The sequence below is a fragment of the Spea bombifrons genome, chromosome 4 (genome assembly GCF_027358695.1).
Source record: "Spea bombifrons isolate aSpeBom1 chromosome 4, aSpeBom1.2.pri, whole genome shotgun sequence".
In the NCBI taxonomy this organism is placed as follows: domain Eukaryota; kingdom Metazoa; phylum Chordata; class Amphibia; order Anura; family Pelobatidae; genus Spea; species Spea bombifrons.
Genome location: NC_071090.1, coordinates 77409841 through 77698198, shown reverse-complemented (window position 1 = coordinate 77698198; position 288358 = coordinate 77409841). Strand labels below are relative to the sequence as shown.

The window sequence follows — 288358 nt, the reverse complement described above, 5'->3', positions numbered from 1 at the left end:
GTTTAAGGCCCTTAGTAAGATTATTCTTCTGTTCAAAGTCATCTCTTTTCATTCAAAATCTACAAAATGAACTTTTGACTTGACTGATAAAGGGGATGGAGGTATGTAGCCATTTACCGGTGATAACAATATAAATCTTTGCCATTCTGGAATGTGTGGATTACATCAACAACCATGCCTACCAGTCTAGAGTAGGACATGAACTATTTATGCAAATGAACCCTACTTGTGTGTATACATGCGCGATTATCCCCCTCACATTCAGTAAGGTCTGTCTTACTTAAGATGACCCAAAGGTCTTATCTAACTAAAAACCATGTACAATACTTTACATTTAAGTGAACAATGGGAAAAGTAGAACATTACAATCAGTGCTTCATTGTAGGGAGAGGATAAGAACAAATACTGATTATTATACACTAAGGCTAGATGAATTTGATTTGGAAACTAATGATTGAGATTTTTTTTATTAAGAAAACTGTAGTTGCGCGTCAACTAAATCTGACTTTTAGAACATGCTCAAGCCTTTATATCTTTTTTTTACACTTAAGCATTAATGTCTAGTAATGTTTAACAGTACAATCAAAGGTAGGTGGCAAAAAAGTATGTTGACTTGACTTGATGGTATAATGTGATTACATAATGGAAGTTATGGTTAAAAATGGATATGCCTTGGTTGAATCTTAATGTCTTCTTCTTTGTTAATATGAACTAATTAATACTTTGCTGATAAAGCAATATCTGTAATGACCACAAGAACATAACATTTAGCGTTTTGCGTGTTTTGTTTATTTTTTGTGTCAACGTCTTCTTTTAAGATGATTGTTGCTCATTAATTTTTGAAAATACGCTTATACAGTAAATTAAAAAGTGCCCTGGTATTTAATAATCGGAAGAAAGGTGTCTGAAATATTCCAAAATGATAGCGAAAACGAGCAAAGATCAGAACATGCCTACTACGTTGTCATATTGGCTATAAATCAAAGTGAAGTCAACAGATAGCAGCATTAACGCGAACTGACTTGTTCAAACGCGATATAAAAATGCCGTAAGCAAATAATATTAGCTCACTTGTTCCTAAAGAGACTTGCTTTAACAGCCAATCTGCTAGTGATCCAGCAAAAGTGACATGACATCAGGACCTTGCCTGTGGGAGAAGCAGAAAGCAGTGTTCTCAGCCACGAATTGTGTTTCATCATAGAAAGATGTCAGGCATCAGGGTCAGGGGATCCACACTCAATTTAATCTCATGAAAAGTCCCTGCTGTACTATGCTGTAGTTTAACTTTACATCAGGCCGATTACATCTGTTTTTCCATGTAATTGAAGTCGTTTGTGAGTATGACTTCGATCTCAGCACTCCGCTGACACACTCATGTTCTGAAGCCTAATGCAAAAACAAATAGATGGATGGAGAAGTTTCGTCGTGGCCGGTGAAGCATAGATAATTAAGTTACATAGATACTGGCTAATGGAAAGTATGCTAATTTAAAAATATTACCAGTTAGGCTGATAAGATTAGTTACGTCTGCAAATGAGCACAGATTGGATTCCTCAATATCGTCAGCAACGAACACAATGAGTCTTTGGTGCCTTTATGTAAATTTTAGAATTGAGTAGGTTTAATGGCTTTTAGATCTGGTTAACGATAAATGGACACTGCATTTACCAAACATGCTCTTATTTTTATTAAACATATTTCTAAGAATGGGAGTACTAACCGTTATTTGTTAGTGATGCAGAAATAACATCTAGTTATATACTGATAAAATGATGGCATGTGGTTACCATTAGCATGTAACTCAGGGAAACATACTTCACGTTGCGTGATGACTAACGTCAAAAGGGTGTACTAAACATAGTTCAATAGGGCCAGTGTGACATACTTAATTTATTATGTAGTGCGTTTATGTATAAATATATGAATTATTTTGGAATACATACAGTGGAGAACTGGAGATTGTCTCTATGAATTGTCCATAGTGGAAGAAGTTAATGAGTTCTTATCTGTAACGAAACTTGACAAGAATAAAGATCAACTGAAGAAGTTAAAAATGCAGAAACAATTTACAAGAAAAGAAAAAAAATAAGTGAAAACATAAAGGCTAAAAGTGAAGTTCAAAACAAGTAAAGTCTAGCAATATACAAAGTAAATATCTATATATCTGCAATCTTGTTGACTGTGTGGTTGCTATATGTTTTTTGAAAATCCCTTAACAGTTGATATAAAAAAGAATAAAATACCATATATTTTCAAAATGATAACTTATTATCATATGTGTGGTAGGAGAACCTCTAGCCAAAATACATTTTTAAAGTCTTAGTAGTGTTTATATTTGGTGTCCCTATTTGAAAACTGCCAATGATACCTGTTGTGGTTTATTACTTTATCACTGGAATTCACTGTGATATGGCCCCTAATTGTAATATCGTTAGTGTGATGTTATCCACAGTGGGTCTGTATCAGCATTTTGTCCAGAATATTTAATGAAGTAACTGAAATCTAACCTTTGGCCTATTGTATTTTTCAATAGCACTGGAGTTTAGGTAACTAATATAGTTTAAGACCCAAATTATAGTTATTATGCACATACTGATTGTCTCTGTCTTCTTTCAAGTTTTTGCCACACAGAGGGCACCCTTCAAACATGGATTGTATGATGCCACATGGAGCTATTCTTCACCAGACCCTAGATTTTGATGAGTTTATTCCACCTATCCCACCTCCACCATATTATCCACCTGAGTACACCTGTACCCCGGTCATGGAAGTGCAAAGGTAAGTTACAGTACTGCATGCACCAGTGTTATGCTTGTAAAAATGTGTGTATTTTTATACATATATATATAAATCAATAAATATAAAATGTGTTTGGATTAGGGCAGTGATTTTATATGGATTGCTCACAGAAGTCAAACATTAACTTAAAACATAGTATTTTCCTCCTCAGGGGTCTTCACTTGGATTTCCCACACTCACCATTCAGTGCTTTATATGATGTCTCCATAAACAGTCCTGGAATTTTATACCCGTCTGAGCTTCCGCCACCATATGAAGCAGTTGTTGGGCAAACGCCTGCCAGCCAGGTAAGAATAATTGTAACACATTATAACATAAGTGAGTAATCTTCCTCAATTACGTAGCATTTATTGCACAGCAATAAAAATATGTCCAGTTCCAATCCCTGGCCACATATATTTAAGGAGGCAGACATTTTTAGCCTTATAGTATGTTGAGGTTTGATGTCTCACTCGGTGCCTCCTTACTTCATGAGTCCTACATTTAAACTTGCTAAGACAGTAGTCCTAAATATTCTGTAGTGGGAAAGGTGCAGTACTAAAAATTGTCCTAGATACATCCTTTGCATCATAATCCACCCATCAACAGAGTGCGTAAAGTGGGACAGGTGCTATGAAAATGAAATACACTGAGTTTGCTCTATGACTTCTGAATATTTGCCATGGACAACATTTGAGGCTCATAAAAATTGTAGTCTATTGTTGCTTCTGTGCAATTGAACGAGACTGTAGTTCTGGATCCATTTTGTAGATCTTATGGTGTATAATGTGCTTTCCTTCTTAATGTGACACCTCCCTACATGCACCGTTAATGACAGGCGGAAGGATAAAGTACTCTTGTCTCTACTTTATATATATATATATATATATATATATATATATATAACACTATCTGAACCTTATGTTAATAAGGAAAGAGATCAGAAACCAGGGCAGTAATTAACATATCTATTATGTACCGCATATAAATATGAATTTTCACACTGTATTGTCATTTTCAATTCTCAAATTCCTACATATTGTTTTGAAGAGCTGTAAATGTCAGCCTGTGTTTCTTTTAATGCTGTTGATTTTACCTTGGGAGAAAAAAAAAGAAGCTTTTGGAGAAAATTATATGTTTGAGAGTTTGAAAATCTCCTGGAAGGCTGCATTATTTTATGAAGAAAAAAAAACATGGCGTAATTGTGTGGGAGTGTACGGCAGGCTTTCTGCCAGACTAATTGTGCGGTATAAAGACGAGTAAGGAATCAAAGCTGACTCGCAAGTTCTGGACTTTGTATATTATCTAACCCTGAGGGGAGAGGGAATTCACAACTGGGTATGAAAAATGATGGAATTCATGCAATCTGCTCTAGGCCTTTCCTACAGTGAAGAGACCACGTTCCCCAAGAAATCGCATTATAGTGATTGACATCAAGTGCCAAATACATTATAGAAGGGAGCTTCCCCTGAGGGCATAATTACCCAAGCAATATGCAGACTAAGTCCTAGTAAATCAGTGTGCCAGCACCTTGTCATACTGTGGGCTCCTACCCAACAAACTGTGCTGTGATCTTCTTTTTGGTAGTCTGATGAACGCAGCCAAAGTAATTAGCCCAGCAAGCAGTGATGCATTGCTCTGCTCGGTTACATATGTACAGTATAACGAAAAAACTGAAGAAAATAAAGAATGCTGAATTGTTTCTGAGCATTACGTATGTAAGACTAATGTAAGCAGCCATGCATTTTATATAAGCCACATTGGACTCTCATAACTCAGAAAGTTAGGTCATCATCATCGTAATGGCTTAGAAATGGGGTGGGGGAATCTTTACAGAAATAAAAGGAAGTGGGGGCAAAAAAACACAGTAAAACCAAGTGTGTATATTTTCTGTTTTGCATATTATGTGAAAAAAACATCACTTGTGGGGCTGCTGTCATCAACAGCTGGACAACCTCCGGTTACCTAATCCCGGAGGCACATACCACAACAACTTTATTTAAACAAAAAGAAATTAGGGGAAGTTACTGTCCAGGCAAATCCTTACACAATGTTAATGCAGTGATGGCATAAACATACATGAGATAGGTAGGTGACTATCCTGAATAAAAGAGAAGACCAAAGACCAGATGAGGTTTGAGGTCAAATTGTGTAAGATCTCTTTAGTCATGTATCGACAGGTTTTTGTTAAAGACATTAACTTAAATTAACCAACTTTAACTAATAAGAGAGTGTGTGCCATGCTTAATTTATTATTTTTATGATTTTAGGTGTGATTAAGAATATTTTGAGATGTATACAGAAACTATTTTCTTGCAAATCATTTTAGCTACAACAAAGCTTGTGATTGATTATCCTAATGTTGCAGAATATTCAATTTTCAGCTTGGCGTTCAGTCTAAATGTGTAGCACAATGCCTGTGTAATAGAATTTAGTCATGCATCTTAACATATCAGACATCTTATTAAACCTCAGATTTGTACGACACATTACTGAGCTAAATTTCACACGCAGACAGCTACTGACGATCCCTTTGTAAAAATTGTCATTGCTGATTTCAAATCCGCGACAAAACATTTTCCTATTCCCCTTTTGACTTTGTCGTACGACACATATTGATGTAAAATTCCACATGAACTGAAAGCTTTTTTCCCCCTAATAGCTTTAAAATAGCGTGTCACATTTAGTTTTATGAAAGGCCAAATTTAAATTAAGTCTTGGATGCAAGTGCTGGCTGAAAGTGATTGATGAGTTTTCATGGGACCTGCCACCGGTTTTATGAGATGCCGGACGCTTAAGTGTCCTCAGACTGAGCCGTGATGATGCTTCTTGCCAAACATGACATCCTCTGCGTGTTCTCCTGACCTTGTCACTGAACACTTTGTGCTTTATTTATGGTTCCTATATATAGCATGGATACAGTTTGAACCTACATTTTATTTTATTTTATTGCTCTGTGGATTTCAACCTGGGTTTTTTTCAGGTGGTGGAGGTTGCAGGTCACAAGGTTTGATCCTGGGTAGTGATTATTGCCTGCACCATAAAATGATGTAACTAACTGAGATGTAACTGAGTACCTGTAGACCTGGGTAGAAATGTAAAGGAAAAGTCAATTTTTTTAAATTAAGCTAATAACTTAGGTATTTCCATCTTTTGTTTTAAATCGCAGACTAACCAAACCTGCCGACCACGCCATTTTGTTCTAATGGCAGCAGAACTAAATGTGCCAACTAGGATTGTTTATTTTAAAGATATATTGGCTGAATATATGGATAATAAAATACACAGACAGTTGTAACATAAAGTGATGTACTTTAGTTAATCATCTAAACGTTAAAGCAATATATCTAAAAGGGTAATTTAACATGAGAGTTGGCACAAAATGAACACAAAGACATATGTTTGGTTACATTAGCAATTACTCATGGCCTTACCAAACATACAATTACCAGAAATAAACCATCTGGCCCCAAGAGACGCAGAGGCCATCTTGGCCCTTGGCATCCGGATCTGGATCTTTTTTGTCAGGCAATCTCTTTCCTGTTGAATGATCAACCCATGATGGACGTCACACTAGCCCTGGCTAATTCTACCTTTTCATAGACTCAGAGTATACCTGTCTAAACACCAGATAAAACCTGGTCATATGGGAGGTGCTTTTTAATGAAAATGCCCCCTGCTGACCATGAGGTAGGTTTTTGTAGTTCTCCAAAGACCATGTGGCCTATTATTGCCAATCAGGTTTGGTCAGACATTATTAACAAGTAACTAACTCTCATGATTCTCAGTACAATCCTCATTGTGGTGTTGTCTGTATGATATAGATCACATTAAAAAAACATATATCCATTACACCATCTTCTCAATAGTCCCAGATTTGCTATCGCAGTCCAAACTAATATGATTGCCGTTTACTGTAAACATCCCTACTGTTGGGACTTGTAACTCTCTGGATGTCCAATGCTCTAAACGCTTTCACTCTATGCCAGTATTTGATGGTTCATGAGCGGAATGCCTTGTGAACTCATGACAAGGTGTCGTGTGTTGTTGCATGTCCTGTGAAACGACACCTAAAGTTTGTCCCCATGCTCTTGAGAGCGTTTCTTTGTGAGGATGCAGAAACTCTCAACTTGATCATACATTAGCCAGTCTAGTTGGCTAGTATTTCATACATTAGCCAGTCTAGTTGGCTAGTATTTCATACATTAGCCAGTCTAGTTGGCAAGTCATTTCAGAGTTCAATCCTGAACCTTGCTTCTAGAGAATAATGCATTGGGTGCTCATGAACATACCCCCAATACATGTACATGTGTTTGAAATGTTTACCTGAGCAAAAAGATTTAGGGAAATAGCTAAGGGATAATACCTAAGAATAACAAAATGTTTTCATATTTTGTTTAATTAATAAGGCTTGCCAGTTGATACAAATGTACTTTAAACTAGTGTCATTAGAAAAAGCTAATTTGCCCTTGCACATGGGAGGGGGCCAGTGGTAGGCTTGGGGTTTTATTTCTTTCGCTGAAGAAATGAGGGGTTCATTTCCATACATTCACTGTGTATTTGGAAGGGCCAACAAGCATTTGGTGTCTTCAAATATTATCTCCGATAACATTACTTAGCAAGTAGTTTGTAGGAGCTTGTATGACTGGCCTTTAAAGTTTTCTTTAAGGTCTATTTTCATGTAAGTAGACATCTGGCTATCTTTTATTATTTTACAGTTTATTGTATCTTTTATACCCTTTCTGTTTTAATAATGTAGTTTTAAAATCTCTCTAATTCTATACAAGAAAAATAAAACCCAGACTGTATTCCAGCATTCTATTTTTCTCTCAAGGTGCTTCAAAACACTTACTTTCCATTGTGCTGTAATAAGAGGAAATAGACTATATATATATCTATATATATATATATATATTTATCTATATATATATATATATATATATATATATAGATATATAGATATCTATATCTATATATATATATATATATATATATATATATAACAGGATTTTTTGCAAGTGTGGATTATTCCCTAGTTGCAGTTTAAGGATATTGTCTGTAAAAAGCTGTTTGAATTGGCTGGAGTCCAGTCTCTCATGTTATAGACAGTAAAAATGAGGAGTCCATTTCCATACACTATAAATGGGCTGATTGCCTATAATTCTAGCTCCACTGCAATTCTCATTTTCTTTCATTTTAGTCTTCTCCCTTCTTTGTCTTTTTATGTATTTTTAGCAGCACTTCTTGAATTTCAAGAATACATATTCCACATCTGCTGATTTCCTCTGATGTATTCAGCTCGATGCTGTTCCCTTGATTGAGAGCAAAGGAGCCATTTCATATGCTCAGTCTGCGAAATTTAAATAGGATTGCCTATCACACGTGGAATGATCTCGCACTTAACCTGAATCACCGCCTAACTGAAGGGGTGGATGAGTTGTATTTACTATTTGCAAAGAATAATCCAGAGTGGTTTATGTCTTGATGTTATATATTCAGTATATTTTTGTTTTCTGGAATCGATCAATGTAGCTTTAAATGACCTTTTAAAGAAACACACTACATTCTATGTTGGTTTATTCACCTCTGGCTGCACAGGGGTTCTTAGCTATTCATTCCTAACTCTTTAACCCTAACAGATGCTAACATTTAAGATAATAAGAAAGACCCATTGTACAGCGCTACGGAATTTGTTGGCGCTATATAAAACAATAAATAATAATAATAATGTCATTATGGAGAGATTGGACTAATCCCATTTTCACGGCTCCAGTGTTTTGAATTTAGTTAAATTATTTTTTTCAGCCCTCAATGACCTTGTATGTTTTTAAGTGTAAAGAAGTAATCCTAAATTAGGAAGCAGGGGTTTACACTGTGAGTTCTACTTCCTGAGTTTGTTCATTTTGTTTGCATTAAACTACAGTACACAAAATTCAGAGATAATCAGAAGTAATAGTACTTTGCTGTACTAATGTGAACATTTACTGAAGAATGTGCAACAAAGTGTAACAGATTAGTAGGCTACTTTGAGCACTCTCTCTTCTTGGTAAGTTTCTTTATGGAGGGGTAGGGTTAGCCCCAAATAGCCTTTAGAAAACGAAACACCGGCACTCCATGAAGACACAAGTAATCAAATAAACGTATAATGTAAAAAAATATATATTTTATTCGGATGCTTCATCCCATATATATATAAAAATATGATGCCGCTGCACCCGTCCCTGAAAGAAAGTTTTACTTCATGTAAGGAAGGTGTACTTTACTGAGAGAGTGATAGATTGTGGAACAGCCACCTAGCAGAAGTAGCTTGAGGTCTGGAGACCTTTAGTTTTACAGTGCTAGGAGGTAGGTTTTTTCACTATAGGTATCTCTTGGATTGCAATGGTTATTCATATACTTTTTTTCTTTTGCTGTATGTAACCTCTTGCACCCTGTGCTTGAATGTTCCTTGGAGAGTTTGCATTTGCTAATACTTGATAGGCAGCACCAGTTAGATTTATTGGACTCCTCAATGCTTGGGTACCCATTTGAACCTTAACCACATTTTCTGGGAACACTGCCATAAATATTAATCATAGCTTGTTAACCCTGTCTGACCCAAGAAAAATTAAGTCCCAGAAAATGTGTGAGAGGGAAATGAGTGAAGGAATCAAAAGGAATTTACGGGGGGGGGTTGCCATTTGTTTTTGTTTGTTTTTCGGGGGCCCTCCTTGTTATCAGAGATTTGTACGAATCCAAAAGCACAAGTCTATTGTGGTCAGTATGAAACCTCTGGAACATCCAGCTCACCAGGAAATGCTTAAATGGGATAGTATAGAATTGACTACCTATCGTTTCTTTCTGATAATATCACCTACAGATCTTGATCTCAAGGCACCAAGCAAAGACAATTTATTTGGCCCATTTTTATACTTGGAACAGGTTTCATCTGCCACTCACATAAACAAGAAACTACAGTGCATTGCTTAATAGCTTGTGTACACTTAAAAGAATTCTAACTTTTTAATGGATATTCTCCTCAACAGAATAGCAGATGTAGTCAGATTAAAACTACTCAGCGGGTGATCCATTCCCAGCTATCAGACCACCCCTGGTGTTAATCTTTGCTACTGCAGAAAGTCACTGTGGTATTCTTGCATAAAATCGGTTTATTCAGACTGGATTTTTTTTTTACATTAAGAAAAATGAATACATTTCCCCTCATGCATTTGCAAAAGGGACACAATGGAAACTTAAAGTGACCTCTCAGCTATCATATGCATAACGCTTAATATCATATGATACAAAAGCAGGCAATGATGTTGCTATATAAACTCAAAATGTTTCCTAGAGGTTTTGTGTTGTTGTTGTTAGGCCCTGACTGGCCATCTGCCACACCAAATGACCAGTGTGCCACTGGCCAATAGTGCATCGTCCTTACCCTTGCTGTAGTTCTAGCTATGGTTTGTCTGTGTGACCTCATACTGGATACATGCGAAAGAATGCTATGAGAGTGTAGCGACATAACGTGTGGACATGTGTATTCCCTGTATTCTTTGTGAATGCGTCATCAGTGATCAAAGAGGACATTTGGGAATGGAGGCTGTTGTTGAGCAATACTTGATGGTAATAGCCAGGTATATTTTTTAAGACTAGGTAATGTGCAAGTTCTGGTATGTAATGATCTCATTATCTCTCCAGTGCACCTGTGTCATCTAGATTGTTTTAGAAATGTACAGTGGTTCTGTCATCTAAAATAAAGCCTGGGAAAAAGATCATAAAAAATGCATGCTTGTATGAATGTTTTCTAATGATGCTTTATAAATAAAAGATTTCATCATGCTAGCTGTTCACTCTGGTCTCTTGTCTGAGGCTTCTTCTTCTTCCCGTTCCAGAAAAACCCCGGAGATAGAAGATTCGGACAAAGGGGCAACATGACCAAGGGGCAGGCACCCCTTCCTAATCTTCTGCTTTCTCCCTTCCTGCCTTACCAGGCAAAGGGTCAAGGGGGTTTTGGTAGGTTGAGAGGACAGTCATGCAATGGGGGTGGGGAACTAGGGGGGCAGCATGTCTCTTTGGTGAGCTATATAAAGATGGGACGGAGAACAAGTTGACCAACGCCAGTAGTGAGTTAAAAATAAAAAGTAGAGTTCACCTCTTATGTCTGGCCCCAGTGTGGAGGTTTTACTGCAGGGCTACAAGCAGGGCCCCTCAAATTCAACAGCTGGTCTGTGCCATTATTGCCCCATTACAACATACAATCTGAAACACATATGTAAACACACTTACACACACTTACTCATACTCAGGCCCGGACTGGGACAAAAAATAGGCCCGGGCATTTAAGCCTGAGCAGCCCATATTTATTTATTTATTTATTGTTAAAGGCCACCCTTCATGTGCCACCTTTGCATTTAATCATTCACACAAATCATTAACACATTCATTAATGCAGTCTCACAAATCATTCAAGCAATTCATCCTCACATGAATTCATTGTCATACGCATTCACACAACTCATCCACACATTTATTCATTCATTCTCATACGCATTCACACTACCCCCTCTCTTCATCTTATCTGCCCCTTTTCACTATGTAACCCCCTTCCCCACTTCTCAATATGTAGCGCCTTTATCTATCCCCTCCCCCTTTCTCACTATCTAACCCCCCTCTGCCCCTTCTCACTGCACCCACCTCCCTCACCCTACTTACCTTGTTGCCGAAGCAAGCAGCAACTGCGACCGCGCCTGTGGCAGGGCAGGATTGACTTAGGGGCTAATGGAGCTGCAGCTCCAGGCCCCCACCTTAAAATAGGCCCACTCAGGACCGGACTGACTGGTACTATATGGCCGCATTAACACAGAGCCCCTTAAGCCCGCCGCAACTACCCCCTCCTAACTATCTACCCTCTCCCTCTTTGAAGTTCACTTACCTTTCAGGAGTCCTGTGGTGGGGGTGCAAGGCCTCTGCCTCCCAGCTCTGCCACTGTATGGAACAGTATAGAGTGATGGGAGTTATGATGTACTTTTAGAGCATAATTAGATCATGAAAAAAGACATTGGAAATGGTACAGCATAACACCCATCACTCTCACGCATTTATCAATCCACACATATACCAATCCACACACATACACCAATCCACACACATACACACCAATCCACACATATATACCAATCCACACATATATACCAATCCACACACATACACCAATCCACACACATATACCAATCCACACACATACACACCAATCCACACACATACACCAATCCACACATATATACCAATCCACACATATATACCAATCCACACACATATACCAATCCACACATATACACCAATCCTCACATATATACCAATCCACACACATATCAATCCACACATATATACCAATCCACACATATACACCAATCCTCACATATATACCAATCCACACATATACACCAATCCACACACATATACCAATCCACACACATATCAATCCACACATATATACCAATCCACACATATATACCAATCCACACATATATACCAATCCACACATATATACCAATCCACACATATATACCAATCCACACACATACACTAATCCACACGTATACCAATCCACACACATATACCAATCCACACACATATACCAAGCCACACACATACACCAAGCCACACACATACACCAAGCCACACACATACACCAAGCCACACACATACACCAAGCCACACATATACACCAAGCCACACACATACACCAAGCCACACACATACACCAAGCCACACACATACACCAAGCCACACACATACACCAAGCCACACATATACACCAAGCCACACATATACACCAAGCCACACATATACACCAATCCACACATATACACCAATCCACACATATACACCAATCCACACATATACACCAATCCACACATATACACCAAGCCACACATATACACCAAGCCACACATATACACCAAGCCACACATATACACCAATCCACACATATACACCAATCCACACACATATACACCAATCCACACACATATACACCAATCCACACACATATACACCAACCCACACACATATACACCAATCCACACACATACACCAATCCACACATATACACCAAGCCACACATATACACCAATCCACTCTCACTTAATGCTTTCCTACCTTTCCTTTCTTCTTTCAGCTTCTTTTCCTCTTCTTCAGTTCTTCTGTCTTCTCTGTCTTCTTCCGGGTCAGAGGGCACGGACAGCGGTGGGCGCGGCTTCAGTGCTGTGCGCCGGGATCTGACAACAAACCCCGGCGCACAGCAGCTGTTGCCGCGTGGATCACAAGGGAGCGGTATCGGAGGTCTTTAACAGACCTCCGGCTCCCTTGAGTGATTTTAAGCCGGGTTGAACCCGGCTTAAAATCACTCAAGGGAACCGGAGGTCTGTCAAAGACCTCCGATACCGCTCCCTTGCGAGCCTGCTCCTCCAGCGGCGGACATTGCTGTCCGTCTCTGGAGGGGTGCCGGGTGCCGCAAGTTGGCGGCACCCAGTGCGGACCGCCCCCCGCCGCCGCCCCCTGGAGGGTGGTCGCACACCCCAAAGGTCGGCCCTGCCCTAAGGGGCCGGGAAGCCCCCACCAGGGCCGGCCTTAGGGGTCTGCGGCCGTACAGGGTTTAAATTAAAACATCGGGGTTTTTTTTTTCAACTTAAAAAAACTTTATTTAACATGGAGGATGTTAAATAAAGTTAAAAAAAAACCCGTTGTTTTAATTTAAACTCTGTGCGGCCGCAGACCCGTAAGGCCGGCCTTGGTGGGGACTTCCCGGCCCCTTAGAGTGGCGGACCCGGTCGCAGTTGCGGCGGGCTTAAGGGGCAGGTGCCCCTTATGCCCTGCGTTAATGCGGCCGTAGGTAGGGTAGGGGCCTGGAGCTACAGCTCCATCAGCCCCTAAGTCAGTGCGGCCCTGCCGTGGCCCGGCCCACCGGGCAAATGCCCGGTGTGCCCGATGGCCAGTCCGGGCCTGCTCATACTCACTAACACACACGTACACATTATTTCTAACATACACTCTATCTCACCCCACTTACACATACAAGCACACACACATCTATGCATAGAAGCTCTCTCACACACAATTACATATCCATGCTCAAACATACACAATTACAAATCCATGCTCACACACACAATTACAAATCCATGCTCACACACACACAATTACACATCCATGCTCACATACATACATCTACAAACAAACATACATACATACATACCGCAGCGCTGTGGTGAGTTCTTCCCTGATCCTGCAATTGGGGAAGAGGGAGTCACTCCAAATGACCCCATATTGCCCTCAGTCCACCATGGCAATTGCAGTGGGTCCTCTTCCCCAATTGCAGAATCATGGAGATAACGTCACCAGAAGCGCCACCATATTGCCCTCAGTTCACCTGCAGCACCGCCATTTTGGCAGAAGTTGCCACAGTTATGTCCGCGAAGATACAGATGAAAAAAAGAAAAATAGCAGATTAAGAACTGAAGATAGAATAGAGAAGGTAGAAGAAGAAGAAGTGAAGGAAGATGCAGAAGTGGAAGTGGTTGTCAGAGAAGGTAGAGAAACATTTAGAGAGTGAGAGAGAGTCTGAACAAGAGTAAGAGAGAGTGAATGTGGGCACTGGGCAATTAATTTTGTTCCCAAATCAAAAATGCCTATTACCTTCGGCTGGAATGAACGGGCAGGGAACAAAATGTATACCCCAAAAATGAATGGGCCAAAAAAGAACCCAAAAAAATAGTTTGAATTGTTTCTGGCCCATTTGCACATGTCTACTGAAGAGCCATTTAGGGTTGCGAGACTGGGAGGAGGTAAGGGAGGTGAAGTAGGTTTCCTTAGACAGTTTTAGAGCAGAGTAGTAAGAATATAGCATGAATTTATGGTGTAGGGAGTCGAACATAGAATGAGACCTCCACCAGCAGTGCAGGAACAAGGTTGATGATGTCGGTTAGTGTTGTTTGCCAGGGTTGGGGAACGTGAGCATAGTTGGGGTTACATTCTTAAGAGCAGATGTGAGGGTAGAGTTACAGAGAGAGGTAGCAAAGTTATGGCATGACATTTTTTAAGACGGGAGAGAGGAGAAGAAGTAAATTTGATGGGAATTTCTGAAAATTGAGATAGCTCTAGTCTCTAGTTAGGCATGGTCGTTGGGAGAAAAGGGAAGGAGTAAGAGGCAAAGTAAGAGAACAGGATAGGAAGTGGTGGAATTAGATAAGTTAGAGAGCAAATGCTAAAAAGTTCCAGGTTGTGACCATCATCATGAGTACGGGACTTATTATGCTGTGTGAGATCAAAGGAGGGAGGTAATAAAAATACATTTTTTTATTAGACTCAAAGGGGTGTCTACTGCAATGCAAGGAGGACTGAAGAAACATCAGAGGAGAGTAAAATACAAGAAAAATACAATGAGATAAAATAGCCGCATAGCATAGACGTCATATGAGGAGAAAGAGAGAGATGACACAGAGGGATAGGTTAAAAAGTGCATATTGTTGAGAGTAGGAAGCCCTCTCTATCATCAAATCTAGGAGTATGAGTGAGGTGGAGGAAACCATATGAGAGAGCAGTGGGAGAGGGAGTGTTACAAGATGTTAGTCAGGTTTCAGTTAGAGCAAGAAGATGCAGAACTAGAGGTGAAGTGATCGTGTATGGCTGTTCGTTTGTTAAGCACAGAATGTGCATTCCATAGAGCAAAGCTAAAAAGAGGACAAGAGGGGCGGCAAGGCATATGGATGAGATTATTTAGGTTTCTGGAACATTTGGTGGCAGAGGAAAGGGAGGGGAGGTTTGGGAGATAGAAGAGAGAGTCACAATAGTGAATAGGACTTGTGAGAAATTGTTGGAAGCGAGTGGGGGTAAAGGTGAAAGTGCCTGAGATGAGAAAAGAAAGTAATCGGGACACAGCACAGATATAGTGTGGCTGGAAAGAGGAAAACGTTCTATTGGCAATAGATGCAATTGAGGATAGTAACAAGATGATTATGGACATGCTAGACTTGGAGAATGAGGATGATGGGAGTGAAATGGTAGTGAAACAAACACAATAAGCCATTATGACAGCAGTTGATAACAGATCAGAAGTATTGATTGAAGTGGTGCTTCCAAGTTCCTATTTGTCTTTCCTTGTCAAACACCTTGGTAAAGTGAATTAGTAAATTCCTAATTAGTGGCACTTAGCAAAGTGGAACATAGATGGAAAGTGGCCTGTGCCTCAAAGAGGATTTTCCTCCAAATTAATTAGTCTTTTTAATTATAAGTGATGGCTGCTTGTTAGGTATTTCACAATTGATTAATAAACCTGCAATAATTTCACAGACACATGGGGAGAGGGGAGAATAGCTAACATGCTACTAATAATTCAATATAGACTAATCAAATGGCAAAAAAAGGAATGATACAAATGCAAAAGTGGAATAACTAAATAATTAGACAGGACAGCCAGCAACAATACAAAAAAGTGGAACACATAATAAATAATTAAGCAACACAGCCAGTAATGATGTAGATAACAAACAGGGGTAATCAGGAAATACCTGTAGATAATAGAAGAGAGATGACAAAATAAATTCCTGATGATTAGTACAGGATGAGTAACAGCAGAGTTTATAGTGGAATGAGACCCTTGGTAAACTGTACGAAGCTGAGCTTTTTGGAAATCAAGATTTTTGGAGGCTAGCTTCAGCTTCTTGCAGTTGGCCAAGATGACGCTTCAGCAGCAGCAGCAGTCATTTTGCCTGCAGACTACTCATTATGGGCCGTGTTTTTTTACCATATGGCCGCGGTCAGGGTAAATGCACCTCGTCACTTTGTGTGCTTGACATGTTGGCTGAAGGACGATTTTGATTTTTTCCTTCAAGAATACAATGGGAGATCTCTGTGGTTAGGGTCTCTAGTGGCAATTGCGGACATTGAGCTGTGGACTGATGCCTCAGGGTCTGTGTGGTTTGGGAGCTATTTCCGGGGCAGTTAATGTGTTGGTTATTGGCCAGTGTGGGGAGGGGAGGTTGGCGGTCCAAAAAGTCATAAAAAGTTTGGAGTTATTCCCCATTCTGGTGTCAGTTGGAATTTGGGGGGGGGGATTGGCTGGTGAATCAGTAGGTCTGTTTTTGGTGTGACAATCTGTCATAATCTCACCTCCTCCTCTCGATCTGTCCTAAGGGCAGTTCTTGTCCCAGGAGTAACAGCATGTCCTACTCATTTTCTCATTTGCAGTGGGAGAGTTTTTCCCCACTTAGATGTGGCAGCTGGGAGAGCAGGCGTAAGCCGGCTTTTGCAGAATTGGTGCCTTCCACAAGGAAGTTCTCCTGGATGGTTTGGCAAGAATCGTATGATTTCTGGGCACAAGTGGGGTGTCCCCACAAGGGGGGGGATAAGCAAGATATTTTGTTATGAATCCTTGGGTATACAGCCCTGACTTTTATGTTTAAGTCACAAGAATAGCCGGATTTAACGAAGAATTTAATTGTGGAGAGGGTCGTAAGGGGTTTTAGGAGAGATTCCTAGGAAGCAATGTGATTCAATACGGGGCCCCTGGGCAACTGCTCAGTGCCCCCATGTGTTTAGACAGCACTGTGCCAATTGGTCCTGCAGCTTGGGGGTTTCCAAATTCGAAAAATAAAGAAAATATGCTGGTAACAACATAAAAAGAGCGCCTGATGTGAGTTTCTGCGATCTCAGTCAGCTTCATCAGGGTCCAAATGGACCATTTGCCCGGTGGGAATAATGGCCAGGCCAGGCCTAGTTCTCAAATTTACTTGCATGAACGACTGCAGTTCCTGTTCTCCACTGAGGACATCAAAACAGCTTTCTTTAGGTGAAACACTCCTGCTCTTTTACAAGCCTATCCCGTGAACAAAATAGGCATGTCTAAACTCCGGCCCGAGGGCCAATTGCGCCCCGCGTTCCGGACTGATAAGGCCCCACAGATAAGTTGCCCAAATATAGATCTGTTTTTTTGATATTAAAGGCAGAGTGATTTGTCATCTAAGTCACAAAATGAAAAGTATGCCGTTTTCAATAAACTTTGCATAAAATAGTTAATTTGCATTTAATTTTAATGGTTCAAAGAATGTCAGGCAAAATGGTCGGCCCTCACACATGTTCACTTCATCAAATCTGGCACTCTTCAAAAAAAGTTTGGACATACCTGGTCTAGAACATCAAGCATATGCAAAGAAAGGCTAATGAATCAAAAAGTGACTTAATGTCTTAGACATGTCTATATTGACATAATTGTATTTTTTTTTTGCTTGCTGTACTCTGTAAGCTTTTTAAAAGACTTTTGTCACCTTTTTTTCTCATCATAAGCATCCAGAATAATTTGAAAAGAACAAAATTCTTCAAAAATTCAGTGGGACACTAAGGAGCAATTATTTTGCCTCCCGTATCCTGTGCAGTAATGTAAAATGTATGTTATGTATGTATGTTATGCATAACAAGATATGTACATACATACTTTCTCTGAACGCACACAAAATATGCGATAAATATGTTGTGGGAAACCATCTTCCAAAAAAAAAAAAATCTATTTTTTTCAAGTTGCTCTTTTATTTGCTTGCTTAAAGCTAGAACTTTGAGGCTTGACATACAAAAGAAAAGTCACTTCACAGCAGAAAATTCCCCAGATTTCTCCTCACAACATCAACAGGAGCTCCTGAAGATAAAGAAAAATGCTATTGCGTTCCCATTAACAGCTTGCACAGCAGCAATCTATGGCTGTGCCGTCTGCATCCACTTTAAGAACTCTGAATGTATCTGCCTTTATGTGCCCCTAAGGCCCGGAAATGGACATGCCTAATCTTAGTATAAAGCTGTGATAAGAAATACAGTAAAATGCATACTAAAATATTCTGCCCGTCATTGCTATTTAATGATAGAAAAACATGTATTTTTCAGCTCATATTAAATTGCTTTCAGAAGAACTAGAATAGGTGAAAGGGCCCTGGAGCACTAAGTGACTGGAGCCCGAGACTTGCCAAGATTAAAATGCTAATTTTGTAACACAAGTGTCTTACACAGATAAAGGTTCTGTATAATGTCTATGAACATGTATGTACACTGTGCTCCCTACAGGGAACCAGTATAGATCAACAGATGACAGAATCAAGTCTGGGTGACCGAAATACAACAGCAGGCTTCAGCACTCAAGGTATTGTAATATTTGCCTTCTCATTCTTCGTCAATAAATGCTTTTAAATGGGATTTGTGAATTATTTTCTGATTTGTGGAATATTTTCTTATTTTTCTCTTTAGAAATGTCACCAATGTGTAGAAGTAATTTTTGTGCTTTATTTGGACCTCTGCATGAGGGGACACACACAAGAGGTCTATGGTTTCATTGGCATTCTAAATATATATACGAAAGAGACATGGCAAGAAAAGGTCTTCTTGCCTGGGTTGTTATTGACCCAGCAAGCAATACTATTGTGTGACAATATCTGAGTTAGTACACAACACATAGTATCTAAAATGTGGTGAATTCACAGAACAGCTTCTCCTTAAACGTTAAGGTTCACTATTTAGACAATCCAACGTATTCATAATTTGTTATCATGATATTTTCCAAGACTAAAAATAAATGTTTAGATAAATTGTACTTCTACAAATGTAATTCTGTCTTTATGATCTTTCTTTTTTCATTTTGTAGTGTCTGTAGATAGCACCTCCATCCTGGTATCTGAAGTGGCCGATGTTCCGGTTCATAGTTGCTCATCAGAAGATCTTTGTTCTCTTGAAGTTCAAAGTTCACTGCGTTCTGCAGACTTTTCCCCATACAGCACCATACGTACAGCAGCCACGGAGAGTAGCTGCGGTAGTTTAGAACATAGCCTAAGATGCGGCTTCCTACATACTAATTCACAGTGTTCTCCTGACGATGAGGGGAGCAGAGCTTCCACAGACAGATCTCAATGGCAAGATTGTGAGACCTATACTCAAACTAGATCCTTAAACTCATCTAATGAGAATTTCACAACGTCAGAGAGAGACGTAGTAAAAGAAAGAAAAGTGACTCACTCCTTGAAGCCAATAAAGATGTGTTGTGGTGTTTTTAGCCAGCCACCTGGACAATGCCAGCCATCACCTAGTTCTTTATCTGCAAATCCACCATCACACATGGGACGCCCAGAAAAGACCCTCCAGCAACATAATGCCAGGAAATACAGAATGTCAAGCATTGTACGATCCACCAGTGACCCTGTCTCCTGCTCTTCAAGCACAGAAGGTACATTCTCTCGTATTTTTAATACAAGCTGTATCTAAAAGTATTTGAAAAAGTAGAGAAGTGTATGAGCTGCATGGGTAAAGGGAGAGAGAGTATGTGTATGCATGTGTAAGTGTATGCTGTTAACAAATGAGTGTATGTGTTGCTGTGTGGTGTTTGAGTGTGTGTGTCAGTGTAAGATGTTAGCATGGGTGTGTGTATGCCAGTGTGTGTATTCGCAAAAGTGTGTGTTAGTATTTGGAGTTAGCATGAGTGTGTGTGAGTGGGTGTTAGAGCACATTCGCATGTTAGTCAGTCTATGTGTTTTAGTTATGGGGGCAAATTAATACTGCACCACTAACCTTAGGAACACCCCGCTGATTTTCAAGCTATTCGTACTTAACCTCTAATTTCATACTTAGCCTCCATTGAGTTTGTTGAATACACCAAAAAAGAACATTGAAGTCAGCCTTCAGTTAAATTGAAGTTGATTAATTAGAAAAGTTGAAAGCTTTAACTGCTTTTAGAATTAGTAGGACTAACTACAGAATGACCTCACAAATAATATGGTTTCTATCTCCAGCTGTGGAAATTATACTGAACTTTAACATTTTACAGAATGATCTGAGTAGTAGTTTAATGGTTTGGATTTCACACTGTGATTTCACAGTACAAAGCTACATGGCTTTTAGAAAGTCTTGTTTACAAATAGGTTTTGTTGGCTGGTGTTTAGTAAATTGGTTTCTAAGGAGAAGGGTCTTTTAAGCTACTGTTAAAAAATGTAACACAAATACATTACTTTTCTTAATCTGTCCTGTTTATTTTTTACATGAAAGTGAAGTCAGTTGTTTCCCAGGAGGCAAAGAAATGAAAATTACTCTGCTTTATTAGCTCTCAACTCTTAAACTTGCATTGGTATTGCCTTGCACTCGATACATATCAAAAAAATAAATACATTTACAGTATAAAAATGCGACATAATGCAATATTTTATATAATATTTTTGTAAAGAAGTTAATTAATTAATTAAGTTATAAGGCCACAAAGGAGATAGTTGACTGGTTTAATAATCCCTCCCCTTTCTAACCATTTCTTCAAAAATAAAAACTACTATAGAATTGTAAATGTTAAGTTAACATATATACATTGAATGTATAAAATGCGTATATCCATCCTTAACCAACCCTTGGTTACTGAAACATTATTGAGTTAGTAATAAGCCTCTGTCCTAGTGCATTCATGTTTATTCAATGTGTAAAGTGTAAAAATACACTTGATTGGACTTAAGTAAAACTTGCACTTGGATCCATGAAATGTCTCTCATCTTGGGTTACCATATTTACCACCTTTTATTCAAGACACATATACATTTTACATACTGGTGACTAGCACATATAACGTTTAACCATGCAGTATGTGGGATGAGTGAACTTAAAAGGTAATCAATTACTGTATTATACATCTCACTTATTGCAGTGTAGGACTTTGAATGTGCTAATCAGAAAAATGTGTCATATATATATATATATATATATATATATATATATATATATATACACTGATTAACTATAACATTATGACCACCTGCCTAATATTGTGTAAGTTCTCCTTTTGCCACCAAAACAGCCCTGACTTATCAAGGCATGGACTCCACCAGACCTCTGAAGGCATGCTGTGGTATCTGGCACAAAGACGTTATTAGCAGATCCTTTAAGTCCATTAAGTGGCATGGTGGGGCCTCCATGGATGCATCCTGGTGCCATGTGTTCTCTAGGTAAGCGACACACACGCACCAGGCCATCCACGTGATATATAAGAAAACATGATCCATCAGACCTGGCCACCTTCTTTGATTGCACCGTGCCCATTGTAGGCGCTCTCAGCAACGGACAGGGGTCCACATAGCCATCCTGACCCATCTGCGGCTACAGAGCCCCATATGCAACAGACTGGGATGCACTGTGTGTTCTGACACCTTTCTCTCAGAACCAGCATTAACTTTTTCAGCAACTTGAGCTACAATAGCTGGTCTGTTGGATTTGACCACACAGGCCAGCCTTCCTCCCCCACATGCATCAATGAGCCTTAGCCTCCCGTGCCCTGTTGCCGGTTCACCGCTTTTCCTTCCTTGGACCACTTTTGATTGGTACTGACCACTGCAGACCGGGAACACAATACAAGAGCTGTCGTCTAGCCATCACAATTTGGCCCTTGTCATATGGCATATGGTGTATATGTTCTAGAAAATATGGTCAGTGTGGTCACCTTACTCATGTGCAATGGCCTTCATTCCATTGACCAAACATTAGACCAGTGCCATTTTGAGATATTTGTATAAGACAAGGCTAAGTTCGAGACAGCAGTCAGAAAAGTCAGTAACCAGAAAGACGGTCAGGCGTGGAGATGCAGACTGCATGAGAACAAACACAAGGGCACTGAAAAAATTGAGCACAAGGTCAGAGTCAACTAGGGGTTTAAAGAAGGGGCGCATCCCCAGCGTTCATCCCCAGCACACTTAGATTACGGCTTTCATTGGTGTCCCATTAGCAACACAGGCCTGTGTCTATGCAGGTGGAGCGAATGACTTGTAATTTATTTGTAACAGCACTGTTTTTAAAAACTGTGGAACTGATCCTGTTTTCAAGTACACATAGCAGAACCAACAGAGAATGTGTATGTATGTATATACCATATATAGAATTTGTTATTTTTAATTTTTTGTCCTTTAGGGACCTTGGTTATACTCAGTTCCCTTTGAAAATGCAGGGTTTATTTAATAATCTCCCTTAAAGCTACATCTGCAGGAAGTGTTTGGGAGTCAAATGGACATATTTTTGATGTTCACAGTGTGACCACTTTACCTTTCATGTTGCTGCTGGAAAAATCAGCATGCAGTTCCCTAACAGGTCTCACATAAAAATTGCACCCGTGTGCAGACAGTTTCTCATATCCATTCACACTCAAAAAAAGCCATAGACCTGTGGCACGCCAGAGGCCAAGTCATCTCAAAGTTACCATCAGTATTCTAAACATCCAGCAGGCTTTCAAGTAATACTCTGAGCTGCCAATACAGCTGTCTGTGAACTATGTCCAATGAACCACATGCAACCGAGAACTACCTTCTCCATAGCTCATCAATCATAAGATGTTTATTTCTACTGAAAGATGAAAGCATCATTTTTTTAAAACCCGCAACCCTTCAGAGATGATGATTCTGAGAGGTAATGGACACTTTTTGTGAATGCGGTTTCTAGCTCAGGACAAGTATGAATACAGTAATCTTGCAAACATTTCAAATAGACATCTACAGTTACACTGAGTTACCAATTTAAAGAGAGCTTATATTTAATAATTAAGCTCCTCCTACGTAAAAAAAAACATATCTGGCAAAATTTAGAAATATTTGTTTCTAGATGTTTTGTATATTAATCATTAGAGAATATATTGTCCTTAATTCATTTTATAGTGAATGAAAACTTCTTTGCTAAAATAATATAAATAACAAAAGTGTGTTTCTCACTGAGTTTGTACATTCCAATATTTTATTAATAAAGAACATTTCATCTGAAGAAGACACCGCTGCTTTCCTAAAAGATTATGTGACTACATAATGGCCCTAATAAAGGGTATCATTTTCACTAAAGACTAAACATATTTCTTCTCAATCCAGTCTGTTTTTAGTATCCCTTTTATAAAATTGTTTATTTATTCCTAAATAATTGTTGCAAACAAGTACTACAAATTCTACCCCCCCCCCTTATTTTTGGATACTTAGACAGTGGGTATAGATTATATACGTTTTTCTGCAACTTTAAACTTTAATGTCGCATGCATATTATATATCTGTGTATTATGCCTTGTATCCAATCTAAACTGAGGTCTGACTCATCTTGAATGGTTAGATAACGTTTGTGATGTGTAGACTTGTGTACAAATTTCTAGACCTACTTTTTGTCCTTCTAGGAAATCAGATTAAAATATATGGATTTAGGATGTGCTAAACTTTTGCACACCGTGCTGAGTTGCTTAAGTGAGGTTGTTTCCTGTGCAAACCCGAGTACTTAAATCACACATCATGCTTCTTAACACCAATTAACATTTTAGATAGGCCTTTCAATCTGTCCAATGGTCTGTTCTGTGTAAAGATATTTTCCAGAATTATAAAGCCAACTAACTCACTTTTAGTTTCATTTGCCGCCATGCAAGAACTCTTATTGCTTCTAATTTCAAACAGTCACAGTTATTATTCAGGTTAGTCATTCAAAACTGATCTGATGCTGATCAACGGTGGCTCTGAGGTTTTTAGTGAACCAATTTGCATGGGGGAAATCTACTGAGCGAGAGTATGCACATTTACTATTAGCAGTGGCTAACTACCACATTTGGGGATTAAGCAGCCACTTAGTGCCTATAGCAGCCCTTGCAGCTAATGTATGTCATTTGCACTACTATATGTTACTCGTCCTCAGTAACAGGTTCTGACCAACTGCTGTCAATTGCTTATAACTATAAAGTTATACTATGTATACTCAAATTATTATTTTATTATTGCTTATTAATTTGTGTAGGGTGTTTGTCAGCATATGATGTTAGAGCTTGCAAATGTTAGTGTACAGTGTTAGCATGAGTGTGTGTGTCAATGTGTGGAGTGAGCCAAGGGTTAGTGGTGCCTGGGAGAAGAGAATAAAGAGGAAGACAGTGTGTCTATGTATACATCGGTGTGTAATGTGTGAGGGGGGCATATTGCACTAGCCCGTTTACTGCTGCAGACTGCCAATGATTCAAGCTAGCTTCATTTTTCAAGGAACATAATAATAATACAATATGTATTAAATACCATATGTGCTCAAAAATAAAACAAGTTTAAGTATAAGACAAAAATATCCCTGGTCTTATATTCAAGGTCGTCTTATAATTCAACCTCAATAGAGGTCTGACTATAAGAATAAGATCCCCCACAGCGCTGCAGGGGACCTGGATCCTCCTCTCTGGCAGACGGTTGACGTTTGCGCGATGCACGCAGACAACCCCTGCTGGTGCCCAGCACTTCCATGTGATGTGACCTTCTGCTGATCGGTCGTAGAAGTCCCGGCAGCAGCAGAGGTTGTCTATGCGCATCGTGCAGACGTCCACCGGCTGCCCTCACTAGACACCAGGGATTCTGGAGCATGAGGGCAAGTCTGGGGATGCATTGGTAAGCCTGGGGAGGCAGAGGGGGTCAGATGTGCATAACTGGGGGTCAGGTTGGCAAATAAAAGGAAATAAAAGCAAGAAATGCATTTTTCTCAATCATAGTTTTTATTAAATATGAACAAAATAGTTTACATGTGAATTAATATTTACTAGTGAAACCTTTGTTCCTATAGGGTAGTCTTAGAATTTTTTTCCCCTAAATTAATCATATTTTGGGGGATCGTCTTATAATTGAGCAAATATGGTAATAGTTTGATAAAAAAAAATTGGCACGGTGCATTTTAGCCCCAGATATTCTTGAAACGTAGCAATGCCCCAGCATGACAAGCTCAATGTAGCTAAAAATGACATTTTGCACAAAAGCAATTCTGTGGTTTGCAAAAGTCTGCAACTAGATCACATTTTTACTTTAAATTGCCCTGTGTAGTTTGCCCACTTGTCTTACAGATGGTTATAATATCTATTCAGTTATCTATTCAGTTAATAAATATGGTTAAAAATGGTGTGAACTCAAGAGTTTTGGGTAGCTTTATTGGTAGGCCACTAGGCTGAATGTCCCTTAGCACTATGCTCCTCTGTAACCTCTCTCTGCGACCAATGTGTTAACCAGTATCTGGGTTTACTCAGTTAACCAATGTGGAGACATGCAGGAGCTTGTGAAGCTTCTACCCCATTTTATCTTTCAATGTTTGTGTAATAATTTGATAAGTGACCTTAGTCATCCGGAGATTCATATTAGGGAGGACAAGGAATTGCTATTGAAAAGAAGATCCCTTTCTTACTTGTCTGTTTGCTACAATTAGTCACAGTAAAAGCTTGACAGATCACCCAATTGGATTTTCAGAGCTTTAAAATAGAGTTTCAGGAATGGAGTAGGACAGCAACATCCATCATTCTAGAGACCCACATGATGTATGTCCTAAAAACCCACTCTGGCATTTACCATTCTAGTTCCCGAGAATTCTGGAATAACATTTACTAGTGCATAGAAAACATTCTTGCTACTCTATGCATTGAAATTCTCCTAAAAAATTATAATAAAATAAATAATGTATACAGTTATCCAGAAATTGTGTTTTCTAAATCTTTTTGATTGATAATGTGGAATATGGTATTACAGACAATATATATATATATATATATATATATATATATATAAAGTCCAAAAATAATTACCGGCACTCCAGGGACTTTGCAAATGACCACACAAACAACTTCGGTTTTTAAGTCAACGTTTCAGTCTTGTTTATTACAGACTTTCATCAGTCCTGACTGAAACGTTGACTTAAAAACCGAAGTTGTTTGTGTGGTCATTTGCAAAGTCCCTGGAGTGCCGGTAATTATTTTTGGACTTTATATTATTTACTGCTGCAGTTATTTGGCACCGGGCAGAAATTTGGCATTTGGAGTGCAATTGTTAATTTTGGACTTTATATAAATATATATATATATATATATATATATATATATATATATATATATACACACACACACACACACACACACACTGTATATATACACGTATAGACAGGTACAATGAACAATATGTTCTGTCTGAAACTTCCAAGAAGAGATGTGTATTGTATTCACTGCTGAAAGCCATTAGAAAATGGACAAAAATGTTTCTAAAATCTTTTACTCAACTATAGTGTAAAATTATGCCTCCCAAGCACCCCTTTTAAGAGAGACAGTCCCTCTTTCAGTCCCAGGTCTCTATGTCTATCTTTCCTCCTCTAAAATCACTGTTTCCTAGTAGCTCAGAATGTTTGCGTGATATAAATTTATCACAATATTTCCCAGCAATACATAAGATCATGTAATAAAAATGTCTGTTACATAAACCGCTGTCAATAGGTCGCACGGTTTCATAAAAAGTCTTTGTAAAGCCCTGTCCCTAATCACGCCACTGTCCACATCCCCTTTAAATAGTTTATGTGATATTAGGACTTACGTCATAAATGTGCCTGATATACACAACAATTAGTGCTAATATATAACAAAAAAATAATGACAAAAAAAAAACAGGCAATTTCCCTTAGGATTTCTTAACACAGTGGGCGCAGCTGCTGAACAATGACCCAATTTATGCTCGGCAACATCCCTTGATTACAGGAATACCCCTCATACGTATTTTTATGCTCAAGAGGGCCTCATATTACCCTATAGTGTGTTATTTTTAGTACTACAGCTTAATCGGTTTGGGGTTACTTTTGGACATACAGGTACATCAAAAGCAGTGGCGGAACTACCGGGGTCGCAGGGGTCGCGACTGCGACCGGGCCCTGGAGTTCTGCCAGTCAGGGGGGGCCCAAGGTGTGCCGAGCGGTTGCTGAAAACGACCGCTCGGCAACTCTTGGGGCCCCCTGACTGACAGAAATCCAGGATGCCTCTGCTCCCCGTCGCTGCTCTGCTGCTGCTGTTGCTGCCGCCATCGCCGCCGCCGCCTGCCTCAGCGCTGCCCAGAGTAGCGTGAGGCGTTTGTCTCGGGTGCCGGCGCTTCACACTGACGTCATATGCCGGCGCTCAGCAGTGAAGCGCCGTCACCCGAGACAAATGCCTCACGCTCCCAACGGTAAGTGACCTACAAAGGGGGGGTAGGGAGGGAGTGGGTAGATCGTGAGAAGGGGGGGTAGGGAGGGAGTGGGTAGATCGTGAGAAGGGGGGTAGGGAGTGAGTGGGTAGATCGTGAGAAGGGGGGTAGGGAGGGAGTGGGTAGATCGTGAGAAGAGGGGGATAGGGAGGGAGTGGGTAGATCGTGAGAAGGGGGGTAGAGAGGGAGTGGGTAGATCGTGAGAAGGGGGTAGGGAGGGAGTGGGTAGATCGTGAGAAGGGGGGAGGGAGGCAGTGGGTAGATCGTGAGAAGGGGGGGTAGGGAGGGAGAGGGTAGATCGTGAGAAGGGGGGGTAGGGAGGGAGAGGGTAGATCGTGTGAAGGGGGGTAGGGAGGGAGAGGGTAGATCGTGAGAAGGGGGGTAGGGAGGGAGAGGGGAGACTGGGAGAAGGGGGGCAGGGAGGGAGAGGGGAGACTGTGAGAAGGGGGGTAGGGAGGGAGAGGGGAGACTGTGAGAAGGGGGGTTAGGGAGGGAGAGGGGAGACTGTGAGAAGGGGGGTAGGGAGGGAGAGGGGAGATTGTGAGAAGGGGGTAGGGAGGGAGAGTAGAGATCGCGAGAAGGGGGGTTAGGGAGGGAGAGGGTAGATAGTGAGAAAGGGATAGATGGGTTGAGGGTGGGGGGGCCCTTAACAGATTCTCGCACCGGGGCCCTGAGGTTTCTAGTTACGCCCCTGATCAAAAGGGTAGTGAACGGGTTAATTTCATTAGCACTCCAGTAACGCAGGCAAGAGTTTGAACTCATCCTTACCATAAATAATCAGCAACTAAAACATTAGCCAGGTAGAGCTGTATATTTATATGACATAAAGAAGGTCCAACGTTCCTATTTGCTATCACAGATATATAAAGAGATATATATTCACAAATGTTATTATATATTCGCTTTCCACTTTGGAAAAAGCAAAATGTCACTTGTTATATGTTAATATTTACTTAGTATATATGCAGATCATCAACTAACGCCGCAAATGCGATTTGTGCCAGAGCACTATGGCTTTCGGTCCTTTATAAAGTAGGATCTATGAAGCTAGATGGTATTTGGAATTACGCGTAGATTTGAGAATATAATTGTTGTCGGGTTTTTGGTATTAAATTTGTTAGGTCTCTGCTGTATATCTGATGTTGTCCATTTGGAGTGAGGAAGAGTGTCAATACTTTGGGAAGATTTGTTAGCTCGCAGTGTCATAAATCTCTCCGGCTGCCTTTGTTTGTGTTAAAATGTAACCGTATCTTTGAGATGATTTAAGATCTCCTCTGACTGTGCATCCATAAAGGATAGCTGTGTAGAAAATGGAACACATATATCAATTCCATGGTTGTCTTTACCCCAAAGCAAATTAAGAGAAACTAAAATGTATCAGTGTTTCCTCCCTACTCCTTAAAGTGTTTTCCCCCCAATATAAGGGTTATTTAATCAATAGCTATTATAATAATTACTACTAGGAGTATCAATTATCCATATGTCAAGGCAAATGGTATAATAAGAGGAACAATGATGTCCCTCTTTTCATAGAAATATAGAATTTGATGGCAGATAAGAACCATTTAGCCCTTCTAGTATGCCCATTTTTCCTGATCTATAGACTCACATCTTAATCAGTCATTGGTCATGTCTTATATTCAGGATTGCTTAACGCCTATCCCATGCGTTTTTACATTCCCTCACTTCATGAGCCTTCACTACTTCTACTAAAAGGCTGTTCCATCTACCTACCACCCTCTTAGTATAGTAAAACGTCCTTACATTCATACATACAACACCACAGCATGGCTGCCTAGCAGGATTGAATGTTGGCAAGGTTCAATCCTGAAGCTATCCGCTAGGAAAGAATTCAAGAAAGATACGTGGGTACACAGCTCTCAGCATTTTCCATAAAAACCCACCCACCACCAAAAAAAACCCATAAAAGATACACACAAAGCCATCACACCATAAAAACTGACACTCATATGTTCATCCAGTATTGTATTTTTATGATATATATATATATATATATATACACTCTTAGTCTACAAGAGTTTTTTCAATTACATAAATTATGGTGGGTAGGCCTTAAATGGTACCCGTGGTTATCCTTCATGACTTCGTCTCGTTTGTTGGACGTTGGTTATGGGCGGTCTCCATGAATGGCTCTGGGTATAAATGCCCCGAGGTCTCCTCCGCATCCCTGCAGCTGCCCCCAACTACGTGTATTGCGGGCCTTTCTGCCCAGCTTTACTGCGTGCTGTACTCGTAGGTAATACATTGCAGACTTCTGTGAGCGGTGAGATACGTGGTTCTCTGTTTATTGTTACTTGTTGTACGTTTCATACATTGTAACGTTTTTTTCTGCTGCATTATATTCTCCTGATTCTCTCTCGCGCCTTTTATGTCACCATTGGAGCTTGCGTGACTCTGGCATGCGGTACTTACGTGATCTTCTCATGTATTTGTCTCTGTATTCTACTGTACGCAACCATGGATCGTTCATGCCGCGTTACTTTTACATTTATTTTGTGTATCCTTGCACACTATACACTGCGACTGTGTTATATTGATGTGCATATTTCAATAAACAGAGAATTGACAAAAAAAGTTATGGTGGGTAAAGGTGATGGAAAACCCTTCCACTTAAAATTAAGGGGGTAGTAGACGCATTATTAAACACTCATCTACAGACACCAGACAAGCCAGAATGCTTGTTTTTCCCTCAAAAATCTCATGGTGCTGCCACAACCACAAGGGATTCTGAGTAGGCACATGCAAATAAGGTCAACAATAATCACCCTATGTTTTTTTCAAGACACTGTATTAAGGTGGCACATTCCCTTTGGTTAGCACCTGTAGTCATACAGTAAATGTGGTTGTTTGCTAGCAAAGATTAAACGTTGTACACTTAATTCATGTAATAAATGTATAGTATATTCACATTGATTTTTTTATTTAAACTACGAGGAAGAGCTGTGTTCGGGTTAATTGTGTCTTATTGAAAAACTCCATTTATCAGAGATGCTAACAGAATCAAGACATTATTTATCTGAAGAGAAAAGTCATATATAAATATATATATATATATATATATATATATGCACGGCAAAAGACACTGCGCTTGGTTACACAAACAGAAAAAAGAACATCATTTAAATCTTTTTTTCCTTTCTTTTATCCACTTGCTGTACGTGTTTAGTGTAAGCACTTATCCCAGCCTCTGTACTCCCACTCACTCATTTTCCTCTCTAGGGGTTGCAAATGACCTGCGAGCTGACAGCCCCTAATTAAAAGGCTTGAATGCATGCTGCATGTATTCGCTAGGAGTCCCAATCTTTAGAATTTCTTTCCTAGACGTGCTCATTGTTTTGCCACCTCAATGAAAGCAATATGAGCCATTAACAGGTTTTGTTATTCATTGATTTATAGAGAACAGACTTCCATTTTAACTGTTATGCCACTAAAATTGATGCCCAACCCGTTATATTTTGACAGCAATGTCCTATTTATCGCTACCGCGTGACTAATAAATTCCCCTGTGATCACTTGCATTATTAATTAATAGAAATGTATTCTGATATCGTTGTCATAACAGGCATTAAACGTTGTTTAAATACATTAAAATGATATTGTATTTTTTATGTGAAGTCGTACCTTTGGTAATTTATTTGCTACCTTTTTTCCCTCAGCCTTAATTTGCGATGGTGGTGGAACTCAACAAAAACTGTAGCAAATGACATGCACGGCTTCTTTGTGCGTCTATTTTAGTACAAATGTCTTTCAGCGGCTGCCAGTACAATATTGCTGCTGTCAGCTTGGCATTGACACTTCTAAATGTACTCTCCTATAGTGAATGGTTTTGGGACCGAACAAACCTGCAACCCTTCATGCTTAAAGAATACCAGCTTATTAGATCATGAAGCGAAGAGGGACAGAAGCCGCACAGAGCGTTGGGCTTAGAGGCAATGATTTCTTTCTTTGTTGCTTATTTGTCCAATTACATAGCATTAGCGTCCGTTTAAAAGTTTATCTTGTACAATGGTCTTAATGATTAAAAAAGGGAAGTTTAATTAAAAAAAAATATACATACAATAAATACATTATCTTAACTACTAATAAATCATAGCACTGAAGAAAAGTGGATTTTGTCCCCAAAAAATAAACGTTGGTTAGCAACAGATCTGGAGGTTGCGATTGTAGGCAGGCACATGATATTTTGGTTACAAACCAGACTCAAACATCACACTGATCTCTCAAGTCCTGTTGATGCTAATGAAGTCCTTTCCTCCATAGACTTGTATTAGTTAGAGGGTTCCTCTGTATGGTTACTAGTCCTCCTAGAAGTCCTCCTATTAATTCAGAAGACAGGGCTGTGGTAATCTTACATTTGTAGGAGCATTCTCTAAAGATGGGTTGAATGTGCATGTGTGTTGCATGATGTCATTATTATGACTATGGCATTATGTCTATAAAAATGAGAGAAGTCCTGCCACCAGGTCTCCAGGTCTTTCTCGTAGCAGCTTCTTGTACCATTGATGGCCAGTCCCTGTGAGCTTCCACTGCAAGAGTGGCTGCAATGCCCATTCATAATGGTTCAGTCAATCACGCATTTAACAATGCATTACAATGAGCCAATCTAGCTCTACTTGCATGTGTCAGAGTCGACCCTTATTACAGTGGCGTCTCCAGAAGGGGGTGATTATAAAATGCTGTACCTGGTGCTCCAAGAGTGAGCAGGGAGACACACAGTAGGTCTGTATAAACAGATCTCACACTCCCTTTATTTTCGTGACAATAAGCAGTAGATCAGTTGGCTGCATTTTAGTTGGGGGGGCACATGGGCATGATAATTTGTAGGTGGGACCATGCCCCCCCTAGCAATGCCAATGCATTCATAGTAAAAGGGGATGTAATAGAAACATTGAAATACTTTATTTAACAAAATACAGGAGGAAGGAGAAAAGTTAGAACAAGAGGTTATAATCTAAAACTAGAGAGACAGAGGCTTTGAGGTAATGCAAGTAAGTTTTCTGTTACTGAGTGGATTAGATATGTGGAACAGCTTCCCAGGAGAAGTACTAGAGGTTAATACAGAGAAGGAACTTAAACATGCATGAGATTTACATGTGGCTCTCCTGAATCTAAGATGAGACCAAGGGGTGATTACGTTTTGGTCCTAGAAGATGTGTTAAAATCACCCCCACAATCCCCCAAACTTATGTGAACATGATCCCTTCTATGTAGTAGTCTATGAATAAATAAAAAACATTTTGGGCATATAGGATGGTTTCCAAATCAGGGCAAGATAACAAATATACTTTTTGGTATTTCTTCTTATTTGCACTATGTATAATTTATATATATATAAAATTTTATTTTTTCCTACCTTTTTAAATGTATTCATAGAAAATAATGTCGTACATGATTACATATATAATTATGGTTTCAAAAGAAAGCCCTGCTTGTCATGAAAAATAGTTTTATATATATATAATTTGCGTGGGTACACCGATTGACAAAGAGGAAAATTAAGGCTGAAAAAAAGACATAGAAAGAACATGACAAATGCTCTGGTCTTGTAGTGTAAAATAGCCGTGGCCGTTAAGGGGTTAAAACAGGAAAAAAAACTAGATGGGCCAAATCGTTCTTATATGCTGTCAAATTCTATGTTTCTATAAATTGCAACTGCCATAATGAAGAACCCTTCTCTGGCATACTCCAATATGACACGTGTTAATTTACATTAAATGTAGAATGAAAACAGATTGATTAAAATAGAATAGACTTCACGTTCTTCATGCGCAATAACAGCTGTTATTATAGGAACAGAGTTTAGAAACAGCCTACTTTCTTTCTTTATAGAATCACACCCAAAACATTGTTTCATTTTTTTTGTAATCAGCTGAAATATAATGCTAGCCTTGATGTCTATAATAATAAAAGCAGGATAAGTGCCATCTGCATAAGTGTCGCCTATGATGTTTGAAATAAACAACTTTTAGTTACATATCCTGCTTGAATTTTACATTTGCTGATTGGCAGCTTGTTTTAGCCGCTTTTAAAGCCTTCTTGATGCATTGTATGACGGCTGTACAGAAAAGGCAGAAGCTCAGGTGCATGCGCAATGTGCACAAAGAATGGGAAGTGTCTCGTAACCATTATGATAAAAGCTTTTTTTTGAAAAAAATATCTTATAAGCTTCCATATCAAATGATAAAATTGCAGATCTTCTGCTCGACTGATGTCATGTTTATTTTTAGTGGCAGGGTCACTTTAACTAAAGCCCTCCTTGAATGATGTCACATAATATAATATTTGTCCTTTAAGATTAGATTTGAAAATGGCAATCTTTGCTAAATAACAAATGTTCCTATTAAACACGAAATGATTATTTTGGGAGTTTAGATACCTTTTAATAAAATAGAGCTTTAATATCTCTGGTTTATTGCTGACCTTTTACATACAGAGCAGGATGCAGTCACCGCATCTGGAATTTTTACGGACTGCTGGGTAAGCAAATACACTTGACGTCATTCTGGAAGGTATTTTGATAATTATGGTTTTTAAGTCTTCCAGTGCAAAGGGAATTTTGCCACAGAATGCCCCATCTGCTCCCCTTCTGCTGATGTTCCACTAAAAAACAGGACATTTGGCAGTGGACAGCTGTATATTGAGCCTGTTTGCCAGTACGATCTTGGCAAATTCAGGATGGTTGTCAGATATAATGGATGGATGTACCTTCACTACCATGCCCCCCCCCCGTGTTTTTTTCTTTATTATGTTTAACCATCTACAGCATTTAACCCTTCATAAATCTGTAAAATACTTTCAGTGTGGGTTTACTTGGGATGCTTATGTCTGGTACCCTAACGTTGAAGCTGTGATTCATCTGGAACCAATCCCTCTAACACTGCTGTTCCATGGTACAACATGTAAAGTGACATCATATCCTGGAGTTCTCTTCATAGTACTAGTAGGGGACCAGCATCATAGAGATCTATATGCACATGGCCCTCACTGCCCCTAAAACTGTGAATTTACAGCTCCTTAGTGCCTTCTAATGTTCCTATTATTTTAATACACAAAATGAGATATGTATAATAGTAATAAAAAGAGAAGTGCGATTATGTGGATGGTCCATAATGAATATTTTATCTGCAGCAAGCAAACCACTCAATGTGACATACCCATAAGTGTAATACAGCATTAAATGTGACATACCCATAAGTGTAATACAGCATTATATACATACATACATACATACATGAGAAGCCAGACAGAAGGAAGACAACTTCAACTACACAGAGGATACGTTACACAGCTTAGAATTTTAAAGGCATTCGTTGTAACGGACATCTTATATCCAAATCTATATGTAAGCAGATGCAGATGTAGTAAAGTGAGTACTTATTGACCTTTGGTCTCACTCTTCTCTCCATTGATAAGTTTCTCTCCGTTTCCACTTGGCTGTATAGCTACACAATATCTGGAGGATCCTCTTTTTCTATATTTGATCCAGAAGCTATATATATATCTTGAGCTTGGATCAATAAGATGTAAGTGAGATACACAAAAGTGCCTGCTCATATTTCCACTTTATGGTTAGAACATACTATGCAATATAACCTTTTTTCTCTTTTTTGGTTCTCAACCCTTTGAGTATTTTAAGTATTCATTTTGTATGTGCCCCCTCACTTTAGGTATGTATAATAACCCAATGCCCAACTGTAAGTACTTGTAAAGTAAATGTTTGCTTCAATTGGTTTATGATGTACTGTATTTTCCACTTTTAAATGTTTTTCCCCCCACCAACCTGTGATTTCATTGCCGTGGCAAAATTCTAGAATTGTGGTTCTGCACTTATTTCTGTTTTGGTGACATAGCACAGCTGACTTGTCTCATCAAAATATTTTTTTCTCTTTTATTTTTATCTACTTTTTAATTAGTTTTCTTTGGCACATTCTCTTTACATGTATGGGCGGACTAGATGGGCTGAATGGTTCTTATCTGCTGTCAAATTCTATGTTTCTAGGTTCTATGTAAATAAGGGAAATCTAATTTGAAACTCCCATATTACAATTTCATATCTCATTTCTTAACGCTGCATCTTTCCTGATGTGGCATTATTATGAAAAATAAAATACAGGGTTTTTTTTATTAATATAACGTTACTTATCATCGGCGACCCAGTGAATATGCTTGAATTCAATAAGAAATAGGGTAAATTTTCTACTACTTCAAATCATATGGTGTAACGAGCCTAGTAGTTTCCTTTCATTTGGATTACACATTTATATGCATGATTTGAGTGGCGATGTGGTAATGTGTTTTTAGAGATCCGAATGGAATATAAACTGAATGGCTAAACTCTCCTAGGCAGAGAAAATTGGACAGAAATGTATTCATTGTAGTTTACAGTACGAGCTTTGATTGTACCTTTAATCCCCTGAGACTACTGAGCATGTGTACAATGTTTACTTATGTGCTTTTCTTTTCCTTGCCATTTAGTTCTGTATTCTTATCCTCGAACCACTGCCGCTGCTTGCCAGGATGCAGGAAATCATTTTTTATCCTTGGGAAAACAGAAAGATTCAAGGAAAAACACCCATCGACTGAAGCCAAAGGCACTACGGAATATCTCCAAAGAGCGGCCAAATTCCTTGGTGGACCTTAAGACATACAAGGATACGAAGATTCTAGTAGCCAAGTTTCTTGAACATTCAAATTGTCACCTATCTCCAGAAGTACAACATGTTGTGAATAGTATTAAATCGGTAATCAAGTCAGATGAGAGACATATGGAAGAAGCCATATTTAGTGCCAACATTATAGACCAGGTAATACCGAGTGTCAGTTGTATACAAAAAGTAAACGTGTTTAGCAATTGGAGGAAATGATATTGGAACTGAACAGCCCTATTGCTGTTTATTAACTCGATTTATTTAATTACAATGATCTGTGCAGGGCTTCCTCCAGAGAGGACATGGTTTACTTGAAATCATTTGAAAAACAACAACATAGCGTATTCTAAATGTACTTTATATGGCAGTATCAGTTTGGCTGATCTGTTAAGATGTAACAAGGGACAGAAACCTTTGAAGGATGTTTAAACATTACTTACTATGTGTGTCTATATAGTGTAACATAGTAAGGTTAGTAAACAAGCAGCATTAGCTAACCTAAAGTTGTTTAGGAACTACAACTCACATGCTCATTGAGTCAGACGCAGTCCTTTTCTTGTATGATTCTTTGGAGTTGTAGTTACACAACTAGCGATTGTACCAGTTTGCTAGCACCGGTAAGCTGAGTGTAACATGCACCTAGGGGAAGTTGTTCTTCCTAGAGTAAAAGTTGTTTTATATAGGTCGACCTTAGTACATCTCCTCATATAGTGAACTATTTTAACAAATGCCCAGCTGGATTAGGTATCCAACAAATCATACAGAACAATGCAGCCTGGAAACTTAAATAACTCAGTGACCTCTCAGCCAGGGGTAGATCCAGAACATGCCTTTGGGAGGACACTTACACACATGCAGACACGGACGCTAACCCACACGAACACAGACACTCAACATTAACACACACCAAAACAATCACTCTAACACAACTAGACATTCAACACTTAGACGGACCCACTTGCACACAAGGACACTGAACCCTAACACAAACATACCCAGACACTCAAACTAACATACTCAGACATACTCATATGCAATGTGTCGTTATTTGACCCCACTCAACCCTGTCTCCTCTTGGAAATTAGGGCGATAAAGAGGTAAGTCTAGGTGACAGACTATTTATCCCTACTCCCGAACAATGATGTCATCATCATTGGTGTCATCATCATTGGATCTGCAGATGCTCTCTGCATGCACTTATGGACAATAGTGCAAAGGTTATGATACCTGTTTAGTTGACCAAGGTTTACAGAGTAAGAAGCAGAGTCACAGAAATCTTAAAGACTTCAGAGGTCCTTTCAGACTTTTAAAGCGGACCTGTCATCCAAACGTGTTTCTGTTGTGCCAGTAAGATGACTAGCAAATGTATACTGTATATAAAAAGTTATACTTGACTAAGGCTTTTGTCAGTTCTTGGTGGTTTGCAGTGTGGCTGAAAAGTGATTAGTAAAAGAAAATATGATTTTTAAGCATTTATTTATTGCGCTGCTTATATGAACACAGTCTAACCCTCTCTGTGGAAGAGTTGTGTTGCACTGAAAGAGTTAAACGAAAACCATATTTTTCAAACGTATGTGTCGTATATTAGCAATTCATGAGATAGAAACAGCCAATCAACAAAAACAACTGATTGCTTAGTGCTGGGATTACACTGCCTCCCTTTGTTCATCAGCCAGGTGTTATTTTGGGGGTAACATAGATAGCTAATGAAAATTCAGTAATATGCAAATATACAGTAAGTACCCAGAACTGCTTTTGTAGATCATAAAATCACATTGTTTCAACGCTGGCTTCCATTTAAGAAAAAATTCCTGACATCTTTTTTCTCCCTTGTTGCTCCCTTGTCACATTTTTGTGACATCATTATTATTACTATAAGTAGCTGTCAAATGTATTTGATTTGTTTTAGAGATGTGTTGCTAATCTATACCAAGGCACCTAAACCACAATTTATTTTTTGGTTCTATGATATTGTGAATTCTGTATGTATTCTGGCCAAAAGCAGTTATTCCTTTTGGCTGGCAACTCCTCAAAACTAATAGTATTTTGGACACATGTCTAGTGGAAAATCAAGTTCTACAACAAGCACCAGTCAGTGGAAGAAATCAGGATACTTTTCTACTACTACTACTGTCTCATTACTACCTTCAATTCCCTTCTTCGCCCCTATCACAACTACCCCTTCCACTAACCTCACTGCCTCCAACACATACTTTAATAATAAAATTGAAACTCTCATATATGAGGCGCCCATCCCTTTGGCGCCTCACCGTCCTATTTACTGAACTTATTTTCTTTCTCTACATTTAACCAATTATCTCCTTTCACAGACAATGAAGTTCATGCTCTTCTAAGTTACTCTTGTCCAACCACATGTCCCCTTGATCCGATTCCTTCTCACCTTACCACACCTGCCTTCATCAAAGATTGGCCCCACCCCCCTCTAACACAAGATGCCACTAATGCTCTTGTCCATGACCTCATTATCCCTCGTCTCAATTATTGTAACCCTGTCTTAGCTGGTCTCCATCTTACCTGTCTCGTCCCTCTACAATCCACCATAAATGCTGCTGCCTGACTTACCTTCGTCTTCCATGACTTTATTAACACGTCTCCCCTCTGTCTCTTCACTGTCTGACTTCTAGCTCTCATACATGCTTTCAAGACTTCTCAAGGGCTTCCCATATCCTCTGGAATGCCTTTAACGACTCCTAGAAACTTACGCCTTAACACTCTTTCTGAAATATTCCCTTAGCTCACCTGTCCTAGTCCCTCTCCTTCAATACTTATACTAGTGTGCCTGGTCCATCCCTAACAGCACTTTTACCCCTTCTATAATACACCCTAAATCCCTCTAGATTGTAAGCTCATTTGAGCAGGGCCCTCCTCACCTGTTGTTTCTGTAAGTCACCTTGTTATGTTATATATTACTTGTTACATCTACCCATTATGCAGAGCCCCAGAATCTGATGACACCATATAAAACAATTAATAATAATAATAACAACAATTGCTTGTTAGAACAGATTGTGTTTGTTCATTATTGTAACTTAGATGAAGATCAGACCATATTTTCATAAAAAAAAATTATACATACATGCCTTACCTTTTCTTGCTACAGCATATATATCCCTTTATAATTAATAACTTCCTACAAAACCATTTAACATTTTGTTTGTAATCATGTGTTTACCATCCCCGGCCAGATTGAGTGGTAACCAATTCACAGTTTTTGAAGTTATCCACATTCTATAAACAGCAACAGCTTGTCGAAGTGCATTTAAAGACAGCTTGTTGTCTTTTTTTTGTTGTTGAAACTACCACAATTTAATCTACTAAAATAACACAGATGGAAGATTCTGTGGAGCTCCACAAAATACATGCATTTTAATCTAATATATAGCTTTCCCTTCAATATAGCAACTGTTTTATTGTGTGGTTATTGAATCCTTCATTAACTGTCTTGGTTCTTTTAGGATTTCCTTTTGGTTCAAGTGTTACTGATATCTGTATAGTATATATATATATATATAACATATTGCAATGTTTTAATAAGTAAAGATATGATATTTATTAGGGAACATTATTATGAAACTTAAATAAAAGCAGTAAATAGGTTCTAACTGTTGTAACTTTTTTTGCGCAGGTGATCACAAGCTCTCAGCAGAACATCAACTTGTCTAGAAAGAGACTACAAGAAGATCTTCATCTTCGGAGCTGCGGAGCTCTGAGTTCTCCGTTAGCTTTTCTACATCGGATACATTTAGCACGTGACATGGAAAGGGACAGACCACATAGTTTAGTAGGAGTCTGCAGAGAAACCATCCTTTGATTACAGTTTTTAATTAACAGACATTGCATGCAAAAGGACATTCCAGCATTTGTCATCAGCACCGATTGAAAATGGTATCTTCTTTTTTGGACTTGGTCATGCATGGGACAACAGATGTCTCTGAATGTAACAAGTTTTTTGCAACAACAATGCAAACGTTATTTCTACACAAAATAGCCTTTTTGGAGGAAGATGACCTAGACTGAATCTATTTTTATTTTTGAAATAGAGATTCAGATATTGCTGCCATGTAGCTTTGTAAAATGTACTCCATCTTCTTAATGTTTACCACCTTCCATACCACATTATTAAATGATATACTTTCTGTTGCACCACGAACATGCAGCAAAGCCAACAACAAAAACAGCCTTCTTACAAGGAAAGATATTTCATATATGAACGTGTTGTATTACTTTATGTACCTCAAAAAAGTGTTCTAAAAATCTGTTTTAATAGAAAATAAATACATTGGAAAGTGACATTTATTGGTTTATTCACAGGAATTGTACTTAATGGTAAGTAAATTATGATTTTCTGATGCAGACAACTGCAATTACATGGGGTCTTTATCAGAAGCTAATTACAATAGTTGAAATTCATAATTTCTCATTTGGTGCTAATGAAATACTAAGGAATGTATTCATTTTTAAAATATATCTGACTGAAAGTGAGTTCAGTTTCAAGAGATCACAGTTTGTACTTAGATGTATCGGTGTAATTAGTGGTAGTGTTGTACAGCACATATGGATATTTCCAGCAGTTAATAAATATTACATTAGTTAATTAATAAATAATAAATAAATGTAATTACCCAAAATATACATATAACAAAAATAGATAGCACCCAATGATCAAGTTTAATAATAAGTAAAAAATGAAAAGGTTAGCACAACATCCCCACTTTAAGAACAAAGGTAAAACCCTTCATCCACAAATCATCTTCCAGATTCTTATTTCTTAATGTTAAGGTTATGACCTAAACAGCTGGCTTCATGAGGTAATCCATGTGCATGAGACATCCAATCAGAGCTCAGCTTCTGTAGTACCTTTCAGAACGCGTTGGATAAGCCCATAGTACCTCCTTTATAACCATTTAGACAAGTTAATTATGTTGGCATGTACCCAATGGAAACTTTGGTGGGCCACAACTGGGCTACATTAGATAAGATATTCTTACTACCAATAATGATGTATAAATAAAAGTATATACATGGGTCACATGTTAATGTAAAGCTTTTACTGAAATATCAATAGCTCATGCTTTGATTTGGCTCCTAATTTACACAGTGATTGTAGGATTCATTTTACTTTGCTTTCTGTTTCAATTGTTCCTTAAGACAGCTTTACTTTACAGGTATCCGTTTGCAAGAGGCCATTCAAACAATGACCCAGCTGTTATTTTGTCAGTCCTTATACGTGACTTTTAGTACCTTCTGAGCTGATTATAACCAGCAAGTGGCACTACACATTCTGTATGTATGTATTGGGTGTCTGTAGACTCTCTGTTTTTTTTTATATTTTTTTATTATTTATTGTATTTTATTGAATATGATTATCTAGTGGAACTGATACATTTTTAAAAAAGAGGTTTCTGTACAGCACTATGGTGGCCCTGTATTTTACTGTTGTTGTTTTAACTGTAACACACATTCTTGGCTAACTTCTCTGGGTGAGATTTCAGATGCCATGGGGTATCTATTAAAAAAAAGAGTTCCTGGTGCAAAGTATCAAAGGTGTAAGTTTCAAACAATATAATACTCCAATACTTTTAAAATTTCCAAAATAAGTAAAAAAAAAACACAATCATGAATGCAACGCTCATTATGTGCAATCCACTGGTATCTTATATGTTTTTAATTTTAAAGTTTCTTTTTTTGTATGCTAATGAAATCAGATAGGTTTAAAGGTAATACTGCAATATACAGATACACTGTCAGGTACTTACATGTCTGAAATGTATCATTTGAGTGTTGGTGGATATTCCTCCAGACTTCTTCTATCTATAGACAGATGTTTCAGCCATTCCTTGTTATGAATTCCATTTCACATGAGGTGGCAGAGAAAAGCAGAAGGTGGTCTGAAAATGAGCACTGAATCTTGATAATTCTGGACAAGTAAACATCAATTCTTCTATGGATTAGTTGTTCCGTGACATTTATGTTATTACTGTGTGTTTCCACATATGAAAAAGACTGAAGTTGTTTGAGGCACTGGACAAATAACATAGGACTAACATATTGATTCATTTTGACTCATGCTTACTATTATATATCATTATACTTTACACTGCCGTGCAATAATATTAAGTTACAGAATCTCTATAAGGTTAATATTAAGAATTTAGGGGCACATGGGATAAGCATAAGGCTACCCTGAAAGACCGAGGACTGAATACGGTTTGAGGTTTTTACAGCAACAAAAAAATAGAATAGAATGGACTGAATTATTCATACCTACAATCAAATTCTATGTTTCTCTCTTAATATAACCTTTGTATATCGTAGTCTATGCTTTCATTGGCTTTAACACTGTCAAAGCACTGAGATAGTAAGGAGTAGGCTTGTGCATTTGGATTGGTAAGCATTTTAATTTTATTGTTAAATTTGTCAATTCTTATGAATATCGAAAAAAAAAATGAGGGGCCCCAACGAAACCAACGAAAAGAAAGCAGAGCGCTCAGGATTTTTATTTGTTTTTCACTTTTTCGAATAGTTTTAGTCCGTTTAGACAAGTCTAGAAAGGAGATTATTAAATAATTCATTTAAATATCGTTTGCTGACAGACCACTCAATTTACTTGGTTCAATGGATCACTGACACTCTTAAAGGACACCAGTGCACAGCAAAAGGTGCTATCTACACTTATGACTACAAAGTTAGTAGTATTCTTGTTTTGTTTAAGAAAACAACCATTTTGAACAACTATTACCATTTTTCCATTGTATTTGAATTATGCGTATTAGTCCCTTACATAGATATATATTTTAAAAACTCATTGTTAATAAATGTGTTAACAGTGATAGCTTAAGCATTTTTCTCTTGTACAGTTTGCACTTGTGACGTTATGGTAATTTTATTATATAACTCCGTTCGATATTTGATGCATTTTTTTTTTAAGACATGCAGGAGTTAATTCTGCATGGACTCCAATGCATTAGCATGTAGATTTCTTGCACATGCTCAATAGCACTCCCGCTGAATTCAGTAGGAACAGAAGCAGTCGTGGAGTCCATGTTAAATTAACTTTGATATGCGGTTAACACGAATATACAGCTGGAGTACACCTTAAAAGGAACCCTAACACCAACACACAGCATATAATATTGGCAACCGAGCATATGTTTAGCAGAATTCTATTCCTACATGTTAAACCCAACGGCATCTAGCGTCAAATCCATTATGTTTGATGCCTAAACTGTGTTTTAAGTTAATTTCATAAATAATAAACAAACAGCTTCTCATTGTTAATAAATTTATTAACAGTGATAGCTTGATCCTTTTTTTTTCTTCTACATTTGGCAGCTGCATGCAACATATATATATATATACCATTCCTTCAAATACAGTAATCAATATGTTTCAGTTACTGTACGGTAAGGCTTTTTATGTCACAGTGTTAACTCCTCAAGGTATAAGCCAAAGTTAAAGACATCAATCAACATTTATTTTCATAATGAAATACAATGTCACTTATGCATCGGGATATCTACAAACAATCTAATACTGGAGATGGCTATGGTTTGTTACAGACTCAACAATAGCAAGTACTGTTGTGTTCAGTCTTTTCTTTGTTTTCTTAACAAAACAGTGCAATAAAGTTAAAAAATGTAGACAGGTTTAATAACAGAAACATCCACAGATATATACTTTATGCCGAAAAATCTACTTTTTTGGGAGCTTGAAAATTATTACGTAAATGACGACAATATGATGAAATGTAAACAGAATGAATGCGCTTAACCATACAACTATCATACCTGTTTTATTTGATTCTGTTGATTCCCATGGTAGCATGAGAACAATACATAAATACATTCTTTTACATAGTAATATGATTTTATCAAGACCATCTGAAGAAGAGACTTCTCAGGCCATGAAAGCTTATGTGGTGTTATATCTTTTATATGTTGGCACAAGAGAAATGATCAACTCTGGACTATCGATTCTTAGGAGCACGCATGAAGGTTCATTTTAATTATCATGTTTATTTTTTCTTTTTCTAATAAACTGTTTGAATAAATGGGTATATAGAGATGTTTATTTAAATGTCATTATGTGAAAATTTGCCAAAAATTGCAGTTGATTATCTGGCAGGCAGGAGACTCCAAATGTTAACTGAATTTCAACTTCATGCAGAATTACACACAATTTTTTTGGAACTTGGACTCACATTGGGATCTATAACAGTTGCCTTTACAACATGTCAAAAACCAAACCGTCTACCCGCATACTCAATTTTTAGACATGTTGTTTAGAACTGTAATTATTATAGATTTTAAATATGTAGTCACACGTGCCTTTGGGGACCAGTAAAGCCTCAAAAAAAGCAGTACATAAAAAAGGCAGAATTGGGGCAGATGTGTAATCTTACATCTTTATAATATTGGACCTGATCACAGATACCTATACTACAGCTCAACTTTATGCTAACATACAGAAAAACAGAATGTTTGGGGGGAAAAACAATCATTTTTTGTCTACAATAAAAAAAGAGCTGCTTGCACCAGTTAGGTCACCGAGTTACTTTTCACATAGGATATGTAACCGTTGTAAAATATTATTTTATTAGAACCTATGGCTAGTTTCCTAAATCCTTTGCTGTCTCTTTAAATATACACATGTATCCAGTTGTTGCAATCTTGTTCTCTTAGTGAGAAATGCGACTGTCATTGATATGATATCCAAATACATGTAGACAAATGGGTTTGAGAGTACAGAGCAATGTCAACTCCTCAGAACTGGTGGAACATCTCAGGGAAAATGTTGAGACATACAACAGGTCCTGGACTGCCCATGAATGCAAATCCTATACACATGATTGCCTAGAGCCATCTCAAACTTTTCTTTTGTCACATGTGAAACACCAGCCCAGCTGTCACCGTCCATTTTGAGTGGCTAATGGTAGCCACATGATAGGCAGAAAAGTTTTCTGTGGTTTATTAAAAAGTACTGGCCTTTTCTCCATAGGTTGTCAATGGGCTTAGCTTGGATAAACGTACACAGAGCAATCTGTTGTATATAGTGAATTGAAAATCGTATTGCACTAAATCACACCGTGATGTACCATTAGTCAAAAAGTAATTATAACACAAACAGGTGACAGCGTTTCTGGTAATTCGCCCTAAATTTCCTGGTCATTTAGCAATATCAGGACAATCCAGGTAAGTGTTTCTGTAAGAATTACATGATTAGAAACCTACTGCACTGGCTGCTTTAGGGTTTTAGGACATACAGTTGTCTTGAATGGATAATTGGCTTCTTGTGAACAAGTACAACCTTTTTATTCGTTCCAAAAGAAGATAACCACATGACATAACTATAGTGATATTCTTTCACTGGAATTAGAATTAGAACGTCTCCCTGTATTTGTAGAAATCTGTGTGTTTTAATGACTGTAATTTAATGCATTACTTTGACTGGGGTAGTGAAATTAGTGACAAGTTGTCTGGAAAAAAACGTGTTTACGGGTGCTTTCCATGTATACAGGATACATAAAATACATTGCTGACCAGCACAGTGCTGTGCAATTACCGTATTAGTTGTTATATTAAATAACACATTTGAATAATGTGTATAATGATCTGTCCTTATAGAATGATAGCATATGACAGTACACACAGAAGTACAAAGCACATGTTCAATGTAACCAACACATTGTAGCTTACATATAATAAGTGATTCCGGTGCAATGTTTCAAGATTAATGGTCCAATCAGAAGCACTATTCCCTTGGTTTCAATGGTGATAATACCAATTTTCATACTTTGCACTAGAATCACTTTTTATACCTAACCCAAACTTTTTGTTCCAACTCCATGACATTGGCCGGTGACCATGTCTTTTTCTACATTCACCATTACAACATACAGCACAGACAATAAGACCCTACAGTACAAATAAATATCCTAATAGTGATGAGTAAGCAGTTCAGAATGTCCCATTTAGTGATTTACAAATGATTCGGTTCTTTGTTGGTGACAAACTTGCTTAGGACTGGCATAACCTTTGGCAAAAGCAAGAAGCAAGGGGAAAAAAATAAACAGTACGAGCATCTGTCCATGAAGGTTTTCTTATTACAAAATGTATGCCCGGAGTCTCTGTTGATTTATAGACATGATGATCTTAATTTTGAATCTGTTATCCATTTTGCTATATATTGCGATGGCTGCTTCCTGTTAGATGTAAAGGGGTGTTTCCTGTCCTGTAAGGAGCCTGAACATTGCAGCTGGCATGGTCTTCATGTGAATCTGCAGTACAAAAAAAATAGGTTAATAAAAAATGGGGGAATATTTCAAAATATTATTTTTTTCCTTTGGCATAAGACTCATACATGTCCAAAATCTATGAACACGAAAGATGCAAAGCACAGACAGACTTGTTAAAATTAGTGGGATAAATTTAAAGCTGATATCTCCAAGATGAGAGAACTTTGGAACAAGAGTGGAGTGGATGGCATATTGCCTTGAGAACAGTATATTTGAAGTATTTACAATAAAGGTGGACTCAGGGGCGTAACTAGAAGCCTCAGAGCCCCAGTGTGAGAATCTGTTAAGGCCCCCCCCGCCCCAACCCAATCTACCCCTTCTCACACCATCTACCCCCTTCTCACACTATCTACCCTCTCCCTACCCCCCTTCTCACTATCTACCCTCTCCCTACGCCCCTTCTCACTATCTACCCTCTCCCTACCCCCTCTTCTCACTATCTACGCTCTCCCTACCCCCTTCTAGCTATCTACCCTCTCCCTATCCCTTCTCACTATCTACCCTCTCCCTACCCCTTCTCACTATCTACCCTCTCCCTACCCACCTTTGTAGGTCAGTTACCGGGCAGTCCTGTGGTGGGGGCACGAAGCCTCTGTCTCGCTGCTCTGTCGCGGTGTGCACGGCTACACTGTTGAGCGCCGGCATATGACGTCATATGCCGGCGCTCAGCATGAGGCGTCAGCACCTGAGACAGACGCCTCACGCTCCCACGACCCCTCACGCCTCACGACCCCTCTTTTCGAACCGACCACCCTATGTGCTAAGTACTGGGACAACATCATCTGCCAGTGGTATACCTAAGAAAGACTTTTGGTGCAGATAGTAGATAATATGGAGACTGCCCTGGCTATGGATAAACCACTGCAGTGTAAATGAGTCTGTTAAAACAGAGATCTCTTATTATTATTTATTGGTTTATATAGCGGCATCAAATTCTGTAGCGCTGTACAATTGGTGGACAGGACATAACAAGTAGTATAAAGCATAATAATTTGACTTACAGGAACAACAGGTGAGGAGGGCCCTGCTCAAAAGAGCTTACAATCTAGACAATCTGATCTCCATTGAGCAGCGATGCATTGGGGCAATCTTCCCACTGTAATGCCACACAGGGGCTTGCACCCACCTCCACTGGGCCTGCTACCCTACATTTTGTTTCTGAAACAGCACTATGAGTACATATGTTTGTATGAGCTATATATTGTTCTATAACAATACTGTAAGTCAAAGTCATTTAGAACAGATGCATGTGCACTATATCTGTACAGACCCATTCTCTCTGGCTGTAAATCTCTGTCTTACATAAGTGGACCAGCCATGCCACCTATTGATTTTTTGTAATATATTTTTCTACGCATGAATGCAAAATGACAATAACCTCGACCGGCACTCCTTATCTTAGTGCCACACAGAAAGCAGCGCTGCAAACAGATGAAATGGAAGAGAAAAGGACTTTATTTTTCTTTATTTTTAAAACATTTTTTCTTCGCTGTTTTGGAATATCAATTTATCTCATCAATGAAAAATAAAATATTCAAAGCTCCAGGCCACACAATGCTGGTGAATGCAAGCTGTGTCAGAGTTTGGGAGCCTGACTTCAGTATCGAATGCCTTTATATCTATACAAATCAAGTTCACAATGAAATAAAAATATTCAGAGAACACAGAATATTAATGGGCTGCAAATGAAAGTTAGTATCTGCCTCTGTTGCCCATTGAGCCTTCAGTATGGGAATATATGACTGCAGTAGAAAAGTATTGGCAATCTAACAACAGAACACTAAAACATTGCCTGTTTTCCTAATATAATATGTACTTAAAGGGGAACGGTCATGGTCGCACAAAATCTGTGCTCGTGCTTATTGTTTATCGATAGGTATACTTGTTTTGGACATATTTATTTTAAAGGTTTTCATCTAGTATAGTTAAGTAGTATTTTGTCTTTAAGTTATCACTCTCTTTCCTTGCCCTGTTTACGTTTACCTCGGTTTGAAAGGAGTTGGAATAATATTTTAGGTCAAAGGAGTCAATGATTGAAAGTTAGAAAATGTAGGCGCTCTCAGTGAGAGAATGGACTCTTCTGGATTTTTCAGAAGACGGCTTCCCTTGTGGAAACCTTTGTCTCCAGAAGTCTCCTGGAACTTCTATTCAGCGCACATAATGTATAGATCAGTTTGTAGCATCTTTATAGATGAATATTAATGTCAGATCCTCGTTTCAATATTACAGCTGCTATTGGGTGACAGTATAAGCACTGTGATAAGATCTGGGATCTAAGATGTGCAATCAGCACGTCATTATTAGCATGATTATGTTATAGTATATGTCTAATCTACAAGCAAAAGCAAAAACTATGGTATCACATCACCTCATAACAATCTCTTACCTCTCCAACTGAATTCGAAAGAGCTTGAACTATCTTTTCATGAGCTGTTGCTACAACACTCTGTCCATTGATTTCGATGATACGATGTCCAACTCTGACGCCACCTCTCTCAGCTATCCCACCTCTCATTAGGCTGCAGATCTAGTGAATAAAAGAAAATCCAGTTACATTTCAAGAATGTTTAAAGGTGGGAAGATCAACAGAACCCCTGAACGTAAATGCTATTCTATAAATGTATTTTGTTGTTGTTTAATTCCAAGCCTCTCTTACCCATCCCCATATTAACCAAACACTTTCAATGAGAACGGTGAAAATAAATATGAATTTTTGTTAAAAAACATTTTTTTACGGATAACAGCAATGCTCTTAATGTATATTTTAAATTTCTAGCTCCACACGCACTACACGCACGTTTGATTACTGTTATTTCCATGTTTATTGTATATGCATTAAGAAGATAGAACATTAATGTATGTCCATCCAGGTTTGACTCAGAGTTTCCTAGTGAAGCATTTGCTTCCAAGGATTCCGGGTCTCTTTCATCAATCTATGGGTAGGGTTTGGTCACATCCCAACCAGAGCCGGCCTTAGGTGTTCTGGCGCCCTGTGCGGACTACTCGTCTGGCGCCCCCCCATCCCAAAAAAAGAAAGGAATCAAAACTTGTAACAAAACCCCAATCACTATATACTACGCCAAACATTGATGTGGTGTAGGCCTACCACTTCATTGTCTGGCTTAGTAGTAGGGATGCACCGAAACGAATTCTGGACTGAAACCAAAAGTGCAGCATTTACCTGGCCGAAACCGAATATGACCCCCCCACACCATAACACATAACAAAACAATTAAATAACAATATTTATATATATATATATATATGATTAACAGCAATCACATTCTTATCATGCCCGCAGATTCCAGGATGTACTCGTAGACTACTTGGCATGATAGGAGTATGATTGCCCTATGTACCCCGTCTCACTCCATTCTCCCTATCTACCCCCTCCTAACTATCTACCCTCTCCCTCTTTGAAGTTCACTTACCTTTCAGAAGTCCTGCGGTGAGGGTGCAAGGCCTCTGCCTCCCAGCTCTGCCACTGTATGGAACAGTATAGAGTGATGGGAGTTATGATGTACTTTAGAGCATAATTATATAATGAAAAATACATTGGAAATGGTACAGCATAACACCCATCACTCTCACACCCTTACCAATCCACACACATACACCAATCCACACACATACACCAATCCACACACATACACCAATCCACTCCACACATATACACCAATCCACTCCACACATATACACCAATCCACATATATACACCAATCCACACACACATACCAATCCACACATATACACCAATCCACACATATACACCAATCCACACATATACACCAATCCACACATATACACCAATCCACTCCACACATATACACCAATCCACACACACATACCAATCCACACATATACACCAATCCACACATATACACCAATCCACACACGTATACACCAATCCACACATATACACCAATCCACACATATATACCAATCCACACGCATACCAATCCACACATATATACCAATCCACACATATACACCAATCCACACACATACACCAAACCACACATATATACCAAACCACACATATATACCAAACCACACATATACACCAATCCACTCTCACTGTCACTCTATGCTTTCCTACCTTTCCTCTCTCAGTTTCTTTGCCTCCTCTTCACTCTTCTTCTTAGTTCTTCTGTCTTCTCTTCTTCCGGGTCAGAGGGCACGGAGACCGGTGGGCGCGGCTTCAGTGCTGTGCGCCGGGATCTGACAGCAAACCCCGGCGCACAGCAGCTGTTGCCGCGGGGATCACAAGGGAGCGGTATCGGAGGTCTGTTAAAGACCTCCGATACTACTCCCTTGCGAGCCTGCTCCTCCAGCGGCGGACATTACTGTCCGTCTCTGGAGGGGTGCCGGGTGCCCCCATACTGGCGGCAGCGGACCCCGCGGCGGCGCCCCCTGGAGTGTGGCGCCCTGTGCGGTCGCACAGGTCGCACACCCCAAAGGCCGGCCCTGATCCCAACCCAGATTCTGGCCATTTCCTGCCACTTACTTCCTACCTAACCACTATATGTCTAGCAGTAAAGAGGGTGACATCCATGTTCCATGTCTATCAGAAGTTTGAGATGATCAGGCAGCATGGAAAGCCAAAAGCCATTTGTTTCTTATGGCACTACTGTTTAATCGCAAGTTTATAGATATAGGAAGAGCAAAGGATATATGTATATTATATGAAGGTAATCATATACTCAGCTAATAATTATTGCCCCACAAAATTCAACAAAAATGTTATTCTCTCCATTAAATATAACATTAAATACTGAGGAACACAAATGAAACAGATAAAAGTTCCCATATGATTCTAGGATGCATTGCCACTATTGCTTTAAATGATTCTGCGATACAATAATTTAGTAGATATTATATATATATCATTTCAGATTGCACAGTTAGCAACAGATTTCCCGGCATCTGCTTAGAAATATGACCACATTCAGCGTCCCATGTAATCCACATTTTCTCCGGTCACCTTTAATAAAATGTACGGTAGGTCAATACTATGGATAACAAATCTTTCTAAGTACATATAAAACTACGGAAAATGAATGAACCATTTCCCTGCAAGCATTTATATCATCCATAATCAATTATACCCTGTGGATCATTTTGTGGCTGTTCATGTAAACTTCTTTCCGGACATGTTCCTAATTAATGCATATTGAGTGCTGGTGTATACCACAGTTATAGAACTCTCATGGGGACAGTCACGGGAAAATAATGTTCAAGCAGCACATCTTGGGGTTTATGTCATTAAGCACTTAAACACATAGAGGCAGTTACATTTATTTTGTTCCCAATGTACTTTTCTGGACAAAGATTAAGTATATGCTTAAAGTTCATGTGTTAATTTAATAGAGGTTGCCGTTACCATAAATAAAAGGCATGTGTTCATTGGGAACAAGGAAGAGGTAGTCTAATAATACCTTTTTTTTTTCATCGCAACAATCCCTCTTAATAAATACATGTCTTTGTGATGATTTACTGCATGGTGATTCATTCAGCAATCCTAATAAATAAAACTTTCAAAGAATAAACTATGTATCTATAATATATGACACTAATATTTAAAAGTATGAAATAATCCAGTTTAAAATAGTTGGGTGTTAACATACATTAATGAAGATATTCCATTAAAATCATTCGTTTCCAGGTACAATAATCATTTACAACATTATGTCTACATTGCCAATGTCTACATGGTATTTCTGATCCACTTGATGTTACTTTACTAGACAACAATTTGCGTTTCTTTCAGTGGCATTCAAACTTCTAAATGGCAGTATGTATATATATATATATATATATATATATATATATATATATAAAAATATAGTACATTCATACACACACACATAATACATATACACAACATCAGCATGATTCAACACAAGGGAGACCAGACACTTGTTTACAGAATTTTCTATATTGATGTTTATCAATTGCTGGTCTTCTTTTATCTATAAAATATTTCATTTATTATGTTGACATAGCGTATGGTTTGTTATGAACTTGATTGCATGTATTTTCTTTATTATAAGAAAAAAGATGAACTGCCATTCATTTTTTAAATGCTCAAATCTGCCATTCCAACAAAGTACCTAATGAGTTTTATGCTATCCAAGAAAAAGATATTATGCACTTTTTATAAATGAAAAAACTCACCTAGTAGATCTTTGATGAAATCTGAGCAGCTTTAAACGGGGTAGGTGATGCTCTGTATTTGTTATTGCAATGCGAGATTCTCAGGGGGTAATGAGGTTGAAAATAGAAAGCACTGGAGCAAAACTAACTTGAACATCAGCAACAGTTTTCTCTAAGATTTAGGTAGGACTACTTGAAAAAAACAATTACATACATACAGGTTCTGCTACTTATGAGAGGAAAAAAAATATTCAAATTAAAGAAGCCAACGAATTCTGCATTGTGCATTAACTCAAAAGATAAAAGCCTGTCTGTTAGTCAACATCTATAATAAGGTTTTGTTTATGCTAAATACTTTTCCTTGAGATATTCTAAATGGAGAAGGTGGTGTTTTTCTCTTCCAGTACCTGTACAATATGTAAATTTAAATTCTACATATTCATGGAAAGGGGGATTCAGAGGAGAAGCTCAATATTCTCTGCTGTTTACGATGATGATAGAGATTACAAATACAAGACAGGCTTAAGACATTAAAAACTGTATCATCTCTGTCTACATGCAAAGTGAGATTTGTATACATAGAGATATACAGAAGAAAGAGAGGGGATGCGATAGAAACATTTAAATACATTAAAGGTTTCCACAAAGCACAAAGAAGAATATAAATGATAGGACAAATGGTCATAGACCTCTTTAGATGGTCAAAGGTTATACATATATATATATATATATATATATATATATATATATATACATGGTTTTGAGATTTTTACAGCAGGAATAATAGGCAAACTAGATGGGCCAGTGGTTCTTATCAGCCATGAAATCTTTGTCCCATTATCTTTGCGGTGGGGTTAGGTCCTTCCAAACCCTGAAAACACTTATTCAAACACCCAAGCATGCCCATTCCTTATTATATCATTCACACCCATTGACACATTTTCAGGTCCCCTTAATTGGGAGAAAACATTATCATATGGAATAATAGATGTATCAATATCTGGTGTATCCCATGACATCAGCAAATAGTAAAGTATTCTTCCTGTTGTAGACTAAAAGTAACTTGAAGGTACCATGTGTCCCATGTCTCTTCGGAGCTCTGTATATAAAAGTAATGCTATTTTACCTAACTGAAACTAAATTCAGTGACAAAGATGTGGCAAAACGAATGGCTTCACTGCCTCAGAGTAGCTCAGTGTAACTCAATGGATGGACATAATTATGCAATTCATTAGTATTTTAGCAACATAAATAGCATTCAATATATCACAAGGCCACATAAAAGGATTGGCTCTTCTTTTTTCATTGAAAATGTTGAGAGGTGTGGAACTGGCATTACACAGTTCTGCCCAAATAAGATGTGATGTGGTTTCTAGTAAATGTAGTAAGTATGGTCATATATTGAAAATTTTAAAATGATAAGGTTATCCATTAGGGTAATTAAATCAAACCCACTACATGTTAGAACAGGGTTCTTCAATCTTTTCATCAGGACCCAGTACTGGGTTGTCTCAAGGCTCTCTGTCTCCCCTCGCTGTACTCAGCACTGTGCCTTACACTAATATTTACTGCTGTTACAAAGACTTTCTATAATAATGAATCAATTGATCAATATGATCGGTGTTATTACTGTCTTCCAAATGTGTTTTAAGCGCTACTATATTACTGGGTGGCTTGGGTTGCCCTGTGAGCCAAAAGTAAACCACTTTCCGCATACACACTCAACCTGGGCCATGCATGTATGTGACATTTCAGGAAAATTGCTTGAAGAATACTAGTTTAGAACCTGCCAAAAAGGCTAGGGAGATAAATCTTTTTGTGGAACCGACAATCCGAACAGTCTCAGCTACTCTAGTTATAGGTAATCAATTATTATTTTAAGCAAAACTACTTGATCAACATGGTTAAAAAAATTTACCAGCAGTATTCCAGATCACACACTTCTGAATATTTTTTTTGTGCTACACACACATATACTTTAAATTTCTTTTAAAGCGGGCAGTGGTTAAACCTGGTATTCTAGGAAAGCTCATTTGCATCTCATCACCTAGAACCCTTGGCAGTCATGGTAACTTTGCTTGCCATGTAATTATAGAAGGTGTAAGAAAGGCTTTAAAACCAAACCTCAGCTAACATATGTCATCACACATAATTATCCTTATTACATTTGCCCTACACAGGTAAAATATATCAATTTTTATAACATGGTCAGGATTACTTGTATAAGTCTGAAGATTACAACTAGGATTCTGGAGAATTTAGAGCCTTGAATTGCTGAAAACTAACCAATTTCTCCTTTGAGGATTTTTTTTTAAAAGAATTTAACCAAAAGCTCTTTACTTTTCATTACATTTTACCTGAAGCAGCATGGGGCAAATAACCCTTTCAGTGCAGCCTGCAGCCACTGTAGAAATGGCAATCTTCAGCTTTCTGTTCGAGAGTTTCACCACTGAGATAAAAGAGCAGCCCCAGCGGCTACTGTTACTGTCACAGGAGATAACTTCTAACCTTTTGTATCTTTTTGACCAAGAACAAAAAAAAAATTCAGCCAAAGCTAAAAATCAATAAACTCACCAAGCTGTTCTTTAGTTTTCAAAACAAACCTTTCACCATTTACAGCTACATATATATCTGCTTGGTTTAAGTCACAAAGCTCTTCATCAGTGGAAACAAAAATCTACATATTACTGAATTAAAAAAAAAACGTACAAAGTATTGACAATGAGCTAACTGACTAGTCCGCACAATATATCACTATAACTAAAGGCAGCATTAGAAACTAGAGTTGTGCATTCGGATTTGTATGAATTGCAAATGTAACAATTTAATTATTTTCCCTCCCATTCCCTCCCACTCTCTAAATGTCTCCCTACCTTCTCTGCCGACCACTTCCGTGTCTCGCAGCTTCGCTTTCATGTCTCACAGCTCTGCTTCCGTGTCTCGCACCTTCTTGTTCTTCATCTTCTTGTTCTTTTCTATTTTCTGGCGACGTCCTCTCCCCCAATTGGAGAAGCAGGCCGAAGATGTCACCAGCAGCTCCACCACTTTGTGCTACGATAACCTTGTGTGAACTTCTGTCACAATGACGGAGTTTCTGATGACATACTCTCCCCTGATAGAAGGATCGGGTGGGGAGAGAACATCACGGGAAGCTCCGCTATTTTGGTGGAAGTTCAACAGCAGTTTGTCTGTTAAGATGTGGACCAGGCAAGAATATATAGAGCAAGAAGATGCGAGACACAGAAGTGGAGCTGTGAGACATGGAAGCGCATGTCTATTAAAACATTATTAGTACAATTAAATATCCAAATCTTTCCAGATAAATTCTCCAAGGCAAAGCTTCACTATCATGTGACATGGAAGAAGGCTATTGCCATATATACTGAACATGTTCCTTAAGAGTTTGTGTTCTTTTTATTCAATAAGCTTATGTGTTATAAAGGTTGGAGCGGTCAATTAATGTTTTGTCTAAGAGCAACTGCACCTTCCATGGTTGTAGCAATGTGTTTTCAATGTGACCTACTGTTGCTGATAGCTACCCCAGTAAAGCATATGGAGTTTCCATGGGAACATAGGACACAGGCAGACATTTCCATGGGTGAGTATCATTACACACACCTGTTTTTAGTATATTTACATAATCCTCTGAATCGTCATTCCATTAAAATCAAATGATCTTCCTTTTCATGTTTCCTAACTACTCAAGGCAAGCTCCCATGTTTCTTTCATCAATATATAGAAACATAGAATTTGACAGCATATAATATTTGATCATCTAAGATGCCCATTTTTCTTAATGTAAATACAATTACTGCCTGAGGTTTTAATGAAAGGGTTATATACCGTATAATGTATAGTATATTGATTGAAACGTGCTGCTCCTGAACTAGAGGGCTAGAGGACAGTTGCTAAACCAAAATGAAAAATCCTACTACCCAATCTTTTGTGTGCTAGCATCTTACATCTTTTAAGTTGATTTTCCTTCATTGCTGACCTCTTTACATATTATCTAGTTTTGTGTAAATCACCTATTTTCTAGCTTGAACAGAATGACATCTACTGCCAAAGGACAAGTCGTGGCGACCAACACGCATAACACACTTCCATGTTCACAGTTCATCTGGGTGCCACACTCTGTAAGTATCATCTGCATGACCATCTATTCCCGGGGACAAAATGGATAGCTGAACGTGTCCAAGCATTTCACTAGACAGCTGTAATATATGAACCGGGTAACAAGTTCTTGGTGGCCCAAGAGGTGTAAACGGTATGGCCATGTCATCCTATCAAACATCTTATTCTGCGCTGAAGTTAAAAAGTAGGCATGGGTCATTCGGGGAATCTTACTGCTATAATGAACCTTATGCAGAACACTGAGTCTATGTCAGCACATGTAGCACCATATTGTTAATGAGTCATTTTAATATTAACGGCGCTCTAATACTGTATTTACCTATTTACTTTCACAATAAAGATTTGCATCTGCAATTTTCAACTGCTTTCATTTACCTAAACCCACATTCCTGTCACATCACTGCTGCAGTAGTTAGGTGTTAGCATGAGGGTTGTCCAAACGCTTGTTCTTTTCAAGCAAGAAGGTTGGATATTTTTTTGTTATCTTAAATTCACATACGTAGTTAAGGAATCTTCTGGTGCTCCAGTAGTCAACTCTGGAATTACACGTACATTTATAGAAACAACACTTTTTTAACCTGATGTACATATTCTGTGCTTCTGTAACTGAAGAACAGTAGATATGAGGTTTTTATGGTAAAGACTTTACTTTGGCGACTCACTGGGATCAAGAAGAGATTAAGTAGCTCTTTTCTGCCATTAGAGATTTTCGAAAGCTGAGTGGCTTTGCATTTTACACAAAGACAAAATGAAGGATGAAAGCAAAAGGAAAAAATATAAAATCTGCCATGTGGCAAGCCAAGTAAATAACTAGCAGCTGTATGCATAATGCGGAAATGACATGTAGGTGGAGGATGTTTAATTACACCCATTCTGGAAAATTATGCCTTCTTTGGAGTGCCACACATCAATTTGAGAGACGTCTGCTATAAGTCTGTTAGCGCGCTTCCAATTTAACACTAAACATTCCTCAGTGCGCGTCTGCTATATTAGCTGGAGCAAATAATTCCTATAAAGTATATAAATCCTCAAAGTACTGTTACAATACATCAAATTATTATAGTGCAAGGTTATTATAATAAAAAAAAAGCAAAAAAAAAAAACTGTTCTGGACCAGCAGCCTTCCTTTACACAATCCCAATCTTTAAAAGACAGCGGCATATTTTAATGACTGGAGAAATCTTATTATGCAGTGACATTTTCATAAAAATGCATTATTATCATATCTGGATCAGACAAACTAAAGCAACCATTAAGAATTATATTCCACACAACATACCAACAGGAATCACGAGCTGAATTTAATTACTGCAACAATAAAATATAGTATTAATTACATTTTATTTTCTTTAGTTCCCGCTTTCTAATTCCTTCGAAAATAATGTGTAGCATGAAAATCTAATCTCCAAATTGTAAAATTTGCAAAAAAATTACTATTACAAATAATTTTTTTATGGATGTTTTGGGGGGTTTTTTTGCAATGAAATAGGATCATCAAAAAGTAATGTAACATTTTTTCTGGAAATTGTGAAAGGAAGCTTTGATCATGCAATGGCAAGAACATATTTAACTTTTTTTTTGATAACTTTAGAAAAGTTCAAAAATTACCTCTACTAGTTCCAACTCATAGTCTAAATAATCTCAACTACAGCATGTACAAATACACTATATGGACAAAAGTATAGGGACACCTGACCATTTGTCACGACAGGTACAGGCTGTGGATCTGCGCTGCAGAAAAGGCGCCTCCTAACGAAGATAGGACGCTCAGCAACCAGCGCAACGGAGATGTGGGCCGATAACCACTGATACAGCAAAGTAGAAGGTTCAAGATAATTCAGGAACACAAATAAAAAAAATACCGTATTTGCTCGATTATAAGACGACCCTGATTATAAGACGACCCCAAAATCAAAAAATTAATTTAGGAAAAAAACAAAAAGCCTGAATATAAGACTACCCTATAGGAAAAAAGTTTTACCAGTAAATATTAATTCATGTAAACTAATTTTCATATTTAATAAAAGCTATGATTGAGAAAAATATATATTTTTTATTTCCTTTAATTTGCCAACCTGCCCCCCCAGTTATGCACATCTGCCCCCAGGCTTGCCACTCTGCCCCCAGAAATGCCTTATACCCCCTATTTGCCACTCTGCCCCATGATATGCCTTTTAACCCCTACATGCCCCTCTGCCCCATGATATGCCTTATACCCCTATATGCCACTCTGGCATATAGGGGGTTAAAAGGCATATCATGGGGCTGAGTGGCATATAGGGGGTTAAAATGCATTTCTGGAGGTATATATATATATAACTGCTAACAGCAATCACACTCCTATCAAGCCAAGGCAGCCAGTACATGCTGGAACCTGTGGATGATAGTAGTGTGATTACAGCCTCCCTATGCCATGCTACCACCCCCACCCCCACCACCCTTACACATCCATGCTATCACACACACACACTCATTCACAAACATTTAAATACTCATTCATTCCATACTTGTGCAAAAACCCTCCCCCACCCCCTTACCTGAACTGCAGATCTCCCCCACTCGCAGACTTCTGCAGGGGTCCGGCTGTGCGAGCAACTTCTCTGGCCCCGCCCCCAGAGGAAGGAGGGGGGAGGCAGAGTTATGTGAGGACTGTGCTAGCTTCCTGTTCTCCTGGACGCTGCTCGCGACCAAAGCCCGGTAAGCAGCCTGGCCCCAGCAGAATGAGGTCTGATTAGAAGACGACCTCGATTATAAGATGAGGGGAATTTTTCAGAGCATTTGCTTTGGAAAAAACCTCGTCTTATAATCGAGCAAATACGGTAATAATAATTTCCGAGGGTCAGGCAAAAGAGTAGTTGGGGTCACAAGAAAAGGTCAGGGCAGGCACCAAACTACATAGGTCAGGAACAAGCCGGAATCAATACCAAATAGATGAAGCAGGTCAAACGCTAGTGTAGGCAATAAGGCACTATCACAGGCTAAGGTATAGTGCCAAACAAGGGTTTAAATATCCCTCCATGAAACTGGAGGGGGGGGATAAATGTCGCTTTAAGAAGCGACATGAATATTCATGAGTTAGCCGTTCGCGCACGGCTGTCATGACGTCGAGATCCCTTGAACTCTGCGGGGACGGGCGTATAGGAGGAGGATAGCCCAGGCGGTAGCGCCTGTCAACGAAATGAGCAGGAAGCCGAACGCGCGGGCTGTGTCCTGGCATCCCTGCTCGTGGAAGAGAAGACACCACGGAGGAGGTAACACCATTACACCAACAGGAACTTTTATGACATTGCATTATAGACATTTTATTGGCAATATTACAAAAGATCTTAAAAATAAAGCATGTCTTTTTTGCAGATGATACAGAGTCTCCCATCAGAAGTGGTAGAGGCTAATACAGTAATAGAAATTAAACATGCAAGGGATAACGCTATCCTGAATCTAACAGAAGATCACCAGGAAAAAAGGGGCCGACTAGATGGGCCAAATGTTTTTTGTCTGCCATCAAATTCTATGTTTATATTGGGTTGGATTCTATATACGGGGGACAAATCTATAACAGGTAATTGAATATTAAGCCTTTTACCATTTGCATTGGAGAAAAAAACTGATAGAAAACATATATTGGCCCACATTCATTAACTGAGATTAAACGGACCACTGTTTATTTCATGTTTTGTTTTACAACATAAATGCGAATTGCTAGTTGTGAAAGATTCCTCTCCATCTTTAAATTTAGTCTGTTCCATGTCAAAATCATTTCTTGGTTTCAGATGACCTTCCCGTTCAGATACAGAAATATCCATGCTTAGGATGGGCACTTCCAGTTTTAACAAGCTGTGGACCTTGAACCCATGCTTTCTCTTTGACATGACACAGCAAGCGAGCACTTCGGTATGAGCCTACCCTTAATGTGCATTAAGAGATAATGACTAACATGGGTAATTTCTTTCCAAAATGACTATCATTTTTTTTTAGTTTCCCCAGAAAAAAAATGGATATCACATGTTGGATGAAAACCTTGTACCTTCTTCTATGTATATGGTAGAATTCCTGCACATTTTCCGTAGAAAAATAAATAAAGAACATTTTCACTACAGATGGTCAAAATGCTACTTTGATTCTGCTTACAGTTATCACCATGAGATCTTGTTACAAAGCTGGATAATGGATTTGGATGGTTGACATAAGCCTCTCCTCATCTAATCCTACAACCATTTACTTTAGACACGTTCCAGCTGGCACCAGTATTTGTGGCATTATACTTCCAATACACATTATGCCACCTCTGAATGCAAGCACATACCAAAATAGCATGAAATGCGACGGTGTTCACTGATGTTCATAGTATATTGTTTATTGCTTCTCCTAATTAGTATATTGCATTGCAGAGCTGAGCATTGTGTATATCATAGGGAAGTCTACCATCTACTGGCATTTGATGGTACAGAAAGTATTTTACTTTCTACAGAGATAAAATGAAATATTTCTCTGTATCTCCAGCCATTTTGTCCTTTACGTTACTTTCTTAATTAGCTTGAGGGTGCATCAATCAAGTCATTGTTCAGATCTGTCATTAGCCAAAATGTAATTGATATCATACATTCCAAGGTCAAGAAAAGCACATGCTGTGTTAATGGAATTGCTCACTTTTTTGAATAATAGAAAATTGGAGTCAATTATATTAAAGCAGAGGCTGGTTTTAAAGACAAAACTAACAAATCCAGCTATGATGTAGGATTTAGTCAAACAAATTACTTTTTTTCTGTTAAATATTTGTCTCCAAAATGTGCTTTTGCTATTAAAAAATCCATTTAATTTACTCTTAAGAAGTCATGTAATTCAATTCTAAAAACCTGAAAAACCATTATAAAAAGATTAACCAGTCAATTTTGGAATAATTCCTCATTTCGATCAAATACAACTATGGTATACTTAAGTGGAGTGTTTTACATTTGTATAAGTGAGAGGTGGATAGGAAGAAAGGGTGGGAATAAGGAATTTGTGCGGCTAAGGAATTTGGCCAATGCTCTGAATATTGACTTCTTCGTCATGCACACAAGCAGCGCACTGATTGATATCTCGATATAAACTAGTTCAGCAGCTCTCAAACATTTTGTTTTTGTGGGACATGTTTAAATTGTTTATTGCTTGAACTGTCAATAAATATTTAAAGACAGGAAACAAGTGGTTTATGTAACAAAATTAGACTTTGCAGGACAGTTGGAGTACAAACTCACCAACTTCACTAAGTATTATGAAGGTCCAAGAAAGAAAGAGTTTGTTGTAAAACCTTTTCTGTTCCTTGGCCTTGTCTTATGTTTGGAAGAGCCTTATATCTATGCCATATATGCTTAAATTCCACACCAAATTAATCTACACCACTATTGGAAGGTCAATTACACTTATCCATTACTGCCTTGGTGAACAAATACCGTATTTGCTCGATTATAAGACGAGGTTTTTTTCAGAGCAAATGCTCTGAAAAATACCCCTCGTCTTATAATCGAGGTCGTCTTCTAATAAGACCTCAAAATGTCCGCTGGGGCCATGCTACTTACCGGGCTTTGGTCGCGAGCAGCAGGAGAAAAGGAAGCTAGAGGAGTGTCACATAACTCTGCCTCCCCCCCTCCTTCCTCTGGGGGGCGGGGCCAGAGAAGTTGCACTCACAGCCGGGACCCTGCAGAAGTCTTCGAGTGAGAGATCTGCAGTTCAGGTAAGGGGGTGGGGGGGTTTGAGTGTGTGTGTGTGTGTGTGTGTGTGTGAGATTAATGGAATGAATGAGTATTTAAAGGTTTGTGAATGAGTGTGTGTTAGTATGGATGTGTAAGGGTGGTGGTAGCATGGCATAGGGAGGCTGTACTCACACTCCTATCATCCTCAGGTTCCAGCATGTACTGGCTGCCTTGGCTTGATAGGAGTGTGATTGCTGTTAGCAGTTTATATATATATACACCCCCAGAAATGCCTTATACCCCCTATTTGCCACTCTGGCATATAGGGGATTAAAAGGCATATCATGGGGCAGAGTGGCATATAGGAGGGTATAAGACATTTCTGGAGGCAGAGTGGCATATAGAGGGTTAAAGGCACATCATGGGGCAGAGTGGCAAATAGGGGGTATAAGGCATTTCTGGGGCAGAGTGGCAACCCTGGAGGCAGATGTGCATAACTGGGGGGGGCAGGTTGGCAAATAAAAGGAAATAAAAAAATATATATTTTTCTCAATCATAGCTTGTATTAAATATGAAAATATTGTTTACATGAATTAATATTTACTAGTAAAACTTTTTTTCCTATAGGGTAGTCTTATATTCAGGCTTTTTGTTTTTTTCCTAAATTAATATTTAGATTTTGGGGGGTCGTCTTATAATCAGGGTCGTCTTATAATCGAGCAAATACAGTACTTTCTAATGTCACCTCTAAGTCTTTATGTATCATGCAAGGCAAGCCCTTCAAACCCGGCAGGGGTGGTCCATTATAATGAATAAAGCAGGTGGTGAGTTGAAACCACAGCTCTCCTGCAAACTCATCTGCAAACTTCCACTGTTAGTAAATAAACCCCAATAGTGCTCTATGCAAGGTAAATCAGTAACATACATAGAAACATAAATTGATTGCAAAATGAACCATAAATGGCAATTTGCAGGCATAAAAATGTGCGCAGATCAGGTTTCACATGACATAATAATGGAAAATTCATTTTGTGACATGAAGAAGGCTGAAACACCAGACTACTTGGTCTTTAGTTTTCATATAATTAAATTTGTAATGTACAATAATGGCCTGATAATGTGAAATGTCATTGCTGTCAAGTATTTAAAAGTACATACTACATTGTTAAATTGTATTTCAACTGGCTCTGTCTAGACATGTGGTGTGTATTCAGCCACATAGCAAAGAGCTATATCCCTTTCAGAAACACAGAGTGGACACCATTGATAATCTCATAACAAAACTAACAGTAACATTAATATAAGGTCTGTTTGCCAATCCTATATTAACTAAACAATGTTTCACTCCTATACAAGTTAGGCTATAAATTCCATATAGTATCTTACAAACATATATTTTATTATAAATGATTTCATCATGTCACTCTTAAAATATGACTGAAAGAACAGATATGGAAATTATGGGTGCTAATGTTAAAAGAAAGTGAGATTTCCTTTTGACAATAGAAGTACTATGCAGTGTAGCAGTCTCGCCACTAGATGGTGATAAAATACCTTAGAAACTATAAGGACATTAAATATTAGAGTATAGCTTTCACATCGCTTACATTGTACATAGGGTATATAGCTAAGTAACTAATTAAGTATATAACTATAAATCTATAAGACACAAGCTATCACAGTGCCCTGACTAAAGTATAATTAGCAAAAAGGGTCATAAAAACACTGTGACAAGCAATTTTGTATCCCGAAAATGACCGTACATTTAACGGTACGAACACACAAATCAATGCTATATTCAAACCACTGAAAACCCTGCCCTGAAAGCTATCCAACAAGGTGTGCATTTTGTATGAAGACTAAACTGGATACATTTTTACATGTACATTTCAGACAATCAAATTTTCATCTCACCTCCACTAGACCTGACTAAAGTAAAGTCCTCCCCAGATCATCCAATTGGGGAGTGAATTTCACCGCAAGCGTCGCCATATTGCCCTCATTTGAGCTGAGGGCAATATGTCAGCGAATACGGTGGCGTCATCTCCCAGATCATCCAATCGGAGGAGAGGACGTCACTGCAAGCGCTGTCATATTGCTCTCATGTGATCCTCCAATAGGATGGAGTTTTTGGTGACATCCTCTTCCCCGATTGGAGGATCAGGGATGATATCACAGCAGCGCCGCCATTTTGGCAGAAGTTTCCATGTTATGTCAGCGGAGGTGTGGACTAAGAAAGAAGATACCTGATTAAGAATTGAACATAGAAAAGAGAAGATAGACGAAGAAGATGCAGAAGAAGATGTGAAAGATGTGAAAGTGATCGGCGGAGGTGTTCAGCAGAGAATGCAGGAAAACATTTAGAGAGTGCGAGAGAGAGATTGAACGGGAATAAAAGCATGAGAGGAGAAAATGCATATAGGAGGATTCTGCAGAATGTATTTCTGTTTTAGAATCAACTCAATGTGACCACTGTTTGGATGAAATAATGGTGTTGATTCAGTGCGACTGGTGCATGTGCTGGCTGGAGTGTTCCAGATGATGAGAAATAATCCTGTTTTATCTACATCCAACTGGAAGAAACACCCAACTGAAAATTAGGTCTGAATTAGACCTCTTGACAGTGACAGAATCCAGAAGCAAAATAATTCAGGCTACATTTGCAGTTGTGGATGAATGCACGTGTCATGTGGCTTGAACCTAAATAATGTAAATTACATTTTTTATCGTTCTGAACCATTCCTACTTTTAAATGGGGTTGTGGATATAACGAGGTGTCTAAAAAAACCATTAAATATTGAAAAGTCACAATATCTAAAGCTTCCAAAATAGGCAAATTTATAATCATCTGATCTACCACATACTGTAAAGCCTCCTTTTAGCAGTATTATTTTGTGACCCAAAGCATCTGCCACATAACACTGCACAAAATACATTTTAAACAGATACACTTAAAGCCTGCTCCAGATGAGAGATATAAAATATTTATAAAGATTTAACACAAAAAGTTAGGACCTAGATGTAACAAACTAAGAGCCAGATCGGTGTTACTTACTATTCCATTCTGCACACTAAATCCAAGCTGGTATTTGAGATCGGGTCTTTTGATGAGCACTGTGGTGACTGGTGGACAACTCACAATGTTTAGCTTCAAATGGGTTTGATTCTTTAAGCCCTGTACAAAAGAAACACAAATACACCATAAAGCTTTCTTTCCTCACATACACATCTTAGCTAAAATGAGAAATTATAGTTCTTACTACATTGAGAATGGTCAATGTAAGGCAAAACATTAATCTGGTGCCACAACACATAAAATAATTCTACTATAATATACCTTGAGGGCAGATAAATCCACTTAGAATATGCTGCTCAGGTAATAACTAATGAATTTATAAGATCACACCAGACTCCACTCACTTCTTTCCAATGCAATATCTAACAACTGGCTGATGCCATTCAGACTCTTTGATAATCTCATCAAGGCCTCAAAACTGTCTTCAAGTAGAATCTTACCTGTGATTTCAAGTGATCAAGTCCCCTTGAAGAGGAATTAACATTGATATCCCCACATCAAACTTCATAGTGCGTTCAATCAAAAAAAATATGGATATTTTATATAGATTAAATATATATATATATATATATATATATATATATATATATATGCATCTATTTACATGTCCGTACCTTGATAATGCCTTGACAAGTTGCTAGAGGAAGCCCAACCAAACTTGTTCCATTGATGGACATAATCTGGTCACCGATACTTAGTTTTCCGGAGCGTGCTGCAGGGCCTCCATTCATCATATTGGCCAAAATAACAGTGGGGAGAATAGAGCCCCAGCCGGACTCTACGATGACTACTCCTAAAATTTCACCTTTCAGCTTTTCCACATGCAACTATTAAAAAAAATAACAGATTTTGTACAGCTTTAGAAAAACACCAAAAGCAACATGAAACTACAAGTTTCAGTATTGGTAAAAAAAAAAAAAAAAAAAAAAGCACAACTTTACCTCTTTGCAGTTATCAGAATTAGAGAAGTGTATGAGATCATCATTATACATTTCTTGAGTATTGATGATATCACTATATTCTTTTTGACTGAGGTCTTCAGGGTTGATCCCATTGGCTCGTAAGAATTCCTGATATGCTACACTGAAGGCCTGGCCAATAGACTGTGCAATAAGCTGGGCCTTTAAGAGAAGACAGATAATTGTTGAAAAAATATATATTAAGAATTTCCCATATGGAACTCATATTTTATGAAACACTGGCCAGTGGCAATACATAGCACATTGTACACAAGGACTAATTTGCTTCACAAGCAGGAACTAACCACAAAACCCAAGAGCTACCACTGTCAGTGTCAATTAACCTTGCTGAGCCCTGCTTCTTGGCATTGCATATCAATATCATATCAATCTTGGACTATAGGTAAATATAGTGTTATTTAGTGTATACACTATTTTATTGTTTAGTGTGCCAACTACATTAGTCAAATTAAGAGATGTGTCTTATAAGCAGGGGAAAGCAAAGTCTCCATACAAGGACACCAGTGTCTGGTGGCTCGTGGTGGTCATTGTGGTGTTTAACCACATGCACCAGAACCTGTAAATGCTACCATATCTCTTCAGCTTGATGTATCACAACTAAAGACTGAATGATGCCAATACATTACATTGCCACTAGATGGCACTGCTTCCCCACTATAGCTATTTTGCTCATTGTGAATGAAATCCTACAGCATCATTCCCGCCAATTCAAAAACTGCAAGTCAATGCAGCAATTGGCTTTGTGACAGACGTTTTACTACATACCCTATAGCAGGTGCTTTACCACATACCCTATGGCAGGTCTGGCCATCTGGTACACCAAGCAAATCTAAGCATAAAAAACACGCAGCTGTGCATACACAGCCTTTGGCCACACTTACATCATCAGGTGGCCGCTGACCACTGCCACTTTGTGATCACCAGGCCTGTCCTACAGGACCAGCTGTAAATTATGCATGGCCTTAGCCGCAGCTCATCTTGAGAACTCAATTTGAGTAGGCCCTTCATTATATATATAGTTGAGATGGAATGATGAAATGTATCATCTCATTCTGCCTGCAAATGTAGCCCAGAGAAGCAGTATTATCTTTTTACGTAAGATTTTACATATGTGCCAACAAGCTGTGGTATGTGTAAATGTTACATAAAGTAAAAGTGAACAACCTACTGACACCTGTGTCATAATGTGGTCTGCAAAAGTGTCCATTTCAGATATTCTCATTTAGAAATAAAATGAGGTCACAGTGAAGAGATGACAGAAGAGTTTCCTTGAGAGTTGGAGTTACAACTTCCCCACTTCACTATTTATTTTGAAAGGCCAACAATGGCAGGTTCTTCCCGTTAGGATTAAGTGTCCCTTTATAATGCATCATTTAGGAGGATATTTTAGAATTCTTTTTGATAATTTAACAATGCATAATACAGGGCCAGTCAAGCTCTTCCTCCAGCAGGCGGTTCTTGGGGATAGACCTTTATAATTCATGTAGTAAAGAGAAGTCAAGAAGTTCAGACCCACTGGTCTTTTACCAAGACGAGCTGGAACAGTCCCTTTATCATTGCCCCCGTTTTAAACATTTAATCACGTAACTAGGAGCTAATGTAATGGAGAAGAAATATTTTTTAAAACGGCAAAATATTGTAGGATATGAACATCTCGGGCATTTAATACATCAGGGAGCTAATGTTTACTTTACAATCGTACAATCAATAATCATATAAACAGCTTGCTGTAACCACTAGGAACATTAATTTTAAGATTCAACCCTTTTGACCGCAGACTCATTTGCAGCAAATCTTACAGAAAATAAAAAAAATAGAGTAAAGTTGATTTTGTCACTGAGACCTCAAGGTTAAGCAATTTCCAAATTGAAAATGCCAAATACGTTTTCTTATTGCAGATCCTTTAACCTTTCGGTTCCTTGGGGACTAAGTAGTTTCTAGTCCATTTTATATCTGCCTCTCTGCTATACAGCAAACTGCATCAGTAGAAATATTTCCTAAAGGAAAATATTTAACTCAGGTAATCCCGGTGTCAATATTTATTCGCGTTCATGCATAGTGTAAAGTACACAAGCATCCAATTAACTTCTGTAGCCCGAAAAGTCACGGCCGTGGCAGGGTTTGCAAACAATTTCAGGGAAGCTTATTATCCTTCCAGATGCAATGTGCTCCCTTTTACAGCAAAGAAACACTGAAAATGTTCCTTCCCTAGGGGTATGGAGATTATCTCCACATAACACATTTTGTGACTAAAGGCAAAGTGAATATATTTTATTCTGAAAGGAAAATTATAATTGGTACGTTGCAAACTTTGCATCTGTGAGATTAGAGAGACTTTATCACAACAGAATTATTTTTATTGAGAACAATGTTGTGGATCTCATGGTGAGTGATTGTTTTATGTCTCGGTTTATTGCACATTACATTCTATTTGTGTGAGGAAAGTTGTGGAAGGAGCAGTCCCCTTAAAATCTTTATTTATGGGAAAAAGTAAATAAATAAAAGTAAAGGCAAGATGTTAAAGCACAGAGTAAGAGGTATAACACAAAATCTGCCCCGCTCCCGTAAACACATGTCAGAGAGAGAGAAACACACATGAACTGCTTACTAGCTTGAAGCAGTCCAATGCATCATACATGGGAACTCTCCAGGCTTGGCCCTGAGAACTTCCGGAGAAGCTCTGCTTCTCTAGATCAACACCCAAATTCTCCACCAAAATTGTGGGAGTAGGGTCCTGACATACCACAATCCTTGCTCATTTCCGATTCAAATGGGAGTGTTATATTGATGTCAGCGGGAGCACCCTCAACGTAAGCGGGACCACCCACCGCCATCTGCGGGACCACCCACCGCCATCTGCGGGACCGCCCACCGACGTCAGTGGGCAGTCCTGGCTATGTCCCGCAAGGGCAGGCTCTGGGTAGCTGGAGCACAAAAGTTCCCAGGTATGCCCATGTATGCATAAACTCCTGTGTTGGAAGTGTAGGGTCCCTTGATATCATGGTCCTGTCCAGAAATTGACAGACTTGGACATGCACGAACTGGATGTTTTTCTGGCCAATTCATGCAAACGTGGGAACTTTGCTCTTAACAGTTGTGGGGGCACCAGTTATTCCTCTTGCTTAAGGGTTCACTATTATGAATGGAAAACTCACTTACATTGTTTTGGGTTCATGGAAAATGTGATGTAGTTAAAATTTTGTAAATCAAGACTGATTTCTGCAAAGAAATATGTGGGGCTCCTGACTATAGCTTTAACTACTCCTATAATCATAACTGGAAACTTCAAAGATCCGGCTACCCGGAGCCCCCCTTCCGGGATGTGGCTAGGACTACCCGCTGATGTTCTGGACAGCCCTGCTAATGTCAGTGGGCATACCCGCTAACATGCCTGTCAGGACCACGCTCCTGGGGAAGTGGTGAACCTGAGAGTTGCCAGGTATTCCAATAATGTTTAAACTGTGGCACACAGCTGCAGTAGTATATTAACGGGGGCCAGTGCTCTAGGCCTGACATAGATTAGCAACCTGGGCAGCCCTCTGGATTTACCAAACCCATTCATGCCTCTGCTGGCTTTGTAATGCAGAGAACTGCAATATGATGAGATATCCACATAAGGCTCAGCAGAGAATATAGTAGGAAGATCTTCCCTGACCTCTGCAATATAACTGGGCCCACTGCCCAATAATGAAAACAGATCAAAGTAAAGTGGGTCAGGGGCTACCTTCTCCTGGACCTGCTGTCCTACACCTAGTCAGCCTTGGCCAGGATAAACATCTGTATAGCTCTGCAATCCAGCATATGTGCAAGCTGTAAAAACCTACAGTTCGCCCCACCTCATTAAGAATGGAGCAGTATGTGCTAGTTACCCACCTCTGCAAGTCCATAGTATTAATTTATAAAGATATAAATGTAAATAGTATAAAAGTATAATGCACTGAGAATTACAGTATGAGGTCACCCAAAGGCTACTGGTTTCACAAAACTGTATTTTACAGAGCATGCTCATAATAACACTGTGTGGTCGAGGACTGTGGTCGAGGACTCTTGACTCTCTATGCGATGTTATTGGTGACTTACACAAAAAGCAAACATTGCATGAATTAAATGATAGAGCCTGCTACAGTTTAGAAAACAATGTACAAAAAAGAGCCTCCCTGTAAACGGGAAACATAATTGAAAAACTGAAAGTCTATTCTTGTACATGAAGTACATGTTGTACTTTGTCATGGGCATAATGAATCAGTCGGCCTCATTTATCCTACAAATAAGCGTGCTGTGTGCACTGAATTTATCTTTTCTATAACTGTGATTCTGAGTGGATGCTCTCCAAATTGTTCAGTAGACACGGGTACCATGACAGTTCACTGCACCTATATGTATAAAGAGATGCTTCTCAGCATTCATATGAAACTCAATATATTCATGTCAAAAGCGCCAGACTGCATGGTGAATGTCACTTCCTAGGAAGCATATCCATAGAATAATAATGATGTTTTAGGACTTGCTTTAGAAACTGGAAAATATTTTTTTATTAAATCCCTTTGATTTCTGTATTCATTCTGCCTAGTCAGGCAGGCTAGCGAGTGCTGTCAATGTTTTGAGGACAGAACGTAATTTTGCGTTATGAATAATGAAGTACAGAATAACAATCCGTTGATAAAAAATTATGTGTGGCCTACTTTATTTTGGAACACTACGACTACTCCCTCCGCTGATGGTGTTGGCTCCCCCTGGCAATTAATGATGAAAGTAACATATACCAGGCTAACTGCAAAGGACTACTAATTAAAACTGTACACTTGCCGTTAAATAAAACATTGTAATGTTCTAAAGTTATCTTATGCGCAGGGATCAATAGCATTTAGCTGTATTACCAAAAAAGGTTAAAATAATGGACCTTTTAGAAGTATACATACTAAATAATTAAATATAGCTGAACCTATAAATATTGTCGGATATCTACAAGTAATTAAAGCTTATGAAAAAAACATATCCCTATATATATATTTTTTTTTATTTATGTCTGTTTTATTCCCGTAACTGTCTCGGTATACCCTTGTACGTGTCAACCTACACAGCTTGTTCTGAATTTCTCCACTCCAGGAAGCAGACATTAAAGAGATTTATCAAAGAAACTGTTACGCGCTGAGCCTCTCTAAGATGGCTCTTTGATATCCACCCGTCTCTGAAACAGAAGCTTGGCAGCAGTTTGACTTTGGTTCTTTGGCCAATTTACCAGCAATAAAATGTGCAGTAAAAATGTTCATGTACCATTAATATCAGAGATGTGAAAATAAATGCCTTGCTGCACTCACAATGGGCAATCTTTTGAAGATACACGTGGATGATGAGCCAGCTTTGCAGTGTGGTTAAAATCCATTTTAATACATCTCTAATGTAATATTCCTAACTTTCCTGTACAGGAAAACCACATTGCTCGGCAGGCCACAAACAGAACCTTGTTGAAGCCATTTATAAGTGAATGTACAGCCCTCCTCGCCTTCTGTCCCAATATGTTTAACATGTGTTAAAGTTACTGCCAAATTGTATTCTGTTAAATTTAATTTTTACTATCCGTAATAACGCTCTATAAATAAATGTAATATAGTGTTGTACCGAAGATTTCCACAAAAAAAGCAAAATGTGATTTCACTTGATCTTAATAATTTTAACAATTTACCTTGTAACTATTGAAACTGAGCAATGTAAGGTGTCTTTAGATGGTGCTTATATGTACGTCACACATATTAAATCAAATCATTTTATTAGTTACTCTTCATAACTAATGTAAGATGTCCATTTGTTTGCTACTCATAGACATTAGCAAAATTACATGAAAACCAACCAGTATGGCTTTCTATGATACCACCTCTTGTGTGTGTAGCTCATTTGTGAATTGTACGGAAAGGGGAAACACAAACTGTCCACCGTGTTTCACCAAACAGAAATCAACCTATTAACCAAAGAGTAATTTATAGTTAAGAAAGCCAAACATTGCTAGTAAGTAAGGTCAGGTGTACTGTGAAACCCAGGCAGAAAGCTACAGAAGCCTCCCAATGGTCTTTAAGGGTCAATTTAGGAAGTTCTGCTGTGCTTTATCAAAAAAGGTGGATAGGTAGAGCAGCAGTTAATCCCCCCCCCTTATTATTTCTTGAGCCACTGAAAAAAGTCCTTTGTTTAAATATCTGCTCTACCTTTTTAGGAATCCAGTGCTGTTTCTTTAATAGGATTTTTTTTAATGGAAATATCACTAAATGTAGTGTGGATGTTATTTTAGCCTAAATTGGTACCAAATCTCATACATGGTTTTTGTCAGCCATGAAAACTCATCAAATTTCCTACATAGCAGATTCTAAATTCAACTACAAATCAGGTAGATTAACTGAACTTTATTATAACAAAAGCTTTGATTATTTTGAATTGTGCTTTCCCTCCTACATGTAGAATGTAGAAGGTAGAAGGTAGCAAATGCTTCCTTTTTCTTTGATGTTCTCAGGTCCACGGAGGCACAAACCCATTAATGGACGATGAGCTCCTGCTCAGTCCACTTTGACATCGTAAGACCAGAGTCTTTTTTGGAGCAACACAGCATGAATAAAGGTGATTACTTACATCTTCAGATTCAAAAACATGGCAGATCATTTTATACTGCTTCTTTCCCTCTTGAGCTCCAGGGGTTGTCTCTATACAGTCCTGGGACGCTGATCTTGGCATGCGGCGACGTGCCATTAAAACAACAATATTGCCTATGTCAGCAATGTAGGAGATTGTGCGCAGTGCATGATCCATCATTGTTTCCTGAACATAAAGAACAAAACAAAATAATCTTTATTGAAAGATTGAAATAAAGAAACAACTCTACTGGGCAACAATAAATAGATACAATAGATACAAATCCAAATTAGATGGATTTAACATACTTAGATAATGCATGAGTATGAGTGAGTGAAACGCAGTTGAAGTTTATGCTATTATTATTATCTGTTTTTCTTTTAGATCACAATGGCTATTGAGTAATCTGTTTTAAAATTGCTCAATAGACAAACAAAACATAAATATTAACATTGTTTGGTAATTAATGTTTTTAAGGGCCAAGTCCGCACTAAAGTTTTATGATATTATCAGTCTAGACCCAGGTTTCATGAGAACAAACATTTCACCAAATACGTTTTTGCGGGGGGCTCAGAATTAGTTTGAGTGATTTCTGTATGTTTTTCCATTAGTATTATGTTCGTTATATATCCTGTGGCAGCCCAAATGATTATGCAGGCTACTGACTGCTCTGTGCCCTTTCACATATATGCAGAACTCGTAAAATCACTTTATTATCTTTTCTACAGACCCAATGCAGTTATTTTCTGTTTGCTAGTTACCTGTGACACATCTGCCACTCTAATGCGCACTGTTTTTAGAACTTTGAGCGGTGAACAGCAATGACATTCATGTGCTAGAACAATGCAGATCTTGCACAAATACTGTATTGTTCATACAAACCAATACGTTATGAGATTTGATATTGCTTTTTCCACTTGCACTAGACTAATACAACTATATAAATTATAACATCTATTTTAATTTCATGGCTACCACTACCATAGATTTACGAATTAAAGACATACTTAAAATATACTCTTATGACATATACAAAATCGAATTTGAGAAAAACCCTTTTCTTCTTAAAGATCTATTTCATCTATGTAACTTCTAAATAACGTCTTAAAACCCTGTCTAAAAGCTGAACTTTTTTATTTTGAAAATAGGAAACTGTTAATACAAAAACTCTAGTGCTGGTCTAGTGCTGGGTATACTAACAGATGCACAACTTTCTTACATTATATCCACAAGCCGGCATAACTGTGTTGGGGGGGAGACTCATTTTTAGTCTTGGGAAAAGTAAAATTGTAGCCTAAAACAGACCATGCCCAGTGTGCACTATTCAGTCAGGTTGCAGCATGCTGTGTAATTTGAAACAATGTAACCTCTTGACATTGCTTTCTAATGATTATATTATTTAAAAAGAGGCCCTGCCCTATGATACCTAGCTTTCTGCGCAATCTATTTGCCGGATGCCCCTTTCCAACATGCACATGCTTATTAACACAGAAGAAAATCTAGCGTAGGTTCTGCAGATAAAGTCTTAAGAAGGAAGCTACTCTTTGCGCATAAAATACAGAAGGGTATAGACAAATGTATTAATATTTTTTCCTGTAGCCAAGTGTCATGACTGCGGGTACTAGGTCAGGTAGGAGTCTCTGTCCAGGAACAGGTTCAGGCTTAGAGCTCAGCATGGACAGCCAAGTGTAGAAGTGCCTGCTTGCAGATGTCTGCTGCATCCTTGGCCTTATTCTTTGGAGCCACTGACAGGCATGGAGCAGGGCCCTGGCAGAGGACAGCAGACTTGCAGACAGCAGTGGAGTCCAGGAATACTGGGAGAGAGACTAGGGAACTGTCAAACAAGGTCAGGCAAGCCATGGCTGTAGGGTTACATTGAGAAAGGGGTTTTCACACCCTGAAAGGTTTGTGGGATTAATTTATCTGCCATCTTTATGCAATAAAAGTGTGGATTTCACTTAATCTACTACTGAGTGCTGTGGTTTTATTCTTGCTGGTGTTTACTGGTTAGGCAATCCAAAGAATAATTAAGGTCCAAGTCACAATCAGGCGAGGTACAAAGGGCAAAAACGTAGTCCAAGCCCAAGTCCAAGACAAGGGGTCAACACAAGGAAAGAGTTACCCAGAGTAACAGGATCCATACTACTGCAAGGCCTGGGAATACAATGTTCTAGTATGGGAGCCTGGGAGCACACTTGGTATATAAAGGCCCTGAATTGCCTGAAGGGTCTCAAGTGTGTCAGGAACCAGTGGTAAACTGCACAGAATAGAGAGGAGGCAGGAATCCCAGCGGCAACAGAGCCTTCTGGTTGGCAACACCGGTAAGTGTAACAGTCAGCCTGTGTCCTATGGTTCTTGACAACAAGCTAGAGATGTAATGTATGCAGTGGTCCTCATCATGCATCCGACCTTACCATGAATTCAAGCCCAAAAGTGAGTCACTTGCAGATTCTAGTAAAACAGCAAGCTCACATTTAGCCCGCAAAGATGTCAGGAGCTCTCTTCCACAAAAATGTAAACATTTACAATTGCTACACATCTTACCCACAGGGAGCTTTGATAGTATCATTTCTAACAATAATACCACCTGCTTCAGTTGAAATGATGGCATTTTAATTAATATATTATCCCTTATAATTAGTAAAGGTATTTAATTAACTCAAAGACAATTTGCCATATGTAAGAACACCTGCTTATAATTTCCTAGGAACACTTTCTCACATTACATACATAGTGTAAAACAATGACTTTTTATACACAGCTGTTGCTTATTTCTTGGAAATGCAAGCCTATTAACTATTAAATTCCACAGATTTATTTCTATGCACAGGGGATGGAGTAATAAATCTTATAAATCCAATTCAAAACTAAAAGAAAACCTAGAACTAAAACTAATCCGTTGTCTTTAACCGTTCTTTCCTCTCTCTTTCCTTCTTTTCTCTCAAATTTGGGGTACTTTGTGGTATAGTGGCAGGCTAAGGAATATATGGCCGTATAGTGTGACGGATTTCCCAATATTTATTGGGAAATTCATTTTTAAATGGTATTCTCTGGGTATTCACAGAATTCTTGCTTTGTTTTGTGTACTTATTGGTCATTATTATTCTAGCAGCAACCTGAGAATCTCAATGTGTCTAAATTATATTAAGAACAATACTTTCCAGTATTGTAGAAATGTCTATATTTCTATAAACCAAGTATATGCATTATCAAACAATAGTAGTGAAATTTGAGAAACAGTTTATGAGATTGTAAAAAAAATGATAAAGGGAATCGGAAACATACCTGTGTATCGGCATTTAAAACTTTGATTCTTTGTGTTGATATAAAAAGATCCACTTCTGTCAATGTCTGGGAGTCTCCTTCAGAGTTCTAGAACACAACAATGTGAATCAAGTGAATTAAGTAAAACGTCTGACATGTATTTGTATGAATGCCCACAACAGGCAACAGGCATCAAAGGAAGTGATTTAGATTTAAACTATATTTTTTTGGCCAAGTGCTAACATATATATATATATATGTTAGCACTTGGCCAAAAAAATATAGTTATATATATATTATGCATTTGTTTTGAAAGATTGAAATAATACTTATGCTTAATTCCCCCAAAAATAACGGTTGACCATTTGCCATTAACCAATTCTTTCTGTGTTTCTATTTTTTGTTCTCATTACAAAAAGTCAAAGTGCACACAACGCCTACCAACATGTAGGTACCTAACATAACATGAGGTCACATAAGGTAATAATCATACAGGTCATTACAGCCAATAAGAAAGTACTTCTCTGGACCCTGAAATAGCATAATATGATTTTCCAGTTGTAAAGGTAAATTAGAAGCTTTGGTTCATTTCACCTATTAACCAGCTAAAGTCTGCCAAAAACCTCTTTTTCTTAAAATGAGATTTAAGTTCTTATTTGAATGCAAAAATGGATTCAGCCTGCAGGCAAAAAGACAAAAAGAAAGTCAAAATCCAATTCTGCTAGCTGGCATATTATTATCAAGAGAGGAGATTTGTGTTTGCACATTTAATTATAAAATTCTCCTAGATAAATGCCACAGGGCAAAAAAAAAAATAATGCTGCAAAAAAGAATTTAGGAATGGGTTTCTGATAAATTAGGGGAGTCCCAAGTAATTGCTATAGAAAAAGGAATTGAATGGAATATTCGCTATAAAATCAATCTCTCACCAAACCAGAAGTATACATAGAAAGGGAATTCGATGTCTGTGGAGCTAACATACACAGATTCACTAGTCTTGTGATTAACATGTTGGTTTATATTTTAAGCTGAAAGAGCCAAGGGTTTTTCCATGTATCATCTTTGCGTTAGAAAAGCGCATTCGTATGAATGTGTTTTCTTGCCGAATTTCTCTGTTTCGTTCATTCGTCCGAATAACAAACAACAAACGCAACATTGTAAGAAGGAAGTGAAAAATGAATGTGCGCAATATGAAAATCTTCATTCATTAATATTTTAAATGGCTGCGGCTGCCATTTTAACTACACTAAGAGGACGTTTATTTCTTGTTTCCATGGCAACCGGATGGATGAATGGTATTTACGAACGTATTGGACTAACTTTGTCTGAATTTCGTTGAATACAATTTTATTTTTTTTTCCCCGAAAATGAACATGAAAACGAACACAAATTTTCCGCCAGCGCCCAAGTCTACTTTGAGTGTCCATAATGCGTATTGACAGATTAGATAGGTAGATGGAAACACTCAACTTGACAGCTGATAACAACCAGTCAGTCCATTTGGTCTGCCCATTATTCGCGTAAAAACTCAAACAATGATTGGTCTATCTTTATATTAACCTCTATCACTTTTGCTAGAAGGCACTTATCGACTACCACTGTCTTACTAAAGTGAAACTTCCTTACATTACATCTAAGCTTCTGACCATGTAGTTTTAGATCATGACCTCTTGCCCTAACATTTCTCCTTGAAATATACCTTCCTCCTGGGCTTTGTTAAACAATTTATATTTAAAACAGATAGAAAGCCTCATCAATATTGTTACTGTAATTCCTTACCTATAACAGTGCGGTAATTAGCGTTAACGTTAATACAATCTACCTTTTTTTTTTTATACATAGAAAGGGAATTAGATGTCTGTGGAGCTAACATACACAGATTCACTAGTCTTGTGATTAACATGTTGGTTTATATTTTAAGCTGAAAGAGCCAAGGGTTTTTCCATGTATCATCTTTGCGTTAGAAAAGCGCATTCGTATGAATGTGTTTTCTTGCCGAATTTCTCTGTTTCGTTCATTCGTCCGAATAACAAACAACAAACGCAACTGTAATGGTATGATGAGGCAGGACCCCAGATGGCGGAGGTAGCCAGGCCAAACAGGAACCAGAAAGTCAGAGAACCAACCGGGTCAGACAGGTAATCAGGATAAGCCAAATCAGAATCCAGAGACGAGGTCAGCAAGCCGAATCAATACCAGGTGAGCAGGAATCAGGAGCCGAATCAGGAGACAGGAACGAGGTCAACAAGCCAAGTCAAACCGGAGCAGTAGTCACAAGCAATGCACAAGCAAATAGCAAAATACACCAACCAAGGGTGATCCAGAAGAGGAATTCCGGGTTTAAATAGGGAGAGGAGGAGGCGTGTCCTGCATTAAGAGGTCAGCCAAGGTTATAAAAGCATGTTACAAATGTAACGTGCAATATTAACTTTTGACCACACGGTGGCGCTGTGGTACCCGTTTACCGCGTGGTCGGCCATGCGGTGAAGACGCCGACCGGGTAGCGGTGGTACTCGCTGCCCGGGAAGCCGCCTGAGGAAGCGTCGTGGGAGCAGCCATGGAGCGGGGCCGGAGAGGCAGGTAAGTCCTTACAGTACCCCCCCCTCGAGAGCCGCCCAAAGGGCGACCAGGACCCCCACTGGGTTTCCGGGGGTACCTGACATGAAACTGACGAACCAGACGAGGAGCGTGGACTTCAGAGGCGGGCACCCAGGCTCTTTCCTCCGGTCCGTATCCCTTCCAGTGTACAAGGTATTGGAGGGTACCCCGGAAGAAGCGTGAATCCAGGATGGAACGGATCTCATAATCATCCATGGAGGAGACTGAAACAGGACCAGGACTGGCCAGCGTCCGGGAAAAACGGTTAAATATCACCGGCTTCAGGAGGGAAACGTGAAATGTACGAGGAATACGGAGGTTGCGAGGCAAGTCCAGTTCATAGGTAACAGGGTTGATACGACGGCGGACGGAATAAGGTCCAATAAAGCAAGGAGCCAATTTTTTGGAGGGAGTACGTAGGCGTATATGTCGGGTTGATAGCCAGACTTTGTCCCCGGGCATGTAAGTGGGGGCTGGTAACCGTCTGCGATCATAGTACTTCTTTTGATCCTGAGAGGCAGCAATGGACGCAGAACGGACAGAGGACCAAACTGAAGTTAGCCGCTTAAGATGATCATCCAACGCAGGAACACTCGAATCAGGGGATACCGCAGGAAGTACAGTCGGGTGGAAACCATAGACACTGTAAAAAGGTGTATGCTGGGTAGAGCCTTGTACCGCATTGTTTAGGGCGAACTCCGCGAGTGGAAGAAGGTCAGCCCAATCGTTCTGGTTGTCATTAATGAAAGCCCGCAAATACTGCTCAAGGCGTTGATTGGATCGTTCAGCCGCTCCATTGGTTTGGGGGTGATAAGCCGTGGAAAAGGAAAGGGTGATACCCACAGCTTTGCAGAAGGCTCTCCAGAAACGGGAAACAAACTGGACTCCACGATCGGAGACAATCACCTGGGGAAGGCCGTGGAGTCGTACAACGTCTCTGATGAAGATGACTGCAAGCTCCTTAGCTGTCGGTAATTTGACGAGAGGCACGAAATGAACCATCCTGGAGAATCGGTCAACAACAGTAAGTATAGTGGTGTAGCGATGAGAGGAAGGTAGCTCCACTATGAAGTCCATGGCGATGTGGGTCCAGGGACGACTGGGTACTGGAAGGGGCAATAGCAGACCGGAAGGGGGAGTCCTGGGGGTCTTGGTCGTAGCACAAGTGTGGCAAGATTTAAGGAAGTCTGCAACGTCCTTTCTCCAGGAGGGCCACCAAAAACTACGGCCCAGAGCCTGACAGGTGCGCCGGAGACCAAGGTGGCCCGCAAACTTTGTGGTGTGGTGCAACTGGAGTATCTTCTCACGGTATACAGGGGGCACGAACAACTTGTCAGAAGGGGTCTGGGCTGGAGCAGTGGGTTGACTGGCTTGAATTCGTTGCAGAAGGGGAGAGGAAACGGCAAGAGTGACAGCAGAGATGATACGGTTAGTGGGTACGATGGGTTCCGGGTCAGGTTTCTCCTCAGAGGCAGTACAGAACATACGTGATAAAGCATCGGCCTTGGTATTCTTGGACCCCGGACGATAGGAGATTATGTAATTGAAGCGGGATAAGAAAAGGGACCATCGTGCTTGTCGAGGCGTTAGTCGCTTGGCATCGCCAATATACTGGAGGTTCTTGTGATCCGTGAGGATGGTTACAGGAATACGGGAGCCCTCCAGAAGATGACGCCATTCAGAAAGGGCGAGAATCACTGCCAGTAGTTCACGATTGCCTATGTCATAGTTCCTCTCTGCAGGAGAGAATCGTTTAGAGAAGAAGCCACAGGGGTGTAGAGGCCCTTCGTACGTTTTGCGTTGGGACAATACTGCTCCGGCCCCGATTTCCGAAGCATCTACTTCGATTACGAAGGGTTGAGATACATCAGGATGTATGAGGATCGGAGCGGACACAAACAGGGTCTTTAGTGTATGGAACGCTTGGACTGCAGCGGTAGGCCAGTTATGGCAGTCAGCTCCCTTCTTGGTGAGATCGGTCAAAGGAGCTACCACTTTGGAAAAGTCCCGGATGAATCGGCGATAATAATTGGCAAAGCCGAGAAATCTCTGTAGGGCTTTAAGTCCCTGTGGTTGAGGCCATTGCAGAATGGACTGGAGCTTGTCAGGATCCATCTCGAACCCTGTACCGCTAATGACGTAACCTAAGAAGGATACACGGTTGACTTCAAATTCACATTTCTCTAGTTTTGCGTACAACCGGTTTTCACGAAGACGTGTCAGGACCTTCTTTACGTGAGTTCGATGTGAAAGCAGGTCAGGTGAATGGATTAGAATGTCATCAAGGTAGATGACAACGAATTGGTGCAGATAATCCCGAAAACAGTCATTTACAAAGTCCTGAAAAACAGCCGGGGCGTTACAGAGCCCGAATGGCATTACTGTATATTCGTAGTGACCAGAGCGGGTGTTAAAAGCTGTCTTCCACTCGTCGTTCTGACGGATACGAATGAGGTTGTACGCACCCCGTAGATCTAATTTCGTGAAAACTTTTGAGCCTTTTAGACGGTCAAACAACTCAGAGATGAGTGGCAAAGGGTAAGTGTTTTTTATGGTGATTCGATTAAGACCTCGATAGTCGATGCACGGACGTAGACCTCCATCCTTCTTGGAAACAAAGAAAAATCCCGCGCCGGCGGGAGACGTGGAGCGGCGGATAAAGCCTTTTAGGAGATTTTCACGGATATAGGTCTCCATAGCTTCGGTTTCAGCCGGGGATAACGGATACACCCTACCCCGTGGGGGTACGGTGCCAGGAAGCAGGTCGATGGGACAATCGTAAGGACGGTGCGGGGGCAAGGAGTCAGCTTCCTTTTTGTCGAATACATCAGCAAAGGTCTGATATTGTGGAGGTAAGATGGTGGTACCTAAGGAGGCAACCTTCAATACACAGGGTTGAGGTGAAACGCAAGTGGTACACCGCCAGGAGGTGATCTCACGGGTGGACCAATTGATGTCTGGGTTGTGTAGCTGTAGCCAAGGGTAGCCCAACACTATGGGAGCAGCCGGAGAAGATATTACGTGTAGAACCACAGTCTCTTTATGGAGAACCCCTATTTGGAGACGAAGCGGTGTAGTGTCATGGGTCACCGCTGCAGGTAGGAGAGGCCGCCCGTCGATTGCCTCCACAAAAACTGGAGAGGCTTTCTCCTGCAAGGGAATGTTGTGGAGCTTGCAGAAGTCGCGGTCGATAAAGTTTCCGGCGGCCCCAGAGTCAATAAGGGCTGGGGCTAGAATGGTTCTCTCCTGGACAGTGAGAGCCGCAGGCACAAACATACGCGATGTCCGGTCGTGGGGAAAAACAGCAGGAAGGCCTAGAGGAGACTCCCCAATCCTCCTTAGGCCCTGTAGATTTCTCGGCTTCACGGGGCAGGAGCGCACGTAATGACCTTGTTTGCCACAGTACATACAGAGGTCCTGTTGGCGCCGGAGGGTTCTCTCCTCCTCGGGGAGATGTGTGGAGCCGATCTGCATGGGCTCTTCAGGCGGAAGAGAAGCAGAGTCAGAAGCAGCGAGACGTGGCGCAAAACGCACTGGACCCCTTCTTTGGCGATCTCGCTGTACCTGGCGTTCCCGGAGGCGTAGATCAATGTGGCCAATGTAGGCGATGAGTTCTTCCAAGTCCGTGGGCAGGTCTCGGGCTGCTACTTCATCTTTCAGGCGGTCAGACAGGCCATTAGTGAAGGCAGCAACCAAGGCGTCGTTGTTCCATGCCACTTCTGCAGCCAGGGTACGGAATTCAATGGCATAGTCCGATAAACTGCGTGTACCCTGACGCAATGAGAAGAGACTTGACGAGGCAATATGGCCGCGACCTGGCCTGTCAAACACTTGACGGAAAGTGGTTACAAAGTCATTATAATTGTTGACCACTGGAGAGTTGCGTTCCCAAAGAGGAGTTGCCCAGGCCAGAGCCCTGTCAGTGAGTAGAGAGATGACATACCCCACACGAGCTCTGTCGGAAGGAAACAAGTAGGGAGACATCTCGAAGTGAATGGAGCACTGATTGAGGAATCCACGACAGGTAGCAGGATCTCCTCCATATCTGGGAGGAGGAGGTAAACGGAGGGTATGAAGACCTGGGTCAGCAGGCGGTGGAACAGCAACAGGTGCAGCAGCGGGCACAGGAGGAGGACCACGTGCTGGATCAGTCCTCGCCAGGAGGGTTTGCAAAGCCTGAGCAAACTGGTCCATGTGATGATCCAGACTTTCAATACGGGCTTCACAGGTAGACATCTTCTGGCCAATCTCCGCGGGGTCCATGGTGACCCTTGGTACTGTAATGGTATGATGAGGCAGGACCCCAGATGGCGGAGGTAGCCAGGCCAAACAGGAACCAGAAAGTCAGAGAACCAACCGGGTCAGACAGGTAATCAGGATAAGCCAAATCAGAATCCAGAGACGAGGTCAGCAAGCCGAATCAATACCAGGTGAGCAGGAATCAGGAGCCGAATCAGGAGACAGGAACGAGGTCAACAAGCCAAGTCAAACCGGAGCAGTAGTCACAAGCAATGCACAAGCAAATAGCAAAATACACCAACCAAGGGTGATCCAGAAGAGGAATTCCGAGTTTAAATAGGGAGAGGAGGAGGCGTGTCCTGCATTAAGAGGTCAGCCAAGGTTATAAAAGCATGTTACAAATGTAACGTGCAATATTAACTTTTGACCACACGGTGGCGCTGTGGTACCCGTTTACCGCGTGGTCGGCCATGCGGTGAAGACGCCGACCGGGTAGCGGTGGTACTCGCTGCCCGGGAAGCCGCCTGAGGAAGCGTCGTGGGAGCAGCCATGGAGCGGGGCCGGAGAGGCAGGTAAGTCCTTACAGCAACATTGTAAGAAAGAAGTGAAAAACGAATGTGCGCAATATGAAAATCTTCATTCATTAATATTTTAAATGGCTGCGGCTGCGGCTGCCAAGAGAGAGAGGGCGCCGAGTGGTTTTCGCTTACCAAGTTGTCAGTACCTGCTCCGCGTCCGTCTCTCTCCTCTGCGAGCCCTCTAGCTTGGGCTCGGTGCTGGCTTGTAATGCTGAGCGCCGGAAGATGACATCATTTCCGGCGCTCATCATTACAAGCCAGCACCGAGACCGAGCAGGGAGACTCGCCGCAGGACTGCTGAAAGGTAAGTACAAAGGGGGGGGGGGGATAGGGTAGATAATAGGGAGGGAGAGGAAGGGTAGATAATGGAGGGGGCGAGAGAGGAAGGGTAGATAATGGGGGGGGCATTTTAAACTTCGCCCCTGGCGGCATTATGTCTTGGACTGGCCCTGACTGCCAACAATAGGAAGCTTGGACAATTATTTGAAACAAAGCTAAAGTGACGTTGTGTATTTATGATTATCTCTAAACTCAAAAATTGGAGACGAATGGATGTCAAAAGTTAAAACTCAAAAGGGAAATTTTTAAAATGAGCCCAGAAAGAAAGTAGTGTTAAAAGAGAGTTGAGCAGAGCAACAAATAAACTGTAACATCAAACTTAAAAAAAAATTCTATAAAATGTATGCAAAAAACCATAAATGTAACATTTTAAATGTTAAATACTTGAAAGTGTAATTAAATTACAGTCTAGAAGTTACTTTAATCTGAAGTAGCTAACTCTGTGTGTACTTTTGTCTTGAAGAATAAATATGTGCCTTGTGCTTTTAAAATGACAATCTAATTGCCAGGAACTCTCTCAGAACACGCAGTAATATGGATGGCACTGTAATTATCATAAAATGCTCCGTTCTCCCATTCTTTTCTACCTAAAAAAGGTGAAGGGAGAGGCTATAAATACAGAGTGCGAAGGAAGGCATTATATGTCAATGGTATTATTATGGCACTCTAGCATGGTACACAAATCAACCTCAGCAGATCTGTTGTTTTATTATTTCCCTTGAAACGTAATCACATGATAAATACAGGAACTTTTGAGCATTTTTTTCAGTTTCTATGATAATAGCCTATCAGTTCCTTTCACATGACAACTAAGTTTCCCAGGCAGAATATATAAATAAGACAACATTTGATATGATTAAAGAAATATCTCTTGGACATTCAACATTACTAGGAACTGTGTTTCTAATGCAGCATTTAGTTACAAAAGTGCTAAATTTGGATCAGCACCTATAAATAGGTGGATCAGCACCTATAAATGAATGACTTACCCCAAAAAGGGCAGTAACTGGGGGCCCAGACCTGGTACCTCCAAGTTTCTCGAACTGGTAAATATATCACAATGAGCAGTCTCTATGGAAAGGCTTTGCAAGGGAGGAAAGTACGGTACTGGGACAGGATTTGGGTACGTATGAAAGTTTGGGAGAGATTTAGGATACAGTAGACTTGCTAAAATTATATTTCGCTTTTTGTCGAAATACTACCTTCTTTAGTAAACTCAGTTAAGACTATATGATGAATGCAGAGAATTTAGAGAGGAAAAAACATAAGATAAATGTAGAGGTTCCTTTTCTCCAGTTAATTACACCACAGTACAGCTTATACTTGACTGATTCAAGGAATAGCGTACATTAGAAGTATAGGTCAATCAGATGCTATCTCCTATGCACTGATATGATAAATATCAGCAGGGTAATTCTTATTTTGGGCATTAAAACCATCTATCACGCATAATGTTCCCAAAGAGATTAGTATTACTAGTTCTAAACTACACAAAAGTCAGTAATGTCGACAGAGTGATCAACGACGATTTTCTTCTGTCAATGATTTTCTGCTACAAAAACATAATTACATTGAATCTTGATTAAATAGCTATAGTTTTTCGCATGTTAAATAGACAGTAGCACATATCTGGGTGATAAAACTGTCGATGGCACACAGTTAGCAATAATACATAGGGGAACTAATACAACAGAATCTATTCTTACAATCTGTATGGATATCGTGGTATAGCATTTACTGCAGTTCTTATTCAACTGAATTATCATGCAAGCAAAGAATACTAATGCATTATAAGGATCAATAAAATCACACACACTGCCATACGTTTATATGCCTAGAAGTTTCCAGCTTCTGTTGTCATCAAAATATTTTATTTTTGCAACCTCATTCTTTAATCCCGTTAATGTGCCTGAATTTTTATGTTTTAAAACTGTGAAAAGGGCAAAATACAAGGTATAAAAATATTGTGGGCTACTAGATGTGATATTTGCCCCAAAGAACAACTAAAAAAAGATTCCAGACAACCCGCTCTCTGTGTTAATGGCATTTACTTGTAAACATTGTAACGTATATGTTGTAAACTAATAATGCTTAGATAACTGTTCCACGTTTACAGATTAGCTCTCTCTATGTGTGTTTGATTGGAAACTAGCTAACCCGTCCTTGTCTACAGCTACCACTTATTTGTCATTTGAATCATTAGTTTCAGGTGACATAAATCGTTTGTTACTTTCATGAGTTATTTAAGCGAACGAAGGAACTCTTAGTCTCACCAACTTCTTATTTGGAAAAAGGATGGCATATTAAGGGACTGAACTATGTAAAAGGGTGGAAAGTAGGGCAGCAGTAGATTTTGGGGCATTTTGGGAACTAAATAAATCAATGGCATATATACGGTATATATACCGTATATATATACCATCAAAAAATATAGACCAGGGGCAGATATGACTCCCTTATGTGCCGCTGATCAACAAGCTGGCTACAGAAGCCTATTTAAGCTATGGACGACAAGCTGACAGCCTCCAAAGCATACTGCTTCCCAGCATTGTGCCCCAAAAGGGAGAGGGCGCTTGGAGGTACTTCCCTAGGGCAGCGTGGAACATACATTCAAAATATAGTAATACACAAAAATAACTTCTTTTTACCATGCACATCAAGTCCAAGATTTCTAACTGATCCTACACGGTCATGTCGAGACATAGGATGCCGTGAGTATTTGGGTGACTGCGAAGTAAGACCCAGTTCCTATGTTAATAAATGTTTCAATTATTAACTTAGGGGCTGGGTCTTACTTCGTAATCACCCAAATGGCTCAATTGCCACTGAGTAGAAGTAGAGGTGCCTTCCAGCACTAGGATGGAACGCACTTATACCAGCTGAGTTTGCTGGTTTCCATTGAGTAGGCACTAAAGTTGAGTCGCTATTGCCCTTAGCAAATTCATAGGTCTGAACATAGCAATTCATGAAAAATACACACACTGAAATGAATTTCATTACAAAAATGTAACATTTCACACACCGCTTTTTTCTTGATTTTAGCAGCCTTCTGCATCCTCTGAGCAACCAGGAACATGTCACAGAGAGAAAAGAGATGTGAGAACAGAAAGAGAAAAAAAAGAGAGAGAAAGAGTGAACTATTAGAACACAAGTCTTTGTAATTGACAAGGAAACCCACACGCAAGGACCAGCTGTTATTCTGCTAAATAAAAATGAGTTAACACTGTAAATACTGTCATCCCACATATTTTTTACATAGAATTGACAGCATGAACATTTTTTTTTTATTTGCTTACCAAGGAGCATGAACAGATTCCTTTAAATTGTGCCTTCTGTAGTATCACATCCTTTAAATACGTGAGAAAGTACACACTATACCCTTTTTTCTTGAGCTGTGTTAATCCATATTACTGAAAATGCAACTCTCAGACACATAGGTCCACTTATCCCACTGGTTCGTTGTGTTGATGAACAATAGCCAGATTCTCAAAGAGCCAGTCTGCCCATGTTATTCTGATATTTCATATCAAATGGTTCAGATAGCTTTTGTAATAGATGCTTTGAGTTGGAAGCAGACTTGCATAGTATTGGGCAATTTCATATTATCAACAAAAAACACTTTGCCTTAACTTAGACAGGGAACAAAACACATAGGTATCTCTTTTTTAAACTCCTCGGTAAGCTAAGAAAATTAAAATTTTCTTCATACTGGCAATTCTATGTAAAAAGCATTATGATGTTCCCAAATATCTACAGCTGAAAAGCTTTACATTAGACGTTTTATTCTCTATTGTTTTATACAAATTGTTACCTGTAAAAATTTTCATAGCAGAGTTACGGAACCCACTGTGAATGGCCCACACCCCCTAAAAAATATTGTTCAAGGGCTGGAAGATAATTCTATTTGAGAAATGTATTTCTAACACTCATTTTTTTTTAATGACAGAGCATTTTCTTAGATAAACAGTCATAACCTTCAAGTCATCTAAGCAAGAAAAAAATGTTTTGAATGAATAGCTGTCTGAGTAAAGCAGGATTTGGTGGAGCTCGTGGTGATCAAAATAGACAGATGATAGGAAGGAGCAGGAAAGATAAGAATCAGCTATACAATGAAAGATGGAACAATGGATGACAGAGTAAATATATACAAGATAAGAAAGGTGCAGAACATGTTCCTGAAGTAATTGCAATCAGAATGAATGCCTTTTATTTGTATCTGCAGCAAAACACACTCTAATTAATGCTGTCTATGAATCAGCGGCCATTTTACTTTAAATAGAAAATATGGTAGTTATTTAAATAAAATTTCATACAATTTGCCTACTATGTTGTGTACTGCATTAAGTTTGGTTAATCTCATTGATAACAACATCACGACAATTAGAGCAGTGCTGTCTGCCTTGCGGCTTTCTTGTCGCCTAGACTGTAAATTCTACTGGGGTATATTTACTAAACACACAATCTGAAAAAGACTGGAACTGGACTCGGTGTTATGAAGGCCAATCCCAGTAACATTTTCTTGCAAGGGCTGAGGTGGCCCTGTATAATACATAGTTGATGTGGAGAAATTTCTCACCTCACTGAAGTAACTATGCATTATAATGAAGAAATCCCTCCCAGGGACATAGGAATCCCCCCATCAAAACGCCGTACGGCACCCAGGTGGAGGAGATAGAGGGGGGAGCCGAACGATCGCTTATGAAAGAGTTTTCAACAACTGCTCAGCTCCCCTCTGTCTCCTCTGCTCCTCTGCCGCCACCCGCCTCAGCGCTGCCTTGACTGCAGCTGTGGGAGCGCGAGGCCTCTGTCCTGGTGCCGGCACTTCACGCTGAGCACCAGAATATGACGTCATATGCCGGTGCTCAGAAGTAAAGCTGCGCGCACCGCGGCAGAGCAGCAAGACAGAGGCCTTGCACTCCCACCAGAGGACTTCAGCACTGTAAGTGAACTACAAGGGGGGGGTAGGGAGAGGGTAGATAGTTAGAGGGGGTAGATAGTGAGAAGGGAAAAGGGGGTAGATAGTGAGAAGGGGAAAGGGGGTAGATAGTGAGAAGGGGAGAGGTGGTAGATAGTGAGAAGGGGGAGAGGGGGTAGATAGTGAGAAGGGGTAGATAGTAAGAAGGAGTGAGAGGGGGTAGATAGTGAGAAAGGAGGGATAGAAAGTAAGAAAGGGGGGAAGTAAGAATATTGAAATAAAGAGTGAGAATTAGAGAGAATGAATGAATGTGTGGATGAATTGTGTGAACGAGTGGGATAATGAATTAATATGTGGCTGAATTGTGTGAATGAGTGAAAGAATGAATTAATGTATGGATGAATTGCTTGAATGATTTGTAAGAATGCATTAATGGATATGTGTATCCTGGATGTGATTTAGGGAATGGCAAAGATGGCTCAAGTAGGGCGTTTGAGCCTTAGGGACAAAATTGGCTTACTCTGGACTGTAATCTGTTTGTGTAATCTGGGTGCTGGGCAGGTTCTATGGGGAATGTGGACGCCAGGGCTGGCTTTGGGGGTGTACGACCTGTGATCTATGCCTGTAATTTAGGGTTTTTTATCTATACCCTTAATGAGTTTTTTATGTGAATTCTGTTGATCTGTATATGCTTTGCTATGTTTCCATACATTATTTATGTATACCTGCAAATATAGGGTTTCGATGTCTCATTCAGTTGATCTACACATGCACGTGCTGTTTCATGTGTTGTGATCTATACCATCAGTGCTGAGTTTACATGTGATTTCCAGTTGATCTATACCTGCTATGCTATGTTTCCATACATTATTATTGTATACCTGCAAATACAGGGTTTTTATGTCTTGTTGATCCATACATGCAGTGCTGTTTCAATGTCTTGTTTATTTGATCTATACATGAACTACAGGGAGTAAGTAAAAGAGAGGTATGGTTTAGTGAATGAGGGGACAAAGGGACTCTGGGGAGAGGACCTGTCAATGCCACAGTAGGGTCAGAAGGAGGGAAGACTGCACTGACTCTCACAGTCTCCCCCTAATCTGCAGTCAGTGCGGCAAATATAGTTTTTGGTGTGGGAGCGGAGGGGGTGATTGCATGCTAGGGAGCGTGAGCGGGGCCCAAGGAAGTGCTTGCCTAGGGTCCAATTTTTCAATATTTAAAAAAATGTTTTTGTTACAAAGATTAGCGTTTCTTCCTATATTTAATGTATTAAATGTACATTATTTTAACCAGTGTTTCAAGTTACATATTATTGTACGTGTTTGCAAAAAAAGAAATGGGGAGAAGGTGGGGTATGGGATAGTGAGCAAAGAGGTATCAGATGGGGAGAAAAAAGGGGGTATCTGATGGGGGAAAATGCTAACCCCCCCAGGTCAGGGCCTGTCTAAGCACCAGGTATTCCAGACAGCTACCTGGGGAGCCTGTATCAGGGGGATGCCAGGCAGTAACTTAGGAATCCTGAAGATTTACTGGAACTTTTTAAAACCACCTCAAAGTTTTAAAAACCGGTCATCTGCTGGATACAAACGGATGATACTTTTTTATATTTTTTTAGCTTATGTTTCTTGATGTATTATAACTAGTCCCTGATGAAGTCAACATATGACGAAACGCGTTGGACTTAGTTTCTTACAACATTAAGCATTTTTAATGGGCTATTTTAAATAAAGAGCTTTTGGGAGATACCTTGCCTGCCTATAATCCGTTTGTATCCAGCTGATGACCGGTTTTTAAAACTTTGAGGTGGTTTTAAAAAGTTCCAGTAAATCTTCAGGATTCCTAAGATACAGGCTATCTTTAAGGCGCAGTTCCTACTACAACCTTGTGAGTGTGGCACAACTAGTGGGGGCTAAACATTATTGCACCATTTGTGGTTTTTATTCTTTTTACAGAGTATTTTTAAAGCTGTATCCCCAGAATTTGTTCTGTTTTATCCATATACCTGTTATAAGGGGCTTTTTGAAGGAAGAGTCCTTGGGGAAGCTACCACATATGTGTTCCGAGGAATGAATAGAGGGTTAAAAAGCTAAGTACCTACAACTCCATCACAATGTTCTACAGTCCTAATAGTTACAACAATGTTTAGATAACAGTAAGGCAAAAGAGAAAATGTGTTTATAAATTAAATTGTATAAATACACAATGATTGTGTAAACATATAATGCTATCTATAGTGGAAAAACTGTACAGGGGTGCCAATTGCCAATGCGTAGGACCAAACCTGATTGTTTTGCCTTTCATAATGCATAGAGAGATTGGTATGGTTTGCACATTATTAATAAATTATATAATCACATCAATATTCCTTCAACGTTCGTGGATAAAATCTATATGAATGTAATAAATATTACCACATACTTATAGAAAAAATAAGACGATGAAAAGGAAAAAGAAATGAAAAGGAGCTAGAAGTACAATACATGGCAGAAAATTGTTCAATGAAGTGAATTGTTGTTGATGGAGAACTGTGTGATGAAGAATTTGTACCAAACAAATTGTAACCTGTATGATGTCATGCATACTTCATGTAAATTAGTAAAGGATGTTTTCAACAAAAGCATAATAGCCCATTGGGACACCATGTTTGCGTACTCTGAGTTCACCATAGCGACCAGAGTAAAAATACATTTCCAATTAAAGGATTCCTTCCTAACACCCGTGCCATTTGATTAATACAGTTAAGACCTTAACACATTAAGCCTCTTAATATCTTACAGAAGGATGCCTTATCTAATCAGTTTGTGCGGTTGAAAATTTTAGAAAAATATATTGTGTTTTTAAATTTATGAACATATGAGCCGCACATCAATAAAAATAAAAGTGTTTAGAAGAGTAGGGCTTCTTAGTATGGCCGAATCATGTTAATGTGCGAAAGGCTGCATCTAATGCTTGGGCCAATAGTCCTTTTTTTAGTATTTGTGTTTGGTAGCACTACTTGCCTTCACACGGCTGACTGCTTCCTGAGCCTGCATCATCCTGATGTTTTTGGAAGGATTACGTTCAGACAACAGCTGTGTAGAACCCAGAAAATTTGCAGCAAAGATGATTCCATCAATAAGGTCTTCAGGCTCACAGGGTCCAGGAACTAAAAACAGAGACTGATCTATTAGTATTTATAAACCTGATGTGAACAATTTCAGCTAATGTATGAACTAGTCAAAAAACATTACTGGCAATAATAACCTGAACATGTTGTGGAATCTTACCTGGTTTTCAGAAAAACAGAAAATGTTAATTACAACATTAATTCAATATTTTTGCTAAATATTGACCATTACTTAATCTCAAACAGATCGATGTGATCAATCACTCACCATTTCTAATTATTTTGCATTCTACTGTGTTATTACAGTATTTATTATTATTTATTGTTTTATATAGCACCATCATATTCCACAGTGCTGTACAATGGGTAAAAAGGACATAAAAACTAGTGTATAACATAGCAATTTGACAGAAACAAGAGGTAAAGAGAGACCTGCTGAAAGGAGATTACAGTCTAGAAGGAGTTAGAGTATATTACACAAGAGGTAAAAGTGCCACACTAGTAATGTTATTATTATTATTATTATTATTATCTTTTCTTTATTTATATTAGAAACAAATGTTTGATGTGGGAGAGAGGAGAGAGTAAATCAGATGAGAGTTCCTGAAGATTGAGAGAGCTAAGGTCTCTGATCAGGCAAGGCTGTTGTGAGGTAATGGAAGGAGTAGGAGGCAAGGTGAGAGAGCAGTATAGGATGTAGTGGTCAGAGAGGGGGAAAGAGGAATTAGGGACGTTAGTGAGTCAGCACATCCTAGAAAAAAATAAGACCCCGGTTGTGACCCTCACCATTAAGTGCCACAAGACAAGAAGGGGCATCAATTGAGATACTGAAGTATCCAAGGATGACAGAGGGGAAATCAGAGTAGAGGAAGTGGGGCAGCCATAATGAAAAGCTGTCAAGAAAGATATTAGCAGGGTATACATCAGCAATGTGTAAAGAGATGAGGCAGAATAGGTCTGGTAGTGTGAGTGAAGTGGAGGCCACCATCGGAGAGAGCAGTAGGAGATGCAATGTTACATTAGCCAGGTTTCAGTAAGGACAAGAAGGAGTAGGGAACTAGAGGTGAAGTGGTCATGAGTTTGTTACACAGAGAACATGCATTCCAGAGAACAAAGTTAGGAGGAAAGGCGTGGCATTGTGTGTGGATAAGGTTATTGAGGCCCAGGAGATATACCCAGCTGTTAAAAGTAGAAGAAAGAGAGCAAGAGAAGGTGTGATTGGGGCTTATAGGAGTGAAGAAAATTCTGAGAGCAGAATGGGGGAGCGAGAGCTTGTGGAAGTGAAAAAGGGCCTGGGATGAGACAAAAGGAGCAGCAAGCAATAAAATATAGTGTGGTAGTGCAGGTAGCTGGTGAGAGAGAAATGCTCAATTGATAATAGAGGGGATTCAAAACAACAACATGGGGATTGTGGGTATGATGCTATGAGAATTAGGTTGGTGGGAATGAAATGGTAGCTGAGAATAAAGGGAGTGGAAGTTCATGGACAAACACACTAAACTGGTATGGCAGCAGTTGATGAAAAATCAGTAGAGTATTGATTGAAGGAGTGCTTCCAAGTTCCTGACAAGAATTGTCATTTTAATGTTCCCACATTCCAATGAATACAGATTTATAAAGCGTACTTTTTATTTTTTTATTTATGGGAGAATTAGAAAATGTATGGGTTAAACTAAAAAGCCCTAATGCCAAAGTCTCTAAACAAAACTGTCTACTTGATAACTAGCGTCTGATAACCTATATATAACCGTGGTGAAATTTCTATTAAGAGTATAGATTTTTTACAATGTTATACAACTGAACCATGAAATGCAATTTTCTATTTGTCATTATACAATGGACATTGTTTTGCCGATGAAAGTGATTGGTATAAATGTGATGTCATTTTAGGGGTATTGAATAAAAAAATATTCTTCCATCACCAGCCAATTAAACAAACACAATAAATATATATCTTTAACATCTATTAAACTTCATTTAGACTCTTTGTTTAATAATTCAGATTTAGATTTCAAAATGTAATAAAAGGAAAAGGGGAAACGATAGAAAACCTTAATTGATCTAATAGTTAAACTTCTTTAAAAATTCAAAAGTGTCTATGTTTTAGCTATATTTCTTACAATTGTAGTAACAGAAGGGTCTCATTTGATAAGGTTTACAAGTTACAGTTTAAATGTAAGACATAATGAAATATTCCAGCATTTATAGTTCCACGGATACAAAATTATCCATTAACATCTATGAGAACAAAATGGCACGTAGATTATTCACAGCAGGTTAACTGCACTGTAATTCAGATTGAATAGACCATGCATTTGAAAAACTTACAAAAGCACGTTTTTGACAAAGATAATGTAATGTAAGTATACAGTATGTGAGAATCACTTTGATTACACAGGCTAGTCTCTGAGTACTTTTTTTTATTCAAGATCATTTCAGATGTTGTTTATGTATCCATACCTAAAACAAGTGTCTTGACACATGTTTCATACAAGAAGTATCATGGTAAGTGATGAATTACAAGCAACATTTTCACATAGAATTGGAAAAATCCAATGCACAAAATAAATTAAAAGACATGTTAAGATATCAATTCATGGAGTAGAATACAATGAAAAAACCCAAGTCCTCCATTCTAGAAACACTGCAGTGAAGGGCATGCACCTAGTAGTTGTTACAAACAGTGCTACGTTCTTATTACTCAACCTACTCAACAAAATATCACCATTCATCCTAAGCATCAAATACATATGATGTGTTATATTCATGAATCATTCATCAGAAAAGACAGTTCTCCTTTTACATATATTTATTTTAGAACTTCTGTTAGAATATAGTTTACAAGTCGGTCAGCATTGATGAGGTATCAGGTATCCAGCATATAATGCCATAAAACAAAATGCCAGATTTTGGAGAACCTTTTTTATTATATATATATATATTTTTATATGTATTTAAATCATAGTGTTTAAGAAAGATTTACTTTGTATATACCTTTTTTCCTTACGTGCTCTCCTTGCAATAGGTTTTGGTGTTTATATATGTACAGTGCACGTACCTCTACCATTATTGGTAGTTTGTTCGTTTTTGGTGATTGTAGAAGACAAGCCAAGTTCTCTGAAACATACTTGCTGGCATTGTTATTTTAATGGTCAATAAGCACATAAATTGTGCTTTTGTTTAATTTTAAGTAAGATGAGGAGACTGGGGTAGAACAATTCTTTAAAAAAACAGCTACAATCAATATTTGATTCCAAAGAACTACGTTCTCTCAAATCGTTATCGGATTATCCATTTTGTTAAGTGAAGCAAAAATACCACCATTCAAATGTAATTTCTCATAGCAGCTGATTGACTAGCTTATTTACAGAGTTTTTTTTTTTAGGTTAATGTCATCATCAAGCTGCAAATGGTTATTGTGAATCTAAGTTTGAAAGGTCATTTGTTATATGGAAAAAATATGCCTGACTGCAGATATGAGGCTACCAGCATCCTACATTCCATCTATAAACTGACATTAAACCAGAACTTACTGTCCACTGGGTTATTTCATTTTTAAATTTGCAGTTTAGTGAAAAAAGGCTAAGATTCTTTTTTTTCCCTGTATCAGAGAGAAACTGCAAAGTAAATAAAAAATATGTAGTCCTTTCTGATAGCTATTTGTTCTGCTTGAACTATAAAGTTGAGAACCCGTGCTACCTTAGCTACAATACAATAGTATTGTAGAAACATCTCGTTCACTGGGACAACCTCAGTGTGGGGATGACTTCTACCGCAAAGTGATTGTGTTTCCATATATTTGTGTATTACATGCTGTTTATCACCCTGTTTATATGTTGTTTATCTCCATGTTGTCCTCACTGAATACTCCAAAATTATTATATGCTTCAGTAAAAAGTCCTGTATGTTCCACTAAGTTCAACTACAAATGCAAAATGTATAATTTAATATGCGACACACGAAGTTAAGTTTTTACATTTCAAATGCCCTTTGATAAATATGCAAGTTAAGGTATCTATGTTAAGAGATTTTACCAGCATGGGAATGATTATTCCATCAGAACAGTTTGAAAATGTTAATGATGTTCAAAGAAGTAGGAAGAATTGGTAATAGGCACTGAACGAAAATGTAGCTGCAAAACACACTATTTTCTGCTTTATTGGTTTTGCCAAGGAATAAAACAAGTCTCTCTTTTATCCATTATTCTTTCAGCATGAATTGGGATCTCTGTTGTACAATATGGAAATCTGCAACCACATCAATTATTAAGACAGCTGACCACATGCTGGTATAGCAAAAGCTTCATGGAAAAGACCACCACCCCCCTGCAAAGTTATTCAGAAATGAAATATACAGACATAATTGATTTCACGTGTGGTTTAATCATGAGGATGTATAAGTCCTTCCAAAAGCATACAGTGAGGTCGTCTAGAGAGTCATGAATGTGAACTATGTGGATCTGATGGGGATTAAACGTAATGATCATTTGATGTTCTTGCTGTGATCAGGGGATCAGGTGTGTCGATAAAGAAAAGGGAAAATAATCTAAAGGAAATAGACCATGTGACAAGTGACAACAGCACAATGTCAGGGGCTATGAAGAAAATGCATAATGACACCTGTCTGAAGGTGTTACAGGGATATATTAATTCAGGTCATTACTTCATCTACCATAGGAGATAAATCACTCATGACACTGACTAGCAACCATGCTATGTTTGTGGTCTACACCACTGCTGGAGTATTTGGGAATGCTGTTTAAACACATAGTACATGCTCAGAGTAAGAGCTATGCCTATGTATTTACTGTAAACACAAGCAGTATGGTAAGGTAAAGCAGTTTCTTATTACCTCACTGACACATGGTTGCCAAAGCATGGGGTATGGGAGCAGCTAAATACTGCATAATTGGATGCTATCCAAAACTTGCCAATAGCAAAGGTTGGTACTGGTAAAATAAGTCCCTATGGGCATTTGAGATATACTTCACATTTAATAAGTTAGAGGTAAACGTAAAGTAGGACTAAAAGTAGTTAAATATGCAACTGCTGTCTGCAAGAGAAGCACGCTGCCATGTTTCTAAGTGGTGTTCTGATACGATTGTGCAGCAGTCATCCACAGAATACAGTAGGTTGAGAATCAAAGAAAAGTCAAGTTTTATCATTTCAAAAGGCTATCTGTCTGGTATTGTAAACTATTGTTTTTAGTAAAAATGGATCTAGCTGTATTAGCCCAAGAGAAGTTGAAGATGATACCTTTTGTTGGGACAACAGAGAAAAAGATGTAAAGTTTACATAGGTTTTTGGAACATCAAAGAGGTCTCTTCTTCAAATGGAAGAGACCTCTCAGGCCCCGAAAGCTTACGTAACTTTACATATTTAGTTTTTATATGCAGTGTTAGTAATAAATTAGCACAGTTTAAAGATTGGAAAGTTTTACTTTACCAAGATGGTGGTAAATAAATAAGATCTCATTAGAGTCTAATACTGTAAGGGAAGTTAAACATACATGGCATAAGCATAAAGCTATCCTGAATCTAAGACAAGGCCACATTTGTATTGTCAGTAGGGTAACAAAAGTTTTAGGTGTTCCTCAGTTCCTTTTATTTCTCAGTGTGTGACAGTACAGCTGATGTTCACTATGTTCACTACAGTTATGTGTGGCCAGTACAACCAATGTTCATTATGTTCACTACAGTTATGTGTCGCCTTTCCCAGCTGGACTTTGGACACTAAGGGGCATACATGCTTAAGTTTATATACATATTCCTGGCTTTTTTTTTTGTATTACGTTTTGGATGGGCTGGGGACCCATAATCGGTAGTATGATGTAGAGCCCTGCGCGGGACTGCTTTTTTAATCCCGCTCCCGCCCGCTCCCACTGTTTTTAATACCGCTCCCACCCGCTCCTGCAATGTGGGTGTTCCGCTCCTGCCACATTTGTGGCCAATCCCACCCGCACCCGCCACATTTGTGGCCAATCACGCCCACCTCCTTACCTGATTTCCCGCGCAGTCCCGCAATTTGTTCCCTCACAGCGTCTCTTCTCTTGCTCCGCCCAGGAACAAGGCGGAGTCACAGGAAGTGAGGTCACATCACGTGACTCCGACTTGTTCCTGGGCGGAGCAAAATAGGAGACATTGTAATGGAGCAGTGAGGAGACAGCCTTTGCGGGACTGCGCGGGATTACAGGAGTTCCCTATAACAAAGTGATGCAGCCATCAATTTAACTGAGGTGCCTGAGCTTAGTATGGGACATAGTGGATGAGATTTGACTAACCTAAGAGTCGAGGGATAACCAATTGCTCTAACTAAAACTTTCATATGCAAGGTATACTTATTTTTTTATTCTTCATTCTTTATACCCCATGACTAAAGACTTAGACATGAATAAAATTAGAATAGTGTCATAATAATGTCCCTCAAAGTAGTGAAAGTTGGATCTTACATTCTGGATACAAAAGAGCTAGAGTATTTCTTTATTTGGGCCTGTCAACATTTTTGAGTGAACTACTGTTTTCACTATTTATCGGCAGGTCAGTGCTTGCAGGGGACAATGAACCACAATAACCCCTACACGTCACCTGCTAAACTTCCTAGATTACAAAGCTCTAGGTGTAGGGTTACATTTCCATTAACAGTACATGTACTGCAATAATATTCCCACAGAGAGCTTCTCTTTAGGAAAAAAAATGTGTATGCTATTATAGGTTTTGGAAAATAAAGTATTATCCACTAAAGGGAGAGTTGACAGGAGTGCTTGTGAGTTTGTTTCAGCTCCTTAACTTAACTATACATTATCAAGAGCAAACCATTGTGAGCTTCTGGTACTGAAGAACTTGACTGTTGTTGTATAATGTATAGTTAAGTCAGTAAGATTTCTTTGAAATTGTCTTATACATTGAATAATGCTTTAAAAACTCAGCCCTTCAGACTGCAGAAATGTGCTACAGAGCCGTAGCAAGGATGAGGTGAGTGAGGCAGCTGCAGGACTGGTTGGATCTCCCTCTAACACTGAGGGAGCATGAGGTCTGTCGGTTCAGACATCGGCTTCCGTGCTCCTTATTACCAATTTATGCCAAACGCCGGATTATGATGTTATACGCCGGCGCTTAGCATCAATTGCTGTGTGCACTTCCAGGGAGTGACAAAGGAGAAGTCTGAAGCGAAAAACACAAGCCCCACACTCCCACGAGGAGGGAAGAAGGAGAGGAAGAGAAAGTAAGAGGAAAAAGGTAGGAGACAGTGAGAAAGGGGGGGGGTAGGTCATAGTGAGCCAGTGGGGTAGGAGACAGTGCGGAAGGGGGTACATGATGGGGAGAAAGGGGGGCAGATGATGAGGAGAAGGGGGAATAGATGATGAGGAGTGCTGTAAGCTGTGAGGCAGTATGTGTATATATGGAAAGTGTAAATGTGTGTTTGGGCAGGCATTTGTAAGGGTATTGTATGTATATGTGTTTATGGGCAGGTGTGTGTAAGTGCAGTGTATATGTATGTGTACGAGCAGTGTTGGGCAGGCATGTGAAAGCACAGTGTGTAAGGGCAGTTGTGTGTAAGGGAAGTGTAAAAATATACAGGGGGGGCACTATTCTTACCTCAGGTGCAAAAAGAGCTAGCTACGGCCATTTACAATGAATATTGAAGCAAGAGAGTCAAGACCAAAACTTTCCTGCAAACTCTCCCTTTAATCTCCAATAAACTAGTTTTACACGTCTTTTTATACGTTATTGTCCATGGTTTTCAAAGCTATTTCTATCACAATATAAATTCCCCAGTGTCTTTTTTTCTTTCGCATTTATCTTCAGTACCAAAATTCAATTATGTATGCAATTGCCTGTGTCCCTAATCCATTATAACTAAATAGTAGCAGGTATATATGGTTAGCATGTCCAAAGATGTATACAACCGTTAAGTAGTTCACCTCAAAAAAGCCATCATATCCAGTGAATGAAGTCCTATAGAACAAATCAAGGAAACACCTTCTCTTCTCAATGAATGAATCCATCTTTGCTTGTACCAGCACTGTATTCTGGTTTAATAGGCAGTTTGAAGTCATCACCTCCATAGGTTGACAGACACTCAAAAGAGCAACTTTTATGGGATTTATTTTGGCAGTGTGCAACATGGCAATCTATGTGAAAGCGCCTGTAAGCTGAGTAGCAGTCTCAGTTAAAGCAATATAGGTGGGTTTTTGGTTTGGTTGGTTGATGGGTTCCTTTTGTCCATAATACAGATTCCTGGGCACTGCAGGTAGGTTTATATCCATTTGTACATAGTTTTACTTTATTGAAGAAACCTTCTCTGCCTTACATGATCGGTCATACTTGTAAATACAACATAATGGCTATTATATCTATACTTTTAGAAGATTCTATCTTTTTTGCTATTTAAAGGGTTACTTACCATCCACAAAACTTGGAAAAGACGCCGCTTTCTTTGTCTGCTGCAAATTAAAAGAAAAATCTATTTTAACAACTAGGATGGCAACAAAGTAAATTCTATTTACATTACATGTGACACTTGGAAAATTGTCTGGCATTTTATCAATAATATCTTTAAATAATTCATCGAGCATATTATTCACCCGTGAACCACGACTGTTTGGTATGTGAAACTGGAATACAGTGTATGATTTGGTTGGCAGAAATGTTAGTCTGCAATAATTATAGAGTAATGAACCAAGATGAATATTTTGCAGAAAATCTGGCCATAACTCACTAGTCCCAGTGGACCAAGAAGGTTATATATTCAACCTGTCAACTCCACAACCTTCACTGATTTCTCATACTCCTTTGGGAATAGAGGGCTGTCATTCATTTGTAATATATGTCACATTGTAGTGGTGACGCAACTGTATATCTGGCGAATAACTACATCTCAGTAGTCGAAGGCTTGTAAAGCAAAGAATTGTGACGGTAAAATGCCAAGTAGAAAGAATATTATATAACATATGTTGGGGCCAAAGCACAGTTTAATGCAGTAGAATAATATGCATGGGGCATAAAAAAACAAAGGCAGAATGTAGGACTTTAGAGTGATTATTTCTGAGGAATTAAAGGTAAGCAGGCAATGTATTAAAGCATCTGAAAATGCAAGCAGGATGCTGGTTGTGCAGCGAGAGGCATTAGCAGCAGAATAAGGGAGGTGGTTCTGCCACTTTACAGAACTCTGAAGGACCTTGACAGTGCATGATAAAAATATTGGGAAGGACTAAGGAATCATATAAGTTTGTTTCAGAGTACTAAAAAATGTTACAACAAAAGGTCATAATCGAAAATTAGAGGATCAGAGGTTTTCATGTAATGTAAGGAAGTTTTATTATATTGAGAGTCTGGTAGATAAAAAGAACAAGCTTCCAGCAGAAATAGCGGTGGTTAATACAGTGATGGAATTAAAACATGCATGGTACAGGCATAAAGTTATCCTGAATCTAAGATGAGACCAAGGACTGATTAACGTCTGTGTCTTTACTTTAGGAAAAATGGGCAGACTAGATGGACCGACTGGTTCTTATCTGCTGTCAAATTCAATATTACTGACAATGGCCAAATCTAGTAGCTAAAATGAACTCAACCTACAGAGTGTCTGTTAATTCTAAAATTTCTACAAACAAAATAAAAGTTATTAGTGCAGTTCTAAGCTGCTTCAACTCCACAGGACATATATAGAGGATGAAACCCTTAAATCATCTTTGGGTCAGCTTCAGCTCACATCCCCGGCCTACTGGAGATTTGGGAGCAGGCAGGCTTTTGGCTCAAGCTCACTCCAGCTTCTCCATGTCTTTGGATAATAATTATGTTACCTTTTGAAAGCATTTCTCAAAGCGGGAGAAATGTCACACGAGATAATGAGAACAAGAACTAATTAAGGCTTCATTCTGCTGTCAACCTCTAATTTTCTATTTGTTATAGCTTTGTTTTCAAGTTTAGTTTAGACCTGCATTCAACACACTTTGGGATTTAATTATACTATTTACTTACTCATCTTAATACAACGTGTGCCCTACGTGATCTCATTGCTAGTTGTTGTTTTTGCTTATGGATAAATAACCGCTTGAATGTAAGACTTCAAGGGTGAAAACGTATAGCTAAAATAAGGTTACTCCTACTTGCATTTTTAGGAACCATCTCATAATATCACATAATTTAGAATTATATTTTCGGTTATATTTCTATCTTGTTATATTTACAAGCTTAATATCTTGTTATACTTCCTGCACGTTACTATGTATTTTAATTGGTATATAAATATATATTTTATGCATGCATAGAGTTTATTTAGACTTGCTATCTCATTTGGATTTTGTGTAGAGTTAGCATTACATCTGTTTATCATAATCAGACTCCTGCTGCTCAGAGAGTCTGTTCTGCTTAGCTTAAGCTTCTGCATTTATTACACCGAGCACTAAACTTAACTGGTCACCAGTCCAGAAAATAAATACATAATGACTTTCTAGAGCTAACGTCTCAGCCACTTCAATATTTCTTGATGCAGAAAAACCAAGTGCTGCCTACAGAATACATAAACGAGGTGATAAAAAGAAGTACACTTTTTTTTCGCCATAAAGAGTTTGTTTCTGAACAAGAAGGCATGTCTAGTTTTATAACTTCATTTACAAGCCGGATGCCTGTTAACGATAACGAAAGGGTTTTAGATCTTCGAATCATTTCTCTGTAATACTCACACTTCCCACTACGTGCCACCATTACTAAGGGATATACATTAGCCATGATATAGGCACAGTAGAAGAACATTGGAGGACTAAGGACATTTGTTATAACCTCTGCTCTGTATGGTGTGCTTTCTGTATCAATTAGTAGTGATGTTTAAGAAAGCAAGGTTTGCTCTTACTTGCCAGAATTATGCGTATATTGTATCGTGACAGATCTTGGTTACATTTGTCATACTTATCCTTATGATTTGCCCTCAGGCAGCGCAGAAGTCACAATTTAGTATTGCAACATATCAAGAGATGGAGGCAGCATGGTGGTTAATGTAAACGCCTCCAAGCTCAAGATTTTACATGAGAACCACTCAAACTAAGTTAAAGATCAGTCTAGTGTGAACTGCTGTTGTATTTTAAATATAGACATGTTCCACCACATACAGACTTCCTACAGCGATTCCTGATCAGGTTTTTAGATTAACTTTTTAAGCATTGCTGTCTAGAACTTACCTCGGACACATTGTTGTTGTCAGTGGGTCCATTGAGATCAGAACGCTGCTGTTTCCTTGACTGTTCTACACTGTTACAAACCTAAAAAAGAATGGAAGGTTAGTAATTCCTTTTCCAACAGAACTCATGGATGGATGGAGTTACTTTTATCCATACACCAGACCTTGTTATAAAAATAGTCTGATGTACAAAATAATTTTGGGTCTTGAACAATCTACAATGCATAATAGCACAGCAGACATATCAGTACAAATCATTAATAAACATGGACCAAATAAGGAATCAAACTGACAGAAATCGGTACATACATAAAATAAGATTCCCTGAAAATGCCACTTGTAACCACCAGTTATAGTAAAACTAATCTCAGGCATCTTCTTCAAACACATACTACACAAAAACAAGTGATTTCGGCCCACAGCACTGAAAAGATACTAAAATAACATTAGAAATGTGTTTTCCTGCTGATAAAATAAACCTAATTAGATAGATTTTCGATAAAGCCTATGTCCTGGACTGACATATGCAGAAACTAGAGATACCAGGGAGACAAGGGAGTTCATTCACCAAAGGAAGCACTGAAATACAGTAATATTTTGCAGGAGAACGGTTGTTTCATGATTTGTGTTTGTATTTAATTATGGTTTTTTTTATATATCTATTATGGTATTTGCTAGTATTATAATATCACCTTGCAATTTGCAATATTGCATTAAATTGAATTATATTACATAAAAAGAATTCACGTGGGAAAATGTGTTTTCCTTATTGTTATATACACCTATTGCTTAGAATTAATTAAATATTTTGTTTTTGATTATGAATGGATAATGATTTTTTTTTAGATTGGTGAATATCATGTTATCGCATAAAGATTTGTAATATCGTTTTAAATAGAATCCCACAATTTGGCAATAGTTTGGTCCTCTAGTATCATGTGTGCAAATGTGCTTGCCTACAAAATTGCACTGTTTTTCACAATTCTTCATGGCTTGAGAAAGATGAGTAAGATCGAAAACATTGTGGTGAAATAAACAACACTACTATAAAGAGCGCCAGGAGACATCTTTATTTGTTATATATTTTTGCAGGAGAATGGTGGTTTCAACCTTGTGAAATGTTGCTCAAAAGCCATACCCTAAAAAGAACTTGTTTGATCAGTCGAAATGTGGAGAGATATGTGCATACGGTAGGCATACGGTTAACATGGTTTATACATACTAACACAACATCACAACCTTTCCTTCTTGCCCAGTGTCACAATCTATCCAAAGCACAGAGGGGGTATTGTTGGCAACAACAGTCATCTCGTTATACAGTCGTCAGTTTGGGAAGGTAGACAAGTTGAACACAGCAAACTAAATATGCTGGTTTTGTCAGCTTCTACCAACTAACCCGGCATCCCTGAAGTGAAATAGTTCCTTCATTTTAAGACAATTCTTTCCAAAACAATTGAAGTGACTAGAAAACAAAGCACACAAGCTCCTCGTAGTTTTAGTAATTAATTTAATTATGGCTAAAAAGCTATGTAAGAGACAAATCCCATTTAAATGAAATTACAAAAGTATTTGAGTGTTTTCTCCATGAGCGGCTGAGGCTACATGAGCACAGTAGGATCGTTTTTGTCATTTAAAGCCTCATGACATTTTTACAACAAAAAAGTTGATATTACAAGAAAGTTTAGGAAGGGAAAGACACATTTTGTGTCTCAATGAGGGCACACTAACAATTAAGCCTACCTACCATAATATTTTTGGAATGTTCTTTTTCCCTACTTGAAAACCTTTCCATGGGGTTATCATAGAACCCATATGTTATTACCCTACTATAAGACTTACATTTGTGTATAACTATGTATGGACATATATTAGAAAATATAGCTTCATGTTATTTGTCCAGTTAATGTTTATATGTTAAGCGTTACAAAACCACTACTTTTTAATTTAGTTTTTAAAACCAGGCGAGTAATATGTTCTTTTCTTTATTATAAAGCTGCAAATGCTTTTATGTAGAGGCATTAACATAAGCCTCTGTAGCCACTGCCATGCAGGGTGCCCCAGGTCTTATTGCACCCCCTTCAATTATTCTTTGAGCATAAAAAAGTCTTTGAAGCTGGTAATAATGGCATCTGCTACTGATGACTTATGCAATTATTTATCACCAGGGACGTGCAAGGTGTTTCTTATCATATCAATGGCTTATTGTTGTACAAAATTGGCACGTTGTATTTATTTGCTTTTTTCATATAACCACACACAAATATGTGCTAATTAGACACATGAATGGTGAGATGCCACAAAACATAAGAATTCACATGTAAAACAGGATACATACAAAGGGAGGAGGCCTTCTCCATAGCTTGCAGCTGTGCAATTAGTGTATTTGGCCAAGTTGGGTGCCTTTAACATGCCTGCCCACACATTCACACACTTGCCTATACACACAAGCATCTGAGCATACACTTGCCCTTACACAGACAAACTTTCCTTTACACACTTTGAAAACACAAGCACACTCTCTTTCTCCTCCCTTTTTCTATTTCTTTCCCCTTTCTCTGTGCCCCTTCTCCCTCTCTCTGTCCATCTCCTATCTCTCTATGTCCACCTTCTACCGCTGCCTCTCTCTACACCCCTTCTCATTGTCTCTTCCTTTTACCCCAATATCTCCTTTTTTACCTTTATTTCTTTCCCCTCTCCCCGTCTCTCCTATTTCTTGCTACCCTTTCCTTTTCTTCCTACTCTAGTGGTCCTATGGTGAATACTGTGTGGGTTTACTACTAAGAGCCGTGGTATGTCATCATATCTCGGTACTCAGCATCAATAATCAGCACGCACCAAGTGGTAAAACAGAGATAGAAACACACCTTGTGCTTGCTTGGTTTTGGGCTGGTTAGAAGGTCAGTGATGTCCCCAACTCGCCCTGCTCCCCCAGACGCAGACAGTTCAGTCTTCTTTGGAGAGTACCAGCAGGTTGACGGACACCACAAACTGCCGTGACCGACACCAGTGTCTGTGTACAGACTTTACTGTTCCCTGTGTCTAAGTGTATTCGTCATTAACCCTAGGCTGGCCCCATGGATCACAAAAGACAGTCATCCACATCTGCTGGCCTCCAGAAGAATAACATTGTTTAAGAAGATTAATATTTTTGGTGATAATTGATAAGCCCGCTTGGCAATATTGTTCTATAGATGTCAGCACAGTTGGTGCAGAAACATAAAAATTCATGAAAGATTCCTAATTACACAATTATCTGAACTAAGCTGCAGTTGGTAACAAGCCTCAAGAATAATCATTGTTTTAAAAAGAAAAAGAAAACATCAATGTAGCTCTAGTTCCTTTTCATGACTGCAGAAATAATTTTTGTGCAAGACAAGCCTTACAGGGATATTATCGCAGCCCTATGAAGCCCATTGAACAGTTGTTTGAAGTTGTTATTTGAATTTGACAGTGATAAATACAAAGTTCTAGCACGGTGATAGACAGGCATGCTGGTAATAATGTTGTTGTGTAAATTATCTTTTATTCAACACAACAATTAACATTTGTTGAATGTTAAAATGTCTTCCTCAAAAATTGGTGTCCTGTCACACTACCACATCCTACACTTTAGAACTAAGTATAGTTAATGGAACCTTGCCACATAGCCCCTTCACAAGACCCTTTCCAGTGGTGGACCCTAGTTGACTCTAGTGACATCAGGATGCAGGATGGGGATGTGATTACTTTTGCACCCCCCCCACACACACACACAAGAAAGACTCTAACATGCAGAAAACTTTGAAAATAAAGCAAATAGTTAAGTGAACCAAACCATAACCCTACCTTTTATTAACTTTAACACAAGAATGGCTTCCATAACTAGACTCATGTTCTGGTAGAAGTAGTGATTCACCACCAACTATATTTTTCTATCATTCTTTAACTTGGAAAGAGAGAAGGGCTATTTTGCTTGCCTTACTTTAATGTTTTATTACGGAAGTTATTCCCTTTATGATGGAATCCATTTTCTTTTCTGTAAATGTCATGCACATCTCTCTGCAAATTAAGTAATTTTCTGATGTAGGGCTCATTATTCCCTTTCTTCTCTGAGCACTGATTTTTATCCACATATAACATACGTTACCATGTGAGTGGCTCCACATAATGTACTATTTGCAGGCAGATTTCTACCAGGCTTGTCAGAAAAATGACAACCAGCGGATTCATAATAATAATAATAATAATAATAATAATAATAATAATAATAATAATCTAATTTCAATTTTTTTTTATTTACAATTTTAAATGTCATGCTTACATTAAAGCACAGTCTTACATTGTTTGACATTTCTGATCATGTCAGTAACAATATTTATAATATTCTACCGTTATAATTCAATTTAAAATACCTTGACCTAGCTAAAAGAAGGTCAGTTTCATTTTACCTTGCATTACAAAGCATAAAGGACTGTAAAAGGTGACAATGTTACTGGTGTATTATCAAGAAAAATGTAGGTTTAATTTTAATAATTTATATCTGTCCTGTTAGCTTGTGTTTCCCCTTTTACTGGTTGTTGTGTATCTTGACGAGTCTTTACAATTACATGTTTTTAATTAAAACCTCAATGTCTCTCTTTAAGCGTTATGTATACAAGGGATTGTAGTTGAACATTACAAAAATTGATCACCACAGTAAAAAAGGGGCCAATGAAAATATCATTTTACTTGTTGCTCTATAGGTAGATTCACTCTTCAAACTTTGCACCAAGAACATTTTTTATACTTAACCCAAAATGTATTTAACATTAGTCCAGTTGCTAGATCCTCATACCTCGGAACTTCCCAGGAAAGGGGTTTCCAAAGCTCTTCAAGAGTACTGGCTTTGCAAGGGTGTGGGACTCGCTGTCTGTGGAAGTAGAGCTAGCTGTCTGTGGGAGTGGAGCCAACAGTCTGTGGAAGTGGGATTAGCTGTGTGAGGGTTTTTTCTTTGCAAATGCATGGAGGCAATTATCAGAATCCCCTCTTTCCCTCCTCCCCAGCTTCTTGGGTTGCTGGTGGCGTATTTGGCCAAACACATTCCCTGTTTAGCAGTGTGCATGCGTGGCATACTCTCCCCCAGCTGCCTCCCCTTTAAAGAAACAGATGAGACTGTTGTGGTAATTTACCTCAAATGTTGTCTACAGAACACATGCTGAGAAACTTTCACATCATACAGAGTATTAAAACATTTTTAGGTTACTTTCTCTTTGACTGAAATGTAATTGTATGGTTATTGATGTCTTGTGACTGAAAGGTCAGTGAAAATGACCTTTTCTGGCCATCTTAAAATGACACTGTTCTTGTGTGACTACAAAATAACTGAGAGTTGCCCCATCTGTGGTCTTCATATGTTAATTGGACATGGGAGGGCACCAGTTAGCTGATAGAGCTCATATGGCACCTTGGGGACCTATGCAGGGTTTTTTTTTTCTAGCATTCATTTAATACAATGTGGGCAGATACTTCTAGCTCTACCCACTGTGAATGCAAATTACAGTTGAACGTGTCCAAGTTTGTATGGTTGTGATTTGAAGACCACATTCATTTGACTCAAAGTTGCTATTTTTTCATTCACAACAGTAGCTTTACTTAACATGAAAAAGTTCACTTTGTGGTGTGCTAGTGCATGATGTGCTAGTGCACGAATAGACCCATGTCTCATTTATGGACTTTTCTGTTACACATTATTTGGACCCAAAATGAGTCAGTTGTTTTACCAGTTCAATATTGCTATGCTTTCCATGTAGCCTGGAAGCAACCAGTCTGCTTCATTCAATCTAAATTGAACAACCCTTTAAAATAAAGCTATTCGACGGTTCGACCCAGTGGAAATCTTGTTTATGCTCAACTGATCCTCAGTTATTTTTCCAGGACACATAGGCACCTCATGTGTGGAACAACACAGATAAAGTGCACTCCAGTTATTAAATTATATATCCAATATATAATCAAAAGCTTTGTATTCTTTTATTTAGGCATGGGGATGAAATTCCAACCAGTTTGTTGACAAATGTATTCTTTTTCGAAATGTATGGGAACAATTGCAAAAAGGTAGTTAGCATTTCAAGTCTATTCTGCATATTACTTAGCAAAATCTATTTTACATGCCCCTCAATACAGCCATTCATCATAACATTTAGGGTTGCTCTGAAATTTCCTTTACTAGATCAGAAAGATTTATAGCCAGCTACTGATGTCAAGATTAAAGCAAGGTCTAACATCTTTCTGATTTACTGGGACTCCTCTTGGTGAAATGTAAGTAAATTATTTATTAAAGAAAATGTTTTACTTTTATCAGAAATATGAATGAAATATTGTTCTTGAAATGGTGATGGTAAATGTAAAAAATGGACCATAATAATAAAAATGCAATTAAAGTTCTCAATTAGACTAACTTAAAATATTGAATCACTTCCTGGTTGCTATGATAATTGCTCTATGTTTGGCAGTCAAGTTTTGAATAATAATAATACCACCTAACTACAAAACAAAATTTCTAGTCTATGATGTTGAAGTTTGTATTTATACAAATATGTGAGTAATCCCAGAAAAACAGCATTTCATTGCTTAGTCGCAAAACATCCAATACTCCAATGTAAGGAGAGAATTAATGCAACAATCATTGTAGGCAGGCATAACCTATTTATCAAAGGCTTCTCTTCCATACATTAAATAACCTTTTAAGAACCAGGAGTTTAGATACATTTTGGTTATACTTTTTTAGGATACATTAAGCAATTTATAAATGTCTAGTTTAAACCATATCATACACTATATCACATAATATCATGATAAAAATTATAAAAAATATTTTCCCCTTTTTTCACCAGTATAGACAAAACTAATAACAGATAAAAACCCATGCATGTTCGTAAATGTATGTGATGTGGTTGTATAAAAATTATACCAAGGAAACATCTAGACATAAAATAAGTTTTCACCTATTATGTCACTGACCTAAATATTACCGTATCTCAAGCTTTACATATGATAGCCTGGACTTTCACACTGGGAAGGGGTCAAAAGAGGGCTCAGTCAAACTCTTTCACTCCCAATGGATTTTTATGTCCAAGTTTCTTCCTGGGAACCAAGCCAATTTATATTTTTACATACAGATTAAATTGGAGGTCCGATTTGATTTGAACGTTTTTCATGGTTCAACTGGGTCCAAAATTTGCAGGGACCTAGTATATACCGAACTGGATTTGTGTATTACCGTTTTAAAATAAAATAGTACATTACAGATTAGTTGTATTATAATGATTTTCTTTTAGATAGTATTTTGTACACGGTTAGCAGGGCCGGACTGGCCCACCGGGATACCGGGAAATTTCCCGGTGGGCCGGAAGGTCCGTGGGCTGGGACCAGGGGCAATTGCCCCCCAGGCTGCCCGAAATCTAATCTGAGCGGCCGCTGGGTGCTGATGCGGCCGGCGCTACTATAATACTTTTTTCTTAATTTAATATGGCAAGCTAGTCCGGCTTGCCATATTAAATTTTAAAAATGTATTACAGTATCGCCGGCCGACCGCATCGGCACCCAGCAGCCGTGTGCGATGGCCGCCTAGTGATGGGAGCAGCGTGAGGGGTGAAAGCTCCGCCCCCTCGCACTGACCTTTCACCCCTCACGCTGCTCCCATCACTATGCGGCCATCAGATTGCTGGGAATGTAATCTGAACGGCCGGTGCGTGCTGATGCCGCCGGCCGGCTCTGCTTTAATACTTTTTTTTTACTTTATATGGCGAGCCGATCCTGCTTACCATATAAATAAAAAAAAAAGTGTTAAAGTAGCTCCGGCCGGCGGCATCAGCACGCACCGGCCGTTCAGATTACATTCCCAGCAGTCCGATGGCTGCATAGTGATGGGAGCAGCGTGAGGTGGAAGCTCCGCCCCCTCGCACTCAGACTGCTGCAGCACCGGATGTCAGGTCAGTGAAGAGAAGTAGAAGGTGAGTAAAGTAATGTATTTTTTTGTACAAAATGTATAATATTTTTTTTAATGTGTTTTCAGCATGTGTGTGTATGTAAGTGTATCCCCCTATATGCCACTCTGCCTCCAGAAATGCCTTTTACCCCCCTATATGCCACTCTGTCCCATGACATGCCTTTTAACCCCCTATATGCCAGAGTGGCATATATATGGGTATAAGGCATTTCTGGATGCAGAGTGACATATAGGGGATTAAAAGGCATATCATGGGACAGAGTGGCATATATGGGTATAAGGCATTTCTGGATGCAGAGTGACATATAGGGGATTAAAAGGCATATGATGGGACAGAGTGGCATATAGGGGAACATAAGGCTTTTTTGGAGGTAGAGTGCCCCATGATATGCCTTTTAACCCCCTTTATGCCACTCTGCCTCCAGAAATGCCTTATACCCATATATGCCACTCTGTCCCATGATATGCCTTCTAACCCCCTATATGCCACTCTGCCATATAGGGGGTTAAAAGGCATATCATGGGACAGAGTGGCATATAGGGGTATAAGGCATTTCTGGATGCAGAGTGACACATAGGAGGTCAAAAGGCATATCTGGAGGTATAGTGGCAAAAAGGGGGTTAAAGGTATATCACGGGGCAGAGGGGCATATAAGAGGGTTGAGGCATATCAGGGAGGCAGAGTGGCATATGGGGGTTAAAAGGCATATCATGGGACAGAGTGGCATATAGGGGGGCATAAGGCTTTTCTGGAGGCAGAGTGCCCCATGATATGCCTTTTAACCCCCTTTATGCCACTCTGCCTCCAGAAATGCCTTATACCCCCCTATATGCCACTCTGTCCCATGATATGCCTTTTAACCCCCTATATGGCAGAGTGGCATATAGGAGGTTAGAAGGCATATCATGAGACAGAGTGGCATATAGGGGTATAAGGCATTTCTGGATGCAGAGTGACACATAGGAGGTCAAAAGGCATATCTGGAGGTATAGTGGCAAAAAGGGGGTTAAAGGTATATCACGGGGCAGAGGGGCATATAAGAGGGTTGAGGCATATCAGGGAGGCAGAGTGGCATATGGGGGTTAAAAGGCATATCATGGGACAGAGTGGCATATAGGGGGGCATAAGGCTTTTCTGGAGGCAGAGTGCCCCATGATATGCCTTTTAACCCCCTTTATGCCACTCTGCCTCCAGAAATGCCTTATACCCCCCTATATGCCACTCTGTCCCATGATATGCCTTTTAACCCCCTATATGGCAGAGTGGCATATAGGAGGTTAGAAGGCATATCATGAGACAGAGTGGCATATAGGGGTATAAGGCATTTCTGGATGCAGAGTGACATAGAGGAGGTCAAAAGGCATATCTGGAGGTGGAGTGGCAAAAGGGGGGTTAAAAGGCATATCACGGGGCAGAGGGGCATATAGGAGGATTGAAGCATATCAGGGAGGCAGAGTGGCATATAAGGGATTAAAAGGCATATCATGGGGCAGAGTGGCATATAGGAGGGTATAAAGCATATCGGGGAGGCAGAGTGGCATATAGGAGGGCATAAGGCTTTTCTGGAGGCAGAGTGCCCGATGATATGCCTTTTAACCCCCTTTTTGCCACTCTGCCTCCAGGAATGCCTTATACCCCCTATATGCTGCTCTGTCCCATGATATGCCTTTTGACCCCTATATGGCAGAGTGGCATACAGGGGGTTAAAAGGCATATCATGGGACAGAGTGGCATATAGGGGGTATAAGGCATTTCTGGAGGCAGAGTGGCATATAGGGGGTTAGAAGGCATATCAGGGGGGCAGAGTGGCAAGCCTGGGGGCAGATGTGCATAACTCGGGGGTAGGTTGGCAAATAAAAGGAAAAAAAACAAACATGTCTCAATCATAGCTTTTATTAAATATGAAAAAAATAGTCTACATGAATTAATAAAGAAACAAAAGTTTCTCACCAGAATATCGTGAAGAATAATGTGATCACTGTTTTGTTCCACTGAACTTTTTCATCTAAAATGTTCGCAGTAGCAAATGTTTTGATCCCATTATGTGTAATGTATTTCATTTATTAGGGCATTTTAAAACTTTTGCTTTCTGGCATTTTAATACAAATAATGAGATAAAAAGAATGGCGAATAGTGTGAGTCGGGTATGTATAAGGGGTGCGTGTGGTTAAAGAGCGCGACCGTGAGATAAACTATATGGGGCTGGTCTCCAAATTTTTCCAGGGCTGCTTTTCAGTCCCAGTCCGGCCCTGACGGTTAGTGTTCAGAAATGTATACATTCTTGATGGCCTTTTCCACTACTGCGTTCTCAGATACTGTTTTGTGTACCAACACTGATACTCACTAAAATACAAGGCTTTTAAAGGTAACCAAAATATATTTATCTCCATAGATTCAACCTAAACAATGAAAAGAATGCTTCTGAGTTTTAACAGAAGTAGCAGTTGGGTTGTTTTCAAAAGTTCTTTTGCTTTTTATGTCCAAGTCTCTCCCTGGGAACCAAGCCAATCTCAATTTTAAACCCAGTGCAGAGAGAATACTGTGCTCCTAAAGCTACGCTTTACAGTCCATTATGAGCAAAGAGCTGGACCCGCTCTGAAAAAAACCCCAGACAATTTAATCTTCTGAGCAAATCCCATGAAACAGCTAAATGGAAAACACGATGCAATGCTCTAAGGATACTAAAAGGTAAATGGAAATAAGTGCTTAATGAAAAATACTATTTATATACAACTAATGACTGAAAACTGCAAACCTATCTATTCAACTTTTTTCCAATTGTATCCTGAAGTCTCCAGAAATGTGATGTATTGTGTCTTTTAAATGTGACAAAACAATACAAAGCCTTTTACCTGTACGTTAACCTCGGCACTCACGTTGCTAATATGAACAATTCTACTACTGGCAAAGCACCTTTGACAATACCTAATTCTTTTTGGGGTGTCATATCTCTGTAGCCCTCCTTGGATTCGCCTGTGGTTGGCAACACGTAAAATGCGCATGTGCTGATGTTGCCATTCTAGGGACATCCCTCAGGGCAGTCCTGGGCGTGTCCGACAAGGGAGGGCTCCAGGTAGCCCAGAAGTTCCCAGGTATGCTGACAACTCTATAAACCCAGCCAATCTGCCATACCAGCGTATGTCATCAGGTGGTCTCTGGCCTTAAAGTGCCAGGGCCGCCCCATCATCACTAGTCTGACACTGTTCTTAGGACCGTGAGAGGTCCAATTTCTATTGTAACTAGTTACTTACAAACTAGCAACTGGCTAGTTATAATGCCTACAAAATACAGATAGTATTAAAAGTGACTGATTGGATGAAACTGTCATTATGTCAGCATCCCCCTTGCCAGCAATTCAAACTAAAATAAACTGTACATTATTGCTTTGCCTTTATATTAGATTGTATGCAAAAACACTTCATAGTTAGATATAAAACAATATGTGTCAATATATATACCATGCAGCAAGATTCCTCTCTGGTGTAAGAACCCTTATAATACACCAAAAACGTACAATAAAACAAAAAAATGTGAGGGTGCGTATATAAGTGTGAACGTATCTTTCAATTCCTTAATTTCCACGTATCACTAGGAATCCAAAAAAGAAAAGAAAATTGTTCATAGTGCCGACGTTAAGTGTTTTATAAATACATAACCATTAAAAAACACCTTTTTTATGTGTATGAACTTACAACGATGGAGCCTATCATATCACGGTGCAGAATTATCGGGGCTATATTAGGACATTCCACCTCTCATTACGTTTCTGGAACTTAATAGATTTATGTATGAGGTGGCAACTATAGTGGAACCAAAAATGAGAAAAATATAGCCGATGTTAGAGTAAAATGTTAGTTTTTACTAAAATAAAGTAGCATAGGCTTACATTAAAAGATGTAACGGCACAAGTAGTCTCTTGTCCGTTTTAAGACCGTCACTTCAGTTCTTCTGGATGTTGTGTCTTCAGAGAGGGGATTGGATCCCCTGCATTCTTCCATTCCCATGCCAAAGTGTTTCGCTAATGCTTCTTCAATGGACTTCTGACATTTCTTGTTATCCATCTTATATACATATTTTTAACCCCATCTTTACCTTGAGGTAGCTTTAATTTACATTATTCTGTATACATTACTTAATATTATATATTACAATATTAAAATAATAAACAAGAACATTTATATATATTTTTTTTCATAGATTTTTTAAGTATTTATGTAAGCATGCACACCTTCACATTTTTTCACTTTCTAATTAAATGTCAAGTACTCAAAATGCATGTTTGTCCAGCAACAGCTAAACCTCTTTCATGTTAGATAAGATAGGAAAATATATATTTATTTATCGCTTTATGTATTTAGTGTTCTGGTCCTTCAAGATCATTTGCCACCGACAGGAGCTTTGTAATAAAAATGATTTGTAAGACTCAACAGACTAAAATTCTGGCCAACTGCCAAACAGAATCCATCATTCCAACACAACGTACCCGTAGAAAAGACACTGAATAGGCAATGGCCCAAAGACTGACATTACAAATAAATTAAATTTGTCACCGTCACACAGTGTTGCTGAGACCTAATCTGGTTTTAGATTGTGCTTGTTATTAACTGTTTGTAAACATAGCAGAGTATAAAATGATGCATGTAAAATTATTTATACGCTTACATGCATATATGTATAAATATTTGAAAATATTTCACGAAGACAATTTAAACTTGTGAATATCCTTATTATGGGCTAAGCCATAAGGAATGCCGCTCATCAAGGGGGGGTGTCACCATGCCGTCACCCCTCCAGAGACAGACACTAATGCGCTGCTAGAGGAGCAAGGATCTCCCTCTAACCGGCTTAAAGTCAATCTGTTAATGCAGACCTCCGATCCTGCTCCCTTGCGATGCGCGCGGCAACTGATGCGGTGCATCGGGATTTGGTGTCATATCCCAACGCACAACACTGAAGCCGCGCCCACCGCCTTCAACGATCACTGCACCGGAAGGACAGGACAGAGAAGAAGAGCCAAGAGGAAGAACGAAGAGGAGGAGGAAAAGTGACAGAGAAAAGGTAGGAAAACATTCAGTGAGAGTGGATTAGTAAGTGTGTGAGAGTGATCGGTGTTATGCTGTAGTTTATGCTGAATGTTTGTGAATGAGTGTGTGTATCATAGCATTGATGTTTAAGTGTGTGTGGGGGGGTAGCATGGCATAGGGAGGCTGTCATCACATTCCTATCATGCCCAGGTTCCAGCATGTACTGGCTGCCTGGGCATGATCGGAGCGTGATATCTGTTAACAATTATATATATATATAGTGATGCTGTTAGCAATCACAATCCTATCATGCTAAGTCAGCCAGTACATGTTGGAATCTGGGTATGCCTGGGCATGATAGGATTGTGATTGATGTTAACAATATTGTTATTGATTTTTTAGTCTCATTTTGGTATGTTACTTACTTTTAATAAAAGTGTTTTTGTTTTTAAAGGTGCGGGGGTCATTTTTGGTTCCGGCCAAGTGAATGCTTAATTTTTGGTTTCGGTCCAGAATTTTCATTTCGGTGCATCCCTAAGCCAGACACTGAAGTGGTAGGCCTACACCACATCAATGTTTGGCTTAGTATATAGTGATAGGGTTTATGCTGCATTATTGTCAATGTCTGGCTTAATGTATAGTGATAGGGATTATGCTGTACCCCGTCAATGTTTGCCTCAGTATATAGTGATAGGTGTTATGCTGTACCACCGTCAATGTTTGCCTCAGTATATAGTAATAGGTGTTATGCTGTACCACTGTCAGTGCGTGCCTCAGTATATAGTGATAAGTGTTATGCTGTACCACCGTCAATGTGTGCCTCAGTATATAATGATAGGTGTTCTGCTGTACCACCGTCAATGTTTGCCTCAGTATATAGTGATAGGTGTTATGCTGTACCTCCGTCAGTGTGTGCCTCAGTATATAGTTATAGGTGTTATGCAGTACCACCGTCAGTGCGTGCCTCAGTATTTAACGATAACAGTTATGCTGTACCAAAGTCCATGTTTGCCTCAGTATATAATGATAACAGTTATGCTGTAGCACCGTCAATGTTTGCCTCAGTATATAATGATAACAGTTATGCTGTAGCACCGTCAATGTTTGCCTCAGTGTATAATGATGGCAGTTATGCTGTACCACCGTCAATGTTTGCCTCTGTATATAATGATAGCAGTTATGCAGTACCACCATCAATGTTTGGATGTTGTGCTATGTTTCTGGTAAAGATGATAATAGCTTTCGAGCTTTCAAGATGATCTAGGTCTCTTGTTCAGGGATATTATAGAGACCTAAATAGTCTTGAAAGCTTGCAATCTATTATATGTGTGTTGGCTAATAAAGGTATCATCTTTATTTGTATCATCAAATTCGCTCTCTCTTTCAACGGCTAACACTGTAGAGCTCTATATGTCTGAGTGGATAAGTGTATATCTAAGACACTGTGTGACAGTGGTGAATAAGGCAGCTGAACTCTCTATAAAATCTGTTTGTTCGTATAGAAATGGCTGCACAGATGGCAATACCTCTGACATTCAGCGCCATCATGAAGGTTAATAAATGGATATGATCCATTATATTTCATTTAGAGGAACACGGATTCAGACTACTCAATATATGAAACTCTGCTGACCTTGTACAGACCTTGTTTGGTTATTAATCAACATATGTATTAACTCACTCATACACAAATGCATTCAGATAATATCAAATCAGACAGATAGAGCCCCGGGTAAGTTATTGAATAAATACACCTTTGAATAAATACATCTTCTCCTACCGCTGATGTTAGCTGTATATTATGCTCACTAATACACGACTATGAAAATCCATTTTCCACATGAAAGGTGCTATCCTATTTTACAAGTCACAGAATTCAGGGCGATGCCAAACAATCCAGTTTATTCAACCTAATTTAGTTTTATATTAGGACATTTTTATATCAATGCTATAGATACCTATGTCCAAAGATTTCAAATGGCCAAATAGGGACATCAAGATTCACAGAGGTGCGTAATTAGGGCTTGTGGGTAGGGGCAGGGTTTTACCAAGACATTTTATGTGACTTTGTGACCTATAGATAGTTATATTTGCAACCAAGAAAGGCATTTTGAAGAAGAATAATGTATTTTATTTACACAATTTAAATTATAAACACATATTATGCTGTAGAACACTGGGATACACTCATACCGGCTAAACTTTTCTAAAGAAAATAGAACATCAGGGGAGTAAAGAGGGACAAGGTGATTAAGGGCCACATAGAGACATTTGGGAGGTACATAGATAGGAGCTTAATAGATATAAAATTATGTATCTTCAAGTTTTATGCTTGCTGGTGACATTTGTTGGAATACTATATCAATCCTATAGGGTATGCAGCCAAAGTACTGAATTATATTTTAGACTCATAGGAAAACTCTGTAAAACCAACCTGTTCTTGTGACCACTTCTGCCTTTCTTCAGGAGTCCTAACTTTTGTTTTATAGCCCTTTTGTATGTCACCGATATGTTTTGAAGCAGATGGGATATTTAATGTCTTAGGTCTTCCTTCATGCCTGCTGGCACAATGGCTTACATCTGCTTTCTGGCATATTTCTGTATGATCTTTTGGCACATTTTCCTGTCCGCTATGTTCAGGGCTCATGTCAGTGATGCTGTTGATACTACTCATACTCATGCTCATTTTGATTTCAGCCACAATCTGATCAATGTCTTCTTCCTGATCTTCTACATCTCCGTCCACTTTTCTTGTATGAAATGGAGATTGTGGAAGTGAATTTCCATTAGTTTCCGGTGGGTAGTAGTCATGATATGTCTCTTCATTTTCACTGTACTGTGCTGTTTCCTCTTGGTCTTGGACCTCTAGGGAGGATGACATGTCTTCCTCCAACATATGCATCTGACTTTCTTGCCCTACTTCTCCATCAATACAATCTTGTTGTTGTTGTATCTTGGATTCTGCCCATTCATCCTCCACTGCTTCAACACATTCATCTGTTTCTATAGGGTGTTCTTCACGATGTAGGTATTCTTCACCATTACAATCCATTCCCTCAAGGTAGCTGTCATCTTCAGGACAATACCGGATGTAATATGTGATCCCTTCTTCTTCATCTGGAAGTCCTTCGTCATATTCCTCATCAGAAGTATTATTGACATAGTCGGAACTGGAGTCACCATCACCACTGTTATCATTACAGTCTTGTTCTTCCTGGTTATCTGTTGCATGTCTGTTGTTGGATAATTGTGCATTTTTGTATTCATGCACCAAAGCTTCCTCATATATAGATTCTTCATTTTCACGGTCAGTGACACGAGGCGAAGAAGGGCAGGATCTCGGTCTCTGATCCAACATACTGTTTGTAGTGCTCTGACGTTTCCTGCTTGCCATGTTCATCATCTTACATGACCATCATTTCTTGAGAACCTCTAAAGAGGATATACAGAGAAGAAAGTCAGAATATTTGAGAGAAGTAATAACTTGAAAACACAATAATATTTTTGTGTCCTTTTTAATAATTTTAATTAACACCCCAAAACAGGGCTGTAAAAGTCAAGTTCTTTAGGGTAACAAACAGGACAGGATTTATGGAAATGTCTGCCTAATCAAAAAATGTAAAGCTGATTAAGTCACTTGTGTTGATCTTGTATATATTCTGGTGTTATTGGCCCTGGAAGCATGTAGTTTGACACCCTGATTGCAGAAGAATAATGTGAACATTGTAACTACAACATGATAACGTGACTACTATATCTTAATTTCAAAAATACATATACTTTCGTTGATTTTCCTATTCTCTATTTGTAAGAAGACAGCATTAAGAGCTGCCTGTGCATATTTGAGCAATAGTCCTGTATATACATTAATAAAAACCAACAAATGTTAATTTTTGTTAGATCAACCTAACAGTACATTATTAAACAGAATGTAGTAATAAGCTTAATGTATTTTTAGGTTACTATAGCACTAATAAAATCAATTTTTATTTCATACTCAACTAGAATAAGATTATACAACTAAACTCCTTTTTGCTTTTGTGGGATGTTTTGGTAGATCTGATTACCCTATCCATATTCATAAATACAGATTTAGGCTAGGTTTCCACTTGGGTTTTTGTCCTGCGTTTTTTTCTTGATGAAAAACGCCAGGAAAAACGCCAAGAAAACTGCCACTGCATTCTCCTGCGTTTTGGCGTTTTTTCTGGAGTTTTTTGAGGCGTTTTAGCCTTTCTGTGGAAATTGCTTTTTTGACCTTAGGCAGTTTTTCCAGCCTTTACACGTTGGAATTGTCACCCAGCTAAAAGGTATCTGCCCCCTCCTGATGTCATTTTCTTGGTAGAGTTCTACTTAAACACGCCCCGGCAGACCCTTTTGTCTCTTTTCTGTGGTTTGTAAGGCATGCTTTATTCCGAATGTCTGCTCCTCTAGGAAGATTGGCCCCAAATGATGGTGCAAATTGTTTGCTGTTGCTTTTGGCACACAGGATCCAGTTGGGTAGGTTTGTTTGTAATGGCATGTTTGTTCCAAATGGTGTAAAATTCAATATGAACTTTGTTTTGTGTGAAACTGTTTGTTTCCAGCCTATTTCTCGTAGGACACACAGATACTGGGTCCATCCTCTGCATTGTAACTGTGGAAAAAAACGCCATAAAAAACGCGAAGGTAAAACCCACATGGCTTTTTCATGGTGTTTTTTCTCTCCCATAGACTTCTATTGGAGAAAAACGCCAAGATTTCCTTGCAAAAAACGCCAGAGTGTCAACATGCTGCAATTTTGAAAAACTGCCACAGAGCCCAAAAAAGCAGAAAAAACGCCAAAGAGGACTGAAAAAACGCCGAACAGAAAAACGCCAAGTGGATATGGCATTCTGCGATTTCCTATTGAAGAACAGCTAACATCTGGCTGCAGCGTTTTTTCACAAAAAAAACGCTGTGTGGCTGAATTGGCGTTTTTATGGGCGTTTTTAGCAAAAAAAAAACAAGTGGAAACCTAGCCTTAAGGTCACTTAAAATAAAGTTAGTTACTGGTATGTGTTTATAAGTGTTGAGATAAACTATTAGTGCTCAGCCATATTAAGATCATGATGATATAGTCTGAAGATTTTTTATTAAAGTGCTGTCAGAAAGAGGAGAAAGAAAGAAGGAGCTTAATCCGTTTTAATCTAGATGAAAACTGGTATTCATAAAACACAAGTGACATCTTTGGTTATAAATAGTAAATATCACTATTGAGATTTATTAAAAAATATATGAATTTGTTGGAATACAGATCTGCCATTGCTAAAGAATACAGGAGCAATTTCTCAATTGTCTCATTCATAATCCACTGCAATTCAAAAATGATGAATTGATAGACTGAGTGATTCACTGTTTTTTAGTCTAAGATTCTCTGTGCAGTTTGTTTTTAAATGTTTTCATATTACATTTTCATAGTATAATGGTGCTGTGTTCTCCTCTTGCCTGCAAAGAATAGTATCTCACCATAAAACGGAATAATTAAATCATTGTATGCAATTGTGATACAATTAGCTCTCATAATCATATTTTACCAACTGTATTTAAAACGAATGCTTGCATCGGCTGAAGACAATTTAGCTTTCCACACTTCTGTAGTACAAACAATTAGAACTTACTTCTTAGCAAAATAATTATAAAATAAGAATATTTACTGATGACTGACAAGACTGAAATTTCGGATTCATTTGGAAATCAGAAATTAAAAATGTAACCAATTTCACCATGTATATGTTATTCTGTAAGAACCTTTTTGGGAGCTAATGCTGAGCTTGTAATGCATTAATGAACCAAAATAAGAACAGTGGATATAGCCATGTTAGTGCAAGGGAAGATGGAAATAGACCTCTAAGGACCTGAAAAGAAAACATATGTGACATCTCTTTCTTTATTTAGCTCCCAAAAGGTTATTATGTTCAGCTAGACTCCATAATTTATAATGCAATTTGTCTTCTACTTAAAACTACAGAGCTTTATATGAATTTTGACAACAGGGAAAAAAAATTTACAGACTCAGCAAGAAGAGGACTCCATAATTTACAGAAAGTAAACAGAATCGCATATTAAAATATACAGTCCCCAATAACAAGTTATACTTGAAAACACAACTTTCCTGCAGAAAATTATAAAAAAAAGTACATCTATTGTTTGATTATAACATGACATTTGTTCTGTACAATGATACGTATGTTAACATTAAAATGATATCCCACCATGAATCATAACTACATCGCTCTCAAACCATGTAGGTTGAAAATGCCATCAACATCAGCTGAAGAGTTATAATGCACGACTTAGCACTCTGAACATAGCTTGATAAAGCTAGCAGAATCAATTCAATTCTCAAGTATACCTTGCTTTAAATTGCAACTGCACTGCTGATTTTGAATTATGAAATAATGAACTTGTATACAGACATAAAGGGGTTATTCACTAAACAGTGAGCAACTGAAGTTGAGTTGTATTGAGATACAATAGTTCATCTCACCATATTAAAGGTACACTCCAGTGTTTCAGGGAGCCCGCTATGCATAAAATACATACGAAAATACTTAGCAGTTACTTTCATATGAATTGATCAAAGTTGTAAAAATGTACTTACCTTATGGAGAAGCTGCACCTGCACAGCTGCAACCTCTACATTTAAATGTGGGTGGGGGATTATACTGTGAGTTATGCTTATTGTTGTAAGGGTTTTTTTTTTTTTAACGTCAAACATCAAATAGACTTTATAGGTGCTTAATTGTTCCTTTTAACATTTTAATCTGGTGCATAGAGTTTTGATATTGTTTTCTCCTATCCTAGCATTTACCTTGAAATCAGTTCTATTAAATAGATCTGTGGTCGTGCTTTAGCTAAATTCGGGTTAGAATATTAGCATTCACTTTGTAAGATTAAAGACCAGACACTGCTATGAGGGACCTAACTAGATTTAACATCTGTAATTAATCACTTTAATTTTTTACACAATTATGTCAACCTTATTTTGAGTGATTCACTTGAAAAATAAATGAAGATCTTTGAATGGCAAACCACAAATTAATTTAACTATATCTTTTTTTTAGGCATGTAGTATTTTGGGATTGCTTTTCTTTTTCTTAAATAAAACAATTAAAATATATTTCCAACGTACAAATACCCAGATGTGTGCAAATTATACATATACTTAAAATTCAGTTTGTGTCTGTACCCACAAATTGCCTTATTTTTCAACATGGGCAATTTGTTCTATCTAGCAATGGAATTAATTTAAAAGCTAATGGATGGAGTTTATTAGAGCAGATTTTCACAATTAGTGTAAAGTGACATATTCAAATAAACTCTCGCTAATTTTTTACAAATTGCAAACAATAATGTTGCTGTTGGTATTACAAAGAAGGATTAAATATAATCATTCCCTTTCCATTAACATGGCAAAATATATATTTCCAGCTGCTAATGGATCTGAGATTAAGATAATAGTCAAAAAAAATCACAAATGTTCTGGATAATTGGGTGATTTGGGAATGAGATTGTTGTAAGCGTTAGTGAATAAACTCTGTAATGTGATTGGCCACAGGGGATTATACACTGGCTTTTTCTATAATCCCACAATATTAACCATAAAAATATTTCGGCACATGCTTGAAGTATGCGGAAGAGTGAACATTAAAAGGGCAGATAACTAATGAGGGCAATGAGCTATAGAATAAGTAATCACAAAGTTATAGAGCCTGTAAGAGTAACATGGCTGTATTCTACTTCATCAGTTTAAATGGCTTAAATATAATTTCCACATTTCTTTCTTCAATAGTTTACTTGTTTTTATAATTCAATGCCTAATTTATGTTCATATAATCAATATGCTTTAATGAGTTGTACTATATTAACTCTAATGTAATTTTTAAGCATATTTTCAATCCCTAGGGGTGGCACAACCATATAAGAGGGTCACACAGGGTCACACAGTTGCTTAGGGGCCACACAGGCCTAAGGGACCCCTGGCATCTAATGGATCCTTGGCAATTAAAGATCAGTACAAGTGTGACACAGTAACACTAAAATGTGTGGTCATAAATATTGTGCTCCTTATGCATAATCATTATTTTTATTACTTGAACACGCTCTGAATTTGCATCCAAAATGAGTGGGCCTGCATTTACACACATTCACTCACACTCTTGCACACTCTCACTCACTCTCGTACTCTCATTCTCATTCACTCTCTCTCACCCTCTCTAAATGTTTACCTATGTTCTCTGCTGACAACTTCCGCTTCCCCAAATTCTTCTTCATTTTCTGTCTTTTATCTTCTCCCTTCTCTTCTCTCTCACGTCACCAAAAGTGTTGTCATTTTGCCCTAGCGTGAACTCTTTCCTGGATTTAAAGTGCCCCCGAATTTTGAGCTGGACCAAATGGACAGGGAACAAAATGATGAATGGGCCGAAAACCAACCAAAAACGTGGCCGAATAGTTCCTGGCCCATTTGCACATGTCTAGTAATTACTAAATCCTTTCCTGTTAAAGGGCCTTGGGGACTGGATTGGGGACCGCTGAATGGCACATGTAGCTCTGAATAATTAGCAATACACATGACTTATTTGTCTGGGTAAGCTATTGATTGACTGGTACAGACACAGGCAACTGGGTGATATTTACGTACAGTATATAATAGATCTGAAACTAGTAAAATTATTTCCTAAGTACATTAGTGTAATTATGATTCATAATCAACATAGAGGCTGAGGTTCCCTAATATCCCATAATATTTTCAATTGAATAGTTGTTAGCCTGAAGCAACTACAAATAAACATTAACCTTTAACCTTTTGTTAATAATTCTAGGACTTGGCTAGGGTAACAAAGCATTCTGTTTTTTTGGGAAGCAGTCCCTGGATCAAGTCCTCTCAAATCAGTAGCATACCTAAGGGGAGGTGGGGGGTATCGGGTGCCTCCAGGGTCTGCCCCAGGTCTATGCCCCTCCAGAGACGGACCATACTGTCATCTGCCGGAGGAGCAGGGCCGGTTGGGGAGATCATGGATCTCCCTCTAACAGGCCCAAAATAAATGTAGAGAGAGGTCTGTTCATACATATATGAACACATATCCTGCTCCCTTGCGATGTGTGCCGGCTACTGACGGTGTTATGGTGTTCCGCCATCAGCGTCTGGCTCTGTATATAGTGATGTGAGTTATGCTGTACCACTGTCTGTGTTTGGCTCAGTATATAGTGATGGTAGTGATTCTGTACCACTGTCTGTGTCTGGCTCAGAACATAGTGATGAGAGTTATGCTGTACTACAGTCTGTGCCGGCTCATTATATAGTGATGGGCGTTATGCTGTACCACCGTCAATGTCTGACTCAGTATATAGTGATGTGAACTATACTGTGCCACTGTTAATGTCTGCCTCAGTATATAGCAATGGTAGTTATGCTGTACCACTGTCTATGGCTATAGTGGTAGGATTTTTGCTTTACCACCATCAATGTCTTGCTCAGTATATAGTGATGGGAGTTATGCTTTACCACCCTCTGTGTCTGGCTCAGCATTTAGTGATGAGAGTTATGCTGTACCACAGTCTGTGTCTGGCTCATTAGATAGTGATGGGAGTTATGCTGTACTACCATCAATGTCTGACTCAGTATATAGCGATGGGAATTATGCTGTGCCACTGTTAATGTCTGGCTCAGTATATAGCAAGGGTTGTTATGCTGTATCACTGTCTGTGTCTATAGTGGTAGGAGTTATGCTGTACAACCATCGAAACCTGGCTCTGTATATAGTGATGGTAAATATACTGTACCCCTCTCTGTGTCTGTCTCAGGATATAATGATGGGAGTTATGAAGTACCACTGTCAATGTCTTGCTCAGTAAGAATATAGCTTTGAAGAAGTCAGAAATGGAGGCACAAAGGCAGAGGATGTAAATCCATTTACCTTTGCAATATAAAATGAGTAGTCTCTTTGAACCTGTGGTTTTTTGGGGGGTATTATAGAAAGCAGAATTATCTGTTCAGTAAATGTTATATATTTAAACTCATTTCATGTATTTTACATTTTGGATTTCTAATCTTTTCAAGTATCTTATATAGGTAGAATAAAAATAAAGAATATGTTTCATAAGTGGCTACTCCACATCTAAACTGTATATCAGGTGGAGTTAATTCCAGGAAAGGGCAGATGTGATAAATGTTTTTAGGTGCAAGCAGCAGGATCTGGCAAGGGTCTGAACGTGTATGGTGCAGGATTGGGCTGAGTAAAAAATTGTTAATATTGTTAATGGAGACTGTAAATTCAAGTACTGAGATGGAAATGGAAGAAGGAAAGATTCAGTGTTTAGTTTTGGAAAGATTATGTTTCAGGTAGCGTTTTGAGATCCAAGAACAAATAGCAGACAAGCTGTTGTTAATACGGGACATGAGTTACTGGAAGCCAAATCAGTTGATGTCTTAATTAGTGACTAATGTATATTGGCACATAAACCTCACTGCTGGACTATCATGATCATTGATAAACTGGTAAAAACATATATTTTCTAATGGGTAAATGTAGGACAAGGGGTCGATTAGCACTAGAGTTTTTAATGATATAACAAAGAGTACATCTGCTTATTGGGATTGTACAGATTTAGACACATCATAGATCATAGGATACATACTTTAAATGATAAAACAACTGTCTGTATATTCCAGAGGAATTTGTCTAGGAAATGCAGGAAATCAAAGCAATCAAAGTAATTTTTGCTGACACAAACTGGGAGTAATTTTGTTGGCTGAGTACTAGTTCAACTTTAAATTTCAGACAAAAAAAGGAAAAAAGTGACAACAAAAGAACAGTTTATACAGCACATGCTTAACTGCTTCGTTGATGTATAGGAGTTGTTTTACAATGTCTTACAATCCAATGTGCCATGTCAGTGGTTAATATTGTCATGGCAAAAACCGCAGTCAGGACATGTTCATATGAACGAAGGTCTTTTGGGCATTACAATCAGATGTTCGCTTTCGCTGTTGCAAAAAAAGATGTCTGTCAATCTGTGCTGAGAAACTATCCATTGTGCAAAAAATGTTCTTTGATTAAAGAAACTCATTAAGCACATTATATATAGAAATGCAGTGATGACGAATAGTCTTCAATTAGCATCTATTGTTTAGAGACAATGTATACTCACTTATCGTTTAGCCATTATTACTTGTTACAGGATGTAATGGTAATATGAGCTGAAGAGGAGTCATTATAATAAAAGCTAACTGAAAACTTCATGTAAACTTCACCAGATGGAAATGCATCATGGATGCCATCCCAATAAGATTAACATCTCAAAGACTGAGCTTATGGTTATCCTACTATCCCCTCCGTCCAAAACTCCTGACACTATCACTGTTGACAAAGCCACTATCCAACTAACTGACCAAGTTCGCAATTTGGTGTAATTTAGAAGGTTTGTTTGATGTTAGCATGAAGTTTTTGAAGATTTACTGGTACAGTGGTAGACTTTTAATGCAGACTTGTTAACTTGTCTATATGTTTCTCCAGCCAATCTTTCTTTCCCATGCAAGGAATCACTCTACTTTTATTGCACGTTTCTTTACGGACAAACATTATTTTGCTTCTAACTTTACCACTTTACTTCAGGATGGGTGCTGCCAATGCTTGCTGAATTCCCTATGAATTTTTCATTTGTAGGTTAAGAGATGATGATTAAGTAATGTAAAACATTTCATAATGCCCTACTTTTTGTAATCTTTTTAAAGCAGCCTGTGCTGTCATACTATGTAATGCGGTCTAACAGAATAATACGATTTCTTTTATACTCCATCTAAATGAACTAAACGTCTAACTGACAAAGAAACCCCAAAGTATACATGTCCTTGCCTGAAACTAAAAGGGTGCTTTTCCATTAACTGGATTCTCTGTTACACAAAGTAAATACATTATTATTGTTCAATTTCATATGAATCATTCTTTATCTACCAACTAAAAAAACGGGGACAATAATAATTCTTCTCTATAAGATTTGTGAAACAAAAGAAATACTTTAACCTTGAAAAATGTACAGAGATACAGATATGTAAGATGCTTTGTGATACACAATGATACATTACTTAGTTTAGAAGATGTTGACATGATAGTGCTACACTTCTAACGCTTCTGTATATGTTGACATGGAAATAAATAGCTACTGAAATATCTTGATGTTCTAGTTAGCTAATCACAAGCTCAACAGAGAGATGGATTTGAATCCTCCAGACTGACTAATAGGAGCGTGTGTAACCTTGAAAATGTGCTTTTACAATGTTTTTCACACTACCTTTTAAAATTAAAAACAGGTGATGGGGAGTCCAAAGCCAAGTTTAACCCTTGCTACTTGATTGCTTTCTAAATCAATTATGATTAGCTTCCATTATTGCCATTTTTCAATGGAAAAACATGATGGCATCTTTATTTAAAAATATTTCTAGACAAAAACAGAATAGCCAGTCTATCCTCCCTCAATTATGTCTGGCTTAAAAAAAAAAAAAAAAAGTTATAAGTGAGCATGTAAAAAAAAATGTCTTTTGACTTTAGACTGAAGATACAAAAGACTGCTTTAGTATTATACCTTTACTGTCTGTATAGAGCTTTGCAAATCATCAAAAGAGGACATAAGAGACAAAAAGCCCTGTTAGAGACATGGGTTGAAGGGACGATCAGAGGAAATACACATCAAAGGTACTGTTTTACTGTTTCAATATTCTCTGTTTCTAATAATAGAAAAACAATTTAAGACTTAATAAAGAGTGGGGGGTCACTGTGGTGAAAAGTGCAGAGTGAATGAAACTGCAATGTAAGTAAAAATAAGTCAAGTCTTCATAAGTATTTGAATTATACTGGAAGAAATGGTAATACAACCTTGCTGGACCGGAAGGGATATACAGGGGGACCACTGCAGATATCTCTGCCTCTGTCAGTAGGAAACGGTCTGGTGTCAGTTCAGGCTAGCTATAAATATATTACCACTAAGAGCCAATAACAACGATGAGGCCAACTAACAAGTGGTTAGTTGCTGTGGTATATATCCAAGAGGGACTTGCAGCTGTGTATACCGCCCTAAGCCTAGGGTGGCAGGTCTGGGGGTCAGCAGCCCTTATATAACATTACTGGGAGCAAATCGCTTAACCACCTTCTGCTTGCAAGGGGTCTTTCATTTCTTTTGTAACTGACCTATTTGCATGACCACCCAAGACAGGCTCCATGAAACTCCTTCAGGGGCTGAGCACCAGGATGATGCCTCATATACCAGCGCTCAGAAAAGAGGATGCTCAGCATGAGATGGGCCCTGGGGGGTTGCTGGGAAGCTGGCCTGGCCCAGGTCTAGCATAGTAACCCCCATAAATACACTCCGGGTTGCATATTTGTAGGGAAAAGTCTTTGGCTGCCAATGCTCTAAAGGTGGAGAGATTTCAGCCTAGTCTACAAACTTCTGTGGACTTTAGCTTTTTAATACTCTGCATGTGCCTCCAGAAGTCTTATGTTACTTGCTTCTTTGCCTAAATAAATGTGCTACTGTATTATTAATTCTCCAAACATTTTACAGATAAGAGATTGTATTTACGAACTATGTGACTTATCTACTTTAGAACAACTTCAGCAGGGGAAACAAAGATGAAACAATTAATTGCTTAGTGCACATCAAAGTCGTAAGAAAATGATCCATACCTGTTGCCAAAATCTTCTCTAAAATTACATTTCCCAAAGCTGAGATGACAAGCCAGTTTGTGTTTTATTTCTAAGCGTTCTGACATACATTGAAAATCTTTCCGTGGTCTCATGTGAATTCCCTGCCAGGTGTAGAGGAAAACACAGAGATACATTAATTGCACCTCATATGCAATCAAAGTACTAATTAAAACCCCATGAAAAATAATTGAAGTCACTTGTTAGCACACTGTAGGTTATGGTATTTAAGCAGTTACGAAAACATGTAAAGACTCTGAATTCCTAATGCTTCCCACGCAACTATAAGGACATGTTTCTAATGAATTTAAGTCTGACAAAATGGCTTTTTAATCATTCTTTCACCAGATTGCAGAATTTTAGAGAGCAGTTCTCTATTTATTCAAACGGTTTCCGCCCATAGAAAGCAGATACTAATGAATGCAGGTTTGAAGGTGTGTGCCAATTTGGTAGAAACGGAATAAGGACTATTTATCAAGGCTCATGAAAGTAGAGTCATTAAGGGAAAAAAGTTTAGCGTATTAGAGAAATTTGCAAGTCGTAAACTATGCATTAAGCAAACTTGTGCCATAAAGCATTGTTCAATTACTTTTTTGCACACCCATCAGAACATTTAGGTAATCAAATCAAATATGTGTATCCTTGTTATTGCAACATTTATTTCTAAATAACTAAAATAATTTTCATGTTACTAGAAGATGTCTTGTGAGGCATTCAAGGTTTCTCGTGTTTTCTATTTTTACATTCTAGCAGAACCATTATAGACCAAAAATATCTGACAAAAACTGTTCTTAAGGACCATCTGAGTCATTGAAATGTAGTTGCAATAAAAAAGCATGGATTAAAAAAATGAAAAGAAAAGATTCTGGGATTCTAATAGTCACCTTACATTCTGATACAGAAGACCCTTCAACCTTAATTGACCTGTACTGCTATTTTTCTCACATTATTCAATGGGGGTCCCAAAGATTAGGAAGGGGAGCATGGGCAAGAGAAATTAATAGGTTTTTCCGCAATAATCTTGTGAACAATATGGCCAGCACACTGGAAGAGCCAATAACTGTTGAGGAATTGAAGGCTGCAATAAAACCCTACTAACCCAATCAGTCAATACTCTTAACACTTTACTAGGTGACAATAGGTTAGATTCCCTTGCTGCACATGTTCCTCTCATTCTAAACAAATGGAAAAATCCTGAGCTCTCTCTGAGTTATAGACTGATCTTCCTCTTGAACACATATCTGAAGCTGTTTGTTAAATTCCTCGCAGGCAAACTCAGATGCACGATACCAGGTTTGGCATTCCCAGAGCAAGTTGGGTTTATACTGCCCTGTGAGGCCACGGACAATACAACAAAACTACTCAATATTATCTGTAGGCAAAGGAAAGCTGCACAGGGGACAGTCTTTCCTTCAGTAAAAGTTGATGGCCTTCTATCTGAGCTCTTCAATATTAAAACACAACAGTTACTCCATCCCACCTTATGTTCCCACAATTTTGAATGACTTAGATTAGAGATTTAGAGAGATTTAGTAATCTTTCCAATGTAAATATTAACTTTAGTAAATCAGGAATTTTTACATTTGCCTTTGGTGGCAGCATAGATTACTTCTACTTAGATAATTTTGTCCCCATGTGTGTAAGTCAAGACTTATCCAAATGGTCTTTCCCACATGTGACCTGGTTCAACAGAGTGGCAGTCTTCAAAATGAATATTTTGCCAAGAATATTATACCTCCTTCCAGCCCTGCCAATATTGGTTCCCTCCTCCTTTTTTAGCAGAGAACATTTACTAGATGTGTTTGGAAGCCTCCCTGGGAAGGGGGAGAAAAAATGTGGGCTAGCAACCAGGGGGCATTGTAATGCAAATGTGTTTATATGTATTTAACTTAAAGAGACTTAAAAAAAAGGTGAAACAAACACACAGCACACACAGATGAGTCTCAAGGCACTTTAACAAAAACCATTTCATTGTCAGATTAATTTAACGCAATTGCATACAAATTAGGGTACTGTGCATAGTACAAGAGTACAAGAGTAGCCGGTGTTTAATTTATATAGAATTTAAAAATTACAAATTCTATAATGGATCAATTTCATGGTTTCCCCAATGAAGACACAATTCTGGCATGAAACGCTGATCATAATTGCTGGAAGCCCTCTTGTACTTTACATTGATGCACTGTAGTGAGCTAATGGCTAATGTACCAGAAATCAATTGGAGGGGGGCATGCAGTAAAATGTTATTTTAAAAATACCACTAGCAGTGTTTGCAAAGTAAAATTGGATTTAAAAATAACTCTTGCAATGTTGGCGCATTTTTAATTTTAAAATGAGCGAAATCCTTGCCCAGCATACTACTAAATATGTATCTAATCATATTATTTCTGACTATTGGCTTTCCAATCTGGCTTTCTATTACTAGACACTACTAAACTAGACATAAAAATGTGTCCAGATGCCATTGATATAAACTGAAACTGATACAAGACAAATCTGTTTACATGCATATTTAAAACTCTGATTATTTTCATCTTTTCATGTTACAAATATTTTTCATATGTGCATATGGGTATATGCGATAATATATATCACATATATCTTTAAAAAGACATTTAAATAAATAAAAAGGAGGTATTAAGTAAAAACAATACATATGATATTTAATCTACTATGCAGGTATTGTTAAGCTTACTCAAATATAATAACTAAATTAATGGATTGGCAATCCAGAGATCAGCTTTTGCTAGACATCTCTGGACCTACATATCTATGGACTTTGGTATTGACCTTCCTTTTTCCCACCAATTTTCCACCATATTCACAGTTGTAGACCACTTTTCTCCAAAATGGTACATTTTGTGCCATTCCACATATTACCTGCTAAAAAACTGGCCTGTATTTTTATTAAAGAGATACATGGTCTTCCCAAAAAAAAATAATCTCTAACCGGAGTGTTCAGTACATTTCCTGTTTTTTGAAGAACTTTCTGCAAAAAATAAGGGTATCCGTTTGTCATTCTAAACAGCGTAACACCCATAAACTGAGCAGTGAACATACTAACCAAAACCTCAAGCAGTATTTAAGGGCCTTTCTAAATGAACTCCTTCCTCTGGCAGAATTTGCCCTGAACAACTCCCTATAAGGATCTACCCAAGCTTCTCCTTTTATACTGCATTTATGGTTTTCACCCCACCTAACCCATAACTGCCCTCTTCCCACCCGGGATTCAGGATTTCACATGCGCTGTACCCCTTCTCTGGAATTTCCTTTCTCGTTCCATTAGACTTCCTCCCTTGTATGCAAACTTCAAAAGCTCTCTGACAACCTACTTTTTTCAAGAAGCATTCAACCTTTCTTCCTAACCCTCAGCCAGCATCCTGAACAACCAAGAACCTCCACAGATCTTCCTGGCTCAATCAACTCGTCCCTCTTTAAGCAGTCCTCTTCTACTGTTTCACTTCCCCCTCTACCACTGACTAGATTGTAACCTTACAAGAGCAGGGTCTTTTTCTCCTTTTATACCAGCTTGTCATTGTAATAATAGTGTAAGTTTAACTTATTGTACTGACTGTTTTTTAAACAGTCCTATGGAATCTGCTGGCACTATATAAATAAATGTAATGGATTGTATTGAAAGGGAAAGGGGAGTGAAGGGCCAGACACTATTGCTGGATTACCCAAAGTGTTTGCAAATAAAAATGATATTGGAGATATTTTATTTATGTAAGACAAGTAAAATGTAGCAATAAACATATCTCTTAATTGGCAGGAGATACAGCCTACGATACAGTGACATCTGAAATGCCAGTTGTGACCAACACTTACAAAGTCAATACCCAGATCAATAAACTACTTCCATCTTCCAGCAAACAATATTAATTTACTCAAAGATTTCTAAACAGACTAATTATTGAATGTCCAAAATTACATTTCTCTTGCGTTGACAATATATTTCATTGATTGCTTGATTATGAGGAATAAGCGGTAAAAAATTCTTGTCAGATACCCTTTGAGGGATATTTTCATGCATGTACTTAGCGTAATTATTTTATATAGTCCAGAACATCCAGAAAGTACAAGAGTGTTACTTTCAAAACAGAAAGTAGAACAGCACTGTTGATACAGTTTTATATTTTTAGCTGTGTGGATTAATAAAGTTAAATGTACTTGTGGACAATGACCCTTAATCATAAAAATGGATTCCTACAATATTTGTAGGAATATGTTGCAGGCTTTATGGGGACTTTTTTTCAGAGGTTTGGTGGTTTGCTTGGGGTTCAGTGGTTGCAGTTCTACTATAAACATACATTTTGGCCCAATGCTGAAATTTTTTTAGTTTATACTTATCTTTTATTTTAAAAATTATGATAACGGAATACATTTTTACTCAAACATTTTATCTCTGTTTGACAGATAAGTCCAGGGCTGTAACTCAAGCAGAGCAAGACTGGCAGTTGCCCCAGAAGCTGCAAGATGAGGGACACACAGGGCCGGCCCTATAATGGGGCAGACTGGGGCAATTGCCCCAGGCGGCACTTTAGAAGGGGCGGCACTTTGCCGCCCCAAGCGCTTTTTTTTTTGAAGCGGAGGAGAGAGAGAGGGGCACCGAGTGGTTTTCGCTTACCCGCTCGGCGCCCCTCTCTCTCCTCTGCGGCGAGTCTCCCTGTTCGGTCCCGGTGCCGGCTTGTAATGCAGAGCGCCGGAAGTGACGTCAATTTCCGGCGCTCAGCATTACAAGCCGGCACCGTGGCAGAGCAGGGAGACTCGCCGCAGGACTGTTTAAAGGTAAGTACCGGGGGGGATCGTAGATTATGGCGTCGGCGAAGTTTAAAATGCGCCCCCCCCGGCGTCGGCGGGCGGGGGGGGTCGGCGTTTTAAACTTCGCCCCAGGCGGCGTTAAGTCTTCGGCCGGCCCTGGGGACATAGATGAATCACTTGGTGGCAATGCACCTTGGGCTACAATTTCTTTCCAGAAGCTGATATGACCCTGGGAACTTAGGGGTACTGAGTAAAGTTCTCATTCATTAAATTATCAGATTCTTTAATCTGTGAGTTGTTTGAGAGGGCAAGAGAGTGCCTGTGACTTTACATTTTGTGAGTTACAGACGAGAACATGCATGTTCAATGTCAACGTGCATGTCCTCACCCATAATTCAAAAAATAACGCTAGAGAACCCCTCTGCTACAGAATTAACAAATAATTGCCAACTTCCTGAGAATTTTGTCACTACATTGCCACAATTGCAGTTCTAGCCTTTGCACCTACGCCATCTTTGAATCCCCAATTATGTGCAAATATGCTTTCAAAACATAAAAATGGGAAACATGAAGTGTATACAATAAAAGAAATGTCAAACATCTAATAGTATAATAAGTATATTTGCATGTTAGCCCTTTAAGTGTGCACGAGTCCTCTTTATGCAGAGTGCCAAGATATGATGTCATAACTCAGCTCTTTCATTATTTCAAGCTGACAATGCTACAGAGGTTATACACAGTATAAATTGACCAGTTTCAAGGGAGATCTTTGATATTTTGATCCCAACCAGCCCTTAAAAAATGCGACATACTAGGGAGGCCAGTCACCTAATTCAGGAGGGTGAAGCTCTATCTAAAAATTGCCAGACCGCCATCAATGTAGGTAAAATAAAAAAATTACATATTAGCATAAGGATTAGAAGAGAGCTGATTCTTTTCTTTCCTTTTTATTTTTAGTGTGTTGTGACTCAGCCTACGTCTGCACTATGACACCATTAACACTTCTGAAAATAGATTACAAGTGATGAGTGTAATTACTACATCACTCAGGCTCTAGAAACAAAGCCATGTACTCTGTTCTATATATTGAAGAATTAGGCACCATCCTAGGTCATCATGAGCTCACCAGACTACCGTATTTGGACCCCAGCCCATCCAAAACAGAATACATAAAAGTAAGCAATGTGATGGTTCCGGACAGCCAGCACTAAACCTGATGCAGCCAATCACAATCCTCATTCCTCATGTAGCGGTCAGTAACTTAGCTTATATTCATCATTTAAAATGCAATGACAGGGTAGTGCATATTTTGTTCCATGGAAAGGCATACCTCAACCTGCACCTTAGGAGCAATCCAAATGCTTTCTTCATGTACATTGTTCCCTGAATAGCAAAGGGAAGTAGTATAGGCCAATGCTGCTTTTTGTATTTACTGCACCAGTTTTTCAAATCTATTCCTTCCTATATGTGTTGTTGCTCTGCAAGTCCCAGAAAACTATCTCTATACAAATACTAGAAATACCAATTGTGCGTGTTGTTAGTTGCACTGGGTGGGGCTTAAAACGAAGTGCATTATCTTTGGACTTTTGCTGCAGGCCCCATCCAGACAGAACAAGTCTTTGGTGTGACAGGAAGAGAGGGGCTGCCAGATAGTGTTGTGTGTGGGATGAGGGAGGTCCTGCGATCCAGGGGAGGGAGGTGCTATGGCTGCGATATGATGTTGTGCAGGGGAGGGGACTGCAGGATATTATGTGGCAACCAGTGAATGTTCTTGCTAATTAGACCATTGCATTGGTTACTAAAGTGAAAAGACTACTTTTTAAATTCTTTACTTTAATCATGTTTTATGCATGAGACGGAGATATTGTAAGGGAGCACAGAGCGTGAAGGTAAGGCGTATGTGCAGCTAGTATGCCAGCACCAAGGGGGTATTCCTAAACCAAAGAGGCTGGGGTGCAGAGTAAGCCTGCGCCTAGGTGGGGGACGCAGGGCAAGTATACCAGAATGAGTATGCTTGCAGCCATGGGTGGTTGGAGTATGCCTGCAATCTGGAAGGGGATTCAGGGAGTTTGTTTACAGCTGGGGGGGGCTCTTAAAATGAGTATGCCTGCAGACTATGTGTGACTATGTCTGCAGCTATAGGGAGTGTGCAAGATTATTCTTTGCATAGATATTTAAGATCACTGAGTAACAATTGATTTTTATTTTTCTGTGAATGTAAAATTAATTTATAAAACTGCATCATACAGAAGTTAATTTATCTGTTTTTGTGTGCCCTTGCCCCTGTGGACCTTACACAGACTTTAATAGAAAGAGTATTGTCTTTATCTTAGTATATAGACAAACAATTTAATTTAAGGAAGAGTCAAATTGCTTTTGTGCAGAACCTGTTTCAACAAGAGCTGGAGAGATGAGCACAGTAATAAATTCACTTGGCTATTCCAGCATCCTCCTTCTCCATGCTCTATTTATTCTGTAGGTGGTGTTAAATTCCTACATTGATTATGCAGTATTACGACTTACTGCTGTTTTCCTGGTCTAACTTACCATCTGCTCTCACCATGATTTACATTTAGACCAACACGCCACAAAAAGCAGGAGGAAGAGATGCATATAAAAATGAAAAACAGAATAAAATATTTTATATGTAAAAAGTTGTGATTGAAGAGAGCAAAGAAGAAGCACAAACAGGGATCTTGAAAAAGGGGGATTTCAACTACAAAGAGTTCAGCAGAATTGGATTTATTTACTCTACTCACAAATTGCAAATATACTTAGGATTTGCATGAGGTCCTTTGGGGGGGAATCTTCATCCAACGAAATAACAAGAAGCCAATAAGATTAAAAGAGATCTTAAGCAGAGAAGGATGACCTCCAAAGTAAGGGCCATAAAGCTCTGGAATGCACAATCTCTGGTGGTGGATGCCACGGGCACTACGGTGACATTTAAGAATAAACTGTATTGCTTGCTCACAAGAAAGGGTATTCTTTGATAGAACAGGGCAAAAAGTAGTCCAGCAGCAGAGTGGAAATACCGAGATAAATAATCCAAATGGCCAATGTTTTGGACACATTTGAAAAACTGGCAAGAGTATGGCAACTGCAGTTTAATGTTGATAAATATAGGTGTCCAATCCACTGTGTCTCCTTACAAATATACACGCAATGTATCGATGTGCCATGACTGAACTACTTTATAAGAGTGAGCAATCCAGACTCAGGGGTACGCGAAGAAAACAAATCACCAACTGAAATCTAGCAATTTAAAAGTTTGCCGTACTTGCTGACAATTTAACATATGGCCACAAAGCGTCACCAAATTCTTATTTTTAATGTATTGTAGGTGTCTATGATATATGATAAACCTGTTTTCTGTGTATAAATATAACCACTAAAATATAACCACTAATATACCTGTCACATCCATTTACACTGCATTAGATAAAATAGAGAATTAAAGTGATACTGGAAAGGCCCATGGTGACTCTGTATAGTTAACCCCTTAATAGAGGTCAACCTCTCCATTGAGAATCTGGATATAACAAAGCTGACATTTTTTATTACTTTTCATTCAAATTGTCTGGAAGCACAAAATTGCCTCAAAAAATGCTCACAGCAAATTAGAAAGACAAGATTTAGCAGTGGTGGGTTCTGCTTCCGTGGAGGAACAGTATGGGAGGTTTGAGTCCCTTGCTCACTGGGCATGAAAATACTTCTGCATCAGTGACAATCTTAGCTATTTTGAATTAATGTTTATTGGAGCTGAAAACAAGAGACCAGTATTCATTTTATTTCACAGTGACTAAAAAGCAGGAATATTCTTTTACCTTTTATTTTATTTTATGGATAAATATATATTGGTTTAAATGTCTGTAAAATACAATTGTATGGTAGTGAAAGCAGATATGTTAAATGTCAGGCGCTAAAGAAAAGCATTGCTCTACATTATGTTGTAAGTGGTCATTCTCTCCAAAGGTCTACCTGCACTCGTGTGAGGCTGTCCTGAAGACCTGATGACATCAGAGTCCTTGAAGATGGACATTTAGAAGCATGTTTCCTGAAACATATCTTCAATTACCAAGTGACATGTTTTCTTGAAAACAGAAGTGTCATCTTTATCAACTATACTAAAGAGGAGCTCTGGTATATGATGTCATATTCCAGCATTCTGTCTCAATAGGTTGCAAGGTGGATGCAAACATAAAGCTCTGGCCTTAGCCTCGCCACATCTGATTTTGGCTGCTGGTAATGTTGGGAAGTCTCTCCGGGATGGGATAGAGCGAGGTCATGAGTGGTTGGGTGGTTAGGGAGGTGTAGACAGCTTTGGGTATGTATGAAAAGGACAGATTATTTGCAGAAATGGGAGGGAATACTCCCCACTTGGTGGTAAAAAGGATTGGCTTTCATAGCCCCAAAGTGTTTTCGGCATCATGTGATCATGTGATCACCAGCCCAAGTTCCTACCTGGGACAATATATACCAAAGAACAGAACTCTGGATTTGGGTGTGAATATACCTGCTTAACAGTGATAGGAGCGAAGCATACATTTCATAATGATGGATGGTGGGTGACATATGGAATTGATACTACCTAATAAGCATTTTTTAAAACATTTATAATATGTAAATATGGCTAAATCGTATAATCAAGAGGAGCAGTAGCAGCTTCTGCACTTGTTGCACAGGTTTGCAAGATCCACGATTATTTGATCATCGTTGCTTTATATAATTTATATGCACAGACAAAGAAACATGATCACTAAGCAATCCTCATATATTATACCATGTCAACAAATTATACACTAATGACCAATGGTAATTGTTAAATAGGTGTCATTTTATTATGTTCCAGTGACATTCTTCTATATAGTATAGTATGATATAAAGAGCCAGTGCCACACCGTAATGATGGGGTCCGAAGCCCAACATTATCCATCAATCTTCTTTCATTGTTCAACCCTCTGGCTTGATATTGGTTGTTATAAAATTATCAGGGGATGAATAATTATGATCTGGAAAGAGTTCTAGTCTTTATGAATTTCATTATGAACCACTGTACCATGAAATTCAAAAATTAGTTTCAAATGATATAATGAAGGTATGTATTTCACGCAGAAACTAAGATCTTATTCACTTGTCTTGATTAATATTCACCATAAGAGGATTCCGCTCCTACATTTATAGCCTCGTTTAGCTATATACAAAAAAAAAAAAACCGTTAATAGGTGTATAGAGAAAATTAATGATAACATAAATGAAAAGTTACTTTTGGGAGAAATAGAGGTTATGTCTCAAGGTTACACAGCAGAGGCAGCAAACTATATTTCTATAAGTGCATCCATTATAATGACATTTCATTGAGAATAGATGTTGCACAAAAAATTGTTAACTAACCATTTTAGAAACAATTCCACACAAGCATTATGTATTACTGATTTACTTTGCTGCACTATGCAGCTAATTTACTTTTTTCAATTTGAAAGAAGCAGTTTAACATCCCAAACAACCTCACAAAAGAAGAGTACATATTAAAATAATTTGTGATATCATTTTAATATGCAAATATGTAAATAAAGAAAGAAAATATCTAATGGAGAATCTTCAGCTCTCTGTCTCTTCCATTGTCCAGTGATTCTAGACACTGATTGGTTGCATGAAGAAGCCAATCACTAGCAGGAAGCAGCTTGCTTTGAAATCAATGGGTGTTCTTTTCCGCACGCATGCTCATGCACAGATGTTTGAAGCATAAGCATGTTTTCTAAGCACAAGGGTATCCAACAGGTAGCTCACCGACTACCACATCTGGAGTAGACACAGGGTGGTATATTTGTATTTTATCATTTCCAGAAGATGTTCCACCTGTTCAAATCTCGTTCTTGAGCATGTTAGGCAAGTTACGCTTTTAATACTTTTTCTTTGATAATATTTTTAATTTATCACAATGTCTAAACATTTAAGGCAAAGAAAAATGAAAATATTAAAATACATCAGTGTATTCCTTGTAGCTCCTGACTATGGGCTAACGCAAGCATTCACTGGAACCAAAATCCATGGGGCAATCAATTACATGATCAAATAATTATTTCTAGAAATTCACAAGTAACATGGATGAATTCACAAATGTTAAGTGTTGAATTCACAAATTAGTTAAAATGTATAATGCTGAGTAAATTGGATGGAACAGTGTATTTTCAAGCCACAAGCTTAATAGAGTTTTTTTTTCTTTCAAAAAGGCCATTGCTGAATTACGGATTTTTCTATCATCACTTTAAACTATCATTGTGTACATGCAGTACAGATAAAGAACAAGTACAGGATAAAGATAAACAAGGCTGTCCCATTTTCCCAAGGGCAATGCAACAGTAGCCTCTTATCTCCAAGGACAACAAAAACACATGTTTTAAGAAGAATGCAGTTTGCATTTAAATATATCTGGAATATTACTGTCTTTGTATGCATTCCACTAAAAGCATGCTTAGCCCTTTGTAAAGATACAGTGTTATATGGACAGACTATCTATGACAAATAGATATCGGTACTGGTCTATTAGTAGTCAGATGGCTAACACTGCTTCCAGCCTATTATTCCACCCAAATACATGATGATAGTTACATCAATAATATCCTGGTAACATAAAAACATAGAATTTGATGGCAGATGAAAACCATTTGGCTCATCTACTCTGCCCATTTTTGCTGAAGTAGACTCAGACTTAATCGGTCCTTGACCTCATCACACAGTCAGGATTGCTTTGTGCCATATCCCATGAATGTTAAAATTCCTTCCCTGTATTAGCTTGTACCACCAGTCATGGGAGGATGTTCTACTTATCTACCACCCTCTCAGTAATGTAAAACTTTCTTCCATTAAATTTAAACATGTAACATTTATTGAACCAAATATATTCGGTGTAGATCAATGGTAGCCAACATAGCTCTCCAGTAGCTTAATTGAGTTATGTGTTTTAGGAAGTATAGTCAAAGATTGAGCGGGATATATAATGTGATATGCTTCTTTGCGTGGAAATCAGTGCTCCACCGTGCTTCGGTGAAGATATTCTTGTAGGAGGTTCTTCGGGCTCCTTGCTCTGCGGTGCAAAATAACCTCACAGGTTATCACAGATCAGTTGGTCCAATCTGATGCTTCATTACTTTTAAAGAAGAATCAAAGGTATTCCCTAATACAACCGTTATTACAGACAGGTCACAGAAAGCTCAAAAATAATCTGGTTAATAGTAATATAATTGTTTCTGTTTAATAGTATAAACATTACATATTTGGTGTGTAGCCATGTGAACGTCCAAAGTCGTCTTAGGAAAAAAAAACAGGTAGAAATGGAATATCAAGGACAAAAATATGCTCGGAAAGAACTGTAACTCAAATGTCACTAACAGAACTTGGATAAACAGTCACATTTATATATGTAGCAGCACTTAGAATTCAGTTTGTAAAGCACATTTAGTACTAAAAGAAAATATATAATGATAATATCATCATGCTGCTGCTGGATAAAAGGAGATAAATGAACGTTGTCAGTCCTATCATTCAATTGACACACACCCTCCACGCCGTCTACCATTTTCCAGTACCCAGTGTTCTGGATGTTTCAGATACTTCAGTTCTGGTACAAAGATTTCCTGGAGCTGATCCTACAGAGATGCATTTCCAGTGTCAAATGCAATAAATATAAATGTTACTATTCTTTAGTAATGTTAAGCAGCAAAGATACAAATCTAGTTCACTAGAGATCTAGCGGGACTTCTAGTTCAAATTCACTTGTATTTAAGAACATCATCCGAACACAACCTGTTACACTTGTGTAAACACATGTAAACACTTTTATGCAACATAAAACCTGTTTGATTACCCAAAACTGTACCAATGAAACATGGACTATTTTCTATTGCTATTCCTGGGCCTTAATTTTTTAAGCATGAATGAGTATCCGTGCTATAGACAATTCATTGTGTCAGGCTTTGACCAAAATGGGTCCTCTCATAAGTGTAGCTGTCTTAAATTGGGATTATGGGCATAAATGGGCATTCTCCAGCCTACTCTAAAGGCTCAGTAAACTAGAGCTGATTGCCCGGCAGTTCTTCCTCTTCAGGACTGGCAAATTATATTTTATATGCTCACTCCCTACCTAGATCTCACCCAATTCAACTATGATGGAGTTGGCCATCATAACATGCCCAGGTTCTTTTTTGCCTCTTGTGGAGTAGTAAAGGGAAGAGCTCAAGAGGTCCCGCCAGTAATTGAGTATGGACAAAAGTTCACACAGTTGGAAGTGCATATGAATACATTTCATCTCCCTGAACATTTCTGCCCTTTGCCGTGTTCACAGGTCTGGCTATGCCCCCTTACGGACTAGAACTGTCAAATCAAAATCTTGGTTATGGTTTATTTATTGGTCCATCTGTATGATAATTACGATTAAGAGATATTTAATATTCTATGGCAGTTTTCTACTGTCAACATAAATTCACCTTCCATCACTGACCTTTATCATTATTAGCTTTTGAATAAAAACAGGATGACATAATACAATTGACAAAAAACTAAATTTAATGCATTCCCAAAAATGTGAAAGCACATTCAAAAGACAGTCAATTTGTCTGGCAAATAAAGGATAATCTTCTACGGCATCAACAAGCCCAATTTTGGACAGTTTCCTTCACCGGTTACCATCAGCACATCTACTAGTAACTGCATTCTGCATTTCTTTGGAATTGTAGAATTAAGTTATCACCGGTATTTTAATTAAAAACAAACCTACAAATGTACAATCCTTCCATGTATACACTTAGCTATTCATTTTGCATCTTCAGAATATTTTGCATATTTCTGTTAAGAATAAATTTTCACTGATATACATGTTGGCTTATCTAGGATATTAGCCTAGACATGATGAATGTATAAAGCAGGTCTGTACATAACATGCTCTTACACGGACAGTTTTTCAATGCCTGAACTTCAGTTCGGACATTCTCTTCCTGTGGTGTTACCCTATTAGGCAGCCCCCATGGTCTATACAGACTGAGCTGGTGTCTCTGATAACCCACTCCCCCAACCACCACCGATCACATCTAGTATAATCAGGAAACAGAGCTACAGAGCCCTGCTTCCTGAACACTCTGTGATAAGCATACGGTGACATTAGAGAGAGAAGAGGGGGAAATAGAGCATCACCTTATTAAAAATAAATAAATAATAGTTATAAATAAAAAGACAAATGAAATATTAATAAGGAACCCTGTGATGTCTCCATGACATCAGTGGTACTTTCTAATTACAAATGTCATGTTGCACTGGTAACAAATGTGAAAAAAATGAATAACAAAAATAATAATAATAATAAACATACTAAAATGTTAAGAAATTTAAAAAAATGGAAATAAGATAAAGCACCTTGTTTCCCACCCAGTTGTAATATAAAATTAAATCAATCAGTCACTGCCCACCAACCCAAAAGTTCTAAGAAAAATAAAAATAGTGTATAACACTACACTCTGCCCACACCCTTCCTGCTCGTCTGCAAATCTGTGTTATACTTTGCCTGTTATGGAAGATTCCTATACAGCCTGGTACAGTAATAGCGACTATTGTACCTGGATCCCTAATTCATAAAACCCCGGAAAGAGGCAGCATATTAAACGGAACCTCCAAAAGGGCTCACTTTTAACTGTAACCTGTATTCTCTATATAATAATAACCCAGTTATTATTGTATCCATCTGGAGAAAGTGCTCTATGAGCATGGGATGTTGCATATTAGCGAACACTGGTTTCCGACGACAACAGGGAAATTCCTGAATAATTTATACTCTAATAACTGGTCTTATTGATCTGAGGGACTCTGCCAATTATATCAAGGAGACAATGAAGTGGGACATGTCGGATTGCTAATTTATCACACTGTAACACAAAACACAATAGGATATCAGGTTCTCCTCTAACATACAACCGTCCATGGATTTAGAGTCAGGTTTCAGGGAAGATGTTACGTTATTAAGGGGTTTCTTTTGTTATTATATGAGATGATAAGAAGTATACATTTGAATTTAGCTTCTTCACCAACAGAACTATATTTTAAACCTTCTTCAAACTTATATCTCTGAAAATGGCCCCTCTCAAAGCCCACAATTGCTATGTTAAGTGTCAAGACATTAAGGGGATGGTTCTAGAGATAGCTTCTTTATACTAAGATTTCAAATTGCCCCTGAAGACACTTTGCCCACATTGCACAAGACAGCACCCGTTCATTGCAGTCAATTTGAGATTTTATGAAAATGTATTGCATTCCTCACAGAAAAGAATAATGTATTGTAAATTGCAAATACATTTAAACACTGGAAGGTCTATTTGCATAGGTCTCGAAAAGATCACACACTTTGAAGTGGCAAACAGAATTATCATGTCATTTAAGTCAGTCAATAATCAAAACACTTTTTGTTACCATGGAAATGGTTTATCTTTCCAACACCAGATCATTAAATGCAATTGAAATGAGGCTTTTATGTGTAGAGGTGATTAACCTTTGTTATGCCACCGAGAGCTGAAGGTCCATATTATTAAAATGCAATCTAATATAGGGCAGATAATCTATATTCACCAAGAGAACATAAAGGTAAAAAATGTTTAGCTCTATTTTGTGATGGTGGTATTTCACATAGCTTATCACCGTGTCATGTCAAAACATTACTTACAAACACATTACTACTATTATAGCCAAAATACATCTGAAGAAGAATACGATGTAGAAGACCTCTGGTGTTCCATGGAGCCTTATCATTCAGAAAGTGGACACCTTTGGTAGCTATAAAACATTGTTCTACCCCAGCAAGACATCTGCATATTGGGGATTTTCTAAATGAGCTGAGACTTATGGTCCATTACAAAGATCACAGTGTAGTAACTAAGGAACAGTGACAAGCAAATGGTTCTAGTAACAGTCTAATAAAAAAATCTAATTTACCAAGAGATCAAGGTATTGTGAAATGTCGTACAGACGTTGCATGTTACCATTATAATATATATAATATATAGCTCATTGCTGTTCATATATTTTCCTTAGATTGCTTTGTATATACTATTTACTTACATTCTGATTGAGGAGTATTCTCCTGTACACATGGAAGATCGCCCCGTGGAAAGCACCATTTAGCCCAAGACACACTTATTGTGCCTTTGAAAAATTTATACAATTTATCACTCTTATGTATCTGGTGTATTTTTGTTCAAACTGCGTACATGTCACATTCTCACTTTGTCTATATTTGGTTTGGGTGGTTGTTGTGGTAAGCAGAGTTTCCAGGTCATGTGACTGGTAGCTTTTGATGTCACATTCTGTTCCTCTATGTGGACATTCAATATATGCAGGTATTTATTGTGAGTTGTTAACATACGCGTCAGTCTTCGTCCTGATTTTTACATATTTTTTTGTTTTATTTTGTTTAAACTTTTCTATATGTTGACACAGGGGTGCTGTGATAAACCAGTGAGAAACGCATCAATCTAAACGCATCAGATAACATGTAATCAGAGTAAAATATGAAAGTACAGGCTCTACTTTCTATGGCCCAGAGAGTGAAAATCTTAGCGTTCCCAGGTATGGAAATGAACCCTCATTTATTGTAAATCTGCAATTCTTATAACGGAGTTTTACATGCATAAATCTGCAAATATCACTGATGATGGTGCCCCTAAAGCAATGCTGCACATTCACCAATCTTGCCATTCAGAAGGATCAAAGACTTAGCAGTGCTTTTCTTCACGTGAATTATATCGTATACATTTACATAGCTCACCTCAGGCTTTAACATGTAAACAACGTACAATTCTAAGCACTAGACATAAGCACTCTCCTCGTCTTTGATACATTTGTTAAAGAGATTACACATTAATTAATCCCCTTGAGATGAGACTTTTCCTGGTATGATTTGTTGTAAAAAAATTAAATCAATTGCAGGTCATGGCATGCAATAATTCAACATGCTGAACCTTGCCAGGCTTCAAAAAAGGCAGAAATATGGAAGGTCTTTTTTTGTAATTCGAGATACTCTGAAGGACATCACTGAATTAGTTATTTCATGACAAGTGCTGCCTAAGACAATAATTCATTTCACCACTTAAATGGTCTAAGCATTGTTTGACAGTCTAAGTCTTCTATTGACTGATGATTTAAATAAAGTGTTGTAGCAACCGATGTTGTGGAAGGTAAAGATGTACCGCCATCTTTTTTGGATCATTCCAAGAATTATATTGTTTTTCCTTAGTACCACTACGAAAAATGTTGACATCAAATCATTGTTGAGTAAATAATGCATGCATCTGATTTACAGAGAAGGCACAGGATTTACATGTGGGAACATCTTTACCTTGCATAATTCATCAATATTTAATCAATATTCTTGAAAAAGTGTAAGAAATGATATAACAACTGTACGAGAGGCAAAAAAAAAATACTAAAAAAGGTCTGGGGTGAAAATGTTTTTTGTACCTTTACCTTGTTTTGCCTCTGCCCATCTCTTTTTTAGTGGCTTTTTGAGAATCCAAATTGAATGGTTTAAAGAAGAATTGGGCCGATGGTATGCCTAGATAAATTCGTTCAAAGAATATAGTAGTATCTTTTATTGGACCAACATCATAGAATTTAGATTCTTAAAGGTTCTGAAAAAGACCTTATGGACTTCATGTGATTTTCTGGTACATGTTGCCTTATGAATGTTGGTCTACTAAACGTTATGATTAAAATCTCCTTAACCAATACTGCAATAACGGATTGTCCCATTGCATCATAGACTAACGTATGTATACTATTACCTATAGTAAGAAACAACATTGGACAGTAACTTCTGTAGGGATGGCTTGTAATCCATTTATCAAATTGTACTTTCATTCCAATGTATGACACATAATTGGCTGAAATTGCAAAAACTTGTTTATTTGCACAGGGGTTTAAAACAAACAAACATAAAAGTACTTCTACTGCTGGCTGTATGTCATTGTCTATGATGAGCTTCTGCTGTGGTAATAGCTTGCTACCATAAATTGGACATATTCCTTTGATTTTATTAGACACTAAGAGGTTAGGACATGGAAATAACACACACTGGGCAGTTATATTATAAGATATGCATGCTAAACTTGCATTTGGCAGATTAACAATCTTTTTTGTTATTTGTCTTCTAAGTTGGATTGCTGATGTGCAATCTTCATTTCCCCCCCCCAAAAAAAAGTGTCTTTTTAGATGGGTCTTAGAATTGAGCTCGAATTATTTGGCATTGGTGGAGATTGTTCCCCACCAATTCCCAAACAGCTTGTTTTGTTTCATCATATTTTGCTGAGGAAATTGCCAAGCATTCTATTAGCCTGTTAAGTGTTAAACCACTGGAAAATCCTGTTTTTTTTAATTATAAATGATAAATGATGTGCTTAACATGAAACAAATGTGGCTCAGAGAAACAAGGAGGTGAAAATTTGATTGGATTTTAAATTAATTAAACAGTTCAAAGACAACAGTAGTAACAAATTTTATTAAACTTTATGTTAATTAAAAATGTTCAGAGAAGCACAGAGTACCCCTGATGGTAGTAACCTCATTTTTTCAGATCATTTTTTTAGGGCTTGCCATATATATCAGAATTGTTAACCACAGAAAAATAAGTAGTATCTAAAACCAAATGCTGTTAGTAAAGACGTTGCTGACAATCTATTAGGGGCACCAGGACCACATTTTTTGTTATGTAGAAACACCGTATTTGCTTGATTATAAGACGACCCTGATTATAAGACAACCCCCCAAAATCTGAATATTAACTTAGGAAAAAAAGAAAAAGCCTGAATATAAGACGACCCTAAAGGAAAAAAGTTTTACCAGTAAATGTTAATTCATGTGAAGTAATTTTTTTAATAAAAGCTATGATTGAGAAAAATATTTTTTTTTGTTTTTATTTCCTTGTATTTTCCAACCTGTCCCCCAGTTACGCACATCTGCCCCCAGGCTTGCCACACCAATATGGCACTGTGGCCCATGATATGCCTTTTAACCCTCTATATGCCACTGTGCCCCATGGTATGCCTTTTGACCCCCTATGTGCCACTCTGCCTCCAGAAATGCCTTATACCCCTATATCCCATTCTGGAATTTAGGGGGTTAAAATGCATATTATGGGGCAGAGTGGCATATAGGGAGGTATAAGGCATTCCAGGAGGCAGAGTGGCATTAAGGGAGTTAAAAGGCATTGTATAAAGCACTCTGCCTCCAGAAATGCCTTATACCCCTATATGCCACTCTGGCATTTAGGGGGTTAAAAGGCATATTATGGGGCAGAGTGGCATATAGGAAGGTAAAATGCCTTATACCTCCCTATATGCCACTCTGCCCCATAATATGCTTTTTAACCCCCTAAGTGCCAGAGTGGCATATAGGGGTATAAGGCATTCCAGAAATGCCCTATGCCCCCATTTAACACACTAACACACACACTTACCGGTGTTTCCAATTTCCTGCTGTGTTGCCGGGGCAGCGGGTTGACGTCTCCTTCCGCTGCAGCCGGAAGGAGGTGGAGCTGGCAGCGGGGGTTTGTCTGTGTCTGTCGCGTATACCTTCCCCGGCTGTCAGAGATCAGAGTTCCCCGCACCGGTGCGGCACCGGTGCGGGGAACTCTGATCTCTGACAGTCGGGGAAGGTATGCGCGACGAACGTAGACAACCCCCGCTGCTAGCCACACCTCCTTCCGGCTGCAGCGGACGTTGTCTACGCGGATCGCTGCCCCGGCAACACAGCAGGAAGCATCGGTAAGTGTGTGTGTGTGGGGGGGAGACAGGAGGATCCAGGTCCCCTGCAGCGGTGCGGGGGATCTGGATCCTAGTCTCATAATCAGACCTCTATTTGAGGTCTGATTAGAAGATGACCCCGATTAGAAGACGAGGGGTAAAAAAAAACCTCGTCTTATAATCGAGCAAATACGGTATATGAGTTTTAGAAATGGAAATATTACTGTAAATAATTTATTATAAAATGTATTATTATAATTTTCATTTACATAGAATCTATCACATAAATACAGCTAATCACACAGCATTACATTGGCACGTGGTCTGTAAATTACTTGTTGGTCTGCTTTCTCTACAGATTTTAAGTTGGCGTAACATAATGCCAAAGACCAATCTGTTAGGCCTAAAAAAGTGCATTGTGGGTAAGTGCACATACATTTGCAACATACTCAATTTTACATTTTAGTTTAAATTGATCTCTTGCCATTTAGGATGTTGCTAGTTTAATTAAATGGTGGAACATTGACAAAATAAGAAATATGTAAAAATAATCAGTAAACAACTTTCTAAAATATTGTATTGTAGGTTGAAAAAAGACCTAAGTCAATTAAGCTTTTTTTTAAAATGTCTTTGGATTCTATGTGACTCCAAGAGGCAAACATATTTCTCATTGGATCAAGAAGCTCTAAAATATTGCCCTTACTGTCAAGAATCCCTTCCCTTGATGTGTATGACATTTTCGCTCTTCCAGTTTCTGAGGATGACATCTTGTTCTTTGTACATTTCTGTTTTTCTTATTTAAATATAGGGATCTGATCAATTAAGTTTTTTTAAAAAAATACTAATAATGGTCCAACAAATAAGATATCCATAAATATTTTCACACTATGCAAATATGTATGCATGCCCATGTGTGTAAAATGTGGAATATAAATGCTTTGTTTATAGTATATTTAAAAAAAAAAAACAGTGCAAAAGCCTTATTCACCTGGTGGCACAATTATATGAAATTTAGAATAATATGGCATTTAAATATTTCTAGTCCCCAAAATTGTACTTTTTTATGTCGAATGTATCTAATGCATGCAAATCGGTATATGCATTCTTCAGTCCTTAGAGATGGGAAATAAGACTTTCAAGTCATCCACTGGCTTTCTCCAACAAAACCAGGAGCCATAAGTGTGTATATTTTCTGAACATTAAGAGTAGTAAGAGGCAATCACACGTATGATAGTAAAACATCAGTGTTCAGACAACATACATGTGATTGGCTGCTGCAATCACATGTATGCTGTCATGTAATATTATATATATATATATTCCTTAGTGTGTGCATGTTTGCACAGGTATAACATATATGTATTCATTAGAGTGGACATGTGAATTCAGCCTTCAATATACCTGAGTACTGAGAAATCATCCAGCCACAAGTTAGATGAATAATTCCAATGCGTGAAGTTGTATTCATTCATACAATGTGTTCGTGATTCAATGAAGCTGTCTTGAGAATTTTTTTGCCGGGGGCAGTAAAATCTGTGCTATCCAACTTGTTACTGAGATTAACTGAGTTAGAGATTGAAAGGCTTAGAACACATTTCAGTGGAGAAATATGCCATATTTCTTCAGGTCAGTTTTCAGTCTGAGAATACTAACTGCTTAATCAGAGAAAAATGTAGCTTTACTTTCACCGATTTGCTTCTATATAGGTCACTCATTATTCTGCATATACCTCTATGTACTGGGAGAAGAATACAATATCAGTTCCTTCTCCCATTTTACAGCAATCTGGGGTACAGAAACATTGGAAACTGGAATATTAGACAACTAGCTCGCCCTGTATTCAAGAGCAAGACCAACTGTTAAACTGGGAGACAATGTATAAAGACTATTCATGTTGCTCCAGATCCCATAGAGGATAGGTCATTAAAAAAAGTCATAAATAGCTTTATAATCTTCTGAGGCAGATTAGCGGGGTATGCTGATGGCTGTGGAGTAACTCATGGGTTTCGATGGTTCAGCAACCAACCAATATATTCACCTGGTTATAATATTCATCAAAGTTAGGGCCAGTTTGACCGGTTACAACCAGCCTCCTGCAGGTTTATTGTTATTATAATTAGCCAGCCACGTATTGAATTATCAAGAACTCAGTGTTGCCTGACCATTCTCTGCAAGAAGGGCTGTCCTCCATAAAGGAAAATGTTAACATTCTCTCGCCTTCTCCTTACTCTCTGCAATTTTGTCAATATGTTTTAGAATGAGGGTTAATGTCAATTCATAAAAATAATAGTCCCACCTAGTGTGCATGAATCGGTAGATAAAAAAATAAGCAAACTGACAGACACCAGTCTCACGTGGGAGATATTGCCATTTTCATAATGAAACAGTACTGTTTTCCCCAATGGTATTTGGAGCTAATGTCATTTTGCAGAAAGAAATGTATTCATATGTTACATTGTGAATAATGGAACACTTGAAGTGTTGTTTGTCCAAGATGTGAAAGAAAGATACAATGATTCTTGTTTTTGATTAGCTCTTCAACTCCATTAGTAAAGTATAAGCCTTTGAATGGACCATCAATATTGACATGGTCTACTGGATATGTTTAAAGAAATACTTCAAGGCATATAACACAAATGAACAATCAAAAGTCATTAGATGATTTATCAATGTATTAAAGACATAGGGTTCACTAAAAAGAGAGATGAACATTTCAGCTTCCTACTATCACTATGTATTATAAAAGGCAACCCCCAATGAGCTTTGTCTGCAAGAAGGTCTAAGTTGTCCTTGCATAATGCATAGGCCATGTGGAAGATTTTCTTAAAAATCTCTTCACTTATTTAGCCATATATTATACAGGAGCAACTCAGCTCTTCTTGCAGGAGACACTCACTGGGGTTTGTCTTTTATAATGAATACTGATGTCAGGGAGTTAAAACATGTTCTGCAAACTCCCTCTTTAGTGAAAAGACCATGTAGAGGGCAAGGATAATGACGTTGTAACCCTTGTAAAAGGAGAAGCTGTTGACAGATTCATAACAGATGAATGAAACCATAATCCAAAGACCCCAAAACTATACCGATATTTAGTAAAGCCGGACTTTAAAAAATTACTTTTTTCTTAACGTAATGTTCCAGTGGAAACGGCAATGCCTGCAGAATCAGTGTGGAAAATTAAAATATGCGCGTGCTGACTTCACATCACATGCAAAAAAATCTAGTTCCTGAAGTACTATGTCTCATGTGTCTTAAACACAAGTGATGTAACTGGCCATGGAAAATCTGGGCAGAAACGTTTTACCTTTTTTTTTTTTCCTTTGGGTGAAAAGAATTTTTTTCCCCCTAATTCATACTCAGTTTGATATTTAGAGAAAATTACCAGATAAAATAATCAACTTGTTATGTATTTGGCACTTAAAATAATAATCAGCTTTAGCCAAACAGCTCAGACCAAATCCAATAGTAAATTCTCTACACCTAAGGCTGGATTCAATTGCCAAAGATAAATCTGTCACAAGTGATTGAATAAACTATCTTTGCCTAGACTGCAATAGAAAAAAACATGGATATAAAAAATATCGACTGGGCTGGATTCAATTAAATAAAAATATGTTAAAACTATTATGTGACAACTTGCAAGTAAAAGAGTTGAAAAAAGTAAAATGCACAACTATTTTTTGGTGTTAGCTAGACTGTTGGTCTACTACTATTGGTATACTTTATTCTGAAAAAACTGGATAATTGCAGTGTTGTCAAATTGTTTTATCCATTGTTTTATGCAGTGTTGTCAAATTGTTTTATTGTTTTTATTGTTTTATGATCCTTACGAGTCATTGACCAAAAGGCCATACCACAATGGAATACTTTAACTAAATATTAGACAGGGTCACAGAAAATCCCATGTACTTGGCCAACTGGCCACCAGTTAGAGAAATAAATAACTGTAATAAAAGACTTACAGATTTGTTATGATGCTGAAAAGTACAGGAAAAAGGAGTTGAGTCCAGGGGGAAGTATACAGTTTGATGACTTCTGCTTGAAGACAACTTCAGGTCAAACTTTGAAAATCTGCGTAACAAAATCATCTTATGATTACCATATATTAAATAATATTAACAGTTTATAAGCAGATTTGAAAATAGCAATTTTTATAGTCAGAGAGAGTATGTTGCTAAGGCAATGTATCTGAGAAAGGCTGTAATTATATCTCCTGCTGTCTCTTTTGGGGCACGTTCTTCAATTTCCCACTTTGTTACCTCTTAAATCAGTATAATTTAACATCATGACATCCAGAAGTTATGTCCCAATACATTTAAAATAAAAGAATATTGTTATGCAGTTCTCAAGAAAACTCTGATGTAATATGCTTGGGCAATTTTAATTAGTTAGGGGAAAAAAAGAACAGATGGTAAAAACTAATAATGTAACTTTCAAAAAAATAAAATGAAGTCGCCAAGCTTTAATATTTGATCGCATGCATGATTTCCCCATTTATTTTTAGTATGGCTCCTGATGTCCATGCCGGGAGGCATTATTTGTGTAATGATGATATTACAATAGAAAGCTACGCAAAATACATAATATGGAGAAACAGAAGAGGGAGAACACATTACTTTCGGCTATATAAATCTTAAATAAAAGCCTGAGATGAACCTTCCAAAGTGTCAGTTTCTACTATCTTCGACAAAAGAAGGACTCTTCAGACCTGATGTGAATTCTAAATTATGTAGGGATTACTGGCCCTGTTGCAGTCTAGAAAGAGACAATTGGGAATGGACAATATTTGTTCAGCAGTAGATTCTACATTTTAGTGAAGTAATGTTTTAGAACTCATGCCAACCTAATAAAAGTTGAGATAATGATTGAATAGGTTACATTTGTGAGTGGCCACTGACCACTAAGCCTAGAAAACATTGGCCATAAACACTCATCTATGTGGACCAGCTCACATGCTAAGCAGTTAAGATAAATTAACCTAAACCTACAATGCTACTTAAGTAACAAGAACACTTCACATAAAGTCTTTGTAGAAAGTTAGGTCCAACTGACTCTTAATATATGATATTGTGGATACAGCAAGTCTCCCAGTAAATGTTTCTGTTATGATTTTTGAGAGAAGGTCAATCTGGACGGACCAAAAACTCAATTGGATTGGAATTTCGAAAGTTTGGCAATGAGTTAGATAGGTTACACTCAGGAATAACCCCTTAAGGACAATGGGCGGTCCCTATACCCATTGAAAACAATGCATTTTGAGCCCGTACATATACGGGCTTTGTCATTAAGGGGATAAACATAAACAAGTGGGTTGTGCGCTTATTACACCAACGTGCAAAAAAGATTAAAACTTGGCACCCTCATTCTCATAACGTAGGATTGATTTCAGAGCAGTTAACTGCTCATAAAATGCACTTGTGGGGACCCTTAAAAATGGACCAGGACTTATCACTCAGAGAAGAAAGTAGGAGATAAGGTAAGCGTTAAAAATGTTACTTATTACAGTATATGGACAAATACAGTATATTACATTCAAATCTGGAATGCAGAGTTCACATAGAAAAAAATCTCAAAAAAACGTTCCTCCACTACTCGCACTACGCAGGTTTTGGGTTTTGCAGGTTTTGGGCAGTATCAATAAATTGCCATTTCCATCACTTAGCGGTAAAAAAGTTGCAACTCATCTGGTATCTTCCAACATAAAGCTTCACATGCTAAAAAGTCATCATTACTCCCATTAAAATACTGTATTGAACATTTATTATTTGTTGACGGAGACCGACACACTTCAATGTGTGCAACCCCTCCATCATAGTGCCATACTGAGCTGTCAAAACCCACGGTATTCTCTACAATACTGGTCTTGAAAGTTTTAGCAATACATCTGAATGGGTTCACTGTTTTTGTTATTTTCCTTCTTTAAATGGTGCAGATGTCTTCATAACCGGAATCAGTAGCTAATATAAAGGGAATTATGCATGAAGCCCTTGCATTTATAAATATACATCCATTTTCAATCCCTGTGAGTTTCTCTGTCCCCAGGTAGAGCTGAAGCAGTTGTTGATCTACAATTTCCACACAAAGTAGTCATGTCTCAGCTACCTGAATGATTAGGCGAAACTAAATGGACAACTGTGAATTCTGTTTGTAATGCTTAACATAATGGCCATTGTTCCTGCTGAATTAACCTCATTCCTGTCGACAATTGGCAGGCTCTGTATTAACGTATTTCTTGTGTACTAGACATTCTCTGGGGTGGGAGCCAATACTTGTGTAAAGGCAGATGTGAAGGGAATAAAGATAGTACTCCATAGCATATTTTAGTTTTGGCATAAATGGTGCAAAGCCTGCCTACCTTGACCAAAGAAACATATTTTCCAGTAATAGTCTTATATTGGTGAGGGTTGCGCACTATTATGTCCACAGGCAGGTCTATCCAACTGGCCTAGTAATATAATGTATCAGACAACTTTGGAGGACAATATGTTCAGCGGGCACTATCGACCTGTCCTATGCACATTCACCATAAATGATTGAGTAGAAAGCACACAAAGGAACACAGGACATTTCCGTTCACGGTGTAATTGCTTCCTATAGTTTTGTTACTCTAGACATCCCTGAGGTGTTATGAGGTGTTTCAATTAACCTGCATTAAATGGCATTAGGTAATAGGATGTAATACTTCACATCCTTGCAGTCCGGGGGACAATTGCCCCCTGGCCCTCTCATGAGCTTGTCCAAACCCTTTCCTACATTATGACAATGATTTCTTCCTCTACTGCTTTCTCCCCATTATAATATGTTCATCTTTTTGGCTTTCTGGGATTTTTTAAAATCACATTCAGAGATCCCAAATTCATACATTAAGAGCACATTTATGCTTTGGAGAGACAGAATGCTAACAATACCTCACAAATTACATAGTAACATAATTGCAGCCATATAACAGCAGACACTGGCAGCCAGGGGAGATCAGCTAGAAATGATGTATATGCATCACTGTGTACTGCAATACAAATAACCCTAATGTATAATAGCAATTGTTTTTGGATCTTGAAATTGCATTGAATGTTGTGCGTTGCTGGCACTTGTTTTGTCATTTTGCTATTTTTACTGTACTTAATACAGTTTCTAATACAGCATTTTTTTGGAATATTCGACTGGACTTTCAATGAAACGTAGAAGAGGTTTAGCAAGTCATCATGTGACTCTCAGAATATAAGCTCTATGAGGCAATGACCTCCTTTCCTAATATATCCATTCCTATTGCACCCTTCCTAAAATGTCTGACTGCACTCATCGTACCTCTCCTTTATTGTATTGTAAACTATATATCGCTAAGTACATAAGCTAGCACTACATAAACAAAAATATACATTTGTACCCAATACTTTTTAAGCACTGCCTATATCCTATGGAATGCCCTTTCCCTTCTTATCAGACTCTCTCCTTATCTCTAGACCTTAAAAACAATCTCTTCAGGGAAGACTATCAACTAAATGGTTAAATCCTGTCCTCTCAAATATGACTCCTTTTGCTTTTCAGTTACTTAGCATGTATGTCTAGTAATCAGAAAGCTTTTCATTTTCTTATACAGTATCATTGAAGGAACTTATTGACCCTAAATCCTGGTGAATTTCCTAAATCCCCAGGCAAGGGAGCGGCATGAGTCACTATGATTGGCTATCCCTGTCCGCGAATGAAACCAGACCGAAGGAAGGGGAAGAGCTCCAGGAATCACTTGACTGGTATATGTTGGTATATATTGCTTATAGCAATAAAAATATATCCCTATGTAATATATATTACATAGGAGTATTTAGTGTATAGAACTGTAAAATACAGTGCTTAGAAGATGGCAGATTTGCTTTAAGGATGACAGTTAGCTCAATAATAACTTCAGTTTAGATATGACACATGACATTGCTTTGGCTAGAAGAATAAAGTTTTTAATAGTACTTGTTATAGCACCCACACTTTTTCTTAGACCAGGCAATTAAATAAAGAAGAAAAGGAGATATAACTATAAATATAGAGATTTACATTTCCCTTTGATTCAAGCTATGTAGACAGGCTAAACCCGAGTTGTAAAAGGGAAAGGATTCCATCCATTAATTAGGATTCTGCGTTATGAGGTCTCTGGCCTACTGATGTGATGGTCAGGTAGAACAGCTCTTGACAAAGACTGAAAAATTGCTTTTTTGCTGTAGATTGGCTTTGACGTTCAATGCTTCAATCAGGTCCCCAAAGGCAGTTATATACCTTTCATCTATCTGTGCTTTCTCCCCAATCGCTTCAATGGTTCATTTCTTATAATTCACATCTTTAATTTATGTGCTCATTTCAACCTAGAGCTGTCAGGCAGAATTTTTGTTTAGGGCGTGTTAGCAATTTTGTCACAAGAAAAAAAAAGGGGGGAGAATACATTTTCGGATGATAGGAATTCAAGAAATATTAACCAAATTCTAGCAGAATAACCATTAATTATTAATATAGGATATTTTAAATAGAGTTTTTAATTCATGAGACATAGTTCTTCATAAAACCTGCAAAGTAAATATTTTAAATCGTTTTCGGGACAGAGAGAAAGCAGTTAACCCATTAATGAATCTAAAAGTATTTTAACTTGAGTCCCAGAGTCCATCACTTATTATATGTCTGCTTTCAAATGTTTGAAGATGATGGGTGAGGTGGGACACAATTACTTAACTGTTAATTCAATGTTCAAAAGAAGTGATATACTTATTGCCTACTTCTCTTTTAACATTAGAGTATAAGTCATTTATTCTATTACCACAAATGTAATGTTCTCACAATTATGACACCAATTCCAGGCTTCCCAGTAAAAGGTAAAGTGTCTATGGCCACTTGAAATCTATGAGGAATGCTGTTGTTTTACTATAAGAAATATTTCAAAATAGTAATGAAGACAGCAAAAGTGTATACGAAAATATCAACTGTAGCAACACGGATAAAGGCACCTTCTAATGTTCAAAGTGAACCTGCGAGTTTTTATTAACTGTACAGGTGGGGGAGTTACCTCTTGTAGTATATATATATATATATATATATTATGTGAGACTGTGAACCCCAGGGAGCTGATTGGCATGGCATCGGAGTACAGCTGCTATGCAGATCATACATATGGGTCCCTGGGGTGGAGCAATTGGAGAGCAGGGTGGGCCAATGCTCCGCTCCCCCATTCTGTGGAAAATCCATGCCAGCTTTTCCAGGAGGCCAGAGCTCTGCAGGATCCGGTCCAGAATTCCTATGGTGCCGGCATCAGGCACAGGTGCTGGGCATTAAAAACCCCTGGAGCCTGATACACAGAGAGACTGTTGGGGGAAGAGGAAGTTCCCTGAGCTCCCAGGGCAAAGAAGAAGACCATCCCTGAGCCAAGTGAGGCAATCCCTGCCTGGACTTTTTGTGTGCTGTCTGGGGGAGGTTTTCCAGAGCCTGGCGTAGCTGGGTCTGACTGGGAGGTCGAGTTAGTGGGTAATTAGGCTGGTCAGTCTGGACCAGCATAGTTTAGTTACAGAGGGCTCCACTTGGGAGCTAGGTTTTTTTGTATTGGGATACCAGACCATCGCAGGGACTTTTATGACATCACATTCTAAATACATACACATTAATACTGTATAATTTATGTTTATATCATGATTAAATTGGCTATATGTGATGATACTTATGTCCTTCCAATACATTGCATTTTACTTATAGAGCACCACTAGTACTATTACAATAGGGAAATGTGAAAATTAACACTATAATAACAGTTGCTACGCATCACAATTAAAAGTCCACTCCAACAGAAAAGCTATTTCTTCAGCACAACACATCTGATTACACAAATGTCATGTCCGTTTTCAGGATGTTAATGTTTTCTAGAAAGGAATACATGAAGCCATTAGGTAGTCAGACGGTTAAGATGCATTAGTAAAGTCTTTCGAGATGGGTTTATTGCCTACTAACAGAGAATGAAAGAAGGCTATTTAACATATGGTGTCACAACCCAATTCCAAACAGGACAAGGCGTGCAGAGAATTACAAATGAGCACCATATTCTCCTTCCTAGATAGTTCTATTGCTTTGTAGAATCAAGGGCCAGTAAGTTATTATTCCAGGTGTTGCTATTTTCTGTCGTTCCACCATATTAGTTGTATTTGTGAAGGTAATCAGAATCATCACCATTTTCAACATTGGATTATTTACTATTATGTTTGCTTATTCTTACCCATTTTCTGATATTTTTTCTACCCTGCACTAGTGCCTCTCTTACAGACCATTTATAGTTTATACCCAGCAGAATCACCCCTGATCCTGGATTACCGTATGCTGTATTTGTTTATTAGTATTCGTTTACTTATAACATACCAACATACATACATGTTCAACAGAAACATGCACTAGAGTTATTTGTTTTTTCCCTTGATCATTGTTCATTTTCTCTTTTACCACTTTCATTCATTCCATGTGAATTATTCTCACCTCCATAAGGAGCCTTTCCTAATGCAATATTGAGATTTGTGTTACACAAGATACTTGCCTGTTTATTGTTATTTCTCTTTCTTAACACACAGGAAGAAATAGAGCATTATTTTATTCACAGAATGCGCAGTAGTTGCATGTAACAGACTAAAGGGGAAGTAGTGCAGGTAAACACAGCAGAGAAATTCAAGAAAACTTAAAATGCGCAAAAAAGCTATGATAAAGAAAATGATAACTGCCATTCAAAAGGGATACAGTAGATGGGCCAATTGGACTTTTCTGCCATTACCATCTACACCACATGCACAAGCATATTGGGACACCTGAACATTACACCAACAAGGACATTGCTTTTTAAATATATATACATTAATATGCAGTTGGTTCCTCCTTTGCAGCTATAACAACTTCTATTGGGAATGCTTCCCACAAGATTTTGGAGCGTTTCTGTGGCAATTTTTGCCCATTAATCCAGTAGAGCATCTGTGAGGTCAGGCACTGATGTTGGACGAGATGGCCTGGCTCGCAATCTCCATTCCAGTTCACCCCAAAGGTATTAGATGGGGTTGAGGTCAGGGCTCTGTACAGGCCAGTCAAGTTCTTCCACACCAAAATCATCCAACCATGTCTTTATGGACCTTGCTTTGTGCACCACTATATGGATAAAAAGTATTGGGACACACCTCTTGATTATTGAAATCAGGGTATGGGCTAGGTCCAGTAAAGGAAAATCTTCCTAGTTTGAGGGAACCGTTTGGGGATAGCCCCAGTGCACAAAGCAAGGTCCACAGAGACATGGTTGGATATACACACTATATACAGTATGTGTAAAGTGGTTTCCACCACAAATCCAACACCCAGAAACTGTACACCAGCCAGAATGAAGGCAGATGGGGTCTGTTAAGCATATGGCAGTACATCAGTAAGGTGGCAACCAAAGATGAGCTGCTGAGAGAATGCCTGAATCAGCAAATAGACATGCAAGAAAGATCAAATAGAGGAAGTACCATAGCAAGGCAAGACCCTGCATGGGATGTCCAATTGACAAGATGTGGAGGTGGTTGACATTGAGAAATCCTACAAGGGGCTGGACAGGGCTGGACTTAAAGACAGCACTGAGGAACCGTATCAGGCAGGACCCAAGATGTAGGCTTCTGAGAGAGTCCAACACATAGTGGCTGGGTGTAAGATGTTCGCATGAACCGGGTACAGGAACATCTGCACAGAGTATGGGATAAACCCCCCCAACTCCAAAGATCCTATGGGACTTCCAGATCCAGACGTACAAGCAGGTGCTTGCCAATCAACCCGACATTGTGGTGGTAAAAAAGGACCGGAAAACAGCGTTGGTGATAGATGTAGTGGCGCCCAGTGACAGCAACATTAGAAAGAAGGAGTATGAGAAACTGTAGAAGTATCAGGGCCTCGAACAAGAACTAGAGAAGATGTGGAGAGTGAAGGCCAAAGAGGACCCACTGGTCATAGGAGCACTCAGGGCTGTGACTCCTAAGCTGGGAGAGTTGCTCCAACAGATTCCAGAAATGACATCAGAACACTCTGTCCAGAAGAGTGCAGTGCTAGGAACAGCTAAGATACTGTGGAGAACCCTCAAACTCCCAGGCCCCTGGTAGATGACCCAAAGTTAAGGAAGACACATACCACCCATAAGGGTGAGAAGGCATTATATATATGTGTGTGTGAGAGAGAGAGAGAGAGAGAGATCAAAAGTAGTGGAAAAAAATAATACTATGTACTAATATTACTATGTTTCATAACTGATTCAATGAAATGAATAGGTTATATAAAATACAAAATTAATTTGTAATTCTGCTGATATCCAGGTGCACTGTTTCCATGGATTTTTGTTAATGCTTTACTTATATAATTGAAGTTACATGATGTCAGAGGCATAGGAGCACGGAGAATACATGGAGAATAAAACTTTATTGTCGGTGATAACAAATAATATATCTCTAATGTTAAGGGAAGTTTTCAATCAAATAATGCAACTTGTGTGGGTTTTATAATGCCATTGACTATAGATAATACACCCAAATGCATTTAAAACTTTTTTTTTTGTTTTTGAAACACAACTTTAAAGTAAGAATGGTTTCAAGAATAGACATGTTAATAGTTTATTTTTATCATGTAACAAAATGCAAAATGGATGCAGAAGAAAAACAGAAGAAAAATCTAAATCAAATCAATATTTGGTGTGACCACCCTTTGCCTTTAAAACAGCATCAACTCTTCTAGGTGCACTTGCACACAGTTTTTTAAGGAACTCCACAGGTAGGTTGTTCCAAACATCTCGGAAGACTAACCACAGTTCTTTTGTGGATTTAGGCAGCCTTGGTTGCTTCTCTGTCAATGTTGCTATCAGAGCTCTGTGAGGGCCATGCCATCACTTCTAGGACTCCTTGTTCTTCTTGATGCTTAAGATAGCTCTTACAGACTTTGGCTGTATGTTTGGAGTCGTTGTCCTGCTGCAGAATAATTTTGGGGCCAATAGGATCCCTGATGGTATTACATGATGGATAAATATATGTACCATTAATTCTGACCAAATCCTGACCGGTCCGCCTGGAGTGCCGCTCACTGAGGGGTGCCGACACGCTTCCAAAAACGATGCGCGCGGCAACTGTGGATGTGCGTTGGAACTTGATGTCAAATCCCGGCGCACAATACCGAAGCCACGCCCACCGTCTTCCGCACTCTCTGCACCGGAAGGACGGGACACAGAAGAGGAAGAAGAAGAGGAAGAATGAAGAGAAGGAGGAAAAGTGACAGTGCCAGAGGAAAGGTAGGAAAATATTAGTAAGTGTGTGAGAGTGATGGGTGTTATGCTATAGTTTATGATGAATGTTTGTGAATGAGGGTTTGAGATTGCATGGAAGTGTGGGGGGATAGCATGGCATAGGGAGGCAGTCTAGGCATGATAGGAGTGTGATTACTGTTATCAATTTTTTTTTTGTCCAACTGTGGTGTGTTAACAACACTTTTATTAAAAGTAAATTACACACCAAAATTGGACAGAAAAAATCAATAACAGTATTAATAGATATATATGATTGCAAACAGCAATCACACGCCTATCATGCTAAGTCAGCCAGTACATGCTAGAACCTGGGCATGATAGGATTGTGATTGCTGTTAATTATATATATGTTTTTTTTTGTTTTTGGCCAAATGAATGCAGAATTTTCAGTTTCGGTCCAGAATTTTCATTTCGGTGCATCCCTACTATGTACTAAGCCAGTCACTGAAGTGTTAGGCCTACACTACATCAATGTTTGGCTTAGTATATAGTGATAGGGGTTGTACTGCAGTATTGTCAGTGTCTGGCTCAATGTAGAGGCACACATTGACGGTGGTACAGCGTAATCCCTAAGTATATAATGATAACAGTTATGCTGTACCACCGTCAATGTGTGCCTCAGTATTTAATGATAACAATTTTGCTGTACCCCTGTCAATGTTTGCCTAACCATGGAAACTATGCAGTTTTAAAGTGTGTGTGTGTGTGTGTGGGTGGGGGTGCCACATACAGGATCTGCCACAGGTGCCAAATACTCTAGGTACGCCCTTGCATCGTGCGGCAGTCAGGCCCAATGGCCATTCCTCAGCTCTTCGTCCCACGTCTTAAAAGGGGTGGGATAAAGAGCTGAAGCACGGCTATTGGGCGGCACGGTGCGTGCACGCCGGCAGCTTTAATTTCATTAGGCGCCGGTGGAGTGACTGCCGCACGACGGCCGCTTTCAATGTCGATCGCAGTCGCTTTGGTGGCGCAATGGGCCACTTGACTAGACTTGCCCCCCAGGCCTTAGGCTGCCACCCCTCCCTTGGGCAGCACCATGAGAAAACAAGCCTTCTGGCTTGTCTGGTGCCTGTAGATAAGTGTTTAATAATGCTTCTACTACCCTATATATATAGATATATAGATATATATATATATATACTTTAGCCTAAGTAGTACCTTTCACTGACACATGATAAAACATAATGGGATACGCAGTGTGCTTCTTTGGTATATTGGAGTCCAGACTGTTTGCTTTGTCCTTGATTAACACATCCTCATTTTGTATGCAGCTGACCCAGGGATCATAATATGATTGTTTATTAAGTATTTTGCATGATGTCTCTTGAGTAAATATCGAGACACAGGCTGAAGATAGCATGCAATGTATAAACAGGGTACCTCTCAGCAAACACTTACATTGAAGACATAATGAGATAATGATAACTGTGGGTGCTTTAAGAACCATTTAGCCTCTAAATGTAGGAAAGCAGTGCAGTAGTTCCCATATAATAGCTTTGTTTAGACAACAGTGAGTGGATTTAATTAGAATAAAACTCATCTGTGGGCTGGTATATGGCTGAGTCAATTTTTTTTTATTTTCTCGCAATTTATGGTATTTTCTCATAAAATTCAGAAAGGGTCAGGGTCACCACGCATTATATTAAAAGGGTGGCTGAGATGTAGCAGGAGGACAAGTGGCAGCAGGGTTGTATAGCAGTCCTTCAGAGCTACAAACACAATATGCTTTCAGGCAAATGCTTAACATGCAAAATTGGACATAATTTAATTATTCTAATGATATATACATCTTTAACCCACATCTAATGACCCCGTAAGGATTAACATCCAGATGCAGCAATCCTATACAATTACGAGCTGGCTATACAGAGCTTCTTGTCATTTTTGCCCTTTAAAGATGAATAATAACAAGATTCAACATTTCACAAAGTATAACAAAGTCTCACTGCCTAAACCATATCATATATGCAATCCATCTAGTTTCTGAAGTAGCGAATAATAACCAGCCTCTGATTATTAATCATTCTTGTGTTAGAACAGTAAATGAAGAGGATTTGAAAAGGCTGATGAGTATGTTATGTTTCACTCTAATCATACAACTGTAGGACAACTTGTTGTGATCATAACCGTACAAAACACTTCAACTATTAACCTTTATCTCTCCAGTACTTCCCAGCTTTGTATCCCCTTTAACTTCTCTCCAGTACCCCAAGGTTCGTTCATTAGATTTGTATAAACATAACTGGGAACTTCACAAGGTAGGCTAACCAGAGATCTCCCACTTCTGGGCGGTGGCTTTGCAAAGGGGCAGGGCTTAGAGCCCATAGGGGTGGGGCTATTCTCATAACAGCCTTTAAGGGGTGGGGACTAGGAGGGAAGAGGGTGTGAGTATGCACGAAGTGGCCAGGAGACTGGTCACGGCCAAACACTGCTCTCTTGCCAAGAGAAAAAAGACTGACCCAGGAAAGCATGGCTTCACCCAGAGAATTCCGACACATGTATATAAATAATGACATGTACATTTATGTACATGTGTGTAGTGCCAAGCTTCATCAAATTAGCAAGAGTTAATTGATGAAGTCTATAAAATTACATCTAATGGCTTTATCGTCTCATAGGGAGCACATCACATTTTTGTACATTTGTCTAAAATAAAACAAACATGAGTTCTATTTTTTGAGAATTGTTTTTTTTTTCCTTTTTTTCTAAGCACTTATAATTGACCTAGTGCTGATTTTTACATGTCCGTATCCTTTGTGTTGTCATATTGTAAGATTTTATTGTTATTTATTTTCTTATTTTTAGGCTGTAGGTACTTATATATTTATTATATTACCAATAAGGTAACTGTATACTGGTCATGTGTGATTTATTGTAGTGGAACAGTAGATATTCAAAACTGATCGGTACTTTTTATTATGTTTTTTTTTTTTTCTATGTTTTCAACACTTTACTATGTTTAATTATATCGGATTTATTTACTTAATAGGTGTAAGATCACTTAAACAAACCTTTTATTATTACTACTGGCCCTATATATATATATATATATATATAACATTTTAGTATTGTCGAGATTGAACTAAGTGAAAGAGAAGGACATCACCCGCACTGCTCTGAGTTTCTTTTCCGTTGTTTGTAAAGCAGCATCTTCGCAGAATTTGAGTTACTTGTTTTGATAGTTTTGTTGTAATTGTTGCAACTTTGAGCTTTGTCAGTCTGCCAGATTTCAAGATAATTAGCAGAGAATCAGGGAAAGTGATAATTTCTAATTAAATGGATACTTTTTAGCAACCATTGTATATTTTTAACTTAGTACGTTAAGGAGAATATAGCACTGGGGCCACTGTTCTGTAAGCGACAACAGAAGAGGAGTAATTATTTATGAGGACGAAAAGGTAAGCAGGCAATGCAACAAAGCCTCTGATATACACTCACCACCAGCAGCCTTAACCGTTGATACAAGGCAGGATGGATCCATGCTTTCATGTTGTTTACGCCAAAGTCTGACCCTGCCATCTGAATGTCGCAGCTGGAATCGAGACTCATCAGATTGTCCAATTTTGGTGAGCCTGTGCGAACTGTGGCCTCAGTTTTGAGTTCTTAGCTGACAGGAGTAGCACCTGTGTGGTCTTCTGCTGCTGTAGCCCATCTGCTTCAAGGTTCGAAGTGTTGTGCGTTCAGAGATGGTATTCTGCATTCCTTGGTTGTAATCAGTGGTTATTTGAGTTGCTGTTGCCTTTCTGTCATCTCGAACCAGTCTGCCCATTCTCCTCTGACATCAACAAGGCATTTTCGTCCACGCAGCTGCCACTCACTGGATATTTTCTCTTTTTTGGACCATTCTCTGTAAACCCTAGTGATGGTTGTGCGTGAAAATCCCAGTAGATAAGCCGTTTCTGAAATACTCAGACCAGCCCAAATGGTAAATGGTTTGTAGGACCAAAATTGTGTCCTGATTGTTAAGATCCCTAGCCATGCTACCCTTGTATTTCCATCTTCAGGGGTTAACACTGTACCGCCCATGAAGATATGCTAGAGAAAGAATAAATATACATTGAGTCTAATTTAGGTTCCCGTTCTAGCATTTCTCCTAGCAGAATGGACCGAGATCCCTAACCAATTTCGGTGTTCCTACACACTAGGGTATTCAAAGGGTTCCATTCATAGCAATTACTGGAGCCTTGATAGCTCATTTACAAAGGAAACAGTGCACTATTGTAATGGCGTGATAACAGCAGGATCTGGGTACATTTACAGTGGAAATTGAAACAGAGCGAGAACTATTGATTTTTTTGTTTGTATTTTGAGTTGTTGAATTAATTACAGCATGTAATTGAGTGAGGTTTGTCAAAGCAGCATCTGAGAAAAGCAATATTATATCTAAAGTACAAAAGTCTATCTGAAGAAAAAATGCCATCAGCATTTACCGACAAAGTCTTTGCCGCACATGTCATTAGGCACCATGGATAATTTTCTAGGAATGTGCATAATGCCTGTGTTTCTAAGGCGACTGTTCTTCTGGTCCTACTATTACTATTACTATTTACTTGTTTTTCTTCTACAATGTTAGAACATGCCAGTCCCGCAAATGATTTCTGTGCAGCTGTGCAGACGCACTTCTTAAAGGAGATCTGTCACTATTTGTGAATTCTACATTTTACAGTTCTATGAACTAAATAAACCACTGAATAGTATTTATAGATTTAAAGTCCGCCACACGTACAATGCATGGGGAAATGTATGCCTCCCATTTGTATACAAATGTATTCTTTCTCGCTATGTTATTTCACAACTAAAATGATAAGCAGACTTCTTGGTTAACCAGAGCTTTCCTTTTAGGGGTGTTGCTTCTCGAAGAGGCATAGATAGCCACGTGTGGGACGAGCCCCAGTCTGCCTTTACTGTGTAGGGAGCAGGGAAGGGGTAGCAATTTGTAGCCCAGGAGGCAGGTAAAGACAAACGGGCCAATCAACCCCTTGACCTCCCCTGATAACTGACATACACATTGGCATACATACTTACACACACAATAACACAATTACACATACACAGACACACTCCTTCTAACACACATTCATGCTAAAACAAATATATACACACACACTAGCACTAGCACACACTTATAAATATGCACTCATGCACCACACACATATTAACACAAACATATTCATGCTAGCACACACTACCTCTCATATACACACTTGCTTCATGCTAACACGCGCATGCTAACACACACATATGCTGACAAACTCCCTCCTTTCCTAATTCCCTTATCGCCTCTCTCACATACTCCCACCTTGCCTGCCTTCCTCCTTTTACTTCATTACCCCTCCTCCCATACTCTCTGGGCCTCTCTCCCTCCTTTACATCGCGTTACGTGACCCTGTCACGCTCCGTCTCCATGAGTGGGCCGGCCCATGTTGCACCGTCCCTTTTTTAGGAACTTTGGAGCGGCCTGAGGGCTTCACCTAGAAAGTCTGAGTCAAACCAGAGACTTTCCAGGTATAATAAATTGGTGATTGATGCTGATTCATGTTTAGATAGCCTTTGTAAGAGGGTAAGGGGAAGGTAGAAATTTCAGAACAGGACATTGTTCAGATAATGCTATTCCTGCCACAGGCTGCTTCCGTTTCCCCGGTTACATGAGGTTAATTTTTCAATTTTTAAACCAAATATCTACAAACCAGTTACCCTTCTCCTAAGATAAAGCACAACCTCTTAGTAGTTCTGTTTAATGATTTTCATTATTATTATTATACTTTATTTATAAAGCGCTGTAAAGAAGAAAATGATACAGATAACGACAAGAACAATACAGCAATTGACATACAGATACTAGAGGAATGAATTATGCCAACAGCTGTGCCCTTATTAGCCCTTTCCCTTTTAGAATTAATAGAACAATGTAAGAAAATATGTTAAAAAAAACCCTACCATTTTAATCAATTGGAAAAATTCAGATTTTTGTGTACTAAAATTGGAACATCAACTGAAGATGAATACATTCCATACAAAAAAGAAGGTAGACTGGTATACCAGCAATTTGTAAATATTAATAGAGGTTTTCGGTTTGAAACAAAAGTAGTGGGTCTGACATATTTTATTAACATCTATGGATGCTGTTAATTACATATGGAAAAACAGCCTACTTTTGACAAATTGGACTTGAGATCAATTATCCTTTATACTGGTGCAGCTGTGACCAGGCAACGTGATTCATTTTGCTCATGTTTTATTTATCTTACAATTCATAAAACATTACCAGAGTGCATAATGCAGTTTAAAGAAACTGTAAAAGATCCCCTAACATGGAGCTCATAGAGGCATAAATTAATAATCGCCTCTTTAACCAACTTGTTCAAAAAAGCCCCATTGACACTGATATATTTAAATGCACCCCCTCCAAAAATATCTCACATCTATACCTACTGAAATCAGGGCTGTTAAACATTTGTCCTAAAGTGTCACAGACAACATGTTCGCTGGTCAGCGTTCAACATGGTGTCTTGTATCTCATGATCTATTATTGTTTTACATCTAAAACTATATTTTGAAATACAGCAGCAGGTCCAGCGGCAGCAGCATCTCCACCTTAAGCCTTCTTAATTATAGCCCCCCTAAATAGTTATGCAAAAGATCACGAGCACAAATGCACATCAAAAAAAGTTGCAGAGGAACCATAACCCTGAACTAATAGCATTCTGGAAGGACTGGTTTTGAGAACCTCTAAGAAAATTCATGTAGATACGCCTGACAACAGAGATAAATAGAGGGGGACATACAATCATGTCTGAAATCAAAGCAATGAATCACCATAAGTAGGGTCGATATAAAATGAGGGCTGTTCATATAACAAGTATGTCAGCTACAGCTTTCCTTCGACAGATGCTTGACCAAATATGGAAAAATTGGCAAAAAGAGAAAAATATATTTAATTGCCTGTCATGCCATGGCATGAGTAACTGGAGCTTGGCACTGAATGGGTTAAGGGATTTGACTGATGCTAGGTCCAGTAACATTTGTTCACACCTTTCCTTTTGGAGCCAGAACCCAAAATAAAACTTGATTACCCCATGCTGGGTATTGTCACCTTGGACAGGAAGGGATTCCTGTGGAAGAGTGAAAGGCCAGACATCCTGGCAACATCTCCCTGGGGTGTGGAGACAGGGTATCAATGGACACAGGGTAAAATTAATAAATGCATAATGTCCAAAATATGATGAGTACATAACTTTTGGGCCCCATCATACATTGCATCCTTATGCCTGTGATGTGCTGGTTTCAGGGAGACCAAACACGCCATGCAGGCATGTCCATAGCAAGTGTCATGCGAATGTGTCCTTGTGCCAACTGATACAGGTGTGGAGTTTGGTATGAAAATGATCACTAGGACCAGAGAATTATGATGATCCTGGTGTCATAATTATGCCAAGCTCAGCCAGCGTCATATTACATATTTTGTGATCTCAGCCCAAAGTTGAGAAGATATAACCCCGCCTTCAGAAGGTCATAGTTCTGAACCCCCTACTCCCATCCCCTTGCTCAGGTAACAGGAAAAGGGCGGTCTTGGGGGGGGGATAAAAAGGTGGGCAATTGGTAATGGAGGGAGAGCCTGTTTTTACCATCAGAGAGACAACATCAAGGTTCCAAGGAAGTGTGGTATGATACTCTGTTTTATCCCTTTTATTTTATACTGTTTTCTACTTGTACTATTTTAGTCTATGTCTCTTTTTATATGCATTTTTGTATAACAGCACTGTGACCCATTTTATGCTCAGATTAAACATTTTTAATCAGTTCTGTCTTTGTTCTCTAATCGAACTCAGCCTAGAGATAGCCTTTTGTATACATATAAGTCACGTTACTAAGCGGTTAACTATATAGATATCAGTTTGGGGATTGTGTAGTTATCGCAGTCTAATTGTTTTTGGGTAACCTAAGACGCCCGGTTTTAAAGTTCTTGGTGGTGGCAGCGTGTTTTACACTGGGAGTTTTGGGGTGACTGGTTGGGGTTGGTGGTGGTTGCTTGGTGCCCTGCGGGGAAAGTGACCAAACGCGCCGGAAGTCTGGTTGGCGTTTGACCCTTGTTACGCCCGTACTCCCACGTCGCGGCTCGGCCGATAGCCCTGTCCGTGACAAACTGGTGGCATAGCGGTGGGATAGATAGATATATTGATAGATATATTGATTGATAGATATATATATATATATATATCTTTTAGAGGTTTTTAGTGCTGACTGGATTTGCCTGAAGCACTAGAAGAAATTGCATAACTTTTTGTGTAATTTCCAAAGACAGAGCTCAGTGCTGATTTAAAAAGACATACAAAGTACAAAACAGTTTCCCCTCCCTACCCTTGTTTTTCGTTCTCTATACCATTTCCGAATATGGAGGCCTATCGCAAACAACCCAAAGAGGCCCTGGAATTGATGTGCCAAGCAAGGAATTTACAAACTTTTGGCAAGAGCAAGGAACAACTTATTGCTGACCTTATGGAGACTGATAGGCACACTGTAGAGCCAGAGACGGACATCGAAAGCATTACAGAGCTCCCTACTACTGCAGGAGCGCTACTCCTTGGAATGCCCAGTGGTTGTACCTCTCAAAGTGCTATGGACATTTGCACAACAGATTTATTTCGGCAACTGATGGCTTCAAATCCTCGGGAGGCCATGCAGGTGATGATTCAACAGCAGGCAGCAGAAAGAGAAGCTGCGGAAAGGCTGGCAGAAAGAGAAGCTGCAGAAAGGCTGGCAGAAAGAGAAGCTGCGGAACGGCAGGCAGAAAGAGAGGCACAAAGGAGACATGAGCTGGAAATGGCCAAGCTGCAGTACACTGTTCAGTCCTCACTGAACAGTAATGCATCAGATCCCAGTACACGGAGGCTCCGCAAGGATGATTTTCCCTCCCTGGAAGAAGGGGCTGATTTGGATGTGTTCCTAAAAAGTTTTGAAAAAGTGTGCAGGCAGCACCAACTACCCTCAGACCAGTGGGGGAGATATTTAACCCCACAACTGAAAGGGAAAGCCTTGGATGTGTTTGTGTCCCTTCCCTCAGAGACTGATAACGATTATGAGGCAATCAAATCTGCCTTGCAAAAAACTTTTAACCTTACTCCTGAGGCTTATAGGAAAAAGTTTAGGATTATGCAGCAGAGTGCGTCATCCAGCTGCATTCTATATGTTGCACAATTGGAAACCGCGTACAAGCAATGGGTAACTGGAGTACAAGTTACTACCTATGAAGCTGTTAATGACTTAATGGTCCTAGAACAGTTCTTACAGACCCGGAACCCTGATGTACGAGAATGGATTTTGGAAAGAAAGCCGAAAACAGCTAGGGATGCTGCAGAGCTGGCAGATGACTACGCCGACATTCGTGCATCTAGGCGTGGAGTTGTGTCAGCTGGTACTTCCACCTGGAGAGGGGCTACAGTTCCATCATCGTCCACAAGATCAGCAGTGAGGACTTCACCACCAACTGACAATGGGGTAAGGGCTATGTCTGGTGAGTCACATGCCCGCCGTTGTTTTCAATGCAACCAGATTGGGCATATGAGCTTTAATTGCCCTTCTAGAAATCCACCCCAACCTGCTCGTGGGGGTGGGAGTGCCCCTGAAGGGGCACCATCAGTTTTGCTTGTGGGTGGGCCTGTGGGGAGAAAGGAGGATAACCTGCAGAGTGTAACTGTGGGTGACCGGGTGACCATGGGACTGAGAGATTCTGGAGCTTCATTCACCTTGGTGCGCCCTGAAGTGGTGAATACGGAGGACATAATCCCTGGAAGAACCATGTCCATCAAAGGAATTGGGGGTGTGCGCCCTGCTGTGCCCATGGCACGTGTGTACCTGGATTGGGGTGCGGGGAAAGGTTTGCGGGAAGTGGGTGTTTCAGAGGATATCCCTGTTAATGTTCTGTTGGGGAATGATTTGGGCCGGATGCTCTGTCACTATGCTCCAGAGGACACTGCTTGCGAGTCGGAAGGGATAACTGACAGCCCTGCTTCACCTAAGGTACTGTGTGAAACTTTGGGGGACACTGTGAAATGTGGTCGCTGGGAGGGAGAGCCGGAGATAGATAAATCCCTACCTATAACAGAACCAGTAATGCCTTCCACGTATGAGATGGGGTGTGTTGTAAAACGTGCATACAATGAATTCAAAATGACCGAACCTAGTGGAGACGGGTTAGGGAGAGGGTTTTGTGTGCAACTGGAAAGGAATATGGACGAGGGTGATGTGCCTGGGTCAAAATTCTGTAAGACTGGGATGTCTGTGAGTAAGGGGGAGGAGGAGTGCGAGCGCCAGGGATGTGTACCACTAGTAGCAGTGGTAACACGTCAGCAGAGCGCCAGGGCTGCAGTGTTAGCCAACGAGGAGGATGGTGATGGAAGGGTTGATCTGTCTGACCTGCGAGCAGAGGGAGGGGGGACCCCACCCCTTGAGGCTCTGCCAGAGGGAGCTGTACTCCATGGTGCAGCAAAGTGGGGAGAAGGCAATAAGGATTTCCTGGAAGCTCTGCACAGTGACCCCTCCCTAGAAGATTTGAGATATCGCGCTGAACAACCAGTTGTGGACACGGATAGGCACCGGGTATTTTGGGATAACAATATTTTATACTGGCAGTCCCTACCCATTGACAAGCGGGGACCCAGGGAGGGAGAAAGGCAGCTAGTTGTTCCTATGCAGTTCAGGAGCGAGCTGCTGAGGTTAGCCCATGAAACGCCCTTGGCCGGACATCTGGGGGTGGCCAAGACAAAATCCAGGTTGGCCCACAATTTCTACTGGCCTGGTATGGGCACTGCAGTTGCGAATTACTGCCGGTCTTGTCATGTTTGTCAAAGAGTGGGTAAATCTGGAGATGTTACTCGTGTTCCCCTAGTGCCCCTGCCCATCATAACTGTACCTTTTGAACGAGTGGCCGTAGATATTGTGGGACCGTTAGCTATACCCAGCAGCACAGGGAAACAATATATTCTTACCGTGGTGGACTATGCCACTCGGTACCCTGAGGCCATCGCCTTATCCTCGGTCAGGGCAGATAAGGTAGCTGATGCTTTGCTCAGTATATTTTGCAGGGTGGGTTTCCCTAAAGAAATGCTCACTGATCAAGGTCCGCAGTTTATGTCTAACCTGATGCAAAGTCTCTGTAAGAAAGTAAATGTACAGCACTTGGTAGCAAGCCCATACCATCCCCAAACAAATGGTCTCTGTGAGAGGTTTAACGGGACCCTGAAACAGATGCTCAAAACGTTTGTAGAATCACAGGGCCGGGACTGGGAGAAGTATTTACCCCATTTGCTATTTGCTTACAGGGAGGTACCACAGGAGTCCACAGGTTTCTCACCCTTTGAATTACTGTATGGTCGTAGAGTGCGGGGACCCCTAGATTTAGTTAGGGAAGAATGGGAAGGGAAGCTACATACCCCAGAGACTTCTGTAGTGGAATATGTTCTAAAGTTTAGAGACAGGATGCAGACATTGACCGGGCTAGTACACGATAATCTGACAGCAGCGCAGTCTAGGCAGAAATATTGGTATGATCGCACTGCTCGGGACCGGGTCTACGAGGTGGGACAAAAGGTAATGGTTCTGAACCCCATCAGGCAAAATAAGTTGCAGGCGGCCTGGGATGGCCCTTTCCTCATTTTACAGCGTTTAGACCCCACCACCTATGTAGTAGCCCTTGATGAGAAAGGTGAGAGGCAGAGGCAGTACCATATTAACATGTTAAAGGCCTATTATGACCCAGAGAACTTGGTACTCAGTGTATGCACTGCACCAGAGGAAGAACTAGGTAATGATCCTTTGCTGGACCTGGTACAGGAAGCCAAAGGTGAAGGATCCCTACAGGATGCAAAGATCAATCCAGAGCTCTCCGTTGAACAGAAGAGGCAGCTAAATCAGATGTTAAGCTGCTTTGGTGACACATTTACCGGGAAGCCAGGACGAACCACACTAGCCACCCACCATGTAGACACTGGGGACCAAACACCCCTAAGACAGGTACCCTACCGGGTATCCCCAGAGGTAAAGGCCCACATCCAGAAGGAGATTGAAGACATGTTAGGGCTGGGGGTAATTAGGAAGTCAAAAAGCCCCTGGGCTTCCCCTGTAGTGCTGGTTCCTAAGAAAGATAAATCCACCAGGTTTTGTGTAGATTACAGAAGGTTAAATGCAGTGACCACCTTTGATGCTTACCCCATGCCCAGGATAGATGAACTGCTTGATCAGCTAGCAGGTGCCCAATATTTAACTATCATGGACTTGAGCCGAGGGTACTGGCAAATCCCTATGACCCCAGTAGCCCAGGAGCGGTCGGCTTTTATTACTCCCTTTGGGTTGTATGAGTTTAGCGTGATGCCTTTTGGGATGAAAAATGCCCCAGCCACTTTTCAGCGGTTGGTTAATCAGTTGTTGGAAGGCCACGAGGAATATGCTGTGGCATACTTAGATGACATTGCTGTATTCAGCAAAACCTGGGAGGAGCACCTGGTTCATTTGCGCAAGGTGGTAGAGAAAATAAGAGGGGCAGGGCTCACCATAAAACCAGAAAAGTGTCAGATAGGCATGACAGAGGTGCAGTACCTGGGACACAGAGTAGGCGGGGGGTCCATACGCCCTGAACCCAGTAAGGTGGAGTCCATTACGGCCTGGCCAGTCCCTAAGACTAAGAAACAGGTCATGTCATTTTTGGGGACAGCAGGGTATTATCGCAGATTTGTCCCAGACTACAGTGAGATAGCCAAACCCCTCACAGACTTGACTAAGAAGAGGGTATCAAAGCAAATTACATGGACTGAGGACTGTGAAAAGGCTTTCATTGCCCTTAAGACAGCATTATCTAACTCTCCAGTCCTCCAGGCCCCTGATTTTAGTAGGAGGTTTGTGGTACAGACAGATGCTTCTAATTTTGGGCTGGGAGCTGTGCTCAGTCAGGTAAACTCCAAAGGAGAAGAACACCCAATACTTTATCTTAGTAGGAAGCTGTTACCAAGGGAAGTGGCCTATGCAGTAATAGAGAAGGAGTGTCTAGCTGTGGTATGGGCTTTGCAGAAATTGCAGCCATACCTGTATGGTCGAGATTTTACTGTCATAACCGATCACAACCCGTTACATTGGCTAGACAGGGTGTCAGGTAACAATGGCAAGCTGCTTCGCTGGAGTCTTATACTACAACAGTATAATTTCTCGGTTCAACACAAAAAAGGCAGCCTACATGGAAATGCAGATGGCCTGTCTCGTCAGGGGGGAATAGAGGGTTAATGTTGGACAGATTTATTAGCCTGTAGCTGAATCCCTCTGTCCACCATCTTAAAGGGGGAGGTGTCATGCCATGGCATGAGTAACTGGAGCTTGGCACTGAATGGGTTAAGGGATTTGACTGATGCTAGGTCCAGTAACATTTGTTCACACCTTTCCTTTTGGAGCCAGAACCCAAAATAAAACTTGATTACCCCATGCTGGGTATTGTCACCTTGGACAGGAAGGGATTCCTGTGGAAGAGTGAAAGGCCAGACATCCTGGCAACATCTCCCTGGGGTGTGGAGACAGGGTATCAATGGACACAGGGTAAAATTAATAAATGCATAATGTCCAAAATATGATGAGTACATAACTTTTGGGCCCCATCATACATTGCATCCTTATGCCTGTGATGTGCTGGTTTCAGGGAGACCAAACACGCCATGCAGGCATGTCCATAGCAAGTGTCATGCGAATGTGTCCTTGTGCCAACTGATACAGGTGTGGAGTTTGGTATGAAAATGATCACTAGGACCAGAGAATTATGATGATCCTGGTGTCATAATTATGCCAAGCTCAGCCAGCGTCATATTACATATTTTGTGATCTCAGCCCAAAGTTGAGAAGATATAACCCCGCCTTCAGAAGGTCATAGTTCTGAACCCCCTACTCCCATCCCCTTGCTCAGGTAACAGGAAAAGGGCGGTCTTGGGGGGGGGATAAAAAGGTGGGCAATTGGTAATGGAGGGAGAGCCTGTTTTTACCATCAGAGAGACAACATCAAGGTTCCAAGGAAGTGTGGTATGATACTCTGTTTTATCCCTTTTATTTTATACTGTTTTCTACTTGTACTATTTTAGTCTATGTCTCTTTTTATATGCATTTTTGTATAACAGCACTGTGACCCATTTTATGCTCAGATTAAACATTTTTAATCAGTTCTGTCTTTGTTCTCTAATCGAACTCAGCCTAGAGATAGCCTTTTGTATACATATAAGTCACGTTACTAAGCGGTTAACTATATAGATATCAGTTTGGGGATTGTGTAGTTATCGCAGTCTAATTGTTTTTGGGTAACCTAAGACGCCCGGTTTTAAAGTTCTTGGTGGTGGCAGCGTGTTTTACACTGGGAGTTTTGGGGTGACTGGTTGGGGTTGGTGGTGGTTGCTTGGTGCCCTGCGGGGAAAGTGACCAAACGCGCCGGAAGTCTGGTTGGCGTTTGACCCTTGTTACGCCCGTACTCCCACGTCGCGGCTCGGCCGATAGCCCTGTCCGTGACAAACATCAAAAAAAGTTGCAGAGGAACCATAACCCTGAACTAATAGCATTCTGGAAGGACTGGTTTTGAGAACCTCTAAGAAAATTCATGTAGATACGCCTGACAACAGAGATAAATAGAGGGGGACATACAATCATGTCTGAAATCAAAGCAATGAATCACCATAAGTAGGGTCGATATAAAATGAGGGCTGTTCATATAACAAGTATGTCAGCTACAGCTTTCCTTCGACAGATGCTTGACCAAATATGGAAAAATTGGCAAAAAGAGAAAAATATATTTAATTGCCAATAATAAACGAAATAACGGCATAAAACCACAGGCGACAGTCGAAACTCTGATTCAACTGCACCCAATTAGCACTCCATTGTAGCGCTGTAAATGGACATTTATCTTGCTTCAATACAATATTTTCCTACATACTGCTATAGCGGGCTACGTTAAAAAAAAAACATCTCTCAAAGAAAAAGCAGCATAAATAAATCACTAGGAAATAGCTCGAACAAAACAAAGCTAGTAATCTACTTTATCTATAACAATCAGTTTTTCTTTTGTAAAAAGAAATAAAAGCTACACAATGATTCGCCCAATGTCTGGGAAACAGAGGTTTAAATTAGATTTGATTTTCTAAAATCCAAATTAAAGAAGACCCATCGCCATGTTTTCTCCATTAAAGATTTATTTTGGCACTGAGAGACACAAAGAGTATAGTAATGTATGTTCAGGCATCCGATGTAAATAATATATTGCCAGCCACACTGCATGTGAAACCTGAGTCTGTGCAAGCAGAAGTCCTTTGTTATTCTAACGATATTGTTTGAATAAATATTCTAATTGGTTGTCAGACTCCTTTTTCTGCTCTACTTTATTTTATTGATATTTTTTGTTACTGTATGCTGAGCTCCTGTATATAAAAGAAAAACACACCACATTATGTTTTCAGTTTGAAACAGTTGGTGTTTTGACTGTTTTCTTGTTTTTAGCTCAGTTCTAAGTTTTGAAGAAAGTTCTGAGTTGTAGAATAGCACGCTGACTTACTATTCTAATGGAATTTATTATACTTCATAAATGTGTTTCTCAGAACAGTTGCCCAGTCATATACCGAGGGCATATCTATTTGGCACCCCTCCACACACTAAAATGCTTTATCCCAGCATTTCTCCCGAGCTGGACCTTCACCCCAAGTATGCCACTACCTATACCCAATATATTCATTATAAAATGAATGTAAACATATTTTTAGTGTTTGGTGTTCCCAGAAACCCCATAATCATATGAGCAATGGATAAAACAAATAAGAAATTTAATTAGGGAGGTGCCTGTGGTGAATGGTGGCAAGGGAGTAATAAATTCAACCAGAGCATTCACATAGTCTATGGGTACACAAAAAAATATGCCCTACTTGTCAAGCATTTTATACTTTTGTGTGTGTTTTCTCTTTTTTATTATTCCTTATTTTTCTACCTTATTCATACTGACTGATTGGTAATGTAGATATAAGTATTTTATACATAAAGAAAGTCCTTCCTTTCTTGTGCCGTTGAGGCTGGACAAAGGGCCGGCCTTAGGGGTGTGCAACCTCTGCGGCCGCACAGGGCGCCATGGCAACAGGGGTGCCGTCTGGGACTTAAATTATAACATCATTTGGTTTTTTTTGTAACTTTATGCATGTTAAATAAAGTTAAAAAAACTTTATTTAACATGGAGGATGTTAAATAAAGTTAAACAAAAAAAAAACTGTGTTTTCATTTAAGTCCCAGCCAGGGGCGCCGAGCATAACTATGCCTTGGGGAAACTTCCCCTAGTAGTCCTAACCCCAGTTGTACTTGCCACCAGAAGCCTATTATGACTTACTATTATCCTCCCCAATGCAGCTCTGTAAGTTTGCACAGCTTGAACACAATCTTTAGTTATTTCCAAAGTTTTATTTGCCAATAGGTGACTAGTTAAATAGCATAGATAAATATTGAAGGCTGATTTGCAGACCATACCAATTCCTCATGGTATGTCTGACATTGTTCCGCTGCATAAACTATACAATTTGGAAACAGCCCAGGCACAGAATCAATCAGTTGATATATATTTGCAAACGGTGCAACATATGACCCCTTGTGTGATACCTAAACCTGCTAAGCGAGCTATATTCTGACATGACTGCTTGACAGCAAGACACTAAACCCTCCCAACTGAGGCTCTTCCCAGCACTGGTCAATTTAACACACAGCAATTACCCTAGGTAAAGGTATATGGGAGTCCAAGAGTCAGTACGAACGGGCGGAAATTTGAGAAAACATTAGACTTGGTGAACATTGTGGCGGATGCAGTAGACAACCACGTTATGTTCTGCTGGGAGTGAAATACACTGGACACAAACACCACTGCTCTCAAAGTTGGGGAACTGCATATAATTCTGGGACTAGAGACTAGTTTGGGGGGAAAGAACAGTGGCGGTGCTGTTTTTATTTTTTGTTATTAACTTTATAACGTTTATTATCAATAACTGTAGTAATGTTATAGTTATGATCATCATATGCAATGAATGACATGTAGTGTTGTTTATTTATTTTTAGATATATTTATACCAAGGATTATTCTCATACATGGTAAAATTCGCCGTTCTTGTTTATTTTGTTGTTTTATAGCATTGTGCTTCGTCTGTGATCATAACCCAAGTGTATGCAAGTGGAGCAATTTGTACCAATCAAACAAGCATTGTTTTAGTCTGTATCCCAACCCCATTTGTATCCATTAGAATGTTATGTACATGCTGTAGTTTGTGTGATGTGGCTGTACGTCTCTGCTATTAGTCTACTACTTATGCACATACAGGTTATTTATCTGTGGCCAGAGTTTTTATGAGGATGCACTTAGGCATATCCTTGAAATTCAGTTTTTTTGTCTGTTACTTCATATGCAAGCTCCTGTATATAGATCCAGGAATGGTTTTGATTTATAGTTCAGACCTATGTAATGGTGAGTAGAGAGAAGAATCTGCGGGTTAGTTAAGGAGTATTCTAATTCTGGAGAGATCTGTATAAACCTAATCATATTTACTGCCCTGAACTCAACTCCATTCTTCTCACTCTTCCTTCCAGAGATGTCAGGAAAAATATAAATTTAAATGAAATTTGCCAATTTCGTTAATTGTATGAATGTCTGAAATCGAGGAGGGACCCTCAAAAAAAAACAAACATAAATAAAGCAGACAGCTCCTAATTTTCATTTGCATTTTATTGCTTTCTTCACTCTCTCGCACACTCTCTCTCAGAAACAAGAAGAACAAGAAGCGACAAGAGAAGAAGTGGAGCTACAGAAAAGGGAGGCTTATCCTAGCCAAATCAAGTGACAACCGGCTTTACTAACAAGTAATCAGCCAAAGGCAAATACAGACCTTCAACATTGTGCCCCTGTGGTGCAGATGGGCAGAAGCTATTATGTGCACAGTGTAAATCCCATTACCACATCATGTAAGTTAGGCTTCAGGGACTTGGTTTTAACCTCAAGACAAAAAAAAGACTTGTAGCTTGAATATTTTATAGCTATGACACATGGAATATTGGTGGAACGTCTAAATATTTAGTTAGCACTTATCTATTGGAGCGATAGGTTCTTATGCTCTATTGTTTGTGTTTACGGACTAGGTAACATAAAATACAATTACAGATACGCAGTATTTTTCTATTGTCACTACGGGGTTATGGATGAAAAGTAATTCTGGTGTAACATTTTGAAATGTAGCAACACAATGTTTCTACTGACCGTACCATTTCATTGGTTGCTATCATCATGAAGCAAGTTTGTTGTCAATGCCCAGACTGGCCATCTGGCACATCAGGGAAATATCTGGTGTGCTGCTGGCAAACAGAGCCACTCGCTCACTCGATCTCCCACGCCAGTGGATATGCTGGGCTACATGCTACCTGATCATAACAACATAGCATGCGGCCACACATACCCAGCCATAAGCCGCATTTATGCTACCAGGAGTCCACTGGCCAAGTGCCAAGACCCCTTGATCATCGCCAGTCCAGCCCTGGTCAATGGAGATTCCAGACTTGCAAACCAATATTTACTTCTCTGTCTTTTTGCCCTTTATGTTTATTTGTCCAACAAAATACTTCTGGAAGGCCAAAGCAACTGATTGCTGTACATCTCTGGCAGGACCTAGCCTACATTTTCTGAAACACGGCCAATAGACAGCAGTGTAACTGCGTAACCTTGTGTTTTATCCAGCAAATCCATCAGCGTGCAGGGATTAGGTTGGGATCCTGGGAAATGTAAGAGTTGATATTCATTAAAAATGATGACACTACAGTGGTATACATAACAAATGGGCAGTGGTGTAACTGCGTAACCTTGTGTTTTATGCTTGTAAAAAAAATTCAAGCAAATCCTGTCGTGTGCCCAGATTAGTTTGGGATCCTGGGAAATTTAGAGCTGATATTCATTTAAAAATTATGGCACTACAGTGGCATACATACACAAATGGACAGTATAAATTGGTAACCTTGTGTTTGATGCCTTGTAAAAGCAAATTTTAACTTGACATGGCATGTTGTTATGATACCTCTGTATGAATCAGAAACTGTCAGCCTCCAGACTTATCTATAATGATCATTATAGAATCTCGTGGGATTTTTAGATCTAAAAATGGAATTGTTTGGAGAGTCACCACTAAAATAACTTGCCGCACTAGGATTGAAAAGCTGTTACACTAGGTGAGATATATAGCAAAATATCATCCAACAGTTTCTCCCATCCCCTATCATTTCTCTCCTTTTAAAATGCACTAAAGACCTTTTACCTAAAACACTTAAAAGATACTGACTGCCAATTCATCTTGTTTGGCAGGATTGGACTGGCACAAGAACCAAATGCTGTCGGTGAGGATGCATCGCTCAATATGACCGTGTGAGCAGTATGAACAAATCCAAAATCTTTAAAACAACAAAAGGACTGCAAGGTCTTAAGAGTTATTAACACTATAAGGTCTTGGTAGCTTGAAAGAAGAATAGACTTTATATTAATCACTATTATCACTGGCAGTAAAAATGTATTTTAAAAGATAAGTGAGTAAAGTTTCCAGTACAAGAATATTTTGGGAGCTTTGGTATCAATCAATGAGCAAAAAAAAACTTTTTTTCCTGGTCGTTCTAGGCACATCTATGATTTCTCCTTTTATATCACATTGCCATTTAAAGAAAATGCTTAGATTCAATATAGGTTGCATGTCCTAGGTAAATGGCAGCCAGAGATGGCTAAAGGTGGCTGCCCTACAAAAAAAAGTTGATCACCCCCCTCCTACATTGTATAAAAATTGAAGACATCATACGGGGTATATGACGCAAGTCACTCACTCATAGTCCTTACAATGTAAGAGGAAAGGCTCTTGATTCTGATTGAATAAGAGAAGGCTGTTAGACCCTTGAGCCAAACCTAGTTGGAGGTGCTAGTAGACTAAACATAAATTGCCCTCTCTAGTATGCTAATGAAATAAGCCAATCTGCAATTTTATTTTTATTACATAAAATCAGCACAGAAACATTCAAGAAGATGCTCCGGTTCAAATAGCTGAACAACCTATCACTGCATACCTTTATGTCATTATTATTATTATTATTATTATTATTATTATCTTTTATTTATATAGCATGTGATAACTAACTTCTCCCAATATGAATGAGGCAATTTTTTTTGATTTACATATTATATCTGTAAAGCGTTTGGGCTTCTAACAGTATTAGGAATGATGTTACAGTTAGTTATGAAAGTGTTAAATGCAGCAGAAAAGGTACAAAAGCACCTATTTACAAATTTATAATAAAGGTAAGAAAAAGATAATAAAAAAAAAGTTATGTGGTAAGATTAGAGAATTATTCCTAAAATATAATGAAATCAATAAAAATGTCATGATTTATTATGTCCAGTGCCTACATGGCTTAGCAGAATTGTGTAACACAGCGTTCTTGTATCCATTTAAAATGCTTTGAAGAAATATATTATGATCTGGGAAAAATGGCGGTCAAGAGTGTAATGTTTCATTATGATTGGACTTTAAAAAGCTGTAGAATGGATATATTTAAAAGGAAATAAAATTGTCAAATAATGTGTGTATTGTGTAGGTTATCAAAAAGCATGAGTAATAGAAGCTGTTGCTGTAGCACAGAAATAACTTTTATATGCTGCAGTGAGAATCCATTTCTTTGATTTCAACAACGCTGTTCCATTGTGTGCAGTACAATACATTTAAGAAGCAATGAAACCGAATTTGGGCTCATCAACTCAACCAAAATGTTATGGCCATGGTCTTAACAACATGCTGTAAAAGCTGCTGATTGGTAATGGTTGCCAATGTATTAGTTATTACTAATAATTATAATGCAACTTGGCCAGGCTATAAAATAAACTTAATGTTATCCCAGATCTCAGCTCAACGTAGTAGAAACTGCACATTTTCATTCAGTTTATGGAATGTGTAGTAAAACCCGTGAATATAGATTAATACCTACCAATGTCTATGATGGGCATATTGTCAAGTATAACCAGCCACAAATGCATGGTGCTCAGCAGCTGCCTAGGTCTGGCCAAAAGTGCCATGGTCACCTGTTCTTCACCAGTCCAGCCCTGAAGAGAACCCTCATTATTCACTACTCAATGCTTAACCTAATAAATGTGTTCATTAGTATATATCAGGAGTAACCAAAAAATGCAAGAGGAGACTATATTTTTAATTAATAAACAGTGACGTTTTTATAGCACTAATCTTAAACAACAAAGGTGTAGACATCCCTACAAAAAAATATACTTGCCAATGTCATCTTAGAACCAACTACCGTCACCAGTGGCCCTCACACTGTTCTTTCCTGATGCATATGGGGTCCTGTGTGTGCTGGCTTGGCTTGTGTGTGAGGTTTGCAGGTTCAGCCCCAACGTGGCGCCATCTGTTCTACAAGTGTCTCGTACACCTTATGTCTATTATTATTATTTTCTGTACGATGGGTAAACAGGACATAGAACTTACAGAAAATAAGGTGAGGAGGGCCCTACTTAAATGAGTCATTATGTAGTTGAAACATAAGGAGGGCCACAACCTACGCCTTTCAAAATCTATTGAGCTGGATAATGCGGTTTACATCTTTAAGCAGAGTAATGAATGTGTTACACTGAACAAAAACATGATGGACCTTCAATTTATCATATAGTTGTTTAACTAGATTTGCACTCAACAATAACTTAAAAGCTTGTTGCCTGAAAGCATTGGAAAAAGAAATATGCTTCTCCAAAGGCTCGTACTTCTAATGAGAGATCTCCTTACACTGCAGGACAGTGCCGCAGACAGAACACGGAGGCTCATCAATCTGTGTAATGCTTTGTCTACTCAGTTGAATCCAAGGTTATCTCCTTAAAAAGATTCTAAAATCAGCATGTGCACATGCTGTATTCAATCAGAGCTTCCGCGAGGAATATAAAATAAAACGAAGCTCACCTCGCATTACCTGATCTGCAAATAATCTGTCGATTAACCTAGAAGTCATTTTAGAAGAACACGGTCTTTGGTAAGTTTAGAACGAGATCTGTGTGAATGTAAATCAGTTTGCAGAAAAACGCAATAACTTTTTAATGATGATGGGATACCATAACGCTGTGCTAACATGAGGGCAGAAGAACCACTGTTTAGGACCAGCATCAGAGGATGGAGGTTCAAAACTAATGCAATTACGAGTGATCAATCATAATGTAAGGTCATTAATAATTTGCTTTTACACTCTTACTCATACTTTGGCTTTTTGGGGCAAAGATTCACAGGTAATATAAACCTGGACTGGTCTGTGGACAGAATCATTGCACACAAAAAAATCTACTGATGGAACCACACTGCAATTGGGTAATTGTTCATAATCATATAGTTACGTAGTAAATGAAGTTGAAATATTTCTAGTTGCACTGGTACAAATGAAATTCAACAACAAAATCACTACAATTCTATGCTATAACAGGATAATTTCATGACAACCATCCAGGAACAACCATTATTTAAATGAATTAAATGTTTTCTTGGCAAATAGCATACTTTCACAAACTTAGTATGGCTTAGAAGGGGATGAAACGTGGCCCTCGCCCGTTAACGCTAAATGACGTGCATGCGGCCACTGGATGGATATATGGGGCCGCATGCTACACTCTAGCAACATGCATGTTCCAGAGATTCTCTTCCTTTCTCTTATTAATTTGGAACCACATCTTCTCTACTTATCATATAGGTGACCCCTTATTATTAAGATGTATTCTTATCTTACGTGGACCTGAGACGTAAAAAATCACTTTTATTATTATTATTAATCTTTATTCATTACAAGCTGACATTTTGCACAGGGTTGATTGCGCTTGATGAAGTACTTAAAGTATTTTTTTAACAAAAAAAACCTAATCTAACATTTGTAGCATATCCTACTGTTTTGACAGAAATAAACTAGCAGAGGTGTTAATCTTCTGTTAACAGAACACCTGTGTGCCACGTGTTTGTTAGAACAATGTTTCATGAAGCTTCAGGATGATTTACCTTGAATTACTCCTCTGTCATAGTTTAATAAACACGTCTTTATATGAGATCTAAACTTTTGGTCTGGTTGTGTTGGTAACTTTGCTCAATATCATTCTACTGTTTTCAGTTTTGAGACAAAGATGAAGGCTACTGAGTAGTATGTCTGTATTATTGCAATAACTAAGGTAACTAAGGATCTAAGGTGTTCTACGCCAGCACAAACAGTTAATTTGGATGTGTTTTGTAGAAAATTCCAGTGAATGCTGAGCCAAACATAGATGCCTCACAAGTGGGGTACTTCTGATGGACCAAGAGGTACTAAAAAACCTGGTCAATATCAAAAGCTAGAACATAGCTTGACTAACCTAGCTAGGAAATAAAAGGTTAACATTGGTGTTACTTGGTTTCAAGAAGTTTTGCCAATCTGACAAAAATGCTGATAATAATAATAATAAATATAACAAGTTGCAAGACTGCTGATACAAAAAATGGGATCTAAATAGGTTGATAATGATCGCCATCAATATCCTCATCAATGAAGATCATCATCAATATACTTTCAAAGCGTACAAAACTTCCTTAATACATAATGCGCAGTTGCAACAAAGCAAATTATAAAACACATTTAGAAGAAGAAATGTTCAGCCTATAATGTCAACGGCGCTTAAATCCAGCTGGCAACATAGTAGACTTGAACAATCATGCAAAAAGTAAAATGGCCAACATCCAAACAGGAAACAAGGTAATGAATGTGAGAAATCTCCTCATGCAGTGCCAGAATCGGTGTGCGTGTTTCAGAGCTACATTTGCCTTCGTGAAGGTAAACGAATAAGCCATTTGACATTCGCAAAAAAAACACAAAAACATTTCCATAATTGAATAGTTATATGAATAGACAGAGCTAGAACCGTGAATAAGGGATTGAAATAAAGAACACAAGAGAAAGAATTGTAGTCGATGCATTCCATTTAAAAGAGCAACAGGTAACTAATGGAGTAGTGTTGGACCTGTTCCATTTAATATATTAATTCGAGCAACTGTTACGAGCTTTGAAAGGAAGAACATATTTTGTAAAGAATAAGAAGGTCTCCAACAGAGTTGACTCTCCATTGAAAGTACTTCAAAGCCTTGCTTTTGGAAATCCATTAGTAATCTAGGATATAATGTTACAAAGTGCAAAATAACAGTATAAAAATGACGCTTCTAATTTATTAACAGCTATATAACAATAACAAAGCAAACACTTTCAAAATAATCATTCCGTATATAAGATGTTGTTTGATTCAGCACGTTCAGACAGTTACATGCTGTAAGGATCTAGGTACCCACAGGATTTATTAAGCATCCTAACAAGTAAATCATAGTAACTCCTGCCAGGTTGTTTGTAATGAAATGCAGATTGGTTGCTAAACATTATATACGGGATGATGGATGAGACCCTATGCAATAACCTTTAAAGCTAATGTCGTTATGGATTAATGTATATTCACAGTATATTATTTAATACTAGCTGATGCATCCAGTATTATTTGAAGAGCCCACTAAATAACATCACCCAGCACATCTTGGCAGGGAACACCGGGAGAGAATGTTTTAAGAAGCTTAACAGCTACAGATGGAAAGCTGGTGTATCTTGTATTAGGATACAACGTGAGAAATGCAATTAACTGCAATATGACAAGAACGCATCTGTTACCCACAGCAGCAGCACGGATCTACAGCACAATATGCTTTTTTAATGGGATGATTGAAAGCCATTTGGTTCACGTGGGGTTGAAATGCTATAGTAAGATTTAAGACAAACAGATTAAATAAAATCTGATATTTCGCACTGACGTATGTACAGCAAATAATACTGAGAGCAAACTGAATTCTCAATGGTTTCTTTAAACCATAAACCCCAATATTTTACCAGGACTTCTACTGGCCCATATGGAGAAATAGAAGCCAGTCATCGTCGCACACTCCCCATTCTATGCAGCCTAGCTTACTTCACATTAGTATGCACCATGCTGACAATTGGACTGCTATTTGCTAAATGAACTACAATGCCTCCATAAAACTATGCAAACTTAAAACAAAACACCTGAAAGAAGGAACAGGACAGGCCCAATTGGTATAAAGTTAGAAATGGCTTAAAAAACAGGACAGTTGCAGTAACACCTCCCTTTGGTTTTATGTTATCTTATGCTATTCTTAAATTGAAATAATAATTAAAACAATAATTTAGGCTTGTAGCCATTTGTCAACAACGGCTGGTACCACTATGGTACGACAATAGGAATCAAAGTGCATTGGGACCAAATGCTACTGCTACTGCTAAGAAATGACATCTTTTAAAGTAAATCACAGGCAAAATACCATCATGGTAACGCGAAACGTGTTGAGCATTGCATTAGTATCTTATTGTAATTTCTCTTATTATGGCCACTGTGCCATTGATGTGTCTTCTATGCTCTTAATAGATTTGGTCATCAAAGGAAATATTTTAAAGCCCTCGCTACATGCTTTTTTTTACTACATTCAAGTTGTTTGACACAATACACTATTGTTCTTTATTTTCTGTCCTCTCTCTTATATTCCGCGCATCACATATGTTTATACAGCAATATTTTTATCCAATTTCCTCTGATCCTTCCACTGCTCTGAACTGATGTTGGTGCTGTCACCCAAGCCCTCCCCCGCACGTAATAGAATTTCTGCTTCCGTAATATTAGTTGAGATCCTTGGGTGTATTTTGTATTTCAATTTTACTTCAACAAAAATATGAATCGAGTATTGGCATCTCTGCAAGAAGGGTAAAGAATATGATTTAATGCTCATGATCATTCTACTGCAGGAATATACAAAAAAGTACAAAATACCCTTACCAACTGACTCTGTTAAATAAAATTAACTTAAAAATAAATAACATCTACAGTTACCAGAAATTGTATGCCAGGTCTTAGCTGTTGCCCTATTCCCAGGTTCACAGAATGAGCCAAGTCCAGTAGGCTTGGTACATCAGAGGAAAGGGTGGGTTTCGTGCCCCTTTACATAAAGATGAGCTGTTCAACAAACGGTAAAACCATTATTAATAAACACTAAATGGTATGTATAAATGATTCACTGACCACTGCAAAAAAGTGGCGTTATCATCATAACAACCAGTGAAATGATCCAATCAACAGGAACGTTTAAGTGGCTTCTATGGTGACCACTTTTCAAACTTGGTGCCCGAATCACTCTTTATACACAACCCCATGTGTGTGTCCGATTCATGTATAATGCATTATCCTTCTTGCTTAGTAAAATCAAATGAATTAAATGATACAATCACTGTTATACAGGTGATCAGCTATTTGACTTAGGAGTGCAATGTTTGCAAGTCTGGCACGACAGTAATAAAGCAACACTGTTTGCTGTGCCTCAAAGCTACCAATCTTGCTTGCTCAGCAACCCTGCTTCAAATGCAAATGAAGCTGATGATCTATTCTTCTGAAGAGAAGAGCAGCCTGCTTCTTTATCAATCATCTCATCAAATCATATATATAAACCGTGAAGTAACTATAAAGTAGTCTCGTATTACACATTTCCTTTCTGTTGGTTAGTAGTAAGAAGGTTTGTGTTTGATGCATACTTCTTGAATACCAGCACCTACATTGCTACAAATGAAGAGAAAGTAGTGGGGACCTCATCTCATAAAGCATCTCAACTTTTATTTTATTCATCTTAAAGCCCTGTGGATGTTGAATGTAGATGCAAAGTGACAAAAGTATTGGACTACATTCACTGAGACTACAGGGTGAATATTTTTAAGCATGTTTATAGCTTTGTTTATAGCTATTGTTTTAGCTTGGTGACTCTGTTCATACCTGGAGTATACTCCAGCCCCAGAGTCTTCATTCAGAGAAGCCCACTAAAAAATAGGGTGGTAAATAAAGCAGTAGCAATATGATAAAATTGTTAGTTTGCATCCAATCAATGTGGTCCTACAGCAGATGACAATTTACCAGTGATTCCTATCGCTTTCCTTAAGGCTCACTGATGGATCAAGTTTACTTTTCGGGCTCTGGAGTCAAACTCTATGTTTCAATAGATACCTACTGCAGAAAAATAGAAAGTATGTGCAATCCAGAGAGATATTTCAATATTTAGGAGATACTCCTTTGCCCTATTTAGTTATCACTGTAAATTGTATCAGTAAAACATCTTTATCTTGTAAATGGACAACATGAAGGTTGAAGAACTTGGGTCTTTCATTCTTCACTGAAATCTATACTTCTTTACATTTGATGTAGTTTTTCCAAATGAATGAATAAAAAAATAGTGGATAGTCTCAGTACTTAGATGCATGACATGTATTAGATCATGCATGGTAGTAGTCATGTAGCCCACATCCATACCTGGGAACTACCTATCCTAATGAGGGATACGTGGGAGTTATGTTCCAATGAACATTGATTAAAAATATTGAATTTTTATATACAATGGTCAGTTAGTGAATTTTTTTCTAATGTTAAAGCCAAGCATAGACACCGAAATTGTTCATTTTAAAGGGCAGAAAGAGCTTTTTTTTAAATAATCAAACATTCATGCAAAAAAGCAACATGAAATCCTTACACTATGTAAGATCCTGAATGCATAGTATTTTTAGAGACCAATTATAGTGCAGAAATGCAATCAATTCCGAAAAATGGAATCAAGTAAGATTATGTGACAATAAAAATCTGAACATTTCTATGTTTTTAGATACAATTATATATACAACTAGGGTCACAGAAAAGAAATCACTGATTTGCACTGTTCATACCAAAAATTACATTATATTAGTTCTTCCAGTTCTTTGTGAAGTAGAAAAATGTCAGTAATAATCTATTTTTGTCATCTTTTATTGTCTTATTTTTCCAATATCCTTTCATCATAGATTCCCTATAATATGCAGTATATAGCAGGATGGATGAAGAGGCTAGTTTTGTTGTCTGCTTTTATATCAATAACTATTTTTTTTGTTATGATGGCATTTCTGATCTACAAATATCACAGTGGGAAGTACGTTTTTATGTTTTGTATCGGTACATGAGATGTTCTTATTGGTATTTCATTTTTTTTGGTTTTTGCATTTAAAATGTACATATATTTTCTTTATACTATATTTATCTTTGTATGTAATCCCCTTATGTGTCAAGTCCTAAATGTTTGTATATGTTTATATTTTCATAAATTAAAAAAAAAATAATAAAAAAAATGTACATATATTGGACTCCGTCCGGTGACCATTCTGAACCTTAAAAGGACACTCCAGCCATCATATGCACTTCATTTTAGTGTTATGTCCACTTGCAAATGTGAGAAACAAAAATGAGAACAAGATTACACATAAAAAAGATAAAGTTAATATAACTACATGCAGTGTTTCCATGTCTAAACCACTGGAAGGGATGGCAACCGGTTTTGCAGAGCAGTTGCTGTATGATACCTTGATAAAATTGGGAATTCATTGTCCTATTGATGATGGCATGCCATCCAGTCCCCGAGGCAGCAAAGTAGCCCCAAATCATGACGGTCCCTCCAACGTACCTCACGTTGGGATGATGTTTTGTGGGTATGCGGTGCCCTTTTTACATCATACATAGTTGCGTTGTGTGTTCTTCTCAATCAATTCAACCTTAGTTTCATCAGTTCACAAAACATTTTCCCAGGAGCGTTGTGGAGTGCTCTCTGGCAAACTTCAGGCGTGTAGCGATGTTTTTGTGGAGAGCAGTGGCTTCCTCTGTGATCTCCTACCTTGGACTCCATGCCTGTTCAATGTTTTGCGTATGGTAGACTTATGGACAGAGATGTTCCACTGATTCCTTCAATCGTTTTTTATCTCATTGAGAGTTCTGCGTTGTGCCTTGGCTGGGCGCCCATTTCTAGGGAGAGTAGCCACAGTACTAAATCTTCTCTATTTATGAACAATTTGTCCAACTGTCGACTGATAAATATGTGAACATGTGAAATCCTTTGTAACCCTTACCAGCTTTATGCAAATCAACAATTCTTGATTGTAGGTCTTCTGAGATTTCTTTTTTTTTCAGCAGATGCTTCTTGAGGATATCAAACTCAAAAGTAATGGGCTTAGGGGTTTACATACTTTTTCCAATCCACACTGGGAATGTTTGAATGATGCATTCAATATGGACAAGACTAATACAATAACTTCTGTGCTATTAGTTAAAATACATTCGGATTGTTCTTTATTATAGCTTAAATGAATATCTTATATTTTAAGGCAAATGTATTCATAATTGATGGTTATTCTAAAGGGGACTTGCCAATGTATGTATCAAACATAGCTAAGAAAGTCCAAATGTACGATTGGATAAGAAGCCATCTATACGGAAAGTAAACTTGGTGAAATCCAATGTGCTGTCTGTATTTCAGCTTTCTATATACATCCTTTAGACATGTATTGTTTACTCTAGACAAAGTGTTTTATGTTCTGGAAATTGCGTGTGAAAATGTATCCATTTAAGTTGGGCTACTAATCAACTGACTTGCTTAGTAGATATTGTTTTCTATTGATTTTACAGCTAGCTTTTTTTTTTACCGGTTGCAGTCAAGAATCTACAGCTGCGGGTTCGGTCATTTAATTTAATCACAATCCGTTTAGACACCATTGACACTAATTAAGGTTTTAGAACAGTCACTGAATCGAGCTCAAGATCTCTAAATGTGCCCTTAATTAAGTATTGTTAACTTATAAGCAAAATGAGTAACCTGTTATGTTCAATAATAGATGTATATGTTAATATAGGGTATTATATTTTAACTAATTTAAGGTGAAATTACATCTTTAGGCAATACTGGACACCAATTATGTTGAAGGAAGATAAGTCTACAGGTTCTACATGCTACAACTCCAAATTCTTGCCAAACTTTAGGATATAAATTTACATTAAGAATTCTGCTTACTGTTCACAACATCCATGACAAAAACCTTTACACATATTTCATCCGGAAATGAATGTTTTTTTAAGTGAAAATATCACAGATTAAGGTACATACAACAAACTGCAGTTCACATGTTTAAGTGTTATTCTGTTTTATTCCAAAACATGGCTGTCCCTATGTCTAACTCTTCAGGCAAACTGTTCCCATTACCCCTCCTGTATGCACTTGCCTATTATCATAGGAAAGAACCTCATGACCAGCTGAACACCGTAGGCAGCTAGGTGGTCCTGATCGAAAAATAGATTTTTTTATGATGAATGTCATTAGGTTTCTTTCTACCATCCTAAAGGTCCACCACAGATCAATAGAGACCCTGAACCATGGCCTGATCTGTTTATGAAGCAGACCTACTGTACGTAGAGTGCCTTTTTTATTGTTCGTCATGTGGCAAAGGTATATTACGCTGTTTATTTCTCATTTGTGTTGTTTTTCTCATTTGCGTTGTTTTTCACAAATATTATTTTGTTTTCCTGTTTTTTTCTTCTTAGTGTTAAACAAATGTTTAAAAACATGTTTTTTCCCCTTGGCATATATATACCTCTAATGTGGTATTTGATTTGGGCTATACTACTCTCTTTTTTTTTTTAGAATAGTTGACGCAGCTACTATTTTTCATCTGATTTCCTTATTTATTCCTTTTTAGTGAGGGTGTTTCTCTCAGTCCTGCTGCCTTATATCTCACAGTTCGGAGCATGGATAAATTAGCCACTTAGCACATATTTGGCACTTGCCAGTGTCTAGAATAATAATTTAAAGTACATGTTCAATTTAACCCACAATCAGTAAAATAAAACCCTCAGGTATAAATGAATACAGATGTCGCTAGCTGCAGCGATGGTCTCAGGGGGCTCTCTGTGGTCACTGAGGACAGGAGACCGCCTGCGTTATACCACATTAAAGACTCTAGAAAAAAAGACTTGAAATGCAATGGGAAGAGCTAACCAAAGCTGAACAGCATCCAAAATACACATAAATACTGAACATCTCCCGTTCACAGGCTGCAGTTCCAGTAATAAATGGAAGGGCCAGAGGGTAAACTGACATTATCATCACTTGACAAACACGCTCTTCAAAATGAGATGGGAGGAAGATGGCAGGAGCTGTGATAACAGATTCTGGTTTTGCTTCCAAGGGTAATAAAGACTTAAGATTGAGGAAAGAATGTTTGGGAGCGTTGGTGGCAGAGTGAAAAGATAATCATGTCTCATTTCCCGCAGTGCTAATTAAGTCCACAAATGTGTTACTTTATCATGCCAGGTGATAATAGGCAGTTAAAATAAACATATAATACAATCGGAGAACAATGCAAAGGGAGTGAAACGTACGGCACATCTGTGATCTTTAATTTAGATACAGGTACATCGTTTTGGAATTCTTTTGCTCAAGTCAATTAAACTGTTCTTTTTCCGATATCCCTCTCTCGTTTTATTATATGTGTGGATATTATACATCAATCTTTTTAACTTATTTTTGCAGAATAAAAGCACTTACTATCCTTAGTCTCTAGATGATTACTTGTAACTCTGCAAATCTAAATCACACAATTTGTTTGATCTCCACATGGTATTACTAATTTCATCTGCACATATTAGAAGGTGGACCCTCATATAAGAATATGTCAGATGAAGGCTCTGATTGGTTCCCTAGAGTCATGTGACAAGGTCGTGTTGGTCTACTCTGACTTCTGCCAAGACAACGCAAAGATAGAGCTAATGATATTACACATAATTACGAATGTCATGTGTCATTACGCCAAACAACCGGCCTGACTTTTGAATAATTCTCACCTTTAATTTTGTTGTAACAGAGCTACAAGTGAACTTCCTTTTTATTGTCAATTTTAGAACAAAAACAGATGGATACTAACATCTGAAAAACTTTTTCCTGTTTAGCTCTTGGTTTTGTCTAATATATTTGTAACAAATGAGTCAAGTGTAGTGCAAAATTCACCCAGCACGTCAAATGATTCTTCATACTACATGTAGCACATTTGTCAAACCAACACATAAGGTCATGTTTGTGGACCCTCTCAGGACACAGGCATAATGCCGATTGTTAATGCCACTGCCTTGCGGTCTCTGTGCGATCCGGCACGATGAGGTCTTTTTTATTGCTCAATGGATTCTATATGTATATTATCTCATTAGTGTATGTAGTTTGGTACAAAGACCTATGTAATTTGTGTTGGCAAGGTTAGAAAGAAAACAATATTTAACTATATGGAGTTGTATCATGTTAGCCATAGAAAGAGATAATTTTTGGTAAAGATGAAACCTTATTGGCTTCCTTTTCTTATACCAAGATAGTCTTGAAAGCTTGCAATCCATTACACATCAGCTTTACCAATGGAAATCTACCTTATGCGTATATCATAAGGGCAGCCATTTTAATTCCATTGCTGATTGTTGGTTGGTTTAGACAACCGTTGTAAGGATAGGGCATTATAAAAGATCTTTTATCAACATCCTCATGCTTAGAAACAAGGTTTGGTCTGTGGAAGTAATGTATGCATATTATATCCCAGAATAGTGAAAGTTTTCCCAGTGTCCAAGAAATCTTGGTACATGGGCTTCCCAGGCCTTACTGAAGCCACTGATTACCTGCATTTTCACGCTAGGATTTCAATGTAACTCATTTGCATTTAATTAATTTAGCTTCTCTGGGCAAACTAAAAAATACCTATAATTGCCAGGTATGCTAGTATAAATTACCTTAAAAATATACACGTCTACAATGGGAATATTTATTATGATATCATATATATATATATATATATATATATATATATATATATATAGATAGATATTCAGTATTTATATTCCCTGAATGATGATGTTGATATATTCACAAACTGCCATTAAACCATTGAGTAGGTTCACAGCCAAATCGTGTTAAGACAATTACATTGATTAAAAATAATTTTTCAAAAAATATAAATATCTAATGTTAATATAAAAGCTGTTTTTTTTCAGTCCACTTTAACGTCTTGACAACTTTGGGTACTCTTTAGTACCAACTAGGGGTTTGCAACAGAGTAGTAACTCAATGGACAGCACTGTTAGGGTTTTTTTCCCCCCTTAAGCAGTATGGTAAACGTAACTTCTACCGTTGCATAAAAACAAAATTATTGGAAACTTTCTCACTGAATAAAAGAAATTTAAATCCACACATTACTGGAATAAAACCCAAGGCTAAAAGATATAAATGCAATGTAAAATTATAGTCTTTTATTTATGAGTGCTGTATTTTTATTGGAACTTTTGAAAACACAACCAAAAGAGAATTATGGCTTCAATTTCTTGGAAGTAGACTCAGACTGAACGGCACAGATTAGGGATATAACATCCGTTCCAGAGAGCACAGGATGCTTTTTCTTCATGTGATAGAGATACATATCTCTCCAGTTCATTTTAGGCCAGCACTCCACTTGTTATTAACTAAACCTGTGAAGATTATGCTGTGTTATATCAGGGCATAACATGAGTCCAGTATCATAAATACCAAATGATAGCTTATAGTTCTTTTCCATTTGTTGGTACCTTACAGACATATTTTTACTACATGGGCTACAATGAAGAGACCTGCTCTTGCTATAAAATACATTTCAAAAGCAAAATCTATATTTTCACATCTTTTCAATTGACCTCCTTTTTCCAGACTACTTTCCTCCAGAATCTCTTATGAATAACAATATTCAGAGGTTCGGTGGTTTAGCTGTATAGCTCTTAAAGACCGAAACACTTAAAACATTTCTTTTTCATACAGATCAAGTACATTTTAGCTTCATACAGCAGAGAAGGCAGACTCTCAGCAATCATACATTTGTGCCACGTCAGGATTATTCCCCTAGCCTTTCAAGATCAATCCGGGTTAGTTTTTGTGGCTACTGAGAAGATATTGTAGCATTCTAGAAGAAAGAGTCTGTCCAGGCTGCAAAAAGCATGATGGGACACATCTACCTTTGTTTCTTGGTGAATGGTGGAGATAAGTTCTGCCACTTTGAGGCATCAAGAAGCAACGGGCTCCACTGCCATATAAGAAAGAATAATCAAGACATCCAGAAGAAACTGTTTCTCTACCATAATACAAAGACCTCTATTATCTATCTCACTTCAGTATTCATTATGAAGGGCCATCACCAACAGGAATGGATGAGTTTGCCCTGCATCATGCCAAAGTTAATGGGTGACAAGACTTTGGGGAAACTTCACTGCTTTAAGTAAACATTATACAGGGGTGGCCAAGGTCTTTCTACAGCAGAAGCTCACCAGGGATGGCCATTCATAAAGTGTAGGAGCTGAAACACAACTCTCCTGCAAATTCTACTGTCCTTCAAAGAATGATCAAGACAAAATGATTATGTTCTTCCATTTTAAAAACATCAACAGTTAAATGTATAGTGCAAATAGTATCCAGTATTTTTTCCAGCCCTTGCCACATATATATATATAGAGAGAGAGAGCGAGAGAGAGAGATAGCCAAAATATATATCTCAGTGCATTATTGAACCACATGTATAGTTAGCTGTAGTACATTTACGTAACTATGTATAAGTAAACCCCATGTTTTCCAAATGGAAATAAATTATTAATTGTTCTGGGATTTGTAATTCCTATCGCAGCAAAGTATATTGCCTAAAGTCTTTTCTATCTATGTCATTGCAAAACTGATTTACAAAAGTATAGAAGAGAATGGGATAGAACGATATAAACCCTTCTACCATTAAATGCAAAAACGTCAGTTCCATTTTATTTTTAAAAAACAATTTTCCACTGTAAAAGAGCAGCGATGCAGACTGCAAAATTAATGATTTGCTAATTTGCTAAATATTTAGCACATAGTGGAACATGTAAATGCTTTTGTTCCACACAATGATTTGCCAAAGTTTGAAGGGAAAACCCCAGTCTAGACTAAACTTTAAAGTGATAATCATTATTTTCATGCTATAGTGAGTGGCTTTTGAAATGTGATTACAATAATGTTGACCATATCAACTATGCTTTTTAGGACACATATATATCTCACACATGTCTGATCGGTATGAGTTCTGCCCTGTATTATGTGGGATGTATAACTGACTCCCTTCTGAGAGTTTATACACTGCACATAATGCATATATGTGATGGTCACATGAAAACAAACATATAAACATGTTACATGTCCTGGCCTGGTCACCCTACTAGAGCGTGTATAGGAAGGTTTGGTTGTTACAGTCATCAAGAACATGTGTTCTAGGTGTCTCAAGTGTGAGTTATACAGAAAATTATAACAGTTATAACAGTAAATTATTTACGATATTACACATATTAAGGACACGTGGTCTGCAATGTGACAGACCATGAAACATATCGATTTACTTTTAAGTTCAAATATTTGTGCTTAAATACACCAAAAAAAAGCTAATACCTGCAACCTGCAGCAGATTAATGAGCGTCAAAAATAGCTACAAATATCAGATGAACTACATTGTCTCTGAGCAAGAAGGGGTGAATTAAAGCATTTACAAATTTCCAATAAAACTTAGAAACTTAAAAATTGCAGATGCGATGACATATTTATCCCAACCGTTCCCTCCAGGCCATGGTCATCGCATCCATCGTACCATGGCAGCTGGACCAGGTAGGCACAGTCTTCCATAATGTAAATAGGAAGATCAGATCAGAGATCTCCCTTGTATTGGGGCCATTGAGCTGCATCAAACCAAAGAGCCTAATCGCCCAGCAAGCTGATCTATATATAATATATTTATTATTTATTATTTTGGGCATGAGTTTGAATTTTAGGGCATCACTTGAGAAAGGTAACCAAAAAATGCATTCAACACAACACCAAATATTTATATTTACTTGTATTATTATTCAGTTATACTCTCCTTAGCTGAAACATTAGAAGTTAACCTGAAACTGGTGTTTCAAGAGTAATGTACATTGTACCCAGCTGTAACTTTCTAAAACAAAAGGTACTGGGTCATCTACATTTCAGTTTGTAGGGGGATTTATAAGCTTGGGTATCCAGCATGATCGCTCTTCTTCCATGCCCATTAAGGTTTGATGCATGATACTCAACAAATATGAATATCTAGTGTGGGAAACATAACGGTGTCCTTCAACTGCTAAACCCGACAATCTATCAAACCGCCGTAACCCTGCTGAAAAATCAGCTCTGTTTCCCTTCATTCAATTTTTTATGTTTCTGCTTACACAAAATGCTCAAAACGATCAATATCTTTTCTAGGGGTGGTTTTCTTTAAAACAACAAGCCTCGGGTCTCTTCAGTCTGACTTGTGAATTGTTGAGAAACAAGGTATGTATAATGTGTCCCAATAATGAGATCTATTACTGGGCCTGATGTCCATGAATACCTGACCCTGAGTCACACTAAAGCCACCAGCCTGGCATGACCCTGCGGAGAACAGCCTTCACTCATTATGTTTCCTGCTGCTTAGGATACATTTTATTATACATGCTAAGCTTTTTCCTAGGCGTTGCGGTGGGCTGAAACATCTTTTTGTTGTCGTAATCTGAGATATTCTGACTACAAAGACAGTTTGTCTAACAGATTCACTAGTCCCTTGTCCCTTCCAGTACATCCCTTGTAACACTGTAGGAACCCGTAGGGAACTCGCAAAGGCCAGCTTTGTAAACCAACGCTAGTTGTCAGCCAAAACAATCTCAAATAGTTTCTTCTCACTGCACCAAGGTTCCTTTTCAGAAAAAAAAAAGCACCAGTGTGAGATTAAAGCGGCTCAACGACTGTACCACAGCAGCAGCTAATATGGATTTATCTGGTGGTGAAGGGAATCGTTTAGGATAACCTTAAAACAAGAGGTGCAATAAATACTAACATGAGTCTAAACGAGGAGCGATCAACCCCGGCTCATCACTCGACAAACCGCACACAGATCAGAGTGCAAGGCACCGTGGGCACAGGACTACGCTTAAAGGGTTAACTATGAGAAACGGTACATTTCATGGGTAGAAAAGTGGATACAGTGAGTTCATTTAAATAATGTTTGGTCAGAATAATGAGGTCAGAACAGTTTATCTTCATACGTTATGTTGTTTGATTTATCACAACATTCAGAACAAAATGTTTAGATATATAAAAATAAAAGTATTTTATTTACGTAAATAATCACACTCTCTATGCAGGCAATGTCATTTAATGTTTCCAAACGGTAGATGGGGTTTTATACGTTTTCTGCAATATACAGAAGAACTGACTAGGCTTACCAGTTTATTGAAAGAAGAAATTGGGAAATGCAGCGCCTTACGGACAGACAGTACTACGACGGGCAATAATAATTTACAGTGATATGGAAATTATTTTTTAGGTCTTTTTCAGGGAGAAAAAAAAAAGAACTCCATGCGTGTGGAAAATAAAGGCAGAACGGCACTGTCCATCCTTTCAAGACGTGACTGTCCAGGATTAAGTGTGTGGCCACTGACCTAAAGATGACACGTTAATGGAATCATTTGTCATCCAAGTATTGGGTCTCCACTGAGGTCTTTGAAGGGACCGACACGCACTGATAATGAATGAGATTTACTTGTTTTTTCCCCCAAATAAGACTAGCAGATCTGGGTGGGATGGGCATACTGTGGCACTTTTTTAGTGTAAATATATATATATATACATATATATATATATATATATATATATCTAAAACATTTACTCAAAAGAGGAGACAACTTCCTAAGGTTGGACCTTAGATATCTTACTGTGATTGAGTATTAACCTCTCTAACAACAGTGCTAGAGTGTAAGCTCTCTGGGCTACAAGCAATGAATTATATATATATATATATATATATATATATATATACACACACACATATACACATATATAACAAAGAGGAGGACGTGTGGCAGATATATTGTAACTGTTACTGGAATCAAAGTCACACATTAGTAAGACAATATGAGAATCGCTCCAACACACTGTTCATAGATCATGCCCCTTTCCTTTCCAATGCTCTTGGGTCAGGACCAGGACCAGCACCTTCCAATTACTAACAAAGATGTCCTGCAGCCAGGATCCACTAACCAGCAAAGCCATGTTCCCATCAGCTGTTGTTTGTTTATTAGATCATCTAGTAACACACCTTCCAAAGCCTCATCAGCTCCATCATTTCGCCACAGCAACAGATTAAAAGGAGCAAGCAGTCCCATTAATACCCCCCGATTACCGGATGCCTTATGCCCCCTCCTCGTCCCCGTCCACAGGGCACATTACTTGCCCATCCCAATCAGTCCATCCATAGCAGCCAGAGATGACCAAACCCAAGCTTAGTGGATACGAGGTTCCAGGAGGCTGCCTCTGATCTCATCTTCGGAGCCCCCTTTAGATTTCAAATCACAGGGGGGGTCTGTCCTGTCTTGGGGGTCCAAGCACAGCATCTCCTCCCCAGAGGCAAGTTGTATGCCCCCCCTCCCCTCCTACCTGTTCTGCAGTGCTTTGGTGTGTCTTCCTCTCTGCGGAATCACAGTATTCTCAGGCAGCACACAGCTCTTTTGTGTGCTTCTTCCCAGCCACACGCTGAGACTACTAATGAACCCAGGAAGCTGTATGATGAGCAGCGTTCTGTGCCCGCCCTGGAACATGTGTAAGCGAATCACCTTATAACCCCTTGTCTGAGAATGGCAGAAGAATGCACCAGAGAGTGGAGGGAGGGGATGAGGCTGTTACCATGGTGATCGCTGCCCCCATCCTCCTTCGCTAGGCCTCTGTGTCTTGTAGTAAAGAAAAATACACTGTTGTGCTTTATCCCCATCTGCTCCACCTCATCCTGAATAAATGTTGCTGTGTTCATATAATATGATTATTTATACATTGTATTGTTTTATTGTGTAAATAATGTGCTTTTTTTATTATTTATTTTTGAAATAAATTAAAAGTTACATCCGCCGTAGATGGTACGTGTATTTGCTTGTTTATTGGTAGTTAAGATCTTTTGTTTGAAAGAGAAAAAAAATGTAAATGTAACAAAATGTAACAAAAATGTATAACGCCACAACATATAGTCCTAAAAATCATATTTTTCATAGATTATTATTTAATGCAATAAGTTTATATTTTCCGTGCCCCACAATAAGAATTTAGGGGACAAAATGTGTATTATTTATTATTATTATTATTGATATTTAGACAGGGGATTTTTTTGAGGATTTTCGGCAGAATCCGGGCCAGTCTGCAACCTAACAGGGGTGACTTTATGTTTTTATGTCCCCCAAACAAAAAGATTTAAGGTCCATAATTGTTTGCAACTATAATGATAAGAATAGACTGTAAGCTCTACAGCATAATGTTTTCATACCTATACTATCCTAACCATAATGTCTGTAGACTACTGTACTCATTATATAACTGCACGTATTACACCGCCGCTTTTATTATACTATAAACAGATAAGTACATCTGTTACCCATTAATAAATATATAATATATCCAGGAATGCATATAAAATAATATTACACTTATGTTTTTTTTTAATAAATATACATTATACTAATGCATATAGGGATCTGTCTCTCACCCTTTCTATATTCCCCCCGAGGAGATCCCTACACTGGTGGGCGCTGTAAGCAGCTGCCTATATGGCAGCACATATAATATTGGCAGCCATTACCAAAATGAAATGTATAATACTTGAAATGCATGAGCGCTACAGAATATGATGGCGCTATATAAAACAAGAATAAATAAATATAAATTCAAATACCTCACTCACTCCCATTTTTTGTTTTGTGGTAAAACATTCACATTTTTTGGTCATTGTTTTTATATAAACTGGCAACCCCGTAACTACCAATTGTCCTTACTTGGTAAGCTGTACTGAAATAAACCACCCCATTTTTATCAGTAACGCTCTGGCACTTTAAGGCCAGCTGCAGCACCCGTTCTACCGCTGGAGCGCCAGATCAGGTAAGAATAGAATGGCCTACAAAGCATTTGCCCCATTTGCCAGATTTATTTTCCAAGATAAATGAAATTTGGTTAGGTCGTCTTCATCATACCATAACCTCCTGGAGGCCGGTTAGATGGATATCCTCAACTGGTCCCTTGCTGCGATTGAAAGTTGCACAATAACACAACAGGTTGATAAACCACTTAAGCAGCACAGGGCCAGTTTCCTCAGCAAGGACAAGTGCAATGCAACTCTTGGGCTGGCCATGTTCTCATAAAATATTTGGTGTACTTACCAAATGCAAAATCTTAAATTTATTAATGTTGAATTTCAACTGACCAGTCCCCAAATACTTCTTGCCGGTCCCTAATTTAAAGGTGCAGTCATGTACAAATTTTCTTGGACTAGTGGGATGCCTGTTTACCTGGGCAACTAGGAAAACACCTTTAAAAGCCTCATCAGCTGCATCATATTACCACAGCAATGGATTAAAATGGATGACCAATCTCATTAATACACAAAATTACTCTATGCCCCTTTGTCCCTTTGTCGTAATGTCGTTTCTTTTCCCAGGAACTGCCATCAGGTCTACTGTGCATTGTAGGTATGTGCATAGGGGTGCATGTGTATTTAGGACCTGAGTCACAGATTAAGGGACTCTACAGTGTATCACATGAATGCACTCGACACAACATGGAGTGGATATTAGTGAAAAAGAGACACTCATATAAAAAAAAATGTTCATTTAACTGAACGCCTCTAAAACGGGCAAACACCACTCAGGGTTTCTATCTGTAAATATTTGAATATTTTGTGAATACAAAATGATATTTTTCCAACCCATATGGAAGAAAGTTATGCTTATAACAAATATTTACCCTCTCTACTCTGACGTGTTATTCCCAAGGTCCACTTCCTTGACATGGCACCATATGATATTGTTTTTGTACAATCCAGCTAGATGACATAAGCCACATATCACTGTCTGTCCTTGATTTTTCAAACTCCATCATACTTCTTAATAACACCAGTGTGTAGAGTGAAGTGTTATTTCTTTATAGCTTATGAAATAAATTGTGTATTTTCTCTTTCAGGCTGGAGCCTATCCACATAATAAATGTTACCGCTCTACTGTAATACAGAAAGTGCACTCCTGTTATTTTTAACAATAATTGAAATCTTACTTGCAAGGATTTGAAGGGAAATGTCATTATTAACAAAATATTAAACATATCAAATTTATTTACTGAATTATAAATCCATTTGGTTTTGATTCTCTTATAGATCCATATTACATCCATTTTTGCTTCTAAATCATTATTCCAGATTGTTTGTGTAGAATGTCTGGCTTATAAAAATGCAAACCAGGGAATACCAATCTCTATGTTGGTTGGACCCCAGGCGTACCATGGATCTAATGATTTCGCTCGTTGACCCTCTTGAAAATCCGGATTGTTCATAAATGGGTGATTTAAGGAATATCTCCACTCCAACTTTACCCTGGGACTATTCTCCATGTTTTAATAACTGTATATACTATATAGTAATGAGTTATCTTTCACGTGTTCTGGTAAAAGAGTAGAAGGAACATGTAGTAAATAACTTTCAGGGCTGAAACCGCTATCTAAGGTGACATTGGTAACACAATCTAAGGAATGCGGCATCGACGCAGCCCAATTGTAGTCGTGTATATTTAGAAGATTTAGGCCCAGATTTTGTGAAAGCTGATTCTAGATTTTTTGTTGAATAGCTGATTCTAGATTTCTTGTTACCCCCAAAAAAGGAACTAAAATTATGTTTCAGTTTTTTTTGTCAGATTGGTAAGCATTGGAATATATATGTAAATAAAAGTCTGGGAAAACGTATCATTTTAAGTAGGTGAATACGCCCGTAAATGAGATACAAGAAATTCCATAGTTTAAAGTTTTCTTTGTAACTCTATCAATAATTTTGGACACATTTATCATCCGTATCCATTTTTTTTTTTTTTACTAAACTGGCACATAAACACAACCTTTTCTGTCATGTTTGATTAATAGAGTTGCCATTTTGAATAACTCCTAACTTGTAGGATACAAATTGCTCAGAATTTTTATATTCTTCCATGAAAATACGCTTTTGCTTTAAAATGGCATAAAAAAAAATAATGTGTTTACTGATGCTACTAATACTCTCTTTACAAAAAAAAAGAAAAACACTCGGTGTAAGAGAAACATCAGATTGTACAAACTAGCGACCTTGCAGGGTGAACAGCAACGAGAATTTCCCCATATACTTTTGAGGTTGCGGTTTTATGGATACCTTCTGTTAGTTCTCACCTTTTTTGCATTTTAAACTCAGTTTATCGGTATGCACGCTAGTAATTTGCCTATATCATTATGCTGCAAGCAGTGAACAACATGCTATATGGAAGTTTTGCTCATTTATGCCTATGTATAATGTATGGATGTTTCAGAGGTCTTCCAATAGACACGTGTAAAGGGTTTTTTTGAGAGATTTCCAGACAGTCCAAATAAAATATTGTTTTTTTTTCCTTTGAATAGCAAAATAAAATGTACATATCTGAGTTTGTTATCCCTAGAGGGAGTGTTCTTCATTTGTCACAGATGCTTATTAAATCTAGGTATTTAGGGTTATGTTCCACTTAGCCAAATCATTAATTACACTCTCCAGTATATTAAGCACAAAAAAAAAACCTGAGGATGCAGGGCTCTATTGATCTAGCTCTGGAGATAACTGACTTTTACCGACTTTCTCTATTTCAAAGACATCACGACAGCATAATTGAGGGAGTGCATGCTGCTTCAATGGCACCTTCAAGTGCAGCTTGAGCCTTCTAGTCCCCAAATTACTTCTGATTAGGCATTTGTAGCTCTATGGGTATATGCTCACACTCAGCGGCTGTTCATCTTTCACGTCCGATTCCCCGAATCTCTGGATTCTGGACCCATGTATGTTGTATATACCTATCACTGCCTTTATCATCTCCATTACTAAAATCCCTTTGCTGTTACAGAGCCATGAAGCTCATTCCAGGAGGGGCGTCTGAGTGGGAATACAAAAACAAGGCAACAGGGTCAAGTTGTAAAATAGCCATATAATGCATAGTAAAGTCACAGAATTTCACTGCTCTTTGGTGATCGTTTCTTTTATATGGTGGCACCTTGTATCAGATATATTACCAATCTATGCTACTTGTAATAATAATACTACATAATATTCTAGTATTAAATACAATGGAAATGCATTTCTGGTGCCAACATTGCTAAAACTGTACCACAGAAAGCAAAGGGAGGGATCCAGGGTCGTAGCCTGGATATAAGCGTCTCCCCAAATGAGTGCTCAAAAATAGCTGTCTAATCTACTTTGCCATGTACAATGTAACTTGAACTATTTAGAAGGCCCTTTTCTCCCTTAGGGCCAATCTTGCAAAACAAATAAATTTCCACAATAAAATAACATATATGGAAAGTGTACTTGGCTTATAATATAGGAAGGGGTCAACAGGCCTATTGGGAAAATCATTGAAAAACGGGATGCAGCAGAGAGAAAGACATCTCATTACTTTAAAAGTTAATATTTACTTTAAACTTAGCATGTGGATTGTGTGTTATTACACATTTTATAAGCAGAGAATAGTGATATCAATAGGTTCAGGCAAGGATTTGCCGTTCTATTCTTTCCTGTAGCGCTCATACAGTATATCTGCAGGTCATAGGTTCTATTATTGAAAAGGATTGTTCTAGATCTACTCATTGAGGGGAAAAATAAAGTACCGTAATTGCCCAGTAACTGCGTTCAGGACCGGTTCTAGACCAAATAATGCTTTTACAAAATTAGTGTGTGTTTACACAAATTCACTTATAAACATACTTACTGCCAATCTAAATTATTATGACTGTAGAACACTATAATAAAGTTATAAGTACCAAATATTCTGAGCTCTTAGAAAGGAGGGAAAAAGGACACAGTGATTTAGGCACTAGTATAGCGGCCCAGAGGCTGCTACCAGATCAGTCTCCATAGGTAGAATACACCACTGCCCTGATTCAGGAACCTTACGCAAATGTATTTATGCATTTGACATGCCTATATTGACGTAATTTCATTTTCTTCTTTAGGTACGAATAGTCCATTAACAAATGATGTACAATATAAATTAAATAATAGCATGTGCATATGTTTACTTGCATTCAATATGCTGGGGAAAAATGAAATGTAATATTTTACATCCTCCTTCTATTCCAGACTACTTTAACACAGAGTACACTGTTCAACTCTGTTCTTTACTTGAGTCGGATTGACATTTCTTGACACTTGACATTCACTCGTTGAATGATGTGTTTCATGGAATACAGCAAATCTGCTTGAAGGACATCTTAAGGGCTTGGAAATTTAGTAATACAGATGTGACCAGAGTTATGTCTGAAAATACGGAAAGAAATGATTGGGAGGGTAAGATGGTTTTGGTCTGTAGCAGGTGGTCTGCGCTCTGCTCCATAAAATCCTAATTAGGATGGAATCTGGCACCAGAACTATGGGCTAACTGTCAATGGAAGAAAAGAAAAAGCTACAAATATAGAGTAGGATGGTGAGCAAATTGACTAACTTTTAAGTGACAGTATTCTTTATTTTAGCTAAAGAAAACAATTAAGCAAGCCTTACTTTATTAGCACAGCAAAGTATTCTGTCTTAGGCAAAACTAGACCTAGGGTGGTAAAACCAGAAGAGTGTTAGCCTCCTTGCCACAAAACCAGGGGGCAGAATACCCTCTTGAGTCATCTGCCCCTCCTCCAAGCTGCTGCTCAAAGGGCCAGTTACAAGAGAGATCACCCCATCTGGCTCATTTACACTATGGAGAGCTGTACCGAGTCAACACAATCTCCAAAGGATCCATTATGAGGTGATGTTGTATGACATCATATGCTGGCACTCCTCAGTGAACACAATGGCCGCAGAGGGGGAGCTGAGGTCACTGTCCTGGGTCAGGCCAAGGGTTACGCCCAAATAAAGTATGTTGCTGGGTTAGCTCAATTAATTTATTAAGAGATAAAGTGAGAAAAAGCTCATTTTGTGCCAAAATAACAGACGTTACACAGTTATTTGATGTTGAATACTAAGCACTAAAGAAGTAATACTACTTTTTTTGTTTAATTTTCAATTAAGTGTTTTTTAACTACCGTACTTTAAGTCCTTACAACACATAAAACGTAAATGGTTAAGTTCAACATGGATGCTAATAGTTTAAGGAAACAGATATAAAAAAAGGGATGAATGCAATTAGCAAGCAAGGAGCACATCATGGACATTTGCAATGGGGGTATTGTTGTGTGCCAGATACTGTACCACATGTGACTCCTCTTATAAGTCCTAGGCAGAGCTACATCTATATTACTCCACTTGGAGGAAGAGGTTACCCTGGACTATCCTGGTAAATTTGGGATGGTTGGTAGTATGTATATGGGATGTCATGGTAAATAACTTTTGTTGATCCTATATAATAGTGCTTACAGATGAACTTTTTACCTGTTTGCTAGTGTTAGAAGCCATCTGAAATATTTGTCACATGATTTAACTGCATTGTTCTACCTCGATTGGCTTTTGTACCTTGAATAACGGGAGACATAAGAACAGTGGGGTAATTAGATATGCAGGTTTTGTCCTGCATACCAAGATAAAACAATTGTACAATTGTACCTTGTACAGCAAGTGGCTACATTGCAACTAAACAATCTGAAATGCAAAAAAAAATCAAAAGGTTTTTGGTAGTTTGTATCAATGGGTTTAATGACGCTAAAAGCGGTGTACTGTAGGAGACAGTTCCACTTTAAGGGATATTTTACTGTTTCAGTGAGGGATTTAATACGAATTTCAGACTGGTTTTAACAGCTTCTTTTAGAAATGCGACATAAATGAGTTTCATTTCATAAGCAATCATTCTGGTTGGTGAATGAAGAATGCTTTTAACATGAGCCTAGAGATTCAATTATTACTTTTTTTTTTAGTAATGAACAGTGGGGGAACTGAGAAATGTGCATTTAAATGTAGCGGCACTCTGTGGGACTCTGAGACCTTTTTAGTAGTGTTTATAGACTTGAAGGAGACATATCTTGTAAGGCAATGTGTAAGGAATGCGAGGATGTGGTATGGTCCAGTTCTATCAAGAAGGAAGATGTTGATCAGCGTGGACAATATACAGTGGTATAGTGGCGAGGAAATGGAATGATGTGTGTGTGCATAACTATTTGGCAGAGGAGTGGAATGCAAGTGGCATGGCTCATGATCTGTGTCTATGTTTGTTCTGAAGCCCACAGAATGTAGGAAATTATGCTTACTCTAAAAAACAACATCTAAGTCCCTATCAGTATTTTTTCTTGTTTTTTAACCCATTACACTTGAGGGAATGCTTGGCAACTTTCAGCCCCCAGGGGAAACTAAAGGAGGGTAATACTAAGGGCTGGCTTTAGGGTTCCAGAGAAGAAGTACACCTAGCCCAGGTTCAATGCCACAGTTCTATGGTGACCCAAGCCCCCTTATTGTACATCCTGGGTAAGCATTTCATACCTGGACTTTATTAATTGAGGTGTCAATCTGCTTTTCGATACAGTGATAACCACACTCTATTTTCGTTCTGCACATTTGAATTTTTAATCCTAATTTCTACTTCTTTCCTCATTTCAGGAAAACATGTTTCTGAAATCTACTCTCACAAATTTGCACACTTCGGTCGAAATTTGTGATACCGTGTTTTGTGTAATTTCATGCTTATTGACAAAACCATGATGGAAACAATAGCTTTTTGTCCCTAGAGTCCAGATTCCACTGTGATCAGCAAATGAACTCTGGCAATACTGCACAGCCCCTATCCAGTATTGATCAGTGGAATTTGCTCAATTATTGGAACCTCAATTAATATCCTTACAGGCTTTTCACATTGTTCTTCTCAGATGGAAAGGCACCACCTCCACTTGAAATTCCAACCTTTGTTTGGTCTGTGCTTAAAATATTAAATGTGGGATATACTAATAGGATACTATTGACGCTATGCCATTCTTTCCTTTGTATTTATATTTTAACATTTATTATATTATCAATAGTATTAAGAATAATACATACATTAATTTATGTTTTTTTATGTAGAAATGGAAAATGTAAATCTGATAGCTAAACTCCTGTAGGTGATCTTACCTATCCTGTGATCACTGAACTCCATCCTTTGCGTTCAATTTCATATACAGATGTTTTGTAATATATAGTTGCCAATTGAATTTCATACAACATAAACATAACGATGGAGGTTTAAATAGGTATGGAAATTGAAACCCTAAGACGGAAGTAAGCGCAGTAAGGGCTTGCCTCTTATCTTGGCCATAACCCTCCAAGCCTCCACGAGAGAGGGAGAGTTTCTAAGGGGTGCTGTTTGGCACTGAATTATGAAACTAAACTTAAATAATATTCTTAATATTTACTTAACCCCTTAAGGACAATGGGCGGTCCCTAAACCCATTGAATACAATGCATTTCCAACCCGTACATGTACGGGCTTTGTCATTAAGGGGTTAAACTAATTTAAATGTGGTTTTTCACATAAACCGACGTTAAATTGAGGTATTACTGTCTCTTGAATATAAGAGCTATCATCATCACCTTAGGCTTTATTCAAACGAGATGACAACATATATCTAATGGCTCTTGCCTCCCAAACAAATTCTTTGTTTATGTTGAATAGACCATGGCTTGACGTGGGTGGATTTGATAATTCTTTGGTCTGACTAAAAGTTGAATTTGACTAAGTTTTCTGCACCTTAATACCTTCTCAGTTCAAGGACAAGCTTCCCTGAGCTGCCAAAAGGGAACTTGAGATTCCTTTGTACTTAGCTCAAGTAAACGACAATTGGAACCTCATCAATGTGTCTCGATGACAATTCCAAGGATTTAAGGCCTTATTTAAGAAAAAAAGGCCACATTAGGAGATCTTCTATTCCATAATGACCAATTAGAACCCAAAGCACCCCCTCAGCTGATATATTATCTAATGTTCTAAGCAATTCTAAGTGACAGAATTATCACAGTTCTTTGTGACTCACTCTGAATGAACTATAACACTCTTAGGGTGTCATTCAAGCCCCATATTCATAACCTACTGACGGTTAAATTATATATATATATATATATATATATATATATATATATATATATATATATATATATATATATACACACACATACATACATACAAACTTTCATCCAGTGACTGTCTGAGGTGCTGTGCTTTACACCTTTTATTATCATGCATCGTATTCTCTCAGTGAGGCGAAACAATACTCCACAATATATTGTTGCTGATACAATATAAGCCATAAAAGCAATCTCACCAAAGCATCTGTAAACTCAAAGCCTTGGCCTATCTGGCTTCCTACAGACACTGTCTCGGGTGGTGTAGCCCATTTAACTAAACACTGCAAATGCCACAAACTCATTTGCAATGCTTCAGTTACTTTTTGGTTCTAAGAGCGAAGCTTTTACATGATTCAACTATTCATGCATGAGATTGATCGCTGAACAAATAATGGAAATTTTACATTCTATAAAATGATTAAGGTTTTTTTTTAACCCTCTACATATCAAAAGAGCTGTAATAATCTTGTGCTAGTATGTATTTGGCTTTGCGGCAAACTATTGTTTCCCCTCCTAGATTACAATTACTGTTCGTATGGATTACACACTAATGTAAAGTAGAAAAGATACGTGGATAGGCTATTATACACTAGTTTCTTTACCTCAACATATTGATCAACAGATTTCAGTTTATCTCAAATCAAAAATATATACAAATATACTTGCTGTATAAAAGTATATCACATCGTGTAATGCCACAAAGCCCCCATGCACATTAGGTAGGTGGCATTGTGACATTATGACAGCCCTCATCTCCATTATTTCTAGCAATGTAGTCCAGTAGTATATAGTATTGTATGTTATGCGCTGGAGTAAACACGGTTATGTATTAAACTCTTGTTTCTGCATAGAGAAGGCATTATGAGATGTAAGGAATCAGTTAGTATTGCTGAATAAAGAAAGTGGGTTAGTGGATTCTATAGTTATTCTATTAGTTGGCTGATGAAAGGATATCAGTTGAGCTTGACTGTGGAAGTGCCGTACACCATTGTGTTTAAAACAAAAAGTTAGTGAAATGTATGTGGGAGTAGATAGGTTTCACTTTTTAATAGATTCAGAATAAAGACTGGAGAAGGAAATTGACATAGGTGTATAATTTATAAATGATAAGGTAAATGACAATGGTGATGAAGGCTAGAAGTGCTCTTAAAGGCAGAGCTTTGGGATGATTTACTCATGGGTTTTATTGAATATGAATTCCAAGATATAAATTTAGCTAAATAACTTCATGCAATATTGCAGTATTTGAAATAAGAAATATAAATGTAAACTTTCACACATATACCCATTTTCTAATAATTGTTGCCTTTTGAGTCATTGAATATGAAAGTGAGATCATAAGTGTAACATACTAAGTGTAACATATTACCTACGAGAAATGCTGTCCAGTTTCTATTATAAAATTACTACCAAACGGTATACTGTGCCTTTATCATCATGTCTACATATGTTACTCAGTCATTTTTAATTAGAAATATGCAGGAAGTGGGATTAGGTTTTGTGACACTTGGCCAATGGCAATACCACAACGGCAGCTTGGGCGGCTACTTTTTTAGACCATGATCTGTGACCTAATGGTTCTCCAGCCAAAGCACTGTGTTTCTGTATAAAAAAAAATCACAAACCGATAATAGGCAGGAACCTTATACAAATACATATTCTCCAGTCCTTTTGAATCACTGCCAGTGTATCACAGTGATGGCATCATGTGTCCTTGGAACCAAGAAAGGTAAACAGAAAAAAGGGCCTCAAAATACCAAATTGGGCTGAAGTAGTTGCTCTGGAAAAAAATACACATTGAATGGTCTGAACACAAGAGAGCTAGTACAGAAACACAATTCTACCCATTAACGGAGCAGCATATGGAGGGTTCATTAGGCTTGAATTAATTAATTATATTTTTTTATTAGAAGCAAAACAGAGGAGGTACTTTAAGTTACCATTTTGCTTGCTGTTCAGAGCTACCTGTACCAATTTAGATTTTTCTCAAGTGTTTAGAAGAGTTCATGCAGGATGTCGGCCCCACAAAAAATGCATTTTCAGAGCACTTAGTATTTTATAGTGATTTAATGGCATTGCTTTCTAAAGGTACTTGTGGCATATTTTTTTTTCCAAAAGCTAAAGTCAGATATAAATGAGTCAATATGACCAAAAGTAATGACTCATCATGTTGACCAGCTATCATTCAGATCTATTTTTTAGACCTAGATGGCTGAAATTCCTATGATTCTGGAAACTACAATTGGCGAAACATTTTAAAGTAAAATCCATCCCCTTCATTATAATTTCTGAACATTATTATTCAGAGATTGACAAAACAGACACTATGAGTAACAGAAAAACAGAAAAAAAATCACCTCGCTTCTAAAATGCGCAATAAGAAGGATTCCAGTTGAGGACAGGTGGGTCTCGCATATCATGGGATATATTGGTCAGTACACATTCCTATGCTGTCTGCGTAAAACAGCATATAACATTGGAAAACTGTGACAGCTAAGTTTATTCATTAGCATGAAGAAACTTGCATGAGTGCAGAATGGGGGAAGGTACTTAGAATCCAAGGTATTCCTAGGGCTTCACCTATAAGACACAATAACAAAGGGGTGAAAGAGACAGAATGCAGTTGAATGTATGATAGTGCCATGCACAGGATCTTTGCATGGGGAGCAGCAGGCTTTGCCGCAGTTACTTTAGTTTATGCCTTATTGTTATAAATGAATTCCACTAGGATATGTCTATCCATAATTCATATTGCCACCAATATAAAATGTTGATCATGAAGAATAGAACACATCTGTCTAATTCTGCTGAAAAACTGAATACATTTTTTTTAACTTATTATTTGGTTCATTTACTTTTGTAAGATAGAAAATCATGTTATAGAGATGACTGTGACACCCCTAAATGTTCTTTGCAGCAAAACCACTATAATTGTTACATTGTACATTTGGAGAAATGCCAAACTCACAGAACTCTGCAGTGTGTAAAAGGACAAGAAAATGTACCAACAGTATGGGTTTTATTTAGCCATAACATAACATGTTCATACTTATAGCTGAACAATGGAACTGAGATATGCAAACATTCTAAAGGAGTGATGCTCAGAAATGATTGTTAACCCCTTAAGGACAACGGGCGGTCCCCTAACCCATTGAAAACAGTGCATTTTGTCATTAAGGGGTTAAGAGGACACTTCAGCAATTATATTAACTATAATGCATATATATCTGCATGGCACCTTTACTATTTTACAGTTTTCCCCTCACAAAATTAAAGTGGGACTCTGAGGAACCATCCATATGCATTTGTCCCTTTCCCCACCAGCTATTTTCCTTGCAGGAGATGTGGTTGGCTGAACACATCTTCATGCACGTGACATACAGTTGTGAGAATAAGAAAGCAAACCCTCTTTGGATTCTATGGTTTTACATATCAGGACATAATAACAATCATCTGTTCCTTAGGTAAATACCACCTCAGATGAACATCAACACATGACATATTATACTCATAATTTATTCAACAAAAAGAGCCAAAACGGATAAGCAATGTGTGAAAAACTAAGTACACCTTACGATTCAATAGCTTGTAGAACCACCTTTAGCAGCAATAACTTGAAGCAATCCTTTCTGTATGACTTTATCAGTCTCTCACATCGTTATGGAGGAATTTTGGTCCATACTTTATAACGTTGAGGTTTGCGGGCATTTGTTTATGAACAGCTCTCTTATGGTCCCACCACAGAATTTCAATCGGATCGGGGTCTGAACTTTGACTATGCCATTGCAGCACCTGATTCCTTTCTTTTTCAGCCATTCTGTTGTAAATTTGTTGGTGTGCATGGGATCATTGCCTTGTTGCATGACCCAATTTCGGCCAAGTTTTAGCTGTCACACAGATGGCTTCACATTTGACTCTACAATACTTTGGTATTGTACTGTCACGGACTTTAACATGCTAATTGAGGCTTGTTGAGTCTGAAATGTAGCTCTTGGGTGTTTTGCAATTTTTCTGAGCACGGTTTGACCTTGGGGTGAATTTGCTGGGACGTCTACTCTTGGGAAGATTGGCAACTGTCTTGTGTTTTTCACTTTTGAATAATCTTTCTCACTGTAGAATGATGGACTTTAAAATGTTTGGAAATGGCCTTATAACCTTTCCAGATTGACAGGAAGCAAAAATTGCTTCTCTAAGATCATTGTTGAGGTCTTTCCTCTTTGGCATCGTGTTAACACACAGCTGAATGCTCCAGGCCAGCAAACTGCTAAAACTTCGGCTTTTATAAAGGTGATCACACTTGCAGATGATCGATTAATCAAGGGCATTTCATTAGCGGCACTTGTCTACTACTTAGCATCTTAGTTCCTACAGAAACAATAAGGGCGTACTTAATTTTTCACACATGGCTTCTGCATTTCGGCATTATTTTTTGCCGAATAAATTATGACATACTGTAATATGTCAGGTGTTGTTGTTCATCTAAGGATGTATTTATCAAATTTTTAGACCTGCTAATAAACAGACGGTTGTTATTACGTCCTGATATGTTAAACCATAGACTACAAAGAGGATGTACCGTATTTGCTCGATTATAAGACGAGGTTTTTTCCAGAGCAAATGCTCTGAAAAATACCCCTCGTCTTATAATCGGGGTCGTCTTCTAATCAGACCCCAAAAGACCGGCTTACCGGTCGCGAGCAGCGTCTCTTCCGTTAGAAGCAGGAGGACAGGAAGCTTGTAGCTTCCTCACAGAACTCTATCTCCCCCTCCCTCCTCTGGGGGCGGGGCCAGAGAAGTTGCTGGTACAGCCGGTCCCCTGCAGAAGTCTTCGAGTGAGAGATCTGCAGTTCAGGTAAGGGGGTGGGGGAGGGTTTTTGGGTAAGTATGTGTGATTAATGTGTGAAGTATGTGTGATTAATGGAATGAATGAGTATTTAAATGTTTGTGAATGTGTGTTTGTGTGTGATAGCATGGATGTGTAAGGGGGGTGGGGGTTGTAGCATGGCATAGGGAGGCTGTAATCCCACTACTATCATCCCCAGGTTCCAGCATGTACTGGCTGCCTTGGCTTGATAGGAGTGTGATTGCTGTTAGCAGCAATCACACTCCTATCAAGCCAAGGCAGCCAGTACATGCTGGGTTAAAAGGCATATCATGGGGCTGAGTGGCATATAGGGGGTTAAAATGCATTTCTGGACCTCCAGAAATGCATTTTAACCCCCTATATGCCACTCAGCCCCATGATATGCATATATACCTCCAGAAATGCATTTTAACCCCCTATATGCCACTCAGCCCCATGATATGCCTTTTAACCCCCTATATGCCAGAGTGGCATATAGGGGTATAAGGCATATGGGGCAGAGTGGCAAATAGGGGGGGTATAAAGCATTTCTGGGGGCAGAGTGGCATAACTGGGGGGGGCAGGTTGGCAAATAAAAGGAAATTTAAAAAATATATTTACATGAATTAATATTTACTGGTAAAACTTTTTTTCCTATAGGGTCGTCTTATATTCAGGCTTTTTGTTTTTTTTCCTAAATTAATATTTTGATTTTGGGGGGTCGTCTTATAATCGGGGTCGTCTTATAATCGAGCAAATACGGTACTTTCTTTTTCATATGACTTACCACCAGTCAGCTCCAGATCGGCCAACGTTGGCAGGGTTATGATTTGACCCATATGTGCAATGGCTGAAAGTGCTTCCAGTGACAATAGAATAACACCTTTCCTTATAAACGCTGTTTCAGCACCTTGATGCAAATTTTGTCCAGTGCGCACTTTCATAATCATACAAGCAACTTTTGGTCTTACTTTAGTGGCATCTTTAAGTTGCATTATGTTAATGTTCTTTGTGGCAATAAGAGCAGTGTCAGACACTATACACTATCGCTGGACATTTCATCAAAATGTATTTAAATACAGATATGAATATTTGAAATAATACACACATTATGGACCATTTTATTCAACAGGTGATAATTCTGGCTTAAACAGAGGTCTAAGAAATTAGACAACATTATCCAAATATAATTAACCAAAATAGGTTAATATAAAAGCAAAATATTGTTATATAAATTTTCATTTGATATTTAGAAATATGTTAATGCAGCTAGACAGATTTTTTTTTGCTTAATCTGAAGGATCTACGGACTACATCTTGGCACAGAAAATACCAACAACCCATCTCACCTCTGTTCCTTTTGCAACATAAATAAATAGACAAAATGGTGGCCAAATACATTACAGAAAGAAATGCTGAATGCAGGCACTACCTTCGCTTCCCCTCATGCTAGATACATATTTTTGTTGTATTTATGTAAATACATTATTGTGGCTCAAAAAGCTCAAATACAATCCAATCTGCAAACACAGTTATCTTTTTACTGCTCTTATTTATAATAATTATTTCCATCACCCCCATCTCATTGATATAGCTACTGAATTTCAATTGCTAAACCAAGAGCATTGCAAATAATCCTATTCTAATGCAGCTGAAAACTGAAATAGAGATCAAGTAATGAAAACAGAAGTCTTTTGGGGGCTTTCTGGAAAAAAAAAGTATTATAGTCCTGGAATTACAGTAATATTTGGGCAAATCTCTTTCAGGACTGCTGGATGTCATTAAATATTGTGATATGGACTATCACAGGACGTACTGGCACCTGGTCACTGAACCAGGAGCATGCAGACAAACCTGACATCTAAACTCACTTAATAACTATTCACTGACCTCACATAGGCTGGCATGACAGGCTGAAGTGACTCTTTAATTTATAATTACAGATTTACAAAAGCAGAGCCCACTTTTCCTTATTTACCAATATATCTTATATCAGGGCTCGACAAATCCCAGGGGCCAGGTCGCCATGGCGACAGAGAATTTTGTCCTGGCGCCTAGGTTTTGTCAGCCTCTTACATCCAGAAAAAATTGTGGATGTAAGAGGCTGAGTCACCACACGGGGGCGCTGCTGCTGCTGTCTGCCCAGGAGTCTGGGCAGACAGTACAGCCACTCAGAGCCCGCCCCCGAGCCTGAGATCACTCCCACGGAGTGATCCTGTAGGCTAAAAACACGGTTGCTGCAAAACCAGCAATCGTGTTTTCAGCTGCCACAGGCAGCTTCAGGGAAGGTGGTTGTGTGTTGATTGGGTCCCCACACAAGTGTGGGGACCTGACACAACACCCCCCTGCTGCCTGATCGCTCCATGAGAGCGTCAGTGCAGCGTTAACCCCTTCAATGCCGTGATCGCGGCATTTAGGGGTTAATTCCCGTTTTGTATGGGGCTCTGCTGCTGGTGGTCTGCCTGGAAGCCCAGACAGACCAGCAACAGCAAAAACGAGCCCCCACAAGCCCTTTGATGATTTCTGTAGGCATGGAAGCCTACAGCAGTCATCAGAGACTCCCCCCTGCAATGGCTGGTCTATAGACCAGCAATTGAGTCCCAGCTGCCAGAGGCAGCTTCAGGGACAGGGGAGAGGCTTCTTCGGTCTCCACATGAGTGTGGAGACCAGCCCCAACCCTCCCCTGCTGCCTGATCGCTCCCTGAGAGCAACAGTGCAGCGTTAACCCCTTCAATGCCACAATTGTGTATGACACATTTGTGGCATTGCAGGGGTTAACATTTGTCCCCACAAGCATGTGGGGACTAAATATCAGTCAATGCTGTGCTCCAATGGAACATCAGCATCGAAAGATGGGGAAAAAAAAAAAAACAGCACTGACCTGAAAGTCCAGGGTGCTTCCAGGTCAAACGCTGTGAGTTTAGTAAGTGGGCTGATGATGATCAGATCACTCCTGACCAACTATTAGTTTAAAAAAAAATCCTGGCTCCTAACTTTTTTACCTGGCGCCTAGATTCACAACAAATTTGTCAAGCCCTGTCTTATATTATTGGCAATATTGCATAGTGTTCACTATTATTCTTAATTTTGTATTCTCCCTCCCGTTGTTATGGTGCTAAGGAATCTGCTGGCGCTCTATAAATAAAATATAATGACACTGCATTATTAAACCAGCAAGATGAATTTGAAGAACTCATCTACATTAACTATATAATATGCCAGCAAAACGCTTGAAGAGAAGAAATGTGGTCGGCCCTCGCATAATGTTTAATGGAGCTAGGGAGTAGTCCGGTGAATACACCTCTTAATGTGCTGTTAATGTGGAAAGTAGCCAGCTGCTTATAGTCTAGTGCCATAGATTCGGGGTTTTCCTCCACACACACACACATATATATATATATATATATATATATATATATATATAATCTTAGCATATAGAGTTTTAAATGAAATATCTCTTCACAGTCTTCGCTCATGTAAATGTCCAACCATAAATTAGTTCGAAATCAAAAGTATTTTATTTATTTTTTTGTTTTACTATTATTGACTCAATAAGTACGCATCTGGATCATGCTTCTTCTAGTTCCACAAGTACTCCATCACAGTCTTTTGGGTGCAAGAACACAACCGGTTTGCCATGTGCACCGATTTTAGGTTCTTCGCTCAGAACCCTAATATTTTTCTTTTTCAAGTCAGCCATGGCTCCTTTGATGTTATCGACCTGAGGGGAAAAAGAAACATGTTAGCATGTAGCTGGCAGTTATAGAACTAAAACTGATGTATCATTGCACGCTAAACATGATACATTTGGCCTCCATATAAACTGTGGTTTATCAGCTTATTTCCATATTGTCATTAAATCATGACTTTTGGGGGTAAAGGGTAAATATTGAGCAGATAGCAGAAACAATTTTTTGACTGCCATGGTGACTGTCTAATTTCTACTACTTTATCCCAGAATTGTTCACTATACATTAATTACATTTATTAATATAGCGCCAGCAAATTCTGTGGCGCTGTTACAGAGTCAATAAAATAATTTAAAAATCGCACAGAATAACAAACTGAAGAGGGCAAAAAGGAGAAGAGGGCCCCTCACGCTTACGATCTATTCGGTGGTTGAGGGGGAAATGAGAAGATAGGAGAGGACTGCTTGGATGGGGAGAGCTGATCGAGTCAGGATGTTGATTTCGCTTCCCGTAAAAGGTATCTTTTCAGAGAGCTTTTAAAATATGCGTAAGAGGGAGAAAGTCCGACAGAATAGGATATGAAATTTCAGAGAATCACTGGTGAAATCCGGAATACAGGAGTGGGGAGAGGTAATGTTGGTAGGCGAGAGACGGGGGTAGGAGAGGGTGGTCAGGGGTGTATTTGGATAAAAGTGTAGAGATGTAGGAGGTGCAGAGTTGTTAAGGGCTCTGTAGGTCAGGGTAAGAAGTTAGAATTTGATTATGGGGGGGTGTAGGGAGCCAATGGAGTGATTGGCAGAGTGGAGCAGCAGACGAGGAACGGTGATAGAGAAAGATTAGTCTAGCTGCAGTGTTGAGGATGGATTGGAGCGGTGAAAAGCGGGAGTGGGGAGACCAGTTAGTAGGGAGTTGAAATAATCACAAGGGAGTGGAAGTACAATGCTCAATAATCATTCCTATTCCTTGCCGATCACAGACATCGGCAACAGGGGCAACAAAAGACAGCCAACAGCCGCATACGCATAAATATTTATATCCGGGGAAAGGAACATCGCCAGTAAAAGTAACTGACTGGCAAGCAGCCTAAATACAGACATTTAGAGCCAGTGAAAAACAGAGGCTTCAAGTGACAGCTATAAAAGCAGGTAAACACAGAGCCACTGAGAACTAATACCCTGGTTCCGATACATTTCCCTATGGTCTGTGCTACTGTGACAATTACAAGTGCAGGTACTACGCAGGGACAGAGAAGCTAGGGGCTCAACCTTTATTTGAAGTGCACTTGGTGCCTCAAGATCAAGTATTCTGTACAATTTAGCATGGAGTTGATTTAGAAGGCTTTATACTGTACGCAAAATCAATCATGCTTCTTGGAAAGAAAAAAAAACAAAAAAACAATTACGAACTGCATTTGCTCTATAAACGATCAGAGAAAATGTTCTAACGAAAAGAAGGAAAAGCCTCAAGATAAAATGAGCACATTTCTATTTAAAAATAAAAGTTAATCAACAAAAGTTAGAACACGAACGTTACAAGAGGACTTCATGTTTGAATCCAAGCAAGTCTTGCCAAGTCACAGATTTGAAGCCTCTCATTTACAGCACTGGTCCCACACAGATTCTGGAAAGTGGCCAGATCTTGTTATTCTACTCGGAAAAAAGCAGCATTTCACACTGACTGACATAACTGCATGCGCATTCTCTTACAGAGTGACAGAAACGAACAAACATCTGTGTTCACACTCACATCCAGCTCATTTCGTAAAGTATTAGGCATCAATGAAGGAAACACAGTTCATCTCGCCGATGGTGTTTGTTCACTATACAGACTGCCTCTGTCTGCCTTCTGGCCGGCGGTAGTGCCAGTTTGGCCGTGCATGCGATTGCACGCAATACTTGTCTTCCTTGTGGCATGGTTCAGGAATGAGGCTGAGTCGTATCCCTTCATGCTGGTGGCACGATGGCCGCTATGCAGGATAATGCGCTATCAAACCTAAAGGAGCCCGGTATATTTATCCCTGAAATATAGAAATCCCTCAGATATGTGGGTTTTTTTATGGAATTCACTGGGTATGCGCCGAATGCTTGCTTTATTTGTGTACTTATTGGATAATAGCAATAGTAGTTCAAGGATAGGCAAATTGAAATGTCTTCTGACTCTTACACTTTAAACATTTTTTTTTTCTCAAGTACATATTAAAGGGAGATGAAAAACAAAGATTTACTTTGATGTATTAATATTTTAGAGCCTTTGAGAGGCCATATTTGATTTGCCAGCTGTTATGAGAAAGTTAAAATAACCAAATCCTAAATGCCCCACTAAAACAATACATCATGTGTTTTTAAAGTAGCCAATAAGCTTTCTGTTCATGAGACTCCCTGATACAATCAATTAACTATTCATGGGGATAGTTAGTCGAATGTCCGACAGAGTAGAGGACCAGTTTAATAGCCCTGTTAAATGCTGCATTACTGTAGAATATGTTTTACTTACAGGGTAAACACTGCTGCCCTCTAGTGTTGGAGAAGGGAAAGTCATTTTAATCCCTTCGCATCTATCATGTTTCATGCCATCGTAATTTTTGGGTTATATTAAATCCATCACGACGGGTTGGAATATCATAATTTAAAGCGAATGGCATGCTGTCAGTGCGTGGGGCCAAGGGAAATGTTGGTGATCACATGATTGCTATGATTAATGTATCACAGCAATCACATGATAAAATCCATGTTTAACAAGCATTAGACAGCTTTCGTTCTTAATGTAATTAGCATTACATTTTTATAAGTTAAATTGGATCTGTTATGATCATAGTATATTACTATGATAAGTGTAATCCCCCCTGATTCCATACTACACTAATTGTCAACATTTTATTATAGAAAAATATGGGGGGGAAACATTTATTACTAGATTTTTACATCAAATTATGGGCCAAAACCAATCTTAAATTTCATAATAAAGCCTTGCTTTAAATGAAATCCCTGCTGGGTATGGATTTCAAGTAATTATGTTTTGAAAAGGCATTTATTTTTAATGTAGAACAAGTCATCAGTCAGAAAAATTTATTATTATCGAGTAGCATTAACAGGCAATAACATTCTACCAAAAGTACAAAAAGAGAAAAGATATGCAACATAAATACCTCAATACAGATATGATGCATTCCTCCAGCCTTGTTTTTATGTAGAAAGCCACTAATTGGGCTGTTTTGTCCCAGAGGATGGAGAAGTTCCAGTTTTGTGTTGCCCAGTTCAACAAAGACTGTGTACACCCCGTGTTCTGGGAGGGGGACAGTCTCGCTCACTTTTGCTCCTAAAACATTTTCGTACAAAGAGCGTGCTTTTTCCAGATCAGGGACTGCAATGGCTACATGATTTAAACGGCCAAGTTTCCATAATGAGTTTGGAATATCTTGAAACAGTGCCATGGAGGCTGACAACTGTCTTCTTGCTTGGAACACACCATGGGCTCTGCAAAGCACTCCTATAAAAATCATTTTTTCAAAGATTAATTCAGACACATTACATATGAAATGATTATAAGTACAAATAAAGTTTATATACACTATATGGACAAACGTATTGGGACACCTGACCATTACACCAATGACTTTTATGACATTGCTTACTAAATACATAGACATTAATATATAGTTGGTCCCCCCTTTGCAGCTATTACAGCGGAATTTCAGAGTGTTTCTGTGGGAATTTTTGCCCTTTCTTCGAGTAGAGTATTTGTGAGATCAGGCATTGATGTGGGTCTTGAAGGTCCATTCCAGTTCATCCCAAAGGTGTTTGATGGGGTGCAAGTCAGGGCTCTGTGTGGGACAGTCAAGTTCTTCCACAACAAACTCATCCAACCATGTCTTTCTGGACCTTGCTTTGTGCATTCATGCTGGAATAGAAGCATGGAAGTACAGCATTGACCAAAATGTCTTGGTTTGCTGAAGCGTTAAGATTTCCCTTCACTGGAAGTAAAGGGCCTAGCCCAGGGGTCGACAAATTTGGTTTGGATCTAGGAGCCAGCCAAATAAATGATGAGCCAATTTTCTTCCCCAATCAAGTTTTCATTTTCATATATTACCCCCAGTCTGCCGTTAAAAGGATGTTTACTGGGGCAATACATCATAAAAAGTAGATGAAATGCCAGCTCCGGCCATGTAGTTGCTAAACTGCATCCAGATGACCGACAATAGTCTCAGGTTACTTAAGCATGAAATGTGAAGCAGCCTACTCCAACAGCAAGACAACATTGTGACAATGCGCTGGCACTACGTCAAAGAAGAGACTAACAAGTGGTATATGATTAACCCCTCGTGACAATGGTTGTTTAACATTTTTGCGTTGCTCGTGTTTAGCTGGAATTTTCTTCTTCCCCATTTACTGAACCCACACAAGGTATATATTGTTTTATTCAGGACAAGGTAGTCTTTCTTTAGATACAATTATTTCGATCATATCATCTAATTTAATATGGTTAAAAATACTAAATTCTATTTGTCTTGAGTTTAGAAATACCCAAAGTTTTTATGTTTCTTTGCAAGTTAAAGTACAAGTAGCATATTATGATTTCAAAACTGGTCATTCTGCCCCCACGTGCTATGTTTCGGACACCTTTGAAGGCGGTCAGTTAAATTTACCCCCATCAAACCCTACGTTTTTGAAAACTAGACATGCTGGTATTTTAACTCTTTCCATCCATTAATTCTACTACCAGCCTTTGCTAATCTTTGTGGTAGTTATTTTTTTTTGCGTCTCTCCCCCAGCACACACACATTGTACTTTTGGTATGATTTTTCAGCTCTTGGTATACGTCACCAGGGCCGGCCTTAGGGGTGTGCGACCTGTGCGACCGCACAGGGCGCCATGGTTGCAGGGGCGCCTGACCGGGACTTAGATTAAAGCATCGTTTTTTTTTTTGGTTTTTTTTTAAACTTTATTTAACATCATTGATGTTAAATAAAGTTTACAAAAAAAACGATGCTTTAACCCCTTCAGTACCGGGACGTACCTGGTACTTCCTGGTTAACAGTCACCGGTAGACCGGGACGTACCAGGTACGTCTCCTCCAAAAAACGCCCCCACATCACCACAATCGCGGTGATCGTGGGGGCGCTGCTGCTGCTGCTGTCTGCCCAGGACTCCTGGGCAGACAGCACAGCCTGTCTAGGCCCGCCCCCAAGCCTACGATCACTCCCACGGAGTGATTTTGTAGGCAGAAACAGCGATTGCAGAAAAATCTGCAATCGCGGTTTCAGCTGCCACAGGCAGCTTCAGGGAAGAGGGGGGGTATTTAATGGGTCCCCACACAAGTGTGGGGACCTGATCCAACACCCCCCTGCTGCCTGATCGCTCCATGAGAGCGTCAGTGCAGCGTTAACCCCTTCAATGCCGCGATCGCGGCATTCAATGCCGAGATCGCGGCATTGAAGGGGTTAATTCCCGTTTTGTAGGGGGCTCTGCTGCTGGTGGTCTGCCTGGAAGCCCAGGCAGACCAGCAACAGCAAAAACGACCCCCTAGAAGTCCTCTGATCAGTCCTGTAGGACTGATCAGAGAGACGCCTCCCCTACAATCTCCAGTCTATTGGAGATTGTGTCCCAGCTGCCAGAGGCAGCATCAGGGACAGGGAGACAGGGTTCTTTGGTCTCCACATGAGTGTGGAGACCAGACCCCCCCACCCTTCCTCAGTTAACCCCTAGCCCCCCTCTTCCTCAATTAACCCCTTCAATGCTGCTATTGTGTATGACCCCCATCGCAGCATTGCAGGGGTTAATATTAGTCCCCACAAGCTTGTGGGGACTAAATATCAGTCAATGCTGTGCTTCAATGGAGCATCAGCATTGAAAGAGTTAAAAAAAATAATGTAAAAAATAATAATAAAAAAAATGTAAAAATAAATTTAAAAAAATTAATAAAATAATAATAAAAAAAAAATAACAGCACTGACCTGAAAGTCCAGGGTGCTTCCAGGTCAAATGCTGGGCTGGGCTGATCAGATCGCTCCTGGCCAATAGGAGTGATCGGATCATTATGGCATCCCACGGATGACCCTGCTCTACAAAGAGAGAGGGGTCATCTAGGGTAATTATGAAAAAACACAAATTATTAATAAATGAAATAATCATAATTATTACCTGATCACTTGTCGGTGACATTTTAAGTCGATGATTATTGATCGGTCTCCCTGATTGATGTCAGCGGCCTAAACCTGTCACTTACAAGTAATCTGATGAAAAAAAATATTTAAAAAAATGTAAATGTACATGTTCCAGTTTTGCCCTCATAGCTTCCTCAAAAAATGCATGAACCATGCATGTGAGGCCTTGTTGGAATCAGGGGATCTTCGTGAACAAAATGTGGTGTTTTCTTCCACTGTTGCACTTATGGTGTGCAAGAAATTCAGTGCAACATTGAAATGTATGCGTTAAAAAAGCAGTAAAATAATTTCCCTGTGAAGTTTGGCAGACATCAGTGAAGAAATGGCTAGCTGAAAACTGTCAAAACTACCCTAGTTGAACACCTTGACTTGTCTACTGTTCATAAATATATACTTTTATGGGGTAATTTACAGCGGGGGGGCTTCCAAAATCTCCCAAATGGGATATGGGCCCAGGAAACCAATTTCTGAAAATTCCAAATGTGAAAACGAAAATGCGCATGTTCCAGTTTTGCCCTCATAGCTTCCTCAAAAAATGCATGAACCATGCATGTGAGGCCTTGTTGGAACCGGGGGATGTTGGTGAACACAATTTGGTGTTTTTTTCTGCAGTTGCACATATTCTATACTAAATATAATATAAAATCTAAAGCAACATTGCAACATATGCAAAAAAAACAAAAAAATATCAAAATACCTCAAAATTTGGCAGCAATTGGCGATAAAATCCCTGTTTGAAAAGTGTCAAAATGACCCTAGTTGTACACCTTGACTTATCTACTGTTCATAAACATATAATTTTGGGGGGATAATCAGTATCTGTGACAACTATTTCAGTTATTAGACTACCATGCCAAATTTGAAAAAAAATACATTTCAAAAACGTAATGCATGCCTTGCAATATTTGCCCTATACTGGTCAAAATAGATAAAAATCCTGGCCATGTTGGGTGGTTTCCAAATCAGGACAACTTACTGAATATATTTGGGATAATTTTTTCCCATTGGTTCAATGTGTGTACAATTTGTATGTATACAAAACTGTAAAAAAATGTGTTTTTTTCATTTTTTCCCCACTTTTTCCAGTTTATTTCAAACAAAACAATGTACTATCCAGCTTAATATGGTTTCAAATGAAAGCCCTACTTGTGCTGAAAAAAACAATATATGATTTGTGTGGGTGCACCAATTGATAAGAGAGAAATTACAGTTGAAGAAAGACATGGCAAAAACACAAAAACGGCTCCGGTCCTTTAGCGACACGTTAGTATCAAAATCCCGGTCCTGAAGGGGTTAATCTAAGTCCCGGTCAGGGGCGCCGAGCGGTTGCTCGTGAAGTTCTCGGCAACCGCTCGGCGCCCCTTACTCTCCGTGACTCCGTCGCGGTGCCAGCATCTCATGTTGAGCGCCGGACTATACCAGCGCTCAACATGAAATGCCGGCAGAGCGAGAAGACGGATGCCTCCCGCTCTTACCGCAGGACTCCGGCAACAAGGTAAGTGGGGGGGGGTAGTTTGAAGGGGCAGAGGGGGGGGGTAGTTTGAAGGGGCAGAGGGGGGGGGTAGTTTGAAGGGGCAGAGGGGGGGTAGTTTGAAGGGGCAGAGGGGAGGGGTAGTTTGAGGGGGGGTAGTTTAAAGGGGCAGAGAGGGCGGGTAGTTTGAAGGGGCAGAGAGGGGGGGTTGTGGGGGGGGCTCCAGAGGAGTAGTCCGCACAGGGCGCCACAACGCCTAAGGCCGGCTCTGTACGTCACTATCAAACTCAATATGTGTTCAGCAACATATCCTGAGTACAGTGATACCACCCATGTGTAGGTTTGCCTGGTTGTTGGGGGGCAAAAAGGTCACATTCGGGAGGTGCACATTTTTTTTTAAATTTTGACATCAATTTAATGACGTCAGTTTGCCCCATTACCCTATTTGTAATAACTTTAAAAACAGTCAGTTCAATTTACCCTATCATTACCCCAGGGCATTTCAAATCCTGGTATTTTAACTCTTTTCATGCCAGCATGGGAAGATACAGCAACAATTTTAGGACATATTTTGTTTGAACTGGATAATCCCCTTTATGATGTCATGGTGGCATCACTGGGGTATTTTTATTTCTAAATAAAACAAGACCTCAGTTCTCAGTTCTGTGGCGACCCTCTGGGAACTCTTTTTTTTTTGTGAATGAGTGCCTCCATCTTGAGGCAGCATGTCTCTAACAGTTGGCAGTTTGAAATGCTCCTAGGAGCGATTAAATGGCGTCCCTGACTTTTTTTGTGTTGTTGAATGCCTCTGTACAGAGCCACCTCATCAACACTGGCTGAGCTCAGTAAGCCTAAGTACTTTTTTTAACCCCTGGGTCCCGCCATCATTCAAAGGCATGTAGCCATTCAATACAGTAAAACAACCGCTCCTAGGTGCGACCGTATGGGCCCCAATATATTTTTTTTGTGTTGCTGGATGGCTCGATGTCAAGGTACTGCAGCAACATCAGCTGAGAGAAGAAAGTAATCTATTGCTGGTTAAAGGGGTTAAAAGTTATAATAGCTCGTGTATTTGGGGCCATGGTCCTGTAGTAAAACAAAAAAACTGAAGATACCAGCCGGTGAAACCTTCTGATACCACAGCAGAAGGCACCTGCGTAACACATTTCGGTGCAAAAAAAGGTTGGAGGAATAGATTGATGATCCGTTTTGTGAGTTAAGCAGCTCTAAATTAGGGATGCACCGATATATATCGGTGGCCGAAACATACATCGGCGGAAAAGGGCATTATCGGGACTGTCCTGATGAAAGTCTGAAAAACGGAAATTTTTACTCACCGTAAATTCCTTTTTCCTTAATACAGTGGCAGTACGATGGGTAATGTTCTTTTCTCGGGACAAGCTGATCTAAAGATAAAAAAACAATTAAGTGCCCCGGAAGCCCTCCTCCTTACCCATAAAAACCGGGGCTGACCGGAGGTAGACAGTAAGTAACAAGACAGACACCAAATAGCTTGCCAAACATAATTTATTAAATAAGGGAGGGAAACTGGTACTGCCACTGTATTAAGGAAAAAGGAATTTACGGTGAGTAAAAATTTCCGTTTTTCCCAACATACAGTGGCAGTACGATGGGATATAGCAAGATCCCAGAAATGGGGGGGTCATCTTAAGAGACCACTGCCTGGAGCACCTTACGCCCAAAATCCGCCGCAGAGGAGGAAAAGATGTCTAGCCGATAATGGTGCACGAAAGTGGAAAATGAGGACCAGGTAGCAGCCGTACAAATGTCCTCAGGAGAAGCTGCAGCTCTTTCAGCCCAGGAGGCCGCCATAGCCCGAGTAGAATGTGCCCTGATGGGCCATTGTAGAGTGAGACCACTAGAGTGGTAAGCCATGCGGATGGCGTCCACTAGCCAACGAGAAATAGAAGCTTTAGAAACTGCTGACCCGGCCGACCGTCCAAAAATTTTTATAAATAGCTGGTCCGAAGAACGGATGGAGGAGGTACGAGCAATATAAATCTCCAAAGCCCTCTTGACATCTAACGTGTGCCAAATCAATTCATCCGGAGAAGAAGGACACGGAAAAAAAGTAGGAAGAACCAAGGGCTGACTAATACTGGAACGGGAAATGACCTTGGGGAGAAAAGAAGGTTTAACATGGAGAACCACTTTATCGTCATGAAAAATCGTGAACTCCGGAGAGGACGAAAGCGCCTGGATTTCCCCAACTCTCCTAGCCGATGTAATAGCCACTAAAAAAACTGTTTTCAGCGACAGAAACTTCATGGATACCTCCTCCAGAGGTTCAAAGGGAGCTGAACATAAGGCTCGAAGTACAACGGCAAGATCCCATGATGGAAACAAGGACCTCCTAGGAGGACGGCGAATAGTAGCGGCCTTAAAAAAACGTCTAATAAGCACGTGAGAGGCCAGATCCGAAAGAAAAAAATGACTAAGGGCCGAGATCTGCCCTTTTAGGGTCGAGACACTCAGGCCCAAAGTCAGACCTTCCCGTAAGAAACAAATGACGGAATTGATGGCAGGAGGGAAAATGGGGAGGTGCCTAGCGGTGCACCATCGGAGGAACTTGGTCCATACCCGAAAATAAATTTTGGAAGTTGAACTCCTGACTGAAGTCAACAGAAAGTCTGCGACGTCCTCGTCCAAACCCTGGTCACTCAAGATCAGCCTTGCAACAGCCAGGCTGTCAAACGGAACATCTGAAGAAGTTCCAGGCGAAGGTCGATGTTCTCGAGAAGATGTGGAGAAATTGGAAGCTCCCAAAAGGTGATGGTCAACTGCCGGAGGAGGACAAACCAACCCCTGTTGGGCCAGTATGGAAGGATGGCCAAGACCCTGGCCTTGTCGTGTCGGATTTTCAGCAGAACTCGAGGAATCAATGCCACTGGCGGGAAGATGTAGGCCAACCGGAAATTCCACACCATGGAAAGACCGTCCAAAAATTGTGGAAGATCCCATCGGTTGAGGGATGCGAACACCGGGACCTTGCGGTTCTTGCGAGTTGCCATCAAATCTACTTCCGGAAGACCGAAGAGTGACACCAGAGTGGAGAAGGTTTGAGGGGTCAAAGACCATTCTGTCTGCGACCATCTTGCTCTGCTTAAATCGTCCGCGATTACATTGTAGCGGCCTCTGATGTGTGTCGCCGAAATGTCCGTCAAATGAAGTTGGGCCCACTCCATAATAACTGAGCACAGGATCTGAAGACTCCGGATCCGCGTGCCGCCCTGCTTGTTGATATATGCGACGGCCGCTGCGTTGTTTGATTGGATCTTGACAGCTTGACCCTCTATAAACAATCTGAAGGCCAGGAGAGCCTGAAGAATTGCTTTTAGCTCTAGGAAATTTGAAGAGCGGACAGCATCTACTGGAGCCCAATCTCCTCTTCGAAAAAGGGAGCCCAAATGGGCTCCCCATCCTCGGCCGGAGGCATCCGTGGTAATAATAATCCAAGTTCTGGGACGGAAAGAGAGTCCTCTGGCGAGATGGGACGACTGCTTCCACCAATTCAACTGGGAGAGAACCTGGCCGCTTATAGTGAAGGACGTTTCCAGATCTTCTTCTTGCCTGGACCAGTTCTAGAGGATCTGCCATTGCAAGGGACGCAGTTGACACCTTGCCCAAGGAACCGCTGGGATGGCAGCGGTGAGAAGACCCAGAACGCTCATAGCCTTCCTGACAGAGCAAATTGGATTTCTTTGCAGCGACGAGATCTCTTGTTTTATCTTGAGGCGCTTGGAACGCGGAAGATAAACGCAAAGGGACATTGAGTCCACCAAAAACCCCAGAAAGAGAGTCCTGGAAGCGGGAATGAGGCAAGATTTTCTCTTGTTGATTAACCATCCGTGGAGTTCCAGGAACTTCATAGTAGTGGAAAGGTCTGACAAAAGTTTCTCCCGGGAGGCCGCCATGATCAGCCAATCGTCCAGGTAAGGAATTATCGAGATATCCTGTTCTCTGAGATGAGCTGTCAAAGGACAAAGGATTTTTGTAAAAACTCTTGGGGCTGATGCCAGACCGAATGGAAGGGCCTTGAACTGGAAATGATGCACCCTGTGATTGACGCGCAAGGCAAACCTCAGAAACTTCCTGGACGCTTCGGCAATCGGTACATGAAGATAAGCGTCTTTCAGGTCTAAGGTGACCATAAAATCTCCCTCCTTTAGTACCTGAGTGACCGAGGTGATACTCTCCATCCGGAAATGCTGGTAGGGGATACAGCGGTTTACTGACTTCAGGTCCAGAACCGGACGCAAGGAGCCATCCGGCTTTGGTACCAGAAACAACCGGGAATAGACTCCTTGAAATCTTTGGTGAACAGGAACTTTCTCTATCACCGCTTTTCCCAGAAGTTTCATGCTTTCGGAAAAGAGAGTCCAATTTTTCCTTTCCAAAGGGTAGGACGAAATCAGAAACTGGCGGACCGGAGGCCGAAAGAACTCTATCCTGTAACCCTCCGAAATAATCTGACGAAAAATAAAAAATGTATAGTAAAAAGAAATTTTTTTTTTTTTTTTTTTTTTTTTTTTTTTTTTAGGAGGGAAGAGGATAAGAAAGAGTAAAGATAAAGAAAATATCTTACCCTAACCTCCTCTGAACCGTGTGGGGGGGCTGGTGACACGGCTGCACTGTACTGACGAAAGCTCCAGCAGTCAGACAGGCAAAAGCGCTTAAATGCAATTTTAAAATTGCCGCCCTCCGGAAGATCCGATTCGCGCATGCTCAGTAGCGCGATCGGATCTTCAGTGGAACGCAACGCCACCCGGGCGTGCGTTCCACCTACACTGCGCATGCTCCCACTTCCTTGCTCAGAAAAGGAAGAAATCAGTACATCCTCCGTAACGCGGACCGCTACGGAGGGAAGCCTCTCTCTGCTCACCACCCGGGGAGCAATCGGAGGAAACGAAGACCCCCAGGCAGCAACCTGTGCGCCTCACCAGCTGCCGAGATGCCGAACTCCTGTCCGGACCGATGAAACACCTGTCCGTCCCTGTAAGGGACAAGAAAAGAACTGTCTACCTCCGGTTCAGCCCCGGTTTTTATGGGTAAGGAGGAGGGCTTCCGGGGCACTTAATTGTTTTTTTATCTTTAGATCAGCTTGTCCCGAGAAAAGAACATTACCCATCGTACTGCCACTGTATGTTGGGAAAATAAAAGACTGAAACGTTGACTTGTAGCACAGAGATTTGAGAGATTTATTGAAACCAAGTCCCAGGAGTGCCAGTGACTATTTTTGGAATCTATATGCATTACTGCTTCAGTTACCAGGCACCGGGCAGAGTAATTAAGGTTGGTGTGCAATTGTGTACTTTAGATTTTCTATATATATATAATTGTTAAAAGCAATCCCACTCCTATGATGCCCAGGCAACCAGTACATGCTAGAACCTGGGCATGATAGGAGTGTGACTAATATATATATATATATATATATAGTTATTTAATTTGTCTGTTACTTTTAATAAAAGTGTGGTTATTTTCTTTTTTTAAAGTTGAGGGGTGGTGCCAAGTTCCAGAGTTTTCATTTCACTGCATCCCTACTAATTATATTTGTTTTCATGACTGTTCCAGAAATTAAGGTAGTTTCAAACCTCCGTGCAATCAGCATTGAAGAAGCAGCACCAGTCGGTCTGAAAGTTAAGGTAATAAAAGGGGTTGGTCTCTTTTTTTAAGGAGTGCCAACACCTTGTTACAATTTTGCAATACAAAATAAAACACTTTTCTTAAGTGCTGCATCACTTTAAACTGTACTGCAGTTAACCCCTTCATGACAAGTGTGTGTGTGTGTGTGTGTGTGTGTGTGTGTGTGTGTGTGTGTGTGTGTGTGTGTGTGTGTATACACACATAAATGTACAGATTTAATTTTCACGGCTAAAAGCATACGGTTATATTATAGAAGCATTAATTAGCAATACTCATTCATTTAATAAGCAACATTTATGCTCGTAGTTATCTTATTATCTACACTATAGACAATAAATAGCACTCTCCTCTTACCTGTCACCCTGACTATGGACGCCGCCATCTTGCTTTTTCCCTATTAATGAAAACTTTATTCATACAGGATGGACATAAATGTAGTCGCTTGCAGTTCTAAGTTGTAAACGCAGAGTTCTAAGCACTGGAGACATGGATTTTCAGGGCATTATATATCTGAAGAAGGACTCCAACTATATAACTGCCATTAAGGAAACGCATTGTATAGCTACATGTATACGTCTAGGACTGCCTATTATTTGCAAGAAAGATTGTTAAATGTGTGTGCTAAATTGTGCATCACTGTGCATTAGTGGCCGGTCGCCATTTTTGATGTGGGCAAAGGGAAGCAATGAAAGGTGCGTTCGCCGAGCAAATAAACCTCGGAGTCGTTGAAATGGCTATGCACTTGACATGGATGGATAATTGACATTAAAAAGTATAAGGTTGTGGCAGGCGAATATACACGTCTGTGTGAGGGAGTTAATGTTTAAAGTACGGCTCCATTTATATTACGCGCCTATTCTCTTATCATCTTGCTAGCTCAGGCAGCCAGGGTCACCTCACTGCTGGGACTGCCCACAGCAATTACACAGATGCCAATTCTGGTGTAAAGCTGTAAAAGGCAATTATGTATACACATATAATAACTACAACTTGCAATTTAGCTCAGTTTGGCAAGTGTGAAATGCCCTTCAATACTATTTAGGCAGCACATAAGATTCATACCTGGGAACTTTCTAAATAAGCTGATCAGGAGAATCTCGAAATATTAACCTATTAATAGCCCATCATAAAGAGTCTATGTAACCAATGTGTTACCCAAATTACTCTAATTTCGGTCCCCATGGAAACCTTGACTCAATTGATTCACCTGGATTCAAGCAGGGGATATCAACCGTAACATACCGGTAAGCAAAGGCACGGATTGGGAGTGTTATATATAAATAATCACAGCAGCATAGAATAGGAAGGAGTCAGCACCAGGCTGTGTGAGTTCCCAGGTATGGTAATAATATTTTTTATACCCCATGTGTGCTGCAGCGTAATTTCAATAATTTAGATTGTAAACCATAGTGTTCAGGGGTCTCAAGATGCCACACATGTGCGTGTATGTGTTCTACATAACCAACACATTATCATAGAAAAATGATAATTTTTTTTTTTAATATAAGAAGCTCCAAGCCATCTGAACTAAAAATGTAGGCTTTTTTTTCCAGGGCAAAGTTGGAATTTCAAAGTATCCTGGGCGGCAGGGTAAAAACCAAAGGTCGATACGTCGCTGATAATGGCGCTATATAAATCAATCAACAAACGTCAACTTTTAACAATTGAGAAATGCAATGTTATGTAAGCAGCGTCTTTGTTCAAATTAACAGATGTGATTTATAATCTATAACAAACCGATGAACCGCCCCCATCTGTTTCTATAAGTCAAACTGAAACTGTTATGCACTACTCGTTTCCTGTCTACCCATTGTACACCGCTACAGAATATGATGGCACTATAGAAAACAATACATAATAATTAGACACCCCCTCTAGCCATACTCCTCTGTAGAGCAAGCAATAGGTGGCAGGAAAGCGCTGCCTCCTGAACAGGCTCCCCATCGGCAGCATTCCCCTATCGGGAGCTGGTTAATCAGCACCAAGTACAATAAAGGTAACATATATTGGTGATCCTATAGATTTTATTTTACAAAAACACACAAAACAAAACCATTTAGGCATAAAAAGCTTTTTACACATCCATCTGTGACTCGTAGTAGCTGATCCTAAATAAATCTGACAGCAGGGCGGACAGCTTGCTATAGCTTCAGTTTGTGAGCAGAAAGTTGGTTCTCTTTCTTTGGCTTTTTCTGTGCTGCTTTTGCACCTTTGATCTGTATTTTCACTTGATCCTGCAGCTCTGAGAAGAACGCTTGAGAGGACTTCAGAGCTTTATCCTTCCCTTCATCCTGGAATTGAAAACAGACAGCCTTAATCACTCTGGGACCACAATTGTTTTTGAGTGTTCACAAACATTATCAAAGCATAGATAAACACTGGTAAAACACCACAACACCATCTATGGAGCAGTGAAAAAAGGTATTATTGGGCATAATGTTGGCAAAATAGATTAATTCTATTGCTTGACCATGCCACTCCCAACCGTCCATTACCTTGAGTATGGTGGCTTTGCCTTCTTTGGCAAGCTTCTTCACACTGGCTGCAGCAGCTTCTTTTGATGGTTTCTTCCCACTTTCCGCCCTCATCTTCTCAGCCAGCTGCCGCCGCTGTTCCTTCTCTTTGATTTTCATCTTTTTTGCAAGCTTCTTCTTCCTCCTCTCACGCTTTTTGTCTGTGGGAGTTTTCTCAGATGTGGTTTTTATGTCCCCTGCCTTGTTCTTTTCCTGTGAGATATAGGGGCGCATGATGAGAATGAGCTAAAAACTATTTCTATTTAAAGGGTGCACATTTAGATACCAGTTCTTTGTGGTGTAACAAAACCCCAAAATATATTCTACTCGACAACCCAGTGATGCTCCCCTTTCCTCCACATATTTGCTAGAGGGCACCGCGTAGAAAACCAACAATAAAATATCAAATATCCAGTGGTTCCCTCATTATCGGCAAAGGTAAAGAGGTGGGTTGAACTCCTTACTGGAGGAAGGATACAGAGGGGAAGAAAAAAAAAATCACATCTGTATAAAAATGGTTTATAGATTAATTTTGTCAATCAATATAACATGGGGTTGAGCAGACCTTCTACAAAAGGGGAGAGAAAGAAGACCCTCAAAGTAGGGGGGTGAAACCCTAGCCACGTTTCAAGCTTTACAGCGGTTAATAATTGGCACTGGACCCACTAGGTATAAAGACATTCAAAAAAAGATGACATGATCCCCTGATTATCCTTCAGGGATCGCTGCTTGAAACCCCAAAAGTCTATCCAGCCTCTTTTCTTACCTTAACTTCTTCTGGAGCGAGAAGGGTTGCTTCGCTGACACCCACTGGTGCCACTTCTTCCATGCTGATCGCAGGGAGGTTTGAAACGACCTTAATTTCTGGAACAGCCTGAAAATTAAACATAATTAGAGGTCTTAACTCACAAAACGGATCATCAACCTATTACTCCAAACACTTAGCCATTATGATCTCTGTGGTTTTTTTGCCTTTTCTTTCACAATTTGTGTATTTTCAATACTTTACTAATTTACCAAAAAAATAATATAATGCAGACAAATCTATACCTTTATAGCTTATCTAAATTTTGAAAAGGGACAAAAATTTGGTCTTGAATTATGATCTTGTTGGCAAAATAAGCTGTAGTTTTATGCGGAATCATAGTTTAGGAACTCGCAGTGTTAGGAGTTGTACACATTCTTTGATTCTAGCAATGCACATGCGAGTGATATCAATTTACTCATCATTATAGCATGAAACTGCAACTGAGGCGCTACAAAATCTTATATTTATGTCTACTTCAAGGCATTGACCTCTGAAAACACTAGTATGCAAAGAAATTGTACAAAGTCATTTTTCTGCTCTGCTGAAATGCAAACTCCCGCACAGCCGGTGTCTCTATGAGTAACCAACAACTACTTTATACTATATTATATTTTCATCGTATAGCTGAATTATTTGTGTAAATTGTACATAAAAGGGCTTCATATTTTAAGTCAGAGAGAGGGAGGAAAATTGCATGCATAAAAATGTACCGGTTTGGGTGTGAAATGGAAATTGGAAAGAGCATCAAGCTTCAGGAAGAGGCTATCCATCATTTTTTGGATTTCCACATGCTTTGGATTTTCTTCTTCTTCTGCCTTTTTCTGGTTAAAAAAAAAAAAAAAAAGGAGACAGGGCTTTCAATAAAATCAGAACATGAACTACGGTTATGCATATACTAACGCGTTCATAACTAACGCGAATAGTTTGCCGCAGACAGAAGCACCACAGCGTTATAAATGTTTTGGTAAATTAATATCTTAAAGCAAGGAAGCCAGCTCTAACAACAAATCATCAAGACTGGTAGTATTGTACACGGGTTTGTGTTTCTCTTTATTTTACCTGGTTGAGTTTCAAGTACTCTTGCTCGTAAACCTCTGCAAGGCTCAGTTTGCTCTTATCATGGTCCAAGGTGAGTCGCTTCTTGAATTCGAATGGGTTTTCTTTTGGTTTTTCCTTTCGTACTACATCATCCCATACCTTAGACACAAGACATTTTTAAACTTTAATTCATCAAACCTCACACCATAAAAGTGGCCAAAAAACATCACTTGTTAAAACAAACATATTCCAAAGTGTTATTTGGTTATGAAATAGGGGAACTATCAGAATTAAAATAAAAACATGAAATGCATTGGTGGCTGTTTTCCCCTTAACAAGACTGAATTGTGTGTTTGGAGACACAAACTGACCTGGTCTTTTATTCTCTGTTTAATGACATCTTCCAGCTGTAATGTGGTCTCTTCTGTGATAATGGGTGCTGTGAGATTTAAAATAATAGTTAGATGGGAAATAGTTATCACAGCTCAGGTTGAACACTATGGTTGTGTAATTGTGTTTGCTTAAATCAATATATTACCCATCCTGGAGGCATGGTCGAATTGCACCGTCTCTGACAGTAAACTGTTCTCAGGCCTTTTCTGAGCAGTTACTTCGCCGCTTAACTGCCAGACTTTCTCTTCCAGCATCTGGTTTTGAAGGGCTTGAATTCTCTCCGTCATCTGAGTAGCAAAAAGTTTAAAAAGTCATCTATGATAATAGATATGTACTACCAACACAGCAATGCACACTGCGTGAACAATAAAGGCTTACAACGGACACACATCTTTTACAGCAGACTGACCTTCTCTTCCCGTTTCTCAAAGGAAGACTTTGGTTCGCTTGGCTCCGAGATATCCTGTTGCTTTTTGCCACCAAGTACATCACCAACATCTTCCCCTTCACTTTCATCCGACAAATCGAATGTCACTCGCTTGAAAGCTTGCTTGGCTTCTTTGCTCTCTTCTGTTTCCTCCATTCTTTCCTCGTCTTCTTCATCACTGCAAAAAGCATTTGTTGTTAGTCTCATGTCATTACTGAAACACAACCAGCAGGGAGGCAAATTAGCTTCAATAAATGAAGATGTTTCTGTATGATAGAGGAAATTTGGGCATATTCCAAGTAGCCAGGGGAAGGCACTGTGCAGAGAGGGAACGTAGAGGAAGAACACTAATGCCCCATTCTAGGAATCAGAATGTGCTCCCCCCCCCCCACAGTAACCTTATAGGTTCAGATATGTGCTTACCTTCTACTTCTGTAAACACGTACAATAGAAGTCGTGTATACACAAGGCCTTCTATTATATTATACAAGAAAGGAGATTGAACAGATATTTCCTGTCATTCTAAGGTGGTCTTTTTGGCATATTAATGTCCTTATAAAATATTATCCAATTTAAAAGGTAGAAATGGAGGATTAGAAAAACCCTTATTATAGACCTAACACACAAATGGGGGATTTCTTACTCCTCATCAATTTCTTCCTGATCATCACCAGCATCCTCCTCCTCCCCCATAGATATATTTTCATCCTCATTATCCTCTGAATGTTCCTCTTCCTCATCACTTGGTTGCTGATCCATACTCTCTTCTTCATTCTCTACTGAATCAAAGTAGTCTTTGTAATGAAGGTCTCTGGAACTTTTAGTGTCCTGAGAAGAAGAAAAAAAAAACACAACATTAATTATTGCAAAATATTTGATATCAATAAATACAAAGCAGTGATATAATGCCGCTGTTAAATGAAATAAGGATCCAGACGTTAGTTTGTCTAGAAGACACGCAGTGTTTAGACAAACAAGCACGATAAGAAGAAAAAGATGTGAGACAAAATGACTTCCTTTAAGGACATGTCTAGATAAAGCATGGCTAGAAACCAGGCAGTTCTCCAGCTGCTGAACAACTGAACGTGGTCTGTGCCTAGCTAAACATGAGGACTGGGGTGTAAAGGACCTTTCTCTGTCCAAAGTGCAGAACATATACCGGTAGTACAAGTACAGATAAACTCTTACAAAGAAACATCTTAACCCACAATGGGAAGAGGCAACGCGAATAACATACCTGTCTGCACTTTAGTTAAAAGTCTGAGTTACCATGCTTAAATCACATAGAGTTCCTGAGCCGCTGCAAAGCCACAGAGGGTCCCCAGAAATCTCCTGGGCCACACTCCTCAAATGGGTATGTGGGTCCCTTTGTCAATCCTGGTAAACACCAAGGGAGCTTTGGCTCTTCTTGGTCCTCCAAAAAGGGGAACAACTTAAAGGGATACTCAAGCCATCATATGCACTTTAATGCATATGAAAGCTGCGTGGTGCCTTTACAGTTTTGTGTTCCGATTTGTAAATGCGTGAGGGATTCTGCAGCCTCCCCATTCCCCGGCCAAATGCCGTGCAAGAGATCTGTCCGGCCGAATACACCTCTCTGCACGCGATATGCTCAGCTCCAACATTGGTTCTGTTCAGATCCTTGTGCACATGCATGGAAAGACCACCTATTGATTTCAATGGGAGCACTTTATGCCTGCGATTGACCATCAATCAACTATAGGCTGGATCAGTGTGTAAAAAAAAAAAAAAAAGCAAAAGACACAAAGGAAGGGTCCATTGAGTGGTTTTACAGGCCCAACCACTGTGTGCTCAGGTGTACCTCTCAACCAAAACAACATAAGTGATGCATGCGCAGGTAAACGGAAAAACTTCTTTTACAGATCAGCTTGTGTAGTAAAAATATAGATTCCACCATCATCACTGACTCCCTGAAGTTTGCTTTGGGAACTTATTTCATTACTAAAGCGTATATATCTCAGATGTTAAATGTCCATGAAGTCTAAAACCATAAAGAAACATGATATAATAAGTGGTATAATATTATTCATTGGTTTGATTTTCTCTGTGTGAGCTTGTCATAGCTCATGTATTAATTTAAATGAGGTGTTGCTTACATTGTTAGTGCAGGGTGTCAACAAATTTGGTTTGGATCTAGAAACCAGTCAAAAAAAAATTAGGAGTATGCTAACCATATTGTAACATAAACACCACCATACAAGCGAGCACCACACTCTAATACACATGCTAACACTATACATATATAAAGAGACACACTATGCACACACACACACACCAAATCTGGCACTATAATACAGTAGATAAACTGACTCTGGCACTATACATTTATACAAAGACTGACTGTAGCACTATTGCACACTATATTTGACACTATAGTATATGCACACATGCACTACTCCCCCTCTCACCTGCTACGCCACTGCCTAGCATCTGCCATTGCAAATCTGGGTCACTATCCAAGCAAGGCACCCAGTGGGGTCACGTAGAGTGGATTACGTCACCACGCCGGGTGTCTCACAGCACCTGCTACACCGGATTCATGGTGGGTGTGAGAACCCTGTGTTAGGGCCATAAAAGCAAGCAATAATAATATAGATTTGCCCACCTCACCTCACTCTACATTGTCCTACTATACCCAACTGTATAATTTACAGTTAGGAACAAGAAATCCACAGCCTAGATAAGGAGAATGGTTTTATCAGCCTTCAAATTCTGTTTTTCTTTGAATATGTTCAAGCAGCTTTACTATTATACAACATTTTGATGGATGTTTTTTTCCTGTATATTTTCTGCTTACAGACTTTTACCTGTTTTGTTTTTCCTTCGCTGAATAAGTCTTCTTCTTCTTCATCATCATCGGACTCAATGTCCTCAAAATAATCAATGTCATCTTCATCATTCTCATCTCTTCCATCTTCTTTCTCTACTGCTTCCAAAAACGCCTCCATGTCTGCCAGTTTGAAGAACTGGTCATCCACTATGGATTTCTCAGCAGGCCTCCTTTTTGGGTTTTTTACTGGTTTCTTTTTGCGCTGCTGCTCCAGTTTATCAATATCAAAGTCCAAGTCGGAATCATTATCATCGCTAAACGAAGAGGCTGGTTTTACTTTGCTCTCTTTACGGCCATTGCGTTTTTGATCTCCCTCTTTCTTTTCATCATCCTTACTGTCTGTGTCTAGTTCAGGCTCTACCTCTGAATCATCTTCCTCAAACTCAGACTCCGATGTGTCTTCTTCAGATGGCTCCAGAAGACAGAGCTCCTCGTCTTTGACGCTTCTTGTGACAGCTTTCTTGAAATAGTCAAGGACACTGCTGTTCTCGAGTTCGATCTGTTGCCAGATTTGCTCTTCATCAAAGTTTTCAACCACAAGTTCTTTGAGCGGACTTCCCACTTCAAGAGCAAGTTCAGACTTATGTAGATCATACAAAACCTTTGTTAACTGGGAAAATTTAGAAGCCAATTCTTCCTGCACACTAAGAAAAGAATAACACAAAAGCATTACGAGGAAAATATTAATCAGTGATTTGCAAATGGTACATATACACAACTCTATTGATGACATGGTTCCTAAAAATAAGTACAATCAATTGTCAATTCCTACTTATCCCATCTACTGATATACTGAGGGGGCACACAACACAAGGCAACTAGGCGGATTTTTTAACAGGGGCACATATGCAAAGCCACACTGATTTTAGCACAGACCTACAGTTACATGTTATAAGTGTCCCCAGTTAAAGACACCATCTGATCCCCTTAACAACTCATCCACGTACTCCACTAATTTCCCTAAGACCCTGCATCCACTCACACTATATGTACTCCTAGCTCCAAAACTGCTTGCTCTCTGCAGAACACAACATGAAGGAGCATAATAGGACCCAAGCATCCTGCACCAACATGTAGGGCCAGAAAGAAAGAGGCTCGTGTAATAGAGCTAAAGACCATACAGCTGCCGCAGGGCAACGCTACGATCAGCTAGCAAATGCTGTTACCGTTTAGAAATGTATTTGTAATAAGCGTATCCGTACCTGAGAAGCTGCTCGGGGTGAGCACTCACTGCCTCCAACACCTTCATACATTGCCCCAGGTTTGGTGGAGGTACCGCTGTCTCCGCCATGGCAACCCCTTCCCCGATCAGCACCTACAACTCACATGGCCAGCTCAATAGCGGATGTGCATCCTCAAAATGCGCCCTACCGGAAACCTCTCCGATCACCAGTGTTCCGGATCATACCGTCCCGATGCAAGCTTCTTTTGCTTTGTAACACGACACCATGGGGCTCAATAGCTTTCCTATCTAGCGCGTTACCCAGTTATGAGACTAGCGCCCGGCATGGCAACCTGTTTTACAAGTGTGTGGAAGATCTGTCCGTGTAAATAAAGCTATTCCTAGCAGAATAAACATGGCGGCGACTATGCAGTGTGACAGGTAAGCGTGCAAAAAGAACTGTGTTAGTCATAACAGTTTTTGTATCTGGTTCATATTATTATTATTATTATTAATTATTACAACTCCTCCCACGATACTTTGTGTTTCTGATAGCACAATGTGCATATATATATATATATATATATATATATATATATATATATATATATATATATATATATATATATTTTAGTGTGTCTTTTGTCTACCATATTTTATTTTAGTGAATCAAATTATTCCCCTGCTGTGAGTTATATAGTGGGGGAGCGCAAAGAACTTTAAGCTAAAATATTTACCAAAACCCATAGTTGAATATGCTTCTAATCTTTATAACTGAAATGCCAACAATAACATATATGTACTCAAAACCATTGTGCACGTCAGTGGCATGCCGGATGTCCCCTACTGTATACGTGTTTGGGGTCATTTTGCTATTTTCATGGAAAACCAGGAAAATTCTAGCTGTGTAACATAATTGCAAAGGAGTTTTCTAATGATCGGTTACTTGAATTTGTGTCATTGGAACATGGGAGTGATGGGAGTGATAAAGGGCCTCTGTACGTGTATAAAGATATTCCTTTACAGCTGCAATAGGCGTTTACAACATTAACAGCAAATGCAACACACCATCTTTTGAATGGTTAATATACGGAGCTGCTGCTATCCTTAAATGAATATTATTTCTCTGATAGCAACAATTATGCACATGGTAAATAAACTGCTGTGAATTGAAACATGTATGTAATCAGCAGCGGTTTAGGGTCCCTTAGAGGATTAAAAGAACAATCCAGCCATCATATGTACTGTAATGCAAAGGATAGCTGAGAGGTCCCTTTAAATATCCGCTCTGCAAATGCATGGGGGGGGTGCACTCATATGCATTAGCCACTTTCTTATGCTCGAGCATATCTCCTTCACCTTGCAGGTGATATACTTGCCGCCGGTCTGCTTCAGTGTTGGCTTGGTGAATGTTGTGGGGGGTCAAATGAACCCCCACGTGTGCCAGGACAGAAAGCGCTAATATCGATTTCAGCTGTTACGCTGCAGGAAGAAGGGGAAGGACCAACAAGACCCCCCATGTACATGCACAGAAAGGGCTCCCATTGATTTTAGTGGAGTACTTTTTAGCTATTCCAAGCAGCCAATCAGTGAAGCAAAATGTTAGACCACAGAGGATGTGTTCTAGTGCTTTAATATGCGCTCTTCTATCAGGGGGCTGCCCGTCCTGGCACTAGAGTGTCCCTAAAAAATATCCGGTTATACATCTTTACGTGATCTTTCATGTGTGCCGAACATATTTCCCGCAAGCCAAAGAGCTGGAGAGTGGGGAAATGAGTTGGGGGGAATTCTGATTCAAGGGGACAACCCAAATATTACTAATAATATAATTATAATAATAATAAGGGGGCACTCAGCTAGCATGTGCATTAATGTGTCCCTTTAAGTGTGTACTATGATCTCAGACTGAATGTAACCAACTATTCTGTAGCATTTTTGACCTGTAATGTTTCAAATTGACTAATTTGATTTTTCTTTTTATCTGTAGTAAATGATGCTTTATAAACGTCCAAGAATCAAAACGTTTTTTCAGAATGTCCCAAAACAAGTCACCAGAAAAGAAAAGGCCACGAAAAAGTCTGTCACTTTCAAAAAACAGAGCCGTCTTGAGCCCTAAAAGCAAAAAATCCAACTCTAAGTCAATTGTTACTCTTTTTAAAAATGCACCCCCTGCAAAGCTTTCCTGTCCTCTATGTGGGGAAATGGTGCCACGATTTGGCTTGAACAGTCACATGGATGAGACGTGTCCAAAAGCAAAGCAGGGGGAGGACGACGTTATACTGGTTGAAAATGTTGAGACCCTGAAAACCAATGTGTCGGTTCAGAATGATCACCTTCAAGAAGACAACATGGTCCAAGCAGCACCGACCTATGAGGCAAAGAGCCCTCATGCTAAAACCGATGTGAATGTGAAGCAAGCCAGTCCATATTTTAACAAAAATGTGCCTTTATCTGGGGTTCCTAATGATTTTCAGGTAGTGAAAACCGTACCTTTAGGGAGTCTTTCCTCAAAACTTTCAAGGCGTTATAAAACTCGTCAAGTAAAGAAGGATATTGACGCAGAGGTGGACGCTGAAGCAGATGCCACCGGGTGTATTGAAAATTCCACAAGAAACAAATCTTCACTGCAGTCCATGGCCATTTTGGATAAAACAGGAACTAAGTCTCCTAAAGGAGATGAACCTCAGGATGATTCTGATGATATATGTCTCATCAATGATGACAGCCCACAGTCACCACATTGTAGTGATACATTGCTGCCTGGTGCATCAGTTAATGGGAGTGCTAACGCTTCAATGCATGCTTTAGAAGGATGTGATTTACTGACGGCCAACCATTGTAACACATTAAAATGCGTAAATGTTTCTGGGGATGATGCTTCACACCATGATTGTGACAAACATGAATCCATGCCTTCTGCTGAAGACAGCAGTCAACTTCTTCCCATGGAAGATCCTTGTATTTTAGATGATTTTATGAAACCCTTTTATGACACTGACTGTCAAGGTTCAGGAGAGAGTTTAGGGAATACAATGGAGTCCACTAGCGAACGAGAATCGGCATCTGAAGATGTGCGTCACCCATACTATCTGCGGAACTTCCTCATGGTTCTCCAGACTGTGATGCAATGTGAAGAAGATATGAGTCTCTTTAATGAAGAAGACCGTAGAACGTTAAATTCATTTCTTCAACTTTCAGGTATCCACACGGTCTTTGTACAGTTAGAAATTTTAACTAATTTTAAAGTTCTTGACAAATCAAACTTAATTTGAGGGGTTTTTAAGCGTTTTTCACAATGTTCATTTCGGAGGCGGAAGTTCTGTGAACGATGTGTCGCTAATAACGTTCTGCTGGTTATACACACTGCCGTTCAAAAGTTTGGGGTCACTTAGAAATGTCCTTGTTTTTGAAAGCTAGACAATTTTCAAACTTTGAACAGTAATGTATGTTGGACACATTTTTGTGTTTTGTCCCATTCCAGTCTTTTTCTACTTTGTCTTTCCCTTCCTTTTAAACCATCCATTGGAATGTTGAATTGGGGAATCGCTGGAAAGAAAGATAGCGCTGCTTGTTTTGACTTTGCTCTGATTTGATGGTTTAGAGTATGTTTTCTACTATTAATTGACGGTCTCCTCCCCCAACTTTGTTTTCATATCATTAAAAAGACTGTTAGCTTTTAAACATTTTGTAAAACAATGGATGCAGTGCCGATTTCATGTGTTTATTATATATATATATATATATATATATACACACACACACACACACACACACACAAACACACAACTTCATTTTTTTTGAGATGGTATGTTTGTTCAGGGACACAAAAAATACTTTTTCTCATTATCGCTCTTGGCTTTTTTTCTCATTTTGTTTTTATTTAATGAAATGTAAAGCTGGGAGCCAGAAACTGTATGTTCGACTCTTTCAACGCAAATTCAACTGGATAAAGGTTAACAAGATTGAGTATTCAGAGATCGGATCCAATTTGACTCCCTTCATTGAAGAACTTATCCAGCACAAATTCCTGCAATCAGGTATCCCAGTGCTGTTCTTGTGGGTGATATGTAAAGCCGTATGTGTTTTAATCTGTATAGTTTATAAAAAGTATCCTATGCTGTTAGACCTCCTGTGGGAACCAATACTGTGGCACAATGTTAATAACTCAGCAGGTCACTGTGACTTATGTAGGAAGGGGTTTTATACCTTTGCCACACAGAATCCACTCAGTGTGGTGATTGTCAACTTACAGAGAAAGTCACTCAGAAAATCATATGACTGACAACAATACCAGACTCCAGGTCTCCATATAAAGAAAGTTTATTGGAACAAGTGGAGATGAAACCATGTTTTTTTTGTCAATGTCAACCTACACTGCTGTAATTTTTTTTGCTCAAGTCAAAATATTTTTGGGGGGATGCCCTGTATAAGAAAGGAGAATGCGTTGCAGTACCAAATGCTGTGTAGGGTTGCATTATTGTAGGTTGTCATTGAATTTTAGCGTTATCCTTCTAGACTTAGAGTTAGAAGAGCTCTCCGAAGCACTGGATCTTCTCTCTGCACCAGAACTAAAGATTTTGGCGAAAGGATTTCACCTGACAAACCCCACAGCTCAAAAACATCAACTTGTCAATGAGTTTCTGCGTTTGTCTCGCCAACGTTCGGTTTTCAGCATGGGGAGGAACCAGCCTGGCATTGCTGCAGTGATCCTGAAAAAGTAAGACTGAGTATGACTTTAACATTTGTCATAGCTGAACGTATTTTCTGTGGCATTTAGACAATGCTTTCTAACATTTATTACAGGATCCATCTTCTCTGTTTAGTAACTACTTTGAACACGTTGGTAAATCTCTCATCTCTAGGTCCAAACAAATTACCGGGCGTGCTGTGCGGGTTTGCAGAGGTCCTCGAGCTGTGTTTTCGCGCATTCTCCTCCTGTTCTCCTTGACTGATTCAATGGAGGTGGAAGAAGCTGCTAGTGGCGGCCAGTCCCAGCTCTCCACAGTGCTGTTGGTTAACATGGGACAAATGAAGTTTCCCCAGTACACTGTCTGTAGGATTACTAGGATCTTCCAAAATAGAGAAGATCTAATCAGGTAGGATAACAAACTGCTGGAGGCGGCTGATTTCCTTCAGCGTTAATAATGTGTACCTGCATATATACTGTATCCATGCTAATGCTTTCTGTATGGAATTTTGGAGACCATACATTTACATAACATCTATGAATTCCCAATAGACCTTTACTAGTCAAATGGTCTTAACGAGTTGTTAATGACTAAAACCTACTTAGTGCAGTATATTAAAGACTTGCTTGTTATTCCTGAAAAATGTATCCAAGGAGCATTATATATTGTTTCTTTTGAGCACTCCTGTAAGGGATCAGAGCCCTCCCTTGTAACCGACTGATATATACAACGGGGGACAGAAACAACTTTGTTACCGAACTTAAGGTGCTCCTTAAAATGCAGGTGTGACTTAATATACCAGTGCTCAGCATAGAAGCCAGCCAGAATATACCGCTGGTTGTAGTCTTGTAAGTACAGGCATATGGCCAGAAAAAAAGGGATTTAACATTTATCTTCTTGTCTATTTCCCTTATTCCAACCCTGATTTTATTTTAGGTATGAGTGTGCCATGCACAAACTCGTGGATATCGTAGTTACCATGACAAATGGCAACTGGACAGAGGCGCATGTCCTTTATGAGAGCGCCAGGAAGGATTGGGATGAGCTGAAGGATGATCCGTTCCTAAGGTATGCTTCTTGTAAAACACACAAGGCTACTTTTCAGTTAGCTGTGTTTTAGCTGTGTCCTTACTGGGATGTCTTTTTAATATATAGTTTCATTAAGCGCAAATGTTTCTTTCCCTTGTGCAGCCATCTTGTCTTTATGCTTGTTATTGTTTCCTTTGCTAACAATGACTATGAATCTTTCAGTTTATATACTGTATACAAGCAACGTATGCTTAAATTGTTTATATAAAGCGCCTCTTGTGAAACCTTGTGTGGTTTCATTAACTTGTAGCAAGTCAACTGTTGGCATGCCAGTTCGAGCTTTCTAAGCGATTTGTATAAATGGTGGACTTAGCTGAACATATACTCAATCAAATACCTATCCGTAACATAGATTTGTTTCTCCGACTAGGTATAGACATTGCACGTTGGGATTTTTTTGTTTTCCGTACCAAATGATCCAGGCACCCTTTTAAATCAAATGAAAATAATGAACAAAACCTCCCAACCAGTTCGGAATTGTTCACTATATTGCTTTGCAAAACAGAAAAATGAATTAAAAATGTCAAAAATGTATTATGTAAAACAATATGGTTCTTAAAGTTTTGCGGAAATATGAAAGTTTCATAACGTGATATCAGAAATGTTAAAAAAAAATAATTGAAATGTCAATTCGAAGGTCCAGTAACTTGCATAGGAATTTGGGGTGTATCAAATGTGATCTGCAGTGTTTGAGGGGGTAAAAACAGTTTAACTAACAGGTGATTTTTCTTCTTCTTCTTCTTTAATGTCGCATATTTATATATTGACTGGCAGCTCGGGAGAATGAATTTTGCCTTTTGCGCAATGCTTATGGATATGTGCATTATACAGGTACCATGTGGAACTGCCGTTGCATCTGCGTTGCTTTACTGTCGGCTGGGTATATACCAGAATCCTGTCCCGAGGAGTAGAGATCTTGCAAAGGCTGCACCTGTATGAGGTATGAATATAGAATAAGGTAAAAGAGAAAAGCAGAGAGACCTTTAACCTTGCTACACTATATGAATTCTATTCAACATGTAAATAAATATTTATATATATATATATATATATATATATATATATATATATATATAAAATATATAATTGACCTTTTTCTTAGACATATCTATAAAATCCAGTGAAAATTCCACCAATGTTGGACATTCTATTTAAAAGCCCTGAGTATGGAGGCCTTTGGACTTGTAACAATATAAGTATATATGTGTTGAGAAAACCATGTTTCAATAATGAGCCTGAAAAAATAGATTTTATTTGTGTTGTGTTTATTTTAGTACTATTCATTTTATCTCTGTGTAATCGGTGAAATCAAGGCGCTGCGAGGAACAGCATGACATGAGAAGATTGTGTTTCTTGTCTTGTAGGAAGCTGTAGAGGTGCTGCAAACCCTTTTGTCGCAGCGTGTTTACTGCCCTGACAATAGAGGTCGCTGGTGGGAGCGTCTGGCCCTCAACCTGCAGCAACATTTGAAGAGCACAGAGAAAGTAATTGCTTTACAGTATATGCTAGAATAATGTATGTGGCTACACAGGTCACTGATGCTTGAAGAAGTGTATTGTATATTGACTGAATAAATAAATTAAACTAAAGCTCCCTAAATGTTAACAATCTTAATGTAAATGCCCATTGATATATATCACTGCTGATTTTCAGGCCATTGGTTTTATCATGGAAGGCTTGTCGGATCCTCATGTGCGGACGGGTCACCAGCTTTCTCTGTACCAACGTGCTGTGCGAATAAGAGACTCTCCAAGCTGCAAAAAATTCCGCCCCTTATTCTCCGATCTGCCGACAATTGAAGTAGAGGACGTTCCCCATGTAAGTACAACACATGCATTTTAGATTGTTTTCACAAAATCTGACAATGAGGAAAGCAATTGCTTCAGAATAAATGAGGATGTCCTTTAGGATTAGTTTGTCTAAAACCTGTGACGCTTTCTTCACACAATGTCCCTCGTTCTCTGGGGTGTACAGCTAAACCTATCCCGGTTTCCATAGAAAACATAATGTTTATTTCACATTTCTTTCTTCGCATGGGATCATGCAGGTTTTCCAGTACATTTACTACCCTATTAACCTTGCTGATGATTCATTGTTCATTCATTTTCTAGCTGATCCTATGTTGGTATACATAGAAATATGGCAGCATTGTGATTACTGTATGCTTGCAGATGTGGTTTCCAATATATAACTGTGCTGATTATGCTTTATTTTGCAGGTTACCATCAAAGGCAAGATGTGTCCTCAGACAGGAATGGGCAAGTCTGTGTTCTTAATGGTTGATGAGTCCGGGGACATTGGAGAGGACAACAGCCTTTCTACTGTAATGTGTTCCGTGGAGGAGCTTGCGCTGGCACATTATAGAGAGCAGGGCTTTGATCAAGGTACACGTTTCTGTGTGTGTATTGCAGTGTCAAGTGTTTATATTCACGCACTGTAATGCTGTCCAGTATCCTAGTTGGGCTCTCTGAATGCCATCACTTTCCTGACCTTTCCTTCCTACGCTGTCGGTCAGTACCCTGCTGTTTGCAGCACATGTTCATGGTGAGAGTCAATGGCAGGTTACTGCTCAATAATTCAATCTTAACTACCATTAGAGAGGGCAAACCGCAACACAGAAACAGTTAACATGATGAACATTTACATCTCTTCCAAACATAAGGCTTAAAGAGACACGGGAGATGAGCTGAAAGTATAAATGTAGGGCTGGAGGGTGGCACAGCGCACAGACTAAGCCTTTTATTATAAATTGGTCACCGGATCCTAGTGTCTGTTTAGAATGTTACTAGCTTGCACATCATTAGCCATTTCCCTCTCTGTAGGATCCTTCCCTTTTTCCTTATCACTCCTGTGTTCTGCATCTTTACCTAGCAATACTTTATAGTTTTCTAGCCTGTAGGATGTTGTATCAGTAAGGGCATAGCTAGTTAGTACTTCTTCATGGTACCAAGGGTTATTGAAAGGTCTATATAATATAATACGTGGGTCCAGTGGTACTTTACTTTGTAAACGTGTGTCTGGGTGCCAGGCTGTTAAAGTAAAAGCCGGTAATGAAACAGATCTGTAGTTTTTATGTTTGATAAATTGGAAGCTGCATTCATTTCAAAGACTGAACCTTTCTTCAGATAGACTCTAACTATTCAAGTACAAGTTTTATATCGGTTCCTCTGTGTTCATACTGGGTATGAAGGTTGACCTAAAGTAAATATATTTATTAAGCGGGAGCACCAGCCTTAAATTGTAGCCTGCTGTCTATATTGCATCACTAGATCTGGATTTTCCATACTTTTGTAGGCATTCACGGAGAAGGATCTACATTCTGCACTCTTTATGGTTTGCTTATGTGGGATATTATATTTATGGAGGGTATCCCAGATGTCTTCCGAAATTCATATCAGGTAATTACATGTACATGAATTCAAAGGCATAGCAAACTTTCACCACAAGTGTGAGATAATCAGAGAATGCAATGTTCTAATATACCATAGGATAGTAGGAGAGGGTGCTGGTACATAATTGTAGCACCTATGGACATGGGAATTATGTTTCATGGCTGCCCCGCTACACGTGAATTAGGAATGCTGTATATATATTTATGTATGTAACATGACTGCAACATGACTCTTCTGTATTTGGTCACAGGCCTACCCTCTCGATTTATATACAGACAGTTTTTTTGAGAGCAGACGGGAAGCCATTGAAACTCGCCTCCAGCTGATTCAGGAATCATCCACCGAGACTTTAATCCAGCTGATTGCAGATGTATGGAAAGCACACGAGGGAGAAACGGCAGCGATGATAAGCTGGGAGCGCTTCTTATCTCTTCAACAAGCTCAGGTGGGGAGTGTGAATTATTTGTGCTGAATGGGGAAAATCAAGTCAAATGTAAGAAATCATTGACAACATGATGAAGGAATGTATGGATGAGAAATAGTGATTTTCCAACACATTGATATAACTATAGCAATAATGTGTAATGAGAGGAAGATCCCACGTTTTAATATTACTATATCTCAACCATTCATATTACACATTACATAGATGTTACCCCTTTCCCCCATGACTTGGCCATCCCTTCAATTTTTAGTTCTTTCCTTTTTTTAATACAGCACACATGACCGAAGTGTTGTGTTTTGCTTTGCAGAACCTGGCGTCTTGCTTTGGAGGACCCTTTTTAAGTGGTGTATGCAAGATTATGTCAAAAGACTTAAGGCACTGCAGATCAGGACTCCCTGATTTGGTTGTATGGAATATGGAGAAGAAGCAATACAAGGTAAATGAATTGCTCCGTGGAAAGACTTGTCTTAATCTAGACCTTTTTTCCGCCTGTTGTGGAGATGATTTTCTTTACCTGCAGTACAGATATGTATAAAAAAAAAGTAGCAGATTTGTTCAATCACATTTTACTTCATAACCCAGTACTGTTAGAAGTGAACAAAAGGGTGGTGAGTGCTGTCTACGAGAAGATGATTTGTATGACAGTATGCTACGTAACTACAGTAGAGACCTAGAATGGCGGAGGATCTTTCACACCCCACATTTTTCCTATTTATCATACCAGCATGTGCATGTACTCTCCATTTAAAAAATTATATGATTCATGCTTATTTTCTGTTGTGGATATCGTGTGAAATTGCCTGATTTTTGTAATAATAGCTTGATTGAATAGTGACTGTCCTAAGCAATCTCTAGCACTTGAAGCGCTTTGACAGGTAGCGCCCAACAAGTGCAGACAGAATGCGCTGTAATCTTCGGGGAAGGATCATGGCAAACGGATTTATGAACGGGTCGGGAGTATGCTGGACCTGGAAAATGTCTGAGAAAAAAAATATATAATGACAAATTCAGCATGAAATCCGTTGCTTGCAATTATGGTTTTATCTTAGAAGTGACATTCCCCTAAACGGCAAACAATTTGGGTAATTATGAATAATTTCCCAGCAGTGGTTAGGCGTGTAAAGGCAGCAGGCATAGTGCGTCTAATGGTATAGTAATTATAACATCACATTTAAAGAGCACTGAACTATATTTCATTGTGTATTAATTGAGACTTCTTCTTATAGCTCTTACTGTATTTTGACAAAATGTCACCAGCCACGTCCTGTACAGCTCATGGATCCTCAGCAGCCACCTGGATACCTCAATATCCGCTACTGGTTTTCTCTTAATCTCATGCTCTTTGAACCTGTTTTAAATCTAGGCTGATATGTATATTCTGATTTAGGATGAGACTAGCATTACACTTCCTTCGCTGTTACACTTCCAGATACAACAACCGCAGTACAAAATGGTGTGTGTGTGTGTGTGTATATATATTTACATTATTAGTATTGGGCAGCCATAGGATAACCCTATGGCTGGAAATTCTAATTGTTAATACATCTCTTAAGATCATGGTTCCAATGTTGGCGATAGTAGGATGATAGTCTTAGCTGTTCCTCTCTTATGTAACACATATTGTGGGCGGTAGATGAATGACTTTAATATCACTTGTCTTATGGCAGAGAAAAGCTACTGTCTCAGCTGAAAGACTCCTTAAAGATAGAGCCTTTTATTTCTTCTTCAAATCCAAATAGTTTTCATGGAAACAAACACTTCTGGGTATACCCAGGCCTTGTAGAAGTATAAAAATAGGTGCCTGCAATACCATCTTTACCCACCTGGTGGCAGTACTGATAAACCCACGGCGACAAAGTGATTCAGTTACATAACAAGCCTTTTTGGTAAACCTTTAGCATCTCGCCCGGACCAAAATCGAAATGAATGTGAAAGCTGTAGACATACAGAACTTGATGGCGGATACGAATCATTCAGCCCATGTAGTGTGCCCGGTTTTCCTGTTGTAAAATCTGAAACCATTAACTTCTCCTTGGCCCGTACCCAGCAGGGTTTAATTCCCTTACTGTGTTAAGCTGCAATATGTGATCGGGGGTTGAGGGTGTTGTTTGTGTTGGCAATCTAGATCGCTTTGTTTCAGGGCCTATTTCATAAATAGGCCTTTAATGGATGCCAAGACTAGTTGTATTTAGCGTGTGACACCGAATGTTACCCACACATTTTAACGTATTTCCCAACATTTTGGAAGAAAGCAAGTCTGACCTTAACAACACATTGATGGGACAGCACTGCTAATCCACACAAATTTACACTCCTGTTTCTTGGGCAAAAGGTCAGTTTTTGACAACTTCCTCATTTCTACTTAAAAGCAAGTAAAGATTTCTTCTGAAGAACAAGGAACCAATGCTAAAGCTTTTTTGGTTCATTTTTTTTCTTAATGCTTCCTCTAAAATGCAGACTTTAAAAGTAGCAGCAAGTGATAAGTATTGCTTATATAGCAATGGAACATACATGTTCAAGGCTAGGGTGATAACCAAAAAGCATGTAATAACTTTATTCGAAGATCTTGTTACTTGAAATTGTCATTACTTTAAACAAATGTTTTACACTGGTCTCCTTGTCTTGCAGCTAGCAGAAGTGAAAGGTCCTAATGATCGTCTGTCACACAAGCAGATGGTTTGGTTACATGAGCTGAAGAGGATGGGCGCGGATGTAGAAGTGTGTCACGTTGTATCCATTGGTGCCAAGAGGAGCAGGCTTACCTAAATTATAAAATGAATGCGTGTTTGTCTATAAAATTAATTTACCCTAGAAAACATTGCTGTATAAAATAAAGTATAAAGACTCAGCGTTTGTTTACATCGATTCCTTCTCTTCCCAGTTCTTCCAGGGTAACAGTCCTTCAAGGCTCAAGTATCATAACTCCTAAACGCTGAGCCAGTAACATTGGTTTCATAATTATGCACATTGCCCATCTGTATAAGGAGTTTCAATCCATTAGATGTTGGTTAGATTTATGGAGTGTTATTGAGTTAAGAACTGTAATTTTGTACGCTCGGAAGAGCCGGGCCCTCTTCCTTTTTGGCACCAGTTTATTTTGTGTGATATGTTTTACCGACTCTTGTAACAGCGCTACATCAATGTAATGACATATCAAACACTAAAGGGGATCTGCTCTTAAGCAATTCAGGCGGGTCCATAGACAAATAGCATATTTTAAATATATACTCTTTAGCAAGAATTTCTAGATTAACATCTAGAAATTAACAGACAGATGGTGACAAATGTAACACACTGTTAAAAGGTAAAACTAAACACTCCGCACATGCGCAGAGGAGCCCAATAAACTTTAACATGTTTGTCTATATAACATTCTTCTCTTGTGGTTTTCACTAATGAAGATTGAAAAATGGTGATTGCCCGAAAGACGCTCCTTTGCTAACTCAGTTCTGTTCATTTGTTTCTGTCTGCATATTACATTTCTGGGAGTTAACGGACCGCTGTATGCCTCCTGTTTACAGACCAAGTTAATGAAAAGGTGAGGTTTAATTCAACAATATTCAGCAGAGTAGGTCAAAGTAGTAGGTGCCATTTAAGAAGAGCTTGTGAAATCTTATTTAGTTAACCATATTGTGAAATCATCAAAGCATCCATACATCATCTAAAGCCACATTTTATTAACACAAAACAAAGTCCGATGTAGGGCTGGACTATTTATTTGCGTACAGGATTTCCTTTATGTTAATACACAGCACAGTGTACAGAAGAGACATTGACTTTTGCATCGTCTTAAAATAAAATTGGAAAGAAAAATCCTTTACTCGTACAAGCCACTCCGACAGCATATTGCATGAGACACACTTTTTTCCCCCCCAACGGTGGGAAACCATAAATCAGTCAACATCCGCTTTACAACGAAGCCCCTGACCAAACATGATGATAACAGAGTTATTTTTTGGAGGGGAATAGTACAAATATTTCTACCTCCCTTCTAAATCACAAGTGCAATTTTTTAGGCTACGGTTAAATGATGAGCGATTATTATTTTTATTTAGGACATCCTACTCCCTGTTAGTGAGCGTGCGTCATATAGCTGGATCTTGGGAGAAGATAAATGTCCTCCGTTGGAACAGGTAAATCGCTACGCGCTTGATCTTTGTCTGCTGTGACCCCTTCTAAAACCATATGGAGAAAAGAATAAGACTAGCTCCATTTAGGACTACAGGAGTTTTGTGATGAGTCTCGTAATATAATCCTTTTTGGTAGGGGCTCTGGAGTGGCACTTAAGGACAGCCTACTAGATTACTGCGACAAACGATAGCTCTTCTGTAAACCATTTCATTAGAAAACCATAAACGTCAATTATTAAAAACATTAATTTTGCCTTTCAGTTTATTGTAGTCCGAAGTGGAAATGTGCAAATCTCTTATCTGTGGTTTTGAATGTCCTTATATTTAGACGGGTAAGAAATTTAAGGTATTACGCATGAGAAGTTAGGAATAGAGTACCACAGTTACAGCTTGCGATCAGCAATTATCAATCTAAACTATATACATTTTTTAAGTTAAATGTCTGTTAAAAGGCACTTCTACACCTATATATATCTATATAGCTTAATATATCTACAACAGGAAATTAACAGTGCATGTCATCTTTAAGTTATCTCCACAGATTAAATCCAAACCCAGTATAGGAGAAACAAAATCAAATAAAAAGAAAATTAAAATTCATTAAAGTAGAAATTAGCAGATTGGAATTTAGAGATCCTTACACCACACAGAAACGCAAGACCTTTCTCTTATTTTATAAGATGAGGATCTGGAAAGCTGGGTACAAACATATTCATAGCGAACACGTGCGGAGCATTTTGGGAAATGTAGTCCACAACAACCGGAATGTCAAAGGCTGGAGTCGTCGGCTTGGGAAAACAAAACAAAAAAACTCCAGTTTTTCACTTCTTTGCAAGTCCCTTATCAGTTTGTGTTAGGTAACAGACAAATAAGTATTCCCTAAAAAGAATAAAATAACTCAAAATACGCAGCTAATCAATCTCACAAAAAAAATTCTAAAGAAAAACAACCCAATTTCAGTGATTTGATCCCAAGCTCCTAGCTAGCTTTCTATATTATCTTATGACCTATTAATATAAAATGTAACCCCCCCCCAAAAAAAAAGGTGGCAGATCTGTAATAATAAAGGGGGTAAGTGACATTACTGTGCCAACGGGCAAAGCAGCGACAGTGCCGTCCCACACAGCCCTGAAGGGCTTAGCCGTATGTGGTGACATAAGCTAAACACGGGTTAAATTAACTCACACATTTTACTAAAACAGCTTTGTGTCCATAAATTAAGAAAAAAAAGTTGAATCTCATGAAACGGCTAGGAAGATTAAATGGTATTCCGATGGGACAACACATATAACCCTTGAAGGTCACAAGGGTATCTCATGAAGACTTTAAGACTTTCTAAATTGAGGCTGCAACAGTAACGTCTCCACGTTCCAAGAACATTACCTCCCTTTTCGTAGTAACACAATTGTTATGCGTAAAGAAATAGTCAATGTGCAAAAAAAAAAAAAAAAGGGGGACAGGGAGGTCAGTGTATAGCTAAAAATTCAACAAAAAATACGAAGCATTGTTAATAAAACATAACAGCTTCCAGCAGCTAGACAATTCAGTCCTCGTTTGCAAGTGTTTCGGTGGACAGCCATATTTTGGCACCGTTTAAAAACTTGCTTATAGGTGTACCCATTATACTTCGGCGGCATAAGTTTCCGACCGGTGAGAAAGGAAAGGATGAGGAGAGAAAGTCCGCGCTCTCATAGTTACCATTTAACTCATCAGCCCTAAAGAACATATGACTTTGTTCCGATTCGGGGGAAGTGGCTTTAGACAAGGGATAGCTTCTGTACTGCCGAAGTCTTGTTTGAAGCGTTTCAATTTCATCTGCAAGCATGGATATTTTATGAAAAGCTGTAATAAATCCTCCCTGGTTAATTTGGGCCTCAGGAATCCAGCGCAGGTAGCAGAGTTTCCAGAGTTTTACGTGTGGCCCATCCAGGCGTGGAAGGATGACTCCATGCAGGTCCGTGGTCTTGGAGAAACAGTCTCGGAGATACTGTTCTAAGCCATTATTTTGGGTGCCTGGTATCTGCTGAACAGATTCTGGCCTTAGCTTTAGTATCAGGGAGTTCCGTCGGGGCATGAGCTCCGGCTGCGCGATAATCCCATTTTTCAAAGATGGCGGCACGCCACGTAATGTAGAACTGTAGTTTTTCTGTGTAGAAAACACAACTGGATTTGAGTTTGCAAACAATTGTTTACGATGAAACACATTTTCAAAAAGGAATACATAAATTAAGTGCTTTATTACTTTTTTTTTTTCACAAGCATACCATGGTACAAAGAACGGATTTCCGCAGCGTTTACAAACAGATTCCACACTGCACAGAATTGTAAAGGTTATTTTTGAAGGGTAGGGATTAATCTGAACATTTTTGGCACAGGGAGGTAACAGACACCCTCCAGCTGTTGAGAGTACAATATGGAGTTACGTGTCAAACAAAAGCTAGAACGCTGTAATGGCCCATCCCCGGATTATATGGAAAAACTCTCTCTTTTGTAGAAGAAAGCATTGCCTTATACTGCTGCTTAACATGGGGTTTCAGATGGAACTGTATTTTCAGTCTGGGTTTTTAAGCATCAAGACCAATGGTGCACAACTCCAGGCCTTAAGTGTCCCAAACAGGCCAGGAATTGCGTACCCTTGTCTGATTTATTTAATTGAGATTCATGTGCTCACAAATTGTGGCCCTGGATGACAGGAGTTGTGTATCATTGTAAATACATTCATGTCAAAATACTTTCCTAGTTATATTTTACATATGCCTCCCCATACAAAACAGCTAACATGTACTACTATTACCTTTGACCTCTTAAAAGATTTGGCCACCCCATTCTGTATGCAGGGCACGCTCTTTCCAATGTAAAAGGGGTTGTTAAACAGAGCCCGATCTTTAGCCGAAAACTGCAGCGACCAGTTCCATACCGGAGGAAACTTCAGGCCTTTCTCATCTCCCAACTGTATATTCTTAGCAATAGCAAACTCCTACCAGACAAAAGTGCAGGAGAAAAACAGCAGAAATCAACATAGAAACTGCCTCATCGTCACTTGTGGAATCGAACCAAATTTTACATGGAATACAAATACAATATTATATTAAGAATTAAGAAGAAGAACTACAACTGCAGGACATGATTTAAATGCCCCATATTTCAGCATACATGTAACATAGCAACATATATGTAACATACATACTTGTTATATAGAACATAAATAAATTATATTTTTTTGATTCTGTGGTAAACCTAAATCAGAAGCAGAGCACTAAGGTCTGACTATGAGACTGATCCAGATCCCCCGCAGCGCTGCAGGGGACCTGGATCCCCCTGTCTTATGCCCTCCATTTAACCCTCCCTTCCCAAAACTTACCGGTGCTTCTGACTCCCTGGTGTGTAGTCGGGGCAGCGTGTAGACGTCTACCCGATTCGCGTAGACAACTTCTGCTGCAGCCGGAAGGAGGTGCGGTTAGCAGCGGGGGTTGTCTGCGTCCATTGCGCAGACCTTCCCCGGCTGTCAGAGAGGAGCGTTCCCCGTACCGGTGCGGGGAATTCTCTCTGACAGCCGGAGGGTGTATGCGCGATGAACGCAGACAACCCCCACTGCTAACGGCACATCCTTCCGGCATTCCAGACAATAGACATGCAGCGCATGAACCCTTTGCTTTCTCATAGAAGCATGTACTCACAGTGCTTTGCTGAACACGTTGATGGGGAGAGTTGAACAAGAAGGTTCCAAACAGGGATACCCTGGTGCTGTCGTGTAACACCGTTAAGTAGGTCTCAGTGAACTGGAAAGCCGCAGGGTATTGCTCCAGCAGCTGCCACACACAGTCTAGGAATAGCACGAACAGGGGGCACTTGGGGAATAAAACAAATGAAACAGATGTGTCATTACTCCATCTACTATGTGCAGTACTACGTGCTTCCCTTTCACCAAGTATTATACATTCTCAGTGACAGCAGAGCTCAATAATCCATACATTTATATAAATTACTACAGTATAAATAACAGCCGCCAGTCAAATTCTTTAAACAGGGCTGGCCCACCATGACCCTTAATGGACCAGTACTGTCTGGAAGTTGGGTACTCAGTGGGGTCACCTAATACAACATTATGGAACTCTGAAGTAGCAACGATTAAAGGTTATTTGTGCAAGCGAAAAAAGTGTTTGCAAACTATATGTAAATTACATGGGGGGGGCGTTATTGTACCTGCCATCCTGGGGCAAAAAAATGTGAGTCCTCCTACAGAATTAATCCAGATCACTCTGATCACAGGATCAACCAAACAAAGTGTTCCCCAAAAGGATATGCTGCTTTACCTCTTTATCAGATTTCTTCAAGTGGTTGCACCGATCCAAGAAGGGATAACCAGCCATGACCCACTCCTTCTGTATCAGACTCTGAAATCCAACAATTGTCCGGAAATAAGGATCCAACATTAGCTGAACGAGAGAGGCCACCAGACAGCTGAGATCCCGGCCTTCCTCCTCTGGAAGCAGACACAGTAACCTTTGGTGAGAAGGCGCTCTGACCGGTTTATAATGTACCTTGTGCCCTTCTACTTGCATATCTCCCCCTAGAATTCTTTTGCATTGGAAACTTTGCTCATTTTAAATTCACAGCAGTTTTTTATGTGCCTGTGTTGACATTATTTACTAGTACAGCAGTCAAAAAAATTTCACTTTTTTCCCCCCCAGAGTTCATAATGATCAGATTTCTAACATGGAACTCCCTAAATACATCCTACAGTGTACACAGTCCAGGCTGTCCAACACATGAACATGGATACCGCATACCATTGTGCTGCCTAATGCATACAAATTACTGATATAATATAAAATACTTTTCAGCATTGATAAGCCTCGCCTGGGTGATCAACATGGTTCATTCTGCACTAGGAAACACCTATGTTGGCACTGGAGTATCATGGATGGGTTCTGCCCTTGGCCTCACCCGCCACTTAGTTCTTGGGCAATAGTACTCTTCTGAGAACTGGAATATGATGTCATTTGCCAATGCACTGCATTGTAAAGACACACGGTGTGGAGGCAGATAATTACACAAGGTCAGCCAAGCTCTTCCTGCAGCAGAAGCTCACCAGCTCGCCCTTCATAATGCATAGTAAAACCAGGGAATTCAACCCACAACTCTCCCATCTTCTCTGCCTTTTACGACTAGACCCATGCCTGTTGCAATCATTGAGGGATTTCACCTAGCAAGAATTTGGGGATTTATAGATTTATCAGGATTAATGTGCCTGTCACACAGTGATATGTTGTGTGGTCTGTATTTTGGCAAGTTATTTTATAATGTGACATTTATGCAGGGTTTTGGGGCTAGAAACTGCATTTCAGTTTCACTTCCTCCTCCAGAGTACCATGACAGGAGAAGGAAGCTTCTGTTCTGCCTCAACAAGGGGGTAACAGTTCATAGGTTTTATGAGCCGTTTTGGAAACTAACTCCATGGTAACAGGGACAAAAGTAATGTGATATGGTCAAATATTTTGAAATTAAAAAAAACAAGTACGACTATTACAGTTTTTGAGCACCAAGGAGGCTTTTTTGGATGTCGATATCTGGGTAAGCAGAAAACTTGACAGCGCTGCTTTTATGCCATGTACTGTATGCGAGAATATACGAGATGGCATTAAAATGTAGCAAGATCTACATAAAACCTGCTAGCAAACAAAATCTTATGCAGTTGGAATATGGAAAGGAGGGGTGATTATTGAAAAAAAAGAAAAAAAAAAAAAAAAAAAAAAAAAAAAAAAAAAAGAAAAGTTTGTTTAAAACAGAACAGGAACATAAAGGCTCATAAGAAACCGGAGCGATCCACGCATTCCCAACATTTTAGGCAGTAAACAAAAAGAGGTAATCAAGCCCTTTTATGTATATATGAACTGCTTTTGGGCCAGGAATGGCAATATACGGTATATGTACAATGTTGTAAAACCATGCTGGTGCTACTGCTTACATTACAAAACACACAGGCATCTGTCAGATATATGGAATTAGAAAATAAAGAATTAAAGGTTAAACAAAATATACATAGTAAGCTTAAAAGACATCTGGAATGTAATTATCTGGCAATTTTCACTAAAATAGTAAAGTTCTGACTCAACAGCTGGACAAGCCCCTCGATGGAATTGACTTGGCAAGTGCAAGGAATGAGTCACAAAGGTTATTCTAGCAACATGTCTGAGAGGGAAATCCGTCCATTAGAAGCAGACAGAGCAAAATTCCCTCTTGCAATCATTTAGGAGCCCAGATTTTACTTAACCTGCCATCACTTTGTTCACGGAAGCGGAAAAATAGTCATGTCCCATTAGCAGAATGATCATTAAAAAGGAAAAAAATGTTAGGCTGTCTTCTTATTAAATGGACACCGGCTTAAACCCAACTTTTATTTTGCTTTGGAGATAAAGAAAGCATTTTAAAGTTACTCCATTAAACTGACCAGAGATATTAATGAAATTATATTTTGAATTACGAGTTATAGACACGTGTGTATGGGAGAAAACACGAGGAGGATTTCATAAATGATCAATGTGTTAAACAGCACGCTCAAGACATCATCATGGATCCAGAACTAGATGAGCCATTTGTGTATGAAGCTTAGTCAGGGCCGGCCCAAGACAAAATGGGCTTGGGGCGGCTCCATTGTCGGGCCGGCCCTGAGCTTAGTCTGTGTATGCCATTTTTCAGTCACTGCATAAGCCTCACCTAGGGATGGACTATACCTCACGGTAACTGGATTGTAATTACCTTGTAAGACAACAGACCGACGTTTGGAATCCAAGATGTAAACCAGTTCAGTGGCTTGCCTCAGAAATACCCTATGAAGAGGAGGACAGGAAATGATTATCCTTGCAGCTACCTTTATGCACATGTCAAACAGTGAAACCTTTCATTCGAAAGGGAGAAACTACTTAGATGCCACCTCTTTAACTCAATTAACCTGTTTATACGCTCTCAAAAACAGAACCATGATGACAATTAGGACATCTCCCAGCCATTGATCAGAACATCAGCCCGAACTCTCTTCTCCCACCATTGATGATTAGCAGACCATATTTATTGATGGTTACACACCGTTAAGCCACGATCCATAAAATCCAATGTATACTCAAGACTTTTCAAAAAGAAAATAAGAAAATTACTAGGCTCACGCTGGGCAATACAATGTATACCTGAGAAACTCCAGCCACCGTGTGTTTTCAAGGGATGAAAGCCACTTTTCATCTGTTTCATCAAATGCTTCTACAAGAACGAAATAAAGGTCATAGCATGGAACCATTAGTATCAACCGACAATAAATCAAGTTGCAAATATACACATATCTAAGAATTATCATACTCTATTCTATCATAGTCTATAGGGGAGCCATTTCTGCAGCGCACACAAGTGTGACATGTTAGTTGTACCTGTTTAGTGGAGTTCTGTCGAGTTCAGTAGCAATCTTATCATAAATAAATGAAAAATACTAATAATTGGGAAGGAGACATGCCACAATGGACTGTCTATACACTCAGGTGTACAGCTCTATTGTTGATTCATAAAGTATATAGTAAACTTATGAAATGTCTTCCTAGTCTTTCACTTTAAAAGACGTTTAGTGTAATTATTGTATGTTTGTGTATATGTTTAAAAAAAATAAAAAAAAGTGTTGCCTCTCTTTGGATGGATAAACAGCGTTAACACATGCCTTGATTAGTTGTGTTGGCACCCACCCAAAAGTCTTCACAGTTTCCTTTAAGGACCAAAATACTTTACTTGATTCCTACTTAGAATTTTGCCTTTATTTTTTAACAAACCATACATAACACAAATGCCTCTGAATCAAAACTGATCCCACACACACACGGATAAATGACTGGAAAAATAAACTATAATTGAGATCATGCATAAGACAGACCATGTGGTTCTTGGCAACAATTATGATTTCTGTCTGAACGCTGTCATCTCATAAGCAGAACACAACGCATAGCTAACCAACCGAGAGGATGGCAGATAAATGGAACAGTGATAGAGGCTAATACAGTGAGGGTATTTAAACACACATGGGATAGGCTACACTGAATCTAAGACAAGACCAAGGACTGGTTAAGCTTTGAGTCTTTACATAAAAGTATTGCTGTATCAGTGACACCGGTGTGATTATTTTCCTGGCAACACACAGTGAGGAACTTAATCTTCCTCGTTGGGGTCGATTAGATCAGCAGAACGGGGATTTTTTTTTGCCAAATTATACCCAGAAAGATGAACACGAGCCTTCATTCAGTTCAAACACTGCAAAAAGCTCAGTTCCAATTAACTTGTACACCTATAACGACTAAAAGCAGGAACTTCCTACAGAAGGATCTGGGGAGGTGTGGTGCTTGTAGAGACTCACTGTCACGCTGTACTATACATATTTACAAACACAGGACGTGCCGATGATTGTTTCCAGCCTGCAGCATTCCCCAGGCTTACTTATTACAAAGAATACGCTGCTCCAGTCTTTAATGCAATGTGTGGGGTTTGACCGCTTTGCCCAGGGATGTGGCAGTCATGTTCTAGCCACTCAGCACATTGCTGTGCAAACACATCATGCTGAACAATTTTGTCGCCCCAAACCAGATAAAGAGAGATGAGATAAATAATCCAGTGAGATCTAATCAGCCAGAAAATGTCATGATGGTTTCCACGCGGAAAACAAACACTAACTAATTTGTGATCAACATCTCTCTGCTGCTGAATTAGAGGCGGTTGGAGATCTAAAAAGGAACAGATCTCTCATAAGACTCCATTTTGCTAGATGCTCTGTTACCCTGAATCTGGGGCAGTGCAGTCCTAACTCAGAGGCAACCATGTTGCCCCCCCACCATTATTATGATCAATATAATATATATCATAATAATCAATATATTCGCTCACCGGCCACTTTATTAGGTACACCTGTTCAATTTTAGTTAACACAAATAGCTAATCAGCCAATCACATGGCAGCAACTCAATGCATTTAGGCATGTACACGTGATCAAGACAACTTGCTGAAGTTCAAACTGAGCATCAGAATGGGGAAGAAAGGGGATTTAATTGACTTTGAACGTGGCATGGTTGTTGGTGCCAGACGGGCCGGTCTGAGTATTTCAGAAACTGCCGATCTACTGGGATTTTCACACACAATCATCTCTAGGGTTTACGAAAAACAGAAAATATCCAGTGAGCGGCAGTAGCGTAGATGAAATTGCCTTGTTGATGTCAGAGGAGAATGGGCAGACTGGTTCGAGATGACAGAAAGGTAACAGTAACTTAAGTAACCACTCGTTAAAAAAAGTATGCAGAATACCATCTCTGAACGCACAACATGTCGAACCTTGAAGCAGATGGGCTACAGCAGCAGAAGACCGCATCGGGTGCCAGTTCTGTCAGCTAAAAACAGGTAAATGAGGCTACAATTTGCACAGGCTCAACAAAATTGGACAATGGAAGACCGGAAGAACGTTGCCTTGATTCCAGCTGCGACATTCAGATGGCAGGGTCGGACTTTGACGTAAGCATGGATCCATCCTGCCTTGCATCATTGGTTCAGGCTGGTGGTGGCGGTGTAATGGTGTGGGGGACATTTTCTTGGCACGCTTTGGGCCCCTGAGTATTGTTGCTCAATACCTTTATGACCACAGTGTACCCATCTTCTGATGGCTACTTCCAGCAGGATAATTCATCATGTCACAAAGCTCATGTGATCTCAAACCGGTTTCTTGAACATGACAATGAGTTCACTGTACTCCAATGGCATCCACAGCCACCAGATCTCAATCACCTTTGGTATGTGGTGGAATGGGAGATTCGCATCATGGATGTGCAGCTGACAAATCTGCAGCAACTGCGTGATGCCATCATGTCCATATGGACCAAAATCTCTGAGGAATATTTCCAGCACCGTGTAGAAAGTATGCCATGAAGAATGAAGTCAGTTCTGAAGGCAAAAGGGGGTCCCAATCCGGCACTAGCAACGTGAACCTAATAAAGTGGCTAGTGAGTGTATAGCAGGGGCGTCCAACCTGCGGCCCTCCAGCTGCTGCAGGACTACATCTCCCATAACGCTCTTTCGGCTAAGGGGCTGGCTGAGAAGTATGGGAGATGTAGTCCTGCAGCAGCTGGAGGGCCGCAAGTTGGACGCCCCTGGTATATAGCAATTTATTTCCTCAGTGCATCTTAATAGGAGACCCCCGAGGTCCTAAAAGCTTATGGAACTACAACTTGTTGACCCAATAAAAGGAGTCAACTTAAATACTCAATTTCTCTTGGGATAACACAACAATAAAACATTTCTTATGAAGCTATGAGATCAAACCTCAAATTGCAGATACAGAAGTGTTTCAGCATTGGTTGACGGAGTATTCTTGGAGAGCAGTTTATTGAAAGCAATATAAGCATTGCATTTTTGTTTCCATTTAAATAGGCCAAGCATGTTAACATTTAGCATAAGCGGAGAACAAATGTTTATGTAACAGCAATGGGTCATAATATAAACAGGCCTTAAGGAATGTTCGCCAAAAGCAGGACAAAAATACATAGCAGCTGCCAAGTGGATTCCGACACTACCGGCAGCCAAGAAATAGCTTGGGTGTCAGCGAGACGTCTTTGAATAATCATGATTTAGTTTATGCTTGCCATAAAAACTTCACTGTTTTCTGTAATTCTCTAAGACTATTGAGGGAATGGACTATTATATAGTGGGTTAATATAAAAAGTAGTAATGTGATGACTTCCAAGAGGCATGGCCCTAGTGAATGGCTGCAAATAATAAATAACTATATTATATATCGGGGATAACCACACAAAACGGCAAGGGGAATATTGCATCAACTAAACGTAATTACTCCTCAAGCCTATTAATATACCTTCAACCAGTGTAAGCAGTAACCGTCTTTGTGGCAGGAATTACTCTCCATGTATGGACATGCCACATACCACTGCATCCCATCATACTATCCTTTTCTTCTTCTTTTAAGTTTCAAACATATTATTAAGAAATGAAAAAATACCCACATGGATACATGTCACGCGCTATATTTTAGCTAGTAAGATAATAATTCTGCCCTTACCATTCACGCAGAGATGCTTAAGTTTGCTGAAGCCAGTTTGGATCTCCTGGATCCCAGGTAGATTATGGTCTAGATCACATTTGTAAACTTCACTCCGTAGAGGATGACTCCGGGTAATCCCATTGCACACCCTAAAACAGATAAACGCATATTATATATATATATATATATATATATATATGAAAAAACAGTATACTGTATACATGAGATGAGAACATACATTACACTCTTTGTAATCTTCATTGAAAGAGTGTTAAACTAACAACATCATGTATACAATCAAGTTACTGAATAAACAGCACGTAAATGATTAGCTGGGATAAACATGGTTTTAATAAACGTCAGTCTCAAGCTGGCAATACAAGCTTTATTCTTGGAACAAAGCCCATTACTTCCCATTCTAAGTCAAAGGCAGCTGCTGTACATTCTGCTGGGGAACATCTTCACTCTTATGGCGAAATGTGAAAAGAATATAGAGACACTATTTAGAGGGAAAATGTCTTCAAAAGGATTCCACACCAGTGTGTGAATTACAGTTCTTTTCTGATGTCAAAGTTCATGTCAAATCTGCGGAGAATAAACTGCCGCTCTTTATGTATCTTTCGTTTGTAGAAAGCACTGTACAAAAAAAGTTCCAACATAAAGGACCTGAGTTGACTTTTGTGGCTGATGAATAAGTCAAATCAGGTCATTCATATTTAAATGTATTAACAGAATAAAATAACTTTTATTCTGTTGGCAAGGAACGTGCAGATCTCCAGTGCCCAGAACATTTACCTTTGGTCAATTCTCCGTTGGTGTAACAGGTCTTTGATGCTGGCCATTCTAACCAGAGCGCTGCCATTGGGGTGGTTCCAGCACCACAGCTGTAAACACAAGCATATACATATTAGTAAAAGGGTGCCGGGTAGTCAAAGCCCCTTCCCTACTCCCAGCAAACTACTTAATATATCAAAACTAATTAAAATAAGAAGCAAGGTTTGGCACACAAATCCACCCCTTTCCAAATATGCGGCTGATTGGGGCAAGAGGGATTTTTGGGTTCAAATCCAAGATCAGAAAGCGCACGTCTCGGCCGTTTAACATATACTTACTGGCATGCGCCTTCCATAAAAATGATGTGAATACTGCTTTAAATCCAGATCCGCCAGAGAGGACGGAACAACAAAGTATTCCGGCAGACTGCAAAGAGACAAGAGGAGTCAACAAACCATAACAAAGATCAACGCTGTCTTCAGTCCTAGAAATCCGGCACAATAAAACACAGAAGCAGTTCTAAAGCTTCACTTGTGTCCCATCTACACGGCATGTACCGCAGCTCAACGTGGATGCCGGAGATTAAGGCAGAATTTCTTCTCCAAAGCCAGAAGCACTATGTTAAAACTCTCGCAAAATACCTCTTATCCGATCCCCAAAAGACAGACGTTTAACAGTTGGCAATAAATATCTGGGAATCTGTGCCACCTTATAGAGTGGAGATTACCATAGAAGCACAAACCTATTTAAACATCAAGGGGAGGCATGTTGTGAATGTGTTATCCAGATCCACAATTTCAAAAGAACACTAAAACAATAAAACCATGCAATGCACAATTCTGTGGGGTTTATTCGCTAAACTGAGGTTAGATTTCATCTATGCATTTGAAAGGGTCATTTCTGTGCCAGAATTAGTGCCAAGGATGGCCATTCATAACACACAATAATATAGTCAGTGGGATGTTTAGTCCTGCGTGTCTTTGGGCATTTTACAAAACAAGCAGACTTTTGTATTTATTTCATATTCTTGAGACGTTTGACAATCTTGAATATGAGACGTGCATAAAACAGCTAGTATAAAGTGTTGTTCTCTCCACCGTCACAAACAGATTGGGTCTGATTGTAGCCATATGGTCTATACGTGTGAACCGAAAATAGAAATCCTTAAAACAGCTTAGCGATAATCTTCATTGTGATCCGAGCGTCTAGTGTTCACAGGACCGGCAACATTAGCAGTAAGCCCAGCCTCAGTCAGGGATGGTTATTCTCAGCAATGTGTTTATTCACAGCATTGTAATAACTTTGCTCCCCCATAAAGCAGTTAACCAGGTGTAACGTTGATTTACAATGTGAAATGTCTATGGGGATGCAGCTTCAATTTACCAAACTAAAACAATATCAATGAAATGCATACCACCTGAACTCTGGAAGAAAGCAATGTATTAAACCCATCTTGGCCCCGCGGACTCCTCGGCATGAACCTCACTACAATCAGATCATCCTCACCTCTTCTTTAACCTACCTATTATACTATAAACTCACAGGAGCAGGGCCACCATCTCTCTCTCTAATGGAATATGTGCGCTCATATAATTCATTTTGTATGCTACTTTGGTCTAGAACTGTGGCTTCTCTCCTCTACATTCAATGACTATTCCAGAATTAAACAGCCAGTATGTGTTTATGTAGAGATTACTCCACTAGACAATTGCTACCATTTAAACCCTGTGCTTGTCAATTATATTTAAATGTGATTCTATAGCTTTTAAAAAATGTTTTTTTAAATAGTTGCCATCACAACATTCACGTTTGCCAGTGAAAATTTGTACCCAAGTGTGATGCGCTCCTGGGAATTGACTAGTTAAATGCTGGGGCAGGTAGAAGGATGAACTTTACTTGGAGTGTAAAACATTATCTGTTTGCTTTGCACTTAAAATGTATACGACAAAATGACTTGTGTTATTTAATAAGCTGTTTATTTAATACCTTGCCGCTTAAACCCATTAACGACAATGCATTGTGAGCCCGTACGGACGTTGTCGTGAAGGGGTTAAAAGAGAACAACTACACTTAAGTTCATGGGAATTTGCTTGTATTACTTAAGTTCAATTTGTACAATGTAACACTCGTTTCAAATTCTGCTAGAAGACCCAACGCCGAATAGGAACTGGAATCCACAAAGCAATTTTAATACAGTCCATTGGAGTTATTAAGTGGTGTATCAGTAAAATGAAAGCCGCAGCTTCACATTACGCTCAGAGAGAAATCCCAATGAATCGGCTTTCCTGGCACACATACGAACCATGTAGATATCATGTATCCTTCATTTACTGAGCACACTCTCCAGTCAGAGGCTCCCGTCCGCTTGATTTCGCGATCCCAGTCGGAATAAGTTTCAAACAGAGGTGTTTTGGGCCCTGGGTCACCTCCTCCGCCAGGATCAATACCATTAGTTTTGTTGGCTTTAAAAATAACAAAAATAAAAAATTAAATACAAAAGAAAATTACATTTTTGCATTATTATGGATTAAGAAAAGCTCTTTGAAATTTGATAGACTTCTGTTTGGGATGTTCTAGAATGGGAAGGGTAGAAAATGCCCCTTCACTTTCCTTTTTTATTAATGTGTTTTTTGATAATTTCTGTTTTATGTTTATATACTATTAAGGTGAGATGAGACAATTATTCTGTATACAGCGCTGTACTTAATGCACAAATAAAAAAAATAAAAAAAAACGTTGCTTTTCCGTGGTACTGTCCCATTAAGCAAGAGATGGTGACCACATATTGCACATATTAGTTTTATTGCTGCCTACAGCATGTAACGCAATTAAAGGCCTTTGGAAGATAATTGGGCTAAGTAATTATGGAGTTTATACTTCCTGGATAGGAAAAATCTAATTACTAGTGAACCATTCAGAGGCTGAAAATGTCAATGAACACATTGTGAATAAGATGGGCTATTGTACAAGGGCAACTGCAATGTCAGGAGAGCTGGCCTATGCCATGGGGAGAGCGGTATGTCTGGTCGGGTGTGCTATTGCTTTGAGAACTGGGGTAATACATGTGAAGAGCTGTATCCACGGCAAGCTGGGCAATATGCACAATATTATGATAGCGTCTCCATTTTTCTCCATTGTAATCCGGATTGGATAACAATGCTTGCGTGTGTTGTAACGTACAAATGCTTCCAACACTTATCAGCCTCGCCGAAGCAGTCCTTTGACTTCTCACCCCCCTTCTGTCTCCAACTAGATTGTAAGCTCAGAAGAGCAGAGACCTCTTCTCCTTCTGTTGGAATTCTATTTCCCCCTAAAGTAATAGTGCTATGAAACCTGCTGGCTCTGTATAAATAAAAACATAATAATGGTAACAAGCACTTGGAAACTTACTTGGATTATGATACGTTTTTGCAACATATTCAAAGGCGAAGAGCAGTTGAAGATCTGTTGGTTGTGAATAATGTGCCAATGCGAGGCATACCTGAGAAAGTTTTACATGAAACAATTAGAATAAAATATTGTTTCCAACAAAATGTATTAGGACTTTACTAGTTTCTATAGTAGCTCCTGAACAATCAGGAGAGCAATGGGCAGTTTATATTCTAAAGATCCTCACTGATCATGTTTAATAGAATTTATAGCAGACGTAGACAAGTGATAGTCCTTAAACTGATGCTAAGCTTCAGACAGGTCAAAATCTGGTTATATATTTTTGCGTTGGGGAGCTTTTTGCTGCATACTATCGCAATATGCCACAGCTACACAAAAAGGGAGACGGCAACATTATATCAAACTGTAACCCTGGAAGGCATCTCTGAAGCTGCTGAGTGATCAGCAGAAGTTATACTATTTAATAATTACTAATAATAATAATAATAATAAAAAAAAATCGTAATACTGTTTGAGGGAAGAGAAGAGGAATAAAATGTCTGTTACTTGACAACGCTCCCATTCTCTTTTATGGGTAAAGGGTCCCAGGGAGCCCCCTGAACAATTAATACATAAGTACTTTGTACCTTTATGGAGAAGATGCAGCAGAACAGCTCCCCTGTGGTCCAGGGATAAATGCCACTGACTGGCTGATCGAAGTAGCCAATCAGTGGCAGGATAGTGGTAATGTGGGTATCATTAGACCTCCACAGAGCACAGCTGGGGAAGTAGGGAAAAGCACCAATACATATGGGGGGATTCAGCCTAACTTCCTTATGCATCTGCAAGGAGGACGCTGCAAAATTGTAATGAGACTCTTCAGAGGTCACACGTATTAAAGTCTGGTCAGGGAACATCTTGTTCCAGCTACCGAGTTATGAACCTTAGGAGGCTGTGTGAAATGTTACAAGAACACGGCATAGGGTCTAGTAGTGGAAATACTTTGTTCTACAGGCTTAAGATGGTCGCGCTGGGTGCCAAAGAATTATGGCAGTCACAATCTACTACAGCTGCTGACTGACCACCCCTCCTACCCTCCCGAAAATAATTTAAATTCTCAATCCTAAATAATAATAGTGTCATCCAGCCCTCATAACTTATGTCATATAACACCAACATTCTTTGTTGTTGTGTAGGTATGGAACCCATACTATTTCCTGTTAATTTATTTCCAGTGGTAAATGAATATTGTCATTTGCTGCTATTTGAATATTAAAATGCAGAATTTATTTAGCACTACATACGGACGAAATCCATATCTGGCCTTGGCTTCATGCCACACGCAATCATTCCATACACCATTGTGCAGAAATCACTGCAACGGGCGGACTACAGCCAAACGGCATGAATTATTTTCCATATTAGTAAAAGCTGTTGATGGCAAATCATTCCTGAGAATAACGGCCACCTGAGTAATTGCAAATTCGAGCCAGGCTGCAGTGATTCACGGCAGCAAAACCCTGGCTCCGATGATTTCAGGAAGTGCTGATGACGAATTCTGTTGTTCACCCTTTCCTGACCTTCATTGCTTGGCAGGTTGGATTGTTTAAGACTTTATCATTTCTTTGCCAGATGAGCTCTTTTTTTTTTTTTTTTTTTTCTTTTTTTGCACAAATTCCAGGAGATGCATAAAGATTTTGTGAAATCCGTGAGAACTCCTCTATAACACCAGGAAACCACGTGCTTTCCATTACGGAAAAGAACTGGCACACAACGCTGTTTTTGCTCCTTCGCAATCATGGTTACAGGTGCTTATTGAAACACCGCACATCATTTATGCAAACCCACCAGATTTAACAAACACTTACTGTTAATTCAATAGAGTAACCGTAAGAGGTCACAACCAACACCCAGATGTCAGATGTTGGTAAATTACAGTGAAGGACACGGTCATGACTGTAGAATTAGACACGCTTAAGAGCGTACCCTCTTAATTGACATTCTAGCCATCATTTGCACTTTTAATGCATTGAGGTTTGAGGTTCTTTTACATTTGAATGTTCCCCCTTTGCCAGTGTGTGGGGAGATACTGCAGAATCCCCCCCCCCCATATGCATTTGCCATCCAGGAGAACGGTTCATCGACTCTCAGTTCCTGGCAGGTGATCTACTTACTGCCACTCAAATCCAGAGCTGGCTCCACAAATATTAGCACCTCGGAAGCAGGTAAGAATCATCGGACCACAGAGGAGGCAGGAGCTGCAGCTTCTCCTTAAGGTAAGTGCTTTCACTTTAAAGAATGCATATAAAAGTACTCAAAGTACTTTAATACGCAATCTTCCTTGGTGAGGCTGTCTGGGACCTTTAACTGTCTCATTAACAGTCACAAAGTACATTGGGGATTAAAAGGAAAAAAAAATCAAAAAGTTTTATTAATTATTTGGGAATCTGGAACCACAGACTGCGGGAAAACAACTTGTTGGGGGTTAAAATGATTGCAACACTGGTTTATTAAAGAAAGCTTGGGGTGATGTCAAATTGTATGTTTCCAAAAAAATATATATCTACGTAGAAGGTAATAGGCTAGAATAGATCTGTCACTTTATGATCACTGTACACTGGAACGGAATGTAACATTTAATAAAATTTGCCTACTTTAACTATGGAGGTTAGCAGTAACATATTACATTCTATGAACTTTAGCGTTAAAACGAATACATTTGTATTGTTTAAGCCGGTTGTGCGATCAGTTCTATTCACAAAACTCTCCCCTCACATTCCATTCCTAAAAAGTACGTCACTGCTATATAGTTCTAAAAGTTTCCTATAACTTTGCAAATTGGGATTAGCTCAAAAGTGTCAGGATGTACCAACTACCAGAGCATTCCGTATACCTCACAAATAATCCTTATTGTCCGAGGACATTAATCTCTTTCCTTTGGCCGCACTGTCGCAAAAGTGTTTAAATTAAGAATCATTACGCACGGATTGCCCTCTTCAGTAAAAACAGTGGATGTGTATAGCCATGCAGAAAAGGATTGAGAGAAAACATGCCCTGATAGGGAAGAACTACTTCTCTAGATTTAAAGCAGATTCCTAGTTTCTTCTGGGAAGTGTAAAAAAATAAAAGATAAAAAAAAAACAGATCCAGTTTTACCTTTTTTGCACTTTCTGGCCCCGCTTCATCAAAACGAAAGCGCAATATCCGGAAATCCTTGCAATAAATAATTAACTCAGTGGGGTTGAATTTCAGTTTCTGGTTGGAAGAGAGTATTTTCTGCTTTCTCTTGGTGTCATTTACTGAAAGAAAAAAAAAGTGAAAAAGTTACTACATTTCACATACTTGGTGAACCATTCATTAGATTTGCTCTCTTGTGTACTCATAAAGAACTTGGTGCACATCTGGCTTTGGTTAGCATTAAATAAGTACATGTTTCTTAAAAGAAAAAAAAGTTGGTATTAATGATATTTACAACAAATTCTTATAAGATTCCATCTTAATAAGAAGCGACTGAAGTGCATCTCACACGTAGCACCGACAAATTCTGTAGGCATGTGCAGCAGGTGATTTGAAATAAAAGGTTTTGGTTACGACAGCTAAAAGTTTAATAAACAGAAGTGTGGTAGAGACTAATATTATGCAGTAAAAGGGAAGACTATACCTTCTTCTGTTATTGTGCCAAAACATAACACATGCATCTGGCACACATACCGCACAGTACTGGTGGTATGTTAACCAATGATCAATACCGTATTTGCTTGACTATAAGACAAGGTTTCATCTTATATTCGAGGTCGTTTTCTAATCCGACCTCAAATAGAGGTCTGACCATAAGACTAAGATCCAGATCCCTCACAGCGCTGCAAGGGACCTAGATCCTACTCTGAGGGCTGGCGTGACATGACCTTACAGTGCTCTGTCATAGAAGCCCCAGCAGAAATGCTGGGCAGCAGCGGGGGTTGTCTGCCCACATTGCGCAGAAGTTCACCTGCTGCCAGAGAGGAGGATCCTCCGCAGCGCAGCATGGACCATCTAACCATGCTCTGCCATCAGTGATCTAGGCTACCATCTATTGGCTCAACTGCCAAGGGAAGGTTAGAAGAAAGTGCTGGGTGATTTCCTCACTAAACCACTGATTGCCACCATCTAAAATGGTTAGACAGCCTTACAATCTAAAAGGCAATTTTATGTCTGTTTGCCAGTTCACAAAAGAATATTCTACAATACGCGGACAACTTTGTCCCCAAAAGCAGATGTTTTCTGACCATTCACAATGCACAGATACACAAAGGTGTCACACCATCCAAAACATGATCATATACTTACTAAAACGTACCTTTCTTCTATATTTAATACTGACCAGAGATCATTTGCCTGTATAAAACTGTATAATTACCTGATGTACAGTAGCTTTTTACCTTTAATACATAAATAAGGTATGAATAGAGGTTATGTCACTAATGCTACAAGTCATTTACAATGCTATGGCAACACTTCTATACATGGCAACAGAAGCCACTATAAGTTATACTACTGACTATAGTCATACAAGGAGCTCCTGATCATGCACTGCTGGGTGTACCCACCTTGTGGAGTGGTGAATACCACAAACATCTATTAGGTAATCACTACCACTGCAGCTATTTACCACAAACCTCTGATTCAGAAATATCCCTGACTGTTGATGTAACAGGTGGAGCTGTCTAGCTTGTGTAGACCTTATATTTATAACTTCATTTCTTAATATTAAACCTCTACACTAAATATTTTTGTTTTTTTAAGAGCTACTTTTTTTTTAAGAGAATAGAAGACAAAACATACATTTGAGTCCTGGTTCAACGTGATAGCTCAACTGATTTTGCCTTTAACTGGAATGCTACGTGGTATGTGCAGAAAGCATATTCAAGAATGCCTTGTTTCAGCAGATGCGGCTAGGGATGAGTTAAAGACAGAAATCTAATTTTTCAACTGCAATAACTGAAGAATGTATGCAATTTAAAAAAGGCAATAGAGTCCAAGCAAAATGGGCCCAATATGTATCTTACATTGAAAGAGGACTGGAGCGATCCTTTGAGAAAAGCCAGAAGACAATATAAAAACAGGTGTAGGTATTTTAGCCCACAAACATAAGATTATAGCAGCTCTCTTTTCATTTTGGTCATGCTTGTTGGCCACTCGTAGATTCAAATAAGTCACATCTAGAATGTGAAGAGGTGTAAACAGCAGAAGTGAAATAAGCCATCAGTGAAACCTATAACAAAAAGTTTGTGATGCTGTTATTTGAAGGTAAAATAATAAAGGAAGTTCGAAGGAACAGTTTTCCCAAAGCCATCCAGAACCAGTCTTATCGACAGACACATTTTAGTAGAAAGCGGCACTTCTTTAGAATACATACCCACAACAATTTGCTCTATACATGTCAGTGGGACATCATGTTCCCCAAGAAGGAGATTTCTGTAGTTGAATTTCTGAAATAAATGACAAACAAATCAGTAAAATAATGGGCAAAAATCACCAAGAGGTCATGAGCCTCCATTACATAGATATATAAAATAAACCAAAAATTGTCAATAATAATCTTATGATTTATCTTTCCAACAGCTGCCTTGACATGTTTGCTAACGTTTGAGTGAACAAAGTAAGGAGAAAATAGAAAAAAAAAAGGTCCAAACCTGGAAGGGCATGGGACTGTCAGTAATGAAGGAAATCTTGAAGTTGGTGCACACCAGTTTTCCCCATAGGTCATACAGGCTTGTGTCCGAGGCAATACATTTTCTGACAAAATTCACTTCGTTCACTACTATCTCACCTTCAGAGGAGAAAAAAAAGGACCTAATTAAGCATACTAGAATCATACCAGAGTTTCAAGAGACACTCCAGCCATAATACGTACTGTTCCTTTTATGCGTGTTCTCCCATATGCATTCCCCCCACATATACTATTTTTCTTAAACAGGTTGAACAATGTCGCTGCACGAGACAATGGGGTATCCCATTAACACCATTTTGAATGTTTCTAATGGCCTTGGCGAATAAATACAATACCTATAATAAAGAGGGAACACAACCAATGTTGATACTACTGAGCTTTCTTAGTATGCTGCTACTATTGAAAAGTAGATTTCGTAACAGATCAAGTAGGTTATAGTCAGCATTTTTGAATACTCATTTCACATCAGTCTGCCATGAAATTGGATAAGCTATGGTAAATGGGCTCACATGTAACCCTCCTCCCATGTCATATTTTATGCACCAGTCAGAAAATGTTTCAAATATCAAAAACACAATCATCATAAAGCTAAAACGAGACAATTGTAAATAAATGTAATTCTGTTAAATGCAATAAGACAAGTACATTGGGGCATTTAGATGTTATTACCATAAAGCCCTAAACATAATGTAATTAATGATAGTTAGGAACATTTACCTAAATTATAGGTTCTCAAATACCCATAGGCTGCTAAATAATACAAAAAAATAAAAAAATAGGCGATGAAGAAACAGAATTATGGGTCTTTTTTTTTTATCTTTCTAGTTCATCACTGGTACAGTTTGTTCTGGTTACAACAAGCTGTCCCAGACACAGCCATAGCCAAAAATTTCACATGACAACAAGGCCTGAAGCAATTCTAAGGAATCTCCATTAAACTGGCTCACAACAAAGAGATGTTTTGTGTGTGTTTTTTTTCCTTTACAAAAATAAAAATCAGAGGAACATTTTGGTTTTCCCCAAACAACATTGTTAAATAAAAGTAGCACATCAAAACATGCCACAGTGATTTCACCTTCTGGACAAGAGGGTAAGATACAAAAGCACCCAACATTCCAACAGCCAAGGAAAGACATGTTTTAATGTGTGTGGTTATAGGTGTGGGACTTCACATTTTTTGTTTGTTTTTGAGCATCAAAACAGTGATGCAGTGGTAATGTCACAGTGGGGCCACACTCCCCACAAGGGGATATGCAGCCTCTTTCCCTTCCAAGCCAAAGCAGGATCTTCTATGGTTCTCCTCAAAATAAGAACCCACTTGAGTCTGCAAAGTGGGTAGTGACCAAAAGGCACAAGGGATTAAGAAGCATTACAATGAATTATTTTGAAACATAATTGAATTTCCAAGCACGTTCCATTGTTTCAATACACAATATGGTGGCTTTTAGTACTGTACATACATTCGTAGCTAACAAATGTTCTGAGCTCCCTGGGAACAGGGGAGAAGAGTGGGACAGAGGGATCCCTATCCAAACAATATATATTTTTAGAAAATAAAGAAAAATATATTTATTCTTTCCAGTTTGGACACGTTTATTATATGTTGTGTTCCCAGGACAAGTAGTGTTGCAGTAAACATAATATTAGGACTAAAAAGTATAAAATAACTACACAACATTTGAAAAACACCCACACAAGTGACAGAGATCTATGCTAGAGGATCACTTGAGGAGTGGCTTGCATATCTCTTTTGGTGCTGCCCTGCTGCAGGCTTTTGTCTAGGGCGACTGCTATTCAAACTTGAAACCCAGAAACTTTAGAGCAATCTCACTATTGGCAATGCAGAAGTGCCTTTGTTAACCGAGGAGTAAAACCAGCCAGGTACCCCTAGTGGTGCCTGTAGCATCATTTAATCCTACTGGGGTGTAGGGATAAGGTCTTAAGGACTGTCCCTGTGGTCTTCCTTCTGTCTACCAGAACTGCGATCGCAAGTCAAAATAGAAAATTCATCTTTCCTGTGGTGCCACCACTAACCCTGCAGGCAAGAAAAGCCCAAACTTCCATTCTGGCATTTAAACGGCTGTAAGGGTAACAGCACTCGAACCAAGGGGGAACCAGGGTGTTAAAGGCAGCCGGCTGTTGCAAAGAACACAACTTCTAGAGCAAGGTTTTTGTGATATACCCGATATATATTGGTCATAGATGACAACATGGAAAGAAACAGGTGTAAGAAAAGCCGCTTTATTCTGCAACAATAGTAACAAACTTCCTACTTGCCGGGGAAAAAAGGGCCTTATTTTTAAACCAAACATCTCCGAAACTATACAGAAAAACAAGGAAGATATAAGTTTCTTTACTAAGCGAGTACAAAGACAATTCAGGCTGTGTAGGTGGCAGTTCCTCTTTAATGACAAACATTGTTTTGTATTTCTTGTCAAAATATTCCTCTCAAATTCCTTGCTGTTTGGCAAAGCAAAGGGCTGACACATGTATGGATTCTTAGTCATCCGAGTAACACTGTGCCAGCAACATTCCACTCCATAAAAAGGTCCAGAAACACACGTTCCTTTGTCTGACCCTGGCTAACTGTGCAGCATCCTAGAACACAATAAGTGATTCATTTGATTATGGGAGAATTAGATCACTATGTTACATCTCCATGCACCTACTGGAAAAATAAATCCCGCAGAACTAGGAGGGTAGGAGACACATAAATGAAATACCCAACACACCACTGTGGCTTGGACTTTTAATCAATTTATAGTGCTCCATTATGCTATGACATCATAGGACATGACTTGTATAACCAAATGTAGTGCCAACCAACCCCAAGAAGCCTGGGGGGGGGGATCCACAAAACTTCACATTACTCATCCGGCATCCAAAGATGGAGAAGAAAAAAAGGAAGACATCACTATGCGCCCAACACTGGAGAATTTATTTCAGACATTTAACTAATGTTCTCCACTATAAAACTGTGTCCAAGGCAGTCATGGAGCTACAAAGACAGGTCTATATGAGTTATGTTCCCTTAATAAAAGCAAGAGAAAATGTTGAAGGCATACTTTTGGAAGCTTCAGATGTAGGGAGTCTTCACAAAAACAGGGTATGCATTACATTCTAGGTTAACCAGAAAGCTACCCTCCAACCCATACTTGTCTCCTATGATCCTTGGTCACCACTTTGGCAGACATAGGCTTGTCTTGTATCAAAGCAATCACTGTTCAATCTTCTAAGCTATAGAATAGCCTGAAATACATGAGCATCTTGATTGCCAGAGATACAAGTTTAGCAATTAGGTTTGCGCTCCAAACACGTGGTAAGTGCTGAAAAATCAAAATGACGACACTGGGCATGAAAGAATGTTATACTTTTCCCCATTATACTTACAGGCAACCTTGTAAGACAAGAGAGGTAAATGTTGCAGAGGATTACACAACTACAGGAGAGTTAATTATTTAACCGTGTTCACATCGCTGACATTCCCAGCTACACTGAAATAGAATGAGAGGCCAGGAAGGAGCATGATATAACATTTTCCTACTCTTAATGGCAAACACGTGTTTTATATGTTACAAGTCTTTCGTTTTCATTGCTGACAAAGCTATTAAATGAACATGCGTTATTGGGAAAAGAATACATCATATTACCTGCGACTATAACAATGAGGCACCCTACAATATTCATTTTAGTTCACGTTGTATGGGTAGAAGGTTCTCTGCCTATCCTCTCTTCTCTTAGTGTTGAGCCTCTAGGGTGCCTTCTTCAGTCTGCGCACGGTAATTTGGGCTACTAGGCAGTCCGTAAAGATAGCAAGCACACAAAGGGTCTCAGTAGACCCCCTCTCTCCTCCCCTGACATTTTGTGAGCCAACACTGGAGCTGACTGGCAGTAAGACAACCATGTGTCAGAAGATGTGTTCAGCCAAACAAATCTCCTTCTCAGTAACTAGCTCAGAGGAGAGAAGAACGACAAGTGCTTTTAGGGCGATTGTGGAAAATTTTAAGGGACCTCTCAGCTATCGTTTGCATTAAAGTCCCAAGAGCTTATAACGGGATTAACCATTCTGTAGCTCTCCAACTGATGTTTGGCGTTAAACATCTCACACACCAACCATCTTACCTATAATGTATCCGTGTGGCTTTTACACACATAATTTCACTTCCTTAAATAGAAAGTACCCTTTTCTAACTATATCTTTTTATCAAAACCACTATGTTTGCCCAGGAAGCAAATCATTTACACATACTTGCATTTGTTTTCAGATACTTGCTAAACTAGGAGCAGGGCAAACATGTGCAGGCCACAGTGCGCAGCCACAGCCCTCCACCCTCTCCCTGAAACAGGCATAGCTTTGGAATAAATTAGGTGGTGTTATTTGTAGCTCTACAGTTCAAAACTCTTCTGCCAAACCTCTACTGTCTATATTAAAGTAAGACGTTGAAGAGACGCATTTTTGTGTACAAGCCTGTACATTGTTTTCTGCACTTTGTGTGTTCCACTAAGACATTTCTTGGGGCCGGGAGCGCAAGGAACAGCATGTTACCTAAATAGCTGCAGGCGATATAAAGTGGAAAGATGTGAGCCTCTGCAGAATAACTCAGAGCAACCGTGTTTCCTTATAAAAAGGAATCTTTCCTATGCGGTGAACCTGCGAAGATTTATGCAAACAGAGGAGGGGTGTAAGATTCTTGTGGCCGGGAAGTATAACCTTCTCACTGGAATTCTTAGCCTTTCTTCCACAAAGTTTACCGAACAGTGTCAATATTTTGGTCACACAAGAGCACTTTTTAAACCAGAATGAGGTTTCTAAAATGTTAATCAAAATATTGACACTATTACATAAACTCAGAGGACGTGTAGCGTCCAGACCTCTAGGAAAGCAAAATTTGAAAGAAAGTGTTGGTAGACCCAAACATTCAAAGGTCCCAGATAAGAGAAATATAACCAGAGAAAAGAACCAGACTGTTGACCTGGCATGACCCTGTCATCACTACATGTATTGTACCTTATACCGCTCTGTATGGTAACATGACAATGTTTGGGAGGCTCATTCAACATTTATGTTTACTGGCCGAGTATCAAGTAAAAAAGGAAAGAGTCAGTAGGGTGCCACCGATATTATCTGGACCTGGATGAGGGCCACATAGGAGGAAAAGAATGTGCGTGTTATAATAGATGCAGATGGATATTAAAGTTAATCTATCTTTTTTATTAGATAGTGGCATAGTATTTTTATAAATGTACTATTAGCAGCAGCAGTATTTTTTTAGGGCAGCCGGTCCAGGGGATGGCAGCCCCACTGTCACATAATAGGGAGCCTGATCATTACTATGGATGGCTGTGCCGAGTCAGCACAGTCCTATAGTTTCCTTCCACGGCTTCTTTAAAAGTGGCACGCTGAGATATGGAATCATATCCCTACACACAACAAAAAGGACAACGGCTCAGAGGCATGTGCTGCTACTAAGGCTTAGGCCAGCACCAAAGTAATGTAAATACAGTAAATACGCCACTGCCAAGTACCACTCATTTCCGAAATTAAACAGATATCGAAACATCTATGCTTTTTTCTGGGCTTCATGTACCATACCATAAGAGCTATACAATAACCGAACTCACGATGAGTGTAAAGAAGATAAGTTAGTTTGGGTATATATTTTTTTATTCCAGATTACTTCCTCACTTCCTCAAAAATTGTGTTTAGATTAAGATGGCTCCAACCTGCGTATACGTAACACATGTTGACGGTGTAATATAGCATCAACTGGAAGCTAGTCATTGTTTATTTTTGTCTCTCATCCTGCAGGGAAAGCTTCGAGAGAGGGACATGTCTGCTACTTAAACCGAATGGTTCCTAAAAAAAAAAAATCAAATACTTGCTTTAGGTTCACAGAGATGTACACACAGTGATATTTCCTGCATTACTAGATTTTAAAGGCGTGGCACGCTAGGTATTAACAAATACATCATGTGTAATTGACAAAAGGCGGGAGAGGAGGACTCCAAATGTTGTCCAGCAAGGACGAGCGACGGAGGCAGGAAGTAACTTTATAGAATAGAAAGAAGCACTGAATTAACAGCAGATATGCTACAACTATTAAAAATAAATATTGGGCCATTTTTCAAGGTATTAAAAGGCTCATTATTCCATATGCGCTATATATATATTATACACACACATCAGTAGAACCTGCTGAGAAAAAGAAACTATGCAGTCTGGCTAAGTAGATCTTAAATAATGGAAATTATTACCCAGTGCGCCCTCTTTTAGACAACATCCATAACTATATATTACCTACCTTGGCTTTTCAAATGCCTGTTTTGTCTTAAATAAAATCATATATATTGTATCAGGCTATGTAGCTTTAAGTGTTTAGATGGGTTCATCAGTGATAGTCCACATTAAAGGGGTTGTTCCACCTAACTTTAACAGAAATTAAATCTTTAAAATGTAAAATTCTACCAAAATTTAAAATGGTTTTGGGGGCACGATTAATTATAGGGGTGATACAAAATTAAGAACTTGCGGCTTTTTTTCTCCATAGAAGTGCGTGCAGTGAATGCTTTTACATTAGTGGAACAAACCCCCTACGGACAAGCCTCCTTTCACACTTCAGTCACACTTCATATTATTAGTTATAACTTTTGTGTAATTTCAGTTTTGTCTTACACTTCTTTTTCATAAAAAGCTTGTATTGTTCATGTACATCGGAACGAATGTTATCCGTTATAAATGTGTACAGAATTTCAGTCCAACCTAGTTGTGCATTTTATTTGGGTTGGGTGAGAAGAGAAGGTTTAAGGGCATGTTTATACAAAATGATACACTTTAAGAACATGTACTCAAGTGTATCCATAAAATTATAGCCTTCTGGTAGCTATATATAAACACGGCTTCCTAAAACTGCTCTAAGGGGATGTTGCGATGGTCACCATGTTATTAAACATCATCTGAACTGCATCCTTGGAAACTAAAACCACCAAACCCCAATCAAAACTATATTGAAGGTATCTGCTTGAAGTTAAAGGGACTCTCAGGCCACCATGTGCCCCCTTTGCACCTGTCTCCTTTTCTCCCAGTCGTTGAACCTGTTTTGGGTTTTGTTCTGTGTACAGCTACCACTGATGGTCTGGTGAGAAGGAAGGTGATCCTAGGGCAGCATATTATATTATAAGCAAGAGAGCAGAAGAAAAGGTCCAAAGGGACGTGAGACAGGTCTCCCACCACTAGGTGCCAAAAGCTGTAGGAAACAACAACAACAACAACAACAACAACAGTCATCCTAATACACTTCCCATTCAGAGCACGAGTGCCTTAAGTATATCTACTATACTCTTCAAATATGTATCTCCCTTCATGACTCAGCATGGAAAGAGCAAAAACAATAAGATAGGCAGCTGTTATTTGTCAAACATACTAGCATACATTTAAAGTAAAAAAAAAAAACAAAAACAAAAAAACAGGCTTTTGTGTTCACACACACACCTTTTATTGCTCCATTTGCTTTAAATTTTATGAGTATTCTAATTACTTAGGATTCACAGTCATGAGGCGTTCTCCCGGGGCATAGAAATAAAGTCAGCATGGCTGACACCCTGTTTTATGAAGTTTAGTAATTTCCTCCGGCTGAAGGTTGTTGGACACTTTGATGCTAGTTTGCGTAAGGAAACGGGACTACGATCGCCGTACAAAGCTGGACACTTTGTCTGCAGACAGAGATGGAGAAAGGGGTTAATCCTGTAGAATACCCCCACGCATCATTAGGTTTAGTATGTGAAAATTATTATTCTGCTATACACAATGGCCTCGTCTTACAAGAGATGTGGTGTTTACAACAAAATGGAAAGTGTAATATTATGCAGGATGGGTTTGTCGTTGGTAGCCAGTTTCCAGGACAGGTATGTATTATTGAACACCGACTTTAATAACTTTTCTTCCTATAGTAGAATACGCATGCTGGCAGCATTACAATGTGTTTTGTGGCTCACGCTTTGTTACAAAGGCTGTGTTGACTTTTATAGAAACTCTATCACTGGAGCGCCACATAATCCATTTGGTAACATTTCTGCTACACTTCATCCTACTGATAAAATACATGTCGCTGCCTTTCTAAATAGATGTACTTCTTCAGTACTGAACTAATAATTGTGTTTTATAAAAGATTTTAGTGAAGTCTAAACCTCGTGTCCACCTTAATTTACACAAAGGTCTGTTCCAGACACAACGTTCAGAGTCCTGTCAACATTCTCAATAGCTCAAGGGGAGGAACACAACATATGTGCAGGATATGTTCATGAACATTTTATTGTTTTTATCTTTTTGAAGCCGCAGATAATGTTTGTTCTTAGGGAAGTCAGAGTAACGCAGGGAATTGGTCATACTCCAATCTGATGAATGTTACGTCCAAGTGGTTAATGTAAATTCAAACTCGGTGATAAAATGATCCAGGAGGACTGGAAAAGATGCCAAGTGAGTTGATCTATAAAAGCATTGTGGGTCCAACCAGCATGAAGTTTTATTTACCGTATTTCACCATGTATAAGAGGCACCTTAATTTTGGGGTCCGAGATTTGAAAAAAAATTATTACATACTTATTGAACTCAAGTTTTATTTATCATAAAATTCATACTCATCCTTATCACTCCCATCCATTAACTGCCCCTAAATTAACCCTAGAGACCCCATCAACCATAACTGCCCCTAGATTAACCCTAAAGACCCCGTTAACCATAACTGCCCCTAAATTAACCCCCAACCTCCCCAAACTTTCAGCAAACCAAATATAAGGAAAGGGGCGGGGACAATCAGTGTGCAGGGAGGGAGTGGGAAGTATTAACTGCAATCTACAACCACTGTATAAGATGCACCCAGTTTTTAGACCCCAATTTTTCAAAAAAAGGTGCGTCTTATACATGGGGAAACACAGTATGTTGTAGAGGCGTCTGCTACAATCCCAGAAAACCATAACTACAAGCAACACTTCATCGCATGGGCCACATAAAATATACATCTGCCACACCTTCTGTGGCTGACACCAAAAAGATGGGTTACACCTGGAACCAGCTAGAGAGAATAGCCCAGGACGGAGGACGCTGGAGATCTTTAATTGGCGGCCCATACCCGGGTAGGGGTAATGGACATAAGTAACTAAGTACACATCAGGCTTTATCCACTAAATGGAGTTTTCAGAGCGATTCGCAGGTGTGTTCCGGCTGCAAATCTCTAACTTCACTAAGCGAATTATGATGAGGCCAGCATTGGCAAGTTTATCCTTCCAGAAGGGTTGGATTCTGCCCTGCATACTGCATAGTTTAGTTAGTGTGATGGCTTCAAAGAAATTTCTCCACTTTAACGGTGCATTATTCAGGATGAGCACCACTCTTTATGCAGGAGATGCTCATTGGGATTGGATGCATTTAACGCGCAACAAAGTTGGTCATTTAAAATCTCCCCATACTGTACCTACGAATGTCCTCAGTAAAGTCACATAAAAAGTTACAGCCAAACACACCAATGCTTTATGTATAAAAATACCTAAATCACAGCTACATCGTATCCTGATGTATTAAATTTAGTCCTTTTAGTTCAACTTCTCCATTGCATTCCTAGCTGCCAAGATCCAGATGTAGCCGCGGACAGGATTTTGACAGCCTGGATGTACACAACGTTCTGTGTCATTCCAAAACACAGTTTAGTCCAACAACAGCTGAAGGTCCCCAGGATACAAAACACAAACAGGTAACAAAGCGGATGTTGCATTTTTGCAGGACATTCCAAGAGCATCACCGAAAGCCGACACCATCAGTGAAAGAACACAGATCTGCCATTAACCACAAGACAGTTATTAGTCACCATTCACTAAGGTTTTCAATTTAAAATAAGATTTCACTCCAACACGCAGCTTTAGAACTGGACGTGGAAAACACAAGGCGAGGTGTCTACTTGCGATGAATCTGTTTTCATCATCTGACAGCATACTCTGTTAAAACATTTACACAAATTCCATTTCCATGACTTACCGGGCAGCAGAACAGCCTTCAACTTTTTAATCTTGGTTTCTGGGCTTAATTTGTCTTCATGCTGAAAGATATAGTCATAGTTTTAAAGTGTGATATATATATATATATTACACACACACATATATATGCATATGTGTACACACACTACCATTCAAAAGTTTGGGGTTACTTAGAAATGTTCTTATTTTTGAAAGAAAAGCAAATTTTGACCATTTAAATATCATGAAATGGATCAGAAACAAAGCGTAGTCAACGCCTATTGTAGCTGGAAACAGATTATTTTTAATGGAATATCTTCATAGGCATACAGAGGCACTTTATTACTCCCATCACTCCTGTGTTCCAATGGCTCATTGTGTTCACTAACCAATTTTATGTTTAAAAGGCTAATTGTTACTACAAAGTATACAACCAATCCTGCAAGGTTCTAATATGTGCATGTGTAATAATATTATATATATATATATATATATATATATATATATATATATATATATATATATATATATATATATATATATATATATAATGAATATATCACTACTACAATATGTTACATCTTTGCAACCAAAGCAGTGGAACAGAAGTCTCAGGCCTCCACTCTCTATTATATAGTATAACACAATCACTATAGTGCATCAGAGGGCTAACCCCGTAGCAGCTGATCACCGCCGATCGAATGGCTCTCCACCTGATCAATCAGATCACACATATAAGCGCATCGCTTACCTGGGGGGGCAGGAGGTAGGATTTAAATGAAGGTTTAGACGACTTCAGGGAAAACATTGTGGATCCGCAAGCAACAGTGTCTGCTTAATGGGGATTTAAACCTGTGCCTCGCTGAGGCAGGAAGCAGCTCCCTTCAGTGATCCACTGGATCCCAGCGCTGCCTGCGCAAGTTCATTTGTCCTCCTCGCCGGGGATTCCGTGGCTCGTGTTGTTTGCCAGGCCAGACATTTTTCCCCGTGGCTCCCGTGCGTCTCACTCCCACACGCACTTTGTATTTGCTTTCTCACTGATTTCCTGTGAGTCTGTCCCTTTCTTTTCACAGGCTGTGCACATGTGCAGAACTCAGGGGGCTAGCAGCGCCCTCTGGTGTCCTTGGAATGTATTGCAGTTTTTCTTCAAGGCGTCTAGATTTTTAATAAGATCTTTTATTGTTTTATTTATGGTTTCCTCTAAAAATAGGAAGCGGTGGAAGAATTATAAACTGTATGTGGTAGAATTAAAAGGAATACACATTATGTATTCATAATAAAATAAATATGATCAAAACATAAATGAGTGAGATATATAAATCTTTTTGGCACAGTCAATTTCACAGTTTTTTAAGGGCCATATACGTTAAAATAAGATGGC

At 39.0% G+C, this 288358-nt stretch overlaps 6 protein-coding genes across 6 annotated transcripts in view; 2 read left to right on the top strand and 4 right to left on the bottom strand.

Moving 5' to 3' along the window:
- ENTREP2 (endosomal transmembrane epsin interactor 2) overlaps nucleotides 1–40307 on the top strand; it is a 284256-nt gene extending 243949 nt beyond the window's left edge. Inside the window, exons 6-11 of the mRNA XM_053464225.1 lie at nucleotides 2618–2778; nucleotides 2951–3086; nucleotides 18868–18943; nucleotides 19442–20017; nucleotides 36276–36604; nucleotides 40095–40307. Of these exons, the coding sequence (XP_053320200.1) occupies nucleotides 2618–2778; nucleotides 2951–3086; nucleotides 18868–18943; nucleotides 19442–20017; nucleotides 36276–36604; nucleotides 40095–40280 (1464 nt within the window). The 3' untranslated portion in view covers nucleotides 40281–40307. The remainder of the gene's footprint in view (nucleotides 1–2617; nucleotides 2779–2950; nucleotides 3087–18867; nucleotides 18944–19441; nucleotides 20018–36275; nucleotides 36605–40094) is intronic.
- A 6030-nt stretch (nucleotides 40308–46337) lies between these two features.
- Nucleotides 46338–201789, bottom strand: APBA2 (amyloid beta precursor protein binding family A member 2). The gene is made up of 14 exons (XM_053464224.1): nucleotides 201646–201789; nucleotides 153816–153924; nucleotides 119035–120032; nucleotides 103611–103691; nucleotides 100838–100877; nucleotides 92329–92474; nucleotides 87437–87472; nucleotides 76682–76768; nucleotides 73397–73582; nucleotides 66743–66922; nucleotides 66416–66628; nucleotides 65781–65900; nucleotides 49150–49290; nucleotides 46338–46745 (listed from the first exon to the last, which is right to left on the bottom strand). The coding sequence occupies exons 3-14, from the start codon at nucleotides 120001–120003 to the stop codon at nucleotides 46674–46676; spliced, it is 2271 nt and encodes a 756-aa protein (XP_053320199.1). The 5' UTR covers nucleotides 120004–120032; nucleotides 153816–153924; nucleotides 201646–201789; the 3' UTR covers nucleotides 46338–46673.
- A 17882-nt stretch (nucleotides 201790–219671) lies between these two features.
- MCEE (methylmalonyl-CoA epimerase) lies at nucleotides 219672–233572 on the bottom strand. Its single transcript, XM_053462543.1, has 3 exons — nucleotides 233473–233572; nucleotides 222966–223306; nucleotides 219672–219852 (listed from the first exon to the last, which is right to left on the bottom strand). The coding sequence occupies exons 1-3, from the start codon at nucleotides 233498–233500 to the stop codon at nucleotides 219700–219702; spliced, it is 522 nt and encodes a 173-aa protein (XP_053318518.1). The 5' UTR covers nucleotides 233501–233572; the 3' UTR covers nucleotides 219672–219699.
- A 1552-nt stretch (nucleotides 233573–235124) lies between these two features.
- MPHOSPH10 (M-phase phosphoprotein 10) lies at nucleotides 235125–242494 on the bottom strand. Its single transcript, XM_053462129.1, has 11 exons — nucleotides 242351–242494; nucleotides 241126–241792; nucleotides 238941–239125; nucleotides 238280–238475; nucleotides 238016–238157; nucleotides 237849–237916; nucleotides 237499–237636; nucleotides 237150–237260; nucleotides 236398–236505; nucleotides 235614–235844; nucleotides 235125–235409 (listed from the first exon to the last, which is right to left on the bottom strand). The coding sequence occupies exons 1-11, from the start codon at nucleotides 242437–242439 to the stop codon at nucleotides 235260–235262; spliced, it is 2085 nt and encodes a 694-aa protein (XP_053318104.1). The 5' UTR covers nucleotides 242440–242494; the 3' UTR covers nucleotides 235125–235259.
- Nucleotides 242495–242568: 74 nt separating this feature from the next.
- Nucleotides 242569–254772, top strand: FAN1 (FANCD2 and FANCI associated nuclease 1). Its single transcript, XM_053462128.1, has 14 exons — nucleotides 242569–242751; nucleotides 244298–245508; nucleotides 246207–246347; nucleotides 246826–247027; nucleotides 247173–247406; nucleotides 247935–248066; nucleotides 248919–249027; nucleotides 249452–249571; nucleotides 249741–249905; nucleotides 250306–250471; nucleotides 251382–251485; nucleotides 251730–251924; nucleotides 252232–252360; nucleotides 254553–254772. Exons 2-14 carry the CDS (start codon nucleotides 244344–244346, stop codon nucleotides 254688–254690), a joined length of 3000 nt encoding a protein of 999 aa, XP_053318103.1. The 5' UTR covers nucleotides 242569–242751; nucleotides 244298–244343; the 3' UTR covers nucleotides 254691–254772.
- Nucleotides 254773–257480: 2708 nt separating this feature from the next.
- Nucleotides 257481–288034, bottom strand: MTMR10 (myotubularin related protein 10). The gene is made up of 16 exons (XM_053464604.1): nucleotides 287729–288034; nucleotides 287000–287060; nucleotides 276938–277074; nucleotides 276661–276733; nucleotides 274422–274564; nucleotides 271287–271377; nucleotides 270199–270358; nucleotides 268235–268322; nucleotides 267918–268006; nucleotides 267141–267271; nucleotides 263239–263308; nucleotides 262814–262884; nucleotides 260368–260537; nucleotides 259732–259902; nucleotides 258849–259031; nucleotides 257481–258200 (listed from the first exon to the last, which is right to left on the bottom strand). Exons 1-16 carry the CDS (start codon nucleotides 287783–287785, stop codon nucleotides 257598–257600), a joined length of 2298 nt encoding a protein of 765 aa, XP_053320579.1. The 5' UTR covers nucleotides 287786–288034; the 3' UTR covers nucleotides 257481–257597.
- Between the last annotated feature and the right edge of the window lie 324 nt (nucleotides 288035–288358).

Coding starts and splice junctions, on each gene's coding strand:
- APBA2 (XM_053464224.1), bottom strand. CDS start 120,003: ATGATGAACATGGCAAGCAGGAAACGTCAGAGCACTACAAACAGTATG. Junction 103,692..119,034: donor AGAAGTGGTCACAAGAACAG/GTTGGTTTTACA, acceptor ATTCTTTTTTAG/GTTTGTAACAGTGTAGAACA. Junction 87,473..92,328: donor AAGCAGTCAGCCGTGTGAAG/GCAAGTAGTGCT, acceptor CTGGTTGCTCAG/AGGATGCAGAAGGCTGCTAA.
- MCEE (XM_053462543.1), bottom strand. CDS start 233,500: ATGGCGGCGTCCATAGTCAGGGTGACAG. Junction 223,307..233,472: donor GTCCATAGTCAGGGTGACAG/GTAAGAGGAGAG, acceptor TGATTTTTATAG/GAGTGCTTTGCAGAGCCCAT. Junction 219,853..222,965: donor TGCATCATATCTGTATTGAG/GTATTTATGTTG, acceptor TTTTCCCCTCAG/GTCGATAACATCAAAGGAGC.
- MPHOSPH10 (XM_053462129.1), bottom strand. CDS start 242,439: ATGGCGGAGACAGCGGTACCTCCACCAAACCTGGGGCAATGTATGAAG. Junction 239,126..241,125: donor GCGAAGGAAAAACAAAACAG/GTAAAAGTCTGT, acceptor TCTTCTTCTCAG/GACACTAAAAGTTCCAGAGA. Junction 237,637..237,848: donor AACAGAGAATAAAAGACCAG/GTCAGTTTGTGT, acceptor CTTGTGTCTAAG/GTATGGGATGATGTAGTACG.
- FAN1 (XM_053462128.1), top strand. CDS start 244,344: ATGTCCCAAAACAAGTCACCAGAAAAGAAAAGGCCACGAAAAAGTCTG. Junction 248,067..248,918: donor AAGGATGATCCGTTCCTAAG/GTATGCTTCTTG, acceptor TGCATTATACAG/GTACCATGTGGAACTGCCGT. Junction 249,028..249,451: donor AAAGGCTGCACCTGTATGAG/GTATGAATATAG, acceptor CTTGTCTTGTAG/GAAGCTGTAGAGGTGCTGCA.
- MTMR10 (XM_053464604.1), bottom strand. CDS start 287,785: ATGTTTTCCCTGAAGTCGTCTAAACCTTCATTTAAATCCTACCTCCTG. Junction 276,734..276,937: donor ACAGTCCCATGCCCTTCCAG/GTTTGGACCTTT, acceptor CATTTATTTCAG/AAATTCAACTACAGAAATCT. Junction 270,359..271,286: donor AAAAACGTATCATAATCCAA/GTAAGTTTCCAA, acceptor TTATTTTTAAAG/CCAACAAAACTAATGGTATT.